General features: G+C 41.5%; 4 protein-coding genes and 1 long non-coding RNA gene across 7 annotated transcripts in view; 3 read left to right on the top strand and 2 right to left on the bottom strand.

Annotated features, from left to right (window-relative positions):
• Positions 1 to 8,919: 8,919 nt before the first annotated feature.
• LOC129710783 (uncharacterized) lies at positions 8,920 to 15,120 on the top strand. The gene is made up of 3 exons (XR_008725730.1): positions 8,920 to 9,005; positions 12,916 to 13,680; positions 14,986 to 15,120. It is a non-coding gene; the product is annotated as an uncharacterized LOC129710783 (long non-coding RNA).
• Positions 15,121 to 62,379: 47,259 nt separating this feature from the next.
• LOC129710466 (peripheral-type benzodiazepine receptor-associated protein 1-like) lies at positions 62,380 to 196,638 on the top strand. Its single transcript, XM_055657421.1, has 31 exons — positions 62,380 to 64,120; positions 104,559 to 104,666; positions 105,102 to 105,230; positions 113,669 to 113,845; positions 118,539 to 118,673; positions 126,350 to 126,424; positions 131,361 to 131,444; positions 132,426 to 132,515; positions 134,169 to 134,291; positions 135,273 to 135,377; positions 136,489 to 136,539; positions 141,407 to 141,427; positions 146,431 to 146,641; positions 147,365 to 147,436; positions 148,429 to 148,709; positions 151,351 to 151,460; positions 152,026 to 152,135; positions 152,286 to 153,042; positions 154,530 to 155,010; positions 156,254 to 156,670; positions 158,822 to 158,995; positions 163,676 to 165,016; positions 168,650 to 168,773; positions 170,010 to 170,206; positions 175,001 to 175,169; positions 178,874 to 178,942; positions 179,132 to 179,167; positions 182,616 to 182,719; positions 185,907 to 185,978; positions 189,098 to 189,232; positions 194,696 to 196,638. Exons 1-31 carry the CDS (start codon positions 63,965 to 63,967, stop codon positions 194,876 to 194,878), a joined length of 6,297 nt encoding a protein of 2,098 aa, XP_055513396.1. The 5' UTR covers positions 62,380 to 63,964; the 3' UTR covers positions 194,879 to 196,638.
• A 3,850-nt stretch (positions 196,639 to 200,488) lies between these two features.
• On the top strand, positions 200,489 to 234,195 carry LOC129710777 (eosinophil peroxidase-like). 2 transcript variants are annotated; one of them, XM_055658017.1, is made up of 15 exons: positions 200,489 to 200,553; positions 210,857 to 211,000; positions 212,314 to 212,407; positions 214,163 to 214,338; positions 216,110 to 216,242; positions 218,104 to 218,233; positions 219,156 to 219,362; positions 220,330 to 220,678; positions 223,174 to 223,334; positions 226,228 to 226,486; positions 227,026 to 227,196; positions 228,401 to 228,638; positions 229,207 to 229,412; positions 231,522 to 231,683; positions 233,089 to 234,195. In XM_055658017.1, the coding sequence occupies exons 2-15, from the start codon at positions 210,928 to 210,930 to the stop codon at positions 233,109 to 233,111; spliced, it is 2,382 nt and encodes a 793-aa protein (XP_055513992.1). In that variant the 5' UTR covers positions 200,489 to 200,553; positions 210,857 to 210,927; the 3' UTR covers positions 233,112 to 234,195. The 2 variants fall into 2 exon arrangements, with proteins under 2 accessions (XP_055513992.1, XP_055513991.1); XM_055658016.1 differs by lacking the exon at positions 200,489 to 200,553 and adding an exon at positions 200,728 to 200,895.
• Positions 234,196 to 235,275: 1,080 nt separating this feature from the next.
• LOC129710776 (eosinophil peroxidase-like) lies at positions 235,276 to 273,136 on the bottom strand. Of its 2 annotated transcripts, XM_055658015.1 has the most exons (15): positions 272,184 to 273,136; positions 268,617 to 268,690; positions 261,725 to 261,818; positions 257,859 to 258,034; positions 255,475 to 255,607; positions 255,189 to 255,318; positions 252,195 to 252,401; positions 248,779 to 249,121; positions 247,994 to 248,154; positions 246,591 to 246,849; positions 243,818 to 243,988; positions 243,279 to 243,516; positions 239,850 to 240,055; positions 236,695 to 236,856; positions 235,276 to 236,543 (listed from the first exon to the last, which is right to left on the bottom strand). In XM_055658015.1, exons 2-15 carry the CDS (start codon positions 268,687 to 268,689, stop codon positions 236,422 to 236,424), a joined length of 2,475 nt encoding a protein of 824 aa, XP_055513990.1. In that variant the 5' UTR covers position 268,690; positions 272,184 to 273,136; the 3' UTR covers positions 235,276 to 236,421. The 2 variants fall into 2 exon arrangements, with proteins under 2 accessions (XP_055513990.1, XP_055513989.1); XM_055658014.1 differs by lacking the exon at positions 272,184 to 273,136 and having other exon boundaries at positions 268,617 to 268,799.
• Positions 273,137 to 282,453: 9,317 nt separating this feature from the next.
• The window catches only part of LOC129710779 (collagen alpha-1(X) chain-like), a 10,352-nt gene continuing 4,447 nt past the window's right edge, over positions 282,454 to 288,358 (bottom strand). Inside the window, exons 4-6 of the mRNA XM_055658018.1 lie at positions 287,197 to 287,358; positions 285,302 to 285,463; positions 282,454 to 284,744 (exon numbers count right to left, since the gene is read on the bottom strand). Of these exons, the coding sequence (XP_055513993.1) occupies positions 283,987 to 284,744; positions 285,302 to 285,463; positions 287,197 to 287,358 (1,082 nt within the window). The 3' untranslated portion in view covers positions 282,454 to 283,986. The remainder of the gene's footprint in view (positions 284,745 to 285,301; positions 285,464 to 287,196; positions 287,359 to 288,358) is intronic.

The raw sequence follows: 288,358 nt of genomic DNA, 5'->3' as shown, positions 1-288,358 counted from the left end.
CTTCATTAGTAACTCTGCTGGTAACTCTGAATGGGTGGGTTAGAACTTTGAAGGAATAAAGGTGAAATAAATTAAATGCTGATAGCTGTCCCATTGCTCACTGAGCTGGCAACCTGAATGCTGGGTTAAATGTGCATGATGAGGCCAGGCCATATCCTAAGCAATCGTGCTGAAGCTGAATGCAGCCCTGCTCACATCAGATCTTGAGTACTGTGAACGGCTCTGGTGCCTGCAACACAAGCAGATCCACAGAGATCAATAAGGAGAGCAGGGGATTGAAGTCGTGAGTGATAGAACCAGCAAATGTTTCACAATATACAGCGAGATCTACAGCTGAAATCGATTTTGAGACAGGGTGGGCGGGGATCATTTAAGAACCAGGGTAATAGTGAAATAAATGCATGATGTTTGCATTTTAGGAGGGTAACAAATGGTGGGAAATAACACTAATTTACAAAATTATTTTGTGCCTTTGCATCTGGATTGAAAATGGGAGATTCTGTGGGTTTCAATCTGTTTGGTTGCTATGGCAACATGAACGTAGGATTTTACAGATAACCAAGTGCTGAGAACCTTGTATAAATAAATTCAAATTTGTTCTTTTTTAATTGCCTTTCTCAGTCTCAGGAGATTATGGTGCCTAACACAAATACCTAGAATTTTCTCTGTTTGCCTTCCAGCAATATTAACTCTCCACTTCGAAATTTAGTCCAATCTTGCTATTGCCTATTATTGCTGAAATTGAATTTTTCCCACTAATATCATTTGCCAGAATGTTAAAATTAATGAAGAAAGAGCATAAATTCAGTGTTGCATTTGGGGCCCAGAGAATCATGTGAAGCTGTTTGCATTTCAAGCCTGTTGTGATGGTATTGAATTACATTAATAGCATGCTTCAAACTAAGGCAAACTAGAGAGCATGCTGACCGGTTGCATCGTGGCTTGGTTCGGCAACTTGAGCGCCCTGGAAAGGAAAAGACTACAAAAAGTAGTAAACACTGCCCAGTCCATCATCGGCTCTGACCTTCCTTCCATCGAGGGGATTTATCACAGTCGCTGCCTCAAAAAGGCTGGCAGTATCATCAAAGACCCACAACATCCTGGCCACACACTCATCTCCCTACCTTTCAGCCTGAAGACTGTAACAACCAGGTTCAGGAATAGCTACTTCCCCACAGCCATCAGACTATTAAACCTGGCTCGGACAAAACTTTGATTATTAATAACCAATTATCTGTTATTTGCACTTTATCAGTTTATTCATTCATGTGTGTATATATTTATATTATAGTATATAGACACATTGATCTGTTTTGTAGTAAATGCGTACTATGTTCTGTGTGCTGAAGCAAAGCAAGAATTTCATTGTCCTATCAGGGACACATGACAATAAACTCACTTGACTTGACTTAATGTACTGAAATAAAATGCATAGCAGCAGTCCAGTAAGAAGTATTAAAATAACTATTCTAAAAAGCTCAGAGACATAAAAAACTTTTCAAGGGGGTATAGGCTTGAAATTCCAAGATTTTGATGATTTTCAGCCAGTGGGGACATAGTTTACTTTCACATTTGGCATACATCAAAATTTGTCAGAACTGATGTTTTTTAAATTTTCACTGAGGAAATGAGTTTTATGAATCAACCAACCAGAATTTCCATAAAACATAATTCAAGAATGGCTTGTATCAATTAAATAATTTGTGAATTGCCAAATCCTGAAATAAAATGATCCGTAATCACTTACACAGAAACTTCCCTGATAAATAACAGTATAAAGTGGCTCTTATGCTATTGATACACAGACATTTAGAGTCAAAAGGGTTTGAGTTATCACAATGTGTGAAATACCACCAGAGGGCAGCAAATCACCACAAAACAACAAATTGTCATAAATTTCGCAAAGATGCTGACCTGTTTATCTTCTTCACACTGAGGCAGTCCTTTGGGATCGAGGATGACTTCCTTCCACTCTGGTTTTGTGACTAATAAGGCCAACAGTAGATTGTCGCGTAGAGGGGCAGGTGGTGGCTAACATGGTGGGCAAGTGGTTAGTTTGTGTGTTGGTGCATCCTTCTGCTGCTTGCCACTCCAGATGCATGGACTCCAGATTCTCAATGCTATTGTGAAAGCTCATTCACCATTTTGAGCTATCATGGACCAGAGATTCCCAGGAATCAATCGAGCTTTGGCATTTCTTCAAGCAGGAGTTGAGCAAATCCTTGAATCTTTTCCTGTCCCCCTCCCAGTGGCTCTCTGTGTGGGGGACTTGTGTCAGGCATGTGAATGAGACATTCTGCCCAACCGAGCTACTAGATACAATTAGACCCTCAAACTAGAATGCTGTCCACTGACAAAACATTTGTTTGCTTGTACTACCAGTGTATTTGAAGAAATTAAGGAAGACTGCATTTAATGCATTTCGTTGTCTCTGTACTGTACACTGACAATGACAATTAAAATTGAATCTGAATCTGAATTGGTGGTTGCTCTGAGAATGTTGAGATGCCTGCTGCATGGCAACAAAAGCTTTTCACTGCACCTCGGTACACATGACAATAAACTAAAATACTAAAGGTGGGCAACTGTCTCCTCTCGGTAGCAACTGTCTCTAGGGCAGCATGCATTGGTAGTAAGATTCCGGCGGTGCAGGAAGGATCTGACAGGGAGGGGCCCATCTCACCGCCAGCCAAGCGAGCTCCTGGTGTTTGTTGGTGAGTTCTGGTAATGAGGCATTTTTGCCAGACACGCTGGGCAGTCTGCTTGGGAAACCACGCCACAGGATCAGCGTAGTCTTTGTCCTGCAGCATGTTCCGCGCTTATCACTGCCTGATGGTCAAAGGTGTTGGTTTGGAAGAACTTTGTCACAAAGGGCAGGCGGGGTGGCATTGTCCAGCTGGCCTGCACATTGTGTGGAATCAGTGACAGGCCCATCCTTCACACACCAGGCACAGGTAGATCCTCAACAGGTAAATCACACTTAGTCCACGAGCTTTGGCTCTAAGCACAGCCTGATGCCCCACACACAAAGGTGGCCATCAGGATGAGAGTGACGTTGGGCATGACTTTGCCCCCATTGTCTGCCGATGTACATCATGACCTATCGAACCTGCTCCATCCCGCTTATGAACAGCACCTCATATTTTGCTTGGCCATATACCAGCAGTATGAATATTTTCATTGAGCTTTGTCCTATTTGATGTCTTGTTTTCACACCTTACCCTTTCATTTCTCCATGCCTCCTTCTCCCCTCTCAGTCTGAAGCAGGGTCTCGATCTGAAACATTATCTATTCCTTCTATTCAGAAATGCTGCCTATCCCGCTGTTACTCCAGCATTTTGTGTCCATCTTTGATCCCCTGAGGCAGAGGAGCGGAAGTGGGTCACACCTGCACCAAGTTCAGCAGCACCCAGACCACTCCACTCCCGATGACCAAATTGTTCCTAGTTATTGAGAGGGATGCTGTTTATACAGTCCTGACGCTGCTTGACCTTGGTTATCCACTCCAGCATGCCTCAGCAACTCAACCTTCAGGAAGTCGGACGTGATGGTGAAAGGGACACATGATCAGCGGGGCCAGTTGCTGAAGTGCATGACCTTGCTCTTTCTGCGATGGACTCTTGCTCTCGATACCAGCTCAATCTAGCCGTACATGTTGATCAATCTACGAACCAACTGTGGATCCTAGCAGTAGGCTGCTACATTGTTCATATACAGGGAAGTTTTGGCCTGAGTGCCTGCACTGCCTGGCAATGTCACCTCTCTTAGAGAGGATCTGGATTAGTCTATACTATTCTAGGGCAACCTTGCCTGATGGGGAAGCTATCCATTTCCCATCCATTGATTTGGATTGCACTCCAGATATTAGTGTAGATCAGTTGGATCCATTTCCTGATTCCCACCCCAAAGCCCAATTTGGAGCGCACACTCATTTATGTCTGCGATATCCTGTCATAGGACTTCTCAGTTCCACACTGACCAGACAGGTGTCCACCCCTCTGTCCTACATGTAGGCATGGCATCCCTGAGCAGTGCCAGGCTGCCTGAGACTTTCCTGACAGGAATAGAACAGGTTTGGTTTGGGTGGATCACCTATGCCAGCCCAGACTTGACCCGGTTGGCGATGGTCTTGGAATGGTTGTTATAGTCCATATTTAGCAGCGAGATGGGTCTCCAATTTAATAATAATAATAATAATAATAATAATACATTTTATTTATGGGCGCCTTTCAAGAGTCTCATGGACACCTTACAAAAATTTAGCAGGTAGAGGAAAAACATGTAAGGGGAATGAAATAAATAGTAGAGACATGACTAGTACACAAAGTAAAGATAGAATACAATTCAAAACACAATATGAGGCAATTAATGCGCAGATGAAAAGGGAGGGGGACGTGGGGCTAAGGATAGGCAGAGGTGAAGAGATGGGTCTTGAGGCGGGACTGGAAGATGGTGAGGGACACGGAATTGTGGATCAGTTGAGGGAGGGAGTTCCAGAGCCTGGGAGCTGCCCTGGAGAAGGCTCTGTCCCCAAAACTGCGGAGGTTGGACTTGTGGATGGAGAGGAGACCGGCTGATGTGGATCTGAGGGATCATGAGGGTTGGTAGGGGGAGAGGAGGTCAGTGAGATATGGGGGGGCCAGATGGTGGAGGTCTTTGTAGGTGAGGATCAGGATTTTGTAGGTGATCCGGTGGGAGATGGGAAGCCAGTGAAGTTGTTTGAGGACTGGAGTGATGTGATGCCAGGATTTGGTGTGGGTGATGAGTTGGGCGGCTGCGTTCTGGACCAGTTGGAGTCGGTTGATGTAGGTGGAGCTGATGCCAAGGAGAAGTGAGTTGCAATAGTCCAGTCGGGAGGAGATGAAGGCATGGATGAGTCTTTCAGCAGCGGGAGGTGTGAGAGAGGGTCTGAGTTTGGCGATGTTGCGGAGATGAAAGAAGGAGGTTTTAATGACATGGCAGATGTGAGGCTCAAGGGAGAGGGTGGAATCAAAGATCACGCCAAGGTTGCGGGCCTTGGGAGATGGGAAGACAGTGGTGCCGTCGATGGTGAGAGTGGGGTTATTGAATTTGCTGAGTGTGGCTTTGGAGCCTATGAGGAGAAATTCTGTCTTATCGCTGTTGAGTTTGAGGAAATTATGTTGCATCCAGGTTTTTATAGCTGACAAACAGGAGTTAATATGGGAGAGGTGGGGATTTGGTGCCGAGGTAGATCTGGGTGTGATCGGCGTAACAGTGGAAGTCCAGGTTGAAGTGGCGGAGTATCTGACCATGGGGGAGGATGTAGATGATTTCTTATATCATTCTTTCAATAAGCAATAGACAATAGATAATAGGTGCAGGAGTAGGCCATTTGGTCCTTTGAGCCAGCACCGCCACTCACTGTAATCATGGCTGATCATCCACAAGCAGTACCCCGTTCCTGCCTTCTCCCCATATCCCTTGACTCCGCTATCTTTAAGAGCTCTATCTAACTCTCTCTTAAAAGCATCCGTAGAATTGGCCTTCACTGCCTTCTGAGGCAGAGAATTCCACAGATTCACAACTCCCTGTGTGAAAATGTTTTTCCTCATCTCCGTTCTAAATGGCCACAGTTTAAGAATATTAAGTTTATTCTTAAACCGTTGCCCCTGGTTCTGGACTCCCCCAACATTGGCAACATGTTTTATGTTTCAATAAGATACCCTGCCATCCTTCTAAATTCTAGAGTATGCAAGCCCAGCTGCTCCATTCTATTATTGTATGACAGACCCGCCATCCTGGGAATTAACTTTGTGAACCTAAGCTGCCCCTTCTGCTTGTAGATTAGGGTGATATTGCCCTTCTTCAGCATGGAGTCTGACATCCTGCCAGCCAGAAGCATAGCATTGTATACTTCCAGCAGGTCCGGCTCACCCAATCCCACAGGACACCAAGCTGTAGGCTGTAGTCAACAACTGACATAGGAGTTCTTATTGTCCAAGTGGTCCAGTGCAGAGTGGAGAGCCAGCAAGATTGCATTCCCTGTTGCTATCTATTGTGGCAGTTGGCAAATTGTAGTGGGTCCAAGTTCTTGCTGAGGTAGTATCATAACCTACCTTTCAGGTACTTCTTCACCATGGAAGTTAGTGCTACTGATCGTTAGTCTATGAGCAGTGTCACCTTACTCTTCTTGGGCACCATTATCATTGATGTATTATTAAATCAGGTGGAAACCTCAAACCACCTGCAGGTGATATTTACACCTAGGAACGTGAAGCTCTTGATGATCTCCACTTTGTCACCACCGATGCTGACTGGGGCTTGGTAAAATCAAAAACTAGCTCCTTCATCTTGTTGACTTTGAGAGGTTGTTGTCACTAAGCTCTCCGTTTCCATCCTGTAGTCCATCTTGTTATTGTCACAATCTGGTTTTGCTTTACAGTAAGTCACAATACTGACCGTTTTATACAATGCAATTCCCTTGTTAGGCAGGGACATGAGGTAGGGTGTGGGGGAGGAGTTGATTTATCACTTGCATCCAAATCCACATAATTGGGAAAAATCTAATCAGGTTATCTAACACTCAAGTCTGAAAGGGATTGGATTATGTAACATGCGTAGCCTTGAGAGAACTTCAGATTTCCAAAACCGGTGTAAAAACTGGGCCAGAACAGACTAAGCCAGCTAGAGTCACAACACACCATCCACTCATTCTCCTCTTGAGGGCACGGCTCCGTCGCTGATATTTCTCATATCCAAATCCAATCGTGCAGTTTAGATAGCGCAGGGCATCAGACAATGCAGTGAGACTTCTCTCCATACCACCGGACATGGGCCTTTGTCAGCTGTGTGTGCTCATAGGCCCAATTATCCACCAAAACCTTACAATCAACATCCATAACACCAAGGCCCTTCAACAATCCATCCTCACTGCCATCTGACACTAACTTACAAAATAACACGGGAATCTATTTTTGCTTATGCTTGTGTACCAATACTTTATCAAACAAAGTAATTGTCAATTTTTAGTTAATTTATGTTCAGCACCATCATTGCTGGTTGAAGGGTGTGTTTATGTGCTGTACGTTTTTGTGTTATAAAATAACAGCTATTTATCTTCTGCCCACAATATAATCAGAATTTGCTTGCCCACACTGGTACTATATAAGTGGATGTAAACCCAATCAGTGAAGTGACGTTATGTGTTCAAATCCATTGTAACTGGAGTGTTGTGGAATGCCCAGCTGTGAATGGCTGTTGGCCACAGTGATCACAGTCACTTGGCTTAGATACACTTGCGATGTTGAGGATGTACAAGGCAACACGACTATCCTGAAGAACATTGTCACTCTGTTGATATTGAATCAGGAAAGATCTGTCCGAAAGGGAACAATCCTATTTGCCCACCACGTTGTCAAGGCAATGGCTGGTGATCGAAAATCAACTACAGCCGCAGCTAAAGAAGGGAAAGAGAGAAAGCATCTATTCATGGACAAAGTAAATCTGAGAAAAAGAGCATCAGTCCATGAAGGACTCGAGTAGTAACCTAACATCAGGTGACAAATGTAAGCAGAGATCTAGTAAGAGTCAAAACTGGGAACGTGTTACATCCACAATCCATGATTACACTCGAAGGCCACAGTTAGCTTCAGCACTGGAGCCCTAGCTTTTTTCATGGGAATCCAAGAGAAGAAATGGTGCACCAAATAAAAAGAACTACACCAAGCTCAAGTATTCACCCAAAATCCGGTGTTTTAGCACCAGGGCCCCAGCAATCGGCTGCTGCAGTCACACTGGAGGAGCTGCTCAAAATACCAGACTCAGATATTGACATTGAAGGAATAAAATTAACCTTGAGGAGTATTTTTTACCATGAAATAGGTGGTGCGCAGCATATTGGTACAGATTTCTCAGCCTTAGTGGATGGGAATCTTCTATCCCTAGGTGGAAACCAGTCAACCTCAGCCTCAAGCGACTATCCTGGAAAAAGAACCAATTGTCTTTTTTGACGATTATCCCATGCAGTGGAAATGACATGATTCCGCGAAAAGGCCTGTCCCACTTGGGCGAGCTAATCCTCGAGTTCTGGCGAGTTTGCCCTCGACTCATACTCGCAGCATGGTCGATATGAGGTCGTAGGAGGTCTTCGTAACTCTCCTTCATGCTCGAGAGTGGTCTCCGCGTACTCGAGGCCTCAGCTAGGTCGCAGCGTTTTTTTTCAATATGTTAAAAAATGCCCGCAAGTAAAAAAAGTCGCCATGGAAAAATCAATACATTTTTTTACACGTAGGTTCAGTCGTAGTAGGTCAGCATGTTTGTTGTAGGTATTCGAGGATAGTCGGTAGTCGTAGATAGTCTTCATCATAGTTGAAGGGAGGTCGAAAGAGATCGAAGGAGGTCGTCTTCACTCTCCACTATTCGGTATCCAATTTTCCCGAAGTTAGTTGTAGCTAGTCTAAGCTGGTCTTCAACAGTCGAAGGAGGTCTTCAACATGTCATTTTTTCAAACTATTTTAAACGCCAATTGGGTCGCCCAAGTGGGACAGCCCCTTAATGATTACTGTGGCGACAGGATTCCCATGCTCACCACCAAAGATCCTAGTCCCTCCCTCTAAGATCTTTGCTCACCACCGTGTTGTTGCAGTGGTGCTATCCCTCTCACGGCCACCTGATGGCGGGGGGGTCCAGCGATTCCACCAGTAACCATCGGGCGGGGCTGTGGTCCCGTGATGCCACTAGTGACCGCCAGGTGGCGCTGCGGTCCCGCGATGCCACCAGTGACCACCGGGGGGCGCTGCGGTCCCGCGATGCCACCAGTGACCACCGGGTGGCGTTGCGGTCCCACGATGCCACCAGTGACCGCCGGGCGGCGCTGCGGTCCCGCGATGCCACTAGTGACCGCCGGGTGTCGCTGCGGTCCCGCGATGCCATCAGTAACGGCCAGGCGGCGATCCCACCAGTAACCACCGGGTGGCGCTGCGGCCCGTCTCTCCCGGTCCTCCGTTGCTCGGGTAACGGTCGCATGGCGGCGCCGCCGTCTCCAGGTGAGTGGCCGCGGCCCCGCGCAGTTTACGCCGAGCGGGTGCGGGTTTTGGGCGGAACGATTAGTGGAGAAAGCCAACATTAATTTGTCAGTGGGATTACGATTGAAGGCCATGGGGCTGCGGATAACAGCGGCGCCCGGTAATCCGGCTCGGGAACTGGGGCTGCGCAGCCCTCGTGAGCCCCTTTGGGGAGCCCGGGTTCGGGTGGGTGGGGGAGGAGCGGACGCGGCGTCGCCCCGGGAAAGGGCCCGTTCATTCCCGGACTCCACCGCCGCCGCCGGGCGCTACGGCTGCAACTGCGCCCCTCCGCCAGCAGGGGGCGCGTCGGCGCGATCCCGGTAGGAGCCTCGGCGAGGGGCGGGGCTACGTACTGGAGCGCCCCCTGGTGCCGGAGCCGGGCCCCTGCAGGGAACCGCTGGTCTCATAGAAACATAGGTGGGGTGCAGGAGTAGGCCATTCGGCCCTTCGAGCCTGCACCGCCATTCAATATGATCATGGCTGATCATCCAACTCAGTATCCTGTACCTGCCTTCTCTCCATACCCCCGGATCCCTTTAGCCACAGCTAACTCCCTCTTAAATATAGCCAATGCTACGCCTCAACTACCCTCTGTGCGCCCAGAGATTCCGCCACTCTCTGGGGGAAAAAAGTTCGGCTCATCTCGGTTTTAAAGCCCTTTATCATTAAGCTGTGCGGTCCTGGACTTCCCTAACTGGAGCGCCCCCTGGTGCCGGAGCCGGGCCCCTGCAGGGAACCGCTGGTCTCCGCGCGGCATTGAGACCACAGGACAGATGTTATATGGGACTTGAGTCATAGTGAATTAAATCTGAGTCAATGAGGTAGCAAGCTCTTTCCATGTTACTTAAGTCTCTAATAGTAGATATCCATCTTTTGGAATTTCTCCTTTACCTCCATATGTACTTTTGTACTTTTATGTATAGACCAGAACTAGACACAGTATTTAATCCTAACCATGGGACATAGGAGCAGAATTAGGCCATTCAGCCCATCAGGTCTGCTCCTCCATTCGAACGTGGCTGATCTATTTTTCCTTCGCAACCCCATTTTCCTGCCTTCTCCATGTAATCTTTGGCATCCTTACTAATCAAGGACCTATCAATCTCTGCTTTAAAAATACCCAATGACTTGGCCACTGGCTTCTGTGGCAATGAATTCCACAGATTCATCACCCTCTGGCAAAATAAATTCCTTTCAAACTCCATTTTAAATGTGCATCCTTTTATTCTGCGGCTGTGCCCTCCACATTCACTCATTTTGCTCAAACCCCATAATCAGAGCATTGAAGAGTACAGCACAGGAACAGGCCCTTCAGCCCACTATGTCTGTGCTGAACATATTTCCATCTCACCTCATCTGTCAATACTTGATCTACATCTCTCCATTCACTGCATATCCATGTTATCATTTGAACACCTCTCTTTTGACATCTCAGTCAAGTGTCTATTCCAAGTGAAGCTACTTTAATTTTTGTGCACGCTGGCATTAATCATTTGCTTTAGTCCCAGTCCTGCGTGGAATGAATACCATCGAAGGAAAATGAATAAAACGGATTTTTAAAATAGAAAGTGCTGGAGGAACACAGTGGGTCAGGCAGCATCTGTGGAAGGAATATACAGATGGTGTTTTGGGTTGGCACCCATCAAACCTATTCCTCCCTCTACTCCCTGTGCCCCACCCATTATCCAGCCACCATTTCCACCTCCCTGCATCCCCTTCCACCTCCATAGTGTTTGGGCCAAAGACACATAATTTATTTATTTGCCTCTGTACTCCACAAATTGAGAATAGAAAAAAAATCACATACGGTTAAAGTGCACATTGTCAGATTTTATTAAAGGGTATTTTTTACACATTTTGGTTTCACCATGTAGAAATTACAGCTGTGTTTATACGTCCCCTCCCCCACCCCCACATTTCAGGGCACCATAATGTTTGGGACACATGGCTTCACAGGCGTTTGTAATTGCTCAGGTGTGTTTAATTGCCTGCTTAATGCAGACCAGACAGCTCTCAGCACATAGTCTTTCCTCCAGTCTTTCCATCACCTTTGAAAACTTTTATGGTTGTTTATCAACATGAGGACCAAAGTTGTGCCAATGAAAGTCAAATAAGCCATTATGAGACTGAGAAACAAGATATCAGTCAAACCTTAGGCTTACCAAAATCAGCTGTTTGGAACACCATTAAGAAGAAGAGAACACTGGTGAGCTTAATAATTGCAAAGGGATTGGCAGGCCAAGGAAGACCTCCAAGCTGATGACAGACGAATTCTCTCTATAATAAAGAAAAATCCCCAAACACCTATCCGACATATCAGAAAAAACTCTTCAGAAATCAGGTGTGGATTTGTCAATGACCACTGCCCGCAGAAGACTTCATGAACAGAAATACAGAGGCTACACGGCAAGATGCAAACCACTGGTTCGCTGCAAAAATAGGATGGCTGGCTTATAGTTTGCCAAGAAGTACTTAAAAGAGCAACCACAGTTCTGGAAAAAGGTCTGGTGGATAGTTCAGACAAAGATTAACTTATAGCAGAATGATGGCAAGAGCAAAGTATGGAGGACAGAAGGAACTGCCCAAGATCCAAAGCATACACCTCATCTGTGAAACATGATGGTGGGGGTGTTATGGCCTGGGCATGTATGGCTGCTGAAGGTACTGGCTCACTTATCTTCATTGATGATACAACTGCTGATGGTAGTAGCATAATAAATTCTGAAGTGTATAGACACATCCTATCTGCTCACGTTCAAACAAATGCCTTAAAACTAATTGGCCGGCGGTTCATTCTGCAGCAAGACAATGATCCCAAACATACTGCTAAAGCAACAAAGGAGTTTTTCGAAGCTAAAAAATGGTCAATTATTCAGTGGCCAAGTCAATCACCCCTATCTGAACCCAATTGAGCATGCCTTTTATATGCTGAGGAGAAAACTGAAGGGCACTAGCCCCCAAAACAAGCATAAGCTAAAGATGGCTGTAATACAGGCCTGGCAGAGCATCACCAGAGAAGACACACAGCAACTGGTGATGTCCATGAATCGCAGAGATTAAGCAGTCATTAAGCAGCAAAGGATATGCAACAAAATACTAATCATGACTACTTTCATTTACATGACATTGCTGTGTCCCAAACATTATGGTGCCCTGAAATGGAGGGACTATGTATAAACACTGTTGTAATTTCTACATGGTGAAACCAAATTGTATAAAAATGGCTTTTAATAAAATCTGACAATGTGCACTTTAACCACATGTGATTTTTTTTTCTATTGCAAATCTTAAATTGTGGAGTACAGTGGTAAATAAATAAATGATGGGTCTTTGTCCCTTTGTTTAGCTTCAAAATTTACCCTTCATCTTACGTCTTTTTGTCTCGTTTTTTAATGTCTAGCCTTTGTCCACCCATCTACCGATAAATAAATCCCTCACCTGTATCCATCTATCACTTGTGTAGGAAAGAACTGCAAATGCTGATTTAAATCAAAGGTAGACACAAACTGCTGGAGTAACTCAGCGGGTCAGGCAGCATCTCTGGAGAAGGAATGGGTGACGTTTCGGGTTGAGACCCTTCTTCAAACTGATGAAGGGTCTGAAGCAGGGTCTCGACCCGAAACGTCATCCATTCCTTTTCGCCAGACATGATGCCTGACCCGCTCAGTTACTCCAGCATTTTGTGTCTACCTTCCATCTATCACTTACAGGGCTTTATCTCACTGCACATCTTTCAGCTTTCTCCTGCCTACCACTATTAGCCTGAAGCACGCTCCTGTCCCGAACCGTCGAATGTCCACTTCTTCCCGAGGTGCTGCCTGATCCACTGAGTCATTCCAGTAGGTTTTTTGTTCCAGATTCCAGCATCTGCTGCTCTTGTGTCTCCAAACAGATTTGTACATATGTTTGATCTTTCATTTAAGAAAACCGGAATCTGGATTGTTGGTGACAATAGGGGAAGACACAAAAGGAAAATAATACAAGAACATTACTACTGACTGAATCCCGATGGTGCACCTGCAGCTTGGAGGAAATGTAGCAATAGATGCAAGCCAAGAGAGAAACTTGTCTGACGGATTTCTCTACATATCAGAGGTATACGATTGAATGGACTGGGGAAATACCTGCCAAACAGGTACCTCCTTGTGAACTTGTACAATCTACATTCCTAATTCGACAACCACCAATGACTTTCCAGCAAAACTGTCCAAAATAGTCACCATTTGTAACCTACTGGAAGGAATTGCCTCTGTTGAAAACCTGAGAGAAATTATACAGAGCGGATATCTTCCATTGAATAGAATGTTTCTGAATGAGTAAGGGATATTCTAATCGTAACAGACCTTGTGTTTCCTGGTAACATGTCCAAGGGACACACAATAGCAAACTAACTCTTAGCAACTGCTCAGAAACTGCCGAAACAAGAAGTTGCTCGTGCTATACTTCTCTATGGCTTTACGTTACTCTTAAGTAATTTTACGATTCCTTTTTACTGACAAGAACAGTATACATACAGTCATACAGCGCCACGTGCCCACATGGTGGTTTCAGGGTCTGTTACAGATCTCCTTTGTGGCATCTATTCCCTTCATCCATGTCCACAGGAAGATGGCAGCTGCAGACTCCCTCTCAACCACTTTTTGTTACAAGCAGCACGGTAAGATGTTCTGTTTTTTTCAGCAATTCATATAGTGCATCTGTTGGCCATGGGCTATCGTGAGGTGTCAGAATATCGATCAAAGTTACAGGTAAAGTTAGATGAGTAGGATATGAGCTCAGGTGAAGTGGTTGTTTTTAATATCTTCATCTTTGTGTTCATATCCCTCCTTTGCCCAAATTTATTTCTCCCGAGACCTTTCCAACTTAAACTTTCTGTGCTTGTTAATAACCTCAATGCATTACCATTAACAACGTTCTTCTGCCCTCAGAGTTAGAGTTATGCAGCACAGAAACAGGCCCTTTGGCCCACCATGTCTATGTTGACCATCATCCATCCATTTGCATTTAGGCATTTTTTTCTACTCATAGTCTTGTCAACTTCCCTCAGATGTACCCCCTCACGCACACACTGGGGGCAAACCTCAGAGGCTAATTAACCTACCGCCCAGCACTTTAGAATGTAGGATTAAACCGGACACCATGTGGTCACAGGGAGAACGTGCAAACTCCACACAGACAGCACTTGATGTAAGGATCGCACTTTGGTCTCTGGTGATGTGAAGCAGCCACTCTACCCGCAGTGACACTATGCTACTCTCAGGCCCTTACATCTCCCTATACTTTGCTGCTTGTGATTAAGGTTCTCCAAAAAAGCCCTTAAACCAAACTGTTGGTCATCAGGCATCTCCTTATGTGGCTCAATCAAAGTTGACAACATATTGCCATGTTAAAGGCATGAAGTAAATGCATCATAGTCCTTGTAACTTACTAGCAATGAGTCAGACAAATCAAACTGCCTAGAAGCAAGGAACTGCAAACGCTGGTTTACAAAAAAAAAAGACACAAGAGTGCTGGAGTTGTTCAGAGGGTCAGGCAGCATTCCTGGAGAACATGGATAGGTGACGTGTTGGGTCAGGATCCTTCTTCTGACCACTGGTGGAAAGTTGTGATTTGGTTTTGCTGCTGATTTCTTAAATCATTGTGTTTGTTTTTGCTGTGTGTCTCTTGGTTGGTGGTGTTCTGAGTTTGCTTGTTTTGTAGTTTATCAGATTAATCCAACATGTACACATTGCTGAAAATTATTACATTATAATATTTCCGTCCAAAATGTATTAAAATAATTGTTATCCAGATGTTAATGAATCCTCAATTCTTACCAGAGTTGGTTTGCTCGATTTCTTGCCATTCATATTCTGCCTGACCCTCTGTGGCAAATGTTGGATATATTCTGGTGTTTGGGTATTTGATTTTTTTAGAATCTACTTTATGCTTTACTCTACTCATGCCCCATTTCTAATTGCAGGGTGAGACTTTTGGAGTTGATCTACATTTGCTGATGTATCCAACAAGAAATAGTCATGATAGAACATTTGTAATTCCAGCTGGGCTCCCGTTTTAAATAGCAGAGGATAATTAAATAGCATTTTTGAACTAGAAATGATGTTGATTCTTCTATCAGGCAGAGCTTTTAATTATCTGTTTCATTGTGTCCAACAAAATATTGGGTGCTTGTGTTTGTACCTCCTACATAATTTGTTGGCAAGTGTGTTTTGTGTGAGGTGCATTTAGATAACGCTGCTTCATGTCAGGGGACATGACAGTTATGTTATTTGGCTGTGAGAAGAATATATTTGGGAATGTTTAAATTTAGCTGTCGGGGTATGAACAGGAAATAATGAAAGCACTCATGGATAAGGCAGATTTTATGGAAAGTAAAACAGAGTTAATGGTCCAGGTTGAAGGGCCTGAGGAAACTGGCGAAGTGAAAGAACAAGTGAGTTTTAAGTTGCAGACAAAGGGATGGGGGGTGAGGGGAGGGATGACGAGGACAATGGGAATAATTTTGATTGGGTTAGGTCAGGTTTGCCCGGGTACTAAGCTCTTTATAAAGCTGTCTGGTTTATTTATTAATGGGGGCAGTTGGGGAGAGAAGCAAACAAGCATGGAAAAGCTGTGGAATGCAGGTTAGAGCTATTGTAGGAAAGTAAAAGGCGAATGCTGGAAATATCCAGCATATTAGGGAGTGTCTGAGAAGAGAGGAAAACAGTTACTATTGTACTATTACAAATGGAAAACCTGTCTGGCTTTAAAGAAAATCAGTTACCTGAAACTGTTAAATTCACTATTGACCCCCAATGGTTGCATATGCACAAATGGAAAAAGGGGTGCTGTTCCTCGGGCTAATTTTAAGCCTTGCTTAAATAATTAACCCAATAATTTTAAGACATGCAGGAGGCCACAGACAGACAGATAGGTCTGATTGGGAATTGGATGGAGAATTAAAGTACAGAGACCAGAGGCACACAGTGATCCATGTGATCCCCACGGACTGAATGAAGGTGCTGCATAAAATGATCGCCCATTCTATATTTGGTTTCTCCATTGTGGATAAGATCACATCACGAGCACTGATGGCAATCACTATATTGGAAGTAATGCAAATGAATCACTGTTTTATTTTAAAGGACTGTTTTAGACTGCTCCATGATGTGAATGAAGAGGAAAAGGAATGGGTGGTGGATTTCGAGATTGCTCAAATTATTCAACAATCTTGATAAAATTGCACAATGAGGGCCTTGAAGGAAGAGTTCTCAGGCTACAGTCAGAAAGGACATGGAGGGGAAAGTAGAAATGAAGTTGTGAGATGCAAACCTCCAGATTAAAACAGATAAGAGGCTTGGTTGGAGACAAGGATTGAAAGATCAGTCCAGAGGTTTTACCTGAAGAAAATGTGAGATTAATTGAATTATTTGTGTTATAATCAATGCATTTATTGTGACTTGACATCAAGAATGCCAGCAAATTATTAGCAATGTTGAGTCTCGGATATAGTTCATCCTTGGGGTTGAAGTTGTGAGGCGTCTGTAAATCCAGATCCAATAGGGGTGTTTGTAAATGTACATTGGCTTTACTATACGAGTGGAAGTTTAACTTCGTACAGATACAGGATGTTGGTGAGGAGCTGATGAAAACAAAAATGGATTTCTGGGCATAACAGAGCGCTAGGACGTGACAGGGTGGCACGGTGCACAGTGGTAGTGTTGCTGTCTTACAGCGCCAGAGATCCGTGTTCAATCCTGCCTATGGGTACTGTCTGTACATAGTTTGTACGTACTCCCTGTGACCGGGTGGGTTTTCCCAGGTGCTCCGGTTTCCTCCCACACTCCAAAGGCGTGCAGGTTTGTAGATTAATTGGCTTCCGTAAAAATTGTAAATTGTCCCTAGTGTGCAGGATAGTGCTAGTGTGTGGGGTGTTTGCTGGTCGGCACGGACTCGGTGGTCCGAAGGGGCGGTTTCCGTGCTGTATCATTAAAATTTAAAAACTAAAACACAGGATGTGTTAAGAAAATAAGCAATGATGATAATGGATGTTATCCACAGGCACTATCGCCATAAATAGTCTGCCAACAATAAAGCTGCATGATTTAGTCCTTATTTGAACAAGATGTTAACATATTGACTGAAAGGTGTTATAATACATCAGATTACACTAAATAAAAAGAATGACACACAAATAGTTATAAAGTATGGCTCACAAACCCATTGTCCAGCAATCCAGGCATTTTTAGTGTTGAATGGGGAGGGAGAAAGCTGTATCGATTTTACTACATGATTGCCTTGGGCGAGAATTACTCATCTGCTCTTAAATTATCTTAACATTGTGGCCCTGATTTACCAGACAATGTTCGGCTCATTCTCCATCTCGGCTGAGTCACTGTCTGGACCTCTTAGGAATTCAAAGACTGTGATATCAAAATACCAGTTATAAAGAAGATGATCTCTCAATATCGGATCTCCTATTACCTGACTTTGGCAAAGGCAAATTCCTAACCTGGCATTTGAAGTTAAAAATATCTTCACTTTTGCCCATCTTTAATTTTTGTTTTGGAATAAGGAACATGTTGGATCTTCTTGCCCCACATTGCTCTCTGCCCAAAACGTTAATGTGAAGCCCACTGCGTTATTTGAACCTTTTAGTCACTAAAATATTCTGACATTCCTTTCATTTGAACATGAATGCAATGACTCTGGACATTTTTCACATGGAAACGTTCAATGAAACCTTTACTTTCGTTTTTGTGATTGCCTTAGATCATTTAAGGTTATCTGATTAATTAATATTGGATTTACATCAATGCAGAATATTTTAAAATAATTACATTTCTTGGCTTTAAACATGAGAAGTTTTAAAATGTTATCTCACCAATATTATGCATCAAACACAGGCATAGGAAATCCATAATTACTTTGTATGAAAAGATATATCTTAAAGATTCTTTAGCTTCTACTATCACGTAAATATGCATGTCTGAGTCAATTTAAAAATGTTTCAACCGGTTTATATATATACTAGTTACCACATTCAAGCATCATGCATCATGTGATGGTTGATGGACGTTACCAACAGATTGGTAGGAATCGTTGCTAATTTCTACAGGGATGGAAGTGATTATTCCTTCAAATGAAGTTTCACAGGGTTTAGTCTAAGTCACGATATAAACACTGTCTGAAAGCTTTCAATTGACTATTCTCTTCTTTCCCGAGGTTTGCTGGAATGTTCATTTAAACCATCCCCAACCCGTACTCCATATTGCTATCTAGGCAAAGTATTAATTAAAAAACCTGCTCAGATACCTGACCATTTGAATTACTAACATAATCTAAAAGCAGAAAACAACAGATGCTGGAAATCAAAAATAAAATTGAAAATCGTGGAAATATCTAGCAGTTCAGGCAGCTCTTGTGGAGTGGAATAGGGTTAATGTTGGAAGGAAAGGCTCTTCACTGAAAGATCAGCCTTGTTTCTTTCTCCACAGCATTAAAGTGCATCCAGCTATGGTTTAGAGAAACACAAGTGTGGGAAACATAAACTGTTTGGATGATTTGCTAGTTATGACAGTGATCGGGAGATGGCTGGCATGTTAAAAATGAATATTTTAGCATTTTAACACATATAGCACAACTAAAGATGGAATTCTTAAGAAGGTTGATGGATAAGCTGATTTAAAAGATTGGAATGAACCTTGAACATACAGAATGATCCTTAGTATTAGCAATTTAGAGACTGGAGAAAGAAAATGAAACTGCAAACTTAAATGTTTAAAGCACCTCAAGAATTCCTTTCCGCATCTTATGAATGTCATTCCATGAAGGGTTCAGATCAAATTTGTTTTGAGTGCTGGCTCAAAGCATTAGCTTGCTTACTAGAAACTTCATGTTGAGTGCACTCTAATTTACATTTTTATTTTTTATCTGAATAAACATAAATCTAGCATTGCATTAGTGAGCAAGAACAAAAACCTGCAGAATCCGCTGGGGGGTTGTGCACACGAGAGTGAGTGAAGATAACTGCAGTGCACAAATGGCTGTGTAGTTAGGAGTTTATTTTCATCAATGAGACATTCAGGAGAGGTAAGATTTTTTAACTTGGGAGTTGGCTACATGAGCAGGAATACATTATTAATAGAGTCAGGGAGGCAAATGCCCTCTGTCACCTTGATGGGAGCTGCCAGAAATAAGCATCTTGCAGCGAAGGGATTATTAATAGGATCTGGTATCTGAAGGAGGCCCTAATCCCTGCCATACTGATCACAGGCCTGCAATCCTCTGGGAATGTTAGCCCTGCTGTGGCAGCTGCTGATGGTGTGACAGGAATGCTAACTCCTATTAGTCTAATTATCCCACGTACATGAGCTGTTTGCCAGTTCCAACTGCGATTCACCACTTTCTTTGTGGTCTGCTGGACTTCCCTAAAATTAATTTCAGCCATTGCATCTCTGCCTGCTGGTTGCATGCTGTCCATTCAGGATGGTGGCTGTATTTATACTGAGCATAGGTGGAGTGTGACTGACACACTTTCCTGGTATGTGCCTCTCAAAGAAACTCTTTCCCCTCCACCTTCCTGCTGTATTCTGTGTCAGATAAGCTGCAGACCTCGCAGAAAACAGAAAATATTAATTTTAGGCCCAAATAAACCAATATAATGTGTCAGTGAAGTTTTTTCCTCAAATACAAAATACAATGTCTAATTTTGGAAATACTATTTAGATTTGGATTTTGTTGGCGTCAACTCTGGAACTCGCCGGTTCTTAGTTCAGATAGTGTTTAGTTGTTGCTAAATAATTGTGCGTTGACTGATAATGGTAATATTTTCGATGAGAAATAATCCTTTGCACTGCAAAAGTGATTAATTGACAGTTAAAAGGTATCTTACACTTGATATAATAGCATTTAACTGTAATTCTATACGATTCAATACTGAAACAGACCAAAAGAACGTCATAACTGGAGCCCTGGATTTTAATCCAGGATTTTAATGTTTGAACCTTGGATTTTGAGGTTAGTAGAGGATAGACAAGGATTTTGATGATTCTGCTAGATTCTGCTATTTGCACATCATCTGATTAAATTTGAACCTGAATTTTGACAATGAACCAGATTGAACAAAAAACAAGAAATAAAATGCATTTAAATAGCATCTTTCCCAGTAATCCCAAAATACTTTGCAGCCAATGATCTATCTACCATAATGTTGGTGCTCTACACTCTAAGCACACACCATGTTGGCACTAGACACATTTATTATATTGCCTACTCTCTTGAGACAGCAAATACTGATGCCTTGCTCATCATCACCGGCGTCTTTGATCTTCAGGAACTTACTCCCCAAATACCATCAGCATGCATTATGCCCCATGTGGGCTGTCAACACTCTTTTCCACTGCTACACCACCATTAAGTACACCTGTCGTGCCATCTTCACATTCATTTCAACCAGTCCGAACTCCTACTGGCTTATCGATGCCGATTGAAACTTGTGGCATCATTGAGAACAATAATACAGCTGTGGTCTGAGGAGGCTGAGGGTCTACTTCATGACTTTCTTTAGTCGATGGACTGGAATATGTTCAAGATCACTTCATCCAGCCTGAATGGGTATACCACAGACATCATCAGTTTCATCAAGAACTGCATTGATGACTGTGTTTGGACACATTTAGGATCGATCCCAACCAGAGGCCAATGATGAACAGGGAGGATCACTCTCTGCTAAAGGACGAGCTCTGTGGCTTTCAAGGATGAACTCGCATTGTACAAGAAGGCCAAGTATGAACTCTGCAAGGCTGTCAGGGATGCCAAGTGGGGATTCCAAAACAAGCTCTGGGCTCAGTTCAATCAAGCCGATTCCAGGTGACTGGCAGGCCCTGAATACCATCGCGGCTCAAGCCGAAATAAGGTATAATTAATTATAGATGGAGTATGATTATAATGATATCTTACGAGGTTCAGTTTTGGGACCATTGATTCTTAACTATGTTTATTAAGTCACAGATGTTGTATCTAATATGTTCAAACTTCCAAATGAAACAAATACGTTTCAGTGTGAAAAACAATGCTCATCTGCTTCAGGTAATGGTGAATTTGGCAAATGATATATGATTTTAAAAAGTGCAATATTATACATATTAACAACATATCCTTCAACACAAAAACAATAGAGATGATGGAGAAAGAGTTGACCATTGAAAGTCACACAGCTTTAAAGGTACATCAGCCGCACCATGAAGAAGTAGCTAAAGCAAATAGGGTTGGGTTTCATTTAAAGGACAATTGAGTTTGAAATGAAGGCATTCTGTTCTGTCCTTGTATATGACATTGATAATGCCTCACTTACAGCATTACCGGGTCGCACATGAGACGGCTGCCACAAAGCTTTGGGAGGTATGCAAACTAATTTTCCCTTATAAAGGATTATGATAATCAAGGACCAAAAGGTTTGAAATTATATCTTGAGAAAAAGCACAGATCTGGGGTAATCTGAATTTCACAAGATGGTAAACAAAATTAATTATGTTTTATTGGCGAGTTAAATAGCTTAATAATTAAATAGATATTCAGAACCAGAGTCACAATTTGAATCTGTTAAGGCCACATACATATTTTGAGATGTTTCTCCAAGGGACATTAATTTGCTGAATTCCTTTAAGATAGATAAAATCAGAAATGCTGGAAACACTCAACTGGTTAACAAAGAAAAACAAAGTTAACATTTCAAGTCAAAGAACCTTTGTTGTAATTGAAGGGTCCAATGAAGGGTCTTTAACATGAAACATTTCTCTTGGTTTTCTTGCCATATATTATTGCTTGACTTGCTGAGTGTCTCACTATCTTCTGTTTTTATTTCAGATTTCCAGCATCTGCAGTTTTTTCCATTTTCAGCATGAGCTTGACATATTTCTGATTATTGAAGAGATTTTCCATAAAAAAGCTAGTTAGGAAACCAGAGCAATCTGCTGGACTGGTTTTGATAGCTTGGCTGAATTTGAAAGGAATTCCTATGAATTTGTTTTCTTCATGGCCGTGGGTTTAAAATGATCTTTACCTTAACCAGGATGTACCTTAGTTTTAGTTGGGATGGGGAGAGTATATGTTGGACACCACCAACATATATACTGCCAAAAGATTTACCTCGGTAGATATGGGTAGTTCTTTGTAGTACATGGCCTTACAAAATGTAAAGCTCTGGCTGAAAAACCTTGATGGCTGGCTAAGGCAGATGCCCAACATTTGTCATCTGCCAGAGTTGTCAAGAACATTGAATATTCTGTATTGTTTCTTACCATCCTTCACAATTGAAGGCACAATCATTCATGGTTGGTATGCTGATTGTGAGAGATTGTGACTAAATAAAGAAAGATATTGAATGGACAAAGGGAAAAAAGAGCTAGTATAAGAAAAATATCTCAATTATTTTTGAAGAAGAAACTTTAGTATATTTCACAGGTATAAAAAGAGAAGTGATACAATAAGATGGGACCCACAGAGATGACGGATTCATGGAGAATAAATGGGAAACGGTAAGAATACACACAGAGTGCATTGGTTCAATGGTAATTAAAGGGGAAAAGGATGAAGTAGATGGAAAAAATAAATAAAACTGCAAATTCTGGAACCAAACAGAAATGCTAGAAGAACTCAGCCAGTCAAACAGGATCTATGGAAACAAATACCAACGTTTCCTCGAGAAACGATGAATGGTGCGAGCATACATCTGATCCTGACTGGGTCTGAAATGTGAAGGGGTGAAATTCGAGTTGAAATCTATGTGGGACGAGCTGGAGGTGGAGACATTCACTGGAAAGAAATGTGGCCGTGGCAGCAAGTTTTGGTCAGAACCTTATCAAAGACATGAAAGGAAACAGAAACCAGTGAGGGTGAACAGTGTGAAAGAGACTGACAGAAATGTGAGGCAATAGTTTGGATTTGTTTAAAAACAAAATGAATCATATTACAATCCGTGAAAGATAAAACAGAGTAATTGACCCATAGACAGAATATATGCTGGGACCTAATGGGATATAGTCAAGGAATCTAGGGGAAAATTAAATAGAAACAAAAGGCTCTGGAATTAGTATTGCATGTATTTTTAAAAATTAGATGCATGCTAATGAATTGGAGGACCAGTGTGTGTATTTACATACCAGTTAGCTTAATATCTGTGGTATGAAACATGATGCGGTCTTTAAAATTAACTTGCTAATACCCAACCAGACTTTTGGAATTTTCAACACATTTAAGAGTTTTGGATGGCACAGTGACACAGCTGGTCAAGCCACTACCTCACAGTGCCAGATACTTGGGTTCAATCCTGGCTTACATGCTGTCTGTGTGGAGTTTGCATGTTCTTCCTGTGACGACGTTGGTTTTCTCCCACAACCCAAAGATGTGTGAGTTGGTTAATTGTTCTTTATAAATTGTCTCGTGAGGGTGGGTGGAAGAATCTGGAGGAAATTGATGAGAGAATAAAAATTGAATTAATGTAGGAATAGTATAAATGGATGGTTTATCGTCGGCATGGACTGATTGGGCTAAAGCACTTGCTTCTGTGTCGTATGACTTTATGAACATAAATCCACACCATCACTGTGACCACCTGTTTGTACATCTTAACACCATTTGACTATATCCCAGCCTCAGCTTAGCTGATGCTGAAATCACCATTGATATATTTGTTATCCCTTGACTTGACAATACCAGTGCACTCTTGGCAGGCTCCTGCTTACCTCCTCCATGAACTGGCTGTTTTCAAACCATATGCTAACCATCCCATAATTTGCTCCAAATCCTACCACCTCCTTGCTTGCAGACCTACCGTGATTCTGGGTTAAGTGACATTTCATTTTGAAAATCTTCATTGTGTATTTAAATCTCTCCATCATCTTCTCCTCCCTCCCAATTTCTGTAAATCAATCCAATCCTGTAACCTTGTCCCTACACTCCTCTGATTTTGCTTTCTCAATCATCTTTGAGATGAATTGAAATGCTATTTACCACTGAGTCTTCAATTGTTGAAACCCTAAGCTTTGCTGTGGAGAACGCAACTAGACCAATTCATCCTTTGAACGTCAATGGGTGAATTCTGGAAAGTGGTGGAGGAAATAATTTTTGACCATAGTAATGCTACTGGTCCCATGCCAGTGGGTTGCGACGTTGCCTTTGTGCCTACATCAAACTGAGATCTTTGCCTGGTGCTCTTGTTACAGGGTTAGTTATTGGCATGTACATATCTTATTATAAAATAGCAACCAAGTGTTTAGTGGCTGTATATCACGGTTTAATTATTGCCCATTTTTTGTAACGACTGTTTCATTTTGCTTCTCGAAGACATTCAAATTTCTTCCACAGCTTATTTGTTTCACTATGTAGAAAGAAGCATTGAACGTAGCAAAGCACAACTTTGAATCATTAATCTTTTTGTGTCAACAATGCTGTGAATGACAAATCTGTATAATTTCAATAATTATGCTGTATAAATATAACAGATGTGCGAGCACATCCCCATTGTGACTTGCTCAGAATAGCCCTTTTATTGTACGCGTGTTGATTACAGACAGTTTTGAAGTAAAAATTGTATCCATGCTTTCTGCATTTATTCCTTTCAGTTATGTATATCTGTGAAAAGAACGTCGCATAGGAACAATTTGTCATGATAAGAAATTAATAAAATACAATTGGATTAAAATGTTAATGGATAAACTTCAAAAAGGTATTCAAATGAAAACGTGCTCTGAAACAAAGCCAGTAGAATCTTAAAAGGCAAAAGCACTGCTTTTGTTGTTAATTCACTGTGGTTAGATACAATATCATCCAAAAGAAAATATTTATACAAATGCAAAAACAATATTTTATATCCATTATACTGGAAGAACTATAGAAACAAACAAAAAAGAATGTAATGCAAAAATGGAAATTAAGAAAGCATTCCAATATTTTATAAATACATCAAGAATGTAAGGTAAAAGAGAATATGGATCCATTAAAGATAAGATTATTACACATAGGAGCAGAATTAGGCCATTTAGCCCTTTGAGTCTGCTCCGCCATTCATTTATGGCATCTATTTTTCCCTCTCAATCTCTCTCTCCTATCTTCTTCCTGTAACCATTGACAGCCTTACCAATAAGATAATAAGACATAGGGAGAGTCCAAGGAACAGTCGGCTAGTGAAAGACTTGTTGAATATATATTTCAGTTTCAATTTGGAAGTAAAGAGAAGATAATATATCCGTAAGTTTAAAGGTTTGAAAAATAAGTAATGTAGAGGGATTTGTGAAATATATTGAAGAATGGAATAGTTATAATATTAAGACCTATTGCTATCACTTTAGAGCATTAACAATGTAAGCTGGAATTGGAGGTGTATGGAACAGAACTTTGAAACGTTTTGGGATCCTTGAATTAGGCCTTGGAAGAGTAGAATTAGAAATTTCCTTCCTTTTAAGAAAGAACTAGAGTGAAACTGTGTAACTATAAATTTGCCAAATTAACATAATTGTAAATTGTTAATTTTATGATAATTTCTGGAATTCATCATCAGAGCCCTGCAGAGTTAGCATGGATTTGAGAAGTTTAAAAAAAAAGCAAGTTCAGGCAGTGTATAAAATAGGCTATTGATATGAAGTTGCCTATTTTTCATAACGGCATAAAATGAAGACTCTACATGATGTTAACCGTCATTATCAGCATAGGTGAGAATCAAATAGGTAATAGTTTGGCATCCAAAATGGAATCTGAAGTGGCCAAATAAGCAGAAGATTGGAAAAGTGGAAGGAAGTCTCCCTTCCTAGTTCTCCAACTAGTCTGACTGTCCCCCTGATTAAATCTTATCTCTGTATGCTTAGTTGTCATCTCGCTAACAATGATCTATTCTACATTTTCCTTGAACTTCTCGTTGATGTCTCGTTTTCACACCTTACACTTCCTTATCTTTGTGTCTCCCTCTCCCCTGACTCAGTCGGAAGAAGGGCCTCGACCCGAAACATTATCCATTCCTTCTACCCAGAGATGCTGCCTGTCCTGCTGAGTTACTCCAACATTTTGTGTCTATCTAGAATGCAATTGAAGTATGTTTAATTTGGCCTATTTGGCCAGAAACTAGAGATAAAACCTCAAATAGATTTTAGAAGAGTTTGTTGAATCCAATCCTGCATTGCTTTAGTAGATACAGAGCCTGTTTTAGGTTTGTGCTCCGGATGATTTTAGATTCTAATTTACAACAAGATACACTCTTTCTCTCCTTATCACAGATCAGATTGAGTTATTTTTTACTTTGGATGACATTGTTAAGATACTTTTTTTAAAAACAAAATTCACCTTTTTAAGGAGGAATGGTTGCTTTATCAGCATTAAAATAAATATTTTGTAATTCATACTCCACCTGTAGCATTTTGCAGTGTGCAAATTTACTTGTATTGGTCTGTTGAATGGTGATTGCACAAGCAAAGCAATTCATTCGTGTAAAGCATTTTAGGAATCTTCTGCAGATATGATAGAGTTTTATACATGCAAGCTCCATTTGTATTTGCATTAATTTGTGTCAAAAATGTGTTTAAAGTAAATCATTTCTTAGATCTATATCTACTTTCTCCAAGTATATCTTCTAACACATTTCAGACATTGTAGTTAAACAATCGTGTTCAGCAAATGAGGCACGATTCAACATCAAACAAAAAGAAAATGCTTTCACAAATGTAAGAGGGCATGTAAATTTAAACGACAGGGGAATCCCTTTGCACTTATCAGATGCTACTTGTTTATCCCTCAGGTACATTTAGAAATGCACTGTGTTAAACATACTTGTTCCTGATCTCTATCTTGTGGCATCAGGGAAGGAATTGTGGCATCACAATAGAACACATTTGGATTAGCAATGGAGGTGGTGCAAAAAGGATTTACTGGTGTGATAACAGAACTGTGAGCCCATATTAATCTTGTAAGACGAAACACATTAAGTATTTTTCTCTCGGAATGAGAAGCCTGAGAGGCTTTTCGAAGCTATCTTTTAGTTTATGAAAACATTTGATTTGGTTGAAGTCATGTTGCAGCTGTATAAGACTTTGGTTATGCCACATTTAGAGTATTGTATGCAGCACTGGTTGCCACACTACAGGAGGGATGTAGAGGCTTTGGTGAAGGTGCAGGAGAGGTTTACCAGGATATTGCCTGGAATGGGGTGATGAGACCCAAATGGAGGCCATAAAATTAATACATGCTGTTCTTGAGGCAAGTTGTATAGATACCGTTCAAACAAAGTTTGGTGAGTATAAGGGAAATAAGTGGATAAGATGATATATTGGGATAGGACAAAATGGTTGAAGGAGGCATGCATTCAGCATGGTCCAGTTGGACAATAAAAGTCTTAAATTAGGTTATGATATAAAATCCCAGAGGAACACTTCTGCCTGGTTCAGGGTGGGAAAGTGATGTGAAGGAATCTGTAGTTTTAATGTTAAATCTATATATTTTTTGTCTTCATGGTACAGAGCAGAGTCTCATTTCATGATTGTTTGACGTGTGGTTTTCTGTATCAATGCATTTAGTGAGAGTTCAATCCAATCAATCAATCAATCAATCAATCAATCAATCAATCAATCAATCAATCAATCAACCAACCTTTATTGTCATCTTGCAAAGCAACAGTTGTACAGTGCAAAATGAGAAGACGTTTCCCAGGGAATACTGGAGCATCGCACATGAAACTTAAAACATTTCACACATGCAACATTTCACACATGCAAACATCCAGTAGAAATATTAATTTTCAAGGCAGAATTAATTTTGGAGTAGCTAAAATAGTGGTATGTTTAATTTATATCACAAATACAACTTATACAGCAGCTGCAGTGCCCTCCCTAATGTTTGAGACAAAGACCCATCATTTATTTATTTGCCTCTGTACTCCACAATTTGAGATTTCTACATTTTATACATTTTGGTTTCACCATGTAGAAATTAGTGTTTTCCATGCATTCATCTGATTGGGCACTAAATACGTCTTAAAGCATTGTGTTTATCATGAGGCCTGGATTAGAGGACAGTAGCTATAAGGAGAAGTTGGACAGACTTGGATAGTTTTCTCTGGAACCTCAGAGATTGGGGGAACTGAGAGAAATAGATTAAATTATGAGAGGCCTCGATAGGGTAGACAGTCAGAAACTTTTCCCAGAATGGAAGATGAGATGGGCCAAGTTTTAAGCAGATGTGTGAGGCATGTTATAGTGAAGCCATATGAGATGTTAGTTAGATCATAGCTGGAATACTGCATTTGGTTCTAGTCACCAAATGCATGTGATTGCACTGGAAAAGGTGCAGAGGACATGCACTGGGATATTGCCTGACGTCCAGTGTTTCAGCTATGAGGAGATACTGAATTGTATCCATGTACTAGAGAAAGATGAAGGGTGACGTTGTTGAGGTATTTTGTGGAAAAAAAGGGTAAATAGTGAGAAACCTTTCCCTTTTGCAGAGGTGTTCATTTCTAAAGGGCATATGTTTATGGTAAGACGTATGAGATTTTGGGAAGATTTTTTTTCATCCAGAGAGGGATTGATCTTTGGAGCTCACACCCTGAGTGGATGATGGAAATAGGTACTCTAATAATATCTATGAAGAATTTAGATGAGTATTTGAAACATCATGGTATTGAAGGCTATAGACTGCGTGCTGGAAATTGGGCTGACAAGGACACAGAGAACAGGGACTGTTTCTGTATTGTATGACTCTAGCTCTACATGCCGAGTGTCAGATCACATTATGGATGATAGAAATTGAGGAGGATATTGCATTGAATGTGGGAATCTTTGTGGTAGAAAGTGGTTAGTTGGATGGCATAACCAGGGGCCCATTTGATGCGGTAACCCGCCCAAAGGCTCTTCGGTTGGCAGGACTGGGAACCCGCCTGAAGGTTCTTCGGTCGGCGGGATCGGGTAACCGCTCAAAGGGACTTCAGGCCCGCTTGAAGACTCATTAGTCGGCAGGTCTGGGAGGCAGCTGGAGACGTTGGGTGCGAGGAGTAGGCCAGTAGGATGGTGAACCGGGATAATGCATCCAGGATAGGTTTTAAGGTAGGCTGCAGAGGTGCCTCCCTGACACAAAGATGCGCAGGTGAGGAGAGCAGTCAGACGTCGATTCACGGGAACTGCTCCAGTACTCTGAGCACGCGGGCTGACCGGGCGGTGGACTTTGAGGGCGCCAAAAATCACAAAAATAATGGCGCCAAAAATGGCAGCGCCTGCATGTGTAACATATGCAAAAATAATTTCACTGGGTGGTTGCATATGTGACAAATAAAGCACTATTGAGCTAAAACTGTAGGAAATGCTATCCATTATTTCAGGGCTACAACATTGAAGCATGCCCTTCGGCTTACCAAGTTCACACCGACCGTTGACCACCCGTTCACACTAGTTCTACCTGTATGTTATCCTATTTTCTCATCCACTCCTAGCACATCAGGGGCAATTTATAGAGGCCAATTAACCTACAAATCCACACATCTTTGTGAAGTTTGTGGAAACTTGGAGAATGTTACATGGAGAATGTTCAAACTCCACACAGAGCACCAAGGTCAGGATCGAACCCGGGTGTCTGGCGCTGTGAGGCAGCAGGTTTGCTGGTGCTGTGCCGGCCACAGTGGGATGTTAAAAAATAAAATCCTAAATCATGCATGTGGAAATCATTCATAATTTGGACAATAAGCAGGTATCATTTGGTTTGTTTTTATGTAGATGTTTACGAATTGCATAGTTATTAATCCTTACGTGAATTTAATTGCAAATCAGTGGGACTGAGAACATTAACTGATTACAATTTCTCTCCTGTGAAAACTATTTTAAAGAAAACTCTTATGTACAATTAAGATTCATTTATGGAGTAACTTCAAGATTATTTTCACATTTCATCAATTAAAAGAAACATAAATCAAAAGCACACTGGATAGCCAGCAAATGGTCACGTGAGTGGAAGGCAACCTTATCTCCATTACGCAGTTACATCTCTTTACCAGATAAAAGCTGTTTAGGATCTGACCTCCCCAGAGGAGCATTGGTGAAGCTCAACAGGGGTTGGGCGTTTCAATGCCAACATGTGGGGATGGGGGCTCCGCCAGAGCCCAGCCTGTGAATACGGAGCAGAACAACAGACAGCCAACCATGTCATCTCTGGGGTGCCCGCTCTACCACCCACCAAATGGAGCTCAGGGCCTAGCAGACATTGACGCAGAGACAACAACCTGGCTGCTCAACACCCGGCTTGAGATCTAACTATTCCTTTGGTTTATGTTTCATTTGCAAGAAGAACATCAATGAAACCTCGTAGTCCAACAACTTTATAACCATAGGATGTTTATCAGCTGGTGACTATTTCATCAATTGTTTCTGCATTAGACATATTATTGATCTTTTTAATTTAGTTTTTAAATACTAATAGTGACATTTTTAGGACCACTCGTGTGACATTGCTTAATTGAATTAACCTTTGGAAAGCATTTTAAAGTAATTTCTTCCTTTTTGTAAAAATAATGCCTTGATGCTTGTATATAATGAGAATTTGAAATAATCATTCAAAGATGTGGTCATTGTGAGGAAGGTCTGAGTCACTATTAGTTGCTCTTGGGTAGTCAGTCGTAAATTTTGGTGCACCAATGATACTCTTACAAAACGGTTTCAGAATTTTTAGAATTTGTGATGGTGTGTGATGGAGGGTTGACATGCAGATGTCGGCGAGTTGCGATTAAATGATCTGCCTTCTCTTGGATGGCGTTAAACCTCTTGATAGTTTAGTGGAGTATATTCCATGATGAACTGTGCCAAACATTTAGGAGAGAGACATGGAGGAGTTGGGAGTGCGTAGGTCATTGGTAAGTACTCAGCATCTGAGCAGTATCAATACGTAGCACATTTGTGGCTGCTCCAAATACGGAATCTATGTTCAGGCTGATCAATTACTATGATTCAAACAACCTGTGGTCTTTAATAATTCAAAACCCTCATGCAGTATAAGTTTTTTTTGGACTGTCAAATGCAATTAACTGGAAATTACAATCAACTGGAAATTAGAATTAAGAAATCTTAAAATTGTATAGAACTCAGAAACAAATTGTTTCCTGCTTAAAAGCTAAATCAGCCAACTCAGGTTGTAATAAACAGCCTAAAACTTGGATATTATCAAGTTTCAGTTATGAAGTATCAGCAATTCCCATGTTAATGAGCCCAGGATGTGCTATTCATTGCACGCCTAAAAGGGAGTGAATATTGTCACCTTAAACACAATATAATTGCAGCAACTTTCTGTAAGATAATATAAGACCAGCGGGTGGTGGGAAGGGAATTAAAAGTTGTGACCTCTTCAACCTCCACCCCAAAGCCTGCGTGTGGATCTGTGTCCTTTTTAATATGCGTGGATTATGGCTACATTTGTGTTTCCTGCTGTTGAGAGGTGAACCCCTCTGTTCTGTAATCATTACATTCACTAGCTGCTGTGAGATGCTGGCTAGCATTCCCTTCCAAACTCATCTCTACCTCTCACACTCTTAACTGCCCATCTCTGAGGCTCACCAATCACTTCCTTGCATGTGCTCTTTCTCCCTTACACCCACACCCTCCCTCATTCCTCTCCAAGTTGTGTTTATCTGCCACAGTTTTTCTATTGTCCCACTTACTATGAAGCCAGCTAGTATGTCGGTCAGGGTTTCTGGGGTATTCCTTCCCCAACAATCCCTCCCTCCCTCCGTGCATGCATGCGAACATTAGGTTCTTTATGTCTGTTAAAAAAATGGTGAGCAGGTATAAGTACAACTCTTGACATTATGTAATACGCATTACAGGGCACGATAATCATTCTAACAGTACATATATTCTGAGTCATTGTGACAAGCACTGCAGGAGATCTACTTTTTGATTTAATAAATATGGTTGGTTTGAAGTATGCTGCAATTGGGCATAATTATATGGCTTTGCAGTCTGCACAACACATATGGCACAGAAACAGACCTTCCAAATCCCTGCCAACCATCAAGTATCCAGTAATATAGATCCCACTTACCAGTATTTGGCCCATGGTGTTTCATGCCTTGTTGATTCAAGTGCTCTTCCATATAATAATACTTAAACATGCGGTATATCTCTATAACTCGGTGACACTTAAGGGCAATAAGAAAAGTGAATGAACACAATTTGTGCCTGTTGAGCCCAGATTCTGATTTAAAAAAATAATGAATTAATAAAACATTATGAGGCCTGATTTGATCGGAAGATTGGGAAATAACCTTTAGAAAGATGTGCTTTAAGACAAGCAATGGCTAAAAATTAATGAATTAACACATAGGTATGACAAAAATATATACCCTTTAAGGCATAAAAACACAAAAGTCAAGGTTCAACCGTAGCTAATGAGAAGTTAAAGACAGCATCAAATAAAAGAAAAACTCCTCTATTGTTGACAAAGTGCAGTAAGCTTTAGGACTGGGACCTATCCATTTTTGAGCAAAGGAGGACAATGATATTGAAAGGAAATAAAATGTAGAAAAAGTGGAAAAATAACCTAAGAATAAAATTTCTAAAAAGGGAACAATTAGCAAAAGTTATTGTGGGTTTCTTACTGCCTGACATTGGAGAAATAATGTTGGAAAATAAAGAATTTGCAGATAAATTAAACATACAATTCATGTATCTTTTCTTTTTTTCTTTTTTGTATGGCTTTGTAAATATTTGATTAGTATTCAAATGTTAATAATTTGGTGTACATATAGTGGCTGGTGTACATATGGTGTACATATAGCTACTAAATTTGTATAAGATAATTACGAGCAGTTGAATAAGGGGTGGGAATTAATAAGCTTTGGCTTCTTCCTGCTCCTTTTCGGACACATATGATTTCATTTATTTATAGATATTGTTTATGACATTTTATAAATATTTTTGTTTTGTTTTTTGTATGCTGTTTCACATTTGCTTTTTATTCTGTTATTCTATTCGGAATAAATAATAAAATAAAATAAAATCTTCACAGAATCATTAAGAAAATAATAGGACCAGGTGAATGAGCTAAAAAACAATCACTATTTGCAAAAAGAAATGGGAGAAATCACTGAGACAGAAAGCTGCTGAATACCAAGACCTTTATGCTCTGCATACTAATGATTTCAAAAAGGCAGATATGAAGGTAGTGGGTGCCCTGGTTGTTATCTTCCAAAATTCCATCAATTTAATATCATTTTTCATGTCTGAGCAAATTCAGTTCATAAGAAAGGAAGGAGAGAAAACAAGGACACATGGATATGAGAAATTTGGAAGGATATGGACCAAGCGCAGGCAGGTGGGGCCAAGTTAGCTGGGACATGTTGGCCGGTGTGGGCAAGTTGGGTGGAAGGGCCTGATCCCACACTGTATCACTCTATGACTCTATGACTAAGGAACTATAAACCAGTTAGACATCAGTGGTAGGGGATGTGCTAGATTTCATCATCAAGGAAGTGGGAAAGGGCATTTGGAAAATATTAATAGGTTTGGGCAGAATCAATATGACGATTTAAGAAATGGAAATTATGTTTGACAGAACTATTAAAGTTTTGTAAGTTTATACCTGCTAGAATAGATAAGATAGTGGGAAACCATTGTAAGTAGTGTCGGAGTTTGAGGAGCTACTTGATAAAAGTGTATAAAATAATTAGGCGTAGATGGGGGTAAGGTCAGAACCTTTTCCCCAGGAAGGAAATGACTTAACAGTAGCGGGCATAGCTATGAGCTGAGAGGGGGGAAATTTAATGGAGATGTGTGGGGCAAGTCTTTTACACAGAGAGTGGTGGGACCTGGAACGCACTGCCAGGGATGGTGGAGGAGGCAGAAATAATAGTGATGTTTAAGAGGCTTTTAGAAAGGCACATGGAAGTGCTGGGAATATAGGGTTAGAGATCATGTACAGGCAGATGAGATCAGTTTAACTTGGAATCATGTTTGGCACAAAAATTGTGGCCCAAAGGGCTCGTTCCGTAATGGAGGCAGTACTATTCTATGTTCCATGTTTGGATATTGAGGAGTTGAGGTATAAAGAATAAATGCAGCAAAAGGTTGTTGATGATAAAGAATTGCCATGAATACTGGAACAGGGGTGATGGGTCAATAGCCAACACTGGCTTTTATTTTTTTATATTCATATCTGAGAAAACATTGCTTAGAATTATCTGCTGTTACAGCTATCTGATGTTTCATGGGAAATCACCATTAACAGTTGGTCGTTTTGGTGCACAAGTTCTGCTGCTAAAGGTGTATGTGCTTTTTCAAATTCATAGAAACATAGAAAATAGGTGCAGGAGGAGGCCATTCGGCCCTTCGAGCCTGCACCACCATTCATTGTGATCATGGCTGATCGTCCCCAATCAATAACCCGTGCCTGCCTTCTCCCCATATAAGTAAGTAAGTAAGTTTATTGGCCAAGTATTCACATACAAGGAATTTGCCTTGGTGCTCTGCCCACAAGTAACAACATGACATACAGTGACAGTTACGAATGACTCAGAAAACACTAAACATTAATAATAATAAAACATTAATGATAAAACACCATTGATAAAGCATGTGAACCAACAAAATACCAGATCAAAGGGAGGCTACAGATTTTTGGCTGTTGAGTAGAGTAACTACTCGTGGATAAAAACTGTTTTTATGTCTGGCTGTGGCAGCTTTGACAGTCCGGAGTCGCCTTCCAGAGGGAAGTGATTCAAAGAGTTTGTGACCAGGGTGAGAGGGGTCAGAGATGATCTTGCCCGCTCGCTTCCTGGCCCTTGCAGTGTACAGTTCATCAATGGAGGGAAGGTTGCAGCCAATAACCTTCTCTGCTGATCGGACGATTCGCTGCAGCCTCCAGGTGTCGTACTTGGTGGCTGAGCCAAACCAGACCATGATGGAGAAGGTGAGAACAGACTCTACGATGGCCGTGTAGAATTGGACCATCATTGCGGTTGGCAGATTGTGCTTCCTTAGCTGCCATAGGAAGTACATCCTCTGTTGTGCCTTTTTGACTGTGGAGTCGATGGTAGCCCCCCACTTAAGGTCCATGGAGATGACGGTTCCCAGGAACTTAAAAGACTCCACAGATGTGACTGTGGTGTTGTTGATGGTGAGTGGGGTGAGGAGAGGGGCAGCTCTCCTAAAGTCTACAATCAATTCCACTGTCTTAAGAGCATTGAGCACTAGGTTGTTGCGAAGGCACCAGGACGCCAGCTGTGTCACTTCCTGTCTGTCCTCCCCATCATCAGTCCAATCGGGGTTGTGTCGTCCGCAAACTTGAGAAGCTTGATAGAGGCGTCTGTGGAGGTGCAGTCATTGGTGTAGAGAGAGTAGAGGAGAGGAGAGAGTACGTAGCCTTACGGTGCTCATATGCTGAGCGTTTGCGGGTTCGAGATGTGCTTTCCCAGTCTTACATGCGGCTTCCTGTCTGTCAGGAAGCTCGTGATCCACCGACAAAGTTTGGAGTGTAGTAGCTCTGACACAATGGTGTTGAATGCAGAGCTAAAATCAACAAACAGGATCCTCGCAAAGGTCCCCTGGCGGTCCAGGTGCTGTAGGATGAAGTGCAGGCCCAGGTTGACTGCATCATCCACAGTTCTATTGGCCCGATATGCAAACTGCAGAGGGTCCAGCAGGGGGTTTGTGATAGTTTTCAGCTTGGCCAGCACAAGCCTTTCGAGTGCAGACAGAACTGCAGAAGAACCTCTCTACTCCTATACTGTAGTCCTCTTGTTATAAAGGCCCACATTCCATTAGCTTTCTTCACTGCCTGCTGTACCTGCACGCCAACTTTCAATGACCGGTGTACAAGGACACCCAGGTCTCGCTGTACCTCCCCCTTACCTAACATCCTCTTCACAGTTCAAACTGCCACCCAGCTTTGTGTCATCTGCAAATTTGCTCTGCAAACTTGCTAGTGTTGCTCCTAATTCCCTCTTCAAAATCATTAATATATATGGTAAACACTTGCGGCCCCAACACCGAGCCTTGCGGCACTCCACTCGCCACTGCCTGCCATTCTGAAAAGGACCCGTTCACTCCTACTCTTTGCTCCCTGTCTGCCAACCAATTTTCTATCCCTGTCAACACCCTACCCCCAATACCATGTGCTCTAATTTTAGTCACCAGTCTCCCATGCGGGACCTTATCAAAGGCTTTCTGAAAGTCTAGATGCACTACATCCACTGGCTCCCCTTCATCCATTTTGCTTGTTACATCCTCAAATAATTCCAGAAGATTAGTCAAGCATGATTTTCCTTTCATAAGTCCATGCTGACTTGGACTAATCCTTTTACTGCTATCCAAATGCCCCATTATTACCTCTTTAATGATTGACTCCAGCATCTTTCCCACCACCAAAGTCAGGCTAACTGGTCTGTAATTCCCCGTTTTCTCTCTCACTCCTTTCTCGAAAAGTGGGATAACATGAGCTAACCTCCGACCCTGAATCTATTGAACATTGGAAAATGATCACCAATGCGTCCACTATTTCTAGAGCCACCTCCCTGAGGACCCTGGGATGCAGACCATCAGGCTCAGGGGATTTATCATCCTTCAGTCCCATTAGCCTACCCAATACTATTTCTCGCCTAATGATAATTTATTTCCGTTCCTCTACCCCCTTTGATCCTAAGCCCTCTAGTACTTCTGGGAGATTGTTTGTGTCTTCCTTAGTGAAGAAAGATTCAAAGTACCTGTTCAACTACTCTGCCATTTCCTTGCTCCCCATTATAATTTCACCCGTGTCTGCCTTCAAGGGACCCACATCTGATTTTGGTACTCTACTTCCCTTAACATATCTAAAGACGCTTTTACTGTCCTTCTTTATATTCCTGCCCAGCTTCCCCTCGTACTTCATCTTTTCAGCCCGTATTGCCCGTTTTGTTTTCTTCTGTTGTCCTATGAAAGTTTCCCAATCCTCTGGCTTCCGACTACTCTTTGCTGTGTTATACATCTTTTCTTTTAATTTTATTCTATCCCTAACTTCTCTTGTCAGCCACAGTTGCCTCCTACTCCCCTTAGAATCTTTCTTCCTTTTTGGAATGAAATGATCCTGCGTCTTCCGGATTATGCCCAGAAAATTCTGCCATTGGTGTTCCACCGTCATTCCTGTTAGTATCCCTTTCCAGCCTACCTTGGTCAGCTCCTCTCTCATGCCTTTATAGTCCCCTTTGTCCAATTGCATCACCGACGCTTCCGATTGCACTTTCCCCTTCTCAAATTGCAGGTTAAAACTAATCATATTATGATCACTACCTCCAAGTGGTTCCTTTACCTCGAGTTCTGACATCAAATCTGGTTCATTGGACAACACTAAATCCAGAATTGCCTTTTCTCTGGTCGGCTCCATTACAAGCTGCTCTAAGAATCCATCTCGGAGGCACTCTACAAACTCTCTTTCTTGGGGTCCTGAACCAACCTGATTTTCTCAGTCTACCTGCATATTGAAATCCCCCATCACATCAGTGGCATTACCTTTGTTACATGCCAGTTTTAACTCCTGCTGCAACTTACATGCAAATTCATGCAACTTACTGCAAATTCGCCATATATAATTCTGTTGTAACCAATAGTTACCTAAATGTATGTAAAAGGTGATTTATATACGTGTAGATTTTCATTATTGTAACAATAAAATAACAAAATTAATGCAGCCAATGTATCATATTGAAATGTCTGTAGCTTGATTACTTGGCTAGGATTCAATACTATATATATATATGGCATTAAATATTTATCTTGTCTTGTTACAAGAAATCCCTATACATTTGCCATTTGGGAATAAATATTATTTTCTACTCAGGCCGAAATATAATGCGACATACTGAATTGTCACAGTACATCGGGGTTGTATGACATGCCATGTATTGCCTATTTGGAATTAAATATGTAGTAAATAAACAGCTTGATACTGTGTTACATTGAAACAATTTCACACTTGGTTACTATAATTTACTGACTTCATTTCATGAAATAATCAGGTTTTTTTTCACTACGTTGCCCACTTGTAATAACAAATAGCTCCCTTTAGTTACAGCAGTTTTCTGGTTCAACTGATGATTTCATTGGCCTTCCTTTAATAACTCATGAACAGTATCTGCCAAGGAGTTATATGAAGCTGAATAAGAATCTAATGCAGCAGTAGCCTCTGAGACCAAACTTTCTTCCTCTTGCAATATTTGTAATGGTTTCCAACTTTTGCATTGTAGGATCATTTTGATCTTCATTTGGCAATTAAAAGGTCATCAGGTCATGTGATAGGAATAGAATTCTCCCCATAACCTCTGACACTTGTGCTAAACAAGATACTATCTATCTCTGACTTAAAAATGTCCAGTGACTTGGCCTCCACATCTTTCTGTGGCAACGAATTCCACAGATTCACCACCCTTTGACAAGGTGCCACACATTGCCCAATACCATGTGCAAAATTAGACTACATGGTATTGGGGGTAGGGTATTGACATGGATAGAGAATTGGTTGGCAGACAGGAAGCAAATAGTAGGAATTAACGGGTTATTTTCAGAATGGCAGGCAGTTACTAGTGGGGTGCTGCAAGGCTCAGTGCTGGGACCCCAGTTATTTACGATATATATTAACGATTTAGATGAAGGAATCAAATGTAAACTCCAAGTTTGCGGATGATACAAAGCTGGCTGGCAGAGTGAGCTGTGAGGAGAATGCTATGAGGCTGCAGGATGACTTGGATAGGTTGGGTGAGTGGGCAGATGCATGGCAGATGCAGTATAATGTAGATTTAAATGTGACGTTATCCACTTTGGTGACAAGAACAAGAGGGCAGATTATTATCTGAATGGTGGACATAAAAGACTGGGTGAGGCAGCATCTCAGCGGGTGAGGCAGCATCTCAGAATGGTGTCAGATTAGGAAAAGGGGAGGTGCAACGAGACCTGGGTGTCCTTGTACAACAGTCACTGAAAGTAATTTTGCAGGTAGTGGGCAGTGAAGAAAGTAAATGGTATGTTGGCCTTCTTAGCGAGGGGATTTTTAAGTATAGGAGCAAAGAGGTCCTACTGCAGTTGTATAGGGCCATGGTGAGACCACACCTGGAGTATTGTGTGCAGTTTTGATTTCCTTATTTGAGGAAGGACACTCCTGCTATTGAGCGAGTGCAGCGTAGGTTCACCAGGTGAATTCTCTGGATGGCAGGACTGACATATAACAAAATAATTGATTGACTGGGCTTATATTCACTGGAATTCAGAAGGATGAGAGTAGATCTTATAGAAACATAAAATTCTTCAGGGATTGGCAAGCTTAGATGCAGGAAAAACATTCTCATGTTGGGGGAGTCCAGAACCAGGGGCATCAGTTGAAGAATAAGGGGTATGCCATTTAGTACTGAGATGAAGAAAACATTGTGTTTAAGAAGGAACTGCAGATGCTGGAAAATCAAAATTAGACAAAAGTCCTGGAGAAACTCAGCGGGTGCAGCAGCATCTATGAAGCGAAGGAAATAGGCAATGTTTCGGGCCAAAACCCTTCTTCAGTCTGACCACCATTCAGATAATGATCTACCTGAGGAAAAACATTTCATTCAGAGAGTTGTGAATCTGTGGAATTCTCTGCCACAGAAGGCAGTGGAGGCCAATTCACTAGATGTTTTCAAGAGAGGGTTTGATATAGTTCTTCGGGCTAACGGAATCAAGGGATATGGGGAGAAAGCAGGAACGAGATACCGATTTTGGATGATCAGCCATGATCATATTGAATAGGTGGTGCTGGCTCGAATGGCCGAATGGCCTACTCCTGCACCAATTTTCTGTGTTTCTAAGTTTCTAAAGAAATTTCTCCTCATCTCCTTCCTAAAAGAACGTCCTTTAATTCTGAGGCTACGACCTCTAGTCCTAGACTCTCCCACTAGTGGAAACATCCTTCCCACATCCACTGTATCCAAGCCTTTCACTATTCTGTATATTTCAATAAAGTCCCCCCTCATTCTTCTAAACTCCAGCAAGTACAGGCTCCGTGCCAACACATGCTCATCATAGGTTAACCTACTCATTCCTGGGATCATTTTTGTAAACCTCCTCTGGTCCATCTCTAGAGACAACACATCCTTCCTCAGATATGGTGCCCAAAATTGATCATAATATTCCAAATGCGGCCTTACCAGCACCTCATAGAGCCTCAGCATTACATCGCTGTTTTTGTATACAAGCCCTCTTGAAATAAATGCTAGCATTGAATTTGCTTTCTTTACTACCGATTCGACTTGCAGATTAACTTTTTAGGAATAATGCACCAACACTCCCAAGTCCCTTCGCACCTCCAATTTCTGGATTCTCTCTCCATTTAGAAAATAGTCTACGCCTTTATTCCTACTACCAAAAAGCATGACTCCACAATTTGCTGCACTATATTCCATCGGCCACTTCTCTGCCCACTTACACTCCATCCTACACTGTAACACTCGTGTGTATTAGACATCTTAAAGTCCATCTAATACTCCTTCTTGCTTCAATTTAACAAGTCATTGCGTTACTATCTTTAATTTTACATTGCACTGAATCTTTTAGATAGGCAATATATCTCTTGGTTATAACATGGTACATGGCTAATTTGAAAATCCACACGCACCATGCACTCCATCTGCTAATGTTTTATTGGACCCTGAGAATATTTTAATTTGAAATGTTTCTAATAATTTTCAGTTCAAATATAATTTGATATTTAAAACTATAGTCAAAAACTAATGAAATGGTTCTTTCTCTGACAATGGACGGGATATCATAGTCATTCATTTTTAGAGGAATACTTATTTCTCTACTTTTTGTTGTTCTATTTTATGTATTATTAAAACAATTATAACATTTCTGCTGTGTGACAGTTGACAACGCAACTGGTATCATAATCATTTAACCTGATCCTGTATTCTAATATTTTATTGATAATTTTCATCTTTAACTATGTTCATGATCTGGTGTTCGGAGCAATGATGCAATTCCATCCGGGATCCAAACTCCTGCTGGTGTACATTACAGTGCTGTGATTTGTAAGGAACGTGATTTGTAAGGAACGTGATTTGTAAGGAAAAATGTGATTATGTTTCAGTGGTATTAAAATATATGCGCTCTCCTGTGAGCACTGCAGACGAAAGCCTCGAGTTATTTTGAAAATGATTGAATGAGGCAAAGGGAAAACAAAATGGGTAATGGAGACAATCTGAGTATTTAAATAAGAGAAAATTTAATATCCTACACCAGCTGGTATTTGGGATCTACCTCATAATGTTTTCTCTGCAAAAGTGAGTGTATGAATTATGCATTTATTTCCTTCCTGTCCAATGTACTGTTGACAATTTGGACAATGCATTTCATATAAGCAAACAAAGATTATACCAGAGCCATGTATTCACAATTTTGGCTGGAAAATGCCCCCCCCCCCCCCCCCCCACACACACACACACAGTGCAGGTACCCAGTTTTCTGTATAATTTTCTTGATCAAGTACCAAATCTCCAAGGATTTAGTCTCTGGCTGATTCCCACCAGAATGATTTAAGGATGTTATTTTTCACAGTCACCTGACTTATGATTTTGTGATCAGCAGAAAACACCAGTAGTTTGTCACAGGGATTTGAAAGTTCAAGGCATCTCATTTAATTGAACAATTGAAGATTAAAGAGACCAATCGTGTTTTGGATGGAAAGTGGCGCAAAGACAGAAGCAGTTTGCATCTATACGGGTGCATCTATACCTATACTGGTCATCTATACTGGAGAATGGCAGATCGTGGTATTCCACAGGGCTGGGTAAAAGCCGTTTATTTGTTCTGTGCGTATTGATCACGTTTCATGCTGTGTGGAGTAAAATCAAATTGTTCAGACCTTATCCAACTTGGAAACTTAGCAAGTAGAAGGTTAGCAATCGATTGCCAAGGATCATAAATAGACTGGCAGACAAGTGACAGATGGCATTTCATGGTGTAAAGCATGAAGTGATACATTTTGTCGTAGGAGAAACATCACAGACTGAATTGCAGAGTTCTAAAGATATGCAAAGTGGCCTGGATTTATCTGTGCCTAAGTCTATGAATGTTGCAGGACATGGTTAGAGATTGATTGGCAAAACATACTGAACCCTGTGCTGCATATGGTATGTAGAGACATATAGATAACAAAATCCTTGAGTTTACCTTGAGCCTTTCTGAAGGGTTCAGAAAAAATTACTGTGTTGGTTTCAGGAATTAAGTATTTGAGCTGGAAGGATAGAGCGGGGAAGTTGGGATTGTTCACCAGAGCGTTGAAGACAAGGTTCATTGTAGAAATTCTTGACTGATTTATAAAAACAGAGGGAATACGATATTGAATTCACTAAGACATGGTTGAATGGAAGGTAGGATTTGTAACTCAACGTTCCAATGGATGTTTCAAGCATGATAAGTAACATAGAGTCGTACAGCATGGAAACAGATCTTTCCACCCAACTTGCCCACGTCAACCTAAATGCCCCATCTACACTAGTCTCATCTTCCTGCATGTGGCCCACATCCCTATCCTATCAATGTACCTGCCCAAACGTTTTTTAAACATTGTGGTTGTAGAAGTGGAAGGAATATTATGTTGTTGACTAGACTAAGTGGGAGCCGTTGGGTCCCAGTCACACGGGAGGCCTGGTTCCCCAACGCAACCCATTCCCCAATGCGGTTGTGTGGGCAGGGGGAGTTGTGGGGGGAGAGCTCGGAGAAAAAATGGGGGAAGAGCCATGGGGGAGAGGAGCCATCACGGGGGAGGGGGGGGAGAGCCAGCGAGAGGGACCAGAGGGGTAGTGTCTGGAATTGGTGGTGCGATGGGGACTCACAGCGTGTGCTGGTCGCTGGTCATTCTCCTCCGCCGGGATCAGAGTCTCCGCTTTCCGTTTGGCAACATTTCCAACTCCGGTGGGGGCGCTGCGAGCCGGCTGCCCTGCTAGCAGCGTGTTAATTTTTTCTACTTTTTTTGTTTTTTTAGTATTTCCCAATGTGTGTTTTTAATGTTTCTCGGTGTGTGTTGTGTGGGGGGTGATGTTGGAGGGTAAGGGGGAAACTGCTTCGGTCGCCTCCTCCACGGAGAGGCGACTTTTTCCATGTCGCCTCCCTCGCGGCCTAACACAAAGGATCGGTGCGGCCTTTCCCAGAGACGCGCCCGGGGCTTTAGCGGCGGGCGCAGAGTAGACTTTTTCATCGCAGAGCGGGCGAGCCCTCGCCAGGGGACGCCAGAAGCCATGGTCTGAGGAGCTCAAGCTGGCGCGGCGTCCGGAGCCTGGGATCCCTCGTTGGGGACCCCGGAGGAGAAGAGCTCCGACCGCCGGCCCGCTGCCTACTTCTAACTGCGGGCGCGGTGGGGACTTACCATCTGGAGCGGGGTCCGTCGCCGGGGATCCCTGGAAAGGAGCTCCGACCGCCGGTCCTGCTGTCTGCGGTGCTTCTATCTGCGGCGCGGAGGGGACTTTAGATTTTCGACCGCCTACACCATCTTGAAGCCGCGGTCTCCGGTAGGGAAGCACCGATTCAGGACTTACCTTGTCTGCACATCTGGACGCTGGCAGCGGAGACTGCGAAGGTCCTGACCACGGGGGAAAATGTAGGAGGACTGACTAAACTTAGTGCCTTCCACCACAGTGATGAATGCTGTGGTGGATGTTTGTGTCAAATTTTATATTGTGTATTGTGTGTTCTTTTACTTTATTATACCGCTGCTGGCAAGTTCATTTCACTGCACTTTATTGTGCACATGACGAATAAATCTGACTTGACTGACTTGACTTGACTTGGGCTGGGTCTCCGTCTCTGGGCTTCGTCTCCGAATCTGGGCTGGGTCTCCCATGCTGGGCTGGGCTGGGTAGGGTCTCCGATGCTGGGCTGCTGTGGTACTGGTTAGGGCGGGGCTGCTTGAGGCGGGGCTGGGCTGCTTGGGGCTGGGCTGCTTGGGGCTGGGCTACTTGGGGCTGGGCTGCTTCGGGTCCCTCCGAAATTCCGGTTGGAAACCTCAGCTCCAGTAAAGACATGATAGCCCAGGAAGGGGCGGACCACCCCGGGGAGTGACAGGGGAAGAGACTAATCCGCGTGGCGCTGATTGGCAGGAGAAGAGATCGATCTGCGCACGCACGATTTATAAGATTTTTAAACCTCGCTAGCTTTTACGACATTCAGCCGATCGGAACGAAACTAGGTGCAATTGCAACACAGGAGCACGGTGAGTGAACTGGTGAAAAATCACTATGGATCAAGTGCTAGTAAATGGGATTAGTATATATGGGTTGGCATGGACATGGTGGGATGAATATTTTTGAGCTGGTTGACTCTTTGTCTCTGACACAAAAAAATGTCATACTTGTTCAAGTATGGTTCAAGTATCGGGAGACGTAGATTAATAGTGATTCATCGGGAATGAGGGGGAAAACATTTTTACACAATAAGTGGTCATGAACTGTAACATTGTTTTTGAGTGTGGTGAAAAGAGTCATTTGGGCTTTTCAAAAGCAAGCTGGATAGCCAGAGGGAAAATAATTTATGGGACTATGGGGAAAGATTGAGGAAATGCAAGTGAATGAATTATTCGCCAAGTAGTCAACAAGGACATGAGGAACTGAAGGGCTGCCTCCTTTGCCTTTGATTCTGGAAGTTAAATCAATTGAATTATCATTCTTTTTGCGGGTAAGACAGTTCTATTTATACCAGAATAGCAGTCCTCCCATTGCAGTATCCAGTTAATTCTTAGATGGTTGCTGTTCTTTATCTGGGAATATGCTTCAACTGTTCTTTTTTTTTGTCGATGTGCTTTCTGATATCTTTAGTTTGTTCATGTTATCATTTTTTTTTTAACTTAAAATGTATTTATTAAAAAAATCTTCAGTATACTATTTGCTATTTTCACGCATTTCAAAAAGATAATCCTCTTTGGCAACTGAAAAGTAGAATTAAGGGGAAGGTACAATTTTTTTGTCTGTAGCTGATTGTCTTGAACACACTGATTCATCCACATTGTATGGGATTTGAATCATAGTGAATTGAATTTGAGTCAATGAGGTAGCAAGCTGTTTCCATCTTTCCCAATGTCTCTAATAGTAGATATCATTTTTTGGAATTTCCCCTTTGCCCCCATAATTGAATATGTACTTTTATGAAAAGACCATATTTAATCATAAGGCCATAAAACATAGGAGCAGAATTAGGCCATTCACTTCAGCTCATCAAGTCTGCTCCACTATGGTTAATCTTTCTTCCCTCTCAACACCATTCTCCTGCCTTCTCACTGTAACCTTTGACGCCCTTGCTATTCAAGAACCTACCAATTTCCACTTTAAAAATATCCAATAACCTGGCGGTAGACACAAAATGCTGGAGTAACTCAGCGGGACAGGCAGCATCTTTGGATAGAAGGAATGGGTGACGTTTCGGGTCGAGACCCTTCTTCAGACTCTGTAACTTGGCCTCCACTGCTGTCTGTGGCAATGAATTCCACCCTCTAGCTAAAGAAATTCCTCCTCCTTCATGTTTAATCTGCCTAAAGCATTTTGCAGTTAATTTATAACTAACATTGTAGCAGTACTGGAATTATAGAAGCATCCATCCATAATCCTCCCATTGTATCATCTTAATTCTTAAATGATGCTGTCCTTTATCTGGAAAATTATTTCAATTTCTTATCATATTTGTGTTAGGAAGAGCCTGCTTTGGCTATACAGTTCAATCTCTGTCGTTCATTTTCATTACCTCTCTGCTTTGTTGGAGCATGGAGTCACCAAAAGCTTCTGAACCTGCATTAATTTCTCCCTGACCCACTGCAGTGTAATTCACAGAACATGTAGATTACCTTGTTTCCTTTCAGGTGTGCCATATTTGCTGAATGTATGAAATTTAATCTGCCTTTGTATTTTCTGCCTGCTTGCACATTTTCTACTGATTTATGGGCATGATAATTTAGGCTGTGGAAGTAGATAGCTGTTCAGATATGGAGAATTCAGATTTATTTCAGTAAATATCGTAATTTATTGTCTAAGACTAGAAATTGCTACTATAAATAGATTGAATGTTATTTTGGTGTAGGAAATTCTGAAAATTATAAGGAAGATGATCAGGTTCCAAGATGTTTAACCCAAGAGTTTACATGCTGGGGAAGCATGATGGGAAAAGAGGCCAACACAGTGAAGGGAACATAAGGATGTTAGGAGAGGCAGGTAATAGATTCATCATGGTATTTAGATTCCACAGCATAGCTTGCTAAGTTAAACCAAACAAAGGGGGTTGTAAACTAAGCTGAGAGCAATAAAACTGATCAGGGAGTAGTGATTTTTCACTGCGCCCATTTGTTAGACAAATGCGAGAGTGGTTTTCCAAATACTGTAACAGGGAACATGAGGTTAAAGATAACTCTGGGAAAAGACAAAGAAGAAAGGCTGCTGGAACGTTGATCAATGATGCATTATTTCAAAAATGTAGAATCCATATGAAACCATTGTGTCAAAAGAATATAAAAATGTAGTGGGTGTTAAGAATCTTTGAAAACATTTTGGATTCTCTCAGAACGTTTCCCAGTGCATAGTGTTAAGGCCTTGAATAAACCGACTTGTTTGAGAAGCTCTCCATTGCTCTATAAGATATTTTTTTTGTGTCTGTTCCTATCTGAGCTGTAATTAAGAGGTTGACTGGGCACCACGTGAAACCCAGACAGGGTACAGGTTTCCCTCCAACATATTTTGAGTAAACTAAAGCATGATAATGCAAAAAAACAAACTACATAGAGCAAAGTCCGCAGTGGTTCATTACTGAAATAGGGTTCTAGTTTGGGTTGTTCGATTACTAGTATGAAAGGAAAAGGGAGGGTTTGTTAGTATAAGGGCGAGAAGCGAGAAATTGTAAATGTAGTGGAGAGAGAGGGTCTATTAGTCTAATTGGAGAGGAGGGAGCAGGGGTGGCACAGTGTTAGAATAATTATGGAAGGAAAGGGGATGTGGATTTAGGTAGTGACCGAGAAGACTTGGATAGTGTAGGTAGGCAGAGAAGGAGGAAAAATTAAAATAGCTAATTTCTTTTTATCTTAGGACGTACCTCCAGAGTTGAGGATGACTTACTTCCATTCCATTCTTCTATAATTTTCACTGTGCTTGTGCATGCTCCCGATGAAGAAGCTCAAGGTTCTGCGTCATCCTAGATGCTTTATTGGCTCAGGGATTCCCAGGATGATGCTGCAATTTTCAGGGCAGTCTTGAGGGCCTCCCAGAATTGTTTCCTATGTCCTCCTGGTATTTCTTACCAAGCTGGAACTTAGCGTAGATTTTTGTTTCAGGAGTTTGGTATTGGACATGTGAATCGTGGAGCCTGTCCTTGCCAACTTAGATTCATTAGATCCTCAACGTTGGTGATATTGGTCTAGCAGCATACAGGGATGTTGATTTGTGTATTCTGCAAATGGTTTGAAATATTTTATTGAGATAGCATTGGCTGTGCCTCTCCAGTGAGTTGAGGCGCTTGCTATAGGTAGCCCACGTCACAGAAGAATACAGGAGTTGGGCATCAGTACTACCCTCTGGACAATTTACTCTGTGCTGGGTATGAGGTCTTGATCTTTGAGCATTTCCTAAGCTAATCAAAGGCCGTGGTGGTGGTTTGGAGGGAGTTATGGATTTCAACATTGATATCTTGCTTTGCTGAGAGCCGGCTCTGACAATGTAGAAAGTGGGATGCATTTTCCCTCATATTGACTCCTTTTAGGCAGGGGATCAAATTGTGCAACGGATAGATTTGAAGGGTATCTTTCTTCTGGCCCTGTTTAGCATAGGCACATCCTCTTGCATGCTTCAGTGAACAAGCAGATGATGATTTTGAACTCATTCTTTAAACTGCACATAACCAAGCATTGCTTTAGTGTAATGCATCTCGATGGGTGAGATTAGTGTGTTCTCGATTGTGGAATGGGAGTGAAGTAGATTGAGATGGTTAAGTCTACTCCAGTAGGAAGGTTCTTGGAGTTGTGGTGGAATATTGTGGAAAGAAAGATAGAGAAAGCATTTGGAGCAAGGACACAACCTTGGTAAATTTGCATTGGGGCCAGAGCTTGGTGTACCAATTGTTCAGAATCAGGGGCTGCAGTATAGCATTGCTGATGGTTAAATGGATTTCAAAGGGCAATAACGTTTTACAGGTTTCTTCACATAACTCCTTGACTGACAATAAAAGGTATTTGTAAGCTAAAACAAAGCAGGTTGATGCCATTCCCTGTATTTCTCTTGTAGATGGCATATAGTGAAGATCATGTCCATTGTGTTTCTAGATGAACATAATCAACACCATGATTCGGGGAGCAGTTCTTTGGCCTGTGGGAATACATGGCTTTGGAGGATTCTTGTGATGAATTTGCCCGGATTTGCAGTTGGGAGACTCCTGTGTAGTTTGCCGAAATGGAATAGCCCCTTGCTCGTAGATGATTATGATTAAAACATCTCCTGTATATACTCTTCTTACACAGTGAATTTGTATTCACATGGTTTAATGGCTGCAGTAACTCCAGAGACAAGGATGTTAATACACATGCCAACCTGGAAGAGTTGCAAAATCTGATCAATGGCTTCAAAAGAAAACTGACAGCTTGAATAACAGTTACTTGCAAAAATAAATGCTTACACAAGCTTTGAATTGGGAGTGCTTTGTATTTACAAGATTTATTCACTCATACTTGCGAGATAAAGTATGAAGTATGAATAGGAAATCCAAAAAAATTCAAATTCTTGTTTGAAGCGGGTGCGAATCCTGGAAATGTTTTCGTATTTACTGCAAAAAGGAATAGATTTTAGTACCTATAATCCACAATTAATATACTTTTAGTTAAATTTTTAAAATATCACCTTTTCTTTATACAATTGTTTTGTCATCTTTATCCTCTGCCCCATTTTGCATGGTTATTTTCCAGTGCTATAGAAGGAAAATACCCTTGTGATGTGGATTCATCAGAATCATGGATGGGATATTTCCACTTTTCCTTAACAATCAACCCCTCTCATTCTCTTCGACCAATATTTCCTCCTTTTAATGATGTATCTGCCTCCACCATCTGCATCCTTCTTCAATGTTTCCAGCTTCTGGTGCCATATCTGTGTAATGATATTGCAGAGAGTCAAAGAGTCATACAGCGTGGACAGGCCTTTGGCCCAACTTACCACATCAGCTAAAATGTACCATTTACACTTGACCTAACTGCCCGCGTTTGGCCCACTTCTCTCTAAACTTGTCCTATCCATATACCAGTCCAAATGTTTTTTAAACAATTGCACTGGACGAATTATGCAGTTCCTCCTAGAGCATGCCTCAATGTGATGCACATTCATTCCATATAGTTTATAAGAGAATTCCAGCTATTATGCTTATACCATATTTCCTCATAAAATAGAAAGCCATTTGATTCTATGTCAGTTCACAGAGCAATCTCATCCCTTCAATAATTTCCACATTTCCCTAAAGAAGCAGTTGACCGTGTGGGGTGAAAAGGCTCCTTTGTGGACATATTTCTGATTGCAAATAATGGAATTCATTTGGGCTCCAAAGGTTGTTGTCCTTACCCTGTGCTTATCCTGTAAGAAGGAGAGAAAAAATGAACGGATATCTATGACAGGAGAAGTTGGAAGATCTATAGGCCATTAATGCAATAACAAACAAATGAATATACAATAAACAATAGTACAACAAATTAATTATCAATAATACTAGATGACCGGCCCATAACAGTGCAAAACTGAAATACATAGGGCAACCAAAACACAAACTGCTGAAGGATCTCGGCAGGTCAGGTAGCATCTGTGGAAGGAATGGACTGATGTCAATTCAGGTCAGGACTCTTACTCAGCCTTTAGTGTAACCAAAATAAAGGTTTACGTTTATTATTGTCACGTGTACCAAATGACAGTGTGGAGCTTTATTTTGCATGCTGTGCAATCAATTAGATAATACAGTGTATAAATACAATAGATAGAGCAACGGGTAGGATACTGAGAACAGAATATAGTACTCAGCTTTGTCGTGTATGAGCTCCGCAGACAACATCCAATATCCATATGGGGTAGATGTGAATTGGACTGTCCCCTAGCTTATGATCACAATTGCCAAGGTTTGATTGTACACAGTGTCCAAAAGCTTGACGGTTGCTGGAACTAAACTGTTCTTTACCCTGGAGATCATGTTTTTCAGGCTTCTGTACCTTCTTCCTGATGGTCGTAGTGACATGCAAGCGTGGTCAAATGGTGTTTGATGCCTTTTTGAGGTTGCGTCTCCCATAGATTCCTTTGACAGTGGGGTCAGTACCTGTGGTGGGCTGGGCAATGTCTACCACCTTCTTATCATCCTTCGTCCCAGGAAATTCGAATAGTTGAACCAGGCCCTAACGCAACCAGTTAGGGGAAAGAATGAATGTCTGCAAAAGAACCAAAGGAATGAAATACACAGAATATGCAGTTCGTTTATTACCATGCATCCTTAGTGGAATATTATGATAAAATAAAACACGTTGTCAACATTTTTCTTCGATAAGAGATAACTGTAATACATTGTTTGTTCTATACAGCATTTAATGCAACATTGAGGTGATTACTGAGTAAAAGGAAGTGCATTGTTTCTTGCTATCAGTGATAGAGCACCAATTGTCCAGTGAATGGCTGTGGATTCTGTGTGGTAATTGTTTTATTTTAAACAATACATGCCCCACATAATCTGTGTGTGTGTGTGTGTGTGAATAGAATTCAAAAGTCACTGGAAAACAGCCAGGTCACTGCATGCAGTCCTGGGACATTATGTTGCTGTTCTTTGTAATGTTTCAGTCTGATTAGGTATGAAGAGCAAACAGATTACAGATCATACAGCAAAAAGATTCAGGTTCCTCTGTCTTTGCTGTATATTTAACGGTAGCACGAGAAACTGCAGATGCTGGAGGAGTAACTCAGTAGGTCAGGCGAGGTGTCGGATTAAGACCCTTCTTCAGAATGAATTGCAGAAAGGTCCTGACCTGAAACGTTGCCTGTGGTTCCTACTGAGTGCATTAATAAAAATTACTGGAGTAGAAGCAGATGTTTGAGAAGTCTGGGAAGTGAGCTATGGCATGTTTATTATATATTATTTTACAAAAATTCGCATTGTAGTAATGTGCACATTTAATTTTTTTTTGGGTGGGGAGGGGGGGGTATGGATGCTGTTGGGAAGGCTTGTTCTTGATGACAAAACACCTCTTGAATTGCAGTCGTCTTTCTGGTGAAGTACTTTCACACAGCAACAAACAAAAAATACTGGAAATAATCAGCAGGTCAAGCAGCATCTGGAAAGTGAAACAGAGTAAACATTTGCGTTAAACATACTTTGTCAGGACTGAGAAGCAGGGAATGGAGGCAGACCAGACAATGAATTGAACAAGGAAACCGAGCCAGAATTATCATAGGCAGGATGAGGGGTGATCTTATAGAGATGTATGGAATTATGCGAGGAATAGATCAGGTGGACGCCAATTGAGTGGGGAATCGAGAACCAGAGGGCATAGTTTTAAGGTGATGTGGGAACGATTTTATAAGAATTAGAGGGACAACTCACGCAAAGGGTGATGGGTGCATAGAACGAACTGCCGGAGGAGGTAGTTGAGGCAAGGACAATTGCAACGTTTAAGAAGCAATTAGACAGGTACATGGATAAGATGGGTTTAGAGGCCATAGCAGGCGTGGGACTAATGTAGATGGGGGCATGTTGATCGGTGTGGGCAAGTTGGGCCGAAGGGCCTGTGCCCACACTATTACTTTATAACTTTGCAAAGTCATGTGATCTCAGGTATTTTCTTGTATACTTCAGCTGTACTTAGCTGTATTTCCCTTCTCTTTTGGAAATCTCGGCAGCACGCTCAATTGATTAGTAATGAACAAAAGAGTGATGGCTTTCTCCATGGACTGTCAGCAATGCCTGCTTTTAATTGCTAGAAGTCATCTTCAAAAGACTTGTTCGTATTTGGCACCACTGCATACACCTCACTACATATAAGTAATTGAGTAGATTAGGAATTTGGATTTGCATTCACCTGCACTGCATTGGCCCTGCAGATTTCAGTCTCATTTGTGTTATGTGTCTGTGCTTAATGTTGATAGCCATAGGTTAACGTTCACTGATGGATGACTTTGCTGAGTGGATCAGTAGCTCAATAGTGCCTGTCATGGTATGTTGTTTGTGGCCTTCTTCAGAGTGTTCACGATAATAAATTTGCTGGTCTTCAAGATTCAGTGTCGATTTATTTCTGCGTTTGGAACCTTTTGGCCTTGATAAGTTTGCGCAGCCCTTTTTGTGTTTATGGATGTGAATAACGTGATCATGATCATGAACATGATCACCAGGGGCGCCGCAAGATTGGCAGCCCCGCCAACAATCTGTCTGTTTTTTCATATTTTTACATTTTTTTTGTGCGTTTTAAAAATCTGTGTAAATGATCTCCGGTTTGTTTTATGTGGGCGGAGGGGGAGGGGGTCGGGGGAAACTTGTTTCAGTTCCTTACCTTGCCGGAGATGCGATTATTTTCCGGATCGCATTCTCCGGTCGCTCTGCGACCTACCATCGATGGAGCTGGAGACCTCCTCGGACTGACTTTGAGCCCCACTGCGGGGCGTGAACCTAACATCGGAGTCGATCCCTTTGCTGGGATCGCTCACAACTGCGGCCTGCGGACTTTACATCGAGAGCTCGCAGACTCGGGAGAGGCTAGTTGGGAGCTCCAACGAAGCTGAGGCTCGACCAGCCCCAACGCAGGGTTTGATCGCTTGGCGCGGGGGAGCTGACATTGCCCCGACATTGCCCCGATGCAGGGGGCCAAAACGCCGCCGGCTACGGGAGTCAAGATCGTCCCGCCAACGGAGGGCTCGAGGCCCCGGACAGCGGGAGAGCAAAGAAGGGAAGAGATTTGAACTTTTTTTTTCGTCTTCCATCACAGTGAGGAATGTAGAGGAGTCACTGTGGTGGATGCTGATGTTAAAATATATTTTGTGTGTTCCGTTGCTTTTTATTTGTATGACTGACTTGGCAAATTAAATTCCTCGTATGTTGCAAACATACTTGGCTAATAAAGTATTATTGTAATTGTAATTGTGATGATGTTATGGCCAATTTAATTTCCCCCAAAGGCCTTTTTTCTTTTCAAAGAAGTCTTCATATTCTAAAACAACAATGAGCTGCCTTCCAGTTGTTGATGTATGTGGCTAGATGGAACTTCACTTTACTTAAGACTTGAGAGATACAGCATGGAAACAGCCCTTCGGCCTACCAAGTCTGAATTGACCAACGATCACTCCATACACTAACCGACACACTAGGGCCAATTTTATAATTTACCAAAGTCAATTAATCTACAAACCCAGGTCTCCGGCTCTGTAAGGCAGCAGCTCTACCGTTGCGTCATTGTGCCGCTCGTTAATAAGGACAGGCAAAAATGATAGACTGAGCTTGTCTTCCTTTGAGCAGAGGAGGCTGAGGGGAGACCATAGTGAGGTATACAAAATTATGAAGAGCATAGATAAGATAGGTATGAGAATCATTCCCACTTAGCAGAGGTAACAATAACCAAACGGCACAGGTTTAAGGTACACAAAAATGCTGGAGAAGCTCAGCGGGTGCAGCAGCATCTATGGAACAAAGGAAATAGGTAACGTTTCAGGCCGAAACCCTTCTTCAGACTGAAGGAAAAAGGGAGGAGGAGGAGGAGCCCGAGGGCGGGGGTATAGGAGGAGACAGCTCGAGGGTTAAGGAAGGGGAGGAGACAGCAAGTGCTAGCAAAATTGGGAGAATTCAATGTTCATGCCCGTCGGACGCAGGCTACCCAGGCGGAATATGGGGTGTTGTTCCTCCAATTTCCAGTGTTGCTCACTCTGGCAATGGAGGAGACCCAGGACAGAGAGGTCGGATTGGGAATGGGAGGGGGAGTTGAAGTGCTGAGCCACCGGGAGTTCAGGTAGGTTCTTGCGGACTGAGCGGAGGTGTTCGGCGAAACGATCGCCCAACCTCCGCTTAGTCTCACCGATGTAAATCAGCTGGCATCTAGAGCAGCGGATGCAGTAGATGAGGTTGGAGGAGATACAGGTGAACCTTTGTCGCACCTGGAACGACTGCTTGGGTGCTTGAATGGAGTCGAGGGGGGAGGTAAAGGGACAGGTGTTGCATTTCTTGCGGTTGCAACCGAAAGTGCCCGGGGAGGGGGTGGTACGGGAGGGAAGGGAAGAATTGACAAGGGAGTTGCTGAGGGAGCGGTCTTTGCGGAAAGCAGACATAGGGGGAGATGGGAAGATGTGGCGAGTGGTGGGGTCACGTTCGAGGTGGCGAAAATGGCGGAGGATGATTTGTTGTATTTGCCGGCTGGTGGGGTGAACGGTGAGGACTAGGGGGACTCTGCCCTTGTTGCGAGTGCGGGGATGGGGAGAGAGAGCAGTGTTGCGGGGTATGGAAGAGACCCTGATGCGAGCCTCATCTATGGTGGAGGAGGGGAATCCCCGTTCCCTGAAGAGCGAGGACATTTCCGATGCCCTGGTGTGGAAAATAGGCATTTAGAAGAGACTTGAGAAAGTTTATTTTGATGCAGAGGAAAATTGAAATCTGAAACAAACATTTTGGAGCTAATTGGATAAGTACTTAACACCATGTCCACAAAGTCCATGTGTGGTATTGAAAAACAAAATTAATATCGATGGGTATTTGATGGCAGGCATGGAGACATTGGTCCGAAGGGCCTGTTTTTATGCTGTGTCGTGTGTTGACTCCATGATTATTATTCTCTGTGGTTTACTCCTCCAGTGCTGATGTGTGTTGGTACCTCAGAAAATGTTTTTTTATTGATGTTCATGTATATTTTGGTAGCATCTGTTCTAGAGTTATTATCCATCAATGAGGCATACTTGGCTCTTAGTTTACCCATTTTTATGACCCCCATAAGTGAGATTACAATTAAGTTCCAATTTGTGCTTGCGAATGATAGCATCTGGGCTGCATAAAGAAATAAAGAAAAGGCATTTGACTTATCAAGCTTCTTTCTTTTATCACAACGTATGGAAAAGAATCTTCAGAACAATTTTTCATTCCATCATCTTGGGCCTGTTTTGACCCAAATAATTCAAATTAGGATGGATATACAGGTGCACAACCTTTTATCCGAACGCCTTGGGACCAGACACTTGTCGGATTTCGAACATTTTCGGATTACCGAATGGAAGATTTTTAGCGTAGATTAGGTAGGTAGCGCGGGCGGCTTGGAAAGTCTGGAGCAGCTGCCTCCTCCCCGGAGACCGGGGAATCATTGTAAATCATTGCATAAATGTTAGTCAGTTAGTTTGGAGGGATTTTATGGGGTGGTGGTGGGGTGTGAAGGGGGAAACTTTAATTCTTAGTCCCCTACCTGGTCGGCGACTCCCAACATCGCGGAGCTGGGGGCTCCGTCCGGCTGCGGGCGGCGCCGGTTGGAGCTCCGACCCCGGCAACTCTACCCCTGGCTGCGAGGCGCTCCAAATCCAGCGCCGCCCGCAGCCCCAGCTGGGAGTTGGCGGCCACAGCGCTGCAGAGCTTACTGCACGGCGACCCGGTAAGGCATTGACTGCTCCCCGCCTCTCCGACCAGGTAGGGGACTAAAGAATTAAAGTTAAAGAGGAGGCAGCCGCGACAGTAGTACAGACCTGGGTTGGCCGTGGGTCGTTTCGGGTCAAATTTGGCGCCAAACGCGAGCTTTGGTGTGCAGACGACATCCTGGGAAAAAATGGCCGGTTTTCGGAGTTTTTCGGTTTCCGGAACTCCGGATAAAAGGTTGTGCACCTATACAAGACTGCAGATGCTGGAATCTACAGCGAAAAAGCAAATTGCTTAAGAACTCAGCAGCTTTGGGGGTGGGCGGAGGGGGACGGACATTGACTTCAACTTCAAGTAGCCCTTGCTTTCCCTCTCTCTCCATTCCCTCCCCCTTCCCAGTTCTCCCACCAGTCTTACTATCTCGAACTACATTTTATCTTTTTACCGCCAACTCACCTGACATCTGTCTGAAGAAGGGTCTCGACCCAAAACGTCACCCATTCCTTCTCTCCAGAGATGCTGCCTGTCCCGCTGAGTTACTCCTGCTTTTAGTGTCTAACTTTGATTTAAACCAGCATCTGCAGTTCTTTCCTACACTAGAATTCACACAGTCAGCAGTTGATAAGTAACAATGAAATACATTGGAACTGAATATTATAAGCTATTCCAAGTGGAGAGGAGGTGTTGAACAATTAAGCAGTCTTGAGTGAGAGAGTATTTTAGGAAAGTAGGACAAATTGAGATGCAGCTGAAAGGAAAAGCCATTGATAGATTGGAAGTTGTAGATGTATGTTTGAGAAAGAAAGGATGATTATAATAAGATCAGTTGATGCACACATTTTGAGTGTAAATGTGATGGAAATCATATATGATTTCTATTTAATTGCTACTTTTGTGGCATGAATGTTACTTGCTACTTATTAACCCGTGTCTGCATTTTGTCTATGTCTGGGGCGGCATCCAGGCATGGCCGTCTTCATTTACTGAGCAGTTGTAAATGGAATTCAACATTACACAATCTTACTGGAAGTCCCCATTTCTGACTCTACAATGGAAAAAGGTAGACAAAAATGCTGGAGAAACTCAGCGGGTGAGGCAGCATCTATGGAGTCTGAAGAAGGGTTTCGGCCCGAAATGTTGCCTATTTCCTTCGCTCCATAGATGCTGCCTCACCCGCTGAGTTTCCCCAGTATTTTTGTCTACCTTCGATTTTCCAGCACCTGCAGTTCCTTCTTAAGCTACAATGGAAAAATGGAATTGGTAAAATAACTGAAGTTGGTTGGTATCAAGAGTTTGCCCTGAGGATCTCATGGGGTTAGGTTGATTGACCTCTAACAACCACAACCATCCTCCTATGTATGAGGTACAATTGCAACGGATTCTGAGAAACAGCATGGAAACAAGCCCTTTGGCACACCGAGTCAGCGTCTGACCAGCGATCCCCACACAGTAACATTATCCTACACATACTAGGGACAATTTACAATTTTTTCAGGCCAATTGGCCGACAAACCTGTACGTCTTTGGAGTGTGGGAGGAAACCGGAGCTCCCGGAGCAAACCCACACAAGTCATGAGGAGAATGTACAAATTCCATACAGACAGCACCTATAGTCAGAATCAAACCCGGGAGTCTGGCACCGTAAGGCAGCAACTGCCGCTGTGCCACCATGCCTCCCATTAATTGGACTGTTTTTCTATTGATGCATTTGACTTCATTTTTACAAGGTTTCTTGATGTCACACTTATATTGAATATTTGCAGCAGTTGCTGTCGGCTCAACATTGAAATTCAGCTCTGGTTTTGGACTGAGCCTCTGATGAAGTATGATGCCAAATTGTCTTGGTAAACCCAAACAAGGCATCACTGAGCAGGATATTGTCAAGTAAGTACTGTTTGATAGCACTGCTGACAGCAACACTTTCCATCGCTGATGATTGAGTATAAGCTGAATAGCGATGGTTTGCAGGATAGTATTTGCCCTGGTTTCAGTGAACACGATAAAAGGGAAATTTTCAACATAGTCTCTGATGTGAAACATTAATTCTGTTTTTTTTGCCCATTATTTGAGAATTATTGACAACATATCATTTTTATAATTCCAGATTTTTAGTATCTGGCTATCTAGTTTTTTTGTTTTTTCAGTTTTCTACATTTTGGGGTAGCTACTAAGGGTCTTACTATGCTTACAGTATAGTGTATGCAGTAGTGCAGCAGGAGGGTGAAAGGCCAAATGTCCAGCAGCCAACACTCAAGATGAGTTGCACTGGATGTCTTTCCTGGGAGATTTCAATATCACTGAAAAGATTGACCTGCAACGATTACCTGTCATGCAGCTAGATAGCACTCTGTTATCTGTTGCCACACATCTATTCCTCTACAATTGAATATCTAATATCTCAAATAAGTGTCTGAAGAAAAATAATTTCATGTTAGCAATAATAAATCTATCAACTTAATTCTCCTTTGGGACCTCATTAAAACTCATAAACCACATCTTGTTAATTCTGGTCAAATTGGAGATGCCAGGACACTAAAATTGAGTAAAGGCTTCTGGGCCGCTAGGCTATTTGGTCAATTTAAATGTGCCTTCTGCAGAAATGGGACAAGCTGCAGAATGGTGCCAGCTTGTCTGGAGCCTAGATAAGGAATGCAGGGAAAGAATGGGACATCTGCAGATTCTTACAGTTATGTGTAAATTGCATGAAACAGATTGGGTGAATGCAAACCAGACATACACATTGTAAAAATTGTTGCAAAGCTTTACGTTGCTAGATGTTGATTGGGTTAAGTGTTGAGCCTTGTCTGGGTTTCTTGAATATCTGGGCAAATGTTGCTATGTTTGCTTCCTTCCAGAAGCTCCGTTTGAGTACAATGTATTGGTTATTGTATTTTTGGGTTAGGGAAATTTCTATTGTGTACTTTGTTGGTCGATATCTGTTATTGGACTGTAAAGAGACCACCCCCATATGGTTCGGCCCCTCAAGGTTCGGGGATTATAAAAGGTAGCTCCCACGAGGTCATGTCGATCTTCTGGGAGAACGCTAAGGACTGCGTGACCTTTTGGAGTGTCTCTGCTTGCACGAGGCTAGAAGGGCTTGGCCAAGCAGATACAAGAATCGAACCCATGGTGGTTAGGTATAGTAGTGGGGAACTGTTATTGTGTTTTTCCAAAATAAAGTTTAGATGCGCAAGTGCTTGACTCAGTATTTTATTCACTGAAACTAGACTGGGGGAAGCTTAGAACAAGCTATTTACAATGTGACTTCAAAACCCTTTCCTTGGATTTCTTTTTGTACAAGGAGAGACAACATTCAGCATCCAAAAGTTACTACTTTAGGTATTTTTCTGGTTTGGAAGTTGAAAGATCTTGTAAACCTCAACGACATAATGAACATAAGGTCATAAAGAATCAGGGTAGAATTAGGCCATTCAGCCCATCAAGTCTACTCGACCCATTTAATCATGGCTGATCCAGCTCTCTCTCCTAACCCCATTCTCCTGCCTTCTCCCCATAACCTCTGACACTCGTACTAATCAACATTAATGCTCTTTGAACTAGATATAGGTAATCTCTAATATCCACCTGAGAGGCCATGGTTTAACACCAAAACTAAAAATTGACACTTTTCACAAAATAGTCTTCCTTCAAAGGAATGTCAACCTGGATTTTGTGTTTAAATTGCTGGAAGAAGCTTGAACCCCCAACCAATTGACCAAATTAGACTGTAACCACTGAGAAGATGAGTGCACTCAAACCATTTTCCTGAGCATACACCAAGAAGGCAGGAAGAGTAAATTTGGAATGTTAGCGATATTTGGTGTATGATGTTAATTATGAGCAAATGTATTTGTTTCACACCAATCAAAATGTGAACAAATTAATTGTTAAATTTGTAAAGGAGAAGAGTGACCTATTTATCATTCAGTATTGTAATAAGGAGAATTGTAATGCGATCACGTAAACGCAGATGATACCAAACTGATTAAAATTGTTGGCAAGTAAACGGATAGATGGGCATTGAGTCCCAGAAAGGAATTTAGATTAATCTTAGACCAGTGTATATCTTCAAGGGGAGAGAGCTATAACAAACAAACAGATTAACAAATAAAGTAACCATGGCTGATAAAATAATTAAGAGAACATAAAATTAAAGGCAAATTTAAGAACACGTTTTAATCTGAATTTGACGAGATATAATTTTATATTTTATAACTTTTTAAAATCTTGAGAGTTGCAAAAAGAATAGTGAGAGTAATTGAATGGGTTGGCAGTTATCACACACTTTCTATAATTATATTAGAATACAACAGATAGTTTGTGAGCGAAAATAAATACAGCATGGAAAGCTATTGAATAAATATTTTGTGTTAGTCTTACCATGGAGAAATGGGATACAAACTTGATATTCCTTGAAACTAAGAATGAATCAAGGACTAGGTTTAAGGAAATAGTATTAGAAGTAATCTAATAAATCTTGTGGACCAAATGGTTTCTACCACAGAATTTTAAACAAAATAGGTAAAGAAATTGTAGGTACTTCACTGTAATATTCCAAATTTATTCGATGAAGAATTTGTCCCTTTAAATACACAATTTCAAATGTAAGGTTTTTAAGACAGATGAAATTTAGGCCAGCTTGATCAACATATGTTGTGGGGAGGTTTTTGGAATTCATAATTAAAGGAGGAATAGCAAAACACTTGCAGAAAGTTGACTGATTAGAGTTGGTGAACAAAGATTTGCAAATGTCAGGTCATGTCACAAGATCTAAGCTGATTTTTTTTTATAGAGTAAACTCGTTTAAATGAAAATGTTTATGCAGAAAGTTTATAACATTTTCCAGAGGGCATTCAATAAATATTGTTTTCGAAAGGTAAAACGGATTAAAGTAAAGGCAAATAGGAAATGAATTAGAAATTTGAAGTAGAAATAATCAGAATGCATTAGAAATAGAAGGAAGTTGCAGATGGTGTCTAACTATGACGTGCTGGGACTAAATGATTTATTATATTATTTATAATGATCGATAAGTAGCAATTAACATTCCCATCATTGAATACTAGACATTATTCATCTCCAAGAGAACGTCCAAACACCTGTGCTTGACATTTCAAGGCTTCAGCAAATCGCCCACCATTAATATCCTGAGACTGTATCCATGAATCAGAAACTCAATTGGACCCCACATAAATACTGTGGCAAGAGCAGGTCAGAGACAAGGTTCACTATAGTGACTGATTCATATAACAATACCCCAATGCCTTTCCATCATCTACAAGGTACACATGAGCATTGTGATGGAATATTCCCCACCTTCCTGGATAAGTACAATACCAACAACTGATGACGAAGTTCGACGCCATCCAGGACAAAGTTTCCAGTTTGATTGGTAAACCATGCTAAACATTGATTCTCTTCACTCTCATGAATAATGGCTCCAGTGTTTAACATTTACTAAATGCACTGGCAGTCCTTGCCCTGATTACTCTTTCAGCCCGTCCAAAAGGCATTTCCTGTACAGGAGAAGGAAAAGGAAAACAGATGCATGGGAACTCCACCTGCTTCCAGGTTACACTCCAAGTACATCTTGACTTGGAAATATATTGCCTTTCTTCCTTGCCATTGGGTACAAATCCTGGAACTCCCTACACAACAGCACTCTGGAAGTACCTTCACCAGAGGAACTATAGCAGTTCAAGAAACCAACTTAACCCCACCCTTCCTCTGAATAATCAAGGAATGGCAAAATATGCTGGCTATGATAGTGAGATTACTCATATTAACAAGCATTACTAATGTGACAACACTTCTGAAAATTCTTATTAAGGAGAATGTGTCCAAACCCTTGATACTCTTATATGTTTCAATAAGACCCCCTCTTCTCCCTCTGGAGTTTAGAAGAATAAGGGGTAAGACATTTAGAATGGCTTAGAATAGACGAGGAAACACTTTTTCACACAGAGAGTTGTGAGTCTGTGGAATTCTCTGACTGCGGTGGAGGCCGGTTCTCTGGATACCTTCAAGAGAGAGCTAGATAGGGCTTTTAAAGATGGGGGATATAGGGAGAAGGCAGGAACGGGGTACCGATTGGGGATGATCAGCCATGACACATTGAATGGCGGTGCTGGCTCGAAGGGCCGAATGGCCTACTCCTGCACCAATTGTCTATTGTTTATTGGCCTGCTACCCATGCCCCTATTTGAACTATAGGATCAATTATCTTATGAAAATGGAATTGCTGATGGTTCTGTGCAAAGTATAAAGTGCTGGAGGAACTCAGCAGGTCAGGCAACATCTGTGGAGAAAATGGACCAACGACCTTTCAGGTGAGGTCTCTTCCTCGGACTGATAGTGGTAGGGGGCAGAAAGCTAGAAAAGAGGGAAGGGAGGTGGACAAAACCTGCCAAGTGATAGGTAGATACAGGTGAGGAGGGTTTGTTTGGCCGATGGGTGGAGTGACCGAAACCTCATCTGTCCATTTTCTCCACAGATGCTGCTTGACCTGCTGAGTTTCTCCAGCAGTTTGTGTTTTGCTCATGATTCAAACATCTGCCGTTCCTTGTGTCTTTATTTTACTGCTGATGTTTATGACCAATTTGTAACCTTTATGTTCATGGACGTTGTAAATTCTTTCACTGCACAAACAAACTAGGTTAGAAATATGCACCCGAGTTCATTTCTTGTAAAATAGAGTTGAAACCAAAGGAATCTGTATCTGGTTAAACTAGACAGTACAGGGAAACTTTTTGACCTGCAGAGCAATTAGCATTCAAACTCAATATACTTAAGGTAAATACCCTTCAGGAAAAGTTAAGTAAATAAAGGATGGAAGAAAAGTAGGGTATGTTTTTTAAAGTTTTAGTTTGAGGGATACAACGCGGAAACAGGCCCTTCGGCCTACCGAGTCTGTGCCGACCAGCGATCCCCGCACACTAACACATACTAGAGACAATTTACAATTATACCAAGCCAATTAACCTACAAATCCCTGTATGTCTTTGGATTGTCGGAGGAAACTGGAGATCTTGGGGATAAGCCACGTAGGTCATGGGGAGAACGTACAAACTCTGAACAGAGACAAGCACCTGTAGTCAGGATCGAAGTTGTAAGGCAGCAACTCTCCCGCTCCACCACCGTGCCACCCTTTTAGGTATGCTTTACTTAAAGTTGACAAAAGCATTGCCAAATTAGGCTAAATGTCCAGCAGTGAGTTTTATGCAGCAGGGGTTCCATTATTTGGAAGAGGTGCTGTGCAGTTTTTCTGGACAGCATTGTATAGGTTGTGTAATGCTAGTCAGTTTCTTAGTGTAACATGCACACTTGAAGCATTCTTTCTCTCAGTGCCCTATTCTCCTTTCATAGCTGGGGTGCAGAGACAGAGCAGGAGCAGCATCTCGGTGATGGTGGTTCATTGTACCAATAGCTGCCTGTGGATAAAGCAGCCAAATACTGCACATGGTTGAGAATCTACAGCTGCTGTTTCTGAGAACTGAATCAATTCCATCATATAATGTTATCTTTGGGCGGTGATGTGGGAAGAACGCCTTTAATTGACAATAACTTTTGGATGCCTTAAATAGAATGCTGATCCTGTAGCTTAAGTTAATTTTTATTCTGTGCAGCAGAGGAGCCCCAGCAGTGCACGTGAAGCTGCAGACCGCAGTGGATGCATTTTGAAGCTGCTGTGTGTGAACAGTCCGTAGATTACTGATAAGTTTCCTGCTGCAGGCTGTCCGTGATTTGTCTGTGGGGATTGGAATTGTTTACACATGCTCCTTTTAGGACTGCAGTGGGAAGCTGCGTTGTTCTCCGGGATGTCAGCAGGAGAGATTGCTGTGACCAGGACCATTCCTGAAGTGTGCTGGGGACTGTATTTCTGTATTGCAGTGCGCTCACCTCTCTAATCAATAGCAAACACAGCATTCTAATACTGTAACTAGGGCAACGGGCACAATTGCCTGCTGATAGGCCAGAATCTGAGGGGAACGCCGGATTGGTGGTTTGCAGAGATGGCCATGAAGAATTGGGTTTTAATGTTGATTTGCTCCAAATAGGGGAGCAGTGGGAAAGCAGGTACATCTCCGAGACTGCACTGCAGCTTGGGTTAGCCGTACTTCATGACTGAAGAGAGAGCAGCCTGTCTAATGATGGATAGGAGCGTGCTGAATAAATAGGCAGACGTGAAGCCACATTAGCTGCCTGTAAGAAATCAGCTGTGGCCGAGACACAATCAAAGCACAGTCCACTGCCGAGACACACTCTCTCACTATAGAAACTGCAGCTTGTCATCTTTTGTGTTGCTGACGGAAAGAAACCTGGAGTTGCGTGCTTGATGTGCCACGCATTTCTGTTGATGATGGGATCAGTAGAAGCCGGCAGCTGATGCAGGGACTGCGAGTACCAGACCTTGGAATGGAAGCACGGATGGAAGAGGAGAGCCGGACATCATCGCAGCATCTCTTTGTCACTGTTGAGGGGACACCAGCATCTCACTCGTGCAATAACATTAAAGAATGGGAAATGGATGCTTTGCAGCAGGTAAGAGCTCTACATTGCTGATGTGCCTGATAGACAGCTCTACGTCACCTTGTTTAATGCAGGGTTTGAACTGAGGGTGACTCACTGTCCCAGCTGCAGGGGACTGCGCAAAGCCTGTCTGACACAGGCATGCCCGGTGCTGGAGGTAAATTCAACTAAAGTGACTGCTTCCTTGTTTCTGCATCACTCAGCAGGAGATGTTTGATGCCCACTATTGGGAAACGTTGCACAACTGTGGGAGTATTTTTACTTTAACATTTAATAATCTTAAAGTGCAGGGGTTTTCCCCCTCACGAAATGTTATGGCTGACTAGTTAAAACTCTAGTATTCCACAAGTACCACAAAATACATTTTCTCAGGTAGATTTCATTTACAAGTGAATTGAAGGATTCTGTGGAACTATGTGAAGTGAATGCTGAACCACCCTGCAGTGTGCCCATGAAGGCACGCCATCATCTTCGACTTAGCACAGAATGGACAGAAACTCAAGATGTTCAATGTATAGATATTAGTCTTCATTCATTCTGCGGCATTGATGGAGGTTTTGCTTTAAAAAAAAATTCTGGCAGTTCCATCTGTCACACTTGAACAGCGACATTTCTTCATCGAAGTATATGGTGCAGCAGTTTTAAAGCACACCATGATCCAACATTGTAGTTTCTGATGTAGTAGTGCATGTCATTGTAAAATGTAATCCTGAAATTGTAGCAGCCACTGCCGCCCAAAACGGGATGAAGGCGAGCTTAAGAAAACCCTTTCACTGTCAAAGATTGGGCCAGAAAAAAAAAAAAGAATGACTTGTGAGATAACACTGCGCAACATGTTAACCAATTGATTAGCTGCATATCACAATGTAGAATATCAAAATAGTACTATCAAGCCATCTGGGTAATCATAAAAGAGTATGTGCAATGTATACCAAATACATTTGGTCACTTACACCTGATGATATTTGGTGGACTCGTAATGATTATATTGCAATGCAATCCTGAGTGGAATTTATCAAGCAACGGCTACAAAGAATATCATTCATTGGGCTTCGATATATTCCTATTTTTGGTAATCGAAGGGCTAAGGAAATAAGGGTCAAAGATATTTATATGGAATTAGATCATCAATCAGCCATCAGAAATAAATTGTCTATTGCTTTGGCTGTGCTTCTGATTCTGCCTTTACACATGTAATTGACAAAAGCACTGATAACAGAAAATTAACTGCACAAAAAATGCTCCCCAACAACCTTGTTGTTATTTGTAATACTTGCTATAGTACATTGGAGCTTCGCTGCAGCATTTCAAGATAGCATATAAACCGCTCGATTATCATGTCCAGATAATCAATTATTCACTGTACTTTACTGACACTTTAATTCTGTGCACTTTACTGACACTATATTTGAACATAATTATATTTAGATATATATATTATCATGTGTCCCCTTGGCTATATGTTCATCCTTTTTGCTTTAATCTTATTTTGATGTATGTGCTCAAATACAACATATGTGTCTCTGCCTTTGGGCAGAAATATTTAGGCTCTGGTTTCAGCCATGCAAAAATGCAGATTGGTGGGTGCCAGACCAGGCCTAATATTTTATCCCTGTTTTAAAACACGCTTGTGACAGTGAAGCTCCATGCCAGTAGTGCAGCACTGTAATTTTCATTCCCTTAGTGTCTGTCCAGTCACATCAGTATTCTCTTGTCATATCTTACAGAGTCTCCTGCCCTTACAGTGCACTGCAGCTGTATGCTTTATTACATACATTATGCAGCTTTTTTAAACAAGGCAATGCTGATGAAATTATAAGTGGTGACGAGCTTTCTCCATGTGTCTGGCCACAGCACTCCCTGGGGAAGTGTTTATACTATATCCGTATCTGCTGAATGAAATGAGGTAAATCGAACTGGCTTAATAGTGCTCCAAGGAAGCATTATGATATAGTTATAAGTCTGAAGGTTTTATTGCTTTTGAAGAGCAGATGTACATGCTTATATCAGGGAATTTGTGTGGGGTTTGCATGTGGCTGGAAGCATTGATGCTGCCAAGGTTCACACATAATCCCTAAGTACATAGTTCACAGCTAGACATGCCTCTGTATCTGCTGGCATTTACTGAAATAATTTCTGAAATATTCTCTTCCTATTTTTGCAACTTCACTTCACCCCTCTAAATCCAACCTTTGTACTGTGTTTTTTCCCCTCTACTCAACGTAGAGGAGTTAAATCACATCTGAGATATCGTTTATTTAAAATAATGGATATTGACAAAGAATTTTAAACCCTGCATTGTACATTTGTAGCACAATCTGTTTACAATATTGTGGATGTAACTTTGATCTCAGGTCACATTTCTTAATGAGCATTGTGTTAGCCAATGTAAAAGAGTAGGAGGCAATGTAAGTAAAAAAAAACATCTATCTGTATATAAGATCTTGTGTTTGCATCTAAACTCTGATTTTTTTTTTGGATCAAATGCCAACTTTTAAATCTATAGTGCATCCTACCTGTGCAAATATCTCAATACACTGCATTTTGCCCACTAATGGAAGTGTTGCCAAATCTTTGCTGGTAGGATAATATAATAATGGCACAAGTTTACTAAGTGCAAACATGAACCCATTTAATCTGACAATGCTTATCCTTCACAAAGATTACTCCCCACTCTACTCTTTCTAATCCTACCACCTTAAAATTGATGATAAATTTTAGTTTTTTGAAAACAGGGCAGTAAATATCTTTTGATGACTGCACAACACCCACTCATGCCTTTGTTACCTCCATACTTGACTATTCTATTGAACTCCTGGCCAGGGTCCAACATTCTATCCTTTGAGAGCTTGAGGTCATAAAAAATTCTGCCAATTTTGTCATAATATGCTCCAAGTTCTATTCACCTGTCACCCTGCATTAAGATTTGAGCAGTGCCTTGGGTTTAAAGTCTTGCACTGCTCCGACCCTCTGCCTTCTTCCAAATTTAATTGTGTATCATTGGAGATATGCCTTCATCTACTAAATTCTTCAGCTTTGAAAGCTCATGGCTGATCTTTTACAGTGTAACTTTCCTACATTAGCCCCACATCCATTGACTCTTTTAATGTTGAAACATCTATCAATCCCCCCCTCGATGATTAAGCCACATCAGTCCTCATGGGAAGTGTATTCCAAAGATTAACATATTTTGGCTGAAGAAATTTATTCTCGCCCCATATGACCAACCCATTGTTTTGAAATTGTGATTCCTTGGTCTTAGACACCCTGCTCAGGGAAAACACCAACTTTGCATCTATCCTGTCAAGTTCCAAATGAATGTTGTACTTTTCAATGAGATCACCTCTTATTTGTCTAAACCTAAGAGAGTAAAGGGCTAATATGTGCAATCTCTTTATATTGTATGAGAAAGCTACCCTTAGAAATCAATCTTGCAAATCTTTAACAATTCCTCTATTGCAAAAATATCCTTCCTTAGGTTGGGAGATCAGATCCACAAATAGTATTTAAGATGCTGGCAGACAAATCATGTTCCAATAAAGGACCCGAGGATCTATATTCCAAAGTTTTGGAAGTGGTGACTGTAGGGATAATGGTCGCTCAGATTCCAACATTCAGTATTTTCTGGAATTGTCTGTAGATTTGAGGTAGCCAATGTAATTCTGCTAATTAAGAAAAGAGGGAGAGAAGAAACAGGAGTTACTGATCTGTTAGCATAATGTCTGTAGTGTGGAAACTGCAGAAGTAAAGATGTTTCATTTCAGTTGTAATGACACATTACAAGAGCGTTGAGTATGGTTTTTGGTGTCCTTACCTATAAAAATATGTAATTGCTTCAGTGGGAGTGCAGTAAAGATTTATTAGACTGGTTTCAGAGAGATGGAGTTGTCATATGGATCCTCACCGGTGTCTCCGCCATCCCGTAGTTCAGCTCTTACTCCCCCTCCCCCCTGATGGAACAAGAATAGAGTTCCCCTAGTTCTCATCTTTCACCACACCAACCTTCACATCCAACACATCATTCTCTGACATTTCCGCCACCTTTAACATGATCCCACCATAGTTACAACTTCCCTTCGCCACCCCTTTCTGCCTTGTGCAGAGACAGCTCCCTCTACACCTTCTTGGTTCATTCATCCCTTCCCACCCAAACCACCCCCTCCACAGTACTTTCCAATGCAACTGCAGAAGATGTAACATTGGTCCTTATACCACCTCCCTCACATCCATCCAGGGACCCCAGCAGTTCTTACAGGTAAGACAAAGGTTCACGTGCACCTCCTCTAACCTTATCTACTGCATCTTGTGATTCCCCATGTGGCATCCTGTACACCAGGAGACCAAGCCTAGGCTTGGTGACTGTTTCGCTGAACACTTGTGCTTGGTCTGCCAGTTGCTAACCATTTTAACACCATTTCCCAATTCCATGCTAACCTTTCTGTCCTGGGCTTCCTCCATTAACAGAGTGAGGCCACATACAAACTGGAGGAACAGCACCTCATATTCCACTTGGGTAGCTTACGACATAATGGCATGAACATTGAATTCTCCAATTTTAGGTATAGAACCTACAACACCCCCAGTTTCTCTTGCCCCTTACTTAGCCCTTCCCGCTCTTTCCTGTGCCCATCCTGGACCAGTACCCATTTCTCCCCTCCCCCACACCTCCCACCTATATTACTTTGTCTGGATTCAGTGTTCACACTTTTATCTTTACCTCACATCTTTTGTCTTTTCATCTCTGGTCATTGTCCAACCATCTGCTTATCAACTTCCCCCTCACCTGTATCCACCTATCACTTGCCACTCTTTGTTCTGCCCTCCTCTCTTCCAGCTTTCTCCTCACCCCCTTCCCCCATCACAATCAGTCTGAAGATGAATCTCAACCTGAAACATCACCTATCCATGTTTTCCAGAGATGCTGCCTAACGTGGTGAGAAACTCCAGCACTTTTTTTTTGTAAACCAGCACCTACATTTCCTTGTTTCTCCAATCTTTTATTCCTAATGGTTTTTCACTGAAAATCTAGCAGGTTATGGGGAGCACGTTTCCCCTAGCTGAGAAGTCTAGTAGCAGGGATTACGGTCATAGAATAAAGGCTACCTTTTGGGTCAGGACTCTTCTAACTAAAGAAACCAGAAGCGCTGTCTGTCCATTTCCCTCCTCAGATGCTGCCTGACCTGCTAAATTCCTCCAGCAGATTGATTTTGCACAAAAATAACTATGTACTATGAAGACATGAGGTAGATTTTGATTCCTGCCATTTTTGATGTGTCTCCAAAATGTGTTTTCATAAAGGCTTGAACCATGAAGTGAATTTTATATTGAACTAGACCAAGTGCAGACCCGTTGGGTCTGTTCCCCCAACGTGCGGTTGTGGGGGGGGAGGCGGCATGCAGCGTCATACACACTAACTATCCCATCCCCCCCCACACACACACACACACGCTAATTACCCCCCTTGATATTATATTAATATTATTAATTTGCTCCTTTTACCCCATAACCACCCTATCTACTGACGCATAGCCCCCAACTTGCAGTCACATCTAGAGAGAGGAGGGGGCGGGGTTAGAGAGTGAGGGAGGGGGGAGAGAGGAGAGAGCGGGAAGAGAGGAGGGGGGAGAGAGGAGAGAGAGGGAGGGAGGAGGGGAGGGGGGGAGAGAGGAGGGGGGGGGGGAGGAGAGGGGGGGGGGGGTGATGGGGAGAGGGGGGAGAGAGAGGAGGGAGAGAGAGAGAGAGAGAAAGGAGAGAGAGACAGGGAGGGAGAGAGAGAGAGAGAGGGGATAGGGAGAGAGAGATGTGGGGAGAGAGAGGAGGGGAGAGAGAGAGAGAGGGTTCCTTTTTACTTCAACCCAAACAACCATTTGCAGGCAGTGCTTTTTTCCTCAACCTAACCATATTTTAATTTTCAAACCAAATTATGGGTACTCACAGCTGCGGAGACATTTGTTCAGTGTTATTCAGAACTCTGATTGAGGCATACCACTTGCAGAGACTGATGATTGAGGCACACCACTTCCTGGTTTTATAGTCCCTCCCCCTCCCTCCAGCAGGGGCATCAGAGAGAATGGGGAATTTTGAAAATTGTGGCGGAGGGGGGCTCTGAGCGAGGTGGCCAAAAATGACGGCCGTAGGTGGCGACGTTCTCTCGGAAATCGCAGCACAGAAGGCCAAAAGCGGTCAAGAACAGAGATTTAGTAATATAGATAATTAAGGTACAAGTAATGCCAGGTATCATAGCATAGAGATACCAGCATATTGTGGAGTTGATTTACAGGGATATGAATGCAACCCTTATATTGTGGTTAACAAAGCTATTGGTGTAGCCAGGTGTTGTAGAGTTGAGCATCAAAATCAGGATCAGCTTTATTATGGATAGTTATTATAGTTATAGGTTTGGAGGCTTGAAATAGGAATCTAGCCAGGCATTGCAGATCTGACAACTGAGGGGCATAATTGTAAAATTAATGGCTGATATGTTAGGATTTCAGGGCAACTCCATTGACATTAATTAACTTTAATCAGTCCCGATTAATTTCTTAAATAATTTTAATTGTTAAATTCTCAAGCAAGAATTTTTTTTTGGGATGATACATCTGATCAAATTTTTAAGTGCATTTCTCTCAAAGGTAGCTAATCGTGTTTTCAATGGATATTGAAATGAGTATTCATTTTCTTCTTTGTTTTAGATTTATGGTTTGAGTTCACATTAACTCTCTACAAAGCTTTCCATTTAGTCTTTTGTTAAACAGCAACTGTGGGTTTCAGCAGGCTGAGTTCCAAGGACAATTTGCACTCTTTCATTTTTTCAAATGGGACATCAAGGTTATTTTGAACATGATCCTGATGTCCTACTTTGGATGCAGCAAAGGTAAAATTACTATACAGGTATTTGAAAACTCAATTGTGTAGACAATTTGTTAAAAATATACATGCCATTGAGGCTGTTAAATTAACTTCCTGCCACTATTACACCAGGCATTTATTCCATTTTCCTGCAATATAATTTGTTGTCTTTGCTTTAAGCTGCTTTGATCTGATAATGTACACTGAGTTCATCTCATGCCCCGCTGCAAGCCTGAACTGTACTGAACAGACTAACCTGTTGCAACATATGGAGCAGCAGAGTGAGGATGTGGTGCAGTTCCACAAGAGCTTGCTACATTGCACAACACCAAAGGAAGAGGGTGAATGTGCCAGGGTTGCATATTAACACAAAACAGTGACTGAACACTACAACAGGTGAGGTGACAGCAGGTTCCGTGCTGCACAGTTAGAATTCCTATTCTTGGGTTCACATTTCTAGTACATGCTTTGTCAGCTCCATAAATGAGTCTCACAGGCGCAAGGGGTAATTTAAATACACCAGCTTCACACCTTGCATGCGAGAAATGTCATCAGATGGGCACGTGAGTCTCTGCACTCTGTATCTACTCTCTAAATCTTCCATCGTAGATTCCATGGAGAATATGTTAAACATAGCAGTTAGAACATAGAAAGGTCAGCACAGGAACAGGTCCTTTGTCCCACAATATCTGTGCCAAATAATGCCAAGATAAACTAATCTCACCAGCCATATTCCTCCATTTCCTCTGCACATCCATGTGCAGGACCACAATCATGTTCTGAATTGAGAGGGTTTAGTAAAAAGGAACCTAAAATAAAAATTAGCACCATTAAGTAGTAATTTTAGAAAGCATTTACTTGCATAAAGGTGAAATCAATTGCTATATCAATACCCTGCCGGTGAAGTTAGGTTTGTCAAAGATTCTGTTACATGAGTGAAAACTGTGGTTAAAGAAACAAGGCAAGAAGTTGGAATTAGGATCTGGATCAACATTGAATTAATTGAATGGCAGAAGAGGCTCTAAGGGTTGAGTGACCATGGGTTCATGGAATGGGCTACCTCCAGATTGTAGTTACATTTCTACAGTGCTTCCCCCAGTCACCATATGCTTTCAACTGAATAATGACATCACTGGCCACTCTTTTTAAGGAGTGTTTGGGATTACCAGCCCACCACTCTTGGTTTCATTAAACATTTGGTGGTCTGGATCACTCTGGGCACGGGTTATAAACTCAGATGAAAGGCTATTTGCCCAATGTTCCTTTGTACAGGGGCCTGCTGGACATGGGTCCCACAAAACTACATGTTAATCTGCCTCACTGTTTCTTCCTAAATAAATGGAGCAATTGGCTTTCCTGTTCATTACTTTTGTAGGTTTAGCTCATATCGTAAAAGATTGCTCATGTCTCTGGAACAAACCTCAAACCACAACATTTTAGTTGAAGAATGCAGATATCCCAAAGTGCCATGGAACGTTACTGGACCATTAATAAATGCAGTGCTTGGTCACTGTGGTATTTTTCTATGGAGAATCAATTAGGGTTGAATATAGAGTAGGGATTTAGGGTATTTACTCAAATTGATAGGACGTAACCTGTGATAACTGCAGGTATCAGTAATTAACCTGTATTCATTCATTTCCTTTGTCGAAGAATGGTACGGGTAAAGTGAAACACAAGAGGACATGGTGGGTAGTAACAAAGTCTTCATTTTGGAGACTCTTCTTTGTGATGAAAATGAATTGAGAGTCTTGTTGATCATTTTGCAGCATGGCTATGTTCTTTAGAGCATATCTGGAAAACTATCCATAAGATTTGTGTAAAATAAATTGACTGTTTGATAAAAAAATATTTTCTCTTAGTGCCTGAAGAAACCCATTTCCATCTTATTATTGTCATGATCCATTAACATTTATAATATACGTTCAGAATTGTTAATGTTAAAATGTAATTTTGCAAGCTCACGTGAAATGGCATTAACAATCGTGGTATGTGAGTATTCATTATGTTATAGCTTGTAGTAGTAGTTGTTATCAAGACATCTTCATTTTACAATTTGACAGAGATTAATATTTCAGAATGACATTGAATCTACATCGCTCTGCTAGGCTACGTGGCCTAGTTTTTCTCTTGCATTATACACATACAGTATGGTACACAATGTTCCTCCTGCAATTACTGCTCTACATCATTTCGAACGCAGAATATTCCTTCTCCAGAATGTGCGCATTAGGTCATCAATGAGTTCTGCTTCAGCCACTCTTACAGAAGTAACTTCTTGCAGAAGTTCTACATTCTCATCTATCTCTTTTGAGAGATTCCTCATAATTATATGAGCTTGCAGTCTTTATTGCATCTTTCTCCATATTTAGTATATAGAACCCCATGACAATTTTTTGCCTTATTTTGCTTCCAAAAAAAATGTCTAGCAATAAATAACTTAAATCCCCAAGAGAAGTTAACAATGATCTCTGAAACCTTGATTCAGAGATGAGAAACACACTTTGCTGTACTTTTCAGGAATGATTTGGGTCGTTTTTCAGATGATATTTTCTGTTCCACATATCTCTAATTGTTCCTTGTCTTTAAGCCACAATATAATTTTCATTCTATCGACATTCTGTGGCTGGCCATTCGTGAAATGCAGGTACTGTCAATAATTGTGACCCATGATATTGGAAAATGTTTAGACATTCCAGTAAAGTTTAGTTTAATTTAGTTTAGAGATACAGCGCAGAAACAAGCCCTTCAACGCACCGAGTCTACACCAACCAGCAATCCACGCACATTAAAGGGCCTGTCCCACTTACGCGATTTTTTCGGCAACTTGCCGGTAATTTTCAAAATATTGAAAATCCAGCGGCGACCAGAAAAAGGTACGACTCTTTAGGCGACTACTCACCACCAAACAGGCGTCACCCCGCTACATGTGGGAGGAAGTGGGACAGGCCCTTAACACTCTTCTACACACGTTAGGGACAATTTACAATTATACCAAGCCAATTAACATACAAACCTGGAAATCCTTGGAGTGTGGGAGGAAACTGAAGATCCCGGAGAAAAAATGTTTAGATATTTCGCGGGGTGATGCCTGTTTGGTCGTGAGTAGTCGCCCAAAGAGTCGTACCTTTTTCTGATCGCCGCTGGATTTTCAACATTTTGAAAATTTTCGGCGACCTGCTGTGAGTGTGACGGGTGCCGGCAAGTCGCTGAAAAAGTCGCGTAAGTGGGACAGGCCCTTAACACTATCGTAACACTAGGGACAATTTACGATTATACCAAGCCAATTAACCTACAAACCAATATATCTTTGGAGTGTGGGAGGAAACCGAAGATCCCAGAGAAAAACCCACTCAGGTCACAGGGAGAACATACAAACTCCGTACAGACAGCACCCGTAATCAGGGTCGAACCCGGGTCTCTGGCTCTTTGTTCGGGGTGGGAGATTGCAACCTTCACGTGGTCCGCCCTGTTTCGACAAATGCAATCAACCTGGCGTGCACAATCAAATAAGATCAAATAGAACAAGTTTGTCCGACAACTTTAGGCTGTGCACGCCATACGCACGAAAAAGAAGCTCTTTGTTCTTTAAAGTAAAGTGTTATTTTAAATCCCACAGGTGATTCCATGTTTTCTTAAATATCTTAAATATGAATTTATTGGCAAATGAGAACTGACCAATGGCTGTAATCTCAAGGTATTGAGTATAGGCTAGAAGTTGATCATCAAATGTTAATTGTGATGAAGTGTTAGGGGATAAAATTGCATGTAGTGTTAGTGAGAGGACAGGAGAGAAGATTGAAATAAAAACAGAATATGTATACACTGTAGATTCTGCAAATAAAAATGGAAATAAAAGCAGAAAATGCTGACAACATTCAGCAGGCCAGGAAGCATCAAGGGAAAGAGAAACATAATTGAAGTTTCAAATCAACGACGCTACACAAAACTGTAAAGGTACGACAAAGTGCCTTTGAACTGAAATGTTTACTTGGTTTACTTTTCCAACGATACTGCCTGACATAACAGTATCTCCTCTACATTTCCATTTTTAACTTTTAACTGAGGTAAAATCTTTCCTCAGCGGCAGGGTTGTGAAAGTGTGAATGTTTCAGTACTTAAAGGGAAAAAAATAATCCCAGTGAATACATGACTGAGTTCTTTGCTAACTTGGGTACAATTAGTAGCAAACGGTTACTGCATTTACTGCATTCCCAATATGTTACTTTTCAGGCACACAATGTCCTCTTGATATCAATATACATTTTTATCTCTTAGTTTCTTAGTAACCTGAAATGTTACTCTCTATCTCCAAAGAAAGCCGATAGATCTGCTGAGTTATCTCCCAGTGTACTTCCTGTCCTTGGTTTCAAACAGAAATGTTGTAACACATCTATCAACTGTGTTCCCATCACTGGCTGCAATCAAAGCTAAACTAGACTGTTCACTTCTAGGAGTCCAAATTAATTCTGACATAGAGTTTTCAAACCAACATCCACTCTATCAACTGGACTCTAATTCCGCCTCTGTAATGTTGTCTTTTTCCTCCCTTGCTTCAACTCATCTGCTGCTGAACCACCCATCTATTCCTGATATTTCAGCCTGCAATCATCTTTTCTGATTGACACCCATGCAAGACACTGCTGGCTACATTCTGACTTGCACAAATCCCATTTGCACATCATTCCTGTGCTCCTTCACTTTTGTTAGTTGGTCAAAGGGAAAATCTGCCCATTCTTTGATATTTAAATTCCCATCCCTCTCTAATTTCTACAATCTTTTCAGCGTCACAGACATGTAAGATTTCTGTGTTGTTTTATGGTAGACCTGTATTTTGCTGGATTTTCTGTGCACTATTGTTGATGGTTTTGTTATCAGCAGCCCGTGCCCCAAATTCTAGGATACCTTCGCTGAACGTGACTCCGTCTATTTGTCTACTTGAAGACCCTGCTTGAAATCAAATTCTTCAACTAAGTAATTGTCAATTTGCCCAATATAAGTTCATAAGTTGTAGGAGCAGAATTGGGCCATTCGGCCCATCATGTTTGCCATTCAATCATGGCTGATCTGTCTTTCTCTCTCCACCCCGTTCTTCTCCTTTCTTCCAGTCTGGGTTAAATCAGATTTTAACTTGACTGTCTTGTTTGTGAATTGTTTGAGACACTTCACTACTTTAAAGGTCCTACGTAATTGCAAAGTATTTACATTTCTGAAATAATTCATGATCTACACTCTGACCTGCAAACCTTACAAAATGTAGAACGACTGTCAATAGTCTCTGTCACCCACTGGGAATCAATAGGTTAATTTGATGAAAAAGCCGTGAATAAATATTGACAGGGGGAAGTGCATGAAAGTATCCTTCCTTTCCCATCCTGGTGCTGATTCACAGGTGCACCAGGAATCTGCAAACTAGACATGGAGATAGTGTGCCTTTGATCTTTGCTGATTTGTGTGTTGAAGATGAGTGAGGGCTGCCCTCAGCAACAGTGAGGAAACCTCTCTTTTGATGTATTCTATGTTGGATCAGGGGTTTTAATCTCCCCAAAGACCTTGTGGTATTGGCAGGTGAATATAGTTTGAATTTGCAAGTATATAAGCCAGCTGTATACATTTCACTGATCAGCATTTTGGGGAATGTCACGGGATGGTGACGTTTCTCTGAACATTTCGTGCTTTTGAGTGGGAGTTGGAATTTCCATGTAAATAGGAATTTTATTTATTTTCAAAATATTTTTTAATTTACAGTATATTCAGTGGGGGAAATCGCCTTAACTAGGAAGATGAATTGTCATGACATTCGAGGGAGGTGTAAAAATGATTGGAGTGAGAAGGCAGACGGGTGGGTAAAAGTCATAACTGATTCTTTGGAAGGGAGAGAGGAAAGCTGAAGAAAATGTTTTAGATGGTAGAGTTAAAACTGAGACGAAATGGGCAAGGTATGTGCCAGCTGGTGCAGAGGACACTGCTGAACTGAAGGCAGACTCAAGCAGACATGCACTGTCTTGGTTGAAATAAAGTACATACTTGTATTGAGGTGGTCACGGTTTTTATAATGGTTATAAAGGTTTTTATACATTTTTATAATGATAGGTGAGATTTATAAGGTCAAAACATGTACCAGGTGCTGTAACTTAGACAGCTTTTGTGGTTGGATCTTGTTCTATAGAATAGCAGACCATGTCACCATGAGGAATAGAGTTGGCACCTGACTGTAAATTCCAGTTTTAGACAGTACTGATTTATTTTTGCAACTACCATTTCTTTTTCCAAACTACTGTCAGTGGTACTTCCAGCCAGCAGTTTGGGAACAGGCTCTCGAGATGTAAGGCTCAATACATGTGTTGTGCCTTCACTGCCCTGTGTCACCCTGTCATTACGGTCCTGCTTTAAATTGTTCCTGATATTGTGAATGCAATGTCATTTCAGAGGGCAATATACCAACTTTCTCCAGTGTGGATCATGATAGTACGTTGCTGAACTGTTAACTGCCTCTTCAGTTCTGGATGGTTAGCGATGGGCAGTAAATAGCTGTGTGAGCCAGGGGAGCTATTAGGCAAAGGACAGTAGATGAGATGCATTTGGAAGCAACAGTGTTAATTGACATAGTTTAAATAAATCAGCACAGTTTTACTCGGCCTCATATCCCATCACATCACAGCTAACAGGAATAAAGTGAACTATGAAGTGCAGTAACAGAATATAGGCTGTCAGGGTTTTGCAGGTTTCATGAATTAACAAATCTGAAATTAGAATACTTGAGGAGAATTGGGAGGCTGTATGCTCATCTGACATATGTTGCTGCTTCCTTAAGCGGCAGGTTTATGTAGAGCAATATATGTGAAATGAGGAGACCAGTGAAAAGTGCAGTTAGTGACAGTTCATGACAGTCAATATGTGTCTGCCTGCTCTGAATTTAAGGTAAAAGATCATATTAGAGGAATGGTCTGCTATCTGTCTAATATAGTTTAGGTATTTTGATAGCATTTGCCTGCTAACGTGTGGCATTATCACTTCTGCTTTGAGGGAGGATAATATGCTTCTCTGACGAAGACAGGAGGTTTAGGTGAATTGAAAGTGATCCTAGGTTAGCATTAAGATTTAATGAGATTGTGTCTTTTTGACTTTTTTTCCCCGATGAGATTTGAAAGGTAATGGTTCTGGGTGTCTCCTTTCAAGAGGGAAATCACAAAATCGATACTGTCTGTGGGTGACAGCAGTATTTACACCAGACTGAATTCCACTGCTGGCATAAAGCCTTTGAGTGCTACAGTTTACAATCTTTTCATCAAATTAGCTGGCAGATTAAGACTAAAACAAAATGGTGAGTCTCCAGAGATGGAAGATAACGGGTAAATCAATGCATCTCTTAAACATGACAAATATAATTTGAAGTTCATTTATTGCTGGATTATTTTGCTCAAATGTGAATTCTGGGAATAACAAAGATTGCACAAAGTGGCAATTACTTACAAGTAATTTTCGGTACTGAAACATTTCTATGCTTTGAATGATCTTTTCGTTATCAGTCTATTAGCGTTCTCTGAGGTTCTTTGTGATAGGCCTGGAATTAGACAAGATATCCCTGGTATATTTCTAAAGATGGACTCTATAGTCAGCAGCAGTGCTAACCAGTATTTCCATTCTAGTTATAAAGTTAGCGTTTAGTTGATTAAATGCAAAATTGTCCTGGTATATCTTTGTCCTACAAAAATTAAGACAAAGAAAATGTATTTATTTGACATCCCACATTATAAATCATTGGTAAATTGGTAGAACGGATCAATGTCCTTTAAAATTAGACTTTTTCAACAATAACTTGGTCACAAAACCCAGGCTCTATTTTCCCACAATTGGCAACTCTTCAAGCTGTCTGTCTTACACCGTGTACTTCAATCTCTGGCCCTTGTCGCAACATCTGTGTCCATCCACTACCTGCATGATTGGTCCTACCTCCCCCCACCTCCCCACAATCATGCTGAAGAAGTGTTCCGACCGAAACATTACATATACATATTCTCTAAAGTTGCTCCCTGACCCGCTATGTTACTCCAGAACTTTGTGTCCTTTTGTGGAAACCAGGTCCTTGTTTCTAGCTCCTATAAGTGTTGACTTTACCAGCGGGGCCCAAATCCCATTAAAGAATAAAAAAGATCATATTCCATTGCATGGTTTATATGTTCGTGTGTGCAGAAGAAAACATAAATACAACATGAAAATTTAAAGTGCTGTCCACAAGATTCTGCATTCATCTCTTGAGTACCTGAGAGCATTAAAACTGGTTAAAACTGAAGTTAAGAAAAATGTCATAAATATTGCAGATGCCATTCTCCTGTTATTGTATTTTCCATAAAGATGAAATCCAGTGGTATTCTCCCAGCGCCCCTACCCGTCCATTAAATGTTGCATTTTTTGTTTATATTCGTTAAGTAATAAATCTGAATGGAATAGAAACAAAATACTGTAAACACTCCCCAGGTAAAAGAACTTGTGGAAAGGGAAATAAGAGTTATTTTTTCTGACAAAGGGTCTTTGACCTGAAAGATGAACTCCCTTTTTTTTTCCGGAGATTCTATCTGACCTGCTAAGTGTTTCCATCATTTAATTTTTTTCTCTGTGATTTCCAGAATTTGCAGTTTTCTGATTAAAAACAAAAGACAGAATAATTTTAATTTTCCTGTTGGTTTTAGGCTTTATGACTCCTTAAGGGATACCAACAATTTACTACCTGAGGAAATAAGAGTTAGCAGTTTCATTTGTTCCTTTTCGGCAAGGAGAATTTGAGTTGACTTGAATGATCATAAACCCTGTAAATTCTTCACCTCATTAATTACCAGCCTCGACATGCCGTAAGCTCATGTAATTTTCACAGCATGTTCTGGACACTGCTGATTTTGATAGATTTTATTCAATTTGCTGGCTATGATATATGTGCCCCAGAATGCTGACACTGACGCATCGAGCCAACATGTCAATCCAGGTACACTGCATCCACGATTTTAACTCTTACATTCTGCACACATGCATGCTGCTTTGAGCTGATTAGTTTTTTATGTCGTGTATGAAGTATCGCAGAGAAAATGGAGATTATTTGGAATCCACGGAACTAATTTTATTACCGTATTTCCCGGCAATGAAGATGCTATTTTTTCCCCAAAAATAAGGCTCGAAAATTTACCTGTGTCTTGGAGGCCGAAGGTTAGGTTATTAGCCAAGAAAGATAGACTTGGCTATCCCCCAGTACAGCAACATCAAGAACGATGTTGCTGTACTGAGGGATAGCCAAGTATATCCCTCATTGCTGGCAGCTGATGGGAAGCGGCTGTAAAAGGACAGCACCGCTGGGGGAAGGGGGGAGTTCCTTTCACAGTGTGTGGGGAGTCTGGCTTGGATCAGCATGGCCTGGGCTGCTCAAATTGGCTGGGCATCCAGGGGTAAAGTTGCAGGGCAGGAGCGTTGAGAAGGAGGCGGTCGGGGATCAAGCCAGCAACTCACTCACTCACCGTTGCCATGGTGCTCCGGGTGCGGAGTCACCGTATTGTGTCTGGGGAAGGACGTAGCTCGGGTGGCTGTGAGCGGCCGCCGGGACCGGACAGCGGAACTGGCCACCACCTCAGTGTCTCTGTGAATCTGTGGAATTCATTGTCACAGATGGCTGTGGAGACCAAGTCTATGGATATTTTTTACAGAGATTGACAGATTCTTGATTAGCAAGGGTATCAGGGTTATGAGGAGAAGGCAGGAGAATGGGGTCGAGAGGGAATGATTGAATGGATGAGAAAGCAAATTATGGCTTTATAATTTTTAAAGCAAGTTGCCAGATAAATTTAATCTGAACCCAAACCAACTAAAACATTTTCAGGAGAGTATGGATGGATGATGTTTTGGGTTGGGACCCTTCTAAACCGCCTTAGTTTGAAGAAGGGTCCAGACCCAAAAAGTCACGTATCCATGTTCTCCAGAGATGCTGCCTGATCCATTGAGTTACTCCAGCACTTTGTGTCTTTTTTTGTAAACCAGTATCTTGAATTTACAAATCTTTCTCAGTCCATGTCAGTATTCCTTATACTTTATTCCTTATTCAGATTGGCATCATTCACACTAACTTTGCTTTAAGTGGCACTTCCTAAATATATTTATATCTTTATAAATAGAGCAAAATCACTGGACTCCTTTATTCACCACTGCGGTTCTGGGATGTGATTATAAATAAACACAAATCTGTATTGCTTGTACACCAGTCCCTGCCCTTCCTCACAAAAGTGGATTATAAGTGTTTGTCTCTTGTACTTATTGGAGCTGTGGCGATTTTCCGCTACGTTTCACTTGAGATTTGCTAATTTTGTACGTGTCCTACTTTCTTGTTTTGCTGTCCAAGCCGTAGTAAAGTTCTATTTAAAAAGAAAAATTCTGGTCATGGTTGAGATGAAAAGAACCTTGTTAATCATACGTTTTGTATTATATTGGTCCCTTCACAGTATTTGACATTGATTCATTTTGTTTGGGATGTTGTGTCAATAGCGAGAGTAACCTTAGATGCCCATTCTTATTTGCCACTGAGAATGTAGCCTCTTTGAAACTGCCATAGTCTTTCTTCCTCAAAGTTGCGGTCGTGAGTACCAGGATTTAAACCCAACAAAGAAGCAAAGATGATAACGTCCATGCCAAGATGGTAGGTAACTTGCCAAGCTGGCCATCCGCGAGTCACGGCGCCAGGCAAAGGTGATGTTTCCATGTTCCAGGACCGCTGGGCTCCGCAGGGTTTTCCCTTCTAGGTTATGAAGGTCACAGGTACAGTTCTCACTACAGGAAGGATGTGATAGCGATGGAGAGAGTGCAGAAGAGATTCACCAGGAGGACATTGCCAGGGATGAAGTGTTTTAGGTATGAGCAGGACTGAAGCACTTCTCTGGAGTGGAGGAGGTTTACAAGGGGTTGTTAATGAGGTGTTTAAAATTATGAAGCGTAACAATGATAGACAGTAGAAACCTTTCCACTCAGCAGAGATGAATAAACTAGAGGATTTAGATTGAGGGTAAGGGGTAAGATATTTGGAGAGGATTGGAGGGGAGGTCATTTTGACACAGATGGCACTGAGTACCTGGAATGCACTTTACGAGAGAATGGTGGATGCAGCATTTAAGAGGTATATTGATGAGCACTTGAATCACTTAGGTATTGAAGGCTGAGGGTCAATACTGGAACATAGGATTAATACAAATAGGTATGTGCCCACTGGTTGGCAAGTACATAGTGTGCCGACAGACCTATTCCCGTGCTGTATGACTTTATGAAGCAAAGAAAAAGTAGAATAGAAGTTGACACTTTCTCTTAGCTAACAACGATCTATTCTACTTTCTCCTTGATCCGCATCCCCTTTGATATCTTGTTTTCGTACCTTACTCTTCCTTATCTCTGTGGTTCCCTCTCCCTTGACTCTCAGTCGGAGGAAGGATCTCGACCTGAAATGTCACCCATTCCTTCTATCCAGAGGTGCCGCCTGTCCCTCTGAGTTACTCCAGCATTTTGTGTCTATCGTCGGTATAAACCAGCATCTGCAATTCCTTCCTACACAGACATACAGATGTTATGAAAGAAGAATTGAAGAGCTTTTTTTATCGATGCCCAAATACTTTGAAGAGGGTTAGGGATTCAGGGTAGTCAATTCTAGTCGGTTAACGAAAATTATATTAGAAAAGATTTGAAAGTAATTATAAGGATTATTTTCATTATTAATAATCCGAAATAAAAAATAACCTCAGCAACACTACTAGAAAAATCCACAAACCTGACTGTCCTGGAAGACCCATTGTCTCTGCCTGTTCGTGCCCCACCAAACTCATTTCCAAATACCTTGACTACATCCTATCCCCCTTGGTTAAATCCCTCCCTACCTATGTTCAAGACACCTCAATCACTCTCCGTCGTCTCCACGCATTCCATTCTCTAGGCCCTCACTCCCTCATCTTCACCATGGACGTCCAGTCACTCTACACCTCCATCTCCCACCAGGATGGTCTCAAAGCCCTCCGGTTCTTCCTCGACCAGAGAAGCAACCTATACCCAGCCACTGACACTCTCCTCCGCCTAGCGGAGCTGGTCCTTACCCTCAATAACTTCGAGTTCGACTCCTCCCATTTCCTCCAAATACAAGGCGTAGCTATGGGCACACGCATGGGGCCCAGCTATGCCTGCCTATTTGTCGGTTACGTCGAGCAATCCTTTTTCAATACATACCAGGGCCCCATCCCCGACCTCTACCTCCGCTACATCGACGACTGCTTTGGTGCCACCTCCTGCACCTGCACACAACTAACTGACTTCATCCACTCCACCACTACCTTCCATCCTGCACTCAAATACACCTGGACCATTTCCGACACTTCCCTACCATTCCTTGACCTCACTATCTCCATTGCAGGTGATAGACTTCTGACCGCCATCCACTATAAACCCACTGACTCCCATGGCTATCTGGACTACACTTCTTCCCACCCTGCTTCCTGTAAGGACTCCATCCCCTACTCCCAATTCCTCCGTCTACGCCGCATCTGCTCCGCGGATGAGGCGTTCCACACCAGGACATCTGAAATGTCCTCATTATTCAGGGAACGGGGGTTCCCCTCCTCCACCATCGATGAGGAACGCACCAGGGTCTCTTCCATACCCCGCAACACTGCTCTCTCTCCCCATCCCCCCACTCGCAACAAGGGCAGAGTCCCCCTAGTCCTCACCTTTCACCCCACTAGCCGTCACATACAAAAAGTAATCCTCCGTCAGTTTCGCCACCTCCAACGTGACCCCACCACTCGCCACATCTTCCCATCTCACCCCATATCTGCCTTCCGCAAAGACCGCTCCCTCCATAACTCCCTTGTCAATTCTTCCCTTCCCTCTCGTACCACCCCCTCCCCGGGCACTTTCCCTTGCAACCGCAAGAGATGCAACACTTGTCCCTTTACTTCCCCCCTCGACTCCGTTCAAGGACCCAAGCAGTCGTTCCAGGTGCGACAGAGGTTTACCTGCATCTCCTCCAACCTCATCTATTGCATCCGCTGCTCTAGATGTCAGCAGATCTATATCGGTGAGACCGAGCGGAGGTTGGGCGATCGTTTCGCCGAACACCTCCGCTCGGTCCGCAATAACCAAGCTGACCTCCCGGTGGCTCAGCACTTCAACTCCCCCTCCCACTCCGTCCTCTCTGTCCTGGGTCTCCTCCATGGCCACAGCGAGCAACACCGGAAATTGGAGGAACAGCACCTCATATTCCGTTTGGGGAGTCTGCATCCTGGGGGCATGAACATCGAATTCTCCCAATTTTGTTAGTCCTTGCTGTCTCCTCCCCTTCCTCAGTCCCCCTGCTGTCTCCTCCCATCCCCCAGCCTTCGGGCTCCTCCTCCTTTTTCCTTTCTTGTCCCCCCCCACCCCCCACCCCCCCCCCGATCAGTCTGAAGAAGGGTTTTGGCCCGAAACGTTGCCTATTTTCCTTCGCTCCATAGATGCGGCTGCACCCGCTGAGTTTCTCAAGCTTTTTTGTGTACCTTCGATTTTCCAGCATCTGCAGTTCCTTCTTAAACACTACTAGAAAAGGAATTGATTAGAAGGTTGCCTCTTCACACAAGGACTGACAAAACTGGGCGACATGGTGGCACAGCGGTAGAGGTGCTGCCTTACAGCGCTTGCAGCGCAGGAGACCTGGGTTCGATCCTGGCTATGTGTGCTGGCTGTAGGGAGTTTGTACGTTCTCCCCGTGATCGCTTGGGTTTTCTCCCATACTTCAAAGACGTACAGGTTTGTAGGTTATTTGGCTTGGTGTATGTGTAAATTGTCCCTAGTAGTAGGATAGTGTTAACGTGCGGGGATCGCTGGTACGTGTGGACTCGAAGGGCCTGTTTCTGCGCTGTATCTCTAAAGTAAACTAAACTAATACCTGTATATGATTGTTATATTTTTTTTAAATGACAACATTTAAGAAAAAATATATAATCATGTGAAAAATTGTGTTGAGATGTTAGGGAACAAAAAGGGAAATTGGATTGGAGTGAATAGAATGACCTGTTTCTGTGCTCATACTCTGTGGCTGTATTTGAAATCTGTTTAATACAATATTCCTTTCTCTAACCATTTAATTTGTGAGCAGTTTCTTGTGGTGCCACACAGTAATGTGCTCAAAACCGTTTTCAGCAACAACCAAGGCCTTAGATGGTATCATACACTGCAGTATTGTATAACCCATGATATTGTTGCTGTTTCGAGGACATTTTCCAGCTTTTAGCTATTTTTAGCTTTGGTGTTCAAATTTACTTCTTCAGCCTGAATGGTTTACTGCACTAGATTAGTTATGCCTAAAAGTGACCATATTGTCAGTTTTTATGTTTGTGGAAAATAATTTGTTGATCATTGTGCATTGGGGGAGAGTACCATTTAAGGAAGAAAAGGTATGCATTAATTCTCTGTGTTGCCCCTGGCATAATTAGCCTATTGTGTTCATTTCGCATATAGAGATCTGTGAGTCGGTGCAAGAGTTACATGAGGTAACCTTGTAATTGGGAACAGCGATTGTCTCAAGGGTATTGTTTTCAAATTTATAAATAACTATGCCATACAGAGGTTAAACATTTACACACTAGCATAAGGAATAAAAGCAGGAGCAGACAATGTAGTTCTTCAGGCTTGTTCATACATCAAGACCACAGCCGGTCTTCTACTTCAATGTCATTTGCCTTCAGTATCTCCAAATCCTTTCATTCGCTTAATTTCCTGAAATTTTGCAATCACTGATTTGAATGAATTCAGTGACTAAAACTCCACAGCAATCCAGGGTAGAGAACTATAAAGTTTCACCACCTTTTGCATGAAGAAATGTCCGCCCCAATCCAAAATGGCCCATCCTTTATTTTGTGGCTGTGATTCCTAGTTCCAGATTCCAAAAGTAAGGTAAACATTCTCTCCCAAGCCCATAAATAATTTTGTAAACTTCACTGCAATTTTCTCTCGTTCTTTGAAAGAGGATATAGGCTTAGTTATTCAATATCTCCTCATACAACAACCCACTATCGTGAGATCCAATTTAGTAAACATCCAGTATATTTCCTCAAGGCAAATATATCCGTTTTAGGCAGGGAGACTAAAAATGTATCCAGTATTTTGGGTAGTGTCTCACCAAGGCCCATAAGATTGCCATAAAACATTTGTGTTTTGTATTTTGTTCCATTAATGGAATGGGGAGCGCCTTTAATACTGAAATATGTTCACTTAGGCACTCCCCTTCATTGCTGACATTGAGGGAGAGGTTGTTATCTTGACACCATGTTCCAAGATTCTCAATCTCCTTTCTGTACCCGTCTCGTCATTATTTGACGTCTGCGAACTTGTAAATAACGGTAGATTTGGTTGCACAATCATGAGTACATAAGGAGTTTAGTAAGGGGCTGAGAGCACATCTTTGCATGGTACCAGTGTTGAGGATTATCGTAGAGGATGATTTGTCATCTATCCTCACTGATTGTGGTCTGCGGTCAGGAAGTTGTGGAACCAGTAGCAAATGGGAGTGTTGACTCCAAGTTCCACTAGTTTGGAGATGAACTTGGTTGGGATAGCGGTTTAAAAGCAGAGCTATAGTCGATGAAGAATCCCAAGTCTTCGAGTTAAAACCCTGTCCCACTGTACGAGTTCTCAAAGAGTTCTCCCGAGTTTACCCTGATTCAAACTCGGAGATTAACGGTAATGGCCGCTCGCAGGTACTCGGGGCTCTCGTGGACATTTTTCAACATGTTGGCGTGTTGCAACATGTTGAAAAATCTTTGCGATTCTTCCCGAGCTTACCGCGTTTCCGAGTACCCGCCGTTATAGCGTTACGAGCCGCTAAGAGACATCCCCGAGCTCCGACGTACCCGCTACGTTCATTCGACGTGTTTACCACGAGTTTGATTTTTTTTAAAACTCGGGAGAGCACTTGAATGAACTCCTACAGTGGGACAGGGCTTTTACAGCTATTTTGGGCCAGAATGAGGTTACGTCCACTGTATCCCTACTAACTAAAGATTAACTCTCCTCTCATGCCTTTTTAGTCTTTTTAAGACACGTTCTTGTAGCATTACAAAATTTAAAGTGCTCTTTCAACCACTTATTCAGTTGTGTGGGTTTCTATCTCTGTTATCCTTTCAGACAGTGTATTAAAGACCCCACAACCTCTGGTTAAAAAAAAAAACCCTCTGCTCTTGTCTAACCCTTCCTCAAATTCGTAAATATTTGTCCACTGCTTATTGATTTCTCTACAAAGGAAAATTGATCCTCGTGTCCTCTTTTTAGCTTATAAACTGTGGATAATATCCCCTTTCTAATGCATTGTGATGAAAGGGGCAGTGATAGAATTGCTAGGCAATAAAATGTTGTCTAATAGAAGGATACATTCCTTCATACCATGCTCAATAGCAATATAGTACATTGGTGCAAAGTAACGATGCATGAAACCTGTATAGGGTTCATAGTACACCATAGTTTTATGAATTCCTTTGGACAGTAATAGTGCAGCTTACCGAAGTGTATAATGGGGGTCACACAATATTGATGCACTGTATGAGAATGTAAATGACTAATTCAGAGTTTGGATGTAAATTGATGTTAAATAATTAATCGTATAATTCTGTGACTCATACTTCAACCACCGACCTTGCGCAGCAATTTTCAGTGATAGCACTGCCCCGAGGGCTGGATTTTGAGGGGAAAAAGGACTGTCTCCTCCTTCCATAGCTTTTGAATCTTCTCCATAATTCAGCAACTATGATGGAATACTGATACAGTGAAAGCCACACAACCACCAGGAACCTTAGATGCAATTCCATTGCCTGTACCACTCCAGACAACACCTCCTGTATTCAACAAATGTTCCATATTGTTATATCCAATGCAAAGAGGATAGCTGAGCACATTCCTGAAGCCCCTGGCACAATGAGGAGAGAAAGTATTGCATTCTTTTTGGTGTGGCTATCAGGAAGAAAGGATGGGGCTAGACATGAACACAGGGAGCTTCTATTGATGTTTGTAGCATTACTGGGCAGCTTGGAGAACACAAAAATAACTTACAGATGCAGAACCTCATTACCTTCAAAAGTTTTCAATACCTACAAAAGTTTTCAATACTCATACACTATGAAAGATCATCAATCCGACTGTACAAGATTGTATCAACCACACATTTTAGCAGACTTTGCTCAAACAGCAGATGAAGGATTTTTTTTGTAATCATTTGAATCCATTACAAATCCTTTAAGATTTCAATCAAATAAAGAGCCTTGGAGGGATCTGCAATGGTAAGAAAGTCAGGACTTGTATTCTCCATCAAAGTATAATTGGCAATGAGATCAATCATGAAAATGTCCGATCCAATCATCCAAATTGAATTATTTGAAGGCCAAACTTTTATATTTCGAACTTAGCATTATTATTAATAGCACCAGTTGTGAAACCAATACACAGCTTCTGATCACAATATTAGCACATCAAAAGCTAACAAAATGTTACCTGCGGTTACGAGACTTATTGGAAAAATTTAACCAATACTAATGCAGATCAAACACTGACATTTAAGTCTCCCAGCATAATCACATAACAAAAACTGGAGGAGTTGTTAGAAAAGCTGTTAAGAGTGGTTAGTAAGAGCATGCCAGTAAGTTTGCTTATAAAATGCATCAACTACAGAAATGGGTGGGGAAATGGCATATGGAGTTTAATCCGAGCCAGTGTGGGGTGTTGCACTTTGGGAGGTTGAATGTCAGATGAAAACATGCAATTAATGGTGTGATTCTTAACAGCATTGGTGCACAGAGGAATCCTGGGGTCCAAGTCCATAACTCCCTGAAAGTTGCAACACAAGTAGACAGAGTGGCAAAGAAGGCACATCGTATGCTTGCCTTCATAGGGTGAGGTATTGTGCATAAGAGTCAGGAAATCATAATACAGTTTTATGGGAATTTGGTTTGGCCATATCTGGAATGTTGTGTGCAGTTCTGGTCGCCCCATTACAGGAAGTTTGTGAAACCTCAGGCAAGGGTACAGAGGAGGTTGACCAGAATGACGTGATAGAATTATATAAAATTATGAGGGATATAGATAGGGTAGACAGGCAGAACCTTTTTCCCAGGTTGGAAAAATCAAATACTAAAGAGCATAATTTTAAAGTGAGGGGCAAAGCTTAAAGGAGGTAAGCAGGTAATGGAGGGATATGGATTATGTGCAGGCATATAGGAGTTGGTCATGGCCTCGTGTTCGGCATAGACACTGTGGGCTGAAGGACTTGTTCCTGTGCTGCTGTACTGTTCTGTGTATTAATGTGACGTTGTTGTAAAATGCTAACTGAGATTGCATACAAACAACGCTATAGATGTGGATGTCAGCTGTGAATCCAGTTCCTCACCCCGACTGGATTCATCCCGAGTCAGCATCATTGCTGCAGGGGCAGGGTGAGGGGCTGTGACCACGTATGCCTTGAAGAAATTACATCTTTTGAATTTTTGATTTTACCATTTTTTGAATGGTAAAAAAGGGAAGGGATATCACCCCAGGGGACCAAATGAGTGGCAGTGGTGCAATGCATGAAGAAAAAAGAGTTGTGCTAAACTACTGTGTATAAATCCAGCAACGTTGAATATGTAGACAAACACTAAGAACACTAAAAAAGATGTATATTTTTATAATGAATAATGTTTAATTTTGGTTAAATAAAGGCTATGAGTGGTAAGTGTGCATCTCCCTTAAACTAAACACACTGGAGATGTTTCCAATATTACTTCCTTCTGGAATAAATTGTCCTTTATGAAGTGAAATGGAAGATTGCCTTAGTTGCTGACCCCTTAGTGTTATCTATCCATTCATTAACTTTGAACATCTGAGTGAAGGTTGAAACTTACAATGTGACAGCATAACAGAACATATTATTAAAGTACTTATTAGCTGCAAACTCTATTTGCACCATGCTTTGATGTGTTGCTGCCACAATGTTTGAAAGAAGGCATTTTGATTTACAAGTTAATACAAGTACAGGTGCACAACCTTTTATCCGAAGATCCAAATAACGAAAACCTCCAAATAGCGACATTTTTTCAGTCCTTCAAGAAAGGTCCTTGAAAACGTTCACCGAGGGCGGCCCGCAGAGGTGACAGCGGAACCTCCGGTCGGTCCTCGAAGAAAGGGGAACTAAATCCCCATTCATAAAAGAGAAGGTGAGGGTATATTGCGCGGGAGTGTTAATAATTGACAATCTGCTGCTGCCTGCCCGCTGAGTTAAAAAGTTCCCATGGTAGACTCACGATACACAGTGTGAAATTTTTAACTCAGCGGGCAGGCAGCAGCAAATTGTCGCTCCCTTCAGTTTCACCCCACCTACACCCCTCTGCTTCCCGGCCATGTGTGTGACCCCTTCCCTCCCCTCTCCAGCTCCCCGCGCATTGCACCGGCGCGGGGGCTTTGTACTGTCTTCACGTCGGAGCTAGTGCCAGTCACCGGAGACATCAGGACCAATGGGACACCGGCCCCCAGGCCCACTGCAAGCACGGAGATCCCAGAGACCCACAGCCAGCAGCAGCCCAGCCCCGCTCCAATTCCAGAGGAACACGCTCTCCGCTGTCCCCGTAGGGACAGAAGCTGATGGCTCGGGCTGTGACGTCTCCGGTCACCCCCCTGTACAGGAGCTGAGACTGGGAACTGTGGGGTTGTTTGCAGTTGCAGAGGGAGGGGGCAAGGGCGGTAAAGTTCCCAGTCTCAGCTCCATTCCAGGGGGGTGACCGGAGACGTCAGGACCAACGGGACACCGACTGCAAGCACGGAGATCCCATAGACTCACAGCCAGCAACAACTCTAGCCCAGCCCCGCTCCAACTCCAGAGGAACCCGGGTTGCGGATGAGGGGCCGCAGCTCGGGCTGTGGGCGAACAGCCACTTGTCGCCGTAGCGGCCCATCGGGGAGCGGGTTCCTGTTGGTCCTGACGTCTCCGGCCGTCCCCCTGGACAGGAGCTGAGAGACGTCAGGACCACCAGAAGCCGCTCCCCGATGGGCCGCTACAGCGACAAGTGGCAGTTCGCCCACAGCCCGAGCTGCGCCCCCTCATCGGGACACCGGCCCCCAGGCCCACTGCAAGCATGGAGATCCCAGTGACGCACAGCCAGCAACAACTCTAGCCCAGCCCCGCTCCAACTCCAGAGGAACCCGGGTTGCGGATGAGGGGCCGCAGCTCGGGCTGTGGGCGAACTGCCACTTGTCGCCGTAGCGGCCCAACGGGGAGCGGATTCCTCTGGAGTTGGAGGGACAGGGAGACACAGCGGCTTTTGAGAATGGTGGGCAATCATTTCCAAAGTTCTGCCCACACAGTCCGTACACCTCTCCTACACTTGTCTCCCGCACTAAGATCATCTCGCAGAGAATGCTGCCAGCCTAACCCTCCCCATTCTCTCCTATTCTGCAAGAAAAAACTACATTGAAGACTCAAACTCGCGATCGAGTAACTGCCGGGATCGAGGCACAAACTCGCGACCTTGCGGATACGAGCCGAGCACTCTACCACTGAGCCAGCCGTTAAAATCTACGCTAAAAATCTTCCATTCCGAAAGCCGAAAAATTCTGAATTACGAAAAGTGCCTGGTCCCAAGGCTTTCGCATAAAAGGTTGTGCACCTGTAATAAGAACCATTGTATTTTTTATGTTTTATGATTAAATATCATTGAGCTTAATTTTTGGCATTGTTTTTGACTACTGCTGTGACACAATGTTCTCTGCCAAGCTGCTGCCAGGCCACCAACCTCTGTTAGTTGGCACTAAAGATGTCCCTTGATGGAAGCTCACATTGAGTTTTTGCCCTGGAAGGACAGGTATTTGCTCGTCATGTTTTTCCACGAGTGGCTGGTGTCTGTGAAAGCTGGCTGTAAATGTGAAGGCATTTCCTGAGAAAAAGTGGTAGGAGGAACGTTGGCATCCTGAGGGACAAAAGCACTTTCAAGTTCTGCATCGCCAGCATGATTCTCCCAGCACCAGACAGACTGCAAGGTGCCCATCTGCTCCAAATTAGATCTTACATCTACTGTTAAAGCCTCCAGATCCATGCCAACCCCAATGACTATACCCTATAGTAAAGGTCTTCAAGGATTACTATATTATATTGGTAGTTAGTTCTCTGTTTGCACAGAGCAGCAACATCCTCCTGTTTGTTCTGGGTAGCATATTTCTGTCCCTGAAGAACATCATATCAGAGGTCTGATGGGATCAGCCAGTAATTATGGTGGCACAAAGACTTTGAAAGATAATGTATCAGCACCCCAATTCCAGAATGGATTTGTACAAACGCCTGTGCAATGTTGGAGATGTACTATTTGATGCTCCTTGTTGGGTCTTGTGATATGTCAGATAGGCGTAACAATATGCCAAACATTTTACTACTTGCAACCGTCTATTTTACTGTCGAGAGCGAGGAGGGCCGTCGAGAGCAAGGAGGGCTGCTGACAGCTACCTGGCGGGGGACCGCCAAGAACGATGGGGGGGGGACCCGACGGGATTCTGGCTTGCACCATTGTCTATCAGGAGCAGATTCTCTCTTCCCGCCTCATTAAGTTCTGAGGCTGAAGGAATCCCTCTACTGTTTACTGGGCTAGTTGTTAGTTTCTTGTAAAAGTCAAAGAAGTGCATTAATCCAGTTGAATTTATCAATCTGCATTTCTGGCTGCCAGTCTGAGTGTGGATTGGTGCATTTCTCTCACATGGCCATCCTAAAACCCATAACCTTCTTAAATTAGGATTACAGTCTAAAATCACGATCTCCTCGCAGTTGAAATGCACAGCAATGGATTCATGTTCCAGTTATCCAATAGATCGACTTGGAGGCATCATACCTTTATCTCTAGGGCAGTATTGGTATTGACTGCATTGCAAGGAATTTATACCCCTGTATTATAGACAAATGTTTTTGCATTCTGCTCTACAATGGTAATATACTGCATTTTACTAGTGCAAGACAGATCCAAAACAGACAATGTATTGAAAATCTAAATGACCTGGCATGTAGGGATTTGACATCAGTATCATCTCACAGAAGTATGATTCTCAACTTGTGCTGTTCTCCTGTTATGGAAACTGACCATAAAAAGACGATTTTGTATGAAAATATATTTTCTACATTTTGATGTGGTAACACATAGTGGTAATATTGATTTGGTAATACAGAATGTTCTTGGGGATTGACCGTGACCATTGATATAAGTTTCACACAATTCAGCCCATGAATTAAAGTAGAATTATGCTGCTGGATATTTTTCAGAAATCAAATTGATACATTATGAAAATTTAACAAACCATTAATTCTACGTAATAGACATTCCAGTGACAGCTTAGGAGCCTTTTTCCCCAACCATGACTATATTTGTCATTACTGAATTGATTGCTCTCTAAATTTCCATTCTGGGAGCTTTTGGTAAATCTGGTTAAGCACACTGTCTCTTCCTCAGAATGGATGCTTTGTGTGACCATATGCACTCCATTGAAACAGAAACCATTTCATTTGTGATAAAACAAGAATAAGAAATCAAAGAGATTATCTGGTTGCTCTTGCATTGTGAATCCCACTCGGTACCCAGTTGGTGATTGAGCTCATGACTGGAATTTTTCAGTATATGGCAGATAATTATCATGCAGAGTGCAGCACTGAATTTGTATAACTAATGATGACACTACTAATATGACGCTGATTAGAAATGCACCAACATGTGAGTAAAGGAATATTTTAGCAAAAACCAGTAAAACATCCCCACAATTTATGGAACCTATTAAGCTTGACCAGCGAGAATTTGGCCTTTGGCTTTAATGCACTTCCTCTATTCCAGTGTATCCTGACCTCCAGACAAACCTTTGCATCACTCTGTGTGTGTATCAACTTTCATAGCGTGCCTTGAATACTGCAGTGTGCCCTGTATCTTAAATTTACCAGCTGCCCAGATTACATTTTACCATTTTTAGCTCGCTTGGCTATGATATGTGCTGTAAATTTATTTCATTCCAGATTCCATAAAACACTGGAGAAACAAGGAACTGCAGATTAGTTTAGTTTAGTGATACAGCGTGGAAACAGGCCCTTCGGCCCACTGAGTCCACGCCAACCATCGATCACCCAAGTTCTATGTTACCCCACTTTTGCACCCATTCCCTACTCGTAATGGCCAATTTACAGCAGCCAATTAGCCAACAAACCTGGGACAGCTGCACCACCCTAGCTGCATCATTGTGTTAGAATCTTGAGTGAAACGCATAATGCTGGAGTAACTCAGCGGGTCAGGCAGCATCTCTGGAGAGCATGGGTAGGCAATGTTTTGGGTAGGTCTGATCAGTATGATCAGTTTGAAGAAAGGTCCTGACCCGAATCGCGCCTATCCATATCTTCAGAGATGCTGCCTGACCTGCTGAGTTACTCCAGCATTTTTTGTTTCGCTCTATGACACTCAGATTACAAACCACAATACTTCATAAAGTCAGCAGTTGAAATTAGATGTCTCAGACCTTGAAATATATCTCAGTTGATCTGGTATTTGGCATTATTTCTGTGCCTTTTCCTATACTTCAGCCAGTATTTCCCTATCTTCTGGAATCTGACCATAAACCAGTGGTGCAGCGGTAGAGTTGCTACCTTATAGTACCAGAGGCCCGGGTTCGATCCAGAGTATGGATGCCGTCTCTGCGGAGTTGGTATGTTCTCCCTGTGACTATGGGTTTTCTATGGGTGCTCCAATTTCCTGCCACATTCCAGGGACATGCAGCTTTAAATATGTGTTTAAATAGAAAACGTCATTGTAATCACGGTACAACTAGAGAAAATAGCACGACCTTTTAGCGAAACAGCAATAAAAGGATGATTTAGGCACTCGATTGTGAAAAAGGCATTATCTTGGTGTAATCATCAAAAAAAGCATGAAAAGGCACATGGCATTTATGGCAAAATCCTGGCTCTATTCATAACCATCCCTTCATGCACTGTCACTTAACTTCAATAGCTTTTCTCCCATTTCCCGCTTAAAGAAAAGTGAAATATTTTAAAGCACTTGCTACATATGTAAGTATAAACTGTTTCAGATTTAAATAGAAACATTTATTTCGTAATTTTTCTTGATCAAATTTGTTGCAGCTGATTTAAATCTAAACGTACTGTAACTGTTTGGATCCAGCTCTCAGTACTCAGTGAACCCATTTAGCAGAAATTAACTGCTGGAAAAAGCTAACCCAAATAGAAACATAAAACATAATTTTTTCCTACTCTCCTCTTTCCTTATTTGAAGAGACTGCACTAAAACATTGAATTTTACGGTTCATTAGTGACAAGAGGCCACAATCTAATTACTGCGACATTGTCAGCATCACTTTGTGCACGTGCCAATTATTCTTTGCTGAATCCATGACTCTGTATGGCGAGAGGGTTAATCAAGTGCTGCTAGCTTCATGACATAGAGTCGAATACACATGATGCACGCTGTAGGCATGATGTATGCCGCTTCATTTGAGACAGTTCAAGGTTTCTTGTCGCTGACCATGTCAGGCAGAAAACATTGATGAATCATGCGACCATTAATAGTGTTGGATAAATTCTGATCTTGTCTACGAATTTAATGTGGACTGTAGTTATGGACATAATTAGATAGCAACATGGGCAGTGATAACTGGAGCAGGAAAAGTTAATGAACTAGGCTAAGATTTAATATCATATATAATTACCTTCAACTTGGAGACAACTGAGTTTTAGCCTCAAGGGGCAGACCTCCCACTGAGGACAGAGGCTGATTAAAGCTCCAAACTGTCAATTTCCAAGCTCTGGGGGTAAAACCCGACTAAAGCCGAGCAATATTATTCAGACATTTCTCTGAACATTTGACTTCTTGGAATAGGACTAAACATAGAATTGTAATTCTGAGGATCCCTGCAGAAAGATGCCACCTCGCTTCAGTGAGCAGGTGGTTTTGCAAGTAGATCAGACATTAAGTGTGCCAATGTGACAGCAAGTTGGGAAGCTGCCTCCAAACCCTGCATTTAATGCCAATGCCTTTGGTCGGGTAAAACATCTCCTCTGGGACATGGGTGTCATTGGCAAAGCTAGTTAATCACTCACCCTTAAATTTCTTTGACAAGATAGTGGCAAAAGTTCCAATTCCACAGAAACCTTAATTTCCAAACAGACATTAATTAATGAACCAGATACAATTTTTAAATGAATAGAAGATTTCTTTGTTTCCATTTACAGGGATCATCAGAATTACAAATGATGTGAACCTTACATTTCAGATTTATTTAATCTCCAATTAAAATTCACATTTGCCAAGATGAAAATTGAAGGTAACTGTTGAAAATTAATTTGGTAACATTACCTTTATTGTACTGCTCCCTTAATTTCATTCATGTCACTCTCCCCACCATCTGCTCACTTTGAGTCACCAGGTGTAAGCTAAATGTCTTTACCAGACCCACCACGGCAAGATGCCTGTGCTGACACATGGTAGCTATGAGTATTAAGACAGTGAGCCCTCAAAGTGAGTAACCTTCTCCGAGGAGGAATCATCAGCTTGCTGCAGGATTGCTGAAGGCCCTTTGGAAGGTTAAACATACGAGTTAGAAGTGTAATATAACAATGTTTAGGATGATAATTATGCACATCTAATTTCACAATTGCTGCTATCTTTGGATCCACTGTGAGTGAATGTTGTATGCACTGACTGGACGAGATTGTATTCTGTCACTGTGTAAATATGATGGTGCCACCCAGCCATACATTTGGCCTGCTAGTTATTTGCATGGCTTACTCACTTCACTCATCTCCTGAATGTCTGTGTTTTCTTCTGGAAAGAGGTAAAGAAGAGTCTTGTTTGAGAGGAGTGCTTTATACTAGACTGTGGGACCCGTTGGGTCCCAGCTTCACAATGGAGGGCTGGTCCCCCAATGCAATATTCCATCTCTCCACCAATTCCAATATTGCTGACCAGTGTAGGGGGCTTTCTGGAGTGCTAGCATGGGCGTTGAGGGCTGTAGGGGCTGAAGGGAATGCCGGAGCTACTCTGAAGGTTTCCAGAGGGCTAGTATGGACATTGTGGGCTGAATGGATTATTGGGTTGGTAGATCAGTCACTCAGGCCTGGCAGCTCAGTCACTCCGGGCTGGCAGCTCAGAAACTGCCAGAAATGCTGCCCAAAACAGGTGACAGACTGTCAGTGAGAAGGGGGAGATGGCGGAGAATCAATTTTAGACATTTTCATCTTTTTTTACAGATCACAGCAATGAAGGAGGAAGGTCTATCCTTGCATAGATCTCTGGAGTGCTATTATGGGTGTTGTGGGCTGAAGGGACCGGTTTCCAGAGGGCTAGTATGGACATCATGGTTTGAATGGATTCTTGAACTCGCAGTTCAGTGAGTCATGGCTGGTGGGCTGGCACTTCAGTCACTTACAGCTGGTGGGCTGGCAGTTCACTTACTCATGGCTGGTGGGCTGGCAGTTCACTTACTCATGGCTGGTGGGCTGGCAGTTCACTTACTCATGGCTGGTGGGCTGGCAGTCCAGTGACTTATGGCTGGTGGGCTGGCAGTTGACTCAGTCACCCCTCCTCCCTTGACCCCCACTCTGCTCCTTGCCCTTCCCCTCCCCCCAGGCATTCAGTCCATCTCCCCTCAACCTTCCTATGCACTATTAGTAGCTCTCCAACAGAGCAGCCATTCCTGCCTATTAGGTTCCCATTGTGATGAAGAACACGCAGGCATGGCAAGTGGAAAAAGGATTTATTAAAGTTTAAAATGTGAATGACTCTTAAAATATAACAACAATTTAAATGTTATAGATGAGATTTATTAAGTTCAGTTGTTTCTTGTTATGTTGTGCTGCTCACTGCCTCTTGATGTCGCTTTGCTGTTGATCGGAAAAAAGAGACAATTTTAATGTACAGAGATTGAGCAGTGAAATGTTAACAAAGAACATCTGAGAATGTACCACACGCACGCACGCGTGCAGCCTCTCCACTGTAGGGCTTCCACAGTCAGAGGCACTTCCTAAATCAGTGTCACCTCTGCACTTATCAGGAATTACACAATCAGCGCGACCTCTGCACTCACCGGAAATTACGCAATCAGTGCGACCTATCCACTAAGTGGAAGTCACAGAATGAGCGGGACCTTTGGACTAAACACAGTCAGACCTAATAAAGCATTTATTCCTTCCAAACAGTCGGACCTAACAAAGCATTTGTAGATTTGTAGGTTAATTGACCTCTGTAAATTGCCCCTAGCGTGTAGGATAGAACTTGTGTATGGGTGATTGCTGGTCGGCGCGGACTCGGTGGGCTGAAAGATCGAAGATTTATGAGGATGTTGCCACAACCAGAGTGCCTGAGCTATAGGAATAAGTTGGGCAGGTTAGGACTTTATTCTTTGGATGACAGGAGGCTGAGAGTTATGTTATAGAGGTATATAAATTCATGAGAGGAATAGGTTGCATGAATGCACACAGTCTTTTTCCCCAGGAGGAATCAATAACTAAAGGGCATAGGAACCCGAGAGGCAGATTGTTCACATTGAAGCTGGTGGGTATACAGAATAAGCTGCCAGAGGAAGTAGTTGAAGCAAGTACAATAACAACCTTTATAACAGATTTGGACAGATAAATGGTTCGGAAAAGTTTAGAGATATGAACCAAACCAATGCAAGATCTAAGCAGGTCCCATATGCATGGTTTGGTTCATATCTTGGTTGGCGTGGACGAGTTGGGCCAAACTACCATTTTCCACGCTGTAAGGTTCTTTGACTCTTTAACCCATCCTTGGAGAAAGTTTAAATTCATCCCACAGTATTTCAATGTGGAACTGGGCTCTTGATTTTTCTTTGAATAAGGGGAGATGTTTATATGATCAAACAAATACAAGTTCTTGAGGCCGAGGAAAAGCTGAAATATTCAGTAGATCAAGCAGAATTCATTGCGAAGCAATGTTTTCCGCTCAGCTCTTGCATGACATGTGCTTTCAGCATTTTAGGTTTAAATTTCTGTTAATATGGATCCCCTGCCCTACAGCTTAAGTTCATGTGGTTTGATTACTATTGAGCGGCTGTGTTATAGAGAATATACGTGTTGCTTTATTGGACTGGCTGCTGCAGTGACTGATGGCTGCAGCTGGTCCAATTCTTTTACCTGCACAAACCTATATTTAGAGTTAAGAAAACTGCCTCCTGGGTAACCTTAACCTAGTTTTTTAATCTATTAAACAATGGTTCTCTTCCATCTCACCCTGTGCCAGTTACATGCTTACTGTGGAGTATAATATAGCTCCCTCCTGCTCACAGTCAGGTTAGAGAGGTAATCAATTTTGTAGCCGTTTGGTTTTCACACAACAATTTAGGGATTTGTCATAAAAGAGACTGCAACTGAAGCCACACAATGCTATGTCCCCTAGGAAAAGAAAGATCGGTTAATAGTTTAAAGATCACTTTTAATATACTGGATCAATGAAATGGCAGTTCACATGAGGATTTGTTATTCTATTTGCTATGGAGTGTGGTATTAACATTTCATTAATCTTTCAAGACAATGAGCATGGAATATATGCAACTATTTTCCTAAACAGTCTAATCCAACTCAATTATCACAAATGACATTTTAAAAAACTGCAGATGCTGGAAATCTGAAACAAGAACAGAAAATGCATGAGAAACTCAGCAAGCCAGGCAGCATCAGAAACAGATACCAATGGGAAAGATTTAATAGGTGTAACGGGTATAGTTTGGACCCAATAGCAGCACAGAGTAGTAACACAGGAATGGGTACACCGTACTCACACAGAGGCTCAGGATTGAGCGAGGGTTCCGAAGAGGGGCAGGCAGGAGACATAGTCGGGGTAGCAGAAGGTCCGGTAACCAGGAGATCCAACACACGATGCAAACAAACCAGCGAGGGACAGACGAAAGGACGGAATGGTCAGGGGCAGGCAGGTTCGAATCCGTGTAGGAAGTCGGGAAATCGCTGGAGAGTCTTGCATGAATGCTGAGAACAATCTGGCACTGTGTGAATGGTGAGGCAAGTCTATATACCGGGTTAATTGGTGATCAGAGGCAACTGAGTGCAACAGGTGGGGAGAGTTGGGCTGATGAGAGGGGAGTGGCAGGCAGGTGAGGAGAAGGAGGGACCAGTGGAAAAGTACTGGGAGGTGAAGTGGATGAGAATGAGGAGAGGGCAGACTGTGACAATAGGAGCCTGAGGGGCAGATTTTTCACGCAAATGGTCATAAGGTCATAAGGAATAGGAGTAGAATTAGGCCATTCGACCCATCAAGTCTAGTCCACCATTCAATCATGGCTGATCTATCCACCATGGTGGTGGATATAGTAATGGAACAAGCTGCCAGAGGAGGTAGATCAGGCAGGTAACATAACAGCATTTAAAAGACATTTTGACAAGTACAGGATACAAAAGGTTTGGAGGGATATGGGTCAAGCACGGGCAGGTGGGACTAGAATAGATGGGGCATCTTGGTCGGCATGGGCAAGTTGGGTTGAAGAGGCTGTTTCTGTACTGTATGACTATGACTTACTGAATATTGTCAACATATTCTGCTGTGTTTAAAATGACCCAGAACCTTTTTCATCTCTGTCCATACAGTGAAAGTAATGTTCTTCTCCTCACCTGGAGAGCACTTCATTCAAAGTGAGAATGCTATGAAACTGTTGGTGAGAGATTCAGTTTGTACTGTAGCAGAGGTAGACTGGTTTAAAGCTGTCCTAATTCCAGGGTGAAAGTGAGATTTAAAGCAGTTGCTTAAGATTTGTTTACAGTCATATTGAAGTTTGTATTGTTTTCAGTATTTGTTTAATTAAGTTCAGAGCTATGCAATTAAATGAAAAACTGGACTTTGATCAGGAGAAGGCACATATGTATGTGTAAGAAAGAACTGCAGGTGCTGGTTTAAATCGAAGGTAGACACAAAATGCTGGAGTAACTCAGCGGATGAGGCAGCATCTCTGGAGAGAAGGAATGGCCGACGTTACAGGTCGAGACCCTTCTTCAGATAGATGTCAGGGGAGGGGGCGGGACAAAGATAGAATGTAGTCGGAGACAGTAAGATTAGTGGGAGAACTGGGAAGGGGATGGAGATGGTGAGAGAAAACAAGGGCTATCTGAAGTTAGAGAAGTCAATGTTCATACCGCTGGGGTGTAAGCTACCCAAGCAAAATATGAGGTGCAGTTCCTCCAATTTGTGCTGGGCCTCACTCTGACATTGGAGGAAGCCCAGGACAGAAAGGTCAGATTGGGAATGGGAGGGGGAGTTGAAGTGCTGAGCCACCGGGAGATCAGACGGGTTAAGACGGACTGAGCGGAGGTGTTCAGTGAAACGATCGCCGAGCCTGCACTCGGTCGCCGATGTAGAGAAGTTGACAAATGGAACAGCGGATACAGATGATGAGGTTGGAGGAGGTGCAAGTGAACCTCTGCCTCACCTGAAAAGACTGTTTGGGTCCTTGGACGGAGAGTCGAGGGGGGAGGTAAAGGGACAGGTGTTGCATCTCCTGCAGTTGCAGGGGAAAGTACCTACAGAGGGGGTGGTTTGGGTGGGAAGGGACGAGTTGACCAGGGAGTTTCGGAAGGAACAGTCTCTGCGGAAAGCAGAAAAGGGTGGAGGTGGGAGGATGTGGGCAGTAGTGGGATCCCGTTGGAGGTGGTGAAAATGTTGGAGGATTATATGCTGTTTGCGATGGCTGATAGGTGGAAGGTGTTCTGAAAGGGGAAGGGGGAGTAAGAGCGGAGCTGCAGGATATCAAGGAGACCCATGTGAGAGCCTCATCATAATGGAAGAGGGGAACCCCCGTTTCCTAAAGAATGAGGACATCTCCAATGCCCTGGTATGGAACACTTCATCCTAGGCGCAGATGCAGCATAGATGCGGGAGTAGAGGATAGAATCTTTACAGGAAGCAGGGTGGGAAGAAGTGTAGTCAAAGATGGCTATGGGAGTCAGTCGGTTTATAGTAGATGTCGGTCAATAGTCTGTTTCCTGTGATGGAGATGGTCCAAGTGAATTTGAGTGCAGGATGGAAATTAGTGGTGAAGTTGATGAAGTCTGTGAGTTCTGCATGGGTGCAGGAGGTAGCACCAATGCAGTCGTCAATGTAGTGGAGGTAGAGTTCGGGGATAGGACCTGAGTACGGCTGGAACAGGGATTGTTCGACGTACCCTATGGGCCCATGCGAGTACCCACAGCTATGCCTTGAATTTGGAGGAAGTGGGAGGAGTTGAAGGAGAAGTTGTTGAGGGTAAGGACCAGCTCTGCTAGGCGGAGGAGAGGGTTGGTAGACGGAAATTGTCTGGTTCTGCGGTCGAGGAAGAAACTGAGGGCTTTAAGACCCTCTTGATGGGGGATGGAGGTGTAGAGTGACTGGACATCCATAGTAAAGATGAGGGAGTGAGGGCCTGGAAAACTGACACATTTGTCAGCTATGTAGATCAGGAGTGAGCTGATCTTACTAGCTGTGAAACTGATCTAACACAAAAATGAATCAACTTTATTGGACATCAAATAAATTATAATTACCTGCAGTTTGACAGATTCATGAAGTTGTTACTTTTTAAAAGGTTTTGTTGTAACTAACTAACTGAACAGCCTGGTTCTGCTTCTCTGATATAAGTAAGATTGCAGGAAACATGTGTAAAAAGACTCTGAAAATTGCCTCATTGTCTGATGTAAAACCACTTGATAATAAATTGCAAAATGTATCTCAAATGTAGCAGTTTAGTTTTGAAGCATTTCCCTTAGTTGCTTTCCCTTCAAATGTGATGCATTGTCTGTGAAGCTGTTACCACCCCCTATTAACTGTGCTCTTGTGAATTAATGTACACAATTTTCTGTGTATCCTTGTTTCTTCATATATGAATGACTACCTTTTATTCCTAATGTCCCTTTTATCTGTGGATCCCTGATGTTTCAGTGATTCCCTGTGTACTTGCAGGTATTAATGATTATCTGTGTGTCCATTGTACTGAATACCTGCATGCTATTATCTCCGTGGCTCACTACAGACTTTCACATCTTGGTTATTATTTTTGTATGCCACGTGCCAATAATTTCCCTTGTGACTCTCACATCGTGATTATGTGCATGCTTCTGCATCTCGTTGATTAAATGTGTACCTCTTGTGCTAGTGGCTGTAGATGTGTTTCCCCAGTCTCACTTATTTCTTGTTTACCCTTCAATCACAAGTATTTTGCTATGGTTTGCTTTTGAATTTCGTCAGATTTGCCAATATCTTTTTAGCATGAATAATGACAAGAGTATAACAAAATGATTAAAAAAAAATTGTCAGTACCTGTACTATTGTGAAGTGGTGAGAATTTGATGGGAACTCCTTGCATGCTATTTATTCCATTCCAGTGTTTCTATTACCACCCTGTTGTATCTTGTACTTGAGGTGCAGACTCTTTCGATCATATGTCAGACTCATAATATTATATCAAGCTTGGTCTGCACCCTTTGAAACATTTATGTTCAGTGGCATTGAGCACCGAATAGGGGAAAATCAGGACAGCCATCATTTCAAACAGTACAGCAAAAGTGATTGACTGATCCAATTATTTGTCAATTGTTATTTGAAAAACATGATTTGATCAAAGAGAAGCAAAGCAGACAGATTCTGAAGCATTTTAATAATTTAAAGGCAAAGTCAGTAGATGCCAAAGTAAATAGCTTGGGAGCAACAAGCAAGTAAGGGGTCCTGCTTTACTTTGAGCAATCTGACAGGACTTTGATCGGGAGAAAAACTCATGCTTCATAATGAAAATGAATCGGAGAAGAGATCTCAATTTAGAGGTTGTAATAACATTTTGTGAAAGTTGAAAATTAGAAATAAAAGCAAAAAAAAAAACAGGAAATAATGAGCAGCTCCAGCTGCATCTGTGGAAGGGAAAACTATTAACAAAGGTTACTTATTTCATCAGAACTGTAAATGTTGGAGATGGATATGTTCCAAGGTGCAGCAAAGGAAAGTAGAGAGGTTTAGTACAAGTTGTGATTTGATGACAAAATGGCGATGCAGGGCACATGCTTGAGGTAATAGGACAAATAACAAAAGATAAGTCAAGAGAAGCTATAAATGGAAATAGCAACATCTTATCTGAAATTCAAACCAATAACCTGCTGACATTTTTTTAAGAACCAGCCATCTTCAGTTCACTTCAGTATTTTAGATGTGCAGTTCAGATGAGGGATCTTTGACCTGAAATGTTAACTCTTTTTCATTTCCCAGTCATCGTCTGACCTGTTTATTCTTTCCATCATTTTCCTTTTTTTGGTTTAGATTACCAGCATCTGTTGTGTTTTTGATTTTCAGAGTATAAAGTAAATCGTGCTATTGTAACAAAGCTTTTCTGAGTTAAATATAAATGATTGTCTTTTTGTTCAGTTACTAAAAGTTCCAATGAAAAGCACATGCAGTTCTAGTTACAAATATCAACTTTATCACTGCTACTGTTTGATCTTGCATATCAGTCCGTTCATCTTTAACCTTCTAGGAAACCATTTCACCAAAACTAAATGAACTCTTGTTTGTGTATTTCTCTCCTACAGAATGGCACTAGTTATGAATCACTGATGAGACGCAACACAGAACTGCTGAAAGCTGTTGAAGAATTGGAGCGCACATGCATAACACTTAGAGAGGAGAACACTTTACTGGTAAGGGAAAGCTATTATTTTACATTGAAATCTCCTCTGTTATCCCTTACCTTTGTATCTCTGGAGATGAGTCAAAACCTTTGCTCCGCTGTCTGTATTATTCATTACACCTTTTTCTCTGCTGTTTAATCATTCTCTCTCCACGTTTTTGTTTCCCATTTTCCCCTATCTCTTCTCGCCCATGCTTTTTCCATTTTCTCTATCATTCGTCTTTATCTATCTCAGCCGCTTTCACTTTTGAATCTCGGTACTTAACCCTATTAGTGACAATTAATCCCATTCAAGTTATGGTTCAATATCTTGTTATGCTAGCACATTAGAAGGACCTCTCACTGGGGTGCTGTAGAGGGTGTTCGGTTTTGGTTAATCTTTACTTACAGCTGGGAGGATAGCAAGGTAGAGAGTAATCGCCTTAAAACATGTTTTCTTGTTCAGCGGAAAAGCAGCTCTCCAGAGACTGAAGAGAAAGTGAAGAGACTGAAAAGGAAGAATGCTGAGCTGGCAAATATTGCTCGACGTTTGGAGGAGAGAGCCCGGAAACTGCAAGAGGCGAACCTCAGAGTAGTGAGTCTATCAGTTGCAATGAATTAGTTTGATAGAGCACTTAAGTAAAGTTATAAATCAAAATTGTTAGGTTATTTCCATTGTATTTTTTATGCTGCTTTCAACATTTTGAACCATGATATTTTAAAGTGCACATGCGGCACCCTAAAAACATCAGATTTAAGAAGTGTAGGGAGTAACTGCAAATGCTGGTTCAAATCAAAGACAGGCACAAAAAGCTGGAGTAACTCAGCATCCAGAGATGCTGCCTGTCCCGCTGAGTTACTCTAGCTTTTTGTGTCTGTCTTCGGTTTAAACCAGCATCTGCAGTTCCTTCTTACACAAAAATCTGGAGTAACTCAGTGGGTCAGGCAGCTTCTGGAGAAGAGAGATTTAACTCGGGGCTCAAAGCAGATTTTAGAATTTCTTTACTGCAACCCCACGAACTTAAATTTCTCAGGACATAGATTTCCCTGTCTTTCCTCTTAATTCCATGGTGGAGGTAGTGTTGTCCCAGTCGTGAAAGATCTCAATTGCAAATGCAAGAATATAATATGGTCACAGAGTCAACAAGGTGTGCAATGTAGTGCGGAAGTGGACACTTTGGCCCATCACATCCAAGCCAACCTCTTTGCCCATATTTAGGTCCATATCCTTCTATGCCGTGCTTATTTAAGTGCCTTCCTGAAATTCTCTTAAGTGTAATGATTGTATCTGACTCCACCATTTCCACTGGCAGTGAGTTTCAGATATCAAACATTCTGCAATAACAATTTCCCCCTCAAATCAGCTTTAAAACATCTTCTTCTCACCTTAAACCTGTGCCCTCTTATTTTCGATAAAGATTCTGACTATCTGCCCTGTGATACCTTATAATTTTATACAACTCTGTCAGGTCACGCCTCGGCCTTCTTTGCTCCAAGCAAAACAAACTTGGCCTATCCAATCTCTCCCTATAACAAAAGTCCTCCAATCCTGGTGAATCTCCAGGTCCTTTCTATTATATGGAGACCAGAATTGCACATAATACTCCAAGTGTGATATAACCAGTGCATTGTAAAGTTGCAACTTCACATCCCATCTTTTAATTCTGTGCCTGAATCTTTGAAGGAAAACGTATTCCTTGTTTGCTACTCCATCTTCTTGTTTTACCACTTACAGGGATCTATGGATGAGCCCCCAAAGCCCCTTTGTTTCATTAATTAATTATATTTAATTAGGGCCCATGGTGTGCTGCACATCATGAATAGCTGCCTTATTATAATCCTTTGTTGCTTTCCTTTGTTCTTTAGTAAAGGAAAAAAAGGTGAATGTATTTTAATAAATCAATATTTTTACTTTTGTACCACATCGAAGGATTGTAGAATTGGTTCTGGTCTAATGACGTCGCCATTGAGAAACTGTTTTCATTAAAAGTAATAAACATTTACAAATGGTAGCAGTGTACCACACCAATAATGAGGAAGACCTTTCAGATCTGTGGCATTTGACCAGCATTTGTATTTTCCATTTTATTTTGCTTGTTTTGGCTGCATGTTTACATTTTTGTGAAGGATAAGTCAGAGCTTCACCAGATGTGCTTAATGACAAGTACTATGTACAGTTCACTGGTTTCATGCATTCATTCATTTCTCAGTCTAGTTACCTGAAGTCGCTCAATCAGAATGACAAAAAAATAATTCCTTGCCTCGACCAGCTGCTTCAGCAGGAATAGGGCACCATTCTTAGTTTTAAAGAACAGGCTATGCTGAGCACATCTGGTCAATTTTAATAGGATTGTTCTTACATGAATGGTTTTCCTGTGCACCATACAAATGAAGAGGTTACCACTCAATCCAGTGATTGAAGATGTCAGAGATATGATCTATTTAGTGCTCACAGCTACGACTGGCAGCTGTTTCTCTAAACCCCTTCAGCTCTTTTTCTCCCACTCTTAATCTAAAAATCCTTCTTTTGTACCAATCTTTTTATTTCCTTTCTCGTTTCAACATATTTTCCATGTGTAAGGTATGTTGATCTGTATAAAAGTTGTATCAGTGATGCAAGTAGCAGTCAATACATCAAAGCTACATGACAGGTTTATTTCTTGAATCTCAATTTTTTGCTGAAAAAACAATTTTTTTTAATGATATACTTAACTCAGCAATTATTTGACACATAAGGAAGCTCCACCACAATTTGACCTTTAATGGATTGAAATTTGGAGGCAGAGAACAACTTGCTGATGGTATAAAGGTTCCGGAAGAAGGGTTCTGACCCAAAATGTCACCTATTCCTTTTCTCCAGAGATGCTGTCTGACCAGTTGAGTTACTCCAGAATTTCAAAGGGTTCAACTGTCTTTTATTGTCACGTGTGCCAATTAAGGAAAAGTGATATTCGATTTACCATACAGCCATACTGAAAAAAAGCAAAAAGACACACAACTACATAAAAGTTTGCTTAAACATCCACCACAGCAGATTCCCCACATTCCTCACTATGATGGAAGACAATAAAGTCTAATCTTCATCCCTCTTTATTCTCCCATGGTCGGGCCAATCAAACCATCCGCAGTTGGGGCGATCGAAGCTTCCGCAATCGGCAATTGAAGCCCCCGCCTCGGGGTGATCGAAGCCTTCGCATTGGGGCGGTCGAAGCTCCTGCAGCTTGGAGCTCCCGAAGTTAGTCTCTAACCAAGGACCATGAGCTCCACGATGTTAAAGTCTGCAGGCTCCCGTGGTTGGAGCTCTGAGGTCGATCCCTGAACTACAGGGATAAATATAGCAAGTTAGGGCTTTATTCATAGAAGTTTAAGAGGCTAAGGGGTGATTATGTAGAGCTGTATAAAATAATGAGGGGAATTGACAAGGTGAATGAACAGTCTTTTCCCCAATGTAGGGGAATCAAGAACCAGCGGATATAGGTTTTAGGTGTGAGGGGAAAGATTTACTGGGGACCTCAGGGGCAATCTTTTCAATTAGAGGCTGGAATGAGCTGCCAGAGGAGGTAGATGAGACAGGTACGGTAACGATATTTTAAAAGTGCTTCGACAGATACATGGATAGGAAAGATTTAGAGGAATGTGGACTAGCATCTTGGTAAGCATGGATGAGGTAGGCTGAAGGGCCTGTTTACATGCTGCATGATTATGATTCTCTGACTCAATGACTCTACCATTACTTTTATTTGTTATAAAAATATTGGAGAGCATGAATTAAATATGAATGTTAAATGAGCATAATATATTCTGAAAGATCCATTCCTTTAAAGAAATGTAACTCCTGAAGAATTGGTAAATTAGTTTATGAGTTTCACATAAAATGGTTCAAATCCAAATAGTGTTAAGATTTCTAGAATCCCTGGTTGTTTGCATTTGTATTGATGGTCCTCCTGTTTATTCTATCTAGGCCCTGAACTTTATACACCTCAGTTAAAATGTCCCTTGTTTTATAAATCATTATTGACATCTCTATTGACATCTCACCTTTCTAATGCATTCGTATCTTTCATTTTTGAGCCTAAATCATTTATATGCGAACCGAGTACAGAACCTTACAGAACCTCACTGGTGACCAATACTGTACACAGTTTGCTTGCTAAGGTGTAACTAGCGGTGCACATAATGGTAGCTTGACCACCTAGTTCTTATTTTCTGTGCTATAGCTAATAAAGCAATGCGGTCCCCATTCCTTTTTAATCATCTGAATGACCCATCCTGTACCCTTTTAGGATCTAGGAACTTGCACTCCAAAGCCCCTTAGTTTTGCTATACCATTCAGTTTTCTCCAACTTATTGTATAATCACTTGTTTTGTTTCACCCTCCTTTTACCTCCATTCGTGTTATTTTTCTCCTTAACTGACCAGATCATCCCTATATTCTTGCAGATTCCCCACTGTCAACCACAATGCTAATCATTTTATTATCTGAAAATGTAATATGTCATCTACATTCAAGTCTCAAACTTTTATATATTATGCAAAGTACGGGATTAAGTACAGAACTTTCTGGAACCACAAATCCTCATTAGTGAAAGCTTTACATACATTAAAAAAAACATATTTCACTTACCTAGAAGCTACTTTCATATTCAAGTTGCCATTCTCCCATGGATCCCACAAACTTTTATTTTCTTGATCGGCTTGCCATGTGAGACCCGATCAAAAGCTCAGCTAAAATCCACGTAGACTGCATCACCATGCGCCACTCTCCTCAAAAAAATTAGATTGGATAGTCCTCAAACAATTTTTTTCCTTTCTCAGCATTGTCTCTCCATAATTTCACTTATGAGTGAATTCAGTGAGAGAGTGCATAGTTTTCTAATTAGTGATTAATCTGTTTGTAATTAATACTATGGTTGATCATAAATGCAATTGGTTTGAAATTTCTGCTTTGGGATCACCATGAGTCCATGAAGTACATCCACTATAATCAGTGATCAACGGAGTAAATTCCCAAGGCTTATGTAATATTGGGCACTGAAGCCCCAGCAGACATCTGAATTGCAATTCAACCGTGTGCACAATTTGCAACATGTTGCTTGTAATTGTTTTATATTGATTCACTTTGATCCTTCCTGTTTATTTTCTATTTCCATATCTGGAAGGTGAATGACTTGGAGGGTGGTGTTCTCATGCGACTTTTATCCTTGTCCTTCTTGGTGGTGGTGGTTACATATTAAGGTGCTGTTGGAGGAGGCTAGGCTAGTAAATGTAGTGGATTTTATAGACAATATATACTGCAACGCTGAGGGATTGAGGTGGAGGAAATTAAAATATAAGGCAATGTATCAGGTGCCAGACAAGCATGTTATTTGTTCAGGCTATTGTTGAGATTCTTGAGATTTGTTGGACATGCAGTCAATCAGGCAGGATGATATTGCTACATAATGTGATGGAGGACGATAGATTGTGTCCTCAATAGAATTGTGCGATGGTCGCTCCTACCGATACCATGGACAATGAGGAGGAGGTCAAGTCTACTGATCCCACATGTTAGTTCCCTCACTTAATGCGACTGGCACAATCTAGCAGCTCTGTCCTTAAGGCATTAGACAGGTTACCACAGCTTTCCCTTCAGTATTGTGCCACATTAGAGCTTTTGAAAGGGCAATTTTGCTTTATGCTAACTGAATTTGAAATTAAGCAGCAGCAGATTGAGGAGCACCTGGCTTATCTGGAGCATTGAAGGATGAAAGAGAGGTGTATACGATGTTGAGTGGAGGGAGAGCCACAGGACAGGAAGCAGGAGTAAATTGTTTCAAAGGAGCAGATTGCTTTCCAGTAAACCTGCTGAGCCTTGCTTGTGCCTTCCTGGTTGAAAATCAGAACATTAAGCTTTGATCCAAGTCTGAACAGATAATACTGTCTCCTGTCCCGAATCAACCTGTATATTCTATTTTGCTTTTAACAAGGTCAGTAACGCACATTGCAACACAATTTATAGATAGACATGGAAATCTACTGCATGATCTCGGTAATTTTTAATAATGATAATCCAACAGATCCAGTAGAAGAGTTTAACAGAAAACTCTCAAATTGTGACAGCAAATATTGATAGACTAACGAGTCTGCATTGTTTACCACACAGTGTACCAACCCGTTATATGCTGCCATCGGCTGCTTCCGTGTTAGAATGCGCCCCAATTCTCCTTAAAGAGTTAGTATTTTGGTGCTGCTGAACTCATCAATAGTGTTTAATAGTACCTATCCAACCATCAGGCTGATAAATCAGGCTGCATCTACCTCTCTTAGACAGTACATCAGTGTTGAGTGTGGCTTGCTTCCACTCCAATTCTGTGGGGTCCTGAGGTGGCCAATGTGGGAACTGCAGACCCTGTCACTGACGGGACAGGAGGTAGGGGCTGTCCCACTGCGGCGACCTAATCCGCGAGTTAAGAAGAGTGTCTTCGACCTTCAAGTTCGAGGGCACTCGCCTGGAAAACCTCAAGCTGGATCGACCATCAGCGTTGCAACCGCAAGCTGGATCGACCGACCGCACACACACAAACACATCGCAAAGGCGGGGGCCAGGGAAAGCGGGGGAGCGCTGTCTGAAATTCAGACCCGCGATGAAGAGGAAGGTTAAAGACAGCTGCACAGTGTACGGTAAGTCCTTTAGAGAGCGTGGGGGGGGGGGAAGAGAAGAGGAGAGAGGGTGAGAGAGGGGGAGAGAAGGAGAGGGAAGGGGAGAGAAGGGGAGGAAGAGGGAGAAGGAGTGGAGGCATTTTTAAGGTATAATAAAGTTTAGCGGGCATTTTACCTTTTTTGGTTTTCCTTGGTCCTGAAAACTCCAATGAGCCAATTAAAATGCCCGGTCAGCGAAGGAGATTGCCCACAGCTGCCCTCGATTGCCTGTAACTACACAGTGACCCCACTCCACTGCACTGCACTACGAGCTCAAAAGAACCATGCCGACCAATTTTTACTCGTGGAAATTTTTTCAACATGCTGAAAATTTTTCCGCAACCTAGCCGAGGCCGTGAGTATTTGGGAACTTCCCTCGAGCATGGAGGAGAGTTCCAGTAACCTCCTAAGACCTCCTAGGACCTCGTGTCGACCATGCTGCGAGTTTGAGTCGAGGGCAAACTTGTCTAAACTCACAGGTTAGGTCGCTGCAGTGGGACAGCCCCTTTAGGCAGGTGGGGTGATTTGTGAGGTGCTGTTCACCCGTTTATGTGAGTGTGTTTGTGTTCCAGACAGATAGACATGATTCTCAGTGCTATCTTGAGTGCTCCTTCCTTATTTTGTTCAGTTGCACACCAGGGTTCCCTTAAGTGGTTGAAGATGTTACACTTTTTCAGGGAGGCTCATAGAACATTCCTGAATAATTACCTCTGCCCAGCTCATTATCTGTGGTCTTTTTGGACCTCAGAATGAAATGTTTGTGATTGTGATTGTAGGTTTACAAATAACATACCCCACCCAGTATGCCTTGCCCTTGGAGAAACAAGGAACTGCAGATGCTGGTTTACAAAAACAAACACAAAGTGCTGGAGTAATTCAGCTGCTGATTTGCTAAGTTACTCCAGCACTTTATGCCTTTGGAGAGTTCACTTGGGTTTTATTCAGTTATCCTGCCAGTGCATGTGGGAGGATTTTGCAGTGCATTGCTGGAGCTCTCTGGTGCATTGGTAGAGATGCTTGCATAGGTAGTCAATGATCAGAACCATACAGGAGACAGGAATCTCTGCTCTCTGGTAGACCATGAGGCATGTCCAAGGTATGAAATTGTGTCATTCAGATGGCCAAAGACTGCTATTACATTAAAGGCGATATGAAAGTGATGTTAGAATTTTGTATGTCCACCTTATCAATAGGCAAATAAATCTGAATGGGAGGACATGTCAACAGATTGTGTAGGAAGGAACTGCAGATGCAGGTTTAAACCGAAGGTAGACACAAAATGCTGGAGTAACTTAGTGGGACAGGTAGCAGCCCTGGAGAGAAGGAATGAATGACATTTTGGGCTGAGACTCTTCTTTAGACTGAGAGTTAGGGGAGAGGGCGACATAAACATATGGAAGGGTAAGGTGTGAAAACCCAGATCAAAGCAGACGATGCTAAGGAAATGTAGAATGGTCCATTGATAGCTGAGGGGAAGGTGACAAGGAGGCATAAAAGCAGTAACATTTAATAAGGGGGACAGGGAAACATGTCGGAGAACTAGGATGGGGAGGGGCGGAGAGAGAGGGAAAGCAAGAGTTACTTGAAGTTAGAGAAATCAATATTAATAATGCTGGATTGAAGGCTGCCCACGGGAAGCCGAGGACAGAAAGGTCAGTGTGTGAATAGGAGGGGGAGTTAAAGTGTTTAGCAACCGTTAATCACGTAGGCCTAAACTGACTGAGCGGAGGTGTTCAGTGAAACAATTGCTGAGCCTGCGCTTGGTCTCGCCGATCAAAACGTGATGCACTGGTGTAATGCTTAGGTGAGGTCTGCTACATGATCTTACCAGGTTGTATACAAAACAAAGCGTTTCACTCTCCATGTGATATAAAGAATCATTGAATCGTAGTTGAGTCTTCAATTGACACTGCAATAGGGTGGAGTTTCAACACCAGAGGATGAGGAGAGGTGGCTTTAACCATTGTTAGGCAGTTGTTTCTTTGAACAAGACATCCCTGGTGTGAGCAGTCTTGTTCATATTGTAACGATAGTAAGGGAGGTGGATAACATTATTCATGTTTTCATTGTGGACCAAACATTCTGGTGTTAATCTTCCCAATGTATAATTACAGAATGTAATAATTCATCAAAGTTAGAGATCACAAAGCTGATTATTGGTACTTTCAATGGGAAACTGCAGGAGCGATGGACAGCTGTTAAAATGTGCCACATTTCTAATTAAAGGCAGGCTGATAAATCATGGAAAAATGTGCACAATTGAGACACAAATCAATTAATGCCGACCTGCCCTCATTATGCAACCAATCCCTGATCTTTTTGTGTCTTAACCATCTCATTTATCTTTTCATTCAGGTAAACTCTCCTGCTCCAGTTAAAGGCTACAGTTTGGAACACTACAAGAAAGCCTTTGCCAGACAACGTGCCAAAGATCTCTCCGAACATGCTGACATTATCCTTGCTAAAGACAAAGAGATAGAAGAATTGAGGCAAGAATGTCGTGACCTTCATGCAAAACTGGGACCATCAACGGTAAAAATAAAATTTGTGCTTTGGAATGCTGCTTTTCCATGATGAATTCTTGTCCTTCAGTTTTGTTGAAGATGAAATTATTTTCTGCGGTATCTTTAATAAACAGGCCATAAATTTTAGACATATGAATTTTGTTCAGAAGATAACTGGAGTCCACTTGTAAGATGTTTATGCATGCCCGTAGAGTTTATTTTCATTGTATTTGCAGCACCCCTACTGCATTAAACATACAATAAACACACTTCAATAACGAATGAAAGACAATGTGAGGTAGATTTACTGTAGAGACAGATTGATGTTAGAGGCCTGAATCATTTGATGTCAACATTATTTGAAATGTAAATCTCTTTCTAATACTATTTGATGTAGAGGAAATACTGCTATAGGAGTAATGCCCCAATTACATGTGCACAAAAAGAAGTCACGGGGAGATGTCAAGTAATTTTAACATAATAGGAAATTAATACAGGTATTTCAAAAATTTAGATGTTAGTTTTCAATGCTTCTGAATTCAATGCTTCTGAAGTTCCATTTGAAATTATATGCTCAGATATGTTGTACACCTGAAGCTCCTTGAAGCAGCAAAATCATTGCTTTCAAAAAACAAACTGCTGGAGGAACTCAGTGGGTCGAGCAACATCTGTGGACGCAAAGGGATGGTCGACGTTTCATGTGTAAACGATGCATCATGACTGGGAGTGTAGAGGCAAGATAGCAAAAGGATTTGAGTATAGGAGCAGGGAGATTCTACTGCAACTGTACAGAGTCTTGGTGAGACCACACCTGGAGTATTGCGTACAGTTTTGGTCTCCTAATCTGAGGACGGACATTCTTGCCATAGAGGGAGTACAGAGAAGGTTCACCAGACTGATTCCTGGGATGTCAGGACTTTCATATGAAGAAAGACTGGATAGACTCGGCGTGTACTTGAGTTTAGAAGATTGAGTGGGGATCTTATAGAAACTTACAAAATTCTTAAGGGATTGGACAGGCTAGATGCAGGAAGATTGTTCCCGATGTTGGGGAAGTCCAGAACAAGGGGTCACAGTTTAAGGATAAAGGGGAAATCTTTTAGGACTGAGATGAGAAAAACATTTTTTACACAGAGAGTGGTGAATCTCTGGAATTCTCTGCCACAGAATGTAGTTGAGGCCAGTTCATTGGCTATATTTAAGAGGGAGTTAGATGTGTCCCTTGTGGCTAAAGGGACCAGGGGGTATGGAGAGAAAGCAGGTACAGGATACTAAGTTGGATGATCAGCCATGATCATATTGAATGGTGGTGCAGCTTCGAAGGGCCGAATGGCCTACTCCTGCACCTATTTTCTATGTTTCTAAGATCACCAATATAAAGAGGCGAGAGGGAGGGATGAGACGGGGTGGTGGGGAGATAGGTGGGTCTAGGTGCTGAACGGATGGAGCAAGGTGGGAAGAGTAACTCATCTAGATCATGGTGGGTGAGGACAGAATGGAAAAAGTGAACAATGGGAGAGGGAACCTAGGTGGACCAGTAACAGTGGGAAAGGAATACAGTGGGTGTGTGTTACCTGAAATTGGAACATTCAATGTTCATACGATTGGGTTGTAGGCTCGCTAACAACACCTCACCTCATATTCCATTTGAGTAACACTTATGAATACACCACTGTTGTTACCGACTTCATGAAATGTGTGGTAGTGTTCCCTTTGTATTATGGTTATTAATTTATTGTGCTTTGGATTATTATATATTATCTGTGTTATTGTGTTTACAAACCTGTTAATCTGCAGCAATTAAGAATATCATTGTTCCGTTGCCATACATGTGACAATTAAACACTCTTGATTCACAACTCTCTTGTTTGACCCCTCTCTCTCATGTCTTTAATCTGGCTATTTTTCTTCTACACGCTGTCCTAAAGTAGGGACTTGACCCAACAAAATTAATGTGTAGGACGGAACTGCAGATGCTGGTATACACCGAAGATAGGCACAAAGTGCTGGAGTAACTCAGCAGATCAGGCAGCATCTCTGGAGTCTGAAGAAGGATTCTGACCCAAAATGTCAGCCATCCATTTTCTCCAGAGGTGCTGCCTCGCCTACTGAGTTACTCTAGCACTTTGAGTCCATCTTCCAAAAAAATTAACCATCCCTTTGCCTCCACAGATGCTGCCTGATCTGCTGAGTTCCTCTAGCACTTTGTTATTTGCTGCAGATCCCTGCATCTGCAATCCCTTGTGTCAGCATCATTCCTTTGCAGGTTTTCCACTGCCTAATCATTAGTGGTTATAAACCACCCTCTGCTGGATGGAGGCATTATTACCGAAGATCACTCACTCGGTGCAGAATGAGATAGAATTTATTTGGGTTCCATAAGCACCTCCTGCTATCTCATTTCATCTTGAAAAATAAGTATTTGGGTTCCATAAGCACCTCCTGCTATCTCATTTCATCTTGCATCATTCTATTGCTTTGTCCCAGTGTATCTATCGAGCTGCCCCTTAAATACCATTTGCCTGAACCACTGCAAAGATTAATTTCTCATTCAATACTGCAGATCAGCAGCTTTCTTTATTCTTTATTGAATTTATAGGTTGTCCCAGTAAAGAAGCAACACTGGCATATACGTGTGAATATAGAAAAGTGCCCACATATGTCAGGTTAATAAATAATCTATTCTGGCTAATTACCTCGCAGTCAGTCTATTCTCAGTCATCAGCTAAGCGATGGAAGCTTTCATTGACAGTGATGTTAAAGGGCACTTCCCAACCCATAATCTACACAGAGGTGTCCAGTATGGGTTTCTCGAGGACCAGTTGGCTCCAGACCTCATCACAGCTTTGGTCTAAACATGGACTAAAGAGCTGAATTCCAAAGATGTGAGAAGGACTGCCTTTGCCATCAAGACAGTATCTTGACTAAGTGTCAAAAGCAAAACATGCCAATGTTTTTAGTCATACATCCCTAAAGAAAGATATTGTGGTTCATGGAAGTCAGTCATCCTGGTTCTGATGAGGTTCCACACTTTCAACGTATGGTAAGTTAGGGTGAGGTATTTTTATTTCTTATAACCCAATACAAACTTCAGAGGTGGAAATGGCAGTCAGCAAATGGTATTCACCTCTAGTGAAATATGGGAGAGAGAGAAAAGCCAAGTGGCCAAGATGACTACATTTTGTGGAAGTGTATCCAACTGCAACTCCTTTCACAGTGCATGGAGCAGCAGTTGGACTTACTGAAGGGCATAGAAACTGTGTTATATAGATAGGTTTTCAGTGAGGTGGACACATCGCAGGTTATGCCAGATAGTTGGGCAACTGCCAGGAGAGGAAGGCACATGGTGCAGGAATATCCTATGGTTATTAGCCTTTCTAACAAGTATACTGTTTTGGGTATGGTTGGGGGAGATGGCTTCTGGGGGAAAGGCAGTAGCAGCAGCTGGATCATTGGCACCACAGCTGACTATTGTATAGTAAGGAAGGTCAAAGTCTAGATGTTAGATAGTGATAAGGAACTCTGTAGTCAGGGACACAGACTAGCATGTCTGTGGAGACAAGCAAAACTACAAGATGGTGTGTGAAAGTATGAAGGATGTGTCTGAAAGAGCGCAGGGCATTCTGAAAGCAGCCAGAGATCATGATCCACGTTGGTACTAATCACTTAGGCAAGAGAGATGCGACTAGAGTGAATTAGGCAGAAGGTTACAAAGCAAAATCTCAAGGACTATAATCTCAGGGTTACATCCTGTGCCACCAAGACGAGGAAACCTTGGTTGACAATGTAGGTGATACAATTAGTAGGTTTCATCGCATGTCCTGTTTATTTGTGGTGTTTGTGTCATGTTCCTTTTTCCTAATATTAAGTTTCTCTTTGGTGTTGTCAGCCACCTTGTGTTTGCAGATTCCCCCTACTTCTCACCTCCTCACCTCCTTGCCTGCAGTTGGTATTCGGCCTCCTTACCCTGGACCTGTACTGACTGCCAGCACCTCCAATTCTTCTGGATGATCTATGACCTGAAGTGTTGCGTTTATTTCCCATTCCACAGATGTGGCCCGACCTGCTGAGTATTATTTCAGTGTTTTCCATTTTTTTTTGCTGGATTGCAGTTTCCGCCAGATTTATTTTTGTGTGAGTTAATGTTCTGAGAATAGTAAATGCTGACAGTGAAAAGCATTGACACTTCTCTAAGGCCAACTGTCTTCCACCAAATCTGGACAATTTAGGTTACTCTGTACATAGATGACTCAGTAGCATCACTGGTAGAGCTGCTGCCTCACAGCGCCAGAGAGCCTGGTTCAATCCTGACCATAGGTGCTGTCTGTGTGGTGTTTACACATTTTCCCTGTGACCATGTGGGTTTCTTCCGGATGCTCCAGTTTCCTCCCACATCCCGAAAATGTGCTGGTTTGTAGGTGAATTGGCCTCTGTAAATTGCCCCTAGTGTGTAGAGGGGGGGGGGGGATGACAAATGTGATGATATGGAATGAATGTGAATGGGTGATTGATGGTCAAAGTGGAGTTGGTGGCTCAAGGGGTCTGTTTCCATGCTGTATCTCTAAACTAAAAAAATTATATAGTAGTTTCTAAGAAAAAATCTTAAGTAATAAGCAATCGAAAAATGTGTGTTCACGTTTATTAATTTTTTGACTTCCCATTTCAAGGTCTAAACTCCCAGAATGAATCTGAGCACCTTTTCTTTGCTTGTGTCTTCACAGGGGGCTCCAGATCAGTTAAAGCAGAGTGACTTTGAGCGAGTGTTGAGGGAATCTCAGAAGGAAGTATTGCGACTGCAGAGACAGTTATCTGTGGTGTCTCTGCAAGGATCTTTGCACTTGAGGGGCCAAGGGACAGTGAGTAAAAAACACATGTCATAATGTTTACCTCTTATTGAAACAGTCTTACTTTCTTTTTGGCCTTTGTGATCAAGCAGCAGTATCTCACCAACTCTCTTACCTATCTTGTACAAACTGTAACCCTGTTTTTTTCATCTCCTATTCTTCTCTCCCCATGCATTCACCATTCCGCACCTCATCCCCCCCCCCCCCCCCCCCCCCCCACACAAAAATACTGACTGGAAAAAAAACTGGAACAAACCATAACGAGAGCAGTTGAGTGCAATCTTCTTCAGTAAGACCAAGCAACCTCCACCACCCAAAACACCGTTCCTAGAAATGTCTGTGAAGTTGAGAGCATCAAAGAAACTGAAAGAAAACAGTTGAAGGGGCCCAACCTGTTGGGAAACCTGTCCGGTGAGCCTGCACCAGTTTCAGGAACACCAAGATCATCTCTTGCAGGGATGCAGATGATATTGTACGTTTTTGGACATTGCAGGAGAGTTTGACCACCGAGGGGAACATAGCCTTAAAACACTGAGACCTGTAGACTAAGAAAAGTACTTGGAGTCACAGAGTGATACAGCATGGAAACAGGTCCTTCTGCCCAACTAGTCCCACCTGCCTGCGTTTGACCTATATCCCTTCAAACCTGTCCAATCCATGGGTCTGTCTAACTGTTTCTTAAAGGTTGCGATAGGCCCTGCCTCAAACTACCTCCTTTGGCAGCTCGTTCCATACACCCACAACCCTTTGTGTGAAAAAGTTACCCCTCAGATTCCTATTAAATCTTTTCCCCTTCACCTTAAACCTGTGTTCTTGATTCCCCTACTCTTGGCAAGAGACAGCGCAACTTCCCTATTTATTCCTCTCATGATTTTATGCATCTTAATAAGATCACCCCTCGTCCTCCTGCACTGCAAAGAATAGTCCCATCCTACTCGAGCTCTCCCTATAGCTCAGACCCTTGAGTCCTGACAACATCCTCATAAACAACATTGTCTCGTACTTATTAGATCATATTTTCTTCCACCTGCGACTCGATATCATAACTAACCAGGCTGTACAGATTTAACAAAATCATAGCGAATCATTGTTAGTCCCGCACTTGCAGCTAGTGCTAATCTGCCATTCATACTGACAATGAAACCACAGCTGTCGTTTTATGTTGAGTCACCATAGCTGCAGCCTATTTCCCATCTACATCCCAATTCGGCATCCATTATCCTTCCACATGGAGCCGAATTCCTACTTCCAGTCTGAGAATGGAATCTGCAAATGACCTACAGTGTAACCCAAGTCGTAATCAACCATCTAAAATTTAATTTAAAATTTAATGCCAAATAGGTCAATTTAACATCTCTCCCTAATGCACTTTTTTTTGTTGCTATTTTCCATTCTGCCACTCCCCTTGCCACTGCCAGAACCATGACCCAGTACTCTGCGGATGTAGTGCTTCCAACTATCTGCGGCACCATTTCCTGCAGTGCTTTCAACGATCTTTGCCCCAATGAATTTCCTCCCTGAACTCTCCACCACTCTTTAATTAAGACTGACCTTAAAACCTACCTCTGTAACTCAGCATTTGATGAGTCCTTGACCAACTTCCCGTTTTTGCGCAGTATGGTTTGTTTGATTACATTCGTGAAGTGCCTTGGACATTTTTATGGATTAAAAAATCACATAAATTGAAATTTTAAATGATTTCATTTGGGCAGCACTCCTCTGCAATTTACGATTTATATTAAAATATTACTTTTAACTGATCAATCATGATTTGCACATGCTCCCCCTCCCAATCGGCAAATGCAGGAGAGTTTGCAGCAGGGCTGGAAGCAGTGATGATACCTGATAAGACAGTTATATGGATTTAGGCACAACCATGATCAGAAATGGAAGGGGAGGTTTGGATCAATTTATCCATTATTACTGCAGTATCTGCATCACCTGCTGATCTCCTATCTGCTCTTCTGTAGAAATGTAACAGTAAATCTAATCCTCATTTCTCCTTAAGATAGTAAATGGGCTGGGTCTTCCTGTTGAATGCTTAAATGACACTTCACTCTCCATCTGTGACAGTGAGACTGTCCTATAAATCCTTTAGCTGTTGCTTGGTAGCAGCTGGGGCTTTGCCTGGTTGGGTACAGCGTCGTCAGCACAGGCTCTACGTTCATCCAGCTTCAATCACGCAGAACAAGACGGTAATATTCATCATTTTCTTTCCAATGGTGTTAAAATTACAGAAGGATTTTATTATGGAGCGGGTTGAAATAGTTTTGGCCTGATTCCTCAAGAGCTTGCTGAGAATATTTTAACTTCTGGCTTGCTGCCTCTCCATTACAGAACTGGAACATTTTAATATTTAATATGTTTCTGATTGATTGTATTACTTGCTCTGACTGCACTTAATGCTTATGACTCCCATAACGAGTTTGCATAAAAACTGGCTATGACCATTGTGTTGTGCACCCTGCATGCATGTCTCCCAGGGACAGTGTTATATAGAGGTTTATTGTTTGCTCAATTACAGTAGATGTGTTCTGGTTTTGGTTTACAATGCTGCTCTACGCCTGACAATTGCGTGTACATCGGAATTGGTGTAAGGTTATAACATTTAAGAATGTCTGAAGAAGGGTCTCAAACTGAAACGTCACCCATTCCTTCTCTCCAGAGATGCCGCCTGTCCCGGTGTGTTACTCCAGCTTTTTGTGTCTATCTAAGGTGATAATGTTGTTGTCAGCAGCAAGCATCACAGATAGGCCTCACCATTTAATAATGGCGAAAGAGGGTGAAATGCTGGAAATAAACATTTGGCTTATTTACTTAATATTATTTTATTCAAATTATTCTGGATTTCTGTAAGGACATCAGTCAGCTTATTTTTTTTTTTTACAGCCCCTGCATTATCTGCTATTCAATGCAGTATAAATCTGAGCTAATGTTTATTGGGAGGAGAAATTTATGAGTGAGGTTTGGTTATCCATTGGGAGCGTCACATATCTGAGTCTGGGGCTGGAATCTACTGTATGTTAGTTATTTATATGAGCCAGGGTCAGGTACCCCCTAAGAGCAGTTTGTGCCTATTCATCCTTATTCTGCATCCTCGGGTCATTGTTGGTTTACCTGGATCACAGCAGCCAAACGTTGTGCAGCTCTGAGCTCAGCAAAAATACTCGGATATAAATTCACTATCTAAAATTAATACCTGCATTAATATTTCATGAAGCAGATGGAATCTGAGTAAACAATGTTCTGTACCTATTAACGGAAACGAGAAACAAGTTGGTGTACCAATTCGACAAGCATATTGTAAATAAACCTTTTTGGTACAAGTACCAATAAAGCAAAGATGGATTTAGCAAGTACAGATTAGAATTTTTCTATAACTGCAGAAAGCAGTTCAATCAGTTTGAATTGTTTATCTTATCCTACAATTTGCTGAGAATATCCTGTTCAGCATCAGTTATGGTTTAACTTGTTGTACATAACTATGTTGATCGTAGAAAAATATAGACTTATAGCATGACCATACTTTTAGTACTCTACTATGTTTAGGTTTATTATTGTCATGTTTACTGAGGTACATTGCAAAGCTTTGTTTTGCATGCTATCCAAACAGATCAGATAGTACTATACATAAATACAATCGTCAAACAAGTACAATAGCTGGAGCAAAGGTGAAGTTACAGAATGCAGAATAAGCATTGTTAGAACATCAGTTCCAAAGACAAAGTCCAATGTCCGCGATGAGGTAGAGGTGAATTGGACAGGACCCTGGCTTTTGGAAGGAGCGTTCAGAAGCCAGATAATAAGGGAAGACTGGTGGTGCACGCTTTTATATATTTGCCGGATGGAAGTAGCGAGGAGAGAAAATGACCTGGTAGGTGGGGGACGGAGGGTGGGTGGGGGGGGGCGAGGGGGGGGTGCTAGATGGAGTTAACGGTGGGTGGACTGGCTTGTGTGATGAACTGGGCTACAAGATTTTAATTGTCATTGGAGACATGCCAAATTACTTCAGCTCTTCCCAGTCCAACCATTCCGCTTGCGAATCCCAGAGCTCTGTTTCATTATTTGTGATCTGGCCCACCACAGTGGTGTCATCTGCAAACTTGTAGATCGAGTTAGAGCTGAATTTGGCTCAATAGTGACGTGTAGAGGGAGTATTGTAAGGGACTGAGAACATATCGTTGTAGACAATAGACAAATAGGTGTAGGAGTAGGCCATTCGGCCCTACGAGCCAGCTATGGCTGATCATCCCCAATCATTACTCCATTCCTGCCTTCTCCCCATATACCCTGACTCCACTATCTTTACGAGCGCTATCTAGCTCTCTCTTGAAAGTATCCAGAGAACCGGCCTCCACCGCCCTCTGAGGCAGAGAATTCCACACTTACACCTCTGTGAGAAAAAGTGTTTCCTCGTCTCCATTCTAAATGGCTTGCCCCTTATTCTTAAATTGGTTCTGGACTTCCCCAACATAAAGAACTAGTTTCTTGCCTCTAGTGTGTCCAAACCCTTAATAATCCTATATGTTTCAATAAGATCCCCTTCTAAACTCCAGCGATTACAAGCCCAGTCGCTTCATTCTCTCAGCATATGACAGTCCCGCCATCCCGGGAATTAACCTTGTAAACCTACACAGCACTCCCCCAATAGCAAGAATGTCCTTCCTCAAATTAGGGGACTAAAACTGCACACAATACTCCAGGTGTGGTCTCACTAGGGCCCTATACAACTGCAGAAGGACCTCTTTGCTCCTATACTCAACTCCTCTTGTTATAAAGGCCAACATGCCATTCGCTTTCTCCACTGCCTGCTGTACCTGCATGCTTACTTTCATTGACTGATGAACAAAAACCCCCAGATCCTGTTGTACTTCCCCTTTTGCCAACTTGACACCAGTTTCCAAACACAAGCCTCTAATCATCCTTAAATATCAGAGGAACTTCAGATAATTGCAGGATTACAAATGTGAGCATCCATGTTCAAAGTAAGGTGGAGGATCCACCAATTGGTTTTCATGAATTTCTTAAATCAAGGCCCATTGGTTATGCATTATTTGTAAAATGTACTCGGCACTACAAGTTTTTTTTTCTTCTTTATCCACGTTGACTTATCCATTGCAAATGCAGAAAATGAAGCACTCGGTTATCTTGACAGAGTCCTCATCCAGCTTCCTGTACGAACACCATCACATTCTCCCATTTGCTCCATCCACCATTGTGTACTGCATCAAAGACTGATGATGGCGTACATAAACACCAGCTCCTCAACCAGTCTTGATCCACTGCAGTTTGCTTACCATCACAACAGGTTCAAGCAGACACCATCTACCTGGCCCTAAACTCGTTTCTGGAACACCTAGACAACAAGGACATTAGACTCGTATTTATTGATTGATTGTAGCTCTGCCTACAACACCGTAATCACATCTAAACTCCTGGACTCAGGAAGCAGCACACCCATCTGCTGTTGGAACCTCGACTTTCAGATCCACAGATCCAATCTTTATTGTATGTTTAGTAATCTCAGATCCAGTTCTTTTTAGATAGAAGAACTATCCTCAAGCTTTTTAATGATTTAAAAAATAATCTAATTTCTCCAAACCCGCCTCCTTCAGTGGAGCACAGGAGCACCGTGGAAACAGAAACAAGACATTCAATAGGTGCCTCAGTGAGCCCTGTACCTAATGTTTTCCTGTATCATCTCCAGTGGTCTCAACAGATGGAAGAGAATGGAAGGATCTTAACACAGTTGCATGATTCTTTGTCTGATGAAAGATCATCTGCTTGAATTTTAACCTCTATTTCATCCCTCCACAGATGCTGCCTAACCTTCTGAATAATTCCTAATCTTAGTCTTTCTTATTTTATACATTTCAACACCTGGCTTCTTTGGATGCCCTTTGTGCAAGGCAGGATTTGTATGGTACACTGACTGAGTTTTTAAGACCGATGATGTAATCACATCACTCACAATAAAGTCAACTCTGAAATTCTCTGTTAATGCCGTCATCCAAATCAAAATTCATTGTCAAAATCCAACAGAGGTTTTAATTTATTTGCAGGCAGTTTTGCCTGCCCTCACGTATGTCTCTTTGAGAGACTGATTGAGATTGAGTACGCTATTTACATATTCATACCCTTTCCGTAATTAAAATGGTAAATGAGTAGACTCAGTAACTTGGACAGCTTCAGCAGAGAGAGGAAGATAAATTCACATTTTAAATTAAAGACACATTGACAGAACTCTGGTGTGTTGCATAACCAGGCAACTGAATGTTTACAGTAATTACATCTCATAAAAAGTGACCATATATCAAGAAGATCTAATTTTCCTCTATTCTCCTAAATCATTTTCATGTCTATCAGGCTTTAAGTTACTCGTGGTAGAAGTGGCTTCAGTTCCATGACAAGCACTTGTATTTTGGACATGGAGGTGTACCAGTCCTTCATCTCAAAAGAATAGCTGCCATGTTGATTAACACATTCACCAAACAATTGTATATTAAGACTTAAAACCTTGCTGAAATATCCTCATATATACTTAACACAGTTGCAGAATCATGAAATGTTCTTGTGCTGAAACAGATTATGGTATTCATCAAAGGTAGACAAAATACTGGAGTTGCCTATTTCCTTCGCTCCAAAGATGCTGCTGCACCTGCTGAGTTTCTCCAGCATTTTTGTATACCTTCGATTTTCCAGCATCTGCAGTTCCTTCTTGAACGAAATATTGGAGTAACTCAGCGGGACAGGCAGCATCACTGGAGAGAAGGAATGGGTGACGTTTCGGGTAGATACCCTTCTTCAGACTCATTCATCATTCAGACTGTATTCATCAAGTCTACACAGGCTATCGCTATATTTCGCTTGGGCAGCATACAGCCCAGTGTTATGAATTTTGATTTCTCTCACTTCAGGTAGCCCCAGCATTCCCTCTCTCTCTTTCCCTCCCCATCCCCTAGCACTAGCTTCTCATTTTCACCCTACAAACAGCTTGCAATGGCCTGTTTCCTTTATCATCGTTACTTCTTTTGCCTGTCATTCATTCATTGTTCTTTAACTCTCCAAGGCAAATTCCTTGTATGTCTACATATTTGGCTAATAAAATGTATTCAATTTATTCAAAAATGTATTCAATCACCGTCTATATCTCTCGTTTCCCTTATCCCTAACCAGTCTGAAGAAGGGTCTCGACCTGAAACGTCACCCATTCCTTCTCTCCAGAGATGCTGCCTGTCCCGCTGAGTTACTCCAGGTTTTTGTGTCTTATCTATCCCTATAGGAGCTGCTTAGTTGAAAACGATTAATAAAACCTTTGTAAATATTAAACACATAGTGCTTTTCTGTGCACTATTATATGCACGATTTCTCCTCCACAATTTTATCTTTTATTTTTGTTTTGTTTTTTGAAATAAATGGATGTTTGAATTGGTGAGATGAAAGCACTGAACAATATAGGGCTTCAGTCATTCTGAACATTATTGGAGTGAGGAAGAACAATATGCTATTGGAGTCTGCATTGGAATCCAGGAAAAATATATATGAAACAAATTACCTCTATAAAAAGAGACGTTTTTAGGCTAACCATGAGCATGAACATAAATGATCAATTTGAAAACAAATTTTACATAAATTGTGATGACACTAACCTTATATTGACTGTCATTTTTTTTCGAATTATTTGACAGCCCACAGCTGAAATATCATCAGTGCATCCATTACTATCCGTGCAAGATACAACAGAATTCTCCAAGACCACGGAGGCAAGTGAATCTGTTGTACAACCTCTGGCCCCATGCTCAGATCAGCACCGCAAGTGGGTTAGGCACCTGATGAATTCAGTTTGGGTGAAATTAATTATACATAATTTAAGAGAAAACTCAAGACATTTTACTTGGTATATCTGGCGATGGACAATTAAGAAAACTGATTCTGTTGGGACAACTGGTGTATAAAATCGATCTCGGGAAAGGACAACATAAGACCATGATCGCCGTAACGTTATTGGCACAGCAAATGGGCTTTGTTCTGCTGTGTTATTTCTCTTAATGTGCCGTGTGCTTGCACCAGCAGATGGACTGGCTTCGGCGTAGATATTTCATTGTTGGAACTTAATTAAAGATTTTGAAAAATAGGGCAATTTGTAGCTGTTTTGTGGCATCAACACAGCCAAGATGAGCTGAGTAACTACTTATAGCCATTAATCTCATTGATTGCAATAATCATCATTTATGCTTATATATTAATGAAAATCAGATGATGCTTTAGGATCCTGAAAGACTTAGGATGCTTCATCCCACCAACTGTGTGGGCAATACATTGGAGGGAGGGAAATTTCTAATGTTAGTTAATTAACTTTTCAGTTGCTGTCAGTTGATGCAATGGAAAGTTTTGGGAAATATTCTGCTTGCCCAGCTTTATTTTTTTTTTAAACAATCACTTCCAAGTGCAAATATTTACCACAGGATGTTCTAAGTTATACACCTGGTTGATAATCCTCGATATGTTTGGCAGCCAGAATGGTTTACAGTTTAATCCATGACTCATTTTTTCCCATATTATTTTTGCAACATGCAAGGAGGTCATACAGCACAACTTCAAACAATTTGCATTTTCTAAAACACAGCTATGGTATTCAACAGTGACATAAATTGCAAAAAGACTGGGATTTATTTTCAGTGATTGTTTTATTGGCAGATTTTCTGTAATGGCTTAAACATCTATACGCAGCCTCATCTTGTCAGCATCTATGTCTGACAACGGTTGTAGCTTTTCACATAATGCCTTGCTTGAAGTAATATCCAACTACCACAATCATCCAGCATCTTTAACAAGTTAATTTGTTTGGCACATCCTGCCAGTCTATAAAATCAGCAGACGTTTATAATTCTGATAACGTTAAACTGAACTAATTAGTTGTAATCTTTTACAAAATACAAATATTTTGAGCCTCCTTGGTACGTGCCTTCAATCGCCTCAGTACCTGCCTTCATTTTTTTCATAAACATTTCAGATAAAGAAAATTAATTTCTTAGATGCACATTGTCATCTTGGAAAATTCACTTCTCAAATGCAATGAAGAGTCAGAGCCAAAGTACAACATTTTCTTTTGAAATCTATAAGATGTATCCTTTCAAATGCCAAAGATTCTGCTGTGTGCTTCTGATTTATCTGCTTTAATTGAAAATGTCCTGTATTCACGATTGATTTTTCCTGGGCTCTCAGTCTTGATGGGCCTTTGCATCAGTTGGTATTTGTGGATGTTAAACTGGTAGGACAGCGACATTTGAAGAAGTTGCCTCTCCTCCATTACCGTTTGATGAAACAGCTCTTGGAACCAACTTGAGAAATTCATGTCCTGTGCTTTTACATGCCCAGGCCATAACACCCCCACCACCGTGTTTCACAAATGAGGTGGTATGCATTGGATCTTGGGCAGTTCCTTCTTTCCTTCATATTTTGTTCTTGCCATCACTTTGATATAAGTTAATCCTCGTCTCATCTGTCCACAAGACCTTTTTCCAGAACTGTGGTTGGTCTTTTAAGTACTTCTTGGCAAACTGTAACCTGGCCATCCTATTTTTGCGGTGGCCAGTGGTTTGCATCTTGCAGTGTAGCCTCTGTATTTCTGTTCATGAAGTCTTTTGCGGACAGTAGTCATTGACAAATCCCCACCTGGTTCCTGAAGAGTGTTTCTGATCTGTTGCACAGGGTTTCTTTATTATAGAGAGAATTCTTCTGTCATCAGCTGTGGAGGTCTTCCTTGGCCTGCCTGTCCCTTTGTGATTAGTAAGCTCACCAGTGCTCTCTTTCTTCTTAATGATGTTCCAAACAGTTGATTTTGGTAAGCCTAATGTTTGGCTGATGTCTCTAACAGTTTTATTCTTGTTTCTCAGTCTCATAATGGCTTCTGTGACTTTCATTGGTACAACTTTGGTACTCGTGTTGATAAACAGCAATAAAAGTTTCCAAAGGTGATGGAAAGATTGGAGGGAAGAAAAGGTGCTGAGAGCTCTCTTATACATGCATTAAGGAGGCAATTAAACACACCTGAGCAATTCCAAACACCTTTGAAGCCATGTGTGCCAAACATTATGGTGTCCTGAAATGGGGGGACTATATATAAACACAGCTGTAATTTCTACATGGTGAAACCAAAATGTATAAACATTGCCTTTAATAAAATCTGACAATGTGCACTTTAACCACATGTGAATTTTTTCTGTTACAATCACAAATTGTGGAGAACAGAGGCAAATAAATAAATGATGGGTCTGTTCCAAACATTATGGAGGGCACTGTATATCACTGTTTGTTGCAAGATAATCACTTGGAAAACTTTTGTTTATTGAAAATTTGTGTTTTATATCTTAATAAAATAAAATCACGTCAAAACTGATTGAATTTGAAGATTCAAAGTTGTTTAGTGCTTTATGTTTGCAAGTTTTATTTTGCGTATAGTTACTTTGGTGGTGAACCTACTATAATTTGTTTAGTTAACAAGTTACAGGGGCATGCCAAATCAGTGAATTACTCCATTATAGCATAATTCCAGAGGGCTTTAGGCTTTATTACATTAATGTGTTATAACAGAAAGTGTCAGATGTGGCTCAGTTAGTCACAGTCAGATCGTTCTTCATTCTAGGAGCTTGCACAGAAGAATTTAAGTTAATATTCTAGTATAATGTTGGAGGATGTGTTTCACTGTTTTTTTGAGGGGGAGCTAAACTAAAGGCCATTTGCTCTGTTAGATGGACATAAAAGATACTATGGTGAGAGTTTTAAAAAAAAACAAAAAAAAAAAAACACCTGCCCTTACAAACCCATAATGTGTTCTTGCTAATATTTATCCTTGGGTCAAATTTTCTACATTTTCTTTTGAACTCTTTTCCTGAAACCTTGGTATTTTCTACTGGTGTTCCACACTTAGAAAGACCTACAAAACATGCAATTTTTCTGAGTAAATATCAAAATAAATCCTGCAGATATTGAAAATCTAAAATCTGTGGGAAGAGATATAGAGTTAGTTCTGATGAAATGTTTTCGACCTGAAACATTAGATCTGTTTCTATTCTCACTGACGCAGCCAGACCTGCTGAGTATTTTCAGTATTTTCAGTTTTAATTTCAAGCTTTTCTGGTCTTTCTGCGCCTACCTCAAGTTTATTGCTAAGTTTCCAGTTGCATGCATTTTAAATCCCCTTCTCATTCCTACACACCAAGGCCTGTACTTGGGCTTCTCCACTGCCATAGCAAGGCATAATGCAAACTAGAACAGTGTCTCATATTCCACTTGGATAGCCTACAGCGTAATGGCATGAGCATTACATTTTTCAATTTCAGGTAACCCACTCCCCTTGTGTTCCTATTCTACTCGCACCAGTCCACCCAGGGTCTCTCCATTTGTTCATCCATTTTCCATCCCTCTCCCACCCTCCCTTGTTAACAAGACTCATAACCCTCAGCACCCACCTGGTTACGTCACCAACACTTATAGGTAGGTAGGTGGAGCTGGTCTCCAGTAGTAGCGGCTATTTGAAACCTTTGCTTGTAACTAATGGTGAGTAAATGTGGTTACACATGTATGGAAGTCCTGAACTTGCTGTGTTCAAACGGTTTCTATTGTGAACCACCAAGATTTATAAACAAACTGTGCGCCAATAATGAGCCATGCAGGTTGCATCACTAAACTAAACATATCAATCATCACCAAGCTGGAATCGGCCAATGTGTCTGAATGTGTGAAGGATGCAGTAAAAGCGGGTTGCATTCCTTTGAAAGTGGAAAAATATATCAATTGTACCTTTTGTGAAAAGTTGCCCTGAATAAGATGCCCATAATCATGCTTGTCATTTGCAGTTCTCCAGCTCCCTAAATTCTTGAGGCCTCACTGCTGCAACCATCCTGCTAATGGATTGTTCATAAATAGAGACCAGAGCATCCCGTCCCAGACCACCCTGATGGTCTTCTGCTGACTGAGACTTATTCAACTGTCTCTAAATGTCTCTGTTAAAATGCCTTTTATTAATCTAGAATATTTTTAAATCCTAAATAAGATTAAACATAAATACAAATGACAGAAATATGAAGTGAAACAGCAAAAAAAAAAATCTTACTTGAAATTACTATCCAAGTCTAGAAGTGTCAACTGTGGATGGCATAACATAGAAGGGTCAGATGTATCTATGCTCAACTCAGGACAATCTGGAACGGCTACTGAATGCCTGCAGTATTCCTAGCCTGCAACATGTAGAACGTTTTAAATGTCCTGACCCCAGTAAAGATGTAGCCAGTGGACCTCTGGCATTCTAAGTACTGGTATTTAAATATTGTCCAGCCCATTAACTTGGAAATTAATCCAGAACTGAGTGGAAAAGATCCTCAGCTGGGCAACAGGATCACTTCCCACTGCTGTTAACGAACCAGTTTAGCAAGTCATTTATCAACAATATTTCAGGAAACATCTGAAGTGATTGAACAAAAATACAGAGTCTACTACATAGATAGAGAATCTCTGTCTTTTAGTCAACCCTTAAGGGATCTGAATACCTGCACCGTAATTATGGCTTGATCTTTAGAGAGATAAATTGTTTTGTAAGAAAATATCTTTGTCAGGTCTAGGTTTTCGACTAGTTATAATAGTAAAATAAATACCCCCTTCTATCGAGAGTCCTAACTAGATCTTGTTTACTTTCCACAGGTAACCGAATTATGTAAAAAGCGGAAAGAATGTGAAAGCCATGAGCAAGAAATAAAGAAACGGCAGCGGATATGTCAGGATTTGGTATGTGGGCACCTAATTATTTTAATATATAAATATGAAGCAGTGTAAAAATATATATGGCGAAGATAGACACAAAAAGCCGGAGTAACTGAGTGGGACAGACAGCATCTCTAGAGAGAAGGAATGGGTGAAGATTTGGGTCGAGACCCTTCTTCAGACTGGTTAGGGATAAGGGAAACGAGAGATATAGACGGAGATTGAATACATTTTTGAATAAATTGAATACGTTTTATTAGCCAAATATGTACACATACAAGGAATTTGCCTTGGAGAGATAAAGAACAATGAATGAAAGATGTGCAAAAAAGTAACGATGATAAAGGAAACAGGCCATTGTTAGCTGTTTGAAAATGAGAAGCTTGTGCAACTTGGGTGGGGGAGGGGTAGAGAGAGAGGGAATGTCAGGGCTACCTGGTGAGAGAAATCAATATTCATCCCACTGGGCTGTAAGCTGCCCAAGTGAAATATGCGATGCTGTTCCTCCAATTTGCGTTTAGCCTCACTCTGACAAAGGAGGAGACCTAGGAAGAGAAAGGTCTGTGTAGGAATGGGAAGGAGAATTAAAGTGCTCAGCAACCGGGAGATCAGGTAGGTTCAGGCGGGCTGAGCGAAATGATTGCCCAGTCTGCATTTGGTCTCGCCGATGTATAAGAGTCCACAACTTGAACAACGGATACAGTAGATGAGGTTGTGTCTATCTTTGGTTTAAATCAGCATCTGCAGTTCCTTCTTACACATAAGGATATATGGCGTTCTTCTGATTCCTGGAATTGTGCATTGTGATTGTTAAAACCGGAAAATTAATATAAAATATAACAGTGAATATCATGTGAGAATGCGTTAGTGTGATATGGAAATCCGTGCTTAATACCATTGAACCCTTTGAGAGTTAGTGCTTGGAAACAGATTGAAGGTTTATAGCAGCTGAAATAGCATGGTTTGTACTGTCCTCGTCAGGGTGTTTGATACTTTTACTTACAGGAGAATGAGCTGAAGCAAGTCTGGAGTGAGAATGCACGGCTAACTGAAGAGACAATTAGACTCACCCAAGAGGCACAGGAGACTGATAAGGTGACTTTGTCTCTATTCAATGCATTGAGTTTGCTTGTCCACCAATATGTCGCAGTGCACTGATATGTAACATAGGGTTTACCTTCAATGGGACTAGTCTACGCCTGTGCCATAATGTTGTATACTCCGCATTCAGCCAAAATGAGAAAAAAATGTTTTAGTCTCCCATCCAATGCTTAAGAACGGCACCAACCTGCCTCCTTGGGAGTCATTCATCAGTAACATCAGAATGCCATTTTTCAATATTCATTTGCATGCAGGTTCCTGTAAAGGGCACAAAACAGTGATAGGAGATGGAAAACTGTCTGATTTTAGACTGTTCCCTTCATAAGATCATAGGTAATAGGAGCAGAATTGGGCCATTCAAGTCTACTCCGCCATTCAATCATGGCTGATCTATCTCTCCCTCCTAACCCCATTCTCCTGCCTTTTCCCCCATAATCTCTGACACCCGTACTAATCAAGAATCTATCTATCTGCCTTAAATATATCCATTGACTTTGCCTCCACAGCCTTCTGTGACAAATAATTCTACAGTCACCACCCTCTGAATAAAGAAATTCCTCCTCATCTTCTTCCTGAAAGAATGTCCTTTAATTCTGAGACTATGACCTCCAGTCCTAAACTCTCCCACTAATTGAAATATCCTCTCCACATCCACTTTATCCAAGCCTTTCACTATTCTGTACATTTCAATGAGGATCCCCTCATTCTTCTAAACTCCAGTGTGGCCCTTGTGGCTAATGGGATCAGGGGGTATGGAGAGAAGGCAGGTACAGGATACTGAGTTCGATGATCAGCCATGATCATATTGAATGGCGGTGAAGGGCCGAATGGCCTACTGGCCTGCACCTATTTTCTATGTTTCTATGTTTCTATGTTTCTACTGACTCTCCTTTGTCTGTCCTGCTATTCTTCAAAGAATTCCAGCAAATTTGTCAGGCAAGATCTCCCCTTCACAAAACCATTGAAGACTGAGGGCAACTAGCAGCACCCCACCGAGATAACCAGGAAACTACGTGATTTCATTAAAATATCACAGGAACCAATATGTCATTATATTTGTTCAGCTAATTGCTGTGCAGCTAACAATGAAAACGATCTGGGTTTAAGGCACTACCAAGAAGAGGGGGGGGGGGGTTAGTTGATGATATTACCATGAATTTTCCAATCATTTAAAATTTCAGTCAAATTTGACTAGGTCTTTAACTGTCCTGCACTCAGAAGATACCTACGCCAAAGCAAGCAGATGGCAATTTGAAATTGTCAACCCAGAGTAGGCGAATCAAGAGCCAGAGGACGTAGGTTAAAAGTGATAAATTTAATAAGAACCTGAGGGGCAACATTTTTACACAGAGGGTAGTGGGTATATGGAACCCAGCTGCTGGAGGAGGTAGTTGAGGCAGATACTATCAAAATGCTTAAAAAACATTTTGACAGGTACAGGGATAGGATAGGTTTAGAGAGATATGGGCCAAGCGCAGGCAGATGGGACCAGTGTAGATGAGGCATGTTGGTCGGCGTGGGTTTCCACACTATGACTTCCATGATTCTATGACAAGTTCATTGTTGCTCTCACACAGTTGTGAGACATAATACTTTGTGTTTCTCATTCCTTTCCTGAATGTAATGAATTGCTTGTATCTGCTGCAGATTAAAGCTCAGAACAATGACCTGAGAGAGAGACTCTCAGCAGTGACAGCAGAACGAGACTCAGTTCTGAAGGAGAATCAGCGACTCCAAGCCAAGCTGGAGAATCTAGAGCAAGTCCTGAAGGTGAGACCTCTGGTAGAACCATAGATATAGGAGTAAGGCATTAGTGAATGTGGATATACATCCAGTGGGAGATTGCGTATGGAAGATAACTTTCAGGATTCTTTGCTCATGTCCTGACCTTCATAAAGAACGAAAGAAGTAAAGCCAAGTGTCCCAGCAAACCTGAAGTGCAGGAACTGCATTTTCAGCAGAGGTGTAATCCGAAAATTTCATTAACTGCTTCATTGTTTAGTTTAGTTTAGGGACAGCGCGGAAACAGGTCCTTCAGCCCACCGAGACTGTGGGACCAGCGACCCCTGCATATTAACACTATCCTACACACACTAGAAACAATTTACATTTATACCAAGCCAATTAACCTGCAAACCTGTGCGTCTTTGGAGTGTGGGAGGAAACCGAAGATCTCAGAGAAAACCCACGCAGTCACGGGGAGAAAGTGCAAACTCCTTACAGACAGCACCCATTGTCGGGATCGAACCCGGGTCTCTGGTGCTGAAAGCGCTGTAAGGCAGCAACTCGACCGCTGTGCCACCGTGCCGCCCCTACGATTATATGTAGCGGGTGTATCATAAACACATCTGGGATTGTAAAGCTAGACTAAGAGTATTATAAAACTGCAGAGGAAGTAATTTAGAATTGATGAAATAGACCTGCAAATTTGGCACAGGTGGGAAGTTATGGTATTGAAAAGGTGATATATGAGATCAGTTTCCAATCTTGCCCTGGTATGGGGCTGTATGATTCAAGCAAATCACTTGTAGAAGTTAACGTATTTCTAGCAGGGCCATAGTAAAATGCTGTCGGATTTTAGCAAAGAACATCATGCTTTCAAAAAGCTTGCTCTATATAGGAAACTGCAGCCTATCCTGGTCTAGAGGAGTCCCCATTTAGTGGGCAAGTTAATTTCAGTAAGACAGGCCTAGTATTGAGGAGAAGCACGTACGTAGTCGGATGGGATATCATTAATGTTTCTTTGTGCAGCACATGCGAGAGGTGGCAGAACGTAGGCACCAGCTGCAGTTAGAACATGACGGAGCACTGACCATTCTGCAAGCCAAACAGAATGAGGTTGAACGACTGCAACAGGTAGGAAAATAGTGTTTGTTTTTTCTTTCCTTTGTTTAAGTCATATGCTTTTAAACCGGATTTGTGTAACTCTTGGAAACACAGTCATCTGCACCTGGTCTTGGGCTACTGTGCAATCACTGATTGTTAACATAACCACAATGTGTCATCGCAACTGACCCTATCCTGTCCTCACGCTACCGATGTTCACACAGATGTCTTTTGTAGCAGTTACAGATAAGAACTTAGATGACATGAACCATGTGTAGCTTTTTTTTCCTTCTGTGTAGTGCAAATGCACAAAGGTTTCCCTCTGGAGAGAAAAAAAAGTAGATGTGAAAATTTCGAGGACAGATAAGCAGTCGGCACCCATTTAAGGAATTCTTTGAAAATTCCTCAACCAAGACACTGCCCTTGACAATGGCGCGTTTGACTACATTCCACAGCAATCTTTTGCAGTGTAACTACAAACAGACCGCAGGACGTTTGCATTCCACTATTTTCCTCAATTACGCCACCTCCAGTCAATTCTATTGCAAATGAATTTAAATGTTCAGAATGAGTAGATTTTGCTCTACAGTAATTGTAAGAAAATCAGTTGATAGCACATTCATTGAATCATAAGATGATCTCCATGTCCGACAGACAATTTATCCTTCCGTAATAAAACTTGTTAAAATATTGGTTGTATTTGAATATTTTCACTTAACAAAATATCTATGCGAGTTGCTTTAAAATATTGCATGCGTCAAAATTGTTTGCCTATTGGGACTGTATGTACCTTTGTGGTTCATGTCAAGGATGTGTAGGCTTGGTTACATATTGCTTGTAACAAGGGTGTTACAGTTTCAAGCACAGTCCAGGTTCATTACATGTTCTAACACAACTTAACCCATCAAGTCAACTGTGCTATTGGCAGATACCCAGTGTAATTTCAATCTCTAGCATGTGCTCTGTAGTTTTATTCCCTCTCTCAACAAAGTAATTACCAATATACTGTTTAAAGCAACTTAAAACTCAAAAACCTAAAAATAGCAGACCAAACAATCGCACAGAATAATTTCCCTCTATGTAAATCATTCTCAAACAATATTGCACAATTCAATTAATTGTTGTTTTAAAAAAAATTAAGGCCCAGTTTGATGCAAAGAAGGAGCATGAAGGGATGGTCCAGTTACTGGAGGTAAGTGAACAACTGTTTTTTTCTCCTGCATTAATATTAACCTGAATGCAGAGCACGCCTTCAAACCTGGCACTGGAAAGTTAAATCCATACTTGGGCATTTGACTATTCTCCAGTGCTCATTTCAGGTCTTGCTGTCATCTCTTCATTGGGTTTGTTGTTACACTCAGGATCAATGGAGACCAATGGCCTTGCCTGCAACACCATATGAATGACCTTGTTGTTTGCAGGCTTATCCCCTCTGACTAATGATCCTGGCACGTTGTTTTGGTTTAAAGTGAGCCACGGGGTCTTGAGATTTACTTTCTCTACACAGGGGTTACTGAGACACCTGACTAGCTCATTCTTAATGGTGAATGTCCTTTAATGTAGAGGGCATTCCTCTTCTGTCTTGCACGTCAGAAAAAAAGTGTAATAAATGCCTTCTTCTTTAAACAGGCAACATCCTACCTGTTGGCAGCACTCAGGACAGTGATTTTAATATCTAAGTACAGGTGCACAACCTTTTATCCGGTGTTCCGGAAACCGAAAAACTCCGAAAACCGGCCATTTTTTCCAGGATGTCGTCTGCACACCAAAGCTCGCGTTTGGCGCCAAACTTGACCCGAAACGACCCAAGGTCAACCCAGGTCTGTACTACTGTAGCGGCTGCCTCCTCCCCGGAGACCAGGGAGACACTTAAACATCTGTAAATCATTGCTTAAATGTTAGTCAGTTAGTTTGGAGGACTTTTATGTGAAGGGGGGGTGGGGGGTGTTGAAGTGGTAAACTTTAATTCTTAGTCCCCTACCTGGTCGGAGAGGCGGGGAGCGGTCAATGCCTTACCGGGTCGCCGTGCAGTAAGCTCCGCAGTGCTGTGGCCGCCAACTCCCAGCTGGGGCTGCAGGCGGCGCCGGTTGTAGCTCCGACCCCGGCAACTCTACCCCTGGCTGCGAGGCGCTCCAAATCCAGCGCTGCCCGCGACCGGACGCCCGCAGCCCCAGCTCCGCAAATGTTGGGAGTCGGCGGCGTCGCAGCGCTGGGATACCAGCGGGAAGCGGGCAATGCCTTACCGGGTCGCTGTGCGGTAAGCTCCAGGGCGCTGAGGCCGCCTTCTCCCAACGTTCGCGGAGCTGGGACTGCGGGCGTCCGGCCGCGGGCGGCGCTGGATTTGGAGCGCCTCGCAGCCAGGGGTGGAGTTGCCGGGGTTGGAGCTACAACCGGCGCCGCCCGCGGCCGGACGGAGCCCCCAGCTCCGCGATGTTGGGAGTCGCCGACCAGGTAGGGGACTAAGAATTAAAGTTTACCCCTTCACCCACCCACCTCACCACCACCACATAAAATTCCTCCAAACTAACTGACTAACATTTATGCAATGATTTACAATGATTCCCCGGTCTCCGGGGAGGAGGCAGTCGCTCCAGACTTTTCAAGCCGCCCGCGCTACCTACCTAATCTACGCTAAAAATCTTCCATTCGGAAATCCGAAAATGTTTGAAATCCGACAAGTGTCTGGTCCCAAGGCTTTCGGATAAAAGGTTGTGCACCTGTATCTGAGTTTCTGATCTATGACAGCGGAATGACATTCGGGTCTGTTACTGCTGGGACAATCCACAAGGGTCTTCAGTTTCAGTTTAGTTTATTGTGTACTGAGGTACAGTGAAAAGCTTTTCTTGCATGCTAACCAGTCAACGGAAAGACAATATATGATTACGTTTGTTTAGATACATGATAAGGGAATAACGTTTAGTGCAAGGTAAAGCCAGCAAAGACCGATCAAGGATAGTCTGGACTTTATCAGTAGGCCATGCAGTTTCTGCAGATTGTTTGCTGTGATATGCTGTTTAATTACTGTCTGTATGATGCCTACTGATTAACTATGTGTTTTTAAAAACCGTATGTCATGAATCCTCATTCAAATCTTGCCCCCATTTCAGTGCATTTGATCATAGAATAGCACCACTAGACATTTTGACATTGTCCAATTTTGGTCCACCTTTACCAGCCATTTTATGCCTCACAATTTATTTAATATGGTTTTATATTCTCCATTTTATCCATTGTTTAGATTGTGAAAATAAATATAAGCAAGCATTATGAAGTATTCTAGTCAGCTATGATGACTGTAAAAATTACCTCAGAGATTTGTTAATAACATTGTTAGATATTAATAATCATTTAATTATCAATGTTTTCAGACAGTAAATATATGCATGCAGGTTTGGTTGCATTTTCAACTACTAAATGTTGGGGAAAAAAAATAAAAGAAATAGGATATGCTCTGGCTGTCATTTTTGAAAATTCTTTCTGCTTATGGGAATTGGCAGGTTACTGATGTGGCACAGTTTGCATAAAAAAAGGAGCAAGGGAAAGAGCAAGTACTGTAACTACAGGCCTGTGAGCATGACATCTATGAGAAATTTGTTGTAAATATCTCTGAGAGAAGGCATATATCGAGATAGAGTCACAGCATAGGAATAGGTTCTTCAACCTACCTTGTCCAAGTTGACTTCCTTGGCCTGTCCCATTTGCCTGCATTTCACCCATATTGCTCCAAACCCTATCCATATAATTTGTCTAAATGTCTTTTGATAAGTTGTAATTGTATTAGCTTCGACAGCTTCCTCTGGCAGCTTGTTCCAGATATGGACTAAACTCTTAGTGGAAAAGGTATCCATGAGGTCCCTCCTAACTCTCTACCCTTTTATCTTAGGCCGATGCCATCTGGTTTTAGAACCCTCTACTCTGGGGAAAAATGTTGTCCATGCCCCTCATGATTTTGTACATATCAATAAGGTTAACCAGCAGCTTCCTACACTCCAAAGATAAAAGTCCTAGCCTAGTTAGACTCTCCTTAGAATTTAAGTCCACATATCCTTGGTCTGCACCCTTTCCAATAATCAGAGGCAATTTAATCAAGGACAGTCAACATGGATTTGTTAAGGGAAGATTTTGTCTGTCTACATTGTTTTTATTCTTTGAGGAAATATGTAGAGTGGTTATGAATTTAGAGCACAGGGATAATGGTGTACTGGTTACATTCCTGAAATGGTAGCGAAGGTTATCGATCAAAGATCCTGAGACGAATTTGAATTGTATAATGGAAGCTGGGGAATCTATATATTTAAAAAATTGCATAAATCAGGAATTCACCACTTCTAAGCACAATGGAATGTCTAAAACAACAAATCATTGGTATTCTTATGAAAAGAAACCTGACTTCCTTATTGTCCTTGTATCAGACCTTCCAAAGTGGTTGATTCTGAAGCTGGGGTAATTAGGGATGGTTCGTAAAAAAAATCACATTATCTGTGACAACCACACATCATGTGAACAACTGTTAAAACAAAATGGTAGACGTATCCATTAATTTAGTGAGCCATTGGAGAAGATCCCAGGGGCAGAATGGTCAAGAAAATAAAATCTCAAGAACTCCAGGGGAAGTTGTGAAGCTGGATTGAAGCTAGGTTCGATGGTTGTCAGGAATTTTAATGGCAGGTGGTGGTCAGGAATTTTAATGACTGGCGGGCTATATGCATTGGGATTCTGCAGGGCTCACTTCCAGGCCTCTTGCTTTTTATGACATATGTTAATGTAAACACCTCAATTAAGAGGTTTGCTGAGGATACAAAAATTGGACAATAATAAACTGTGAACAATAATAAAAAAGAACGTTATAGGTTGATAAATATATAAAAGGATTAGTTAGATGGACATGGAAATGGCACAAGGAATTTAATCAAGATAATTAATGTATTGCATATGAGAAGGGTAAAATACCTAAGGGATGATGTGATAGCATACTAAAGCATGTAGAGCAACTTAATATGCATGAAAGCATGTTCAGAGATCCCTGAAGGTAGCAGAACATATATTTAAGGCAGTTAAGAAGGGCGACAGGAAAATAGCTTTTTCTGGCTGACATCTAGAATACATTGGTAGTAGAACATTATGGGACATTATTAGGTCACAGTTTTTATAGTGTAGGATTCTGGTTACCATCTGATAGAAAGGACATGAAACCATCAGAAAGGGTGCACAAAGGATTCACAAGAATGCTGCCCTGGCTGGAACTTTATGAAGCAGACATTGTCTGAGCTGAAGATTTTTCTTTGGAGAAATGAATCTGCGGAAAATTTAATGAAGATGCATTAACTTGTGAGACAGCTAGAAAGGATGAATAGAAATGACCTACTTCCTTGGCAGAAGGCTTTGGAATAAGTCAGCATAAACCTAAAGATAATCAATAGCAATGTGAACGTAAAATTGAGGGAACAATATTTTATTGTGTGTGAAGTTCTGAAAATTCACTGCTTGATAGGATAATGGAGGGAGAAACCCTTACTACATTTAAAAGGTTCATGGATAAGCATTTGAAGAACTATAAATTGCAGGGGCATGAACTAGGCATTACATTTAAATCCATTGTTGGCACCAGAAACATGATAGGCTATAATAATGGAATCTTCAACCTCTTATCTTAATATCAGAAGCAGCAAGGGTTAGTGAGGGTCAATGACATCCTTTCACTCATTCAAATCTTGAGTGCCCGATTTCTGTGAAATGTGACTACCTCTGAATATATAAAAACAGGCAGGAAGCTATTACTAATCTCTGGCCAACTCTATTTAAGATGGAACTGTTTTATGAATAATTGTTTTAAAGATGCATTGGAGACAAAATTGTTTAACTTAAATAGTTAGATTTTATCATTCTTTACAATGCTGATCATTAATTTCTATTAAATTATAGGCGTTGACCTACCTAGTTTTGCAGTGAGAGCTGGTATATTTTTAGATTGATTGATGTGTGAAATTTATTGGATTGACTTTCACTAATGCTTCGAAGCATGCTTTTATTTAACGGTCTTCCATTTTCTCCTGCTAAAGAATACATTGGACTGCATGCAGGTACACCTACCCCCGCCACTCCCATTTATTTAGCATGTAGACCTGTGTGTTTGTGTTTGAAACATTTTCTGTGGCTTTCCATGTAATACATGCATTATATAATTGCTTACCTGAATGTGCACCTTTTCAGTTTTAATCACTGCACTTACAAAATGAGGAACGCAATTATATAAATCTGTTTGGTTCTATAATATTTAACCTTTAACTATTTTAAAGCAAAATTGTAATTTATAGTCTACTGAATGCAAGTCATTATCTCTCCCTTTTAAATAATTGCTATCTTTTCTATTCGATAGTAATCATCAGTGATTCATGCTGTAGAAGCCAACAACCCAAAGGAGTATTATATTGATTGGTTTCTTAATATCATCTTTATTAAAAGTAGCCGGTGTCTCTCCCTGCTATTGATATAACTGGGAGATCATATATTGAGCCATGTATCTTCTAGTACATAACAGTATGGTTTCTTAAGCATGCAGGTACAGCAGGCAGTGAAGAAAGCGAATGGCATGTTGGCCTTCATAACAAGAGGAGTTGAGTATAGGAGAAAAGAGGTCCTTCTGCAGTTGTACATGGCCTCTGTGAGATCACACCTGGAGTATTGTGTGCAGTTTTGGTCCTCTAATTTGAGGAAGTACATTCTTGCTATTCAGGGAGTGCAGCGTAGGTTTACAAGGTTAATTCCCGGGATGGCGGGACTGTCATATGCTGAGAGAATGGAGCTGCTGGGCTTGTAATTTCTCTGGAATTTAGAAGGATGAGAGGCAATCTTATTGAAACATATAAGATTATTAAGGGTTTGGACACGCCAAGCAGGAAACACGTAGGGGGAGTCCAGAACCAGGGGCCTCAGTTTAAGAATAAGGGGTAAGCCATTTAGAACGGAGATGAGGAATGTTTTTCACACAGAGTTGTGAGTCTGGGGAATTTTCTGCCTCAGAGGGTGGTGTAGGCCGGTTCTCTGGATACTTTCAAGAGAGAGCTAGATAGGGCTTTTAAAGATAGCGGAGTCAGGGGATATGGGGAGAAGGCAGAAATGGGGTACTGTTTGGGGATGATCAGCCACGATCACATTGAAGGGTGGTGCTCGCTCGAAGGGCCGAATGGCCTATTCCTGCACCTATTGTCTATTGTCTCTAGAGCTGTTTGTCAACTTGGCTCTAATGGTACAATATTTTGCTCAAAGTCAGAAGGTTGCAGACTTATACTTTACATCAGAACTTATGAAAATCATGTAGGCTGACAGGTTGTGCCTTGCCATAAGAATACAGCGTTGCTGGTGACATTGATTATCAGAGAAGATAAAGCAAGGTCTCACCAGCTAGTCTAATTAATGACTGAGGCAGATGTAAAAATGCTGCAATACTATTAAAGCAAAAGGAATACTTTCAACTTTTCCTAACTCACGCTGAAAAACCAGAAAAAATAATCTTTTCATTTACCATTGTACGTGGTATCAGACTGACTATTGCTTCTCCATTTAACTATTGTGTGCACCAATAATTACTTTGATATGATCCACTTGACAATGCATTGTGAAATATGATGGGACACCAGTTTCTATAATCCCATTGTCCCATTTTGTACACCGTTCATAATGCAAGTCATTACTACAATGCTGTGGCCCTCCTTTGAAAGTATGGGATAATTTATCTCTTTGTGATGTTGTAGTAATTCACGAGTTGTGAATAAAACGATCTTTATTGGCAAATACAACTGTTAAACGTTAATGAGAGCTCTAGCAAGGAAAATATGTACAATACATATTTTCTGTATGTATTGTACATGATAAACGCAGAATTGTTTACAATTAGAAAATATGACAATTAAACATTTCTGCTGGCATCTAAATTGCAGAAGTGGAATATTGTACAGAATAATGGAGATATAATAATAATAATAATAATAATAATAATATATTTTATTGTCATTGCACATAAGTGCAATGAGATTTGGTATTCAGCTTCCATCCGATGTCATAACTTAAATAACTAATAAAAGTTTACCGAGAACATGGTTTGTAAAAAGAACATTAAAACAGTCAAAACAGTTCAAACAGACTAAAGTACAGATGTGTCTGTGTGACGTGACCACCCGAGGGAGAAAGTCCATGGGGGTGGGGGGCACTCAGCAGGGCCGGTTCAGAGCAGCTATAGCTCTGGGAATGAAGCTGTTCCTGAGTCTGGAGGTGCGGGCGTAGAAGGCCTTGTAAGTCTGATATGTGCACAGTAGGAAGCTGTCACTTAACTGTTAGCATTTCTGTATTGATTTAATATTCCCATTTATTTATATTGTGATAATTTTTCACTGCAGTAATAGTCCTAGTTATCAATAACAATGTGAACAACAATAGGCAGAAAGGTCAGAATGAGAAATAACCAACCCCGTGAAAATGTTAGTCAGAAAGAAAACTGGCTTGGTTAGTTCAGCTTCAGAATCATCTTTTGTGAAGCCAAAGATAATTACAACAATGTAACCAAACCCCTACCCAGCTCAAAGATACTTCTACCAAAACCAAATTATAGATTGAATAAGCTGCTTAAGCTTTTTCTGCAGAAAGCCATCCCTCACGTTACTTGCAGAACGTTGTTCACGTATGAAATGGTGATGGTGGTTCTGATGAGTGCCAGTTGTGGAGAGTCTACCAGGGGCCAATGATATTTGCTCAAAACTGTTCAATAATCTGGAAGAGCATGACTTGTCAAATTTGCTTCCAGCACCCTTGACATTAAAATAATCAGCCAGCCTAAAGTCATTGCTCTCATTGGGAAAAACAATAATCCCAAAAATTACCGTACAATATCCATTTTGTCCTCAGGAATTCAGATGCACTGATAAGCCGTGTGTCTGTCTTGATGTAGGACCTGAAGAATACATACACTCGGCTATAGATAGCCTCAGGAGGCAGCGCTTGCCCCAGCCTTTTTTTTTTAACATCAACACAGTGATAATGTCTTACACTAGATCCTGGAAGCTTATTAATGCTGTCAACATTGGACTGCTGACACCTGGACCCGTGGTCTTAGAAGCTAATAGCAAGTTGAATGTTTTGGAAAGCTATTTCCTGGCCTGCTATATTTGGCCCAATCTTGATTAGCATTGGATGTGTAGATTTTCATCCGTTCAAGATGGATGCTAGGAAATATATTTAAATCTCTTTCTGATACTTTATTTATGACTCTCACCCATATATCAAGACATCATATATGGGGACTGTGGTACACTGTGAAATCGACAGAAGGATGGAGGGTTGGGTGTTTATGCGTGCTATTTTCGTGATATTTATTTAGTTGTTTATCTTTTAATATTTTACCTTGTATGTATCGTTAACTTTTAGAAATGTTTGAATGGTGCACTGACTGGCTGACATTTTTAAATTTTGTTGTACATGGTTCATGTTACAATGACAATAAAGAAACTATTCTATTCTATTCTATCAAACTAGATGGAACTCTCACATATAATTGTCATCTAATTAAAATTAGCCACAAAATTAAAATTAAGGTGAATAGTCTGAAACCTGGCTGGGAGAACTTAGGGACATGCATCCAGGAACCTTTGCTTTAGTCCACTCTCCACCATAATAGTGGCCCTTGTATACCTGGCTGCAGAATACCATTCTGTTTTATGATCCTATACCTACTGCACAGTTATCATGAATGCTGCAGCATTAATCCCTTCAATGACGGACACTGATGATGACCCACTTTACATTCAACTTGATACCAATGTCCATAACATGATAGAAAATTTGTGGGCACCACCACCCTCCCCATTCTAAAATACTTTGCAAAACATCCATAATAACATCTAAATCACATTGTAAACGGCTGATAACATCAATGCACCTGGCACAACCCCATTATACAGGTGTAAGTGTAGTGAATAAATGCCTCATAACTCCTTCTGGAGAAGTAGTTCCAAGTTTGATTTTCCCTGAAGATATTGCATTTATTTGAACAATTTATGTATAGGCCATGGGCAATGTGGCCAGCTGCATCACAAATCAAAGATGCTCGATGACTCAAAATGAAGGACACAATCAAATGGACTCATCACACAAACCAACCCAATAAGGTCTATTGCAAGAGTTCTTCATTTAAGGAGGACATTGAGTCGATCTGACTGTGATTTTTATTTTGTGCCATACAAATCAGGAAAACAACCTTTGGCTTAGGAGGAATATCTATCTGAATCAGAGAGGCTTAAATCTCACTCCTGAGACCAGAGACACCCAATGCTCAGGGATGGTTCCATTCTCAAAGAATCTTTTTGATAAGATGTTCCGTGGATATTAGTGCCCCCACCCAGATGAATGTAAAAAGACCTGTAGACGCTTCTCCTTGGAGTCCTGCCCAATACTTGTCTCTCAATGATTGTTATTAAAATAGCTATCTGCTTGTTTATCCATTTGCATCTCATTGGCTCATGGTATTCACAAACTGAATGTTTTTGCCTACTTTAAAGTAGTAAGTACTTAACTGGCTATAACAAAAATTAGAGGAATCCCAAGGTACTGAAATATACTATTTAAAGAAACCTATAGCTTAATTTCTATTTGTGTCTTCCAGATGGTCAGGTAGAACAAAGGGGATGTAATTATCAAAACTCATTTACTTTCAATTCCTCCATGTTATGTGTACAGTGCAATATATGCATATCTCTGTAAGACCTTATATAGTTCATAAGTCATAGGAGCAGCATTAGGCCATTCGGTCCATTGAGTCTACTCCGTCATTCAATCACAGTTGATCTATTTTCTCCTCTCTCTCCCCATAACCCTTGACACCCTTACCAACAACAATCTATCAAATTTCTGCCTTAAAAATACCCAATGATTTAGCCTTCACAGCCGCCTATGGCATATATACTCAGCAGTGCTAAGGACTAAGTGAGACAAATTCCAGATTTATAACTATAGTGATGCAGCATAAGATTAGACTGGGAATTGCACTTTAGAACTTCTATACATTGAGCTTAATCGTTGTTATCTCTTCCACCAGGCAAAGGTACGAGATCTCGAGGAGAAATGTCGGAGTCAAAGCTCGCAATTTAGTGTTCTCTCCCAGGAACTGGAGCATTTCCGACTCCAAACTGGAAACATTGATCTATTAACAAACACGCTTGTTAACTCAGATACATCTGGATTGATCTTCCACAGCCAACCTCAGCTCCTAAATGGAGTGGAACCACCCGATGTGGAAAAAGGTAACTGAGTGAGAAAGGGATCAGGCTTACAAACCATAGGGCAGAGAATATATGAGGTATCAAAAGTTATTTTCCTTTGAAATGCAGAACTACAATCTGATCTCAGGCACAGGAACTTGACACATCCCACTTGATCTTGACGGACAACAATATTGTACAAGTTGTATCAAGTGCCTCCCGTCTGAATTTTCACATTTGAAGTTCAACATTTCCAGGCAGATTGTGATTTCAGATGGATTAGCCAGTTAACTTTGTGGTTTGCGGTACGTTAATGAGGCAAATGTGAAAACTGAAAACTCTTCCACGAAATGGGGTAGTAGATGCCTGATGGGGTGGGCAGATGGTGGTTTCTGAAGTGGTGTCATCCTTTTTCAGCTTATAAAGGGCTCCTGTGTGCTGCTAATGCATGTTCTTGAGATTCTCAAAACCATTCCAAATATCCTTCTCTGATTTGAATGGTTCATAGGAGCTATTAAGAATATTGTACTTCTTTGACGAAACTTGAGTTATTTTCTGTAGTCTAGTAATTTCCTTCTTCCAGGGCAGAGGAATATAGTAGCACTTGCATGATGCTTTATGCATTCTTGCAGCTATAATTATCTAATAGCTTTATTGAGATGATTAGAACATTAAATTGGATTAGATGCAATGAAAGAATAAGCTGATTGTCATTATCAGGGTAAAGATCAATTGCATTGCAATTAAAATTCATGTTTTTTTTTTAACCAGGGTTGTCTCATAAGAATATTTGGAATAAAAAACAAGAATTGGTCATTCGGCCCTTTATTCAACTTTCTTGCAGTAACCCATACCCCTTGAATCTCAAAACTATTAATCTCAGCCTTTAATATACTCTATAACGTTACTTCACAGTTCATTTGGATAGGGAATTCTATCTGTTCAATATCTCCTGAGTGAAGAACTTTCTTCTGATGGCCTGAATACTGTAGCTGACCCTTTATTTTGAGCGTGTAGATGCTGGTTCCAAATACCTTATCCAAGGGAAATACCAACCCTACATCCACCCTGTGAAGCAATGTCACAACTCCGTATATTTCACCAATCATTCTTGTAAACACAGGACAATATCGGTCCAGCCTGCCTAATTTCTTCTTGTCTGACAAATCCACCATCTGAGGAATCATTCTGGTTAACTCCATCTTCTCTATCTTTGACTGATTATGTCATTCACATTCAGTAACAATTGGCCATTTTTGGCTTGTCTTCCCAGCCAATATGGTAATCTTTGTATTGCATTTCAGCCAATGGCCATTTATTTAAAACTCCTCGCAATTTCTAAAAACCTTGATTTGTTTCTATAATCTCTCCCAGTCCTATAGCATATAAACCATATTATCTGTATTGTTCATAAATGACAGAAACCTAAGGAATAATGCTGTGATACCTTGCTAGTCACTCTTTACCACTTATGTTTATTACCGCCTTTCAGTGTGTCTCTGAACCTTGCTTTATAGTTCTATTTCATGCCTTCCCACCATTGACCAGTTGCATGAGATCAGGAGTTTTGATGAAATCTTTCACGTTTATTGTGAAATGGCCTGTTATTTACTTGAAGAACTATAAAATGTCTTTAGTCAAGAAACTGCACTCATATCTGCATATGTTTCATTATTTTCTGTTTTATTATAGCTTCCTAATACAACTTCTTATAATGCACTGCCACCAGGATTAATACTGCACTGGGCAACCCCACTGCTTTTTATGGGCAGTACAGTGGTGCAGCAGGTCGAGCTGCTGCCTCACTGTGTCAGAGACCTATGCTCCATCATGAGAATTGTCTTTTCTTTTAGTTGCAGAAGACATTCCCCCATCAGTTTGTGAGTCTCCAAGTCCACCTCAGGATGAGAAGAAGGAGGAAGAGCAGGAGGAAGAGCAGGTTCCCGATGAGCCGCAGGTTCAGTCAGTCACTGTCTCCCAGAAAGAGGAAGAGATCGCAACAGAAGTTGGCACCATCAGCAGCAAGATACAACCTGAATCAAACCAGAGCTCTAGCAAAGAGACTCCCAAAACAGAATTATCACAAAGCAGCCCAAAGTCTTGTACAACTCCAGAGGTTAGTGAAATTAATTGATTGGTTTACTTATTTCACAGACTGACTTTTGGTTCACTCAAATTCTAAGTATTTGCTTTCATTTTAAGTTCAAGTTCAAGTTACATTTACTGTCACATGCACTAATTGGTACAGTGAGATTTGAGTTACCATACAGCCATACAATAAAAATAACACAATACACGATAAAAAGAACACAATACACAATAAACATCCCACACAGCGGAATCAACGTTCCCACTGTGAGGGAAGGCAATTAAGGACCAGTATGACATTCTGTCGTAAGGAAAATAAGAAGCCTGATCACCGCCTACTTCTGTGGTGATCCTATTTGGAATCTGTCCACATTTGCTCTTTGCTGTTAGGCAGCATGAGTACAATTCAGTTTTAAATGGTGTAATCATTGATAGATCTGCACCAACAAATTTCATGCGCACTAACAATTTCTTTCCAAGTCTCTGCCACTGTTTCTGGCTGAATTAGACAATTAGACAACTCAGCCATGTTTGATGATGGGCAGAATTTTGGATGCAGATTTGGTCGCCCCATTACCGAGAAGATGTGGTGGCTTTGGAGAGGGTGCAGAAATGATTTACCAGAATGCTGCCTGGATTAGAGGGTTTCAGCTACATAGGGAGATGTCGGATAGACTTTTACTGTTTTCTCCAAAATGTTGGAGGTTGAGGTGAGACTTGATAAAAGTATATAGAATTATGAGGGGCATGGGTAGGGTAAACAGTCAGAAACTTTTTCCCAAAGTAGAAATGTCCAACACTAGAGAGCATAGCTATAAGGTGAGAAGAGAAAAGTTTAATGTAAACTAGACTAAGTGGGACCTGTTGGGTCCCAGCTTCACACGGGGGGGCAGTTCCCCCAAAGCAATATTCCACCTCTCCACCAATTACAATATTGCTGGCCAGTGGGGGCGGGGGGCTTTCTGGAGAGCTAGCATGGGTGTTGTGGGCCGAAGGGACTGTTTTCCAGAGGGCTAATATGGACATTGTGGTCACACTCACACACACACACACACACACACAGACACAGACACAGACACAGACGCACACACGTACACACACACAGACAGACGCTCATACTCACGCACACAATCACACACACATCATATTCACGCACACACTCACACACACATACACTCACAAACACATACACACACACTCACTGACTCTCACACCATATATTTGGCAGTAAACTTTCTTCAATACTCACATGGCTGAGCACGGCCTCTCCACTTTGGTGCTTCTGCAGTCAGCGGCATTTCCGCAATCAGTGTGACCTCTGCACTTACCGGAAATTACGCAATCAGCGCGACCTGTCCACTAACTGGAAAGTACGCAATCAGCTGGACTTTTGAACCAAACACAGTCGGACCTAATAAAGCATTTATTCCTTCTAAACACAGTCGGACCTAATAAAGCATTGCAACTTCAAGCACAGGCAGGGCAACAGTCCAAACAACTCATGGCATTGTCATTAAGGGCTAACATATCATTTATTGCAAGTACATTGCAGACTCACAGTTCAATTGATTCACAACTTAGAATGAGGGTCGTGGCCTCTCCCTCGTGATCTTGCAGAGTGACTGAGTCACGTCCAGGCATCAAGGGTTTTATAGTGGTCAAGATGAGACTTTTAATTATATTGATTTGCGAGTCAGGTTTTTACACAGTAGGTGGTGGGGACCTGGAATGCTCTGCCCAGGGGTGATGGTGGAGGCAGATACGATGGTGGTGTTTCACAGGCTTCTAGATTGGCATGCAGATTAGATGAGTTTAACTTGGCATCATATTTGGCACAATCATTGTGGGCCGAATTACCCATTTGTGTGTTGTACTGTTCTAAGTTGGGGTTAGGAGGGAGAGATAGATCAGCCATGATTGAATGTAGACTTGATGGGGCCATATGGGCTAATTCTACTCCTATCACTTATAAGTTCTATGCTAAATCACAATCAGATCTTTCTGTCTGATCTGCTGAGTTCCTCCAGCCCTTTGTGTTGCATTCAAGATTCCAACATCTACGGTGTCTTTTGTCTCCATTAAAGATGCAACACCTTGTTTTTTTGGTAATAGAAACTTACAAAAAAGTCACTTAAAACTACTAAAAGCAAATATAAAGCTAATCACTGAAAATGATCTAGCTGCTGAATGGGAGATACTGCTCAGCAAAGAAGGCTGAGTTGTATCTTATTAACCATGAATGAGTTTGAAATGAATGAACATTTGACTTCAGGTACTGACTGCTCAGTTAGGAACTAATGAATAAATAAGTCTGAAGAAGGGTCTCGACCCGAAATGTCACCCGTTCCTTCTCTCCAGAGATGCTGCCTGTCCCGCTGTGTTAATCCAGCTTTTTCTATCTATATTTGGTTTAAACCAGCATCTGCAGTTCCTTTTTACACGCTAATGAACTAATATTGCGTTAATATAGGTATTAAGTGAAGCTGATTCGCAATAAGATAAACACAAACTATTTATTATAAATCCATAACCACTAAATATTCCTTATGTTGAAAAATCATTTGATGCCTCAGGATGAAGAATTAAAATAAGAACGTATACTGGTCGCTCTTCATATTGGTCAAAGGGAAGCTACCCTTATGTGATTGTGTGTTACTTATTAATTACAGGTAGATACAGCCAGTGAAGTGGAGGAGTTGGACATTGATAATGTCTCCTCCATTCCCGAGCCTGAGAGCAGAGTCACTGCAAAATTGAAGGTGTTCATTGCTCGGTACAGGTAAATTGCTGTAATTATTGCTCCATCCTTCTTGTGAATCGTTTCCAATGACATTCCTTGATAACTAAGGAAGTATTTAATTTTTGACCTAATGCTAAATTGGATGTATATGCATTTTCTACTTGATGGAAATATGTGAAAGGAAGTCATCCCAGAGGACGTCCAACCCAACTCAACCATCTGACAAAAGTGTCTTCCTGAGCTAATCCCATTTGCCTGCATTTGGCTCTTATCCCTCTAAACGTTTCCTATCCATGTACTTGTCCAAATATATTTTGAACATTGTAATTATATCAACATCTACTATTTTCCTAGGCAGCTCCTTTCAAATACCTGTCACCTTCTGTGTGAAAAGCTTGCCTCTATGTTCCCTTTAAATCTTTCTCCATTAATCCCTTTAATTCTACCCATTTCTGATTTTGAGCAGTTAATCTTTAGGCCGAATCCCAGCCTCTGTGAAATAATAAATACAGTTCTGATTGGAGACATTTCTGTGCCTGGGATTATTGTGTCACATCTGTGAGTTTAACTATAACTTTTTCTGAATTGTGCATCTCTCTTTCAGTTACAATCCCTTTGATGGGCCCAATGAAAACCCAGAGGCAGAACTACCATTAACAGCAGGAGAATATATCTACGTATTTGGAGACATGGATGAAGATGGATTCTACGAAGGTATGACTGGTGCTAACACTGTGCAAGTGTATTATTTGTGGGGGTTGAGATGAACCCCCATAACTTCAGTGGTTGCTATCAGACTGACCAGCTGTGAAAACAAAATGAAGCTTTAGATTTTACTAAAATGTAGTCTGGATTTATTTTCAGGAGAGCTAATGGATGGGAGAAGAGGATTGGTTCCTTCCAACTTCATTGAGCGTGTATCTGATGAGGACATGTTGACGTTTCATCCTCCAGAAACCAATGATTTGTCTCACAGTTCATTCCAGGAGATGAGTTTCCACAGTGGTAGTGAGCAGAGCCTCCCACTACAGAAGAACAGCATTGAAATGTCAGAGACTTCCAGCCCCCATGAAGATCTCACTCTGCATGACTCACAGATTAAGCCAGAGAGCCATGTAAGCAATGGCTTTGAACTGAATGCAGAAGAAATTGCTGAATATAATGAAGATGTGATGCCTTTCCCCAGGAAAATGAAATTGATTAAACAACTTGCCAAAAGTATCATTATTAGCTGGGAGCCCCCTCTCGTTCCAGGTGGCTGGGGTACAATATACAGCTATAATATCTATGTGGATAAAGAATTACGGATTAATGTAAAGTTTGGTGCACAGACCAAAGCTGTAATAGAGAGACTGGACCTTAATGCTAAAGCTTACCGGATTTGTGTGCAGTGTGTAACAGACAAAGGGAACTCGGATGAAATATGTAGCAGCATGCTCGTGGGGAAAGATGTCTGTGTTGCCCCAATACAATTGAAAATCCATTGTATCACTGCAACCTCAGCGGACATTTCTTGGTTGCCAAGCAACAGTAATTATAGCCATGCTATTTTCCTCAATGAGGAAGAGTACGAAGTGGTAAAGGCAGGGTGTTACTCATGCGCACTCATGAACGACATGCAGCATCTTTGGAACGAAGGAATGGGTGACATGACCCATTCCTTCGCTCTGGAGATGCTGCCTATGGCAATGAATGAGGGAGTATTAGACTGGAAGAAAAGTACATTTGCAAATAATGGTAGACTACGGATTGAAGAATTGTAGAAAGTAAAACTCGAGGATAAAGGTATAAACTTTACTTAAAAGAAAGTTTATCTACAAATATGTATAGGTAGCAAGACTAAGCTATAATAAGTGTAGGAATAACTATGGAATCAGGAAAATGCCAACATTAAATAGTTTTTTTTTCTCCTTGGGAGAAGTTATGATTTACTGTCTCGAGCTATAATAAAGAAAGTTCCAAAAATTAATCAAGATGTGGACAACTCTCTGAACTATGTTTCATACAATAGCGTGCAGCTGAAATAAATATTGTGTGTTCGAAAAAGGTTTCAGATACAGAATGTTCCTATGTTCGGGGTACAAGGCCAGTTCCTACATTAGTTGTCAGTAGTGTCATGTAAGGATGCACAAAGCACTGGAAAAATATGCAAACGTGCAAAGGATATCATCCTGCTGTTCTGGACATAGTTTTCAATTATAAGTTCAGTTTATGTGAATTACAGTTTGTTTCCACATAACATCTTGCCAGCAAGTGTGCAGGTCCAGCCTGCCTGGGTCGATTTGTGCAGATGTAAATGTGTACCTGCTGAATGGTGTATGCACCAATCCAATCTACTTCACTTGCTGATGTAGGTCCTCCTGATGCCCCACTGGATGTTCAGATAGAAGCAGGCCCCACCCCGGATGTTGTGATAAAACATTATAGATGCTGCTCCAATTGCTAATTTGAGTCCCTGGATATGCCAAATGCAGGACAAAAGGTAACTTGGTGCTGGAAGAATATGTAGTTATCTCAAAGTTTTTATCTTATGTTTCGACAGAGTTCCAAAATTCCATGGTCCCATTTGTACTCCCTATTCAAATATCACAATTGCCCTTGCACTTTTGCCCACGTGCAATTATCGACAATTGCAATTACTGTGGATTTGATGACACATTGTGTGGCTATGTAGTTTGATTGATAGCTCAGACAAGTCCCAGCATGATTGAAACATTATTCTCCAATTCTTCAATTCTGTAAAAATAGTCAGAAGTTTTTCATTTCTTTGGATGCTGCAAATTAATTAACCTTGCACTTTTCCCACTGCTTATCGGTGAATGTTGTGCTTTGTATGAAATATAGAAAATTACTCTTCAATTCAGAAATGTCAGAATGGCTTTGGATGCTGCATGGTGAATGTTGTGCAAAATATAAAATGCTCATGCAGGGCAAAAAATCACTTGGAAAGTTTGCCCGTATTTGATGAGTAAATCTGTCCGTTTTATGGCCCATTATAAGAAGTTTTTATCATTTGTACCATTCATTGAAAACTTGCTGCATTACTCATTGACTTTCATTAATGGAATAGTAGAAGGGTTTTGGTATAACCTAGGCTGGGTTTCTCAGGACAATAAAACTTTCTTTGATTTCTTCCCAGATTATTGAAGTGATGTCCCCCACAGCTGGTAGTGTGCTCGCCAGACCCAGCCAGATTCAGCTTCTGCAGGTGTCTACGGAACTCGCTGTCCGTACCGTGTCCCCTTATGGTGAATCAATTGACTCCAACCCCATCAAAATTCCTCGAGCACTGTTTACATTTCCTTCGCACTCCATGCCGTTACAAATTGCCCCTGAGAAATGTCCCCATCCTGACATAAATGTTCCCCTCAGTAATGAATTACCCAACGTAGATTTCAGTGACGAATCTCTGTCTGGGATAACTTGTGACCAGGCTCTGACTATTGACAGTGCCACAAGCTGCAATGGAAATCAACAGGAAAACTACCCATCTGAATTTAATACTTTAAGTCAGGTGGATGATACAAAGCCAAACATTGAAGAGCCACCATGTGTCCAAGAAGACATCAAAATGACAGAAAATTTGAAGGTAAATTCCACTTGGGAGCAGCTGTGTGCTGGACTATAGGGAGCTCAATTAATTATTTCATTGAAACAATTTGTGCATTATTTGGTGTTTTACAGTATTCTGTTAATAGAAAGTAGTTAAAAAAAATGTTTGAACAGTTACACTACCTCTGATTGCTTTGGTTTCAGTTACTTAACTTGGAGCAGTAGCTATTTTAGCCAACTGATCTGGGTGTTGACATTTTAAAGTACTAGTTTGGGTGAAAGATTACTTTATCCAAACCCTTGTCTGTGTATTTGCCCCGGTTCATGAAGAATGAGTCTGTTTTTGACAAAGAAGCTTGCGTTCTGCAACATGGCTGCTGATCTGTTTCTACTAGCTGGTTTAGGAGGCAAATTGTTTTGCTTTCTGGCTTGATAAGAGGCTTGCCTCAGTATGTAGTTTAGTTGCGGAAAGATTAGAAATCTGCTTTGTAACAGTTGCAATGTTTTAATGTATTTAATTGGTTAGGAAGCATTTTTAGACATTTTAATGTTATGAAAAACAATATAAGAAACAACAGGTCTAATGCCATAAGAGTGGATGTATCTATTAGAAACATAGAAAACATAGAAAATAGGTGCAGGAGTAGGCCATTCGGCCCTTCGATCATGGCTGATCATTCAGAATCAGTACCCCGTTTTCTCCCCATATCCCTTGATTCCGTTAGCCCTAAGAGCAATATCCAGTAAATTGAATACATCCAGTAAATTGGCCTCCACTGCCTTTTGTGGCAAAGAATTCCACAAATTCATAAGTCTCCGGGTGATAACCTTTTTCCTCATCTCAGTCCTAAATGGCCATTCCCTTATTCTTAAACTATGACCCCTGGTTCTAGATTGGGAACATTTTTCCAGCATCTAGTCTGTCCAATCCCTTAAGAATATCTATAAGATTGCCTCTCATCCTCTCAGTTCCAGTGAATATAAGCCCAGTTGATCCATTCTTTCATCGTATGTCAGCCCCGCCATCCCGGGAATTAACTTGTTGAACCTACGCTGCACTCCCTCAATAGCAAGAATTAACTGATATTCAAATTTTATTCACTCCTTTTTTTTTCGTCATTGGGTCTTGATCTGAACTCTATGAATAACCACTTTCAAAACTGGGATTAATTGCTTGCTTCCCATGAAATTCTGTTATTTTATTTATTGTGACATTGAATATCATCTAATAAGAATTAGAAATAGGTGTGAGTTAACACAATCGATTCATTATTTTGCAGGCCGGTGCTGCGGGTTTATTCGAATACAGTAAAGAGAACAAAGATGAAGAACACTTGAAAGATGTCACAGACCATTTGGAAAATGCTCAACTAAAGAGGTCTGTCGCCTTTATTGAGGAGTTCCTTGAGGACTTGGAGCAGAAGGAAAATATTGACATTAAGGAAGATTCTAATTGGAACCATTTGGAAAGTGATCCCAGGGATCAGACGATGGAGATAAGAACTATACGAGCACCAATCAATAGAACCCAGGAGTCCAAAGAAGAGATAGAATGTGATGTTTCCCCGACTAATATTAGGGTTCCATCCATTGAGGAATTTCTGTCAGATATCGAATTAAAGGAGGAGAAAATACATGTTTCTGTGGATGAAAAGATGATTGAAGAGGGCCAGCTTGGATCTGAAGTAAACCACCTGGTATGTACGGAATTATATTACAAACCTACCGGCAACAATTGCTGTTATTTATCTGAGAGTTCCAGTTGTATTGAGCTAGAAAGGTAGGTGAAATGAGAGTGGACTATGAAGTATTCATGTTCAATATTTCCTGTCATCTTAGGACTCTTTTACACATCCAGGCCTGACTAATCAAAATAAAACTTCAATATAGGAGGTGAAACAATTAAATTAGTATATTAGGTTGTCATCCTTTATAGACTGAATAGGCCAAATTAATTGTCTCCTCTTGTGACATGCGAATCCTATGATTTATTCTGTTTTCAGGTAGCCATGGAAATAAGTTACCCTTGAATCATGCCCTCTCAACCTGAAACCTGTCCAAACACAGACCAGATCACAAGGAATAAAATGACAATGAGTTTGGCTAAGCTATTTAACATCAACACGATTCACAATGTGTTCTGCGTCATAGCTCCACAACTGTAGTAGATTTTAAATATGTTTGAAACAGTGCAGATGACAAACTGGATGGCAGAATGTGTGCAAAACACAAAGTACTGGAGTAACTCAGCAAGGCAGGTAGCATCAATGGAGGGAATAGATAGGCAACATTTTGGGTCGGCACCCTTCTTCATCTTTTCTTCAGCACAGTAGTGCAGCAATAGGGTTGCTGCCTTACTGCACCAGAGACCCGGGTTTGATCCTGACTATGGGCGCTGTCTGTATGGAGTTTGCACGTTCTCCTTGTGACTGGATTTGTGAGACTGATTAGCAGAATTTGTGGGTTGATAAACGTTGCCTATTTCCTTTGCTCCATAGATGCTGCTGCACCTGCTGAGTTTCTCCAGCTTTTTTGTGTACCTTCTATTGGTGTGATGACATTTTGTTCTATGCATTTGAGTCCATGTGTGACAAGTACATGAACAAAAAGTGCTTTGCACCTGTAAAATAAGTTAGAAGCCTTCCTTGCAGTAAATGGTGGTGAAAGTAATTCTGAGAAAAACGGGTGTTTATCTTTAGAGGCTTCCTTTTGCAGAAACTAATTTCCCAGATATTTGAATGCAGAAAGTTATCTATATAGAAAAAGAGGTGAGTGAAATTATTTAAATGATGGAAGATGTCTATAAGGATCGAAAGTTTAACTTAGTACTACTATCCACCTTTTGTATTGTGTGGAAGTTCTTAAGGAAGTAGAAATTTCACTGACTATCTGGATCACCGCCATGCTGTACACCTGCAACCTGTGTTTTGCTTATTTTGGGCCACATGCCCTTGGTGCACATCAGGTGGCCCAGACTTGTAGCCTATATTTCTATCAAAATTAAAAATTTGGGCGACATTTAAGCGACAGCCTAAAAAGAGGTTGTCGCGTCATGGTCGGGTCGTGACGCGTGATGACGCACGCACAACGCATGGTAATGCACGGTGCTTCCCTGTCGCCCCAGGATTATGGAATGTTCAAAATCCTGGGGCGACTTTTGGGTGTCTCATCACGTCGTGCGCCCTGTCACACGCTGACTATGCTGTCCTGTGGGTGACGCCCGGTTAGGGTTTGGATTAGGGTTGGGGTCAGGGACCACAGATGGGTTGTAAAATATTCTTCCTTCAATGCATGGACTTTAAACATTAATATATTAAAATTAATACAATAAAATCAATTGTGCAAATGAAAAGATGTCTGAGTCGTTCAGTTTTATTTATAGATGTATTGGTCCGCTTCCAGATCCGATCACCATCTCTATAACTTTTCACAGGGATGGATTCAGTGAGTGTAGACTGAACTCCCATCTCCCCTCTTCCCCCTCCCGTCCCCACCCCTCCTTCTCCACTCCCCCCTACCCTTCTCCCCCCCCCCCCCCCCCTCTTCCTTTCCCCCCCCCCTTCCTCCCTTCTCCATGCTCCACTCTTCTCCCCCTTATCCAGGCATGTGGTAGGACAATCCTACCACATGCCTGGGACTAAGAAAAGCTAAGTTCGCTGTAACGGTGTTTTGTCCTTTCTGTCAAAACTCTGAGACGCTAAGTTGTGAAGGAAAGAAGCTATAATAAATGTAGGGAATGAGTTGTGCATTCCTTGAGGTGGACACCAGACACACTGTTCTCATCGAATTTCCCAACTGAATGAACCTTGCTACATTTTGTGCATTCACATCTTTTGTTTTTAAACTAGCACGTCGTTAAAGCTGACAACCATGAAAATGAGGATTATCCTCCAGACAATAGTCGCGGCTCAGACCTCTCCGATATCATGGAAGAAGATGAAGAAGACCTGGGATCAGACTCACAAGCCAATGACGATCTACAGAAACATGAAAACAACTTAAACAGAGAGAACTCACTGAAGGTACCATCTATTTGGACATTAACTTTTTGCATTTACTGTTACTTGAGAAAGGCTTATGCAAAGATAACTGAGGGACCTCAGATTGAAGTTTGTAATTTCTAAATAGCATATTGTTACTTCTCTTTCTTCAATTTTCTGACATCTCTCCTGGGGCTAAGTATAGATAAGTCTCAGTTGAGTGCATATGAGAAACAGTGCACTATTGGGATGTAGCAAAATGCATGAATCACTGCGTTCTGACAGATAATCCTCACCCAAATATGGTTGCACATACATGGATATATGTTTAGACATTGCTGTAATGTTCAGTGGCTCAGTGGATTAAACCTGCAGGAACAGTGGTAGTCACTAACCCTGTAAACAAAAGCTGCAGGAAGTGTGATGTTCACTAAACCAGTGTTCGGAACCTGCAGGAAGAGTGGTGTGGATGGAACCAGCAGGAACAATGGTGTTCATCAGCTCTGTGAATGAAATGTGTAGGAACAGTGGTATTCACTGGCCTGGTAGACTACTCCTTCTAGCACATCGCTGATTCCGCAAACCAAACTGCAAGGAACAGTGTAGCTCACTGATCCGGAGAACTATCTTTTCTCATTATTGTTATCTGATTTTAGCAGAATAGAGCCCAACTTCAGTCCGATATCGTGAACACTTGGCATTCATGACACAAAAAGTGTGTTTTGTCCCCAAGTAATAAATAGTTGCTTTGTTGTAGACAATCCAATAACTTATGTGTTTGTTGATATAATCAAAAATCCTCAGGTGTTGTTACCAACAATAAGGTTGCTTATCTCAGAAGGTGACACAGTATCAATAGACAAGTGTTCCTGGCCTTTATCTTTCCTCTGATGTTACCGATTGATCAATTAATTGGACAAGACTCGCTTTATGTTGACTTTTGGTGGCAGCAGGGAACGACCCAGTCATGGAAGGAATGGAAAGAAATAAGCTATTTATAGCTGGGCAGGGCAGGTATTCTACTTCAGTCTGTGCTGTGTAGTTGGCTGCTTCTCAGTTTAGTGATTGCAGTGAAAATGCAGACAAATGGGAACAGCTCCATGCGGAACTAACTTGAGAACAGGATGTCACGATCCTAGGACATATTGAGTCAAAGAGTTGTCCAGCAAAGAAACAGACCCTTCAGCCCACCGCATCTGTGCCGACCATCATGCATATCTATACTGATCCTACCTGCTTGCATTAATTCCATATCCCTCTATATACCACTCATTCAAGTACTTATCCAGATGCCTCTAAAATGGTGTTACTGTTCCTGCCTCCACCACCACCTCAGGCAGCCAATTCCATTTCAAATAGCCTTTGTTTGAAAAATATACACTTCAAATCCTCTTTGAATCTCCTTCCTATGCCCTCTTAGCTTAAACACTCCACCATTGAAACAGACTCTGGCTTTCTACCTTGTCCAGTCATTATTTTTCATACTTATATTTACCACGTATATCAAGATAATTTAGATTAAATAAATGTATCGACTGCATTTGTGTAGCCAATTGTAAGTTTCAGTTTTATAACTGATTTATTAAACTGCATAAGAAACTAATATTGTAATCACAACTTACCTTATTATTCTAGTGGATTTGGAAAATCAGATTGAATGGAGATGTGGTGGACAAAGAAGCAGTATGCTACTGGGATACTGGAACTCTTCTGCCTTTATGAATGGAATTACTCTTTCTAAATAAACATTTGACTCTACAAATAGTTACTGACCTGGCCCTGAATGTTCACTCATGATACAAATGATTTTTTTACATTGGGACTGTATTTGTATCAGTACAAAGATAACAGTATAAAGATAGGAGGGAATACATTTTGGAGTCCTGAACATAGACTCTGACACCCATGGCACCAGTTCAAATGTGCACAAGGAGAGTAGCTTCTGATTCCCACCTATCATCCTACGTGCATTAGACAACGATTCCCACCTATCATCCTACCTCACGTGATGAATCAGTGCTACTCCATGATGAACAAGGTCTAAAAGTAGCAAGGGCACAGAATATACTCTATTCATTAACGAGAGTGGCTTGGTAGCATCATTGCAGACTGAGTTGGTTGGGTCCTGAAGGAGATGGATACCAGACCAGATTTGCATCAGGGAGTGAGTGAACTAACAAGATGGATGTACCTACTTGCCCTAATGTCACCGATCTATCTGTCTGTGAAAGCATTTGTAGAAGTGACCCTTGTAGGTACAAGTATTGTCCTCACATTGAGAATATAATGTATTGTGTGGTATTACAAAGAGCTACATGGGACAAACTGAGGCAGATCTAGCTGTTAAAAACTGGGCAATAATGTTCTGCTGTGGTTCATCAGCAGCAACAAAAATGTACCCCACCACAATCTGTAACCACTTACCAGGCTCACCATTACTCTGCTATAACGTTCAAGGCAGAGGATCAGCTACTGTTCAGTTAGAAGTGCAGAAGGGCATGACACCAGCTGTATCATTCATATTAGGTACCCAGCTACTCGGGACTGTAACACTGGGCAACATGCTTGCAACACAGAAAAATCAACATGCCAATCGACAGTCAGGTGATCTCACCACAGATCAGATCAAAGCTCTGCAGTCTATAATCTCCAGTCATGAATAGCGGTGGACAATTAAGCAACACTTGGCTGGGCGTGCGATTGCCAAAGAAAAGGCTGAGTTGCTCACAACCATGTTGAGCCAAAAGTGGCAAATGGCAGATTCTCAATCTCTTCATGTCTCCACTAGCACAGATGAAAGTCTGTAGCCAATTTAAATCCCTCTACACAATATCAAAACCTGGCTGAGAGAGCTGAAAACAACAAAAGATAGACTACAAGTCAGCTGTGGCACTGAAGATCTGCGCTTCAGAACTAGCTGCACCTCGAGCAGAGCTATTGGAGTGAATTAACAATGCTGCAGTCAACTTGACAATAAAAAAATCACCTAGGTATAGCCCGCTCACGAAAAACAGTGCGACTGGAACTTGTAGTTGTTACGGAAACCTGACTAAGAGAGGGATGAGACTGGCAGTTTAATGTTCCTGGGTACGGGTGGTACAGAAGAGATAGAGGTGGGGGAAACAGAGGAGGGGCTGTTGCTTTATTGATTAAGGAGAATGTCATGGTAGTAATATGAGAAATAATTACTGACAGCTCGTTCCATGAGCAATAAAAAGGAGATGATCATCTTGATGGGAGTGTACTCTAGGCCTCCAAATAGTCAATGGGAGAAGAACAAATATGCCAGGAGATTGCAGGTAGCTGCAAGACTATTACTTGACTTGACTTGACTTGATTAACGTTAGTAGGAGATTTTAACTTTCTCATTATAGATCCAAGGTTTACAGTTATTTGTCACATGCACCAATTAAGGTACAGTGAAGTGAGATGCCATGCAGCCATACAATTAAAAAGAACACAATACCCAATTGAATTTAACATAAACATCCACTGCAGCATTCTTCGCTGTGATGGAAGGCAATAAAGTTCAGTCAATCTTCCTCCTTTGTTCACCCGTGGTCGGGGGCCTTGACCCTCCGCAGCCGTCACTACGGACTGCCTGATGTGCAAGCCCTCTCGTCGGGATGATCGAAGCTCCGATGTCAGGACAGATCGAACACGGATCAATCCGCGGCTTGGAGTTCCCGTCGGCCACTTCTTTACCAGAGACCGTGGCTTTAGAATGTTATAGGCCACAGGCCGGCAGTTGGAGCTCTTCTCCAACGATCCCCAGCAAGGGATCAGCCCGCTCCGCAATGGTAAAGTCCACTCCATGCCTGCTGCTAGAAGCTTTGCACACTGAGGCTTCACGATGTTATAGGCAGCAGGCCGGCGATTGCAACTGTCAAAGTGCCAAGAGCTTATATAGGGGGGAATTTGTCAAATGTGTTCAGAAAGATTTCTTCAGGCAATATGGAAGTGGCTCTACAATGCATTTATCTCTGTGTGGAGCCACAGGAGATGGACAAGGTGGAGGAAGACATGAATACTGGGGAACTTGGGACAGTTAATGGAGATGTCTTGGGGACAGTCCATATTACGGTTGAGGAAATGTATTCTCAAACTCTGCCCCTGGCCGTGGACTCTTAAGCCATGAGAGAAGTTCTCCTTACATCTTTAAGAATTGTGTAAGTTTCAATAAAATCTCCCCTTGTTCTTCAAAACTCTGGGGAACACAGTTCCAATCCACACACCCTCTCCTCGTGGGAAACCCACCATCTCTGGAAACAGTTGAGAGAATATTTTCTGATCTCCCTCTTTAGCAACTATATCCTTTCTTAGAAAAGAAGCCAAAACTGTGCGCAGTACATCAGGTCCCAAATAGCTTTCCATTTTAAAATATGTGTTACGGTTTTGAATGTTACAAGCACTCATCATGAGTAATTCAGTAGACCATCCCTGCCTTTAGTGAACAATTGCATTTTGTGAATTAGAGTATTTCAGTTTATTATGATATGATTTTTTTTTTCCAGTTGTAATATGCACGGCTTTGTATTTGAAGCTGTTTCTCATATTGTTATAATTTTTGGTGCTTTACTTTAGGCTGTTCTTTGTGTTCCTGTTGGTTTGCTGTGCTTTGAGTTGATCTTGTTTCAAATTTCAAATTTTTTTTTCCCTTTTCCCCCTCCCCATTCCGTCCTCGCATGCACTGAACCACTGTACGCATTAACCATGTCTCAGCAGCCTGAACAGTATGAAACTGATAGCGATGAGGAGTTTTTGGAGAAAATTCTAGAACTTCCTTTGCAGAAACATTGCAGTAAGAAACTATTCAGCATTCCTGAAGTAACCAAAGAAGAGGAGGATGAGCAGGAGGAGAAAAAGGAAGAGAAGGAGAAGGAGGAAGAGAAGAAGGAAGAGAAGAAGGAGGAGGAGGAGGAGGACAAGGAAACCATTTCTGGCAAGACTCAAGATAGCACTCAAAATCAAAAGCCAGGAATAGAGGCCTCCAACTGCTCTCAGGATGAAGTACACGTAGAGGATCAGATATTTAACTGTATACAAACTAGTTCTAATGACCAGAGTCCAAGAGATCAAGTCTCAAATCTTGAAACCAAAAATAAAGAAATGGAGAAACAGCCAGTCTCCAAAATAAATTTGCATGAAAGCACAAATCTAGAGGAGGGTGCCATAGGTTTGAATGGTGCTCAAAGTGAGCTGGAATTCATGGACAGGGAGGAAGACTTACTGTTTAACAATACATATGATCAGCGTAACAAGCAGGAACCAAGTGAAAAACACACTCACTACCCTAGGAGCAATTTCAAGAAAAAGGAATGGTCTGAAGAGGCCAGTTACAAGTTTCATAATAGACATTCCAAGGAATGTATCAGATCCCAGGACTGGAAAAGGAAGACTTCAGAATACACACATAAAAGCACCATTGATGACCATATCCTTGAAAGCACTCCAGAGAAATCACAATCGGAGGAAAGCCACAGGGATATTTTAGATATGTCTGTCGTTGATCCATCATCTTTATTGCAAATGCAATCTCGAACTCAGATTACTTCTATGACTCCCGAAAAGTTCTATGTACCAGTTACTGGGAGCACTCATTACAACAACATGTACCAGGCGTCACATAAGGAACTAGAAATAGACATAGAGTATGGCACTGAAGAGGAGGAAGAAATACCATCTCCTAACGTGCATTTCTGTTCAAATATTATTCATCTGGACCAAATGAAATCCGGTTGGTCGCATGGTGGCCAGAAACACAATGAAGATGAGTGTAGTCAATGCAGCCAGTGTGGTTCTACCCACTCAAATGATCAAAGTCAAGCATCGGTTAAATATGAAGTTTTAGATTTGAACTCTGGCTATACTAAATCTACCCATTGTCAAAAAAGGAGAGATAAAGCCACTCTCCCGAGGAATCAGCTGCATCGTGCTCAAGGGAGACTAAAGGGAAAAATTACAGAGGAGAAAAAGTTGGAGGCTTTGAAAATGGAGACTTATGACTTGGGCAGAACAAGGGCAAGGACAAGAACAGAATATGTGGATTCAGCATGTACACCGGTGTGTGTTTATCTCACTGTCCATTTACTTATTTTGTTTTTTGTGGCTGTCAGAGTGTTTGACCACCTGTGTGCTTCGTGCATTATGTTAGTGATGTACATTTTCCATTTTGCCTTGGAGTGGGGGCAACATGCACGTCCTCCCAGCATTAGCATCCATTAGCATCAGTCTGAAGAAGGGTTTCGGCCCGAAACGTTGCCTATTTCCTTCGCTCCATAGATGCTGCTGCACCCGCTGAGTTTCTCCAGCATTTTTGTGTACCATCAGCATCCATTAGCCAACCAATAAATTCAATGAAAGGCTCAAATAAAATTGAGCCTCTCAATCAAGTTGAGAACGTTACAAAATTATTTGTCATTGATTATTTTGGCATTGGATGCAGCATATCTTTTGAATTTATCAGAACATGAAGTGGAACTTCAAGGTACCCATTTAATTCAATGCATGTTTCGATGTTAGCAGATTATGAGTGATGATAAACAGTCTGCCGATCATAAATGACACTTGAATTTCAGCTACATTTAATAGCTAGTTTATGAAACCTCAGTCATTTAACACAACTTGCAGATCATGTGGTTCTATTCAATTTCACATCTGGAAACATGATTCTCTGTAACACCTGTCTTGCACAGAGTCGGTGTAAGCAACCTTGGTATCACATTGAATCATGAAGTCAGCACATATGATGAAGGATTCATATGAACATTAACATTTTTTCTTTTCACAGATGCTACAAGATCTTCTTGGTGTTTCAAGGGTTTTCTGTTTTTATTACATATCCGGGTTGCTACTCAAGCTCGCTTCCTTGCATTTATTACCTCTCTATTTGACCAAGCCAATCCATTCTTCATCAGCCACTCTTGGTTTACTCAATGTCTCCCTCACAACCTGCTTCCTCACCTGTCAACAAATGTGACCACAAGAAATCTTTGCGTCCCTTCATCAATGTTATTTGCATAGATTATAAGTTGTTGAGACTCAGCACTGATCCTATTTGGACCTCCATTCTATACTTTGCCACACTGAAAATCCTGACTATGTTTTCTATTAGATTACTTCTATCCATGTAAATAAATTATCCCCAATGTCATGACTGGTGTAATGACATTTTGTTTGGCATTTTATCAAACACTTGCTGAAAATCCAAATGATGCAGTGACTTCAGGCAAAAGCTGATGCATAATTAAGAACAGGGTATAATGTTTCTCATGGAACCAATGCATCTGATGTCAGCTTTTGAAAATAGATTCATGTGATCTTGCCCTTTAAGTTGAATTGAGAAGTATCATTCATGGAGATTCGTTAAATGTATTTGATAAATCTGTTTTTTTAATACATTACAATACCTTTAAGGGCCTGTCCCACTTGTGCGATATTTGCGCGTCATTTATGCGACAACAGTTACACGTCACGAGGCACGAGTTGTGACGCGTGCATGGTGACGTAGGCAGTGATGCGCGGTCGTGCACGGCGCCCCAGGATTTTGGGATGTACAAAATCTTTGCACGCCATCTGCGTGACGCACAAATGACGCCCAAGTGGGACAGGCCCGTTACAATTCGTCTAGGAAAACAAGTCATTTTTGAGAGTTTTTGATCACACTTTCCAAATCATATATAAATCATATTAAAATTAATTCACCATGTAAATTCAAGATATTTGAAGTCAACATTTGATGTTCTTCAATTTTCATTTTTTTGATACTGAAAATTAACTAATACAAGCACGAAATCTCCCCTTACATTTTAATTATTGTTTATAGTTTTCACAATGAAAATTCATTGATTAAATATTTATTACACCTTGGTCCCTTTTTCTCTCTCTCTGTAAACTTTTTTTTTTCATATCAGCTTGTACATTAAACTCACACATGTAAATTTATACTTGCTGGTTCACACCTTGCACTTTTTTACTTCACAATCATTCATCCTAATTGGATATTTGTTCATTCAGATCCTAGGTATTCTGTAGAGATTTCTGTATTCTGAGGTGTTCTCATCTCAATTCTGTTATGTGCCGGACTAATTCTTACAGAGATTAAAAAAGGCAAGGGCATCAAATACCAATGAGATTTATTAGGTGTTTTTGAGTGACCTAGTAAATAAAATCTTTTGTATGTTTATATCACAACAATCATTGGCTTTCCAGAGTACCTGGTGTCCAATAAAATGTAGTTCAGTAGAATTGTTACTGAAAACTTGGTCCAGAGACAGCATTCATGGGAATCAAAATATGCTAAGGAGCTTGGTATAAACCAGAACTGTTTCCATGTTTTGACATTGGTTTCAGTGTAACAGATATAATATTTAATATTAGGTTTAATGTTCCAGTCTTACTTCTGAGTCATAGCAAAAGGTGATCTAACTGAGATGGGCAAAGAACTTGTTGAATTAACAAATGTATATAATTGACAAAAAAAAATTCCCAGACACTCATGTACAGATGGTTACCTTCCAGAGGGTGACCAACCTGAATAATGAGAAAAATATGCATATTTCTCTGCAATTTCCCCTGATTTGTGCACCATTTACCACATTGGCCATTACCAGTATGATAGATTTTCTGTATGATTCAAACGGTTGCAAACCCTTCCAATATCCTTGATAACCCTCCTCTATGTATCTGCACAACCAAATTTAGATGAACTCGTGGGACATTCACCATGTTGGCTGTTGCTATCTGTAGGATCATTCAGCACCTCAAGTTATCACCATACATTGCTCCAGTTCAGAGTTAGGCATGGAGATTCATTAAAGTAAAACTTGAAGCTTAGGCTTTATTCCACCACTGTGTTTGTAGAATCTTAATCCGTGTGGTTTATCATGCCAACTCACTCTTAACGGTGTTAATACAGGAAAGTTTGGTTCCATTAAACTACACAATTGTAATTATTGTTTATTTGATGCTTCATGCAATCTGAGCTGTATAGAACATGTAAGGGTGCTGCTTCAGGGTAGAAATTTGGACCTTCTGGAAATTTGGCCTATGTGGGTGATAATGTGACGAGAAATCTACCACTAATACTGGCTCATAGGGGAAGAAAAGATTCCATTTCACATGCAGGCCCTCAATGACTCCAATTCACTCCTAGAACTTCCAACGACATAAACATCTCACTAATGTTTTGATACTCATTAAGCATTTTAAAGGGAAGGTGTTACTTTCAAATAACAGCACCATTTGGCCAATACGGCGTGTATATGAAAACTACAATAATTCTATATTTAAAAGCAGAGAATAGATGTACAGAGAAACTGCAATTTGTGGGGAATCAGCAGAAATCTGTGTGTTAGTATCCAAATGACTGGAGAATTTTCTAGTGTGCATTTGGTATGAGTTTATTGGGTTGCATTGGTGTATTTTACTTGTGTGGGTACAATATTGTCGAGCTTTCTTTGAGTAGGAGAGAGTGCAAGAGATTCAGTGAGTTTACTGGAATGCCAGAGTGTGAGTTTATTGATGTGAGAGAAATTGCGATGAAAGTTGGTGATTTTGCAGGTGCCAGAATGCTGGAGTATAGTAGGCACACTAGTATTCAGGTATGTGTATAAAAGATTGGAAAGTTAGCTTATATATGTCTAATATTTCATTCCTCAGATACTCTGGCTTTGATCTTTCTTTTCTGTTTTGCAGGACTTTGTGGTAGATTTAGATTCAGACTCTCATTGTGCTCCTGATTCACCTGCAGTACGAGCTTTAAACCCCCAAAATAGCTCCTCCCTTAGGCTCGGTAGAGGGGAGTCGTTCGTTTCCAAAGGTATGTATTTGTCCTTCTTCATAGCAGCTTTCAACATATCAAAATTAGATTAACAGTCTCGTGGCGTGTATTTCCTTCAGAAAAGAGTGTTAAATACTGGCGTAGATTATTCATTGTGGGATATTACAAAGAAGAGAAAGTCAGAGGATCAGAAGATGAGGTCTTCTGAATTGCACAGGGTAAAGGGCCATGATAGGCCTTGAAGATTCAACTGTAATAACAATATCACCAGTATTCCGATAAAAACAAGAATAACCAGTGGATCCTGGTTACCATAATAGTAAGGTGCGTATAATATAAAAATCGGCGTGCAAATGCATTCATTTAAAACTTTAGTGTAAATATAGATGTGCTGCGTCCAGCTTTTGTTTCCATGGTACAGGAATGACATTGAGGTAAAACAACTATTCACTATCACCGAAGACAATACAATAAACATAACACCTCTTAAAAAAACAGACAGGGCCTATTATAGTTAGAGTAGAAGGTAGACAATTTTTTTGTCTACCTTTGGATTTTTCCCATATCTGCAGTTCTTTCTTAAACAATAGTTAGAGTAGAGGACAGTTAGAGAGTGATTAGATGGAGGATATTTAAATTTAAATGTAGTTTTTATATGCTAAGAAACAGCTGATTTCCATTATTTTAATTTGCTTCCAGATATTGGCAGCACTGGTAAGGCTACTTCTACTGCCCCTTCTTAGTTTCCCTTGGGATATCTTTTTTGAGCGTGCATCACAGACATTCCTGTAATGGATAGAGAATTATCAGATATTGACATTGCAACATACAACCAAACCAGGATGTCATGCTATGTAACATTGGTGGTCTTCTAATGCCATTTACTGTTCATGTGATGGGGAGCACAAAGGAGAAAAGTGTTGTCAAAATTACCTTGCTCAGATGCCAAGGTGCATCCTTATATATCACGCAGAACCGTGATGGATCATGCAAGAACGTTATTTGAAACAAGTATCACAGATAGAGCAGAAACAAGGAACTGCAGATGCTGATTAACACAACCCACACCACCGCAGCTGGTGCACTTCATTTAGGGCAGGGAATAGTAATAAGATGTTGAACAAGTATTGGCATTAGAGCCAGTAGCATGGCTGTCTGCTGTGTGATACTCTCTGACATGTTTGATTTCTGCAGAGAAATTAGATAATATGTGATTAGACTAAAGTCATCTTGATAAGGTCAGTCAGCTCCTCATTTTCAATCCTTTGATTTCAGCTTTACGTGCAGAGGCTTCCAGAAGTGAAGAGGGTTCAATCCTAGATGGATTCAAGGAGATAGAGCCAAAGGGAATGGTGGATGGTGTACTTGTTCGCATCTTTGTGGCTTTGTTTGATTATGATCCTGCAACGATGTCACCGAACCCGGATGCTGCAGAGGAGGAGTTGGCTTTTAAAGAAGGCCAGATCTTAAAGGTGAGTACATGGCATCCAATCATCATTTCTAATCTTGCTTTCTTCCCGAGGAACAGAGAAAGAAACAAAACTGAGAAATGGGATTATAATATTACGGCTTTTAACAAACTCTGGAGGGGTTAGTAGTCACTTTTGATTATCAACCATAAGCTAACTACTGCAGTTATTTATCTCTATGTCAGTCAATTGTGATGATTAGAATTAATGGTCATTTGCCTTTACAGGCAACTCAGTTTCAAACGAGGGGGGTTAAAAATGTAATCATTTAGTTAGAGTGATGCAGCACAGAAACAGGCCCTTCGACCCACAGAATCCTTATTGACCAGCGATCCCCGCACATTAATAATATCCTAGGGACAATTTTTACATTTATACCAAACCAATTAACTTACAAGCCTGTAAGTCTTTGGAGTGTGGGAGGAAACCGAAGATCTTGGAGTAAACCCACGCAGACACGGGGAGAACGTACAAACACTATACAGAGAGCACCCCAAGTCAGGACTGTATACTGGTCCCTGGCGCTGTAAGCGCCTTGAGGCAGCAACTCGACCGCTGTGCCACCATGCCGCAGATTTCTAAAGGAATCTTCTGTTTAAATTGTGGAAATAAATATTGCAGGTTAATGAACTTCTTTCCGCTACTATAGACACAAATGCTGGAGTAACTCAGTGGGACGGGCAACATCTCTGGAGAGAAAGAATAGGTGACGTTTCCGGTCGACCCTTCTTCCCAATTGTGAGAAAGGCTTTTCAACCTGAAACATTCATCTGCTTCTCATCCTACAGATGCAGCCTGACGTGTTAACTATTCCTGGCATTGTCTGTTTTCACTTTAGATTGCCAACATCTGCGGTTATTTTGATTTTAATTTCCTGTTGCATTGATTACACTGTGAATAAATATCTGACATTCCAGCACAGATCCTTGCAAGTTACAATGCTCTCCATAATGTTAGGTACAAAGACCCATCATTTATTTATTTGCCTCTGTACTCCACAATTTGAGATTTCTAATAGAAAAAAGCACGTGTGGTTAATGTGCACATTGTCAGATTTTATTAAAGGCCATTTTTATACATTTTGGTTTCACCATGTGGAAATTACAGCAGTGTTTATACATACTAGCCCCCCCATTTCAGAGCCATAATGTTTGGGTCACATGGCTTCACAGGTGTTGGTAATTGCTCAGGTGTGTTTAATGGCCTCCTTAATACAGATAGAAGAGAGCGCTCAGCACCTAGTCTTTCCTGCAGTCTTTCCATCACCTTTGGAATGTTTTGTTGCTGTTTATCAACACGAGTACCAAAGTTGTACCAATGAAAGTCAAAGAAGCCATTATGAGACTGAGAAACAAGAATAAAACTGTTAGAGACATCTGCCAAACTTTAAGCTTACCAAAGTCAACTAGTTTGGAACATCATTAAGAAGAAAGAGAGCACTGTTGAGCTTACTAATCTCAAAGGGACTGGCAGGCCAAGGAAGACCTCCACGGCTGATGATAGAAGAATTCTCTCTATAATAAGAAAAATGCCCAAACACCTATCCGACAGATCAGAAACACTCTTCAGGAGTCGGGTGTGGATTTGTCAATGACCAGTGACCACTTCATGAACAGAAATACAGAGGATACACTGCAAGATGCAAACCACTGGTTAGCTGCAAAATTAGGATATCCTGGTTACAGTTTGCCAAGAAGTACTTAAAAGAGCAATCACAGTTCTGGAAAAACGTCTTGTGGACAGATGAGACGAAGATTAACATGTCAGAGTGATGGCAAGAGCAAAGTATGGAGGCGAGAAGGAACTGCCCAAGACCCAAAGCATACAACCTCATCTGTGAAACATAGTGCTGGGGGTGTTATAGCCTGGGCATGTATGACTGCTGAATGTACTGGCTCACTTATCTTCATTGATGATGCAACTGCTGATGGTAGTAGTGTGATGAATTCTGAAGTGTATTGACACATCCTATCTGCTCAAGTTCAAAGAAATTCTTCCAAACTCATTGGCGGGCGGTTCATTCTACAGCAAGACAATGATCCCAAACATACTGCTAAAGCAACAAAGGAGTTTATCAAAGCTAAAAAATGATAAATTCTTGAGTGGCAAAATCAATCACCCGATCTGAACCCAATTGAGCATGCCTTTTATATGCTGAAGAGAAAACTGAAGGGGACTAGCCCCCAAAACAAGCATAAGCTAAAGATGGCTGTCTGGCAGAGCATCACCAGAGAAGACATCCAGCAACTGGTGATGTCCATGAATCACAGACTTCAAGCATTCATGCCACGCAAATGATACAGAGGCAAATAAATAAATGATGGGTCTTTGGCCCAAACAAAGTGATCTATTGATGATGAATCTATGTTGATTCTCATAACCAGCACTTGTATCTTTTATGTGCTGAGTCGTTCAGTTTATAATTAAAAATTCCAGACACCAATTACAAAAGTATATAAAAAAACGTATAATGTACAGTTTCAGCTTTCTTAAACAATGGAGTTACAGAAAAAAAATTGTATTGCAAAGGACATTTCATGAATCAAGAGAACTTTGGAAGATTATGGATAAAGATCTCTAATTTTCTCATCCATGTCCTTGTCACCTTGAGGTTTAAGCAACCGATTCACCTTTTGAAACCATTTAAAAGAAAACTTGTTTTAAAAACTTAAACAAAAAATGATTTACTTTATTTTTAGTGTGCTCTAGGCTTTGTTTCAAAATGTTTGGCAAATAACTTTATCTCTGTGTAACATGTGATTGCGAGTAAAAGAGTAACCACTTCTATTACTGCATTAGGGAATTTACCTGTGAGAAAAGCATAAAACATTATCTAAAGTTTGAAATCTTCATCCTTTCCAAATCGTTAGGTGTTGGAATTTGGCCTACAAATCAAGTAATCCTTGGGTCATTGACTAAGTTCTTCAAGTTCAAGTTCACATTTATTTGTCACATGCACCAATTCAGGTACAGTGACATGAGTTACCATGCAGCCATACAATCAAAAAGAGCACAATACACAATAGAATTTAACATAAACATCCACCACAGAGGAATCAACAGTCTTCACTGTGGTTCAAAGGTCCATTTATTGTCACATACACCAATTGGTGAGTGAAATTCAAGTTGCCATTGCAGCACACTAATAAGAATACAACACATTAAGGAGAATTTACCATAAAACATAAAAACATCCCCCCACAATGGTTCCCACTGTGAGGGAAGGCCCAAAGTCCAGTCTCCATCCCCTTGTCTACCCATAGTTGGGCCTATTGAGGCCTCCGCAGTCGCCGCTACGGGGCTGATGTTTCAGGCCCTTCTCACCGGGTGATGGCGCTCCAGCGTCGGGAGAACTCTCTCAGCAGCTTGGGATGCCTGGAACGGCCACGTCCTTACCGGAGACCGCGGCTTCCGAAGCCGACAGACCGCGCTGGACGGAGCTCCACCACTGGCGAACCGGCGAGAGATCCAAGGCTCCCGATGTTAAAGTCAGCGCCGCCCCTCGCGGCTGGCCGCACCGTAGTCCTGCAGCTCCGCGATGTTTCATCGCAGGTCTCAGCATACGGAGCTCCAGCATGGCGATCCGGGCAATGCATCGCCCGCTAGGCGATAGCACTCCAGCGCTGCGCCGCCGCCGAAGCCAAGGTTCTGGCCGGTCCCCTCAGAAACGCTGCTCCAGGCCCCGATGGTAGGCCGCGAGGACAAGTGGAAGTTGCTACTCGGAGGAAAGCCGCCTCTCCGACCAGGTAGGGTCTGAGAAATACAGTTCCCCCTCCACCCCCCACACATAAAAAGAATAGACCTCCAAAAACACTTTTTAACGTAATAAAAATTAAAAAAAGAAATGAAAGGATGAACAGCTGCAGGCAGGGCAGCCATACCCAACTGGACGGCGCCCCCTGTGATGGAAGGCAATGACGTTCAATCAATCTTCCTCCTTTCTTCACCGTTGTCGGGGCCATGAACCCACCGTAGTAGCCGCTACGGACGGCCCGATGTACAAGCCCTCTCGTCGGGATGATCGAAACTCCGACGTCGGGACGGATCAGAACACACACTCGGATTTCCCAAATCGCCCAGATTCTTACCGGAGACTGCGGCTTCACGATGTTATAGTCTGTAGGCCGGCGGTCAGAGCATTTCTTCTGGCGATCCCCGGCAAGGGATTGCCCCACTCTGCGATGGTAAGTCCAGCGCGCCTGCTACTGAAGCTCTGGGCCGGTCTCCGAGAAAGGCCGCACCAAACCGGTTGTTAGGCTGCGAGCGGGGCGAAGATGTGACAAAGAGAAAAGTCACATCTCCATCGAGGTAAGTGACTAAAAAAAATGATCTCCCCCTATTTCCCCCCCCCCCCCCCCCCCCCCCCCCCCCACCATCCACCACACTAAACATAGTTAGACATACATTTAGACATATTAAAACACAAAAAAAGTTGAAAGGATAAATACGCTGCTGGCGAGGCTGCCAGCTCGCGGCGCCACCTGGTGGAAAAACCTTCTGTGTAGTGCCCTTCCCTTCTTGATTATAAGCACCAGTACTAAGGAGAGTTCACAAATGAAATAGATGCAAAGACAAGGGATAAAGTTGCTACTCTATGAGAGCATCTTTGCTACTGAAAAACATGAGGAATAATTGTGGAAATATTCTGTCTGAGTATCTCTCCTCTATTATGCGAAATGGGATCATGGCATCCTGAGGGGAGACTCGGGACCCCACGGTGGAAAGGAGCAGCAATAGTGTGTTAATCCTGACGTGAGACTGAGACATGGATCTCCATTCTGAATAATCTCTTTACAGGTATATGGTGATAAGGATGCTGATGGGTTTTACCGTGGAGAGGCAAATGGCCAGACCGGCTTTGTACCATGTAACATGGTCTCAGAAATCCAGGTGGATGATGATGATGTGATGGAGCAGCTGTTACTGCGGGGTTACCTGGCCCCCAGTACATCCATGGAGAAGCTGAGTGAGTCATGCATTGCAGTAATGGTGCTTCTTCATTTTATTACCTTTGGGTTTCAAAGAGCGCAGATGGAATATTTGGTGTAACCACAGAATCTGGGAGAGTAGAGGTCGGAATAATATTTTCCTTGAGTGGGTGATTGTATGTTATAGTCTCAAAACAAATGTCTTTCCGGACTAAGGTGATTTTTTTTTCACCCAGAGGATGATACGATAATGTTCTTATACAACAATTTGGTTAGCACTCTACACAAGATTAGTGTTTTTTTTTAATTAATGCCGCAATAGATATTATTGTATAGATTGAGAAAGAGGTTTAGCTGGGTTTAATGTAATCGGAAGATGTTGTCAAATGGGTATTTTGAAAGTGAATGTATGTTTATTGTTTTGAGAGTGGAAGCATAATTGGGCATGGTTTAGAATGAGAATTAGGTAAGCAGGTATTCCTTGGTCAATGAAAAGCTTATGTTCTTGAAACTATTTCATGAAAAAAAAATTCATTAATAGTAAAAGCTAGGCAAAATGCTTTATGGGTATTTGGAGACTAGCTTGATATCCATAAGAGAGGAAAATAGAGTTGAAAAATATATATTCAGCTCAGTTATAAATAGAAATCATAAATCAAGGAATATCTGTATTGTGATGTCATCCAGGAAGAAATATGAGCTTCAAGCATATTAGCAGTTCTCAACTAAACCTAACTAAATATATAAATTCTGAATTGCTGGCATATCAGTAACAGGTGTGCCCTAATTGAAAATTGTGCTTATTCAAATTATTTGCATCTGTGCTGTCTGGAAAATTAATGGCTCCTCCAGTATGCAAATGTCAGAGACACTATTATCCATAATAACCAAGTTCTAATACATGACCTGTTTAATCAGTAGCTGCTTGTAGTAATATAGATACCCAGTTGGAAGATGGTAATCTTTGTTGATGAAATGAGACATTAGTATCAGATCTACACATGTGTCCAGCACATACCCACTGCTTGGTTTGGAGTTCCCTAAATAAGGTGGCATTGCGCCAGTCTTCAATGGGGCTCCAGATCACAGCTGGTAATGCTCTCATTATTTTCAGCCTTCATCAGAATCTTGTTTTAAAGCTTACAAACTGTTGCAATCAGCTTGACAGCTTGTTAGCAATGGTTTCCTTGGCATTTATGACATGTTTTAAACCATTATTCTGAAGTTATAAAACACAAAGTGGACAAAATGTAGTTTTGAACATGGACTATATCCTTGTCCACATTGTATTGGGAATCATATCTTGTTTTGAATTATGAGTGACCTGATCTTATATTTAGCTTGCATACGTTTGAGCTACACCCATGTATTTCAGGCTCTATTGATGCTAAACTTCATTGTCCGTTTCCCTTTCCAGTGCCCACTAGCAGTGGACTTAGATCCATGAACAGCTTCATTGTTAATTGTGGTTAACTCAAGCACAAAGTGTGCCAAAGACAAGGCTGAAGCGTTTAGTTTAGTTTAGAAATACAGTGCTGAAAAATGCCCTTCAGACAACCAAGTCTGCCCCAACCAGCGATCCCCGCATAGTAACACTATCTTACAACTACTAGGAACAAGCCAATTAACCTACAAATCTGTAGATCTTTGGAATGTGGGAGGAAACCGAAGATCTCGGAGAAAAACCCGCATGGTCACGGGGGTGAACGTACAAACTCCATACAGACAGCACCCATAGTCAGGATCGAACCCAGATCTACTGGCGCTGTAAGGCAGAAAATCTACCGCTGTGCCTCCGTGGCGCCCTGCTCTAGGCGGAAGTACCCATAGCTTCCTGCATGGATCCCTGCAATTTAATTTTCAATTTCCATTAACTAAAAATAATTTTGAAACAACTGGTTGTAAACCACTTTGTTTTATGTAAAGCATGCTGCTGACTCCATTGAAAATGCTTCTGTAATTGTAAAACCTTACCCTGAAAAGTTAGTGCCATCCATATCATTTGATATCAAAAAATGGCTGAGGCACAAGATGCAGCAAAGGCTGAAGGACCCAACTTGATCTCAGCTGGCGTGATGAAGACTCGGCTCCAGGGCAAGCTGCATCCACCCAAACTATTCCAATTCAACTACAGCACTGGCATCTACCCATCAATGTTGACATTGCCCAGGTATGTTCTAGGACAAACAAAAATAGTCCGTTATTGCCACAATTCTCTCAATCAGCTTTTATTGCCCTGAGTAGGTGGTGGTCCTGGAGATGAGATGATGAACTACCAACCAGACTCATCATTTTTATGCAAGTTATAATTTCAACCAGTGGAGTATTTTACCTTTGATACCCATTGACCCCACTGTTATTGATAATTCTTGATGTCACGCTAAAATATTCACTTGATGTCAAGGGCAGTCACTCGCTTATTGCCTCTAGAATTCAACACTTAAAATCATGTTGAAACCAAGAATACGGCCATAAGCCAGTGAAACCCCAGCTGAGCATCCTTCAACAAACAATTGGTACGTAATATGGAACCTAAATGCTGGAATGGCCTATGTAATAGATCCGTCGACTTATCCTCAACAACTGCAATCGTCAAGTCAGCAGATCGCCATCAACTTCACGAGAGCAAGTGAATGCCGGCCATTCTAGCAGTACCCAGATTTTAGTGGAAAAGTAAATGTAGACCAGTGGTAGGCAGGATTGAATGAGACTCTTAAAAAGGGAAGACCATGTTGAGAAATATGAACTCTGACATTAACAAACTGGATCAAATGCCCTTCTGTGCTGCAGATTCTGTGCAAGTCAATGCAGTGGCAAGATGGGTTGAAATGATGAAGGTGCTAGAATGAAGATGGAGGCGGGGGGGGGGGGGGGGGGGGGTGGAACAGATTAAGGTCAAGGCAATGAAACGGATCAGAGCAGAGCAGGAGGTTAGCTGCAGGTATTGATGCAGGTAAAATAAATACCTGCAGCTACCTGCAGTAAAATGAATTATGGGAAGAATGCATTACTAAAAATTTAATGACTAGTAAGCACGTATCCATCTTTCAATTCCAAGAAAAGTATAGCTCTATTTTTGAAAAGACTTAGAATAGCCTGTTTTTAATTTTTTGAAGCCTGTGGGTGCCCGACTGATGATCTAGAGCAGGGGTTCCCAACCTTTTTTGTCCCTGGCAACTTTAATAGCAAATAACAATGTTATTTCACATATTTATGAACAACTAAGGATGAACAGATACCGGTATACCAGAACCAAACACAGTCAGTCAATGCGAAAAAATATGTACAAATCCAGAATCACCAAATTTACCCCCTGGGTTGGTGAAATTTACCTCCGGGGGTAAATTTACCCCGGGTTGGGAACCCTTGATCTAGAGGGAGTAATGGGACACGTCATGAATGAAAAGCATGACCACAGAGCTGTTTGTACAGCTATTCACCTAGTGGCATCAGAAATGGAACTCTGCCACTGGAATCTGTGGTTGCCCAACCTGTAAACGTTACTGTGTTTCCATTTTACTCTTTGCCTCCACAAGCCTCAATGGTGGGGCTCATACACGCCATCTGCACTCTGCTAGGCTTGCCTCAGCCTGTGGGAATCGCCCAGACCTGACAGTGCTGCTTGCCAGACCCACTGGTCTCTGATTTACTAACCTGATATGATTTTGCTCTGTCTGTCTCAGCTTCCTTTGTGCTGCTTTATTTCCTCTTTTTTTTTTCTCTCGCCCTTTGCTGTATGAAGGCAGCCACATGCTCTCTCAGCCGCCACGCCGCTCTGCCCCTCCTTTGAAGCCAAGGCGATCCAAAAAAGGTCTGTCTCGCATCATGCTTAACTTTTGTTGCTTCTTCCATTTAAATTTTTGCTATGTCGGTGTCGTACAGTAATTGCTTCTTTCTTTTTGCTGTCTAATACATGTAATACTGAGTGTGTGTGAATGTATATAGTACATGTGTACTACATGAAAGAAAAGGGTCAACTAAATTATTTCTGCTCTTTCAGTGCATTCCAACACGTGGAAGGAAGCTCGGCAGCGAGGTCAGTAAAATCTTCTCTCATGTTCTACTTTGTCAATCGATAACAAATGAATCAGTGCAGAGTCCACTGTTTGTCATACTTATTAACTATTTGGATGAGAATGTAGGAAGCAACATTAGTAACTTTGCAGATGACACCACAATTGGTGGGATAGAGGACAGTGAAGAGGTTCATCTTAGACTGCAACAGGATCTCTTGTCAATAAGGAAAGTGAGCCAAGCAACGGAGTGATAATGAAATAGAATTTAACTCAAGACAAGTGCAATGGGATGCATGTTGGGAACTTAAACCAGGACATACACAGTGAATGACAGGGTCCTGGACAGCATGATTCAATAGAGAGAACAAAGGCACCAGAGGGTGCAGAAAATAAATTGCAAAGATGTTACCATGATTGAAGACCTTGATATAATAGGGAAGATAGAATAGGCTGGGACTGTTTTCTCTGAAACGTAAGGGATGATTTTTCAGGCAATTTTCAGGGACCAAGCACCTGTACTCCTAGATCGTGCTGTTCTACGAAGGCTCTCCAGGGCTTTACCATTTACTGTGCAAGTCTTGCCTGGTTTGATGCAGCAAAGTGCCATAAGCACTGTACCACCAATTTGGATGTCATCTGTACATTTACAAAGAATATTAACTACATTTTGAGAGGCAACATAGTGGCGCAGCGTTAGAGTTGCTGCCTCACAGCGTCAGTGATCTGGTTCCACCTCCTGCACCCATGCAGAACTCATTGACTTCATCAACTTCACCACTAATTTCCATCCTGCACTCAAATTCACTTGGACCATCTCCGACATCTCCCGACCGTTTCTAGATCTCACCGTCTCCATTTCGTCACCTCCAATTGGATTCCAATACTGGCCACATCTTCCCATCTCCACCCCTTTCTGCTTTCCACAGAGACCAAACCACCCCCTCCCCAGGTACTTTCCCGTGCAACCGCAGGAGATGCAACACCTGTCTCTTTACCTCCCCCATTGACTCCATCCAATGACCCCGACAGTCTTTCCAGGTGAGGCAGAGGTTCACTTGCACCTCCTCCAACCTCATCTACTGTATCCGCTGTTCCAGGTGTCAACTTCTCTACATCGGTGAGAGCAAGCGCAGGCTCGGCGATCGTTTCGCTGAACACCTCCGCTCAGTCCTTCTTGACCTAGCTGATCTCCCGGTGGCTCAGCACTTTAACTCCCCCTCCCATTCCCAATCTGACCTTTCTGCCCTGGGCCTCCCCCATTGCCAGAGTGAGCCCCAGCACAAATTGGAGGAACAGCACCTCATATTTCGCTTGGGTAGTTTACACCACAGCAGTATGAACATTGACTTCTCTAACTTCAGATAGCCCTTGCTTTCTCTCTCCACCCCCTTCCCCTTCCCAGTTCTCCCACTAGTCTTATTGTCTCCATTCTATCTTCATCCCGCCCCCTCCCTGACGTCAGTCTGAAGAAGGTATTTGTTAAAGGTCTTACTGTCTAGGCATTGTCCACTTCCCTGCCCTCATCAATTCTCTTGGTGCCCTCTTTAAAAAATGTTTTCCATCACAGAGCCACGTTGACCATCCCCAATCAGTCCATGCCTATCCAAATGCTGATAGATCCTGTCCCTAGGAATCCCATCCAACAACTTTCCCATCACGGCAGGCTCACGGAAGCCATGTAGTTCCATGGCTTGTCCTTCCTGCCTTTATTAAATAACAATACAACATTAGTCACTCTCCATTTTTCTGGAACTACACCTGCGGTTAAAGATTGTTCAAATATGCATGGACTTCTGCAATTTCTCTCCTAGCTTCACGCACAATCTGAGGGTGCACTTGGTCAGGCCCTGGGGATTTATCCACCTAAATGCGCTTTAAAATCACCAATACCTTCTCTTTAATAATTAGTATATGACCTGACAGTACAACTTGTGCCTCAATTCCTTAGCTTCCATGATCTTCTCTGTAAAAGTTGATGAAAATATAAATGTAATCTTTCCCCCATCTCTTGTTGCTGATTTTTAAGGGGACCTATATTTTCCCGAGCTATTCGTTTAAGGTGGATGGCTGCAGTTTTAACCCAAGGTAGTGGAGTCTAAAACAAGAGATATATTTTAAGGTGAGGGGACCTGAGGCAACATTTTCACACAGAAGATGATGGGTGCAAGGAAATGGAAGAGGCAGACATAGTTACATTTAACAAACATTTGGACAAGAACACGGTTAGGAAAGATTGAGATGGATTATGGGCCAAATACAGACAAATGGGACTAGCTCCTTGGTTGGCATAGGCTCATGAGTCTGTTTCCATGCTATTTAACTCTATAATTGAAACTCCACATAATAAGTAAAAAGACTGCAGTTATTCCAATACATGTACACAACTGATTTTAATATGAGTAGCTGTTTTATGATAGTGACTGCCCAGAACTTTAGTTAAATCATAATTTAGTTATCCAGAGTGATCCTGTCAAGTATCAAATTAAAAAATAAGCAAATGATGTATCCTGCCAGGATGTTTGAATGTTAATGCGGTATAATAATTGGACTGATGTTTTTTGAACATGACACTTAATTTTCATGTAATATAAATAAACAGAAGGGTCTTCACAGTGCTGTGAGTTCTATCCTCATCGTCAAACCCAAAAGTTACTAGGCATCTCATTAATGCAAGCAGTTTGTATCATTCTATTTTAAACACTTGTTCATTGAATCATTTATAAGCCACTTATTTTTCTGAAGTCATTTCAGTGAATTCAGTTTTGCTCATCAAAGATGATTCTGACATCCTATATGGTTCCTGTGAGGCAAGCTTTTTTGGAGTCATCGAGCAGGGAAATAGGCTCCTTTGCCCTCTAATCGTTGATTCCCCCACCATGGGGGAAAAAGCATCTGTCTGTTTACCCCTCTGCCTATTGCTAAGCAATAAATAAAGTCCTAGCCTGCCCAACCTCTCCCTACACCTCATGCTTTTGAGTTCTGGATCCTCATAAATCTACTCTTTCCTATAACAGGGAGAACAAGATTGAACACAATATGTCTTGTACAGCTATTTTGAACCACACTTGAACATTCATATTTATTATTTTTAAGATTGATTAGTATGGGTGTCAGGGGTTATGGGGAGAAGGCAGGGGAATGGGGTTAGGGGAGAGAGATAGATCAGCCATGATTGAATGGCGGAGTAGATGTGATGGGCCAAATGGCCTAATTCTGCTCCTATCGTTTATGACATGATCCAGGTGTTGTTAGCTATGCCAGAATTTATTGTGAATCCACAAATGCCATATGTTATGTATATTTGTGCAGAGGTATAAAGAATTCTCCCAATATTAGTATTCAATATAGAAATTAAAACAAATCTCTTTCCCAATGTTTGATTTTCTTTTCCATATCAACTTTGGTTGTAAGGCTTGTTTGACTGATTGTGTGTATGATATTCAACACAAAACTCACTTTTTGTTACAGAATGGAATCGACCTAGCGGCGTACTGCAGAACTTACCGATGAAAAGGATGATGGCTGTTTTTGATTACGATCCCAGGGAAAGCTCTCCTAATGTGGATATTGAGGTGATATACATCTGAGCCCATGTTGTACATTTGTCAGGGGATGGGAACTTAGCCGGTTAAGTGTATTAAACTCAGGCAGAAAACCAATGGCCTTCTTTACTTATGTCCATAATCGTACCCCTGAAGGAGCAGCTTTACAGTAGTTGGCTCCTGGACATGGAAGATAGGAATATTACTCAGGCTCTTCCTTTGGGAAGTTCACCATGGCATTTAATATATACTTGAAACACAACATGTATGAAATACAGTGACATGAATGTTAGTGGCAAGGTCATATAGAGGATCGCTCATATGATTTAATACAATAACTGATTTTTTTGTGGGAGGGGTAGGGTCTTCATGGGAGACCTAATTCTCACCTGCAATTCCTGGTTACAAAACACTACGGAATTTGAGCGATGATGCATCTCAAATATGTTCACGCCATTATAAAAAAACATAATACTATTGTCTGCATTGTATCCCCATTAATTTGAGTAATGGGACTCTTCTGAACCAAAATGTCATTTAAATTACTCAAAAGCACAAAGACGAATGAAAGAGATTTAATTTACTTTTAGTAAACAAGCAGTATTGAGAATCATCCTGCACAGTCTTTTCACAGAACCTTCTAATTGTCAGCAAAACACACACACACAGGAAATACGTGTATTTTTCGCTGTCTGCAAGCTCCTTCCCCCAACATTTGCTACAGAAAGGGAGCACATGTTCTTGTATCTCATGGATAACCTTATTTGCAAATATGTGCTGGGGTACATGCGGTGATCGGTCTTCAGTTCATTCCCTCTCCCTTGAATGTTTAACTCTCCCATAAGGGGCAAGGTAATTAACAGGCCCATAAAAATGAATATTTAAGGGTAAGGTACAATGTTTCTGGTGATACTAGAAGACACATGTATTATGTGGCCTGAGGATTAGAGCGAATTTCAGCAGCACTTGCTGACTATGTAATTAATCCAACTCCTACACTGCATCAGTGAACTGGGTACAATGTTCCTACTGGTTACTCCCACATCGAACTTCACTGAAGCACGCCAACTTAAATGAGTAGATTGTCCTTTCTTCCATTACTGATGAAATGTTTAATTTATTTATCCTGTTGACTGTACCACAGAGGTAACCTTATGTCTTAATGTTGACCTTCCTCTGTATTTATTATGCATACTGAGCACCTATTTTCATTTGTGGATGACAGGTAGTTTTTCAAGTAGATTTTGTTGGTAAGAGATGGTGATGAAATGGGATTTGTTTGGGGAAAAATCCAAGCCAATTGAGAGGTTTGATCTTCTTACTGAACTCAATTGTACTAAGTCAGAAAATATTACTCAAAACCGATCATGCATGTAAATAAATAGCATTTTGTGCACCAGAGCCATGTACAGTGCCCTCTATAATATTTGGGACAAAGACCCATCATTCATGAAACCAAAATGTATAAAAATAGTCTTTATTAAAATTTGACAATGTGCGCTTTAACCACATATGATTTTTTTCTATTACAAATCTCAAATTGTGGAGTCTAGAGGCAAATAAATAAATAAATAAACATTATGGAGGGCACTGAAAAACCTCTAACCCAAAATTAATCAGTAGAATTGAGTTCAGTTAGAAAACCTGGCATCTCAGTTGTCTCTGGGTTTTCCTGAAGCAATTCAACTCCCATTTCCGCACTATTTTTCATTCTGCCCTCACTGACCTCATCTGAAAAGCTACCTTCAGATGAATCCATTTCAATCCCACATTTACCAGTGATCCTTTCCTGTTTGTAGTCCCTTTACTGCTATACCATTCCTGTCCCAGATTTCGGAACCGTTTTAAATGGATTTTCTCCAGCTGTTTGACGTGCCATTATTTTTTAGAGATACAGCGCGGGAAACTGGCCCACATGGTCCGCACTGCCAGCAACGATTCCCGCACACTTACACTATCCTACACACACTAGGGACAATTTACAATTATACCAAATCAACTAACTTGCAAACCTGTACATCTTTGGAGTGTGGGAGGAGGTCTGGGAGAAAACCTACGTAGGTCACGGGGATAACATACAAACTCCGTATAGACAAACACCCATAGTCAGAATCAATCCTGGGTCTCTGGCTCTGTAAGGCAATAGCTCTACTGCTATGCCACTATGTTGCAACTAATATCAACCAAATCATGGTGTCATGAAATACTAATTTTCCCTCCTGATCAATTGCTAGCTCCAAGGGGCAGGACTGCCAGTAGAGCTGCTGCTTCACAGAGACACGGATGACATCCCGACGTCAAGTGCTGTCTGTGAGGACTTTGCATGTTCTCCCTGTTTCCCGGCGTTCCCGTTTCCTCCCACATTCCAAAGGTGTGCATGGTTTATGCTGTATCTCTAAACTTTTTTTTTTTTTCTAAACTAAACTAAACTAAACCAAGTGGTTGGACAGGCTAGATGCAGGAAGATTGTTCCCGATGTTGGGGAAGTCCAGAACAAGGGGTCACAGTTTAAGGATAAGGGGGAAATCTTTTAGGACCGAGATGCGAAAAACATTTTTCACACAGAGAGAGGTGAATCTCTGGAATTCTCTGCCACATAATGTAGTTGAGGCCAGTTCATTGGCTATATTTAAGAGGGAGTTCGATGTGGCCCTTGTGGCTAAAGGGATCAGGGGATATGGAGAGAAGGCAGGTACAGGATACTGAGTTGGATGATCAGCCATGATCATATTGAATGGCGGTGCAGGCTCGACGGGCCGAATGGCCTACTCCTGCACCTATTTTCTATGTTTCTATGTAAACTTATGAAAAGCACTTATCGCCCCAGATCAATTGCTGGCACCAAGTTGCCAGGAGTAATTCCAAGAACACTATAAATTCTTAACATAATTATTAGTCTCCACCTTGAACTTTAAAATTGGACCAATAACAATTGCATACAACTTTCCAGACTTGCTTGCAAACCCTTCTTTTTTCTTATAACTCTGAAGATTGGTTAATCAAATGGCTTCCAGCCTCTTTTACTCAATTATATGGCCTGAATGGTATTTAGCATGTTGTACTAAATACATACCATCAATATTGTGAACATTGACAAATTTAATCTATTCTCATCCAAAATAGGCCAAAGATGTTGAAAAGGCTGAGAGTGCTTTACCCAAAGCTAGAATTGAAATTAGAATTGCTCGATTTAATCCTTGCTTTCCTTCTTTAACAGGCTGAGCTGACTTTCAGTGCTGGTGATATCATTGCTGTTTACGGGGACATGGATGAGGACGGTTTCTATTATGTGAGTTTCCGGAAGTGTATCTATGATCAAAACATTCTAGTAAAAATATAGTGGAGGTGCTTAAGTGGAATGTAAACATTCACTTCAGAATTTATAACGTACTACCTGCTAATCTGTAACAAAGCCATGCTTTGGCCGGACGAAGGGCCATAAGTAAGGGTGGAGTGGCTTTGGAGTCTTGTGATGTGATGAGAGAAGTATCAGAGATTTGTGTTGGGAAAGGGAGAGGTTTTTCAGGACCCTATGTTAGTGTGACTAGGGCCATGATAATACAAGTCATCAAAGCCTGTTGTGATCGGACAGGGGAGAGAGAATTTGAGGCCTGTACTCTGGTTTGTAGGGAAAGATAGGAGGAACACGGAAATTAGTTGTAGAAGGAAGAAGAGACATAGAGTGATGGAAAATATGTAGTCTGCACCTTGGATGGGGGATCAGGGGAGGGGTCAGAGGATGAGGGCGATGTGCAGAGAGGGAGAGATTGGGAACTATGCCAAGGCAGAGAAGGAGGAATTATTAAATAGGGTGGGAGGGATTGGGAACAAGAGATGTGCATCAAATGGAGTGGCAGAATAGACCTTTTCAAGATTGAGAGAGTGGGCTTGGTGGGTTGGGACAAATGGTGAATGGGAATCATGTTGAGGATCAGCCTCAGGAATAAGGGGTGGGTGAGAGCAGAGGTGGGGGGAGGGGGCGGGGTTGTTGATCAAGATCTTTGGGGAATTCTGGATTTGTGGCAGACGGAGAGGAGAGGGTTAGGGATCAGTGCATTGCAGATTAGGTGGAGGGATGGTGGCTCAAAGGATGAAAGATGTAAGGCGATTATCCTTTCAATTCATTGATATGCTGGGAAGACATAGTTATCCATAGAAAGACAACAATGGTGTCTCCTGGGAAATCATGAACTTAATTTTCTCACAATTCTCCAGAAGGACTTTGCACAGAAACATAGAAAAGTAGAATATTGGGGTAAGTGCAGGCCATTTGGCCCTTCGATCTTGCATTGCCATTCAGTTTGATTATGGTTGATCATCCAAACACAGTAACTATGATCCTGCTTTCTTTTCAGCCATTAAAAATATATCCTACTCCTTCTTGACTGTATTTAATAAATTTGACATCAACTTCCTTCTGTGGTCGGGAATGCTACGGGTTTATCACTCTCTGGTTGAAGAGATTTCCCCTAATTTTAGTTCTAAATGTACCTCTTAGCAGTGACGCTGAGTTCTTGCTTCCTCACCATCAGGAACATCCTTCCTGATCTAGTTTGTCTGCACCAGTCAGGAATTTATAAGTTTCAAGCAGGTCCACTCTCAATCGTCTAAATTCTAGTGAATAAGGCCAATTGTTCCAATCTCTTATTCCCATTCTATCTTTCTTGTCTGTCGATCACTTTTTAATCCATGCATGAAGAATAATATCAACCAATGTACAACTCACAAATATTTCAACAATAGGTCAAGAGGCTGACCAATAACTACTTTGATTAAACCTCACATCTTTTCTAGCATTCATAAAGCACAGACTATATTTCCTGGGTGAATGTATCATCAGTTAATGTTATAGGAGTAGAATTAGGCCATTTGGCCCATCAGACTCCACCATTCAATCATAGCTGATCTCTGCCTCCTAATCCCATTTTCCTGCCTTCTCCCCATAACCCTCGACACCCTGTTCTAATCAAGAATTTGTCTCTCTGCCTTAAATATCCACTGACTTGGCCTCCACAGCCCTCTGACTAAAGAAGTTCCTCCTCACCTCCTTTCTAAAAAAGCGCCGTTTAATTCTGAGCCTATGACCTCTGGTCCTGGACTTTCTCACCTGGACTTTCCACGTCCACTCTATCAATGCCTTTCATTATTCCATAAATTTTAATGAGGTATCTGATGCCAGTGAGAATGAAGCAGCCTACTTGATTAATATCCATCCATCTGAATCAATATTTAATCCCAGCACCAGTAGAACTTGACATTTGGCATATGGAAACCAATATCTGCAAATTTCCCTCGGATCACTTCTGAAATGATATCTTCATAAGGTCAAAATCATGGAATTCCCTCATCAAGTAGCACAGTGGGAATATGTTCAATAGAGGGCCTGCCAGGTTCATGAACTTGGACCACCATAACTTTCATGAATAAATGTTTTTAAATGATTAAATGTTTTTAAATAAGCACATAGGTTCCAGTGCCCTTTGTATATCTACAGCATCAAACTCCTATGTCATCCTAAACCTTCTTTTCATTAGGGAAAGTACCCATTATTCTGCCCAAGATCTGTCTGTGGGTCAATTTCATCATCATATGTTCTTTTCCTCAACCACTCTCACATTAATGAATTTCTGGCAAAATCAGTAACACTTGCAGTTTTTAGCAGATGATCTATTGAGCCAATCCCACTTTTAAAATAAATGCTTTCACACTTTGTAGCTCAGGATACAGTATTAACCTCGAGAAAGCAGTGATGCATGAACAAGAAGTAACGGAGTCTAAATACAATGTGCCTCTGGTCTAATCAATAAGGACGATTTTTTGCAAATTCGGGTCCTGATCCATGGTTGAAGTAAAATAGTCTAAAGTACAGGCCCAGCTTGAAATTTCAGAGAAGGGGTTTTGGCCTCTTTCATCAGTTGATTATAAACCACAGAGTCTCACTAGCCACATAGAGACAAATTGATTTGTCTATTTATTTTAATTTATCCCAAATTACTGGAACTACTAGTGTAGGAAAGAACAGCAGATGCTGGTTTAAACCTAAGATAAACACAAAAAGTTGGAGTAACTCAGCCGGTCAGACAGCATCTCTTGAGAAAAGGAATGATGTTTCGGGTCAAAACCCTTCTTATGTTTCAATGTATTAAGCCATCAATAAAGTAATTGAACTAAAAACAACTTCTTCCAAAACTCCAATATTAGAAAAATGAGGGAATAACAAAAAATATAAATAGAATTACGTCTTGATGACAGTTTGGACAAAGCAGATTTTACAACATTGTTTTTCCTTTTGTTGTAATCCTTAATTTGCACTTATTGCAAATTTTATTTAATTTTTTTCACTATTCAGTCAGACGATGATTTATTTGGCAGAGCTATAGGTGATAAGTTCTGTTTTTTGCATGTCAGGGTGACCTGAATGGAGTATATGGACTAGCACCATCCAACTTCCTGGAGCTGATCAGTGCAGAGGAGACAGTGGACACAACTATGGGGAATGCCCAGCTAAGGCTTCCTCAAAATGCAGTTCAGAAGGAAAAACAGGTGAGACAAAGAGATCCTCTGTTGTGTATTCTCCTGTTGTGAAATTCTGGAATATGCATCCAATGCTTATGCCAAACTTGTAGAAATTGTGCAAGAAGTCAAGACAAGGGCACTTTTGAGGTAAGACAGGATTAATGACATAAAAGTAGTCAAATAATGATAAAAGAGCGAAAGAAGGGAAATATTGAATGATGAGAGAAGGAACAGTCGGAGAGAACTAAAGAAGGTCATGGGAATTGTTTGAAATTAAGTTATATGAAGCGAGAGAAGGCAAAAGTGAAAGAGAAGGGTGAGTGTGGCCAACTGATAATTGAAGGGAGAGACAAGGAAATGAAGATGCTGGAATCAAAACAAAGTGCTGGAGTAACTCGGCGTGTCTGGCAAACTTTGTGTTTCCTTAAAGAAGACATTATTCTGGTTATACTTGTATTTTGATTATTCGTTCTGCTATTTGTAGGGTGTGAATATAATTTAAGTGGCTCAATTACCTAAAGTTTGTAATCTAATCTTCAATTTTTATATATAATCTAAAATTTTCCTTGTGAAATATTTTGATGTATATTTTCCTTATATCAATAATTGCCTTTCGATCTCTTTTGTGAGTGACAAATTCTTTGAAAGCTTTTTTTCCTCTCTCATGTGATTCTAAAGGTGAGTTACTGTTCATTTATTATCATGGTTGTTCCTAGGCCTTTAAGTCGCATATAATTTTATTCCAACAGTGTTGCCGACAAATGCGTTGCATTTGGAAACTTTTATCGTGCTCCATTTTATTACGTAACAGATATATAACATTATACTTTTCCCTTTTAATTGTCGTTTAAATAACCCTGGATTGTAAATATGAGTAATTTTAAAGGGTTTAATGCAGAACCCTCCAATGTGAATCTTTCTGTTAATATTCACATGCTGCAGTAGTACAGTTCATTGTAGCTGAGCTACATACTGTTGGAGGCCTGATTGGAGCAGCTAATTATTATTTAAATTTTTTTTTGTTCATTTTTTTTCACTTGCGGAGCTTTCTTTTATTTATAATTATTTTTCTCTACCTTTTTCCATGGCAACAGAGGAAGGCTGTTCATTTCAAGCGGTAATTAGCGGCCAGAAGGCTTGTAAGTGTGTGTTACTGAAGATACTGCTGCTACTTTCAAATACTGTCATTTGCATCACAGTATGCACACTGGATGGATCTGCATTTCTGCAGGGAGCACAAGGCCAGTGCAAAGGACTGAGTTACAGGAGGCAGACCCAACTTCAGGAAACATTCATAAATAGTAAAACGGCCATGCACCTTCATAATTGGAGACATTAGCAATTCGTAACATGAACCTATTCTTGGGGTAATGTAACTATCCATAATGTCCGGATGAAGTGGATGTGGAGAGGATGTTTCCAGTACTGACAGAGTCTAAGACCGGAGGTTACGGACTCAGAATTAAAGGACGTACCTTTAGAATGGAGATGAGGAGGTATTTCTTCAGCCTGAGCACTTCAAGTTGACAGATTCGGTTCAGCTCTCCCAACAATATCCTAATTTCATCCACCTCCCACTGCCAGAGAGAAACTGAAAGGTGGTGTCACTCAGCAAATGTATAATATATTAATGTGAGATACAAAGTTATTTAACTCTCAAGCATTTATTATCTAGCCAGAATAAAGACATTCCGTATTATGGGAAATTAACTGAAAGATTTGGATTCCATTTGCAATTCATAGAAAATGAATTAAAAACATAATTGACAACAGCTTACAGGAGGCTTTTGGCAGGTTTGCCCATACTATGCTCTTTTACCTTTTGTCCTTTGCACTGTTTGTAAATGTAGGCCTTCATAGTGCACCACACCTATAGTCACGTTGGATAACTAATGGCATAGTAGATATGCTTGGCTGTGTCACTCACGCTTGAATTAGTTGCAATAAGACCTATCTTTATATTAGGTTTAATCGTGATTTCCATCAAAATAGTTGCTTTTTCTGTATTTCTTTTTAGTCTTGGGATGTGAATATGTCTGACTATGCCGGTGTTTATTGTCCATCTTTAATTCCCCTTAAACTAAGGGGGAAGTTACGATTCAACCTCTTTGATGCAATTAGGGTCACACGTAGACCAGACCAGATAAGGATAGCTGGTTTGGAAACACAAGAAACTACAAATGCTGGAATCTTGTGCAAAAATTAGTGGAACTCGCAGGTAGACACAAAATGCTGGAGTAACTCAGCGGAACAGGCAGCATCTCTGGAGAGAAGGAAGGTGACCTTTCGGGCCGAGACCCTTCTTCAGACAAGTCTCAACCAGAAGAGGTCACCCATTCCTTGTGTTGAAGGAGGAAGCACGATGATCTCAACCTTGTCCCTGCTGTTCACTCTTGCCTTGTCAGGCTTATACTGGCAGCTCAATCCTGATCTCAAAGGAGGAGGCGTGACACTCAGACTTGTCCCTGTAGTCCACTCTTACCTTGAAGAAGAGATACTGGTTGCCTCAGGTTTGGCCCGACGGCTCAGTCTCTGCCTTGAAGAGGATGCACTGGTGGTCTCAGGCTTGTCCAGTTAGCTCACTCTTGGCCACAAAGATCTTCCTCCTTCTCCCACCCAATATCTCCTTCACACCCTCTCTCTCCCTCCAACCCTCTCTCTCCCTCCCCACTCCATCCCTCCCCTCTCCCTCCCTCCCTCCCTTTTTCCTCTTTGGCTGCAACACGTGGGTTTATAAGGAGTAGAGACTGGTGAGATTCGGTGGGCCATTCCAAATATCTGCTAACTGGACACATCCTCAATCATGCTGAGGATTGGCCTGTCCTGGTCTGGCTGCCGGCGATGGGGATCAGAGCAGCATCAGAGGAGGGGGCGGCATGTACTCAACTTTTACATGCAATTTTCTCTTAATTTTGCCACTTTATTAACGTGTCACCCAGAGATCTAGGAAAGGTACGATCTGCTGAAGGTGGGAAAATTGGACTGTGACAGTAGCTGGCATATGTCACGGAAGGGCTGAGAGCCACAGTATGTTCACTTATATCTGGTTGCTTATAGTTGATGTCTCTTATTTGTGAAATAGGTTGATTTGTAGGTTGGTTGTTCCTTGTTCATACCTCCTTGTTTGCTTAGCATGCTTTAGCTGCCATTGCCTAACAATCTTCAGCCTATAGTTTTTCAATAATAAGTAGCGTCAAGTGATCGTGATGCACAGTTATCATGCCATCAGATAGACCTTCGTCTATACTTAAGGTTCACACATGATGTTTAATGATACATTCATAAAAAAAAAAACAAGTAAGTATTAAATTTTCCAAGCAAATATTTTCATGTCTAGTCAGAAGGAAAAAATAGCATCACAAAGTACATGGTAGTATCTGTTTTCCTAGTCACTGGAGCATAAACGACTATAGTAAATTCCAATAATGCGGTATCCAATTGATTTGGAAATCCTGATAATTCAGGATCTAGCTCATCTGGTTTGGTTTCCCACGTTCCCTTTCAATAAACCCGGGGCCCGTTTCCTGCGCGTTCTTTAAATTCACTTTGCTTTTTTTCTGGGTATTCTTTATACTCACCCAGTTCACTGATAACATTATACCACCCTGTAACCTAATTTTAAAAAAAAGCAAATTATAAGTGTGCTAATATCCAAAAGTCCAGATATCCAAGGATGCTGAATTATCAGAATGTTATTGTGCAGAACATGATCCATCTGGCTCATCTTGGGTGGTTGTATATTGGAACAGTAATGGCCTTGTTAAATCATCATAATGACTAATTGCATTACCTTGAGTATGTTTGCCACCCAGTAGATTTGCTACATCTATCTTGGATTACTTCTATGCCATTTGTTATCTCATATTTGTGGTGAACACAATACAAAGCAATATTTACATGACTGGTGTGTGGCCAACTGTTAACACCATATGTCATTTTTGTGCCTATTCCAACTGTCTTCTTGTTTGGCCCATTGTTTGCATTTATGCCATGACAAGTGAACTGCAAATAAGAATAAACAAAAATGGACATGCTAAATGATTAATATGCCGTTTCATTAAGGTAAATCAAAATTATACAATCCCAGGTCTCCGTTCCTCCAACACTGGCGGCTTTTAAACATCATTGTTTTGATGGCAGTGAATTCACATCAATGGACAGTTTTTGTTTGTGCATGTGTGTGTGTGTGTGTGGCAGTGGTGTAAGTGGCACAGGAGGGGATTGTATTGTCTGCAATTTAACTGATGCAAAACAGTTTTCATTTCACAGTGACAGGGAGGTAGAGATGGAAACGGAAAAAGCGGAGTAAGTTTAATTGACAATGGAAGACAAATGATGTGCATTCGGCATTGAGACACTTTCACACTACAGAGATCATAAAGTCATAAGGTCATTAGTGATAGGAGCAGAATTAGGCCATTTGGCCCATCGTCGACTCCGCCATTCAATCATGTCTGATCTAACTCTCCCTCCTAACTCTATATGATCATATAAAATCTGATCATATGATCAATAGGATCAATATGAAAAATGATTTTAGAAGAGTTTCTTATGTTTAAATTAATTTATAAACTAAATTAAAATGAACATAAATAAAATATTTAGGGCAATAGGATAAAATTAATTCCATATCCACCATAAATGATTTTGTAATGTTCATTTGCAAATTCCAGGTTAATATTATTAATTGAAAATCATCCAAGCAGTTTGGCATGTGTAACTTAATGCAGATGGGAGCATTAACTTATGAAGCCCCCTCTATGATCAGCAATGTTTATGCTGTGCACTTCAGATGTCCTTGTTGAGACCCTAAGTTTTCAAGATTTAAAACTAAATGCTCTTGTTCTGTTTCTAGTAATCTTCAACAGATTATGCACATGCACTTGACAGAACTAATAACTGGCAAAAATCCCTCTGTGGGCCAAATGATTCACTTGGGTGATGCTCAGGAATAAAATCAAACCATTCTCTGTTACTCAGAGTCATGGTGCTTATATTTCAAGTTGATAGCAGTGATGCCAGGCTTATTTTGAAGTGCAGAGAATTCTGTTATCGCATGAGGCACTTCAATCACAGCTATTATAGAGAAATCAACTGTTCAATACTCTCTGCTGTATGTGGGGACACTGCAGTATATAATTTAGTAGCAATATATTCTCAGGTAAGAATAATTAGTTTTTGATTAGGAAGCCCTTATGATTCTGAGCAATGTGTTAACCAGCTGTATAAATGCCAATCAGCTATTCTTTGTGAAGATTTGTATTTGGAAGAACAATCTTGAATGACACAGTGGTGACTGTTGTAAGATTTCCAGGATTTGATCATTTAAGAAGCAGTGTGACTGTTGACACTGGGCACATTCACCTGTATGATAATTTGGCCGAGGTTGGCTGTGGGTTTTTTGTGTGTCTTAAGATCACAGTTGATGTGAAATATTTCTATGCTGTTTACAGCAATATATCAATGACTTTTTAAAATTTTCTTAATCAGCTGAGCTTGGATGAGGAAGAGGATTCAAATCGTGTCGGGACAATGAACATCCATCCCAACGTAACAGCAGGGTGTTTGGACAATCACGGATACAACGAGAATTCCAACAGCAAGAAAAAAAAGGGATTTTTTTCAAAAGGAAAGAAACTATTCAAAAGATTGGGATCCAGTAAAAGAGAATAATTCACCTGGAATCCATTAAAAGTGTGAAACTCCCACGTGATTCAGTAAACATGAGTAACTCGTCTAGAATCCCGAAGAGAACAATCTGTGTTCCACCAAAAAGGATTAAGTTATACCTAGGATACAAACAATAGTGCAAGTTGGATCCAACCACAGTGGAATTCTATATCAGATCTGGGATTTAATGAATGGGTGATTACCACTGAAAGTAAACAACACTCAGTTGGATTCAGTAGAGGAAATGTTTCCATCCAACTTCCAGTAAATCAAAGGAGCTCCCATGTAAGACCAGAGTGAAGCTCATCCGGATGATGATAAGCTTTTGACGTGTACAACGCGCTCAGCAAATTGTCACCATTGAAGAGAGATTATATCCAAACATGCAGAACATTGTTCCTGCTGTGAAACTCTGGAGATACCCCCACCCTCCTTTCCGCCTTTTTAAAATTCATTTCTCCATTAATTGTAATATTGTAATTGGCCAATTACTTGGCCAACACTTATAATTTATCCTGATTACTTGCTGAGCAGTAGCCACAGTGACTGATAGAAGAGAATGCCTTTCCACAGACGGTAATGACTACAATCAATGAATTTTGTAACCTGCTGGAAATATCCACGTCTTCTCATCTATAACTGTAAGAAGACAAGTGACTAATAACTTTCATCCATTGATGTATCTGTGACTGTTTAACAACCCAGAACATTTTCTTCAATTAACTGTGGCAGTATTGTTTAGCTTTGCAGTGGTATAAATCTCTCGGTTTGTTATAATAGTCAGGCAGGCTGTGGAGTCTCGAGCACATAACCAGAGATGTGCTAAGGCCCCACTGATTAGTTGTGTTAACAATAACAACAGCAATGTACTTGACTGGTAATCTCATGTTGGTTATCAGATAAGTCGTTGCTACTTAGCATATCTCTGAATTTCATGCTGTGTTCAGTTTACTTATGTCCTTTTTTCAGTGTTCACATAATTAGGATTATTCTTGGCTTGCCACTATTTACCAAGTCCAAACTGGAACAAGTGCAGCATAGGGGTTTACAATCTGGACTGCAGTTCTACTGTTTGCTTTGTCACTCAAGAAAACACATTAAAAAAAAATCAGGAATGAAAAGCAAAATGAGATGGACAAGTAACATGAAAACTCGTTGTTCTTCATCTGACACCAGATCCTGAAGTTCTGTGAACATTGCAGAGATTTCCAACGATCGGGCTGGGTGCAGAACGGGTAGATCACATCTATTGACACAGCTGCCCACATATTTGAGATCTGATCCATTACATGCCTATGCACAGGCAACGGGAAGGTTTAACCTCTGCCTTATTCAAGAAAGATAACTTAATGAATTACTGAGTGTGAAAACAGAAATTCAGATGCCAATCGCAATACCCTGCCAGTGTTGAGCTGACACCCTGAGTTGGGAAACATACCTGCTTTGTGTTCCAGGCTTCTAAGCAGCTGTCAGACATAAAATAGAACTTATTTTCATACGTTAAAGATAAGCCATCATGTTTAAATTATAGCACGTGGCTTTATAAGATACAATCAAACGATTTTGTAAAGAAGAGTTTATATGATTGATTTTGACATTTGTAAATATTTCCACGTCTTGTTTTGCATGTGTCATCGGGATTGTGTCTGGCTGCTCTGCATGGAGTGTAGTGGTGAGCAGAGCCTAAGTTCTTACAGTCAAACCTTTACCTTTATTTCTATATAGAAATGTTTTTACTGAAATAAAGTCTATTTTCACAGTAACTGCCATTGTACAATGATTTATTTTGTATTGCTGCAGACTTTATCAGGTAAGGATAGTGAGGATGTGCAGGCAGCACAATGAACAACTTGGGCAATGAGCTAAGACAATGGATAGTACGAGGATGGTGGGGGTGACATGGTAAGTGGGGTGGGTGGGATAGGTGGGAATTTGTGCAATGATTACAGGATGTACTATAAGAGCTGCAGCTGGAACATGAAAGCTTTTATTATCTGTGCTTGACTGACTCAAACTACAGGATAAGATCTAATACAATGACTAAGCAACTATTGCAGTCCACAGGATTTCCATGTTTTGCTTTTGAATTATCAAAAGTTCAGCAGTTACAAGCCTTTTTGTTTCATCTTTTAAAGAAATGTTTGGCAACCACTGTTCTAATCAAAACAAATTACATAAAATGTTTAATATTAAAAACACAGATAATGCTGGCAGCACTCAGCAGGTTAAGCAGCATCCATCCAAAGGAGGAATAGTTAATGTTTTAGGTCAGAGACCCTTCATCAGAACAGGGAAAGAGAGAAAACCAAAGGATGCCAAACCTGAAACATTAAGTAAGTAAGTAAGTAAGTTTATTGGCCAAGTATTCACATACAAGGAATTTGCCTTGGTGCTCCGCCCACAAGTAACAACATGACAGTTACGAATGACTCGGGAAACACTGAACATTAATAATAATAAAACATTAATGATAAAACACCATTGATCAAGCATGTGAACCAACAATATACCAGATCAAAGGGAGGCTACAGATTTTTGGCTGTTGAGTAGAGCAACTACTCGTGGATAAAAACTGTGTTTATGTCTGGCTGTGGCATCTTTGACAGTCCGGAGTCGCCTTCCAGACGGAAGTGATTCAAAGAGTTTGTGGCCAGGGTGAGAGGGGTCAGAGATGATTTTGCCCGCTCGCTTCCTGGCCCTACAGTTCATCAATGGAGGGAAGGTTGCAGCCAATAATCTTCTCTGCTGATCGGATGATTCGCTGCAGCCTCCAGATGTCGTGCTTGGTGGCTGAGCCAAACCAGACCATGATGGAGAAGGTGAGAACAGACTATATGATGGCCGTGTAGAATTGGACCATCATTGCCTGTAGCAGATTGTGCTTCCTCAGCTGCCGCAGGAAGTACATCCTCTGTTGTGCCTTTTTGACTGTGGAGTCGATGGTAGCCTCCCACTTAAGGTCCTTGGAGATGATGGTTCCCAGGAACTTAAAAGACTCCACAGATGTGACTGTGGTGTTGTTGATGGTGAGTGGGGTGAGGGGAGGGGGAGCTCTCCTAAAGTCTACAATCAATTCCACTGTCTTAAGAGCATTGAGCTCTAGGTTGTTGCTACGGCACCAGGACACCAGCTGTGACACTTCCTGTCTGTAGGTAGATTCCTCCCCATCCTGGATCAGTCCAATCAGGGTTGTGTCATCTGCAAACTTGAGAAGCTTGACAGAGGTGTCTGTGGAGGTGCAGTCGTTGGTGTAGAGGAGAGAGGAGGGTACGCAGCCTTGCGGTGCTCCTATGCTGAATGTTTGCGGGTCCGAGATGTGCTTTCCCAGCCTCACATGCTGCTTCCTGTCCGTCAGGAAGCTGGTGATCCACCGACAGAGGGGTTCAGGCACAGTTAACTCGGAAAGTTTGGAGTGTAGTAGCTCTGGCACAATGGTGTTGAATGCAGAGCTAAAATCAACAAACAAAATCCTCCCATAGGTCCCCTGGCGGTCTAGGTGCTGGAGGATGAAGTGCAGGCCCAGGTTGACTGCGTCATCCACAAATCTATTGGCCCGATATGCAAACTGCAGAGGGTCCAGCAGGGGGTTTGTGAGAGTTTTTCAGCTTGGCCAGCACAAGCCTGGGTGATGGGTGATGTTTTGGTTTGAGATCCTTCTTCAGACTTTCTCGACCCGAAACGTCTGATTTTATCACTTGTGAACTCGTGAACAATCCTCTATTTCCTACGAATAAGCCAGTTCTGAATCCAAAGAACCAAATCATCACCTATCCCATGCATCTTAACCTTCTGGATCAACCACCCCTTAGGGACTTTATCAAATGCCTTATTAAAATCCAGATAGACAACGTCTACTGCCCTATCTTCATTGATCACCTTTGTCGTCTCATAAAATGCGAACAAATTTGTAAGACATAACTTGCTATGAGCAAAGCCATGCTGACTGACCCTAATTAGCCCGTTCTCTTCCAAATGAGAGTAAACCCATATCCTAGGAAGTCTCTTCAATACTTTCCTTACCACAGATATGAGGCTCGCCAGCCTTTCATTACCTGGATTTTCCCTTCTAAAATGAAAGACCAACATTGGCTCCTTTCCAGTCCCTCGGGACCTTGCCTGTGGCTAGAAAAGATACAGAGGTCTTCTTCAAGCCCTTACAGTTTTCTCTCTTGCCTATCTCAATAACCCGGGATAGATCCCTCAGGCACTGATTTATCTGTGTTAAAGAAGGAACTGCAGATGCTGGAAGATCGAAGGTACACAAAAATGCTGGAGAAACTCAGCGGGTGCAGCAGCATCTATGGAGCGAAAGAAATAGGTGACGTTTCGGGCCGAAACCCTTCTTCAAGGTTGGGCGATCGTTTCGCTGAACACCTCCGCTCAGTCTGCAATAACCTACCTGAACTCCCAGTGGCTCAGTACTTCAACTCCCCATCCCATTCCCAATCCGACCTCTCTGTCCTGGGTCTCCTCCATTGCCAGAGTGAGCAACACCGGAAATTGGAGGAACAGCACCTCATATTCCGCCTGGGTTGCTTGCGTCCGGATGGCATGAACATTGAATTCTCCCAATTTTGCTAGCCCTTGCTGTCTCCTCACCCTTCATTAACCCTCGAGCTGTCTCCCTCCCATCCCCCCCGCCCTCGGCTCCCTCCTCCTCCCTTTTTCCTTCGTTCTCCCCCCCCCCACCCACCGTCAGTCTGAAGAAGGGTTTCGGCCCGAAACGTCACCTATTTCTTTCGCTCCATAGATGCTGCTGCACCTGCTGAGTTTCTCCAGCATTTTTGTGTACCACTGATTTATCTGTGCTCTTTTAGAGACAGAACACCGCATCCTTCTTGATCTCAAGCTGCCCTAACATGTTAATAATCCCCACATTGATGTCCAGTATCTGTGCTGAACATGTTGCAAGGATAAACTAATCTCATCTGTCTGCACATGATCCATATCCCTCTATTCCCATATCCATGCACCTGTTTAAAAGCTTCTTAAATGCTACTATCGACTCTGCCATTCCAGGCACACACCACCCTCTGTGTAAACTTTGCCCCGCTCACCTTAAAACTCTACCCCGTAGTCTATGACATTTACACCCTGGTAAAAAGGTTCTGACTGTCTTCCCTACCTGTGTCTCTCATGTTTTATATACTTCCATCAGAGTCCTGCTCCATGGTGAATGTAGATGCAAAGTACTCCTAGAGCACCTTGCCGTCATCCAAGCAAACACTCTGTCCTTTGGCTGTCCAACCTTCCCTCTGGTTACGCACATTTTTTAAAAAGCCCTGGACTTACAATGAACTTTTCCCGTTTTTTATTGCCTGTTTTATATTATGCGCTGTTCTTGAATCCATTTTACAATGATATCTAGGTTAATAATAAATTTAATTACCGGCATTCTTCATAATCTAATAAATCATGCATCACTGCACGATTGCAAACATGATTTTCTCTTGTCTGACGTTCGTCAAATTCAAAGCACGAGAACAACCTAATGCAATATGTGTATCATATATCCAATTTAATTTTACTTGATTATAATCTGTGGGACCTGATTAATTCATGTTTAGATTCATTTATTTCTAGACCATTCAGCTCAGTTACATTCGCTGTGGAAATGGGACCGATGACATATTCAGGTATATGCTTCGTACAGATTTTCTGGATTGACCTTGATCCACGTGAGTCTATTCTAAAAATAAGGATCCCTCTATGAATGTGGGTTGGAGTGTTCTTAGAATTACGTCTAGTGTTTATTTTTAGAGGTATGGTTCCTAGACAAATATTGTGTACTTGGTCTGTATTCATAATTTATTTGAAGTCTTGCACTAGAGTGTTCAGTATTCAGATCACATGACAGAACTGGTTTTCAGGCAGAGAATTCAGGCAGAGGTTTCTAGCTGTAGAAGGATTGCTTGTGAGAATGGGTTACACATTACCCTGGACTGCTTATGATAGTGGCTCTGTCATCAGAAGGCCCATTTCACTAAAGAATGAAGTTGTCTAACCCTGTTGGCTGTAAGGTCAGTAAGTTAATGATCAATAAAATAATACCAACCAATGAAATATTTTCTAAATGTACCTATAATGGCGCTTGCGCAGTTGGAGGGGAGGGGTTGCCGTGACTCGCATCACAACGGGGATCTCTGGCATCACAACGGGAACCCGTCAGCCGCGCCTGCACAGTTGGGGGCTATGAGTCAGTGGTGGAATATTGCGTTTGGGGACGGGGCCCAACGAGTCCAAACTTGGTCTAGTATTTTCTAAATGTACCTATAATGATAAAATGTTTGTTTTTAATATAGAATTCTTACATCATAAATTACATTAAATTATTTTGCAAAAGAATGGCTCCGGTTTTGTAACTTTAGATTCACCAGCTAATTAAAATTGCTAGTTTCAGAATAAACTGCTACAGGGTACTGATTATTTGTTCAGGCATTGATGCTAATAATTGTAACTTGAACAAAGGTTCTGTGTCCTTACCACATCAACAGGCACTTTCCATTGATATATTAGTGCCCAACATTGCAATGCTTCATTTTAAAATATATTCCTTCTCTCCACTGACATCTCCCATTGTTTACAGCTAACAAACATACTGGCCATGGCAAGTAAGCAATATAGAAAATCCTGTACATACATGTTGAGCTTTGAAAGAATTATGCTTGGTCCATTGGGATGTTGCAGGTACTCATTATATAAGCTCCTGCTTAAAAAATGGGCATGAGTAAGATGCTGTAAGTTCATAATTCGGCCCATCAAGCCTATTCAATCATAGATGATCTATCCCTCCCTCTTAACCCCATTCTCCTGCCATTTCCCCCAGTAACCCCTGACACCTGTACTAATCAAGAATCTATCTAGCTCTGCCTTAAAAATATCCATTGACTTGGCCTCCACAACCTTCTGTGGCAATAACTTCCACAGCTTCACCACCCTCTGACTAAAGACATTCCTCCTCATCTCCTTCCAAAGGAACATCCTTTAATTCGTTGATAGCGGAAACATCCTGTAAGAAATCAGTGAAACAAGATCCAGAAAAATCATCAACTTGGGAAACTAGTAAATATTCAACTCAAATGTTGTAAGATATATGGAAAGCAAAAGGGTAAATGTCTGTGTTCTGCATGACACACAACCATTACCCCGCGAATAAGCTCTTCAGTGTACATGGCACAGTATTACTTCATGTGAATATTCAGAGTGTAAATGGTTTGATTTAGTGATTGCTTTGCATTAAGGTTTGGTATGTAACTATGCTCAAAGTGTGTATTCAGATTAATGCTCTAATGTGAAGAGATATCGACAAGATTCTTAGCCATTATTGCCATGCTCACCATCTGCTTTCGTGCACAGCATGAGGCACGTGCTTATATAGAAGTTAGTAAATTAGACCCAAATTCCCACTGGCCTAAATTACAAGCAAGTAAATTGCCAGTGAGTTGGAATAACAATGCAGCAATCAAAGTTCAAATCCACGGCAGCTGTGGAACTTAAATTCAGTTAATTATCTGGAATTTGGAAAAACAACAACTAGTCTTTTTTGTAATGATCTGAAAAAAGTATCAGATTATCATAAGAAGCCCTTTGCTTCAGCAGTGACCTTCAGAGGAGGATTTGTCTCATCATGAATCGTCTGGCCTATGTTAGACTCCAGATCAATGTGGTTAACTTTTAAATGTTCTTGAGGAAGTTCCAGAAGTCAATCAGCTGGACCATTACAGCTGTGTTCAGAGAAAGATTAAAACCAGATGCACCATCTGGCACCCATCTACGCACTGAATGTGAACACAGCAAAGTCAGTTCCAGCCCAGTCAATATATAGGAAAAGTTCTTCTCATAAGCACTTGTTGTCCAGAGAGGGAGATCTGTCCCACAGCTAATCCAGCAACATCCTGACGTAAATATACTCACAGAATCGTAATTTACAGAGATTGTACCAGACCCATCACCTCCATCCTCCATCACCAACACTGGTCCACCATAGGTAGCCACATAATGGTGTTCAGGGCAGAAGGGTTATTTATTGGAATCCTCAATGTTGTCTCCAGACCCCATGAGGTTCTGTGGCAACACGGCCAAAAATGGACAAGGAAACTTCCTACTGATTATTACCTATCATCCACCTATAGCTGATGAATTATTGTTGCCCCATTGAGTCAAACAGCGTGGAAACAGGCTCTTCAGTGCATCTCATCCATGCTGACCAAGATGCCACATCTATGCTCGTCCGATTTGCCTGTGTTTGGTCAATATCCCTATAAACCTTTCCTTTCCGATCCATGTACCTATCCAAATATATTTTAAATGTTGCTATTGTACCTACTTCAACTACTTCCCCTGGTAGCTTGTTCCATGCACCCACCTGTGCAAAAACGTTGCACCACAGGTTCCTATTAAATCTTTCTCCACTTACCTTAAGCCTATGTTCTCTAGTTCTTGATTCTCCCAACCTGGGTAAAAGATTTTGTGCATTTACCCAATCTATTCCCCTTATGATTTTACACACCTCTATAAGATCACCCCTCGGCCTCCTGCACTCTGAGGAATAACGTCTTAGCCTGCCCAAACCTCTCCCTATATATCAGGCCCTCAAGTGCTGGCGACATCCTTCTATTTTTTTTTCCCGCACCCTTTCCAGTTTAATGTCATCTTTCCTAAGGTAAGGTGACCAAAATTGAACACAACACTCCAAGTGGGGCCTTGCCAATGACTCGTACAACTGTATTCACAACCAATGGATTAGACTGAAACTGTGCAGCCCTACGACACCAAGTCATATATGAATGTGGGTGATTAAACACCATTTGTGAAGGAGACACAAGGGATATGCTCATCATACATGATGGTGAGAGGCAGCATGTGAGTGCTGAAGCAATCACAACTATGTTCAACACAGATCTCATAATTCCTCATCTTGTCAAACTGATAATTTAGGTGCAATCTGATCATTTGCACTCCTTCAGAGTAATGACAATCCTCTGAGATAGCTTTTGAGGAGCTTTGGCATCATGTTAGGTATAATAACCTGGATTGTGTGAATTTTTGAAGTAGATGTTTGGTGTTTTGCATGTCATAAGACTTTGCAACGAGGAATGTAAAGGTGAGGCAAAACTGCTATGAAAGAAGTCCCATTTATCTCGAGGGAGTAATTTAGATTCCCATCAATTTATCATGCTCGGCAACAAGTTCCATAACCATCCAGCCAACTCTGTAATTAGAAAGCAGGAGATTACTCAAGCAGGTCAGAGCCAGATGAGAAATGCAAGCTTCTTTGACAAGATTGATCAAATAATGAAAAGTTATGCATTGTGCTAATGAATTTTCTGTGTAACTAATGGTATCCAAGATTCTTTGCTCCCTGTCAGGTCAGATAATGTTTCTGTCATGAAACCACCCAGCCATTCTGCAAACTGCTTCAATTGTTGATCTCCCATTATTAAAGAAATGCCTCTTGACACTTAGTCCAACCCAGTGTTCTCTCATCTTGTTTCTTTTGTGTATCCAATTGGAACAATGAAGCCTAAAAACTGATCCATGAACTCCAACCTATGTACAAATGGCTCTGCCTTTGGAACTCGCTATAGATGGTTAGGAGTTACAAGTTTGGCTCTCCTAATGCCGCTGCAATTACAGGTCTATCTCTCTGATCATGTCAGCAGTTACAGCTTACTCTCTCTTCAATGGGGATCTAACATATCTGCCAGGGGACTCCTGAAAATTGGAATGATTAAGTATGAGAAGCTAAGCCTGTCATTTGGTTAGGTGAGTAACCTCTTTAAGGGCCTGTCCCACGTGGCGATTTTTTCGGCGACTGCCGTTGTCATATCAGTGTCGCCAAAAGATTTTGAACATTTCAAAATCCAGCGGCTACAAAAAAATGTTGCGACATTACATCATCACGCTGCGTCGCCGGCGCGTCACGCCGCATCACGCCGCTAATTTTTCCAGTGACCTGGTACGTCAGTCAATGATGCCAGCAGTCGCCGAAAAAATTGCCAAGTGGAACAGGTCCTTTAATGTCCTGTTTCAATTGTTTGCAATTCACTTTCCACATGCACCATTTACAGGTATTCCTGACGGAGGGATGTTTGAGTGTCGAGTAGCTTTATTTTCTTATAAAGCTGTGGACACCTTCTTTGTTAGATGGACAGATCCAACCAAGGTATCTATAGATCTCACTCACAGCAGGGAAGTTTATCAATGGGCCATGTTATCTGGTGGCAAATAGATTGGGCCAGAGCAGCATTGGAACTGTTGCGCCCACATCCAGACACTCGTAAATTCCACAACTCCACCATCCTCCATAACTATTTATTATGTGATTTGAGCAAAAATCTCTTTTGAGACATTTGATCAAGAGGTGTCAATGGCCAACAATTTACAAATGTGAAACCCCTCATCCACAAACACTAGATCACCCAATTATCAACAAACATAGACTCACCCAATAATCATTGGACATCAGTTCACTGAAGGATCTACGAAAGCCGATTCACGCAATGATCAAAACCCACCAGAAACCGGTCTCTGTTTGATACATGGATTCAGACACCAACTCAGCTAACAATTCACACATGCTGACTCGCACAACGATCCACAACCCTTACACAATAAAAATGATGTCAAAAATGGCTGAAACCATTGATTAAAGCAAATGCTATAGCTCTGTAACTCCATACTGAGTACATAATGTTCACGTGAAGGAAGCTTGATTCGGGGAGATCTTCAGATTTTCTAACTAACCCCGTCCACTCTTGAAATCAACGTCCAACAAAGCCTGATCTCAGGATTCATATTCCCATTTCTGCTATCTCCATCTCCCATCCCTTAACCCACCAACTTTTGCCAATTGCATCAGACTTCTAACTGATGTGTGCCTGAGGAACAGCACCTTCTACTTTCTCTTAAGTCATCACAACTTTCTAGAGAACATTGAGCTCAATAGAGCACTTTTGGTATTTCTAGTTCAACATTCACGTTGTTCCACCGCTAATTTCAGGTAATTATTCTCAGTGTCCTATGTTTACATATCTACTGGGCTGCTGCAATGTCCGTTTCGGGACATGTGACAATAAAGCACTCTTCTTATTTTGGAGATGAAAGAGATGATACATGTATTCCAGCAAGATTTGGATTTAGATCTGAATGCCCTATAATTGAGACATAATCATGCAATAATATAACCATAAAGACTCATATACATCTCACCTCATCTACACAGCTATCATATGTGCAAACCCGTTAGTAATGATCCACATGCCATAACAGGCATAAATACCCATGCACAATCTATCTCCAACACTCAAGCATGCATTTATACATTTACTACACTAAGTGGGACCCATTGGGCCCCATGTTCACCCAGGAGGGCTGGCCCCCAACGCAATATTCCACCTCTCCACCAATTCCAATATTGGTGACCAATGGGGACTTTCTGGAGCGCTAGTATGGGTGTTGTGGGATGAAGGGGCTGGATTCCAGAGGGCTAGTATGGACATTGTGGGCCAAATGGATTCTTGAGCTGACAGTTCAGTCACTCAGGCCTGGTGGGCTGGCAGCTCAGTCACCCAGGGCTGGTGGGCTGGCAGCTCAGTCACTCAGGGCTGGTGGGCTGGTAGATCAGTCAAGCAGGGCTGGTGGGCTGGCAGTACACTCACGGCAATTCCTTGGAATTGCATTTCAAGCAGAGTGCAGGCCACCAAATTCAATTTCATTGCATTTCTAGCAGAGTGCAGGCCACCAAAATCAATTTCATAGCATTTCAAGCAGAGTGCATTATAAATCGGTAAATAGTTTGCTATTGGGTTGGATTTCACTTTATATTTGTCATTCTTATTTCCAATTGCTATCATGGACAATTTTGTACACAGCAAACCACCAACGTTTTGTAGCTTATTGTAGGGCATCATTACAAACATATGGTAAACAATTTAAATTTGCAAGCCTTCCAACAAAATGGGAGGAAACATATTGTTGACGGAATAGATGTTGACTTTGTGCAATAATGTTATGTATGTGACAGTGAATGTGCAGCCTATTTGAAACCAGGAGAGAAGCCACACAGGCAATTGATTTTTCCTGCTTTATACTATTACACAATCCTTTTTACCAAATTGATTTGGGCATGACCGCATCAGATTGAGCTCCGACCATTGATGAAGTGGGAGAAAATGCAGGCCATGGAATCCATTCAGTAATTATAGTCTTCAGGGCTGGTACTAACTCCACCATTTGGCTTTCATTCTTGATGTTTTGTCAACCTTTGGATGTGTTCACACTAAATACTAGATTAAAGTAAATCTGCCGCACCTACATTGAGTAGATTTAACACCACTGCTACATTTGAAACTTGAGTGGCCACTGAAGGGGCATCCATCCACGATTTCTTTGGGAGTGGCCCTGCCATTAAATAGAGGGATGAATGAGAGCAACACTCCCAGTGAGTCTGTAACTTGTACGAGGTGAGTAAGAATATTTTACCCCAGCATTATGTGTATTTTATTTGTGTGACTACAGTATTTGAATTTTATAAATGTTCTAGTTATATTGACATTTCATGTGGACTTGTTTTGTTTAGCATAACAGAACATGTATCTCTTTCCTTTAGTACAGCAATCTCTGATTTATAATAGGCAATTTATTTGCATGAGAAATTCTTTAAGCCCACTTCTTTATTTCCAAGTTGTGTGTCTCGGTAATCTCAGTAGCAGTGCGCTGCTGCTGTCGCATGCCAGTCGATTGTTCTCATTGGATGCTCCCATGTTGTCTCCACATCAGAGCTCCCACGTGGTCTCTGTGTCGCATTTCCCATGTTGTCCCTGCGTGGATAATCCCAAAACCTTTTCATGTCGGAACTCCCATCTTCCCATCTGAAGACCAACTTCACGTGTTCTCCCCAATGAACAGTAAATTTACGTGTGCGCGGTAGCACGTGCGTTTCTGACTTGCGTAACGTCTGACTTGCGCAAGGGTCCACGGGACTTGACCCTGGCTTAAGACTGGGAACATCTGTAGATCATTTATTACCATTGAAAGGAATGGTCACAGCAGCTGAAATCAAGCTGCCAATTTCAGGCCATGAACTTCGATGTGAAAAGTAAATTGTTGAATTTGACTTTACCCTTCATTCCACTCTAAATATATGGGAGTTACTACAGTGACTGGCAGATGTAGACACAGTCTCCATGTCTCTTCAGAAGTGGTGAAATGTTGTCTTGGTTAGTTTTAGTTTATATTTGGTCTTTCGGTGCAGTGTCGCTTTATCTCGATGTTGCCAATTGCGGTACTTGCCTTCAGCGGTCAGTGCCCTGATTATGAGTCAGGAAGTCAGGTTGCAGCTTTATAGGACATTGGATCAACTGCACTTGTGGTACTGTCTGAAATTCTGGTCACCACATTACAAGAAGGATGTGGAGACTTTGGAGTGGGTGCACAGGAGGTTTACCCAATGCTCCCAATGTTGGGGGAGTCCAGAACCAGGGGCCACAGCCAAACAATAAAGGGGAGGCCATTTAAAACTGAGATGAGAAAAAACCTTTTCACCCAGAGAGTTGAATTTGTGTAATTCTCTGCCACGGAGGGCAGTGGTGGCCAATTAACTGGATGAATTTAAAAGCGAGTTAGATAGAGCATTAGGGGCTAGTGGAATCAAGTGATATGGGGAGAAGGCAGGCACGGGTTACTGATTGTGGATGATCAGCCATGATCACAATGAATGGTAGTGCTGGCTCGAAGGGCCAAATGGCCTCCTCCTGCACCAACTGTATTTTCTATGTTTCTTATGCTGTCTGCATTCGAAGGGATTAGCTATAGGGAGAAGTTGGACAAACTTGGGTCGTTTTTTCTGGAGTGTCGGATGTTGAGGGGCGACCTGATGGAAGTTTATAAAATTATGAGAGGCGCAGGTAGGGAAGCCAATCAGAACATTTTTCCCAATGTCAACGACTAAAGGGCATAGCTTTAAGATAAGAGGGGTAATGTTTAAAGAAGATGTGCTGGGCAGGTTTTTTACATAGATGGATGACTGGAGTGCACTGGCAGAAGTGGTGGTGGAGGCAGATACAAAGGGGACATTTACCCTTGGGGCTTTTTTACAGGCACAAGAATATGCAGGGAATGGAGGGATATGGATCACATGCAGGTTGAGGAGATTTGTTTAATTTGGCATCATCTTTTGGCATGGATATTGTGGGCTGGAGGACCTGCTCCTGTGTTGTACTATGTATTATTGCCTCTGCCAGAGTATTTCATTAAGAACTAGCTGATTTGCATTATTGCAGTTGCCTTTATCATTACAGCTAAATATGTTCTTACAGGCATTTATATTTGCCCTGTTTTAATTTAACTAAAATTCGACAAAGAGCAGTATGGTTGAGAGAGGTGTACTGGAATTATGTTGTGACCGGATACCATTTTGATGTAGGTCAAATATAGTTACAGGTTCTTGGTCACGAATGAGATTGAAATCTAGAGTAAAAAAAGGACAGCTGGAGGAAGTCAGCGAGTCAGGCAGCATCTGTGGAGGGAAATGGGCAGCAACATTTCGGGTTATCTGTTCATTTTCCTCCACAGATGCTGCCTGACTCACCAACGGTTTATTTTTCAGGTAAGATTCCAGCATTTGGAATGTTTTCTTTGGTGCATCCGTAGAGATTGGGAAGAGTCATTGGAGACATGTCAAATTTCCTTCATCTTCTGAGGAAGTAGAGGTGGGATGTGTTTTCTTAGCCACAGTGTTAATGTGGTTTGCCCAGGATAAATTATTGAAGATATTTATGCCTAAGAGCTTGAAACTCCTTATCCACTCCACTCAGCACCATAACTGCTGTCCACCATAAATGATCTGTAGGTAATCAACGTCCAAATGCACTCCATCATGCTTTCCGCAGTCGATAACCAGCTCCTTCATTTTGCTGACATTGAGGGTTGTCGTCTTGACACCATGCTTCTAAACTCCTAAATCTCCTTCCTGTACTTTGTATTGACATTGTTTGTGATCCAGCCCAGTATGTTGGTGCCATCTGCAAATGTGTGAGTGGAATTAGAGCAGAATTTGACCACGCAGTCAAGAGTGTACAGTGAGTACACTAATGGGCAGAGAATACAGTCTTGTGGGGCATTGGGGTTGAGAATTATTACGGAGAATGTTTTGTCACTTATCCTTACTCATCATGACATTTGGGTCTGGAGGTCAAGGATCCAATTTCAAATTCCTTGGCCCAGGAGTTTAGGACCAAGGAGATGATCTCTGCACCAGACCTGTTATCGCAATGGGTGAATTGTTGTGGATCATGACAGTCTGGAAGGCTGTAGATGATGTGTTCCATGACCAGCCTCTTGCAGCACTTCATGATGGCGGATATTAGAGCTACTGGACAGTAGTCACTAAGGCACACTACCTTGCTCACTTATCTATGCCCCTCATAATCCCATAAACCTCTATAAGGTTACACCTCTGTCACACTTTTCCTACAGGGAATAAAATAATTGCTTGTTCACTCTGTCAATAACTCAGACCCTCAAGTGCTGCCAACATTATTATAAATCTTCTTTGCACACTTATTAATTTTAATTTTCGCCTATAACAGGATAGCAATATTTGTACACCAGCCACCAACATTTTGTATAACTGCAACATAATGTCCCAACTCCCATACTCAGTCCCATGCCCTGACTGGTAAAAACTGAGTGTGCCAAATGTCTTCTTAACCACTTGTACAACTCTGTTCCTTTGTTTTGTAACACATCCTAGGTCCCTAAGGTTCATTGTGAAACTCATACCCTTTTTTGATTTTCCCTTTAAATTAATCATTTATCTTAAATGAATGCCACTTGCCATTTCCCAGCCTATTTACCCCAATTGGTCCAGATCCCGCTGTAATTTTTGGTAACCTGCAATCAGGTTCATTAAAATCCTTGCTTGCAGCAGCATCTGGGCTGATACTGTCATTAAATAACGATTTCTTTCTCCGTTTGCAGTAAAATGGATCACATCCATCTTCTACCATCTCTGCATTGACAGCTAGATTCATTTGCTGAATGTTTTCAGAATGGTGCCTTTGTGGATTCTGAACATGTTCCTGACTGCACTTTTTGTGCTTCAGACCGATGAAATAAATGCAGGTGAGAAATTGAATCTGAACCCTCGAATGTGCCTGATAACACCAAAGACTCTTCTCTGAAATTATCTCTTGAAGCAAACTTCTTGAATTGAATCCACATGAAAATGCTCTCCTGGTACTAATGCCCATATGATAAAACCGGAGGAAGCAGCGATGTTGTACTTACAATTCAGCATTTGTACATTTTTATTGACACTTTGACATATTGCACATGGTATCTAGACAGCACAAGTTCAAAGTGCAGTCTGGCTGCATTAAAAACATACTACGTTATCTTTGGATTGTCCTGAAGTATTATATTACTCACTTAGACCTGGCGTCTACATGATTAAAAAATAATAATCTGGAGGTAATCAACAAGACCACACCCCACCCCAGATGAAGGTCCCTAAACTGAGAGGATACATTTATTTGGAAATGCTAACATTCTCACCAGCAAAAAGATAGCAAAGAGGTAACTCAACGAGTTCTCAGCATTTATAAAGTTGTTTGACAGGGAGAAGGTAGAAAAATAATAAGCCATTAATATTAGTCAGCCACTAATAAATTCAAAAGGGAATTCAAAATAAATTAGTTTATCAAAGAGTGGAATGAATGCACAGGAATATTCTTGCTCCCAATATCTGCTCCAGAAATAGTTTAATTGCTGATCCCAACTTTGTCATAGATAACATGCTGTCTGCTGCTGAACTGGCATCATTCACAGTCAGCAGTACACTCTTGGACTCCATCCCTCCATCCCTCGTTTACACTAAGCCTTGCTCATCATATTTGCCAAAAGCAGGGTGGCACGGTGGTGCAATGGTATGGTTGCTGCCTTACAGTGCCAGAGACGCGGGTTCGATCTTGACTACAGGCGCTGTCCGCATGAAGTTCGTACGTTCACTCTGTTACCTGAGTGGGCTTTCCCTGGTTTCCTTCCACACTCCAAAGACGCACAATTTTGTAGGTTAATTTGCTTGGTAAAATTGTAAATTGTCCCTAGTGAGTGTAGGGTTGTGTTAATGCGCGAGGATCGCTGATCGGCGCGGATTCGGTGGGCCGAAGGGCCTGTTTCCACGTTGGATCTTTAAACTACACTAAACTAAACTGGGAAAGAGTTCCTGATTGAACTGATGTATTACTGTATGTTCTGTTGCATCCTGCTTCACCTTTTATTTCACCCAACTGCTGTGGTGTGCCTTTGGGCTCCATTCCTTATTCACCTGCAATAGGAGGTCTGCCACAATCTCAATCATCACATTTCTCCATAACCTGTGTGTACTGAGCTACTTCAGCACTCTGTGTCTTTCTCTATTCCTATTGAATGCACAGGTTCTGGGAAAGTCCGAGGCAATTTGGTTGTTCGCAATGCTGTACAGCAAGCGATCAAAATGGTGGACAGAGCATACAAAGAAAGCAGAGATGAGTAAGTAATTACCTCAAAAGCAAACTTCATACAGGAGGCAGCTGCACCATGCACACTGGTTTAATATTTATTTGTATCAGATAAATCCAACACTCTTGGATCCAGATGAAAAAGGAAGTTTTGTAATGAGAATTATAGTAAATCCCTTGTTGTTATGGACCTCTTATAATGGATATAGGTCATAGTGGACTGAGTGTCCCACAGTAATTGGTCACCAATGTCTCTCTAAGAACAGGCTGCTAGTTACACTGTGGAGGCCAGTGAAATTGACAAGCATTTCCTTCAATCAACACTTGTCCAATGATAAAGGACTTAAATTGCTGGAGTAAGTCAATAGGTCAGGCAGCATCTCTGGAGAGCATGGATTCCGTCAAACCCACCGCTGGATTGCGCCATGCACCCGAGTGCCACGATGCACAGTGGCATTGAGAGATGCAGCACGATTTAGTCTGAAGAAGGGTCTCAACCCGAAACGTCACCCATTCCCTCTCTCCAGAGATGCTGCCTGTCCCGCTGAGTTACTTCAACTTTGTGTGTCTACCCTAGAAATTTAGTCTGATTTCAGGAGAACTTTAACTCTGACATGGGTGCGCAAAAGGTATCATGGCTGAACAAGAAGAAGAAATCAGATAATATGGCTGAAAAACTGCGTGAGGAGGAAAAAGGCAACTTTAAAATGGTCAAGGGACAAGAGGATTTTTGGGATGCATGGCTTACGACCTGGAATCACCCACAATGTAGATGAATCTTTACCAGTGTAATATTTCCTCACCATTTCATTGCCTTTTGAATCTGTGATCATCTGGATCTGATCATCCGTATAATTTAGTGCTGTATCTGATTCCTCTGTCCTACATTTGATTCCTTCTGTCCTTTTATTTAATTCTGCAATTTTTTATTTGCTGAATTTCATCAGTTATGCATTCTCTATCAAGGTCAGGCTGGAGTGAAACTTTCAACAGTGCAGCAGGAATTCAATGTTGCAAGCATTATTCTTTCCAAGTCACATCCAATATACAAGCTCAATATCATTTTGTCAACTTTCTGGTGGAATCAAAATTGATCAAATTGTGAATTGGGAAAAGTAGCTCAGACATTATGGGATGAATTGAAAATAAGTAACGTTATGCAGGTTAAAACTTATATGTGGCAGCTTAAGGACTGATATCTTTGTACTAAAACCATAGAATAAACTTGATGAATTTCTTGGAATCATTTAATAAACAATAAGGGCGGCACGGTGCCACAACGGTAGGGTTGCTGCCTTACAACGCTTGCAGCGCCAGAGACCCGGGTTCGAACCTGACCACGGGTGCTGTCTGTATGGTGTTTGTTTGTTCTCCCCTTGACCGCGTGGGTTTTCTCCGAGATCTTCAGTTTCCTCCCATACTCCAAAGACGTACAGGTTTGTAGGTTAATTGACTTGGTATAGGTGTGAATTGGCTCTAGTGTTTGGAGGGTAATTTTAAAGTGCGAGGATCACTGGTCGGTGCAGACTCGGTGTTTCCGCATTGTATCTCAAAATTAAATTGGTTGTTGCAAGAGGTTGGGGAGATGATCGGAACTTTCTAATGTTGGGCCTAATGTCTTTCCTATTTGTCTGCTGATTCTCAATCCCTTATCTTTTCATTTGTTCTTTGTGCCTATGTGAAAAATCTTGGAAAGTTACTCTTCATAAAAAATGTCACAGAAATGAAGATTTCTGGTAATCTCTTATACAATTTTGGTTTATCTGAAAACTGCTACTTTATTCAGCCACAAGGTTAAACTGGCAAAAGGGGCCCTGACTTCAGCTGACCTGCTGGCCTATTTTAAGCAGCCTATGGGAGAGACTAGAACTGTGGTGCGGTCTGCAGAGTACATGGAAACTGCACTAAAGCTCATCCAGCACAATGTCAAGGGCTTCTACAAACACCGGCTCAATATAACAGGTGAGTTAGAAAAGTGCCCGGCTCACAGGAGAGCAATGATGGGCTTGCACTTGTTATTGCTCCAGGAGATAGTTCAGAATGGCAGGCATCCCTGAACTCCTCTTCTAGTTGTTGCATACAAATACTGCTGATATCTACACTAGCACACATTATTACATCGGGCGGCATGGTGGCGCAGCGGTAGAGAGTTACTGCCTTACAGTGCCAGAGACCCAGGTTCGATCCTGACTACAGGTGTTGTTTGTACGGAGTTAGTACGTTCTCTTCGTGACCTGCGTGGGTTTTCTCCGGGTGCTCCAGTTTCCTCCCACACTCCAAAAACGTACAGGTGTGTAGGTTAATTGGCTTTCTAAAAAAATGTAATTTTCCCTTGTGTGTGTAGGATAGTGGTAGTGTGCTGGGTGATCGTTGGTTTGTGTGCGGACTCGGGAGGCCGAAGGGCCAGTTTCCACGTGTTGTCTCTAAATTAAAAGTAGCAACTGCCCCCTGGTCAGGAAAACTATCTTTTCTTTTCAGATTAAAAAAAAAACAATCTTTGAAAGTCATTTAAGGTGGAAAAAAGGCCGAATAAATAGGCATTAATAGGCCAGACAAGTCCAGTCCAGTTTTGTGAAGGGTATTTTGGCAGAGACATTCTATCAAGTATGAATACAAAGACATTGTTTGGACTGTGTGAGTAAATATGTCTTTCCTCCACTAGCTCCACTTTGGGGAAGTGATAGCATCAGATGATGCGATACTGAGAGATCAGTGGTTCACACAAGTTCCCGTTACAAAATTAGGCCATTCAGCCCATCGAGTCCACTCTGCCATTCAATCATGGTTGATCTCTGCCTCCTAATCCCATTTTACTGCCTTCTCCCCATAACCCTTGATACCCATTCTAATCAAGAATTTGTCTATCTCTGCCTTAAAATTATCCACTGACTTGGCCTCCACAGCCCTCTGTGGCAATGATTGTATGGGAGAGGGTATCAGGAGCCCAAATGCGATTCAGTTGGCAGGCACAATTAATCATGCAGTCATGGGGGCATGAGAGGCTGGCAATTGATCTGAGTTTGGGTCGGATGGCAGAGCATTATAGACGAGGCTGAAAAGACACAGTGATGTCAGGATGTGGTAGTGAAGTAGTGATGGGAGTGTATATCAAGGAAAATATTTTACAAAGAACTCAACTACACGAATATTGACCCAATGAAACTGGTAAGCACGGTCTCGTTTAATGAATGAACCTGCAGGCTTCTGCTTTCCCATTACATTTTAATTCAGTCGGAGACTTGAAATTTGTGAATTTGTAATTGGTGTTGCATAGTATAAAAATGTTTCACTCTTTGAATTTGTCCCCTGGAGAGATTCTACTTACCTAAAAGATAATCCCCAAACCTAGCTTTATAATGATCTCAACTGAAACTTGAGCTGTGGACCTTTGTTTGGAAATAAATTTACTCTCTTGTACATATTGCCACAGAAGGCTGTGGAGACAAAGTTAGTGGATATATTTAAGGCAGAGACATTCTTGATTAGTAGCTTGTCAGAGGTTACGGGGAGAAGGCAGGAGAATGGGGTTAGGAGGGAGAGATAGATCAGCCATGATTGAATGGCGAAGTAGACTTGATGGGCCGAAAGGCCTAATTCTACTCCTATCACTATTGATCTTACGATCTTACACAGCATTTGACATACACGATGAAACTGCACCATTTGGAGCATTGGGACCTTGAAGTGGACCATCTTTCAGTGTTTACAGTGTTCGCCCTTGTGTGTTGTGCAGATTTATTAACGCAGACAGATATGGACACCATCTCGAGGATCACTGGCTGCTCAGCTCCATCCCTGCCCACAGTTTGTGGGGGTGACTGTTGGTCAAACAGATATAGGACCATCAACTCTCAGTGCAACAACAGGTAGGCACTAAAACCGCTTGTAATGTACATGCGCTCGCTGAGTTCTTATCCTCCAGCAAACCCTGTTGTTGATTGTGCAGAGTTATACCTGAGCCACAAGCAGAAGGTTCAACACGCCTGGTTGAATCCATGGATTGTCACACATTGTTGCTGGAATTTATGTAAACATTGCAGTCTACAGAGCAGTCAGTTGCATTACACAACCCTTAAATTGGTGACCATATTGATGATGTGGCACAACAGTGCAAGAACAGCACAGTGGCACAGCTGGTAGTGTTGCAGCATCCTAGCACCAGATACCTGGGTTCGATCCTGACTATGGGTGCTGAATGTGTGGAGTTTGCATGTTCTCCCTGTGACTGTATGGGTTTCCTCCGGGTACTCTGGTTGCCTCCACATCCCAAAGACGAGGAGGATGTACGTTAATTGGCCTATGTAAATTACTCCCAGCGTGTAGGGAGCGGATGGAAAAGTGGGATAACACAGAACTTGGGTGAACAAGTTATTGATAGTCGGCGTGGAATCAGTGGACTGAAGAGCATCTTTCTATGCTGTATCTTTCAATCAATTCAAACAATTATCAAATAGAACTGTTGTTCACAGCCAGTAATTACAATACAAAGTTGATGCATTTTTCATTAGGGACAAAATTCAACGCCAAAACTCATTAATCACTGAAATATCAAAAGTGTAGTTGAACCCAACCATTACATTTGATGATGATATCTCTTTGTTGGATTAATTTCAGAATATTGGATATCCTACAGTGAAATGATAAGCATAGTAAGTGCTGGAGCTAAACTACAATTACCAAGCTCTCATGCATACCCCTGTTTGGCACTGCATCCAGCACTGAACCCATCATTAGGCTGCACTTCTCTCTGGGACGGGATTCCATTCTCACCTGGTAATGAACAGGATTCCTAGCTGGCTCTGGGACAAACTCTAGCCTGATAATGGAGCTCAATCCCACAAGACAGTATTTTCACTTGGTATCGCGCCACACTCACACCTGGAGTTAGTCTGATGAGGAATGATAAGATGTTTGGGCATATGGAGGTGCAATGAAGAGGCAATTATGAGTTGAACTCTTAAGGCTTTAGATATTAATTTGTGTTTTACACAACTGTGGTACCATCCACATGTGTGAAACTACCAGACACACTGAGATTTGGCAAAGGCATATGATAGCCATCTATACCAGCGCAGCCCTGTGGCTCACTGACAGTACTGAATTTGGTGCACGATTGTATACTTGTCTGAGTTGTTATCTCTTTGTATTGTCTTAGAAGAACAGGTCTATATCTATATCATGGGAGTGGAAGATAGTCCTATGTCAGAATGGGGATAGGTAGAGAGTTAGAAAGACAGCCCTGAGGGACTGTAGAATTTGGAGAATAGTATTATTGGGCCATCAATAATAGATTGGAAAGACAGACAGTCCTGTACTAATTGGATAGAGTGGATGTGGAGAGGATATTTCCACAAGTGGGAGAGCCAAGTACCAAAGGCCATAATCTCAGAATGAAAAAGACGTTCCTTTAGGAAGGAGGAGGAGGAATATTTTTAGTTGGAGGGTGTGGAATTCATTGCTACAGGAGGATGTTGAGGCCGTCAATGGATATTTTTAAGTTCGAGATAGATAGATTCTTGATTCGTACATGTGTCAGGGGTTATGGGGAGAAGGCAGGAGAATGCGGTTGAGAGGGAGGGATAGATCAGCCGTGATTGAATGGCAGGGTAGACATGATGGGCCAAATGGCCTGATTCTGCTCCTGTCACTTGTGACTCATGGAGACAGACAGAATTTGGAAAAATAAGATTAAATACATTCACCTGTTTTATTTTGTCAATTTTCTAGGAAGAATCCTCGTCTGGGAGCAGCTAATGGTGCGTTTGCCCGCTGGCTCCCAGCTCAATATGAGGATGGGTTTTCACTTCCAAAGGGCTGGAGCAGAAGGACGTTATATTCAGGATTTCGTCTGCCGCTGGTAAGCAAGTTATTCTCTCTCACAATATCACTCTTAGCAATCAAAGGAAAAACCATTTCCCACATTTCCAGTTTCGGAGAGCCAGGTGGCACAATATATAAAAAGAGGCTTAAGTTAAGCAATTGAAAACAAGAATCCCTAATGAATGAAACCTCTTCCTTGTGTAGGAAGGAACTGCACATGCTGGATTATACTGTCTGTATACTGGGACGGTAGACTTCTTCCTTTCCAGCTTTCAGTCCCATCACTGCATCCATCACTGCATCCAGTTCTGGGGAACGTAACTGTCATATGTATTTCCTCTGGCTTTTGTTCTCCAATGGCATACCTGATACACACTCATATCACTGATACATTGAAGAGGAAAATCTATAATATTTGAAGAATAAGTCAGCATGAGTGTTAATAGTGCATACCTGTCACAAGTAAGATAAAGATGTGACCGAAGGCTCATGAATCAGACGAGGACGCAGCAGATCAGGCACCCAGCTTCGTCAGGTATTGTGATCTTTGCATGGGGAAGAATCACTGTCAACCCGAAAGAGATTCACACACTAAATGTGGCAATGGGAGAGGTGGGAGCAAGGTAATAGGGCTCTCAAGCTCAAGATTGTCCTTCGCTTCAGTTTAGCATCTTCCGCACAGGTATTCCATGAAGTACACTGGCCTTGGGACAACAGTGTAAGACCCATTGAATGGTTAATGGATCACTAAAGACTGGGTCTGACCTGACTGGCCTAATGTTATTTTTCTCCTAGCAGCTGGAAGCCTTATATTAATAACAAAAGCCCTTGTGACTCGAGATACAGTAATGAAGATTTTATATTGGTAGATTCTGATACTCTCTAAGGGGCCAAGAATCATTATTCCAAACACAAGCTCTAACATGGTTTTATATTTTATTTGCATTTTTATTTTTCAGGTGCGAAGAGTATCAAATAAAATTCTGCAGGTGGCCAACCAGATTATACCCTTGGACCAGGACTATGCTCACATCTTTGTGCAATGGGGCCAATGGCTTGATCATGACCTGGACTTAGCCCCTCAATCAGGCAGCATCCAAACTTTCAACGAAGGCATTCATTGTGATAAAACATGTGCACGGAGAAGTCCATGTTTTCCCATCAGGGTCAGAATACTTTATTCTTGATATATAGAGGTGGAATAAGCACAGTAGAGTTTTAACCAGTTCCTTAGATATTGACAAAGAAATTATTTAAAAAATAGCCTAGCTTTCAGCAATAATGCAATACATTTCTATTAGCATGAAGATAGCTGACATATCAAAACTTTTGAGAAATTATTTTCTCCTCCGATCTTTTAAAGTCAACAACAATGTTTCTCCTCAACAAATAGTGCAAACCTTAGTTCCATGTTATTCTAAACTACTGCTTCACCCCACACAAATGCAGGATTGTCTTACCTACAACTTCAACTTTCCTGTGTTCAAATTCGTTCATGCCATTGCAACCTCCTTTATCTTTTCAATACCCCAATCCATGATTTCTGCATTCCTCGAGCTTCTTCTGCAAGCTTCTTCCCTTCATCCAACCATTAAAGACCAATTCTTTCATTGATTAGCTCCTCTGCACTGGAATTTCCACCCAAAATCTGTCCTGAACTTTGCCACATATCTCCTCATGATTGTGAAGATTTCCAAATCTGTTTAGTTATATCCTTGAAGAATTGAACATAGGAACCCTCTAAAACCTCCTTGCTCCACAAGTAATCATTCAGCCTGTCTCACATCTTTTGGATTTTTATTACTAACACACAAAATTGATTTTTTTTTAAAGCAAGACTATTTTAAGTCACAGTGCTTTTTGTCCTGTTGGCATGCAGGCAGTTTTTAAGAGATTAATCTTAAATTCATGGGGATTCCTGGACAGACCTACAAATCTAATGCACCAGGAGGTTATGTTAAATGTCCACTGATAGCAAGATTGAATTTTTGATTTATTTCAGTTGAAATGTGCGCATGCGTGCAAGTGTTTCTGAGTGAGGAAGCTTTATCTATCAGAGATGCTGATTTATCTTGTGAATTAGCATGTGTATGCTCAGATGTCTGAAATTGGTTTTATTGCTGTCATTAATAGATACCTAGGAATGACTACAGGTTCAATAGCAGTGTCGGCTGCATGCCATTCTTGCGATCAGCTCCTGTATGTGGCATCAGTGATCTGGGCTCATCCTTTGGACACTTTCACAATCACATTCGGGAACAACTAAATGCTGTAACAGCCTTTATCGATTCCAGTATGGTGTACGGGAGCGTCAGATTTGTTGCAAATCGAATCCGAAACCATACCACTGATCTGGGAATGCTGATGATTAACCAAAACTACTCGGACAATGGGCTGGAGTACTTACCATTCAGCAGTGGTGAGCTAGAGAACCCATGTACTATGAATCCCAACAGCACTGGAGTTCCTTGCTTCATGGCAGGTGAGACGTCCAATGCACATCATGCTATTGAAAGTAGAACATTCCTTCTTTGTAACAGCTCCCCGGGCACTTTCCGTTGCAACCGCAAGAAATGCAATACCTGTCCCTTCACCTCCCTCCTCGACTCCATTCAAGGACCCAAGCAGTCGTTCCAGGTGCGACAAAGGTTCACCTGTATCTCCTCCAACCTCATCTACTGCATCCGCTGCTCTAGATGTCAGCTGATTTACATCGGGGAGACTAAGCGGAGGTTGGGCGATCGTTTCGCCGAACACCTCCGCTCAGTCCGCAATAACCTACCTGAACTCCCGGTGGCTCAGCACTTCAACTCCCCCTCCCATTCCCAATCCGACCTCTCTGTCCTGGATCTCCTCCATTGCCAGAATGAGCAACACCGGAAATTGGAGGAACAGCACCTCATATTCCGCCTGGGTTGCTTGCGTCCGGATGGCATGAACGTTGAATTCTCCCAATTTTGCTAGCCCATGCTGTCTCCTCCCCTTCCTTAACCCTCGAGCTGTCTCCTCCCATCCCCCCGCCCTCGGGCTCCTCCTCTTCTCTTTTTCCTTCTTTCTCCCCCCCCACCCCCCATCAGTCTGAAGAAGGGTTTTGGCCCGAAACGTCGCCTATTTCCTTCGCTCCATAGATGCTGCTGCACCCGCTGAGTTTCTCCAGCATTTTTGTGTACCTTCGATCTTCCAGCATCTGCAGTTCCTTCTTGAACGCATTCCTTCTTTGTGGATCATTTTATATTTGTAATTAAAATGATCAGCACAGAGTTTGCATGATCTCCCCATGATAATGTGGGTTTCCGCCCATATCGCCAAAATACACTAACTGGATACCCTTTTCAAGAAAGTGGGAGATATCCAAGGAACTGATCAGCTTATTTCCATGTTGTATCATTGTGTTGAATCTATGGCTTCAAGTAAACACCCAGAGTGACTTCACAAGATAAATTCTTCTATTAATAAAGAATTGCTCATTTGATTCACTGAATCAGGTAGAAGTGAATGACATACAAAACTCAAAAGGGAAATAAATGAAGCAGAATTAATTTGTCAACATAAACCATTAAAGTCCTATACAGAGGCTCAAAAATAAATACATTCCCAGCAATAGATGGAAGCCAATGCTCATTTATGTTGGGATCTAGAGGTTGGGAGATTTGTCTGGAATCAGTGTGAAGGAGACAGTGGATGCTGGGGAGTTAGCAGCAAGTTTGAAACCGGTTAATATGGTCCTGATTTCCAAAAAAAAGCTTCATTCAGCAAGACAGGGACAAAAGGTTTATCTTCAGCACTGAGTAAAATAATGGAATTCATTACCAGGAATAAATAATTATCCTCAAGTAAACCCAGTGAAGAACCAGTTAAAATTGTTAAACGCATAGCCATGCAGCATATAGCAAAGCTGCCCCTTTTTACTCTTGCACTTTACTTTTACATTTAAGTATAATTTTTTTTAATCGTCTGCGGAGTATTGTGATTTAACACGTGAGAGCAAAGCACCGTCAAATTCCTTGTATATGTACATACCTGGCCAATCAATCGATTTTCCATCTGGATCCAACCATTGACCTGTCATTTATCTACAGCAAGCAGAGCTGAGTCCAATGACATTGTTACAGTATTAATATGTGGCTTGAGTGAGCAATGGTTTTTTCAGCTGATGCAGGAAAGATGTGAGGAGGCCATATAAGTTAATTTGGGAAGTCCTTTGGTATGATGTTCCTCAGTGCCCCACAATAAATGTTTACACATCCTCTGAATTAATTGATCACACCTATCTTCTCAGGAGACACTTTCCTAGGAGTCCCTCCTCCACACTTAGCCAAACTATGGCAATTTTATTTTAAAAAATTCTCATCTAATTCAATCTCGGCAATAAAATTGTTAAAGGAACCTCTGGTTAAAATTGTATTGTCTCTTGCTGCCAATAGGTAAATCTGAATTCCTATAGGAAGCTTTAAAAAATCTCCTGACTTTTTCATCATGTTTATTTATTGAGAATACCTTGTCATGAACTTGATACACTTTCCAATTTGATTATCCCAATTGATGAAACTCCTTCAGCACTATTCCTAAATATGCTTGATCGTTCTGGTGTTAGGGAGGGTCTCTGATATTGACATTTTGTTGACCAAATTGTGTTGGTTCATCTCACAGAAGTTTTTATTTTCTTTAAAAGAAACTTGGGCAGGTACAAGGATAGGAAAGGTTGAGAGGGATATGGTCCAAACGCAGGCAAATGGGACTAGCTTAGAAGGGGGCACCTTGGTCGGAGGATGAGTTGGGCCGAAGGGCCTGTTTCCATGCTGCATGACCCTATGACTCTATTTCAGATGAAGGTGGAAGTGAACATCAGAATGAAAACTGTGCAAGGATGATGAGAACCAATTACAATCTAGGGCTGGAATGTAACTGAGAAAATGTTGATATTTTCTTCTATAATGCGAAATTGCAATCAATGTATTAATTATCTTGGGCCTACAGGAGACGGACGTGTGAATGAGCACCTGGGGCTCTTATCTTTTCATGTGTTGTTTCTACGGGAACATAATCGCTTGGCAAGAGAGCTGAAGAGACTGAACCCACACTGGAGTGGTGAAACAACGTACCAGGAGGCGAGAAAAATCATGGGAGCATTTCATCAAGTAAAATATCGTTCTACTAAGAGATGCATGTTGTAAGAATCGAATCATGAAGTCATAGAGAGATTGAGGACAGAAACATATACTTTAGCCCACCGAGTCACCTAGGACAGCACAGTGATGTAGCGGTTGGTAAAGCTGCTGCCTTACAGCGCCAGAGACCCGACTTTGACCCTGACTACAGTGCTGTCTGTGTGGAGTTTGTACGTTCTCCCTATGAAGGCATGGGTTTTCACCGGGTGCAGTGGTTTCCTTCAACACTCCAAAGACATACAGGTTTGTAGGTTAATTGACCGGTAAGTTGTAAAAATTGTTCCTAAAGGGATAGTGTTAGTGTACGGGGTGATCATAGATCAGTACAGACTTGGTGGGCCGAAAGGTCTGTTTCCTCGCTATTTCTCTAACGTCTAAAGAGTCCACACCGACCATGTATACTAATTCCTCATTAATCCTATTTTTAAAATTCGCCCTACATTGCTGACAGCTCTCCCCAGATATTACCGCTCACCTGCACACTTGGGGTCATTTCCAATGACCATTAACCAACCAACTTGCACCCCTTTGGGATCTGGGAAGAAACTGGAGCACTCTGATAAAACCTATGCAGTCTTAGGGAGAAGGTCCAAACTACACACAGATAGCTCCCAAGGTCAGGATTGAACCTGGGTCTCTGGCACTATGAGGCAGCAACTCTATAAACTACACCAGAGTGTTGTGATTGGGCACGGCTGGAAAATAAGGTGAATATTTCTTATATTGTATCCTGCCTCATTTTAGCAGCCACCTAACATTCCAACTCATTTCTGCCAACTGATAGAATGGGTTAAAATGGACATGCATAATTCACTGAAGTGGAAATGACATGGTGATAATCCATTTACTTCAGAGGCAAGAGTCATTGAAGTTAAAATCTCAACCTTTTCACGTAATTCATTAAATCCCATCCTTATAATGAGACAGAAGGAAGCCTTATAGCTCCCAGAGGAGTTTTCCTATTAGGATCATTCTCTTTGGCCTTATTTCACTGCATCTTATTCCCTCTCACAAATGCCCTTCAGCTGCCCTTTGATTCTTTTTACTACACTAAGAGGAAATTTACAAAAATCAATGCATCCACCAGCACATCTTTAGCTATGGAGGAAACAGAAGCACCCGAGAAGTCCAGCTGAACAGGGTGAGAATTCCAGCGCAAATTCCACACAGATTGCGCTGAGGTCAAGATTGAATCCCAATCCCTGGAGCTGTGAACCATTAAGTCATTCACCCTTTGTTGACACATATTACTTCTTGGGTTAGTAATGGGCCTGTCCCACTTCGGCGATTTTTTTGGCGACTGCCAGCGACAGTCATAGTCGTAGCAGGTCGCTGAAAAACCGGCGACAGGATCCCCTGATGACAATGCCTACAACAAAGTCTACAACAACCTCAGATTCAGATTCAGATTCAAGATTCAATTTTAATTGTCATTGTCAGTGTACAGTACAGAGACAACGAAATGCATTTAGCATCTCCCTGGAAGAGCGACATAGCAAATGATTTGAATAAATAATAATAAGTGTCCAGGGGGGGGGTGGTGATTGGCAGTCACCGAGGTACGTTGTTGAGTAGAGTGACAGCCGCCGGGAAGAAGCTGTTCCTCGACCTGCTGGTTCGGCAACAGAGAGACCTGTAGCGCCTCCCGGATGGTAGGAGGGTAAACAGCCCATGGTTGAGGTGAGAGCAGTCCTTGGCGATGCTGAGCGCCCTCCGCAGACAGCGCTTGCTTTGGACAGACTCAATGGAGGGAAGCGAAGAACCGGTGATGCGTTGGGTAATTTTCACCACCCTCTGCAATGCCTTCCGGTCGGAGACAGAGCAGTTGCCATACCATACCGTGATGCAGTTGGTAAGGTTGCTCTCGATGGTGCAGCGGTAGAAGTTCACCAGGATCTGAGGAGACAGATGGACCTTCTTCAGTCTCCTCAGGAAGAAGAGACGCTGGTGAGCCTACCACCTAAACGGCGCCAAGATACGGCAACAACTGGCAACCCATTAGGATGTCCAACTATGACCACACTTACGGCAACTTACGTCCACCCGCGACAAGCTACGGCAAGGTACGACCCTGTTGGCGCCAACTGAAGTCAATTTAAGACAATTCAGTCGCCGGTACCTGTCGCCGGTTGACGTAGGTTGACGTAGGTTGACGTCGCCAATGGAATTCACCAAAGTCAGCACCGGCGATAACCTACATCACCTGGCAACAACCTACGTCACCTGGCGACAACCTACGTGGCGACAGCACCTACGTCAGGCTACGATCATTGACGTCAAGCCCACGGGCGGCGACTGTCACCAAAAAGTTTTGAACATTCCAAAATCCAGCGGCGGCCAGAAAAAAGGTATGACTCTTTGGACGACTGAGGAGACCAGACAGGTGACACCTCGGCGACCATATAACGACAGCCCAGTCGCCTGTAGTCGCCTAAGTGGGACAGGCCCGTAAGTTCCAGGAAAAAGGCAGAATGTTGTGAAAAAAGGTAAAGTGCAGATATTCTAAAACCTTGGAGAATTCTAATTTTCCATTGATTTAAAAAAAAAAGATGTTTTACCATTGGCCTTTCCTGGACTGTTGACACCAATGATCTTTGCTTTAAATGGAAAGTAAAAGACCTTCAAGTGCTACAAATGACAAATGTAAACAGTAATATGAGCTTGTCAGGTGGCAGCTGTAGTGGAAGAATCAGATTTAACATTTCAGGTTGAAGACCTTTAATTGGAATTGTGGTAATTGTTCATAATATCAAGTATAACAAGTTGTTATTAACTTTGCACAAATTCAGTGTTCTGCTATTGTCTGAAATCCCAAATTCTCTGAATTTCCTTTCCATTTCTCTTACCATCTTGTCTCTGGCAGATTATAACCTTTCGAGACTACATCCCGAAACTTATTGGTCCAGCAGCAATGCGGAAATTTCTCCCACCTTATGTTGGTTACAATTATTCCATTGATCCCAGAATTGCCAACGTTTTTGCCACAGCTTGTTTTCGGTATGCACACGTCACCATTCAGCCACTGGTCCATCGCTTCAACGAAAACTATCAGGAACACCCACAATATCCAAACATACCCCTGCGCAGTTCCTTCTTCTCTCCCTGGAGAATTGTGCATCAGGGTAAGTAATATTTCAATATCATTATAAATTCTCTACAGATTTTCACTATAGAGTGTAATAGCACTTTTTCTATAAGAGCATCAATGTACGTGAAGCAATTGAAGATGCATTTGAGATGTGTTGAGCCTTATGCCCCTGTCGCACTTAGGAAACCTGAACGGAAACCTCTGGAGACTTTGCGCCCCACCCAAGGTTTCCGTGCGGTTCCTGGAGGTTGCATGTGGTTGCCGGAGGTTGCAGGTAGTGGAAGCAGATAGGGAGACTGACAAAAACCTCCGGGAACCCCATGGAAACCTTGGGTGTGGCGCAAAGTCTCCAGAGGTTTCCGTTCAGGTTTCCTAAGTGGGACAGGGGCATTACACACATGCAAAACATATTTGTAGCATTAGCGAGATGGAGAGTTGGAGGCGCAGATGGGCAGGAATACGGAGTGGCCTGATAATCAGATCATCCATGATCTCTTTGAGTGGGCTTGAAGAACCAAGTGGCCTACTCCGCCTCTCAACTCGCATGTTCATAGTTATATTTTACTCTGCCAGGTGGAATTGAACCAATTCTTCGCGGATTACTGGCCAATCCAGCCAAAAGGCAGAAGCAAAATCGAATGATAGTGGATGAATTGCGCCAACATCTGTTTGAGTTGACGAATCGGCTGCCACTGGACCTGGCCTCATTAAACCTGCAACGGTCCCGGGATCATGGGCTCCCAGGTACTGAGAGATGAGGAACTTGTCCACGCACATGTGAACACATGGTCTTCTCTGATATACCTACATACATGGAGGCAATGCTGATGCCTTACAACTACAGCAAACTAATAATGCTGACTTCCAGTTCTGTCTGTGTAGAGTTTGGATGTAGGATTTTCCCAATTGCTCTAGTTTCCTCCGACTTCCCAAAATTGTCTCGGTTGGAAGGTTGACACAAAATGCTGGAGTAACTCAGCGGGACAGGCAGCATCTTTGGTGAGAAGGAATGAGTGATGTTTTGGCTCAACCCGAAACATCACCCATTCCTTCTCTCCAGAGATGCTGCCTGTCCCGCTGAGTTACTCCAGCATTTTGTGTCTACCTTTGATTTAAACCAGCATCCACAGGTCTTTCTTACACACTGGTTAGAAGGTTAATTGGTTACTATAAAGTACCCCTAATGTAGGTGGTTGTGAGAGACTCTGGTTGGACCATTGCCTATCAAATCTTTAATCATAAGATAATCCATCTATTCTTAGTTTAGTGAACTTTCTCGAAATTACTTCCAATGTAGTTACATCTTTCCTGACGTAATGAAAAAATGTTGCACACAATACTCCAGAAGTGGAATCACCAATCCCCAAATAACTGAAGCAGAAACTCCATATGTTTATGTGTAGAAAGGAACTGTTGGTTTATGATTTGTTCTGGCCTTTTCCTACCTTCAGTTCTCTCCCTTTTACTTTCAGTCTGATTCTGACCCAAAACGTCACCTATGCTCTTTCTTCAGAGATGCTGCCTGACCCATTGAGTTACTCCACCACCTTGTATCCATCTTCTACATATGTTTATATTCATCTCCCCATACAATATATGAGATATTCTTATATGCCATGTAGCTGTTCAGTCACATATCAGATCTAGTCCTCAGTCTACTGCTTTTTCAGTAGTGTTCTGGACTACTGTGGTAGGGGTAATGGTAGTGGACATGTCATTGATTATGAAGTACAGAGAGAACACTTTTGTTTCTGACCATGGTGCAAACTGGAAATTTCTCTGCCAAGAACGAATGGTCATTGAGCAGCCAATCCGCTGGGACTCGTTCATTATTGGATCTGGGAGTGGGAGTGTTAGGGGCTTGACATAGAAGGAGTAGTCAAAAGAAAAGGACATCAAGTAAAATCCAAATAGCACTCTTTGTTTCCCTTCTCACCAATAAACACAGGTTATAATGCTTGGAGGAGGTTCTGTGGTCTCGCTGAGCCCAAGAATGTAAAGGATCTCAAAGCAATCCTCAGAAATTCTCGTCTGGCAAGGAACCTGTTCAAGCTGTATGGAACTGCAGAGAACATCGAGCCATGGCTAGGGGGAGTGTCAGAGCCATCGGTGAGAGGTGGAAGGTTGGGTCCGTTGCTTTCCTGCTTGGCAGGGCAGCAGTTCAAAAACCTGAGAGATGGAGACAGGTAAGAGATTACAGTTCAAGACACGATCGAAGATTGAATCATATCCATCATTTCTTCACAATGGGGAAATAGATCTCTGGTCTGAATTATTGAGCTCAATGTTGAAGCCTTAAAACTCTTCTAGTTTGTTAGTTTAGTTTAGTTTAATTTATTGTCACATGTAGTGTCACGTACAGTGAAAAGCTTTTGTTGCCTACTAACCAGTCAGCAGAAAAAATATACATGATTACAATCGAGCCATCCACAGTGTACAGCAGAGTAAAGAGTTGAGCTATTGTAATATGTGATTGCAGATCCACTTCTGTAATGAGCACAGAGTTGTCTGACTTGGGTGCCATCTTCTGCTGTTTCAGATCAGTTTTGACAATTTTTGATTTAATTAAATTTAACACTTTTTGAAATAGGAGGAGAAGATATTGAGCAACTGTAGATATTGAGCAGCTACAATTTCTCTGGCATTCAACTGAAAATGCCCATTGGGCATTGCTGAGAACTGTCTCCCTATAAACTGTATTGACAAATGAATCTCAGAAATGCCTGCCACTATATTCCTTCTTTTGGTCTTTAGATTCTGGTGGGAACACCAAGGAGTTTTTACCATCGATCAACAAAAAGCTCTGAAGCAAGTCTCACTCTCCAGAGTCATCTGTGATAACACCAGGATTGAAGAAGTCCCTCGTGATGCATTTAGGTTTAGGTCCTATCCAAAAGGATATGTAAGTTGCACGCAGATTTCAAGTGTAGATCTGAGTGCTTGGAAGGAGAATGTGGAAGGTACAGTATTCTTGGGATAGAACAATGTTTTTCTCAGTCTTTTTGAGCTAAACGTGTGTTGTGCTGTGTTTATACCAATTAGGGGTGTGAGAGTACTTTGGAGAAGTCTTGCTCGACACAGTGACATGAGTACTGGGTTAAAGAGCCTTGCCAAGGTCACCCGAAAAGAGAGAAATACATTGATTCAGATGATAATTAGACAGCATCCAATAGAACGATGAATGGATGTCTTTGCAAAGGTGATCAATATATGATGTGTAGGAAGGAACAGCAGATGCTGGTTTAAACCAAAGATGGACACAAAATGCAGGAGTAACTCAGTGGGACAGGCAGCATCTTTGGAGAGAAGGAATGGGTGATGTTTTGGGTCGAGACCTTTCTGCAGACTGAAGAAGGGTTTTGACTCGAAATGTCACCCATTCTTTCTCTCCAGAGATGCTGCCTGTCCCACTGAGTTACTGCAGCATTTTGTGTCTATGATGCCCAATATGTAAATTGGGTTGGGTTATGTTGGAGCTGACTAGATATTTGACGGAAATTAGACGAGATGTGAAGATGCAACTTTGAAGAAGTCAACAATACACTAAGCTTAAGAATATTTTCACCGTGTAAGGTAATTATTGGAGTAATCCTTAGGCCCAATGCTGTCTCTGGCAAGAGATATCAGGCAAGAGATATCGCAGCATCAAAGCCCGGACTACAAGACTGCTAAACAGCTTCCTGCCACAGGCTGTGAGGCTGCTAAACAGTCACTCTGTACTCACAGTCACCTGATTCTGAGGCTTGGCACGGCCACTTTAATAACTGGCACTGGCCACTCAAATCAGCTGCCCCGGACATTTTTATGATTGGTTTTACTATATTTTAACGTTGTTGTTTTACCTGCTTTTAACTATTTATACTGTTCCATCAGGGACTGGATTGTTTTTAGTGTTATTATGTGTGAAATGTTTTAAATTTCATGTGCGATGCTCCGGTATTCCCTGGGAAACGTATTTTCATTTTGCACTGTACAACTGTTGCTTGCAAGATGACAATAAAGGTTGATTGATTGATTGGTACTGCAGTAACTCAGCAGGTCAGGCAGCATCTCTGGAGAAAATGGATAGGTGATGTTTCGGATCAGGTCCCTACTTCAGACCTTTAGGTGCCCTGATCTGTATCAATCTGAAGGTCATGAACTAAAGCCAGGAGCTGTTCCGAGCTCACCATTGATCTGGTAACAGGGCCAACGCTTAGAATAGAGCAAGCTTATGTGATGTGATGATCAGAGGTGTCTGCCATCTATTAGCTGCTTGACAATTAAGTTATTCTCCCACAAAATCCAGCAAGTTACAGCTCATTTCCACTAACACTCTTTCTCAAATTTGATCACAATCCTATTGAACCTGTTGGCAATATAAATGATTATTTTAGCGAATGTTGCAATTTAAGCATCATGCCAATTCTGGGCACCACACCTTTGGAAGGAAGTCAACCCCTGAGAGAGAGCAAAGATAAGATTTTGTAGAGTGGTACCAGAGATCTAGAACCGGGGTGGCTCTCCTTGGAGTGCCAAAGGAAGCACAATTACTGGTGCCAGGAGAGATAATTGTCAAAAGAACCAGATATGGGAAGCGATTTTTGGTGATAGATGAGTTGTCACCTGGGATGCACTGGTTGAACTGGCAGATACAATAAATGGGATCCAGGTCGATGACGGTGAGAAAATTGCAGCACTATAAGGACAGAGCAGGAGAGTGAGATTAATTGGATAGTCAGTTTTCAAGAGAAAGTGAGATATGATGAGCTGAATCATCTCCCACTCTCATGTCCTTTAATAAACACTTTCTTCATTAATTTTGTGGCCAAAGTCCTATTTTGTCCTTCCTCGTTGATCAAAACCACTGGGGTTGGAGATTGCAGCCTTCACGTGGTCCGCCCTGTTTCGACAAATGCAATCAACCTGGCGTGTACAATCAAATAAGATCAATTAGAACAAGTTGTCCTACAACTTTAGGCTGTGCACGTCATATGCAAGAAGAAGAAGTTCAAAACCACTAAAACCCTAGAATTTCAGTACCTTGGTGTTATCTTCATGAATGTAAGAATGACATTTTCTTCTTGCAGTGATTCCCTGTGGATCCGTCCCCATTGTGGCTCATGCCCATTTCACGATCTGTAAATCCTCAATCAGATACACCTGTGAGTACGGATACATGCTGGTGGGAGCGGATACAATAATGTGTGAGAGTGATGGACAGTGGGACCCAGCTCCACCCGGCTGCACAGGTAGGGCTGGAACCCAGGCATCAGTCGGATACTAACCATGGGATGTTGCCTTTGGTGTCTATTTAATGACTTTAGTCATCCGATGTTAAAATGTCAGAAATACAACATATCTGCTAGGCAGCTTCATATATTTAATTTTCTTCAAAGATTTACTATAATCACTGCAGCTTCCTCACTGTGGGTGGTATTAAGATACAGACACAACAAAATATACCAAGTAGACAAAAATGCTGGAGAAACTCAGCGGGTGAGGCAGCATCTATGGAGCTTATTGATCTATGGAGCTCCATAGATGCTGCCTCACCCGCTGAGTTTCTCCAGCATTTTTGTCTACTTTCGATTTTTCAGCATCTGCAGTTCCTTCTTAAAAGTAAAACAAGTGATCAGCAAAACATTTATTTTCCAATTTTATTTCTTAAATATTGGTATGTCCTCCACCTTTTTACTTCTGCTACTTGGCACATATATCATCATATAATGTTGTCATGTCAGACTATTGATCAGCCATAGGGCAAAACTTCATCAATGGTATTCCTTCAAGCTTTTCTTGATATTCCTTATACTCTCTGTGAAAGATGTTATAGAGTATCTTCCATTACTCTCCTGTCTACAACCAGGAATAAATGAACAGGTACATGGGATAGGAAAGGTACAGAAGGACATAGCCAAACACAGAATAATGAGATCGGCTCAGATAGGCATCTATGTTAACATGGGCGAGTTAGGCCAAAGGGCATGTTTCTATGCTGTATGACTCTAATACTACAGCCTCATAATCCCAAAGATCCGTATTCAGTCCTGACCTCCCGGTGAAGTATGTGAGGTGTTTGCATGTACTCCTTGGCACACTCCTCCCACATCCCAAAGATGAGCAGGAGATATGTGTAGGAAGGAACTGCAGATGCTGGTTTCAACCGAAGATAGACACAAAAAGCTGGAGTAACTCAGCGGGTCAGACAGCATCTCTGGAGAAAACGAAACAGGTGACGTTTCAGGTCAAGACCCTTCTTCAGACTGTGAAGAAGGGTCTCGACCTGAAACGTCACCTATTCCTTTTCTCCAGAGATGCTGTCTGACCCGTTGAGTTACTCCAGTTTTTTGTGTCTATCTCAAGATGAGCAGGTTGGTTGGTTAATTGGGTATTTTAAACTGCTCCTAGTGCTGGAAAATTAGCAGCAGAATAAGTGGGGATTTAATTGACATGTTAAAGAGAATAGATTACAGGGAAACATGTGGGGGAATATGACTGATGGGTTAGTTTAATAGCTGACATGGGGTTGATGGGCTGAATGGATCCTTCAATGTTGTACGTGAATATGAGAAATTAAGAGAGAAGCCAACTCTTTTGTAACAACTATGTGGATACAGTTCATTCTAACTTGCTTTAAATCATTTTATCCTGCAGGCTCATTGACAAATGAAATATGATACTTCTTTGGTTGTATTTCAAAAGAATACATTGCTAATTAAGAATGGCAACATCTCCTGTTCCCAATACCTGTGTGTATGATTAGGGTTGGAAGACAATGTCACACAACCAATCCAAACACCTCCTACCCCACCTCATGATGTTTATAGTACAACTTCAACATAAGCATTGCTGACGCTCATAGGCTTTAGGTGGAAATAAGATGAAATGATTGTTTATGTTAACAGAATTGTAAAATTCTAGAATGTATTAATGTTCTCACTGATACCGAATCAAGAATGAACAAATTAATTCACATCTGATTATGCTTCTGAGATGCAATGTAATTCTGTTGTGGAATTAACCCAATAAAAACCCTGTCTTCACTGATGGTATGAATAGTTTGACTTTGAAAATTTCTAACTGGATGAGACTGTTGATGTGGAGAAGGATGAGGGTCAGGGGTTAAAGGGTAGATTACGTCAAGGGTTTAATGATAGAGGTTGCAGGTATGAGAGGTGGCTTCAGAGTAGCCAGGGCTAATAACTGCAGTGCATTTTGTAGATGATACACCCTGCAGCCCCAACGAGGCACCTTGGTAAATGAAATATGATACTTTGCATGGATGTGAAATGAATACATTACTAATTAAGAGCAACATCAGTTCCATTGCAGAGAAGATGGTGTGAAGATGACCTGATAAATGGGCAACATAGAGAAAACACTCCAATGATTGGAGTCAAACCTCTCACACTAACGGAGCTCCCTCCATTATCATCCTATCCCCAGTCATCCTAGTCCCAGGACTCACTGCATGAGTTCCTCGCTGCAGTGAATTTGGGCCCAACTATCTTCAGCTGCATCATTTTAAGGACAGATGTGAAGATGTTCATTGATGGTTATATAATGTTCAATTCCGTTTTCAAATCTTGCCAAATGAAGCTCCCTCTGCCTGCATGCAGCAAGAGCAAAACTACATCCAGGCAGAGGTTGATAGTGGAACGTAACAGAAGAGTTAGGCAATAACATTTCCAACAAGAGAGAGTCCAAAAAACAATCCTTGGCATTGAATTACATTACTACCTAACCATGGAAAGGCCAAGATAGAATTGATGAGGAGAGGATGTTTCCAGTGGTGGAAGAGTCTAGGACCAGAGACCAGATTAAAAGGATGTACCTTTACATGGACATGAGACATGGACAATCAGGCCATCTTCACATCTGATCAGAGACATTGGCTCTTTGGGGAAAAAAAGGTAAGCTGTAGTTTTCAGAATTAAGGATAACCGACCGGTAATGTTAAATGTCCGCCGAGCTTCACAGTCGTGTATGTCTGGCTTCTTAAAAGTTGTCTCCACTCCTTCTCCCTCCTTCTCCCCTCCCCTCTTTTAAAGGACTTACCGTACACTGTGTTTTAGCCGCCTTTTTACAGCGGCAACCTTCCTGTTTATCACGATGTGTGTCTGTATATCACCTTGGCTTTGCACCGTGTGATTTTTTTTTAGACAGGGCAAGCGGGGGGAGCGCTTTAAAAAAATTCACACGGGCCCTGGTGAACCTTCCTGTTTATCACGGTGTGTGTGTGTGTGTGTGTGTGTGTGTGTGTGTGTGTTGCACCGTGTGATGTGTGTGTTTGTGTGTGGGTGTGTGTGGTGTGGTGTGCGCTGTGTGTGTGTGTGTGTGTGTGTGTGTGTGTGTGTGTGTGTGTGTGTGTGTGTGGTGTGTGTGTGTGTGTGGTGTGTGCGATGTGTGTGTGTGTGTGTGTGTGTGTGTGTTCCACTCTGACAATCGCCATTCCAGTTCCCGGCTTTTCAGGTGACTGCTGGCAACTTAACAATCGCTGAAATATCGCCTAAGTGGGACAGGCCCATTAAGCATCATTAAATCCAAGATAATGAAAACAATTTTTTTTACTAATTGTGCAGCGCTCTTTCTGCTTGGTTGGACTTCCTTAAAAAACAAAAACAATAGATTTAACTTCCATTGTACAAGCTTTTCATTAAACATTGCACCAAGTCAGCTTGTGAGGCAGTCCAGAATCACTGCAACTATGGTGCAAAACCTCTATGGGAAATTGTCAGGTGTGGCACCTTAAAATTTGTGAAATGAAGAAAGGAATGAAAGGGAGTATGCTACCTTAGCTATCAGAATGAGTGCGTCATCATGCCAGGAACACTTCCACTCCATCATTCAATATATTGTTTAATGCTGCTTCACTTTATAGCGTTGACAAGCAGAGATAATCACAATAGAATTTTATCGTAGAATTAATCAAATTACAAATACGATTACATGCATTAGACAACAGCAGATTACATGTTATTGAACTTGCGTCATGACTATGAGGGCAAATGAGGCATGCAAGTCTCGTTGAGCCTGTCCTCACAAACAGCAGGAGTTTCATTGATGGAGGAGGAAACACGGCATAGTAGACACAAGAACAGAGCTCAGTTTTAATTAGAATGATGCAGCTTCAGTTTGATATATCATCCACATAGAAACAACTGAAAATGCTGCATTTATGACTATTACATGAAGTGCCTTGTATAATAGCTCCAATTAATCTATCCTGCTCTAACTGAGTTTGATGCCTCATGAATCTCATCATCTGCGTTAAAGTGTTCTTGTTGAGTTCAGGGGGGGTTCATTTCATAGAGGAAGTAACCACATTCAGAGAATACATTTTATATAGCACTCTGTACTGGACACTAAATGTTTGGAATCAACTCTCTGCAAGTGTTGGAGTAATAGGTTGGGAAGGAACTGAGTCTTAACTTCCTGGTGGTTTTATTGTAGTGAAATTACAGGGAACAGGCAACCAACATATCCCAGAAAGCTATCAGCAGCATTACCTTGAGATCACCAGAATTCCAATCTCCCATGTATTCATACAACTCACTGGTGTAAACAGTCTCTTCAATATCCCTGGGTGAAAATCATGAGATTAACTAAAATTATAATTGGGTGATTGGTAGCATACCATAGTAGGCAGAGGTTCCAGAAAGGCCAACCATCCTCTCCCAGCAACTACCATGCACAATATTTGCTGCCTTGTCAGTGTTACTCATATCGCTGGATCAAATGAACATAAAATACCAGATCTGGAATCAAAAGATTTTGAACTGGTGACTGAGTGCACTGCTAATGATCAACCTACTACAGATAGAGTGTGGGAAATTCCTGTCTTTCTAGACATGTACTGGACCTCAGCACCTGAGCTTGTATTTGCAATAACGAGTGATACATTTCATCTTCGTCCAGGAAACCCTGAGCTTTAATCCAGTTTCCAACCCCCTTATTTCATTTCTGCCAGGCTGAATACATGTGGCGTTAGACTGCAGCCCAATGGCTATCTCCTGAACCGTCAGCAAAGTCTGTAACCTGGTCCAATTCTGTTGAGTCAAGTTCATTTTCATCTTCTTTTTGTATTTTGTCCAAGTTTCCAGGAAGTTCTGAAAATATATTTTTTATTATGACCATGGTTACGCCTATCAAATTTGTTACATGCTAAAGATACTTAACGTTTATTGTGACGTGACAGAGAATTTATTGCAGAATGCAAGATTACATATATTTCCTTCCCCAGTGGGTTTTTGGTCTTACCAGTACAAGTAGGCGGTGCAGAGTGCCACAGTCCATTTCTCAGGCATTTTATTGTGTCTCCTCCCACCAGTTCGAATCCAGATCGGCAGGTGTATGTGACCAAGGATTTGCAGACTGAAAAATGGGCATGAGAGACCAAAGGGATGGCTCCACAAGAGGTTCCTGTAAAGAAAAGAAACAGAAGCTGTTATTAAAGAGAGGTTTAGAGTTACAAGGAATAGCTGAACAAGCATTTGTCAAATTATAAGCACTGTCCTTATCATATGGACTTTACATCAATATAATCTGAACTGCTGTTGAATATGTAACAGGAACTCTCTCCTTTGACTATCAATAAGACTGACTGAAATTAAATAGTAGTTTTTTCCAGTTTAGATGTAGGTGATTCTGTAAAATAAGTGTAAGTGGCTGTCAGTGCAGAAAGAACAAAGGCAGCCACTGGTGATGAATTCCACAATTGCCTCACAGTGCCTCAATGCAACCTGAGCTACTTGAGTAGAAGAGTGTGTGAGACTGGGGTCTCAAACTCAACCGAAGGCTCCCGAGCTGCAAGGCAGCTGTTATCTGTGCCTTCCTTTATGTTTCTGAGACATAAAACACAACAGTCACTTCAAAGCACTGGAAGAATCACTGATACTGTCTCAGCAAAATCTTACAAATCTACTGGCAGACCATGTGAACCAAGGTTAGTGTGGCTGCGGCTTAATTACACATGGCTGGGTCTCTTGGACAGTCCATCTTATTTGTATGCCTGACACCAGGCTCACAAAATAGACACTGCTCCAAGATCTGTCATAGCAGAGATTATGAAGTGGATAGAAGAAATTAGTTAAGTATAATCCTATATCTTCCTTGAAAAAAACTGTGATATTATCACTGACTGTGATATTGACCCGTGACTATTTAAAGTGGAGAAGAGTCTATCTTGGTGGCTCTGAGAATCTCGTCCTTTCATCCTGAGCACATAGGCACCCGGCATAGATGGTTGAAACATTATGCCAACTCCAAAATTATCTCCAACTCGCTCTGTTACACATTTGCTGCACCACAGACTCTGCAGGTTACAGAATGTATCAATTGGGCACTGAGAAATACAGAGAATAAAGTGGAAGTGATATATCATTAATTCCAATGAGCTGGCAAAGAAGGCAGAGATACAAAGAAGACAGCAAGTAAAGTTTTTCATGGGTCTTTGACAGATTACCTCAGACTTGAGAAGATTTTTATATACAGAGTGAAAAGGAACAGGATTAAAGTTAAATACTACTGATAATTTATAAAGTAGAATAAAATGCTGATTTTTTTTTTTACACAGTACTTAGCTAGATAATATCTTAGAACCTAATCCATTTAACTGATTTTGTCAGCATTGATGTTGGAATCATCTGAAGTATAGAATTGAACAATAGTTTAAAGTATTTCAGTTACATATCAACCACTTAAATTAAAGCTTTGAAAAGTGATCTGGAAAGTGACTGAATGTTCTAAATGTAAGAAAGAACACTTCAGAAAAGTTGTGTAAATATTGAAGTTGAACAAGTGAGTTTAACATTGTGAAAGACAGAAGATTAGCAAAGGAAATAATTGGACGGATAGGCAAATGCTTCATCAAAGAAGTTAATTTAAATGAGTGTTTACAGGAGGAAAAGAGAGATAGAGAGAATTAGGGAAGCAATTTCAAAACAAAGCTTATAGTGCAGCATTAAAAACTGGGGATAATCAAGAAACATAGAACCATAGAAAATAGGTGCAGGAGTAGGCCATTTGGCCCCTCGAGCCAGCACCGCCATTCAATATGATCATGGCTGTTCATCCAAAATCAGTACCCCGTTCCTGCTTTCTCCCCATATCCCTTAATTTCATTAGCTCAGAGCTATATCTAACTCATTGAATACATCCAATGAATTAACCTCCACTGCCCTTTGTGGCAGAGAATTCCACAGATTTACAACGCGCTGGGTGAAAAGGTTTTTCCTCATCTTAGTCCTAAATGACCTACCGCTTATTCTTAAACTGTGACCCCTGGTTCTGGACTCCCCAATATCGGGAACATTTTGCTGTACTTGCATGCTTACTTTCAGTGACTGATGTACAAGGACATCCAGGTCTCGTTGTACCTCCCCTTTTCCTAATCTGATAACATTCAGTAAATAATCTGCCTTCGTGTTCATGCCACCAAAGTGGATAACTTCACATTTATCCACATTATACTGCATCTGCCACGCATCAGCCCACTCACCCAACCTATCCAAGTCACCCTGCAGCTTTTTTGTAGCATCCTCCTCGCAGCTCTGCCACCCAGCTTTGTGTCATCAAGAGGTCAGAATCAGAATTTACTTCAAAGTTGAGAGCCATCACCATTTGACCACATCAGTCATTTGCTTCGTTTTAGGACAAGAATGACTGTGCCAACCTAGACTTGGTGCCTGTGGTCACGGCATGATTGCACTGACCATGGGCTGGATGCGGAAGGCTGTCAGATTGGCTCTCTGCCCAGTGGAGTCCAGTGATGTCCTCCAGGGAATGGTTAGACCATTGACGGGAAGCTCCTGTCTCTGACCACAGACAAAGCCAGAGATGTGCTTTCCCTACTGTTAGAGTTGGAAGAGATTTTAACAATTTTTAAATGGCCATGACATTTAGCAATAATTAAGAACCATTCACATTGAAATAATAAGTTAGAAAGTAAAGATCAAGTTGGCAAAATAAATTTAAAATCAAGTGAAGTAACTTATTTTCCCAATTACCTTCTGCCGTTTTATCTAACAATCCCCATTTAAACCGATGACCTCATCAAGTTTCAACGCTGAGTCTGAACTGGCGAGGAACCTGAGAAACAATTTTGCAGTGAAACACCGGAAATGAACACAACATAGAGCCCTGCCATAGGACTCCATGTAGAGTCCAGTGGCATCGTAAGCTTGACAGAATAAGCTCTGCCAATCTTTCAGTGAGCGCCAGACACAATGCATGTGCACTATCTAGTGTCTGGGGCAAAAATAGGGCTTATTTCTATCTTTATATTCACTTATTTATTTGTTACTGTATTTTTTATTATTTATGTCTAGGGCATAAATAGGGTGAACACGGGGTTCCACTGCCAGCATAATTCTAACCAAACATCTGAACTAACTGAAGGTTTAATAGCAACATACCATCAACCATTTCTCTCCAGGCACTCAGGTCTACCCGTGGTATGTGATCACACCTGACAAAAGCTTCCGGGTATGGTCTGAATGTAAGTACATCCCTAGGAACATTTTCAATCCTGGTATTATCACAGATGAAGGCAGAGAATGAGACCTGTTGAAGAGCCTGCTGTTGCTTAGCAGTAAAAACTCCTTTGTTTTTCCACCAGAATCTAAAAAACAAAGAAATACCGAGACTGATATTAGGAAGTGAGAAGATTTAGGCCAACATTTATCCCTTATGGATCCCAATACAACTGATATTTTCCTAGTGGAGCTCTGTCTACTGTGTTTCCCTAAATAATTTCACCAACCTATGTTATTCATATGTGTGAGACTTTTGAGACGTTACTGTGATAGCCTGTTTTCTTAAGTTAAAGATAATATTGAGAACTGGTCTTCTCCATTCTGGTGCATGGACCCAAAATGGCATTAGGTGGACTGAAAATAAATGTATTGTATTATATGTAGTTAAAATAAATTTCTATGGTTTAAAATATTCCAAAAGTCCAAACTTATACATCAGACCTTAAAATAGCTGAGCCATTGTGCTACAGGTTTGGGGAATGTGCTGGGATAACAACTATCTGAGACCAGGCTTTGCTGGGGCTTGGTTTTGTCAGGGTTAGTCTTTCAACTACATGTGACGTAAGAATCTCCAAATCATTTCACATTCTCCATCTCTCAGGCTGATCTAAATCTGGATCAGTACATACATAAAAATTGAAAATGCTTGAAATACCCAGCTGGTCAGGCAGCAATTGTGGCGAGAGATACAGAGTAAAAATCAATGTCATTATTTAATCTATCTATCGATGGTAGGCTGCAGAGTGACCGGAGATATGATCCGGAAAATAATCGCATTTCAACTTAAATTATTGGATCAGGTTTTAGTGGATCAGCTTCCAGCAAAATGGTGAGGCAGAAGCCAAGATTTGATAGTTAGTGACATGCTGTTGGCAAGACAACCCTATGACGTGCCTCGTTGATTGAGGCAGGAAACCGAAAAGGTGCAGTTGGCAGAGAGTCACCTTGTTCTTGGAAAAAGGATTGGTGGTGATCCATTAGCACGAAAGAGAGCAAAGACTATCACATGCTGAGAGAATGGAGCAGCTGGGCATGTATACTCTGGAGTTTAGAAGGATGAGCGGATATCTTATTGAAAGTTATAAGATTATTAAGGGTTTGGACATGCTGGAGGCAGGAAACATGTTCCCGATGTTGGGGGAGTCCAGAACCAGGGGCCACAGTTTAAGAATAAGGGGCAATTTGGAGATTTGATTTGGAGATTCTTACGTCACATGTAGCCAGTTAGAATGGAGAAGAGGAAACACTTTTTCACACAGAGAGTTGTTTCTCTGGAATTCTCTGCTTCAGACGGCAGTGGAGGCCGGTTCTCTGGATACTTTCAAGAGAGGGCAAGATAGGGCTCTTAAAGATAGCGGAGTCATGAATTATGGGTAGAAGGCAGGAACGGGGTACTGATTGGGAATGATCAGCCATGATCACATTGAATGAAGGTGCTGGCTAGAAGGGCCAAATGGCCTACTCCTGCACCTATTGTCTATTGTCTATTAACGAATCAAGTAGTTAATTGGAAAAAATATAGAGGGCTTGATATGTTGATTTGAATCTACCACACAAAGATAAAAAGATTAGAACAGAGCTGTGAAAAAACCTACATGTAACAGAGCAAATGATTCACAACACGAGACCAGGATCTATGTCACGCTCCTGTAGTTGTATGTCTACAGCTGTCCTGTCATTGCCCTCGCAGTTGGTTCAGCGGAGTCAACAAGTCAGGGGAAAACTCTACAGAATGCCCTAGGAACACTGCACTGTGTAGATACGGGCAACAAAATTTAAATTTAAAAGCCTAGAATCATCAGGATTATACGGGGAAGACAAGTGACTCCTGTTTCTATTATCATTACTGGCTGCAACCTGTTACAAATAAACAATGATGACACTATAAATTGAGATGACATGGGCAGGAAGCTGGCTTGTTGCAATTATCCAGGTTGCGTCAATAACGAGCTTCTGCAAATCAGGAAAGGAAATGTTGACCAAACTTACTCATGCAAACCCAGAGATAAAGCCACATGTTGAAAACACAGACTTGATTAATGCCTGAAGCAAAAGGGGGGAAGAGTTGTTTTTGTGAAGTGTATCCAATTACAAGGAAGAGCCAGTACTACCAAGGGAGCCACACGATTGGCAGCCCCGCCAACAGTCAGTCCGTTTGTTCGCCTTTTAAAAAATTTTTTAGTGTGATTTAAAAGTCTTATAAATGTTCTCTGGTTTGTTTTATGTGGGGGGAGGGGGATTTTTTTTTTCAGTCCTTACCTTGCCGGAGATGCGATTATTTTCCGCATCGCATCTTCGGTCGCTCTGCGGCCTACCATCGATGGAGCTGGAGGCCTCCTCGGACTGTATTTTGGCCCCACCGCAGGGCGTGGACTTAACATCGGAGTTGATCCCTTGCCTGGGATCGCTCCAACTGCAGCCTGCGGACTTTACATCGGGAGCTCGTAGTCTCGGGAGAGGCTAGTCGGGAGCTCCAATGACGCAGAGGCTCGACCAGCCCCGACGTGGGGTTCGATCACCCGGCGCCAGGCCACATGCAAACGGGAGGAACGAGACCATTCTCGAACCGAAACTTGACCCATTCCTTCTCTCCAGAGATGCTGCCTGTCCTGCTGAGTTACTCCAGCTTTTAGTGTCTATCTTCGGTTTAAACCAGCATCTGCAGTTTCTTCTTACAATCCAATGGTATCAACATAATAAATTCCCCAATTTTACATAACACCCTCCTTACTCCCTCTTGCTTTCCTGTAGTTTATTCTATATTGCATACTTGTTTTTGCCTACTGCAGTAAGAGTGACCTGTATTGTGTTTAATACTGTTTAAAACTGTATTGTGCTCATCTTTATTGTGAATAAGATGAGTGAAGTAAAATTGCATGACCACCACCGGTTTTCCAGTAATATGAGCAAGCACCTTCTTTAATCCGGACAAAATTACAAGAGCGCTCTTTAAAACCCCCTCCCTGGAAGTCACCCTGATTTTGTGGCACCTAGGCTGGGTGAGGTGACCAATCCCAACCTCATCAGGACTTCCGCGGCCAGTCGGTGAGTTGGATGCTGGGGTTCTGGACTTGACCCGGCCGGAGCTGGCAGATCTGTTCCCATAGCCGACGTCCGCGGATGACATTGTGGGCCCCCTAAGGCCTCTGTTGGTCCAGCAAAGCAGGCAATACACCAATGCGCTGGAACCAAGGGTGCCAGAAAGTTAGTGGTGGACCTGTATAGCCGATCGAGTCATTGGATTGGATAGATTCAGGTGAGCCACTTTCCACAACAGGTTTGTTATGAAAATCTCAATGCATTTGTTACCTGTCTCCATCGCGGAGGTTCTTGAACTGTCGTCCTATCAAGCAGCCAAACAGTGGGCCCACCCTGCCACCTTCCACAAAGGGTTCAGAGATTCCCCCGACCCACACGTCAATGTTCTCTGGCGTTCCATATAATTCGAGGAGATTAGATGCAAGTTCCATATTCTTGAGGATGAATGAAAGATCAAAGAGACCACGGGGTTCAGATAGTCCACAGAACTTTCGCCATGCATTGTAACCTGGATTTGGGGTTGGGAGATGGAGGTTAATTTTTTCCTCATCAGTTAAGATAAACAAAAAAAAAGATAATAAGTGCAAGAAAATAAAAAGCATCAACAATTGTGCAATCTGAGGATTTCAGAAATTGCAAATCGAGTCTGTGTAATATAACATCCTGTATGATTCATCATCTATTTTTTTTTAACAAATGGATTGCATAAGTCACGGAGTGGCAAAATAGTCACGGACATCTAGTGAACGATTGGGCTGAGAGAGCTGAATCAGTAAGTCAGGACCTTCACTGAAATCATCTTCTATTACCTTGGAGCCCATGGTCCCTGGATCGCTGTATGTTAATGGCAGATAGGTCCAGATTCATCTGATGCTCTGATATAACCAGCTTCTCCCTCAGCTCATCTGTCATCATTGCATCTTGGGTCTGCAATTTGGCCGGGTAACCAAATAAACCGCGGATTATTGGATCAATACCTCCTAAACAACAACAAACAGTTATATTTTGTTTACATTTAATGCCTGATTAAATTTAAATGAAAATGGGATTGTAAATCAGATTTTTTTTTTTTTAAATGGAACAGAGTTATTAGAAAAATGTAAATAACTCATTGTAGGTAAGTCACCAAGAGAGTATGGGAGACTTCCTAGGATAATGAGTTGAGGTACAGAAGGAAATCAAGTGGGTACTAATTAAACCTTTGTGTGATTTGTTACCCCCTTGTTACCCCCACCCCCAAATGTTACCCCCTTGTTCAAAATAGGAATAAGGATAAATTGAAATTTATAGCCCAATCACTTAAACTCAGTGGTAGAAAAGCTTTAAGAATTATTGATCTAGGACAGGATTAATAGTCCCCCAGGGATATCTGATGGGACATTTTGATAGATATCGCAGATGGAAAGATTGGTACCTGTTTCCATCGCGGAGGATCTTGAACTGTCGTATGTTAATGGCAGATAGTTGGAAAGATTGGAAAGACTGGGCTTGTATTCACTGGAATTTAGAAGGATGAGAGGGGATCTTATAGAGATGTATAAAATTATAAAAGGACTGGACAAGCTAGACGCAGATGGAGGGGTTCAGAACCAGGGGCCACAGTCTAAGAATAAAGGGGAGGCCATTTAAAACTGAGATGAGAATTATTGATCTAGGACCGGATTAGGGCAGGCGTTTTCACCTGAGAGTTGTGAATTTGTGGAATTCTCTGCCACAGAAGGCAGTAGAGGCCAATTCACTGGATGAATTTGAAAGAGAGTTAGATAGAGCTCTAGGGGCTAGTAGAATCAGGGGATATGGGGAAAAGGCAGGCACGGGTTACTGATTGCAGATGATCAGCCATGATCACAATGAATGGCGTTGCAGGCTCGAAGGACCAAATGGCCTCTTCCTGCACCTATTTTCTATGCTTCTATGTTTCTATGGAGGCTGTGGAGGTCGAGTCAATGGATATTTTTAAGGCAGATATAGATAGATTATTGATTAGTATGGGTGTCAGGTGTTATGGGGAGAACGCAGGAGAATGGAGTTAGGAAAGAGAGACAGATCAGCCATAATTTGAATGGTGGAGTAGACTTGATGGGCCAAATGGCCTAATTCTGATCCTATCACTTATGAACTTATGAGATAGCGCCAATAAGGGTGATGAAGTCGAGGTGATATGCTGTTGATAAGGTGCCACATAATAGGTGTAGAAACAAAATTCAGAACTCATGTCATCCAGTCAGATTAAATAGTGGGATAATGGATAGGTGGAGCAATTGTGGATTTGGAGTTACAGGTATAAATTAAAGGGGAAGACAATTAAGAATACCATTTTAATGCAGTGTATGGTTGAAATCTGGAATGCACTGCCAGTGGATGTGATGGAGACAGGTTTTATTGTGGTTTATAAGAAAAAAATAAAGGTATGATGGGGAAAAATGTATAAAGCTATGGAGAAAGGATGGGATGGAACATTACACGTGTTCCGTTGAAGACGAGTGAGTATCATGATGGGCCAAATTGCCTTCCCTCAGCTATAACTTTTCTATGATTCAATGAGATAGACGTACACTCAACATTTCCCATTGCAGCCTGGAGCTCAATGGACTTCTGCATTAGTGCCATAATTAAAAAACAAATATTCTCCATCTGATTTCAAGGGTATTAGATATCAAATATGAAAATACGTTCAGAATATCTATTTACGTTAAATTAAGGGGATATATCTTAAGCTTACAGGACAAACGATAAAGAAATGTAATTACTTGCTACAAAAGTTGTGTGTGTAAAGTACATTCCGATTAAGGCAGTACATTTAGCTATTAAGCCAAAAAATAGTTGTTTGATGTAGTTCGTGAGAGAAGGCTACTTAGTGCATGTGAAGGAAATGTACATTTGAATGTGAACCTAACTATATTGTGTATAGTTATAACTACACCTTCTACTAAAATTAGAGCAAACATCCATTATGACACAGACTTGTTCTTGATCGTGCACTTTCCTACAGGCATTTCAGATTCATTAGTTTAGAGATCTAGTGCGAAAGCAGGCCCTTCGGCCCACCAGCGATCCCCGCACACTAGCACTATCTCACACACTAGGAACAATTTACAATCTTTACCCAAGCGAATTAACCTGCAAACCTGTACATCTTTGTGGAGTGTGGGAAGAAACTGGAGCACCCGGGGAAAACCCAGGTACTCACAGGGAGAACATACAAACTCTGTACACACAGCACCCATGGTCAGGATCGAACCCGGGTCTCTGGCGCTGTGAGGCAGCAACTCTACTGCTGTGCCACATGCCACCCTTACGGCCGCCCTTATTCATTCTTTATCTCAATAATGAGTGTTTGATGGGACACGGCAGAGCCAACCTCTGCATCTAACTCGTGGTAGACCTAGGCCATTGATGTGAAAGTACAAAAGCAATGTTCCTGTAGTTGTTCTTATTTATACCTGTTTGGGAATTTAGAAGCATAGCTTAGAAAGCTGTTCTATGATCAATCCCACTCTGACACAATTACTGAACACATAAATGCAGCAATAATTTAACTTGGCTGCTGTTATTTGCACGTGGAATAATAATATTAAAGACCTTCCTCGATTAGATTCCTCGGAGTAAAGTAAGTATTGTGCAGGAATTTGCTGGGATATTTTGGGTCCTCCTGGTACATTTCATTGAAACGTTTCACCACTGGTTGCACAGTAACATGCCCAAAGCGCATGGCAGCTGTAGCAAAAACATTAGAAAGTCTGGGATCGGCAGATTCATTGTAGCCTTGATATTCGGATAGGTACTTCCTTGTTGCATGCTTTCCAATTACTCGCGGAATATAATCCCTGTAGGTTATAATCTGTTGGAGAAAAAGCAGAAAGTAATTATTAAACATTTATTATATATCGTTTTAATTGTTGATTCACACTCCTTAATTCTCCTCCACTATTTAGTCATGGAGTCAGACAGTATAGAAACAGACCTTTGGCCCAACTTGCCCACAACAAACAAGATCTGTGTTGCTCCCACCTGCCTGAGTTTGCCATATCCCTCTAAACATTTCCTATACATGAATCTGTCCAAATGGCTTTTTAAATATTTCTCTCACTTTCTTTTCTGATTGTCATTCCATTACTCTACTTTCTGAAATAGACTTCCTCTGCAGGAGCATGGACTGGGATATGTGATTCTGTTCCATTCTGTTTGTAGTTTGTTTGTTTGTCTTTTTGCACAAAGTCCGCGAGCATTGCCACTTTTCATTTCACTGCACATCTCGTATGTGTATGTGACGAATAAACTTGACTTGACTTGACTTGGGTACAGGGATGTAACAGGAATGTCATCTGCTTTTCTTTCAGCTAATCCAAACAATCTTCTTTGAACCCATCAAAAACCTGGTAGCTTTGCCACAGGTTCCATTTGCCGTCCCAGTTACTGGCTCAGATGAAATAAAATCAGTAATATGTATATCTTAACCAGAGCTGGATTTCCGATTCCACATTCTGCCAATTATAAGGAAAGATTATATTTCACACAGTCTGCCTCTGTCCTTGCCTTGTCTACTCAATAGTAGAACCTTCATTCGTGCTTTTATTGTCACCTCCAGCCAGAGTTATATCAATGCTCCCCAACCCAATCTCCCAGCATCCATAAAGTTACTTAATTCTATCATATGGATGTAAAGTCACTATTGAAAGGTGTGATAAGGAACTGCTTAGACACATGCAAAGTGGTGCAGATGGACACATGTGTACAGTCCCACATTTACAATCACACAGGAAATACAGTAATACAGAAACTGTTAGATGGATAAAGGTTTGCTATTTCTCTTTCTCCATCCTGGTGGTTACATGATATAACAGGAATGATCCTGGAAGTCAATCTTTATCAATTAATCTATGGTAGCTCCAGACAGGTTAGAAAAGTCCAGAACTGAATGAACTTTGGAAACCTGGTTGACAAAACCTCTCATCATTTTCAGTTATGTTCCAATTTGCCTTCACCTGATGATGAGCTCCAATGATTTTCCTCGCCTCCTGATAGATGGTTTCTCCACTCCAGTGTGGATTCAGTCTCTTCAGCTCCCTCGCTAAACGATTATGTTCCCGTAGAAATATTGTATGGAATGCCAACAGTCCCAAATTTTCATTTGCTCGGCCATCGCCTAGGATTGATGGGATCATTGCATTATTTACACAAGTATAAAAACGTGAGGTCAAAACGTATGGGTGAGATTGAATTTATGCTATGATTAATAGTCCGAGGATCTGAAATTACCAAATAGGAGTGAACAAATAAGGCAAAATGAATTTCTAAATAACTAGTTAAAGCAGAGGTGGTTTGAGGAATGTATACCAGGTAAATGGCCTGATTGATCAGAAAGGCAGAGGTTCTCAGATTTGATCCAGTGGTCTAAATGTGCAGTATTCATGTTAAGGCCCTGTCCCACTTTCACGACCTAATTCACAACCTTTTTTACTCGTGGACATTTTTCATCATGATGATAAAACGCCCCGACCTACTTGATGCCACAACTACCCACGACTAGCATCACAACCTCCTACGACCTACCTACAACCTCCTACGACCTCGTGACGACCATGCTGCGAGTATGAGTCAAGGGCAAACTCGACAGAGGTCGTGACTTAGGTCGTGAAAGTGGGACAGGCTCTTTAGCAGGCTTAATGATGGCTCAGGGAACAGTGTACATGATATTCGATAGTTTGACCTGAACACCAGGACACCACGCTCTTATATTTATTCTATATCACCATCAACAATTTCTTACCAGCTTGCATGCAGGGAATATTAATACTGGGACATAAGGACTTGTTGTAGGCCATTGGACAAACATTTGTCTGGCTAACATTTCTGAAAGGCAAATATTGCAGGTTGTGGTCTGAAAAGGTAGGGTTGACTTTCAGCAAGCCCAGATCATTGGTGAAATTTCTGAGTTTCTTTGCCTGGTTTTCTGTGCTGCCGTAAACATTGCAGGCGTCGATGTAAGCCGTCTGTTCATTGATCTGCTCACATCCATTCCTGTTCCCAAATCCCAAGCGGCATGTGAGAGCCGAACGGGTGAATGGAAGGCACTGTCGAGTGTCTGTAGCCTGAAGGTCACCACAAGTTACCTGAGGATGAACAACAAGAGAAGGGGTGATAGATCGGGGTAGAGGAGCAGTTTAATGAATACATGAGCTGTTTACCATTGAAGTGTCTCTGGAATGATTTTAATGTACAATTTAAAATAATAACAAAATGCTGGAATACAAAGTAGGTCATGTGCACCTGCGGGAAGAGAATTAGAGTTAATTATAGGACAGAGCCCTGTGCACAGAAATGATTCACATTTAAATTAAATCGGACATTTTTTCAAACAGCATCTTAAGATGAGTGTTTCTCTCATGTGTTGCTAGAATTTGTGCTTGTCATCTGACACCTATCAGTGTACACCTGCACTAATTTGCAATTGTTCTGATTTTTTTATCTCAAAGTGGCCACACTGCATATATTGATTTACCGTCTGTGGATGGTGGAAAATACACGGAGTGGTCGCCCTAGGACTGAGTATATTAACATTTAAGAGATTTCACAATGTTTGAGGGAGCAGTAAAGGCGGGGAATGGATGCAAGAAGGAGAAAATTAAATGTGTAATTTTGTCAGGCACTATTCGCTCAACTTCCAAGATAGCAGCTGCAAGATGAGACAGCATTAATACACGTGCAAGTTATAGGACATATGACTGCACTTTAGGTATTGCCCTTAAGGTCACTTTATTTTTACATTGTTATTCATTCCTTCCATTGCCAATATCAAGAGCTACCAGGAGCAAATTATCACAGCAATAATTGTTTATAATATAATGCAGTAAAATGTGGATACATGTGAGGTTGCAGTATAATGTGGATAAATGTAGCAATGTTACAACATTTTGAGATTTAAAAAATCAAGTCTGCAATTTATCCCATCAGATAAAGCATAAAAAGAAGTTTAATTTGACACCTAATTCACTTTCATATCTCAAGTATTTAAAATGTTATGGCCATTTTCATACTCGGAAATTAGCATCTTGTTCCCTATTGATTTTCTATGGACATAACAAAAAAGCTGTGATCGTGGACAGTCAAAAGCCCATTACCTTCTTAAAAATTAAGAGAACTGAATGAAATTTTCAGTTATCATAGATTGAACCATTCTGAAACAAATATAAAATAATTTTACTTGGATGACCTGAAATTAAAGCATATAATTAGTTACCCAATTGTAGCTAATTTTAAACATCTATCCATTTCTTAATAAATGATTAACATTTTTAAATAAGTGTCCAAATAATATTCACAAATAATTCACAATAAAACATGATTTTTAAATCTCATTTACATTAATTTATAGGCCAAATGGAAGGAATTTAGTGTTCAATTGCTGTAAATTAAAGTCCATTTAAATCAGCTTTCTAGTGGGATCCTGTGAACACGCTGGTTTAGAACGTTCACATTGCGCTAGATTTGTGCCCCAAATGCCCAGAAAAACACTGCGGGATATAATGGGGCCAAATTAGCTACTCGCGATATTAAACTTTGTATAAAGGGATCTTAAGAAGCCCTTTTTAATGTAAAAATAAACAGCCTACCTCCTGTTGTCCCCTGTATGAGACCCGGCCGGTTGCCGGGGGTCGGGGGTTTAGAGGTTAATTTTTAAACTACTATAACACTTAGCCAAAGCTCGTAAAACTAATAATAGCTCAAGCGAGGGAATCTGCCAGCGAATTTTCGTTAATAATTAACTAGGCTGAACATCCTCGATTTGAACAGCCTAGAGAAAATCGCGTTTTAAACCCGCCCCCCTCTAAACGGCGCCACAATCGCGCACACGGGCTGGGACAGATTTTCAGCGACGCTTCAGGTAGGCTTTGCAACATACCTAATAAATGTGAGGTTATCCACTTTGGTGGCAAGAACAAGAAGGCAGATTATTATCTGAAGTGTCAGATTAGGAAAAGGGGAGTTGCATTGAGACCTGGGTATCTTTGTACATCAGTCACTGAAAATAAGCATGCAGGTACAGCAGGCAGAGTAGAAAGCAAATGGCATGTTGGGCTTCAAAGCAAAAATAATTTGAGTATAGGAACAAGGTGGTCCTACTGCAGTTGTACAGGGTCCTGGTGAGATCTAACTTGGAGTATTGTGTGCAGTTTTGGTCTCCTAATTTGAGGAAATACATTCTTGCTACTGAGTGAGTGCAGCATAGGTTCATGAGGTTAATTCCCGGGATGGCAGGACTGACATATGATAAAAGAATGGATCGTTGGAGATTGCCTATGGCTGCCCTCGACTGCCTGTAACTACATAGCGACCCCACTCGACTGCTCTATGAGTTCTTAAGTGATTGAACAGGGTAGATGCAGAAAAAATGTTCCTGGTGTTGGGGGAGGCCAGAACCAGTGGTCACAGTTTAAGAATAAGGGGTAGGCCATTTGGGACTGAGAGGAGGAAAAACGTTTTCATCCAGACAGTTGTGAATCTGCGGATTCTCTGCCACAGAAGGCAGTGGAGGCCAATTCACTGTATATTTTTAAGAGAGTTAGTTATAGTTCTTAGAGCTAATTGAAGCAAGGGATATAGGGGCAAAGCAGGAATAGGGTAATAATTTTGGATGATCAGCCATGATCATATTGAATGGAGGTGCCGGCTCGAAGGGCCGAATGGCCTACCTCTGCACCAATTTTCTATGTTTCTATGTTTCTAATATAACAGATGAAGACTCCATGGGTTGGAACTACTGATGGAGGGACCCTATCCTCGTCACCCAGTTTCCTGGCTTTCCCAAAACAGTTTGAAGTCCTGTGACCTGGATATTCTTCCAATGTAAGCATTGGATTCCCCAAATGTATACACGGTGTCATCGCTTTGTGAAAGAGGATCATAATGAGATTTCTATTAAGAATAAACAGGCTCTGGAAAATACTAAGAAAGATTTCAAAGATTGATTTAATTTTTCTATCAACAATTGTAAACGAAAATTAACCTACAAACGAGCACGTCTTTGGAATGTGGATGGAAGATGGAGCACCTGTAGAAAACCCACGTGGTCACAGGGAGAATGTACAAACCCCACACAGACGGCACCCGTAGTCAGGATCGAATCCGAGTCTCCGTGCCGCCTGTTTGGATTCAGCTGTCTATAATGGAAAATAAATTCTGTACCTTGATTGGGAAACAAGGAGCTTTCTGAACACATGAAGTCGCACAGTTGATGCCATTGCTGAAGGCCTGGATATTGTTGGATGGTTGAGTTAAACTTATGTCATGACTAATCCACTGGCCCCATTGTGCAAATAATCGACTTCTTTCAGAATCTGAAACGATGTTTTCAATGGATGCTTTCAGGATCTTGTTGGAAACTTCTCTGACCTGAAGATGAATCAGAATAATGAACAATTTGTAATCAGTATTTGATATATACATATATCTTCCTATTTATATATATATATATAGCTCATTCTGAGTGCCCAAACCCAGTGCTGGGTGAGCAGAGATGTTCATGAAATGACAGCCCCCATCAAAAGAATCCTTCAATGTTCAGTAATATTCTTAACCCAGCAATATCCCACAAAACATTATTTGGGAATGGATTTATCAATCAATCAATCAATCAATCAATCAACCTTTATGGTCATCTTGCAAAGCAACAATTGTACAGTGCAAAATGAGAAGACGTTCCCCAGGGAATACCGGAGCATCGCACATAAATCTTAAACATTTCACACATAATAAACCAATAAAAAACAATCCAGTCCCTGATGAAACAGTATAAATAGTTAAAAGCAGGCAAAACAGCAACATTAAAATACAGTAAAAACTGTCATTAAAATATCCAGGGCAGCTGATTTGAGTGGCCAGTGCCAGAGTTATTAAATTGTCAGTGAATCAGGTGGAGTGACTGTTTAGCAGCCTCACAGCCTGTGGCAGGAAGCTGTTTAGCAGTCTGGCTTTGATGCTACGGTATCTCTTGCCTGATGGCAGGAGATCCAGATGTGTGTGTGGAGGGGGTGCAGTATGTCATTAGTTATTCTCAGTGCTTTTTTCAGACATACATTATTAGTTTCAACATTTCTCCAGGTTTTTAATGTTGTCTCTTTGTTTTGATTCCTGATTAATTCCCAGTTTCTCTAACATGCATTAAAGGAATTTCTCTGTAGAGGGAAAATCTAATAGTATTGTGGTCCAAATACATACATCAGCAGTGCACTGTACCACAGATACAGTGGATTCATCACAGATGCTGGTTTACACTGAAGATAGACACAAAATGCTGGAGTAACTCAGGACAGGCAGCCATTCCTTCTCTCCAGAGATGCTGCCTGTCCCGCTGAGTTATTTCAGCACTTTGTGGGATTTCACTGGGATAATGTTCTTCTGCGTGGGTCAGTCCCTGTTAAAATGTATCATTTTGCCCCTTGATTTTAATCGTTTTAAATTTTATTTATTTGACCAAGTTTATAATGCTAAATTCACATGTTAATTTGCCATTTTATTTATATCTTTCCACCAGTGCTCCATCCCTCTCCCAAATCACGGATGGATATTACTGGTCACCCAAACAATTAACTTACAGATGAAAAGCACTCGCACTAAATGCATACTGACCTAAATTGTTTTCTATATTTATTGATTTGCATTACCAATTCCACATGAAGATAAATCACCACCCTGAAATTGATTTTAGAAAATGATCACTTGATAATATTGAGGCTAACATAGTTTCAGATTTCTGACTGAGAGTTGGATTAATAGAGCAATAAAGTAGTGAATAATGCTCTTTGGCTTTGTGTGTTCATGCCAACCATGTTGCCATTCTGCGCTAGACCCATTTATCTACATTGGCTGCATATCATTCCAAACCCCTCCTATCCACATATCTGTCCAAATGCTTTTGAAAGTCGTAAATTGTTTCTGCTTCTACAGCTTCCTCTGGCAGCTCCTTAGATGAAAGAAACACATTTCTGTTCATGCATGGGTTGTAAAGGCCACTTTCCGGTTACAGACACAATTAGACCTTTAACCTCACAGTTGCAATGGCACTGTTTCAGTTCATTTGAAAAATGACTTGGAGCCGTCTTTGTAGCAGTGGCCCTCTGTGGAGAGCAAGTATAGTGGTTACAGTCAAATATCTGGACTCCTGTTTGACTAATGACTGAAAAACCTGGAGTGTTTACAAATTTCTTCAACCTCACAAGATTTCATTTTTGTAACTTTTGGGGAACTGGTCCAACAGTGAAAAGCACAGTGGCTGCCATTTTCCTTGGCCTCAGAGGCACAGATAATAACATCAGAGTTTGAGCATCGAACAGTCCCTCTGTTGTTGCAGCTTTGATTTTTAGGTACAACATCCAATATTATTTGGTCATAAACAGATAAAACACTAAGTATATAACATGGATTAACCACCAATTATTTTAAGATTATGTCTTATATATCTTAATACCTGATATTGATTATATGAACGAGAATCGATTTGATTTAAAGAAATCTTGGTCTATCTGTACCACCTAAATCAAACTTACACAATGAGAAACATTTTAATTTAAATTTTGCTATATAAAATTCTAAATTGAGAGGAACTCGGAAGTGAATTCTGCATGCTGTAGGTGTGCTGTATTGTATATTTAATATTGCAGGACTGCCTGGACAGAAAGCACTCACACCATCACCATTTTTCTTAAATCATAAATTCTGTGTATTCTGGTGCTAAAAGCCCTTTGTTTCCCATGAATGTTTGTATGAGCAATACCAGCCAACAAACAAAGTGTTGGGCCCCTATCCCTGGGAAATCTGGCAATTACACCAGCTTCAAACACATAGAGCCATTTATTTGTTCATATTAACAGTTCACAGGATTTAAAATCGAGACAATGTTATGCAATCACTGTTTCCTTATTGAACTACCTTTCTTTCCTGGAGCGCAGGAGGCTTAGGGGTGATCTGATAGGTGTAAAAATCATGAGGGTAGTAGACAGGGTGAATGCCTGTTTTGAAAAAAGTTTTTTTTCCTTGAGTGGGAAATAAAGAACGAGGGGCATAGGTTTAATGGAAGAGTGGAAAGAGTTTGGATGACCTCAAGGGACAAATTATTCATAAAGACGATGGTGGATATATGGAACAAACTGCCGGAGGAAATAATTAAGCGCCAATAATTACCGGTGGCAGAGGGAATCCCAGGTAAAGTTTCCCCTGTATCCAGCCTTTTGGAAGGGAAAATCCATCTTCATATTCAGCTGGAAGCCAACGAGTAAATGGCATGTTGGGTATTCCCAGATACGGAGTCCTCCTGGAAGTGAGCAGAAGGGAGTTTTTTTTTCATTTGACTCCATTTTAATGTAGCCTACATAATTGTATAATTCATATACGTAGCTGGTTTCCTCATTTCTTTAGAAAGATGTAATTATCTCATTCCATAATTGAGTGAAGATCACTTCAACGTTACCTGTTGTTGCACATGGAATTGATAGCTCTGTATCGGTTGGACCAGCAGTCAGTTTCACAGACAGAAGGCTGGACAACTCTTGAACTCTTTGCTGCATGTATCATCCTGCCCAGCTCACTGACAGTTAGACGATCTAAAGAACAAATTCTCATGAGTGGAAGAGTCTGGAAATATAATCTTTTATTGAGACTGATAATGGATTTATGTTTACCATAAGTGTCAATGCTGAGTGACATATTTAGTGAATTCATGACAGATTCATCACATTTCCCTGAAGGTTAAGGTTGCAAATTGGTTCTGGTTGTGTAGATATTATTTTGTTGCTGGGCCATCATAAAACTAGCGAAGGTACCTATAATGTGCCTATAATTTAAAAAGTGCGACCTCCTTGTGATCTCAGGATTACGCCTTGGGCTAACATGTAGAGAAAGGAAGATTGTGCTGTTGCTATTGTAGTGGGTTTAAACTAGTCTGACAGCTAATGGAAACCTCACAGGGTATTGAGAAAGGATAAAGATAAAACAGGAAGGTGAAGTTAGAAAAGTAGCAAGTAAAATTAATATGTGTCAAAAATAGTTGAACAGCACAACCAGGTTACAGTAGAGAAAAATGAAAATTTACAGTTCATTAAAAGCATATTGTACCTGAATGATCACCTCATTTTCAACAAGGCAAATTAATTTCCTCCACAAATAGCGGGAATATATTATTCAAGACGTGTCAACAACGCTGAGTGCTAAATATTCCAGGGTATTTTATAGTTAGGAAGAAAAGACAAAAATGATAGGAAGCTATGTGATAAGTAAAAATGATGAGGAAGCTATGTGTTGTAGTATGATTAACAAAATAGAAGATTAGTGCAGTGGTGAGGAATGATCATGGCAAGAACTATCATGATATAGCATTAGATAAATTTGGGTCAAACTAAGATGTTGCAAAGGTCAGGAAATATAGGTAGGTGTTATTTATAGGCTTCCAAATAGTAACTGTAATATTGGACGTATAGATCAGGAGATTAGAGCTGCCTGTTACCGGGTAATACAATGATCATGGACGACCGACTACACACAGACTGAACAAATCAAATTTCATGGAATATGGTGGAAGATGAATTCATGCAATGTATTTGAGACACATTTCAAAATCAATATTTGAGGCATCAACGAGGATAAAGGTTATTTTATATCTTGTTTTCTGCAATGAAAATGGTTGATTGATAATCTTGTTATCACGAGGCCTTTGGTGGAGAGTGACAATAATGTGATAGAATTTTACATTGAGTTTGAAAGTGATGTAATTCAATGAGCATCTAGTGTCTTAGATCTAAACAATGGACACTATGAATGCATGTGAGAAGTGTCGGGTGTGTTTAATAGGGAGAATGCATTGAAAGGCATGAGAGGAGACAGAAAATTACCCATATCTAAAAAAACAATTCATACGTTGAAAAGAAAATCCTTTAAGGCACAACACCCAAAAGGATAACTAATTATCCATGGCTTATCAGAAAACTTAATGTTCTAACTCAAATGATGCTTTAGTTTCCAGAAAAAGCGGTAGGCCTGAGAAATGACCTGACATTGATAAAGGTAGAATATGAGCATAAATTGGTGAGAAACATTTAAAACAGACTGCCAGAACTTTAATAGGTGGTAGAACGAAAAAGTTTAGTAAATGTGGGACCATTGTTTAAGGGTCCTGACTTGAAACATCACCTAGAGATCTTCTCCTCAGCCATTTCACTTTGGTGCCCATAACAAAAATAAGAAAGGTTTCCATTAAATGGTGAGAGATCGGTTAGTGTAGCTTTTTAATGGTACTTGGATGTGCTTGTACACATATTACAGAATACCAATGTACATGAGTAGCAAAATAATTAGGCCAAGTTGTATACTAGCCTTTACAATGAGAGAATTGGAGCACCATTGGAGTAAGGAAGTCTTATTGCAATTGTACACATCATGGAGAGACCAGACCTGGAGTACAGTAGGTCGCTTCAATCCCCTTATCCAGGAAATGATGTACTTGCCACTAGGAGTTCATTTCCAAAGATGGTGCATTTTCCATGTGAGGATAGATTGAGAAGACTGGGATGGTATTATGTATAGCTTAGAAGAGTTTGAGATCTCATTGAAGCTTGTGAGATTCTTAAAGGGCTCAACTATCCAGATGTGTGGAGAATGTTTCCCCCTGACTGAGGAGTCTAGGACCAGTGGGCACTGTTTGAGAATAAGTAGGCTACGTAGAACTGAGAAATGTATTCACTGAGAATATATTGATTCAGCCAAGGGGCCTCAGTCTTTGTGTTCTTTGAAAATGTTGAAGGGGTAGGTGGCCCATTGATGCTCCTATTTGTTACATACTTGATTAATTTTTAAACTGACCTGTTATATTGATTTCCCATTGACTGTGCACATGAACCCAGTGTTGTTTGGGCCTCAGTGAAATCTCCACATTCTCAGCATTTTGCACCTCAATCTTGTTCTTTGCTGTAAACTGCTTGAAGAAAGTCAGAAGATGAGAAGGTGCTGACGATGTGTTAGTATTGCTTCTTCTGCTACTGAAATAGAAAAGAACAATCAGATGAACTGCAGGATAGCAATGAATACATTGAACAACCTTGTGCTTTATAATTACTCAATGCTTTTCAAAAGCCCCCTGTCTCTGCGAGATTATTGTAATTGATCAGAATGAACAAAGCTGTTTTACAACAATGTTATTATTCAGTAAGATTTCAAAAAATCGGGCATTCTTGGGATTTTAGTAGTGCCAAACTGCCAGATATTTGGACTATATTTTGAATTCACTTTAAAGTTACAATGTTATATAATACATTTCTCAGCGAATTCAGCAAGTTTCCTAGGACCCTGATCAGTTTGAAAAGAGCTTGGAAAATGGGGCCCCAGATAGTTAAATGGGAGCATGGCAACTGGTACCTCGGTGAGTCAGTAGGGCGTGTTGGAAGCAGGGGCCTGGCGAGTCGGAAGAACGTGGGAAATATTACCTGGTGAGCCAAATCATCTGGATTTCCAAATGGTTGGGTACTGGATTTTCTGAATTTAACTGTACTAGGATCACATCTTGTAAAATGTCTTCTACTGGAACTGTTTTTCAATCTTCACTCTCTCCCTAGTTTTTACTTAGAGCCACAGACCATTGGGATATACAACAGGGAAACAAACCCTTTGGCCCATCTCTTTCGACCGAGATGCCTCACCTAAGCTAATGCCATTTGCCCACATTTGGCAAATATCCCTCTAAACCTTTCCTATCTATGTATCTGTCCAAGTGTCCTTTAAATGCTGTCATAATATCTTCCTCAACTACTTACTCTTGTGAGGTACTTTGACAAATTGGGACTTAGCAACCATGAATATCCACATAGTTTGTCCAACTCACTTGTTGCAATATATTCATTAAATCCCTCCACCCGAGACCTGAGAAATGGCAGATGGAATACAGCATAGTAAGGTGTGGAGTCATGCATTTCGGTGGTAGGAATAAAGGAATAAAGGGAGAGAATTCAGAAATTGGAAATTGCAAAGGGACTTGGGAGTGCTGATGCAGGATTCCCAAAAAGTTATTTTGCAAGTCGAATCAGTAGTAAGGAAGGCGAATGCAATGCTAGCATTTATTTTGAGAAAGCTAGAATAGAAAACCAAGGATGACACCCTGAAGCTTTATAAGGCACTGGTCAAACCTCATTTGGAGTATTATGAGCAGTTTAGGATCCCATATCTGAGGAAGGATGTGCTGGCGTTGGAGAGGACCCAGAGGAGGTTTACGAGAATGATCCCAGTAATGAGGGGGGATCTCATTGAAACAACGAATTGTGTAAGGCCTGGATCGAGTGAAAGTGGAGAGGACGTTTCCACTAGTGGGAGAGTCTTGGACCACAGGCCTTAATCTCAGAATAAAAGGACATACCTTTAGAAAGGCGATGAGGAGGAATTTCTATAGTCAGAGGGTGGTGAATCTATAGAATTCATTGCCACAGACAGTTGTGGAGGCCAAGTCAATGGATATTTTTAAGGTGGAGATTGACAGATTCTTGATTAGTTTGGGTGTCAGGGATTAAGGGGAAAAGGCAGGAGAATGCGGTTGAGAGGGAAAGATAGATCAGCCATGATTGAATTGTGGAATGAGCTTCCAGTGGAAGTGGTGGAGGCAGGTTCGTTGGTATCATTTAAAAATAAATTGGATAGGCATATGGATGAGAAGGGAATGGAGGGTTATGGTATGAGTGCAGGTAGGTGGGACTAAGGGAAAATAATCATTCGGCACGGACTTGTAGGGCCGAGATGGCCTGTTTCCGTGCTGTAATTGTTATATGGTTATATGAAAGGCAGAGTAAACTTGATGGGTTGAATGACTTAATTCTGCTCCTAGTACTTACAAACTTATGAAGTGGCCGAACAAGGTACGAGTGTAATCTTATTTAATAGATTAGAAATGTTATTATCTGACACTGACATGTTTCAAAAAATGCAATTTACTTTCTTTCCTTATCATAGAAACGAGTAGTTATGAGACAATGTTGATTTCACGGCTATTTAATTAATGATTAATAAATAAGTCTGTAACCAGGGAGAAATCACCAGGGGATTTACTTGAGGTTTCATGTTCTTCAAATCTTTCACAAATGATGCAAACTATCTTAATTCTTATAATTTTAATAAATGTGCCGATGGCTTCAAGATAAGTGTCACATAATTAATATAGAGGGAAGTGAAAGGCCCAAGAGGGGGTGGAAGTGTTGAAGCAAACGAACCAGGAAATTGTAAATTTCTTGTAATTAAGAGCAGATTAAGGAAAGACAAAAACACTGAATTAGATTTTAATAACCTTGACGATTGATAAGCAAAGTTGAAAATGGAAATGATTTGGTTCTGATTATTAACAGTTCACTTTAGGTTTAGGATTATTATTGTGACGTATACCAAGGGACAGTAAGAAGCTTCGCCATGCATACCATCCAATTAAATCAGTTAATATTATACATAATTACAATCAAGCCAAAGTTAACCCACCCCCCCCTCACTCTTTCCTCCCCCCTTCTCTGCCCTGTGCACCACTTGAATACACACCCATTTCTCCCCTTTTCCCAACCCTCCACCTTTATTCCTTCCTCCAGCTTCACAATTTATACCTCTTCTATCCTTATCTCACACCTTTTGTCTTGCAACTCGGGTCCTGACCAAAAACATCACCTTTTCATGCTCACCAGGGATGCTACCTGACTTGCTGAGTTTCTCCAGCAATTTGTGTCTTTTTTTTAAACCTGCATCTGCAGTTCCTTGTATCTGCTCAAGTAGAATAGATAAAGGGGGAGATAGAGAGTGCAGAATATGATTTTCTGCATTGTAATGCATCAGTTCCATGGACAAAGTCCAATGGCAGCAATGGGGAAGAGGTGAATCGGACAGTACTCTAGCTCATGGAAGGACCGTTCAGAAGCCTGATACCAGAGGGAACAAAGCTGTTCCTGAGCCAGAGGGTGCATACTTTCAAGCTTCTGTACCTTTTGCCATTCAATCCATGCAAAACTATGATCAATAAAATTGAATCTGAGCTGATTGTTGATTAAGGCAGTCCGACCAAATGTACAGTGCATTTAGAAAGTATTCAGACCCCTTCACTTTTTCCACATTATATTATGTTACAGCCTTATTCTAAAATGGATTAAATTCATTTATTTTTATCATCAATCTACACACAATCCAACGACCCTAAGCACACAGCCAAGACAATGCAGGAGTGGCTTTGTGACAAGTCTGTGAATGTCCTTGAGTGGCCCAGCCAGAGCCCGGACTTGAACCCGATCGAATATCTCTGGAGGGTCCTGAAAATAGCTGTACATTGACGCTCCCCATCCAACCTGACAGAGCTTGAGAGGATCTGCAGAGAAGAATGGGAGAAATTACCCAAATAGATGGCGTGCTAAGCTTGTAGCGTCATACCCAAGAAGACTTGAGGCTGTAATCGCTGTCCAAGGTGCCTCAACAAAGTACTGGGCAAAGGGTCTGAATACTTATGTAAATGTGATATTTCAGTTATTTATTTTTAATTACTTTGCAAAAATTTCTAAATACCTGATTACACTTTGTTATTATGGGGTATTGTGTATAGATTGATGATAAAACATTGAACTGAATTCATTTCAGAATAAGGCTGTAACGTAACAAAATGTGGAAAAGGTGAAGGGGTCTGAATAGTTCCTGAATGCGCTGTAACCATGATGACTACTCACTTTTCTCTTGTCTCCTTATTCACTCTGTCCACTCTTTTGACTGCGTCCAGTGTAGCATTTTGCTTGAACCGATTGCCCTGAGTTTCCTGAGAATCTGTAAAGGAAGGTGGTGCACTTACTAAACTCACAAAAGATCCCAATACATTTTATTATTAGCTTAATTTAATCATTTAGAGAATTCGATAACATTATTGATATAAGGAGTGTTGCTGGAGTTAGTACTGCCTGTAAACAGGATGTCGTTCTGGGTTTGAGATCTTGACCAGCAAACACTCTTTTCCTTCGATGGCCAAGGGCATTGCTGGCACTTTGAAGGCAGTTGTAAATGTTATCGTCAATGTCTCCTCTGCCGAGAGAAAGCTCCCGAGAAAAACATGGTGACTCACGTTTTACATGTGATGAGTGTAGTTGTGGATCTTTATTGTTGGATGTGTTATTATGCAATGGGTGCTTGTTGGTAAACGACCTTTGTCTTACAGATGTTTAGTATGAGGCCCATTCTCATACATCTTAGTGAGTGAGTCAGTGGTAACTGTAAGGTCGGCCTCTGAATGTACAAGCTTTGTGCTCTGGAGATTGATAATGGTTTGGTGTGATGATGGTAAGGGTGGTGAATCTGTGGAATTCTTTGCCACAGAAGGCTGTGGAGGCCAAGACAATGGATATTTTTAAGGCAGAGAGATGGATTCTTGATTAGTATGGATGTCAGGTGTTATGGGGAGGAGGCAGGAGAATGGGATTAGGAAGGGGAGATGGATCAGCCCATGATTGAATGGAGGAGTAGACTTGATGGGCCGAATGGCGTAATTCTGCTCCTATCACTTATGCCTTTGTGACTTTGCGCCCAGAGTGAAGGTCGTCTAATATCACTAATGCATTTGTTCCAAGAGTATCTCCCTCTCCCACTGCTAAGATTAATGGAACCCTCAGTACCATCTTCCAGATTATTTAACAATTTATCACATCAGCTAAATGTATTTCAAAATGTATTCATTATTTATGATCTGGCTGTCACTGGCAAGCCGAGCATGTATTGTCAATCCCTGATGTCAATTGGGCTATTTAAGAGTCAACCACATGTCCGACCATATAAAATTGGCAGATCTCCAACCTGAAGGACAATGTGTTTCAACCACACAAGTTTGTTGTCATCATTATTATTGAAAAAAAAATCCTGATTATTACCTGAATGGAAATGCCACAGCTGCCATGTTGGGATTAGAATTCAGATCTCTGGATCAGTCCGAATGTCTGGATTTCTCATCCAGTAATTTAACTGCTGCACAATCGGCACAGTGGTTTGACAAGTTCATTTTGTTCCAAGAACAGAACCTGCTTTGAAATAACTGAAGGAGTAGTGTTTTCCTTCATTCTTCTCAGATATTTGTGTTGTGACTAATCCTCATGCTGGTTTAATGCCAGCTTTAGACAAAGAACTTTAAAGGCAAGCATCAAACAAGCTTAGGCTTGGGCTGAACATTACTATTCTGTTGTCACCACCTGGTATTCTTATCCTGGTCTCTCTAGACCTCACTCAGTCCAAATAGAGAGGACTTATCTCGCTTATCTTAAGACTCCAGTCTCATGTCCGGGAAGGAGACCCCCATGGCCAAAATGCCCAGAAAGATTTGACAGCCGACAAATGCTTTGCCTCAGCTTTAAGGAATATTTTTAAATGTTCAGGAACATGTAAGAGATATTAATGTTGACGTCATTAAAAAAAACTATTCCCATTTTTTAAGTTGGCTAAGAATAGCTAAAATCTAAACAATTGAAACCTGATTGAAATAGTGTTTCAGAAAGAGAAACACCTTGTACAATCGATCAATATGCACAGTCCTATGATCAATGCACTCCCTGACAACATGTCAGTGCAGTGGTTGGGGATCTAAGCTTCAACTCTGCTGCTGGAATTGTGTGAAGTTCAGTGGTAGAGTGAGGTGACCGATTTAGTAAAAGCAAAACATACGTTCTGCTCTGATAATACATGTGCTCAAGTCTTTGGCTTGCTTCCATTTAAATGATAATAGCTTTATTAAGACATGCCAACACTTACCTGCAAAACCATGATCAATTAATGCTTGACAATTCCTAAAGCAAATATCTAACTGCACCCCTGAGCACTATAATGGTAATCTTGCTTTTGTTGGCAAATTTCTATGAAATGATTTCATAATGTTAATAGTGAACCACTTCTTGACTGATTTACAGAACGAGTCCACACTTTAGTTTTGTAAAAATATTGCGGAATTTCTATTCATCATTCTCCTACGCAATTCCAGAGGTTTTCAAAAATTCGAACCCAGAGACAAACTGTTGTTGCAGGCCTTGACCTGCCACTAAACTGCTCCATCTCTGCATATGTTCAGGATCAATCCGCAGTGTATGAGAGTTAAGGCACAGGTGTAGTGTCTCCTGGAGAGACACAAAAGAGTGTAGGTGCTGCAATCTAGAGTGAAAAACAAACTACAGGAAGAACTCAGTGGGTCAGGCAGCAACTGTGGAGGGTAATAGACAGTCGATATTTTGGGTCAACATTTCATCTGCATACTGACGATATTATGGATATGGCAAAAGGTTCGTCCTCCAGAAAATCTCTATGGGTTCAGCTATTGCTGCATGTAAATAAACCTTCAATAATTCAGTGTAATTCAGTTTACAGATACGCCATGGAAACAGGCCTTCGGCCTACTGAGTCCATGCTGACGAATGATCACCTGTTCACATTCGTTCTATGTTATCACATTTTCTCATGCACTCAGGGCAAATTTACAGAGGCCAATTAACCTATAAACTCGCACGCCTTTGAGATGTGGGAGGAAACCGGAGCACCTGGAGGAACCGCACACAGTCACAGGGAGACTGTGGAAACTCCACACACTCAGCACCCAAGGTCAGGATCAAACCCGTATCCCTGGCACTGTGAGGCAGCAGCGCTATCAGCTGCGCCACTGTGCTGTCCCCAATTGTGAAGATGTTGCCATTGGTGTTTTTTTTAGATGCTCATTTGATTTTTGATCAGTCCCTGTGTGGAGATCTTCCTGAACTTTGTCGACTGCATATTTTTAACTAAATTGTGAAGGGAATACAGAGGGACATTGGTGCACATTAGCATTTCCATATTTACATATTACATTGCTACACTCTGACGTAACTCTATAAAATCATTTCCAGTAGCATCCTCACTGGGCCAATAAAGCCTATTTTAGAATGCGATGCAAAGTGGATGCATAAATTGAGCTACATATTTAACTCAGGCCAACGAATTGCACATGCAGTTCACAAACTCATGCTTTATTTAATTATTATGATCTCAAGGGCTCAAACCCAAATGCTGCTATTCAACTGTGAAATGTTTTAATTTTGTATGTTATTAGTATGCTATAAATATGGTCTGGATTGTTGATTTCTTGGTGATTTCTATTTTTAAAAACGGGACTGTGTTTGAATAGGAATTGGAATGCTGATTATTGGTTGGGAAGCTTGGTTAGAAAGGAGGCCTAACCATTGCCTCCACTCTTCTAGTATTTCCTTTTGGTCCTTCTTTCTCTGCTCTGCAACTATTCTCCTACTTAATAGTAAGGCCTACGCGTCCATGATAACAATGTAAGATGTGGCATTCTGTTGCAAGCCTTGAACTCCTACTGTTGTTGACTGCAAGGTTTCCCTGAGCAACCCAGATGGCAGAATGGTTCAAACATGCCATATGTCTGTGTGTTGCATCCATTGGAACACATATTGATTAATCTGTGTGGGCTACGCAACAGAATGAAGGACCATGGTTTATCACCAGGGGTTTGCCATCCAATTGCCACCTTCTCATTTCTCATGGAGCATCAAATGTTGGTTCCACAATGGTCCCCTACAGAAGGAGGGCATTGTGTCTGCTTTCAGAGTACTTGGGGGCAATTCAGTATTAAGTACTACAAAGGATAGGCACAAAATGCTGGAGTAACTCAGCAGGTCAGGCAGCATCTCTAGACAAAATTAATAGATGCAGTTTTGGATCGAGACCCGTCCCCATTTCTCGACCTTATTCCTTTTCTACAGAGATGCTGCTTGTCCTGTTGAGTTACTCCAGCATTGTGTGTCTATCTTCGGTGTAAACCAGTATCTGCAGTTCCTTCCTACACATTAAGTACTACATGTGATTGCACACCAACTGGGCATTATTAGTGTCCTGACCTTGATTTTACGAGGATGTTGCCAGAACTAGAGACTGAGCTATAGGGAGACGTTCAGTAGTCTGCGACTCTATTCCCTGGAGCGCAGGAGGATGAAGGGCGTTCTTATAGAGGTGTATTCATAAGAGGAAATCATAAGAGGAATAGATTGGGTAGATGGACAGAGTCTCTTGCCCAGAGTAGGTGAATTGAGGACCAGAGGCCATAGGTTTAAAGTGAAGGGGAAAAGATTTAATAGGAATCTGAGGGGTAACATTTTCATACAAAGGGTGGTGGGTGTAAGGAACAAGCTGCCAGAGGAGGTAGTTGAGGCTGGGTCTATCCCAATGCTTATGAAACAGTTAGACAGGTACATAGACAGGACATGTTTGGAGGGATATGGACCAAACGTAGACAGGTGGGAGTAGTGTAGCTGGGACATTGTTGGCTGCTGTGGGCAAGTTGGGCCTAAGGGCATGTTTCCACACTGTATCACTCTATGACTCTATGACTATGACCCTATGGCCTTTTTGATTGAGGTGCATCATGGAGTTTGCTGTGTGAACCTCCTCTGTGCAACAGTGTTTGGGGAAACTCCGATATGTAGATGGTATTTACAACTACTCCTTGAAGAAGCATGATGCACCGCAGTACATATTCCTCATTTATTCACAGTGCTCTGTGAAGCTCGGTCACAGAGCTATTACTGAATTGCAGACACCCAGCCAAGTGTGCACGGGTGAATGGTTCTGCAAAATTCCTTGATGGATAAATTATCCACCCCATCCACCTCCTCCTCCCTATTCTATAAGGTTGTTCTGTTCTTCATGTCTGCTGCTCAGTCTCCCAGACATGTGGCAATTCTAGAAAAATGGCCGCAAAACATTTGTGTCTGGGAGCAACTGATTCCTGGAGTAATCCTGTATTCAAGCCAAACCCCCAACTCCCTATAAATCCCAGTAACACAAACGAAGCACCTGACAATTAGCCCCTCACCAAAATGTACCAAATAACCTTCTTAAATACCAGAGTTGGGAGACTGAATGCTGAATGCCTGATCACCAATGTACATTAAACCTTTGTTTAAGAAGGAACTGCAGTCGCTGGTTTACACCAAAGATATACACAAAAAGATGAAGTAACTCAGCGGGTCAGGCAGCATCTCTGGAGAAAAGGAATAGGTGACGTTTCGGGTCGAGACCCTTCTTCAGGCTGACTCTTACTGATTGCTGTTGGTTCTTGCTGGCTAGATTGGACACAACGGTTAAGGTATGAACTGATTAGAGCATGGTATAGTTTGATCACGACTTCCATTAACACGATAGGTAGATTCCCACCTGGGTGCCATAATGAAGGGGTAATAAACAGACTACTGGAGAGACTGGGGAGTGGGGTGGGATTGGATCTATAGATGGAAAGGGATAATCGACGAATGAGGTTGGAACACTTCATGTGGACATTCCCTTCACAGATGCTGGCTGACCTGTTGAGTTCCTCAAGCAGTTTGTTTTTTGTTCCAGATTCCAGCATCTTCAGTCTCTTGTGACTACATTATGGCTGAGTTGATTGCCTGCTTATCATAGCATCCACCTGTGCAGCATAATATAGTTTATTGTTTGCTATTCCACATTGGTTGAACATATCGAGTATTGAATCTAAGATTGCTAGGGTCCATGTTTGTTGCTTTGCGTTGGTTTAACATATTGAGCATTGAATCTAGATTGCTAGGGTATATATCTTGACAATGTTCATGGAATCAAACTTGTCTGTTTTTCATTCCTCCAACTAGTAGATTATCTTTATCAGCATTTAACATTACTTGTCACTGTTCTCTTTACTCAACGTTTTAAAACATCCTATGGTATCTGAACTGCCCTGTTAATTCATCTGCTTCTCTTTCTTACAAATCTCTCACGAGTTTCTGAAAAAAAGCCAGCAATGAAAATTGGAAACAATACAGATTCTAAATTGAGCCTTGGGAGAATTTTATATCCTCTTAATTTAAATGACAAAACATTTAGTTTTATAATGCTTTTAACATCAAAAACCTCCCTAGGAGTTTTGCTGGGAGCTTTATAAAGTACATTTGATACTGATCCAAGTAAGGTGATATTATGACAACCGTCTAAAACAAATGGCCAAAGAGCTAGATTTTAAGGATGATAATGGGTTAGAGAGGCGGTGCTTGTTTTAGATCAAAGAACAAAATTCTTCACCTGGAACCTTTGGTATTCTCTGCTCAGGAGAATACAGTTCAGCCATTGACTACATTAAAGAACTGAGATCTATAGACTTCTGAACATTGGATGAATGAACGGACATGATAGTGGTGGAAAATGAAATAATCTTGATGAATGGCAGACAAGGAACGAGGGGCTGAATGGCCAACTCTGATTCTACTCCCTTCTGTTTGTTTGTAATGAACAAATAGTCACCTCCTTAAGAAACTTTCCATACTTGGTGACTTTGTGAAGAAAATCTGTTTTACACCACAAACTCAATGCATATCTCTCGTTTTATTTACTTACTAGTTGCCCTCACACTTTGCTCCCCACTCAACCACTAATTTTCTCTCCATACATTTATATTGTAATATTAATCGTAGTTAAGAAGCTCCATGTGATGACATCAAAGCACATGCAACGTTCGTCAACTGTAATATTTTTATTCACACATATCAAAAAAAAGTAATTGTCTTTAAAATCTCTGTGCTGTATTTAATTGCTTACCTATTGGAACTCCACCCATCACCGTAAGGAGTAACACAACAAAGGGCACTCTCAGGAACCAAATGTGTATCATTCTGAAAGAAAAACATTTCACATCTAGTTCACGAAACAAGTTGGTAATTATTCCTGGAAAGAATATAGTTAGCCCCTGCATGAACTATTAAATTGCTTAATAATTTTAAATGCCTCCCAGGGACTACCAGTGTTATCTGTGTAGGGTAATTGCACATCTCTTTAATGAGACAGTCTATGTTTAAGCTATAATGCAGGTGTCCCAACTTTTCTTAAGAACTGTCTTCTTGCCTCTATATAGTGATTCTTAATGTTTGTAGACACTATGAACTGCAGATGCTGGTTTACAAAAAAAGACACCATGTAATGGAGAAACACAACAGCTCAGACAACATCTCTGGAGAACATGGATAGATGACATTTTGGGTCGGGACCCTTCTTCAGACTGATTATGGTAGGGGAAGGAAAAAGCTGGAAAAGAGGTGGGGGCTGGATAAAGTCTGGCAAGAGATAGGTGGATACAGGTGAGGTTTTTCTTTGATTGGCAATGGCCAGTGATGAAAAACAAAAAAATCTGAAATAAGAGTATGAATTGTGAAGCCAGAGGAAGGAACTCGTAGTGTTTGTTCCATTTCACAATAGAGTTTAACTTGATTTGCCAAATGACCATGATTGTGATAAAAAAAAAAGCAATGTATACATCGGTAACTAGATCCGTAATGTCATCTGAGGAAGTATTTTTTGAGCTCACAACACTGACAGTCAGTTTTATGCTGTGCATCCATGCAGGCTATTGCAGTGAGCAATATTCTTGTTGTGCTCGAGTCTATTTCAAGATAGCTACAGCAAGCTATGCTGACCTGGCTCTGCCTTAGCTGCCTGCTTTCAGCTTGTGGCTGGTGGGCTGGAAGTGAAGATAACAGTGCGGCTAGTTTAGAGACACATCGTGGAAACAGGCCCTTTGGCCCACCAAGTCCGTGCCGACCAGATCACCGCACACTAACGCTATCCTACACACATTAGGGACAATTTATAATTTCACCGAAGCCAATTAACCTACAAAACTGTATGTGTGGGAGGAAACCAGAGCACCCGGAAAAAAACCCATGCAGGTCATGGGGAGAACGTACAAACTCCGTACAGACAGCGCCCGTAGTCAGGATCGAACCCAGGTCTCAGGCGTTGTAAGGCAGCAGCTCTACCACTGCGCCACAGCATGGCTGAGACCCAGGAGAGAGATACGATTGAGATCTGGAATGAGCAGCTAGGAGCCAGGGCTGGAGCAAGGGTGGGAGCAGGAGTTAGGTGCCAGTGTGTGGGTGCTAATGCAAGCACACTGAGAGATAGCCTGTAAAAGCTGGAATCTGTGGGAGGGAAGGGGAAGATTAGAGAGTAGGTTGGGGGAGAATACTCAGTGATAGGATGGACTGAGCAGTGAAGAAGAGAATGTATGGGTGGTAGGGAGGAAGACAGTGGGCCACATCACCTTTACCTGACCCTACAAACAAGAGAGAGAGAGAGAGAGAGAGAGAGAAAGAGAGAGGGGGGAGGGGGTTAGTTTATAGTTTGGAGATACAGTGTGACCACACCTTACCACAATCCTACACACGTTAGGGACAGTTTACACTTATACCAAGCCAATTTACCTATAAACCTGTTCGTCTTCGGAGTGTGGGAGGAAATCGAAGATCTCGGAGAAAACCCACGCAGGTCATGGGGAGAATGTACAAACTCTGTGTAGACAGCACACCATAGTCGGGATGGAGCCTGGGTCTCCGGTGCTGTAAGGCAGCAACTCTATCGCTGCACCACTGTACCGCCCCATTAGTTGCTTCATGATGCTACTTCATCAAATTTGTGAAGGAAACTTTCAATTCTTACAGCAGCTGTAGTGGTTTTGCTCAGCACCTTCTCGCAAACCAACAAAAGGTACATTAAGTGCTGGAGTAACTCAGTAGGTCAGACAGCATCCGTGGATGCGTTTTTGATCAACACCCTTTTGCAGACCTTTTGTGTATTAACCAGCATCTGCAGTTCTTTGTTTCTACAAACAGACAAAGGTGCTCAATTAAAGGGCCTGTCCCACTTGGCCGTCATTCGCGCGCCATTTACGCGACCTGCTAGCGTGTGGGTAGCACGAGGGTTGCGCATGGGTAGTGCGGGACGGGCGCATGGAGTGGCATGGAGGAGTGTGGACTTCGTCCTGAACTAAATCTTTGCGCGCCACCGGCCTGTCGCGTAACTGACGGCCAAAGTGGGACAGGCGCAAGACCCTGGCGCGGCGCAACGTCTCACCTCTAACAGCAGCGGAAGCAGGCAAACGATCGCCGAGCTCGGCCTGGGGCTCGCACTCCGGATCCCCCCCCACTCCTACCCCGAGAGCAGGGCCAAGACGATTGAAGATAGACACAAAATGCTGGAGTAACTCAGCAGGACCGGCAGCATCTCTGGAGAGAAGCAATGGGTGACGTTTCGGGTCGAGACCCTTCTTCAGACTGAAGAAGAGTGTCGACATGAAACATATCCATTCCTTCTCTCCAGAGATGCTGCCGGTCCCACTGAGTTACTCCTGCATTTGGTGTCTATCTTCAAATGACGTCACGTGCTACAGACGGCTGTGCGGACGCATGATGACGCGCACGCCGTCGCGCGTCAGTCACTACCAGCCTGTCGCGTAAATGAAGGCCAAGTGGGACAGGCCCTTAAGTAAGTGTGCACCTCCAAGGATTCCACCAGTTTCAGTAAACTGAAGAAAATGATTATTTTCTGCAAGCTGAGGATTTTTTCCTTATGAACTGGTTCACTATAGGCATAGGCACAGCTTTGACCTTGTGAAAGTGCATTTGAGATGTTTAAAAAAAATACTGGTGCAATTTCTATCCTCGCCGACAAAATCAAAGGCAATCATAGTCACCGTGGTCAAACAAGGCATAGGCACCGTGGTCAAACAAGGCATAGGCACCGTGGTCAAACAAAGAGCTACTGGGCAAAGGATTAAACAATGCATGTGCTTATCTCGCCTAGCTTGCATTTATAAAATAAAATAGACCATTAGATGTTCCCTGTACTGATGGTCTATTTCCTTCCATTGATTTGGATGAAAATAAAACTCTCCGTTTTTCTCTACCAAAGAATTTACAAATCAAATTTCATGGAGTCATAGGAGAATACAGCACGGGGACAGGTCTGTGTAGGAAAGAACTGTAGATGCTGGTTTAAACCGAAGGTAGACACAAAATACTGGAGTAACTCAGCGGGACAGGCAGCATATCTGGAGAGAAGGAATGGGTGACGTTCCCCAGAGATGCTGCCTGTCCCGCTGAGTTACTCCTGCATTTTGTATCTACAAGTGCATTGTTAATGTTGTGAGTCAAGCTGGCGAGAGAAATATTTGGAATCAGTTAGGATGGTAACATATATAATGTTACAAGCCAATCAATACAACACAGAGTTCAGGAAAAAAAGATCCCAATTGATGCTAGCTTTAGTAAATTGACAGAAAATTGTTTTTATGTAACTCTTATTAACATAACTTGTTGAAATGAATTTACTTACCTTTACCACCACCATCAAGTCACACCTACAATCTTCCCGATCCAAAGGCTCAAACTAACTGGTAGTTCTGATCTTAATTTAAATTGTATTGAGGTGTCACATGAAAAAAATTGACCTATTAAAAAAAGAGTTATTTCCTCGATGAAAAATATGCTGTGAAAGCTGCACAGATAAGCGAAACATTTGAACTGGTGGGCAGCAACTGATCTTGCATAATTTCAGAATTCTCACCACGGAAGAGGTGGAATCCAGCCATGATTTCTTCATGCGTTGAGTTGCAATGAAAAAAATAGCCATGGAAATAAAGTATGAATGCATGAACACAGGAAGTTGGTGTAGCCCATTCAATCCTACAAACTGGCTTTATCATTCAATTGGATTATGGCTAATCTACACGTAACTTCAACTCTGCAAACCTCCCTATCCATGGCACACTTTCAATCCGTTGTTTATCTATCTAATCTACCTTTGACAGCCTTAAAAATATTTAAGGACCCTACTTTCACCTCCCTTTACGGAAGAGGATTCCAAAGACTCAGAGTGTTCTGGCAGAAAAAAAAACAATTGTCTCATTCTGACTTGAATAAGGTGAGGTCTTATTTTTAAACAATGCTTATCTCTAGATTCTCCCACAAAGAGAAACATCCCCTCAACATCTGACCTGTCAAGTCCACTGCAAGCTTTCCGATCAGGCTTTCCCCATGTCCCTCTAAACTTCACTAGATGGTAATCTAGCCTGTTCAACATTTTCGCAATGCCAGCCAACCCTTTTCAGGTTTGTGTCTGTGATATAGACGGCACATTGGCAAAAAAAAAAAATGCTTATTATCATTCTAAGATGAATTACTGAATTCATTGCCAAATATCTTTAATCATACACGAACAGTTCTTTTCTCAAAGGCAATCAAACAAATTAAACTCAGTCATCCTAGAACTGAGGCCTGAAATTACCTCATTAAAAACGTATTAATTATTATACATATATTTGTGTGTGCATGTGTGAATGTGTGTGTGTGCGCGTGTGTGCGTGTGTGTGTGTGTGTATGTGAGTGTACAGATTAATTATAGTTGTTCTTACTGGGTTTTCTAGCTCTCTATACCTCAATGAATTCTTCTGCAAATTTAATTCCATTTGAATCCTTATTTCAAACCAGTTGTTATTCGAAGCCTCCTGGGTACACACTAGGCTCTAAAACATAAATTGAAAGATGTCTATGAGTAAAATGTAAAAATCTTATTTTTCAATCTAGAACTTTTTGAGAAATTTTCACCCGGAACATGGTTGGTTAATTTAATAATCAGGAACAACATAGTTGAATATTTGAAGAAAACTGTGATTCAAAGGCAGGGTGGAAATTTCACCTTCCACAAGGGATTCTGGTGGAATTGCAAAAGCCATTGCAAGTTAAAGATTAACCAGCACAACATATTGGCCCATGCTAGGGTAAATTAGATTACCACTGGATTTGTTTGGTGACTGGGATGAATGGAAAGGAAGGCTGGGACTGAGGACCTTGTAGGAATAACCAGAAGCATCAGGTTGTGCAATTACAAAAAAAAGAATAAATTATTTGTTTTAGAGCCAATTAATGTGATTTATTTTGGAAGTTATCCACACTTTTAATCTCCTCAAGCAACAGATACTCCCATCTTTAAGTAAAAATCAGCATAAAGTAGGCACCAACTTTTATTTTTGCTCAATTTGTTTTGCAGTTTAACTTTTCTTAACAATTAGATTAACGAGGACAATTGATGATGACAGCACAGTGGCGCAATGTCAGAGTTGCTGCCTTACAGCACCAGAGACCCAGGTTCGATCCTGACTAGGGGCCCTGTATGGAGTTTGTATGTTCACCCCGTAACCCCATGGGTTTTCTCTGGGTGCTCTGGTTTCCTCCCACACTCCAAACATGTAAGGTTTATAGGTTAATTGGCTTCAGTAAAATTGTAAATTGTCCCTTGAGTATAGGATAGTGCTAGTGTACAGGGTGATTGTTGGTTGGCACGGACTCGGCGGGCCGAAGGGCCTGTTTCCACGCAGTATCGCTGAAGTCTAAAGTCTAATATCTGGTGAAATTGTGAGTTGGCAGAACACAACCAGAATCTCCAATGCTACCTTGTAAATAACCAGTGAGTGTGAGCATGATTGATACATGAATGAGTAATCGAGTATCCCACACCTCAAGAGGTGCGCAGCTGAGAAGGAATTTCTAAACCATGGTCTGCTGAGCTCTAAATCCTGGTTGTGAAACAAATCAATTGTAAGGTGCTGCCAGCCAGCAATCTGCCCTCAATATGGATGATGTTTCCCCTCCTAATTAAATAAAAAGTTCTTAGTTCACTGATCTGCTGTAATAAAATTATAGCTGCCAAGTTCAGTTAAAATAAGCCAAATTTATTGAATTGAGCAAAGTTAGATTTGTATTATTTGAGACACGAACAATCCAGGGTGTTTTACAATGAGGAGTAACATACAGTATTAATTTAATTGATATCTCTGAGTGCTATCTCTAGTGTTGTCATTCTAATGTCAATAAGGCAACACTGCGGTGCAGCTATTTTACAAGGTTATTAACCCAGATTCAATTCTGACCTTCAGTACTGTTGGCCCGAAGATTGCACAAGCACTCTGTGACTGCATAGGTTTACCCCAAGTACCTCAGTTTCCTCTCACATCCCAAAGACGAGTTGGCTGGCACTAAGGTTAATTGGCCATTGTAAGTGACTCCTATTTATATTGGCTGGCAGGTGAGTTGGGGTAAGTTAGTGGGCATGTGAGAGAGAACTTGGCAGCCATGATGTTATCAATGCAGTTCAGTGAATTTCTTGTTACATTGCCATATTATAGAATTGGCACTCCAGTTAGCCTTTCCTAGTGTTTATTACCAACAGTCACTCTTATAAGCTGCTCCTGATGAAAAATAAACATGCAGGTTCATGTTTAGAGTAATACAAATCCACATTTGCTCAGTTCAGTGATTTTGGCTTGTTTTAATTGAACTTGGCTGTTGTGTTCTTATTGATGAAGTATTCAGGCACATAAAACTCTAAAACTTCCTGTTCCTTCAGCAGCTATACATGCCCAGGCCATAACACCCCCACCACCGTGTTTCACAGATGAGGTGGTATGCCTTGGATCTTAGGAAGTTCCTTCCCTCCTCTATACTTTGCTCTTGCCATCACTTTGTCTCTTGCAATCTTCGTCTCATCGGTTGACAGACCTTTTTCCAGAACTGTGGTTGTGTGGCGTCAGCCTATTTACGGGGCACTTATGCTCGAACCCTCGTCAGGAGGTACGAGGGCACGTGACGTCATGGGCTAGAGGGAGGGTCCTGGTACTTAAGATCTCACCTCACCTGCACCGCACCGGGCTTCACCGCTCCAGACCAGGCAACAGGCCTCACCGCGGCCACGGCTCCACGCTCTGCACCGCACCTGGCCCCGCCGGCTGCTGCCCAGGGCCTAGCCACCCGGTAGGGAGGGCTTACCTGGGGCGACTAAAGTTTACCCTTCTTCTCCTCACCGGCATGGACTCCCTGGGCGCTGGCTGCCTGTACGGCCCAGCAGCGGAGTCTTCAATCGCATGGTGAACGCCGCTTCAGCCGGATGACAAAATGGCCGCCGCGGCCTCCTGAACAAGCGGCGCATAACTACAAAATGGCCGCCGCGGCCGGCCGGAAGAGAAGCTCAAACTTACCTGACCGCCGTCCACAGCGCCACCTTCAGGCCGTCCCTGCAGCCTGACCACGGGCAACAGCGCCACCGTCAGATCGGCTGCCGTCACTGCAGCCTCACCGCCGTCCGGCCAGAGGCTGTCACTGCAACACTGCAAAGCTTTCCTATCCTGCACTATGAACACTGGACAATTTGAACTTTGGACACTGATTGCACTGTAATTTGTGTTGTTACTGTTAAATTTATGTTCACTGCATCTCCACGCCTGGTTCAGAAGTTGGTTTGTTTATTTTATTTAGTTTTTACAGTTTATTTTATTTAGTTTTTTTCCCTCATTGTTGCCGACGTCTCCCAGCAGTTGCCCTGGGGCCGTATTTCACAGGACACTCTCCCTTAGCTGGTCGAGGAGATACGACTGTGTCTCTTCCATCCGGCGGCTTCTGCATCGGTCTCCTCGCACCCCTCGGCACCTTGGGATCGCCCACGCAGAGTGTCACTGCGCCCGTGGGCCTCCGTCCCGACCCACGCCCGGGGTGTCCCAGACCCACATGCAGGAGCCGGCCTCGACCATGCTATTCCTTCCTCCGGTTCTGGGGGGGGGGGGGGGGGGTCCTGTGGCGTCAGCCTATACACGGCCACTTATGCTTGAACCCTCATCAGGAGGTACAAGGGCGGGCACGTGATGTCATGGGCTAGAGGGAGTGTCCTGGTACTTAAGGTCATCTCACCTCGAGACCTTAAGGTAGTCAACCGGTAGCCCTCGAGAACAACCTCGCTCAGCTACAGCAACAACGTTAATATAGTTAGCGCACCAACCTAACGTGTCACCACTGAATAAATGACTGTTTGAACCGGCCTGATGTCTCACCTTTATTCACCATGTTTGGTGCCGCTACAGTTGCCCTATTAAGTACTTCTTGGCAAACTGTAAACTGACCATCCTATTTTTGTAACAAACCAATGATTTGCATGTGTAGCCTTTGTATTTCTGTTCATGAAGTCTTCTGCGGACAGTGGTCAATGGGGGGCGGGATTAAAATGCAGGTTTGTATCGTTTGTTGGAGAGGGATTTCCTCGGGCTGCTAGTTGATGAAGAAAAATCGATCGGACTTCCGTTCCCGTTTTTTTTTTTAAATCGCTGGACAATTTAATAGTTGGATTAAAGTTTAAAGCGATTTTGAATGCCCTCAATGCCTTCAACGTGACGGATCATAATATCAGGACAAAACAAAGGGTAAGTCGTCTATTTCACATATAATCTTGGTTCTTGGGGTGGCTTTAGCCTAATTTTGCGATGCGAAAATGTTATTTAGGCCCCAAACGATTCGGCCATGTCTTGCCTGCCAATATGGAGTTAAAATTCATGGCAAAGGCAACGTTCCAATCGATCGCTTTCCAGAAACACCCACTCGCAAGATGATTAAAACATTTTTTGGACAATCATATCATAAGAGCATCTAAATCATTTATAGTTTGTGTAATTGTCTATTCATAATCAATATTTTTATACTAAATATCCACAACAGTTTTAGTCACATGTATTGTGCAAAAAATAATAATTGTGATTATATTGAGAATGGATGTTTCTAGATTAATTTATGGGAATTAAACATTAAATTCCTTCCATTTTGGCATATAAATTCATGACAGTGAGATTTAAAAATCATGTTATATTGTGAATTATTGTGTGAATGGGATTAGTTTGTTATTTGGATACTTAGGCTATTTAAAAAAATTAGCCTTTTAAGAAATGGATAGATGTTTAGATCTGGTAATTGAATTTAGATGAATTGAGATGAATTAGATTGATTTGATGAAACTGATGAATATGATTTTTTTTTGTTGGGCATTTACTATTTGTTTTAGCGTTTAACTTTACCATTTCTACCTTTTTCCTAAAACTGCAAATAATAACTTGTTTCTGTTAATGCTGTTCAGAATTTTTTTTTACTTTACATTTTAAACAGATGACTCTGAAGAAGAAATGCAAAATTGTCAATCCAAATGCCCAGCGAAAGAGACTGATTTAGACAGCATTCGCAGAGATTATCCGAATTTGGACTACTCCAAATGTGATGATCTCCAGGACATTCTTAATGGGAAAGAAGTGCGCAGAAAGGCATGTCATGCGTGGTTTGAAGAGCAAAAACTTGTAGTTTACAATGCCAAATTGAAAAATTGAGGAAAAACAAGGTGTACATAGTTGCTTATTGGTTATAATCTGAGGAGTATGATGATGCTACTGATTATGATATGCCAATGCACCAGCTGGCAACTGATCTTCTCCATAAGACTTGGTCTATTGCTAGAAATTGTAAATTATTTACCTATCTGTTGCGGACTTACAACACATAATACAATAATATTAAAGTTCTGATCTTGAGAATATCACATTTTTGAATTTTCAAGGCAGTCTGGGTGTTTATTACTATTTCCGTCACAACGGTCAATTTTTTAATTAGCTACAATTAGGTAACTAACTAATTATATGCTTTAATTTCAGGTCATCCAAGTAAGATATTTCATATTTGTTTCAGAATGCTTCAATCTATAATAACTGAAAATTTCATTCAGTTCTCACATTTTAAAAAATGTTATGGGCTTTTGACTGTCCTCGATCACAGCTTTTGTGTTAAGTCAATGGAAAAGCAATAGGGAACAAGATGCTAATTTCCGAATATGAAAATGGCCACAACTTTTTAAATACTGAAGATATGACAGTGAATTAGGTATCAAATTAAACTTATTTTTATGCTTTATCTGATGGGATAAATTGCAGACTTGATTTTTAAAATCTCAAAATTTTGTAACTTTGCTACTTTAACCACATGTGATTTTTTTTCTCAAAGTCAAATTAGCCTTTATTGTCATTTGTACCTTTCGGTCTGAACGAAATGTCGTTGCCTTGCGGTCATACATATAATAAAAATGTCCCAAACATTATGGAGGGCACTGGTATATGAGCAATCATATTATTGGTTTTATTTTTTTAATCAGAGATATTATACTGGGTTCACTTGTGGTGCAAATCATAAGCTCCCAAAATTGAAAAACAATGAACTAATGGTGTTGTTGCTTCGTCTTTAACGCTGAACAAAGAGGTTTACAGAGTTAAAGCTGCTGATTATCTGTGGGCGGCGTACTTGGTTTTCCATTTTTTCAGCTGGTAGTCTAACTGGTTGGTATTAATGAGGCAGCATCTCTGGAGAGAATGAACAGGTGACGTTTCAGGCCTTCTTCAGACTGCCTCTTAGTTTGTTTCTAACAGAATCTGCAGGAAAGGTTGCTAACTATTAAGTGAATGTATCTATGGCCAATTCCATTGTCCTGATGACGTCAGGGTTGACCGCTTCACCCGGCCTAGGTGCCACATTTTCGGGGGACTTGTGGGAGGGGTAGATTATGTCCAGTTTATTGTGGGGGGGGGGGGGGGAGGGGGTGGACGACCAGGTATGAACAGGTGGTGGATGATCGTCGTGGACCTACTGTTTCCATGCTGTGTCTAATTGAAATAAACTAAACTAAATTCTGCCTACATTAAAGAGACTGGTGGGGTATATGGGCAGATTGTGGACCACAGGTGCAGAAACTAAGCCAAGATTAATTCTCCTTTCATGTTCTGATGTCAATAAGACTGTAAAACATGAAATCAATGAAACAGCGCGAGAGCAAGCGAGAGAGGGAAGGAGAGAGAGGAAGAGAGAGTATAGAGTAGAGAGGGAGAGATAGGAGGGGTGTACATGACACTCCCAGTGGTTATTCATTGTCCAGAGCAATAACTTTCATCAAAATGTTGTAAACAAGCTACAAATAGTCAAAAGATATTGAATCTAGACCTGATGAAAAAAATAATGAGAAAGAGCATTTTAGTTGTTCAAAGAAAATTGATGTAGAACATAGAATAGTGCAGCACAAGAACAGACTCTTCAGCCCACCATATCTGTGCTGAATTGATGCCAAAACCTTCACATATCTAGTTGCACATAACCCATATCCTTCCATTCCCTGCATATCCGTATGCTTATCCAATAATTTCTTAAATGCCACTAACTGTGTAAAAAACCTGTTCCGCTCACCTCCTTTAAACTTTGCCCTCTCACCTTAAAGACATAGTATTTACGTTATCTACCATGTATTAAAATCACGTGCATAGACTGAGAACAGGTAGTGGGAAGTTGTGAAATATTTCCCTCCTGCAGAATGGTGGGGCGGTAGAGTTGCTGCATTACAGCGCCAAGGACCCGGGTTCGAACCTGACCTCAGGTGCTGTATGTATGGAGTTTGGACGTTCTCCCTGTGTATTTTCTCTGTGTCCTCCGATTTCCTCCCACATTACAAAGACGTACAGGATTTTAGGTTCATTGGTTTCGGTAAAAGAACATTTGTAAAATGTCCCTAAAGTGTAGGATCGTGCTAATGTATGGGGTGATCACTGGTCAGCGTGGACTTGGGGCCTGTTTCTGTGCTGTATCTCTGCACTGTAGTCTAATGTCCAAAGACTTAAAATGTATCCTAATTTGGGTGTATAATTCCATTCAACTCTTTTCTCTCCTGAAATATTATGGTACAAAATGTACCCCATTGTAACTACAAAATGTTTGTTTGACCATCTGAAATGTAATTGAGAATTTTGAGCTTATTACCACAAAAGTGGAAGAAACAGCTGTCTCTGTTACCAACTCAGGAAAAGGGAAGAGAGCAAAAGTGCTGTCTACTGAGACCAGAAACGGAATAGGCAGTTTTATTGACCAACATCTACTACAAACCCACTGACCCTCATAGCTATCTTGACTACACTTCTTCCCACCCTGCTTCCCATAAAGACTTTATCCCCTACTCCTAATTCCTCCGTATACGCCGCATCTGCGCTCAGGATGAGGTGTTCCATACCAGGGCATCGGAGATGTCCTAATTCTTTAGGAAACGGGGGTTCCCCTCTTCCATTGTAGATGAGGCTGTATCTAGATTCTCCGCTCCGCTCTTACTCCCACTCCCCCCTTTCGTAACAAGGACAGAGTCCTCCTTGTCCTCACCTTCCACCCCATCAGCTACCGCATATAATCCTCCAACATTTTCACCATCTCCAACTGGCTCCCACTACTGACCACATCTTCCCATCTCCACCTCTTTCTGCTTTCTGCAGAGACCGTTCCCTCCGAAACTCCCTGGTCAGAAAACTCCCTTCCCACCCAAACCACCCAGGTACTTTCCCCTGCAACCGCAGGAGATGCAATACCTGTCCCTTCACCTCCCCCCTCGACTCCATCCAAGGACCCAAACTGTCTTTCCAGGTAAGGCAGAGGTTCACTTGCACCTCCTCCAACCTCATCTACTGTATCCACTGTTCTAGGTGTCAACTTCTCTACATCGGCGAGACCAAGCGCAGACTTGGCGATCGTTTCACTGAACACCTCCGCTCAGTCTGTCTTAACCCATCTGATCTCCCGATGGGTCAGTACTTCAACTCCCCCTCCCATTCTCAATCTGACCTTTCTGTCCTGGGCCTCCCCCATTGTCAGAGTGAGCCCCAGCATAAATTGGAGGAACAGCACCTCATATTTCGCTTGGGTAGTGGCCACCTCTGCAACTAGAGGAACTGAAATCAGGAAGAGTGATTTTGTCAGACATCAGCAGGTAGATGGCTGAAGCAGGGAGTGCATTGGGGGGAAATTGTCCAGGTCAATCACCAGCAGATGCGGGCACTGGCCCATTGAGATGGGCCACAGTCAAGGAAAGTGGTTTAGTTGGTCACTGGAAGTTGGACTGACCCCTGGGGAAATTGGGAATAGATGCAGGGTTCAGTTCATAGTGATGATAGTTTGGGAGAAAGTGATGGATATCATGGTGCCAACCGTTATATTAAGATTACTACAGTTTTCCAACCTCCTGCAAAGGTTTTCACCACAGATTATGGAATAATGCTTTTATTGTCATGCACTAGATGTCTATTTTCAAGACTTTTGTGCAGCCGGTGATTCAATTACAGGCTCGCTGTAAGCGCAAGTAAACAGGAGAAACACTAGTCTTATAAGAAGCTGTAAAATATATTGGCCTGTCCCTTACAGTGAGATGGGTCTGAATAACTCATCTGTTTGGATATTTTATTTCTTTGGGTAAATTCTTTCTCAAGTTGGTTCATTCTGAACTTCATCGCAGCAGAACTCAAGACAAAGTAATATTTGGGGGCGGCACAGTAGAGTTGCTGCCTTACAGCGCCAGTGACCCAAGTTCAATCCTGACTGCGGGAGTTGTCTGTACGGAGTTTGTACGTTCTCCCCATTGACCGTGTGGATTTTCCCCCGAGTGCTCTCGATTCGTCTCACACTCGAAAGACATTGAGGTTTGTAGGTTAATTGGCTTCGATAAAGTATGTGAATTGTCCCGAATGTGTAAGGTAGTGTAGCATAGCTGGTTGGCGTGGACTTGGTGATCAGCAGAGCCTGTTTTCATTTTATTTCTTTGGGTAAATTCTTTCTCAAGTTGGTTCATTCTGAACTTCATCGCAGCAGAACTCAAGACAAAGTAATATTTTAGAATATTACCTGTTTTCATGCTGTGTGTCTAAATTAAACTAAATTAAACTTTAAAAAAATCACATTGCACATAATAACGTCACAATTATTGAGAGTGCAGTTCTTTATTGTGTATCTTGCAAGAACAGTGAAAGATTCAATTTCATACAGATGGTTTTTTATGGAAACCATTTCAAAAGGATAGTTTTAACAATCTGGGATAATCGACTGGGTTCTCCACATCTTTTCACCCAGCCTCTCGGTGAAGAAGGGTTATTTTTTCAACATTCATTCAGAATAATCAGAAAGTGATTCACAGATACTTCAAAAAGAAAATGAGCACAAGCAGGTACATTCCTGTCCACATTAATAACATTTGTGAAAGGCAAGTCAAGTGAGGTGTTTCAACTCTGAAGAACTCCAGACATGAAAGCAATAGGAAGAGAAGAGGTTTTCCTTAGCATTGATACCATGCCACTGAGCTGCAACGTGCTACCAGTGGGGTCTCAGACAGTGGGGCACGACAGTGAAGAGCGGTCCCCACACAAAAGTTGAATCAGTTGACTTCACCAGACAAAGAACAGGAAGCACAGTGACCTGACTGGTAATCTGTTGGGTAGCCTACTGATTGGACAATTGACATCTTGTGAATCCAGACTTTGCACGTTCATTAAATGAAAGATTTTGGCTTGGCAAGAGCTGACACATTGCTTCAGATAACCTTCATCACATGTGTCACTGTAAAACCACAAAGATGATAGATGCAGGAATAAATTAGAGTAAATCCATAGTCCAATGAAAATCTTTATACTTCTACTGTTTCCTACCGCTGGGCTGTAAAAATCTCAGATTTATTACCTGCTATAATATTCAGTTACCAATGACATATTATTGAAGCCTTTGTCCTTTGAAATGCAAAGCCCACTCACAGTAGATACAATGATCAACCAGTGGCTGCTTTTCACTTCAGATGATCTTATGCTTATATTTTCCACACGCTCCCCCAAAATCTAAATGTCCGGTAGCAATTTTGTTTTAAGACTGATCACAGATATTTACTGAGATCTGTCCAGTTGTTTTACGACATTCTTCATCATTTTATTTCAGAGGCACCCATAGTCCGATAGATTCTTGGAAATGAGGAAGAAATAATGAATACTTTGGTTTTAAAATTATCTCGCTTTCCTCTGATTGCAGATCGATTTGCTACATAGTTCTAATCCTGCTTGTTATTTTACAGAATATCGGTCTGGAACCATTATTGTTTGGTTTGTGTGTGCTTTTGATCTGATGTTACTTTATGGCTCTGATCGTACTGAATAAAATGACCTCCAGATGTTCCGGATCATGTCCAGACAGAGTTGAAGCAAACTTGACTTGCCTTTAGTGTTGACAGAAGAGGTAAAGTTCCATAGGTCATGGGTAAAAGTAGGATAATATTATGACTTTTTTTTATCTTTAAGATCAAACCACATTTGTCTATGTCCCCACCCCCTTACCCCTGGAGATGATATTTGGAGCAGTCCTAAAAATAAAATGAGGAAGTTGTGAAATGATGTATCATTAAAAAAAAGTCCACAGTGAGATGATTAGAATTAGATACACAACGTCAGTCTTCAATGGCGAAAAGTTGGACAAATAAAAAGCAAATGACCAGCAAAGACACATGCTTTTGTGATGCCATTCTGTCCATCCATAGTTTCCAAATGAACTGTATCACCAGCATCTAGTGCAATGATAGCACCTCCAGCCATTGACTGATAACTATTTTGATATGCTTGGTAGGCTACAACAATGGTTACATCATTTTTCTTCAATGCAATATATGCATTAACTCTGTTGACTTCACAGTGAAATGTAAAGAAATACACACCGGGGATTCTACATCTGAACATACCTGTTACAGGACTATAGAGCCCTTGGGCATTGTATATCATATTTTCAAATCTAATTGGTGCATTACCTGCTGGAAAGTTGTAGCCAAGGCTGACACAGAAAGCAGCAAGAACGGCGTTGAAGGATCCTGGCATACCTGGCATCCCTGCTGCTCCAACATCGCCTTTCTCTCCAGTCAGTCCAACCTCTCCTACCGGTCCCATTTGTCCCCTCAACCCAAGAGCGCCTCTGTTACCATCTGCACCTCCCATCCCATTAGCTCCATTTCTACCTTTGGGTCCAGATGCTCCAGATGGACCTTGTGGACCTTGTGCCCCAGGTGTTCCTGGAAAGCCATGGGGTCCACGTCCTCCTTGTTGTCCAGGACGTCCTGATGCTCCTGGTTGGCCTCTGGATCCATCTGCACCTGAATCGCCTTTTGGTCCCATTTGTCCCACAGGACCTGGTTCTCCTGCAGGTCCACTTGGAGCATTGATGACTGTTCGAAAAGATGTTCATCTTATTTAGAGTCAGAACCTTGCAATTAATTGTGATATGAAACATTTATATTTGGCAAGGAACCCAATGGCAAAACCATGATGCATGCAGTATAATATCCATTAATGCAGCACTTGTCAGTGGATCGTTAATCTATTGGCCTGGACCAATGAACCAGGGACCGAAGTCCATTCTTCAGTCTTATCACTGGGAATTAAAATTCAGTTAATTACACACAAAAAAATCACTGAAATTAAAAAGCTAGATTCAAAAATGGGGGCCATGAAACTACAGATTTGTTCTAAGATAGATCAGCTGTGAAAGAAGTTGGCCTCAAAGATGGTTTTAATTTAAATGGGTGTCAATCCTACCACAAGGGATCAGTGCATCACAAGCACAGATGTGACTACAAGCACTGTGCGTTTTATTACATTGCAACTATACATGGTCTCCATAATACATTGTACATCTATAATGACTGTGAATCTAAGAATCTTCAGCAGTTGAAAATATGCCTGTGATGACTCATTGAAAAGTATGGAGTTTGTTAATACTTACGGATGCAGCGTGGTCCAGGACCATTCCATTTGCCAGTGTTGAGACAGGTTATTGATTCATCTCCCAACATGTAATAGCCACTTGCACAGGAGTATGTTACAACTTGTCCTAATTGTTTGAAATGTCCATTTTCGATCCTTACAGGAGCTGGGCATTCAATTTCTGTTGCAGAAAAATAAGAACAATTGTGAAAATTAAAGATAATGGGTGTTCTGGGTTATCAATTTCCAATGTCAAATACATTCTGAATCGTTTCAATGGGCAGCAAATCTCACCCCATTGTTTAAGAAATTAGGGAAAGTGAAAACATGAAAATTGTAATCTGTTGGGGTTACAATAGTGGTTGGGAAGATGCTGGAGTCTGTATGCGGAACATAATAACCGAATGCCTTGTAAAGAATAATAGGATGAAGCAGAGCCAACTTGGATTTATGAAAGTTGGAGTTCGTCAGGATGTGACTTGTCCTTACCATCTAGACGCCCACAGCGACTGCTGTGGAGGGTTGAGGTCCCGACCACGGGGGAAAATGGAGGAGGACTGGCCAAATTGTGTGCCTTCCACCACAGTGATGAATGCTGTGGTGGATGTTTATGTTAAAATTTTATTGTGTTTTTGTGTGTGCTCTTTATCATTGTATCGCTGCTGACATATCATTTCACTTGCACTTTTTGTGCAATGTGACAAATAAACCGTTGTATGGTATTGTATTGTAAAGGGGAAACAGTGTAATGGTTCGTTTGCATTTTTTGGAAGATGTTCAATTAGGTCCCACACAAGTGGTTGATCAACAATGTTAAAGTGCATGGAAATGGGGGGGTAACAGATTCACATGGATTAAGAATAAGTTACTAAATGGATAACAGAATGCAAATGGATTCTCAGCTTGGCTAAGTGTGATTATCAGTATACTGTAGAGATTATTAGCCTTAATTGTGGGAGAATATGAATACAAGGATAAATAAGTCCTATTGCAGTTGACTAGGTCCTTGATGAGACCAAACCCGGAGTATTGGCCCCTTGTTAGAAGGGTCATGCATGCTGTAGAGGATGTGCAACAAAGATACACTGGCCTGGTTCTAGGACTGGCAGGTTTGGTTTATGAGGAGACATTGAGAAGACCGGGACTATATTCTCTAGAGTTTAGACGAGAACGATGTCTCACTGAAACATGCAACATTTGAAAGGATTTGACATTTTCGATGAAAGGAAGATGTTTCCACTGGATGAGGAGTCTTTGGCCAGGGGACACAGTTTCAGAATAAGTAAGCAAATCGATGCACAGAGTCTCTTGCCCAGAGTAGGTGAATCGAGGATCAGAGGACATAGGTTTAAGGTGAAGGGGAAAAGATTTAATAAGAATCTGAGGGGTAACTCAAAGGGTGGTGGGTGTATGGAACAAGCTTCCAGAGGAGGTAGTTGAGACATTTAAGAAACAGTTAGACAGGTACATGGATATGACAAGTTTGGAGGGAATTAACCAAACGCGGGCAGTGGGGGACCAGTGTAGCTGGAACATGTTGGCCTGTGTGGGCGAGTTGGGCTGTAGGGCCTGTTTACAGGCTGTATGATTCTATGACTCTATGACTCTAAATAAGTCATCTGAGGGTGGTGAATCTTAGAAATTCTCCCCTGCAGAGGATTATAGAAATTCAGTCATGGTATTCATTTGAAATAGGGCTCAATAGAATTTGATATAATAAGGGAATCGAGAGAGATTGAGATAGTGCAGGCAAATGGCACCAAGATGGAAGAATGGGCATTATCTTGAGCAATAGCATAGCAGGCTTTAAGGATTGGATGGCCTGCTCCTCCACCTCCTCCTCCTCCTCCTATTACTGATGCTATAATGTATCCCTGCCCTATCAATCAGGTGTTGGAGCATTTAATTGCTTACTTTTACAGATTGGTGGATCACAGTCCCAGCGACCTGAGGGTTGGCAATGGAGTGTTGCTGATCCTGTCATCGAAAACCCAGTATTACAGGTGTATGTCACTGTGTTACCAGCTTGATGAGCCTCTCCACCATGAACATTAGGTGGGTTCCCACAGCCGGAATCTGAATTTAAAAAAAAGAAGAAATTTGAGAATCCCACACAGGAGCAAATGCAATGTTTCATACTGCTTTAGAATGCATTAAAATTAAATAGGATTAAATTGGAACAAGTACCAAAACAACATTTATAACAAATCCAAAATTGAAAGGCAGTTTGTGTGGTTCAGGGATGGAAATAAAGATAAGGAATGTATACCGTACACTTGCTGTAATGATTAAATGGCTGTCTGACCTGCTGAGTTACTCTAGCACTTTTTTTTGTAAACCAGCATCTGCAGTTCCTTGTTTCTACATTTCAGATATTTAGCCGGTCCTCATGACTACCATTCAGAGCATGTCATTCACTGGAGTTTCGAAGGAAGGCTGGTGTATCAACCTATTCTGAGAAGCCTTGTACTTTGTTAACAAATGCTTTCAGTGGTGGAAAAGAGGCAAAAGGCTAGGAATATCCCCTTGTACTTCACTTCCAATCTTCTGTCTTTTCTCATTGAAATTCCAAGGCAATACAAATGGCTGAGACCTAACTTGCATTACCTAAACCTCACACTAATGTAAAGTGTAGTTTTCAGGTGCAATGATGTTTGCCGATTTAATTCCTCACAGATGAATTGGATTTCAAATTGTAAAGATTCCTCATTTGATGGGACGATGAGTAAGTATAATAATCAATGAGCTTCAGTGTGTCACAATGAATGGAAGGAACAACTTTGATTAGACATGACCTATGATTTTAGTCTGTAAACTTATTGTAAATTAATCTTAGAAATTAATAAAGGCAAAAGGGATTCATTTCCCTGAAGTCCATCATTTGTACATTAAATCTGCCATCAAATACACACTTCTAAAATATTTGATCTATGGTCCTCATGCCAGCCGCAGAGCTTGGAAATATATTTTCTGCACTAGTCGTCCAATCACCCACCCCACTTCATCAGAAATTCCACGGAAATATATAACATTGTGGAGCAGTGTTATGTAATTTCTCCTCATTCGTTTATTTAAT

Source organism: Leucoraja erinacea, chromosome 28 (genome assembly GCF_028641065.1).
Source record: "Leucoraja erinacea ecotype New England chromosome 28, Leri_hhj_1, whole genome shotgun sequence".
NCBI lineage: Eukaryota > Metazoa > Chordata > Chondrichthyes > Rajiformes > Rajidae > Leucoraja > Leucoraja erinaceus.
Note: the sequence above shows the minus strand (reverse complement) of the source record. Positions and strands in the feature narration are given on the sequence as shown.

What these genes read in the sequence shown, in the direction of transcription:
- LOC129710466 (XM_055657421.1), top strand. Translation starts at nt 63,965, where the DNA reads ATGCAGGGACTGCGAGTACCAGACCTTGGAATGGAAGCACGGATGGAA. An exon ending in CAAAACTGGGACCATCAACG is followed by an intron (nt 113,846 to 118,538) that starts GTAAAAATAAAA and finishes GTGTCTTCACAG; the next exon opens with GGGGCTCCAGATCAGTTAAA. An exon ending in ACTTGAGGGGCCAAGGGACA is followed by an intron (nt 118,674 to 126,349) that starts GTGAGTAAAAAA and finishes ATTATTTGACAG; the next exon opens with CCCACAGCTGAAATATCATC.
- LOC129710777 (XM_055658017.1), top strand. Translation starts at nt 210,928, where the DNA reads ATGGTGCCTTTGTGGATTCTGAACATGTTCCTGACTGCACTTTTTGTG. An exon ending in AACTCTCAGTGCAACAACAG is followed by an intron (nt 216,243 to 218,103) that starts GTAGGCACTAAA and finishes TCAATTTTCTAG; the next exon opens with GAAGAATCCTCGTCTGGGAG. An exon ending in TTGGAAGGAGAATGTGGAAG is followed by an intron (nt 229,413 to 231,521) that starts GTACAGTATTCT and finishes TTCTTCTTGCAG; the next exon opens with TGATTCCCTGTGGATCCGTC.
- LOC129710776 (XM_055658014.1), bottom strand. Translation starts at nt 268,770, where the DNA reads ATGCAGGGGCTAACTATATTCTTTCCAGGAATAATTACCAACTTGTTT. An exon ending in AATAAGGAGACAAGAGAAAA is followed by an intron (nt 258,035 to 261,724) that starts GTGAGTAGTCAT and finishes TTTCTATTTCAG; the next exon opens with TAGCAGAAGAAGCAATACTA. An exon ending in TGCACCGCCTACTTGTACTG is followed by an intron (nt 236,544 to 236,694) that starts GTAAGACCAAAA and finishes ATATATTTTCAG; the next exon opens with AACTTCCTGGAAACTTGGAC.